Below are 279900 nucleotides of genomic sequence, written 5' to 3' on the forward strand. Positions count from 1 at the left end.
CGCTTTCCGTCGTCACGTGGATTTGGAAACTTCTGGCGCAGTCGATATTCTCTCCTCCCTCGAGGCGGTGGGGTAGACCCAGCCTCGATGAGCGCTCGTTAAGGTTGAGATCTTCTAAGTCGATTTGGGTTCATGGAGCAGACCCAGATGCAGGCTATGCACATGGGAGAATCTTGTGGCCTAGATCGCCAGTCCTCCAGAGGGTTTCTTCTCCGTCGGCCTGGGTCGTCGATGATCTCCCGACCCCAGTACCCGGGCCACCCTCGTCGTCTTCTCGTCGTGGCCGAGCCTTGTTTGGCTGAACACCGACCACGTTGTCCTTTTACCGAAACCGTCCGTCTTTAAAAAGACGAAAACGTTTTCATCGATCTGCCGAAGTGGAAGAGGCGCCGATCCGGGCACTGTCCGCCCTTCGTTCGTTCCTCGTAGAAGAAAGTTCTTGAAGAAATGGAAGCCTGAAGTCGCCCAACAAGAAGCCGTGGCAGTGAAGAAGAAGTTGTTCAAGTAACCCGAAGTCCGAAGTAACTTAGATGGACTTTCAATCCATAGTTATACTCTTTTGGGACAGTCTTATCTCCCACCAAATCATAGTCCTGTCTTTGTATTAATTTTGGCGGGCAGAAATCTCTGCAGGGGCGCTTTGTCTTGCAACGGAGCCGGTGATAACTTAAACTGGCCTTCCTGGCCGATAATGTCTTTCAATGTCTTTTGCATTGTCACCGTGGCTCGGTTCGCATATTGATCGGTCCGGACATTTTCCTTGATGGCTGCTAAACGGTTTTTCCTTTGTACGATAAATGGGTATAAGTGTTTTTACATTGTCCGCCCATATCTTGATGGGCCCCATCCTGTACTTATAATCCATTGAATATGTATGCTGTTGCACTGAGTTTCGGTTCCCAGAGACTGGCTTTCGTGGGCTCACTGTCTTCAATCCACAAGCCTGTCTGGCTTGCAGGAACAGAAATAAAATGGTTCATAAACTGATCACGGGGCCTGGCGGCCATTTTGTATGCCCTTTTATCAAAGGTTTTTCTGTGCAAGCTTACTTTGGTCAATAAACAGTCTTATTTTATCCAGTTTTCTTGCGTGATTTTTGCTGAAAATTGCGAATCTTACAATGGTCCCACACTCGCTCTGGTCTTGGGCCTCGGGTCGCCGCTCCCTTTATCCCCGCCGCTCTCACTGGTCCCACTGTCGCTCTGGTCTCGGGCCTCGGGTCGCCGCTCCTTTTATCCCCGCCGCTCTCGCTGGTCCCACACTCGCTCTGGTTTCGGGCCTCGGGTCGCCGCTCCTTTTATCCCCGCCGCTCTCGCTGGTCCCACACTCGCTCTGGTCTCGGCCCTCGGGTCGCCGCTCCTTTTATCCCCGCCGCTCTCGCTGGTCCCACACTCGCTCTGATCTCGGGCCTCGGGTCGCCGCACCTTTTATCCCGGCCGCTCTCGCTGGTCCCACACTCGCTCTGGTCTCGGGCCTCGGGTCGCCGCTCCTTTTATCCCCGCCGCACTCGCTGGTCCCGCACTCGCTCTGGTCTCGGGCCTCGGGTCGCCGCTCCTTTTATCCCCGCCGCTCTCGCTGGTCCCACACTCGCTCTGGTTTCGGGCCTCGGGTCGCCGCACCTTTTATCCCCGCCGCTCTCGCTGGTCCCACACTCGCTCTGGTCTCGGGCCTCGGGTCGCCGCTCCTTTATCCCCGCCGCTCTCGCTGGTCCCACACTTGCTCTGGTCTCGGGCCTCAGGTCGCCGCTCCTTTTATCCCCGCTGCTCTCGCTGGTCGCACACTCGCTCTGGTCTCGGGCCTCGGGTCGCCGCTCCTTTTATCCCCGCCGCTCTCGCTGGTCCCACACTCGCTCTGGTCTCGGGCCTCGGGTCGCCGCTCCTTTTCTCTCCGCCGCTCTCGCTGGTCCCGCACTCGCTCTGGTCTCGGGCCTCGGGTCGCCGCTCCTTTTATCCCCGCCGCTCTCGCTGGTCCCACACTCGCTCTGGTCTCGGGCCTCGGGTCGCCGCTCCTTTTCTCTCCGCCGCTCTCGCTGGTCCCACACTCGCTCTGGTCTCGGGCCTCGGGTCGCCGCTCCTTTTCTCTCCGCCACTCTCGCTGGTCCCACACTCGCTCTGGTCTCGGGCCTCGGGTCGCCGCTCCTTTTATCCCCAGGGCTCTCGCTGGTCCCACACTCGCTCTAGTCTCGGGCCTCGGGTCGCTGCTCCTTTTATCCCCGCCACTCTCATGGTCCCACACTCGCTCTAGTCTCGGGCCTCGGGTCGCTGCTCCTTTTATCCCCGCCGCTCTCGCTGGTCCCACACTCGCTCTGGTCTCGGGCCTCGGGTCGCCGCTCCTTTTCTCCCCGCCGCTCTCGCTGGTCCCACACTCGCTCTGGTCTCGGGCCTCGGGTCGCCGCTCCTTTTCTCCCCGCCGCTCTCGCTGGTCCCGCACTCGCTCTGGTCTTGGGCCTCGGGTCGCCGCTCCTTTTATCTCCGTCGCTCTCGCGGGTCCCGCACTCGCTCTGGTCTCGGGCCTCGGGTCGCCGCTCCTTTTATCCCCGCCGCTCACGCTGGTCCCACACTCGCTCTAGTCTCGGGCCTCGGGTCGCCGCTCCTTTTATCCCCGCCGCTCTCGCTGGTCCCACGCTCGCTCTGGTCTCGGGCCTCGGGTCGCCGCTCCTTTTATCCCCGCCACTCACGCTGGTCCCGATCTCGCTCTGGTCTTGGGCCTCGGGTCGCCGCTCCTTTTATCCCCGCCGCTTTCGCTGGTCCCACACTCGCTCTGGTCTCGAGCCTCGGGTCGCCGCTCCTTTTATCCCCAGGGCTCTCGCTGGTCCCACACTCGCTCTAGTCTCGGGCCTCGGGTCGCTGCTCCTTTTATCCCCGCCACTCTCATGGTCCCACACTCGCTCTAGTCTCGGGCCTCGGGTCGCTGCTCCTTTTATCCCCGCCGCTCTCGCTGGTCCCACACTCGCTCTGGTCTTGGGCCTCGGGTCGCCGCTCCTTTTATCACCGCCACTCTCATGGTCCCACACTCGCTCTGGTCTCGGGCCTCGGGTCGCCGCTCCTTTTATCCCCGCCGCTCTCACTTGTCCCACACTCGCTCTGGTCTCAAGCCTCAGGTCGCCGCTCCTTTTATCCCCGCCACTCTCGCTGGTCCCACACTCGCTCTGGTCTCGGGCCTCGGGTCGCCGCTCCCTTTATACCCGCCACTCTCGCTGATCCCGATCTCGCTGTGGTCTCGGGCCTCGGGTGGCCGCTCCTTTTATCCCCGCCACTGTCGCTGGTCCCGATCTCGCTCTGGTCTCGGGTCTCGGGTCGCCGCTCCTTTTATCCCCGCCACTCTCGCTGGTCCCACACTCGCTCTGGTCTCGGGCCTCGGGTCGCCGCACATTTTATCCCCGCCACTCTCATGGTCCCACACTCGCTCTGGTCTCGGGCCTCGGGTCGCCGCTCCTTTTATCCCTGCCGCTCTCGCTGGTCCCACACTCGCTCTGGTCTCGGGCCTCGGGTCGCCGCACCTTTTATCCCCGCCGCTCTCGCTGGTCCCACACTCGCTCTGGTCTCGGGCCTCGGGTCGCCGCTCCTTTTATCCCCGCCGCTCTCGCTGGTCCCACACTCGCTCTGATCTCGGGCCTTGGGTCGCCGCTCCTTTTATCCCCGCCGCTCTCGCTGGTCCCACACTCGCTCTGGTCTCGGGCCTCGGGTCGCCGCTCCTTTTCTCCCCGCCGCTCTTGCTGGTCCCGCACTCGCTCTGGTCTCGGGCCTCGGGTCGCCGCTCCATTTATCCCCGTCGTTCTCGCGGGTCCCGCACTCGCTCTGGTCTCGGGCCTCAGGTCGCCGCTCCTTTTATCCCCGCCGCTCTCGCTGGTCCCACACTCGCTCTAGTCTCGGGCCTCGGGTCGCCGCTCCTTTTATCCCCGCCGCTCTCGCTGATCCCACACTCGCTCTGGTCTCGGTCCTCGGGTCGCCGCTCCTTTTATCCCCGCCACTCACGCTGGTCCCGATCTCGCTCTGGTCTCAGGCCTCGGGTCGCCGCTCCTTTTATCCCCGCCGCTCTCGCTGGTCCCACACTCGCTCTGGTCTCGGGCCTTGGGTCGCCGCTCCTTTTCTCCCCGCCGCTCTCGCTGGTCCCGCACTCGCTCTGGTCTTGGGCCTCGGGTCGCCGCTCCTTTTATCCCCGTCGCTCTCGCGGGTCCCGCACTCGCTCTGGTCTTGGGCCTCGGGTCGTCGCTCCTTTTATCCCCGCCGCTCTCGCTGGTCCCACACTCGCTCTGGTCTCGGGCCTCGGGTCACCACTCCTTTTATCCCCGCCACTCACGCTGGTCCCGATCTCGCTCTGGTCTTGGCCCTCGGGTCGCCGCTCCTTTTATCCCCGCCGCTCTCGCTGGTCCCACACTCGCTCTGGTCTCGGGCCTCGGGTCGCCGCACATTTGATCCCCGCCACTCTCATGGTCCCACACTCGCTCTGGTCTCGGGCCTCGGGTCGCCGCACCTTTTATCCCTGCCGCTCTCGCTGGTCCCACACTCGCTCTGGTCTCGGGCCTCGGGTCGCCGCTCCTTTTATCCCCAGGGCTCTCGCTGGTCCCGCACTCGCTCTAGTCTCGGGCCTCGGGTCGCTGCTCCTTTTATCCCCACCACTCTCATGGTCCCACACTCGCTCTAGTCTCGGGCCTCGGGTCGCTGCTCCTTTTATCCCCGCCGCTCTCGCTGGTCCCACACTCGCTCTGATCTTGGGCCTCGGGTCGCCGCTCCTTTTATCACCGCCACTCTCATGGTCCCACACTCGCTCTGGTCTCGGGCGTCGGGTCGCCGCTCCTTTTATCCCCGCCGCTCTCACTGGTCCCACACTCGCTCTGGTCTCAGGCCTCAGGTCGCCGCTCCTTTTATCCACGCCACTCTCGCTGGTCCCACACTCGCTCTGGTCTCGGGCCTCGGGTCGCCGCTCCCTTTATACCCGCCACTCTCGCTGATCCCGATCTCGCTGTGGTCTCGGGCCTCGGGTCGCCGCTCCTTTTATCCCCGCCACTGTCGCTGGTCCCGATCTCGCTCTGGTCTCGGGTCTCGGGTCGCCGCTCCTTTTATCCCCGCCACTCTCGCTGGTCCCACACTCGCTCTGGTCTCGGGCCTCGGGTCGCCGCACTTTTTATCCCCGCCACTCTCATGGTCCCACACTCGCTCTGGTCTCGGGCCTCGGGTCGCCGCTCCTTTTATCCCTGCCGCTCTCGCTGGTCCCACACTCGCTCTGGTCTCGGGCCTCGGGTCGCCGCACCTTTTATCCCCGCCGCTCTCGCTGGTCCCACACTCGCTCTGGTCTCGGGCCTCGGGTCGCCGCTCCATTTATCCCCGTCGTTCTCGCGGGTCCCGCACTCGCTCTGGTCTCGGGCCTCAGGTCGCCGCTCCTTTTATCCCCGCCGCTCTCGCTGGTCCCACACTCGCTCTAGTCTCGGGCCTCGGGTCGCCGCTCCTTTTATCCCCGCCGCTCTCGCTTGTCCCACACTCGCTCTGGTCTCGGTCCTCGGATCGCCGCTCCTTTTATCCCCGCCACTCACGCTGGTCCCGATCTCGCTCTGGTCTCAGGCCTCGGGTCGCCGCTCCTTTTATCCCCGCCGCTCTCGCTGGTCCCACACTCGCTCTGGTCTCGGGCCTTGGGTCGCCGCTCCTTTTCTCCCCGCCGCTCTCGCTGGTCCCGCACTCGCTCTGGTCTTGGGCCTCGGGTCACAGCTCCTTTTATCCCCGTCGCTCTCGCGGGTCCCGCACTCGCTCTGGTCTTGGGCCTCGGGTCGCCGCTCCTTTTATCCCCGCCGCTCTCGCTGGTCCCACACTCGCTCTGGTCTCGGGCCTCGGGTCGCCGCTCCTTTTATCCCCGCCACTCACGCTGGTCCCGATCTCGCTCTGGTCTTGGCCCTCGGGTCGCCGCTCCTTTTATCCCCGCCGCTCTCGCTGGTCCCACACTCGCTCTGGTCTCGGGCCTCGGGTCGCCGCACCTTTTATCCCCGCCGCTCTCGCTGGTCCCACACTCGCTCTGGTCTCGGGCCTCGGGTCGCCGCTCCTTTTATCCCCGCCGCTCTCGCTGGTCCCACACTCGCTCTGGTCTCGGTCCTCGGGTCGCCGCTCCTTTTATCCCCGCCGCTCACGCTGGTCCCGATCTCGCTCTGGTCTCGGGCCTCGGGTCGCCGCTCCTTTTATCCCCGCCGCTCTCGCTGGTCCCACACTCGCTCTGGTCTCGGGCCTCGGGTCGCCGCTCCTTTTATCCCCGCCACTCTCGCTGGTCCCACACTCGCTTTGGTCTCGGGCCTCGGGTCGCCGCTCCTTTTATCGCCGCCGCTCTCGCTGGTCCCACACTCGCTCTGGTCTCGGGCCTCGGGTCGCCGCTCCTGTTATCCCCGCCGCTCTCGCTGGTCCCACACTCGTTCTTGTCTCGGGCCTCGGGTCGCTGCTCCTTTTGTCCCGGCCACTCTCGCTGGTCCCACGCTCGCTCTGGTCTCGGGCCTCGGGTCGACGCTCCTTTTATCCCCACCGCTCTCGCTGGTCCCACGCTCGCTCTCGTCTCGGGCCTCGGGTCGCTGCTCCTTTTATCCCCGCCGCTCTCATGGTCCCACGCTCGCTCTGGTCTCGGGCCTCGGGTCGCCGCTCCATTTATCCCCACGGCACTCGCTGGTCCCACACTCGCTCTAGTCTCGGGCCTCGGGTCGCTGCTCCTTTTATCCCCGCCACTCTCATGGTCCCACACTCGCTCTAGTCTCGGGCCTCAGGTCGCTGCTCCTTTTATCCCCGCCGCTCTCGCTGGTCCCACACTCGCTCTGGTCTTGGGCCTCGGGTCACTGCTCCTTTTATCACCGCCACGCTCATGGTCCCACACTCGCTCTGGTCTCGGGCCTCGGATCGCCGCTCCTTTTTTCCCCGCCGCTCTCACTGGTCCCACACTCGCTCTGGTCTCAGGCCTCAGGTCGCCGCTCCTTTTATCCCCGCCACTCTCGCTGGTCCCACACTCGCTCTGGTCTCGGGCCTCGGGTCGCCGCTCCTTTTATCCCCGCCACTCTCGCTGATCCCGATCTCGCTGTGGTCTCGGGCCTCGGGTCGCCGCTCCTTTTATCCCCGCCACTGTCGCTGGTCCCGATCTCGCTCTGGTCTCGGGCCACGGGTCGCCGCTCCTTTTATCCCCGCCACTCTCGCTGGTCCCACACTCGCTCTGGTCTCGGGTCTCGGGTCGCTGCACATTTTATCCCCGCCACTCTCATGGTCCCACAGTCGCTCTGGTCTTGGGCCTCGGGTCGCCGCTACTTTTATCCCCGCCACTCTCGCTGGTCCCACTGTCGCTCTGGTCTCGGGCCTCGGGTCGCCGCTCCTTTTATCCCCGCCGCTCTCGCTGGTCCCACACTCGCTCTGGTCTCGGGCCTCGGGTCGCCGCTCCTTTTATCCCCGCCGCTCTCGCTGGTCCCACACTCGCTCTGGTCTCGGGCCTCGGGTCGCCGCTCCTTTTATCCCCGCCGCTCTCGCTGGTCCCACACTCGCTCTGGTCTCGGGCCTCGGGTCGCCGCACCTTTTATCCCCGCCGCTCTCGCTGGTCCCACACTCGCTCTGGTCTCGGGCCTCGGGTCGCCGCTCCTTTTATCGCCGCCGCTCTCGCTGGTCCCACACTCGCTCTGGTCTCGGGCCTCGGCTCGCCGCTCCGTTTATCCCCGCTGCTCTCGCTGGTCGCACACTTGCTCTGGTCTCGGGCCTCGGGTCGCCGCTCCTTTTATCCCCGCCGCTCTCACTGGTCCCACACTCGCTCTGGTCTCGGGCCTCGGGTCGCCGCTCCTTTTATCACCGCCGCTGTCGCTGGTCCCGCACTCGCGCTGGTCTCGGGCCTCGGGTCGCCGCTCCTTTTTTCCCCGTCGCTCTCGTGGGTCCCGCATCGCTCTGGTCTCGGGCCTCGGGTCGCCGCTCCTTTTATCCCCGCCACTCACGCTGGTCCCGATCTCGCTCTGGTCTTGGGCCTCGGGTCGCCGCTCCTTTTATCCCCGCCGCTCTCGCTGGTCCCACACTCGCTCTGGTCTCGGGCCTCGGGTCGCCGCTCCTTTTATCCCCACGGCTCTCGCTGGTCCCACACTCGCTCTGGTCTCGGGCCTCGGGTCGCCGCTCCTTTTATCCCCGCCACTCTCGCTGATCCCGATCTCGCTGTGGTCTCGGGCCTCGGGTCGCCGCTCCTTTTATCCCCGCCACTGTCGCTGGTCCCGATCTCGCTCTGGTCTCGGGCCTCGGGTCGCCGCTCCTTTTATCCCCGCCACGCTCGCTGGTCCCACACTCGCTCTGGTCTCGGGTCTCGGGTCGCCGCACATTTTATCCCCGCCACTCTCATGGTCCCACACTCGCTCTGGTCTCGGGCCTCGGGTCGCTGCTCCTTTTGTCCCGGCCACTCTCGCTGGTCCCACGCTCGCTCTGGTCTCGGGCCTCGGGTCGACGCTCCTTTTATCCCCACCGCTCTCGCTGGTCCCACGCTCGCTCTCGTCTCGGGCCTCGGGTCGCTGCTCCTTTTATCCCCGCCGCTCTCATGGTCCCACGCTCGCTCTGGTCTCGGACCTCGGGTCGCCGCTCCATTTATCCCCACGGCACTCGCTGGTCCCACACTCGCTCTAGTCTCGGGCCTCGGGTCGCTGCTCCTTTTATCCCCGCCACTCTCATGGTCCCACACTCGCTCTAGTCTCGGGCCTCGGGTCGCTGCTCCTTTTATCCCCGCCGCTCTCGCTGGTCCCACACTCGCTCTGGTCTTGGGCCTCGGGTCACTGCTCCTTTTATCACCGCCACGCTCATGGTCCCACACTCGCTCTGGTCTCGGGCCTCGGATCGCCGCTCCTTTTTTCCCCGCCGCTCTCACTGGTCCCACACTCGCTCTGGTCTCAGGCCTCAGGTCGCCGCTCCTTTTATCCCCGCCACTCTCGCTGGTCCCACACTCGCTCTGGTCTCGGGCCTCGGGTCGCCGCTCCTTTTATCCCCGCCACTCTCGCTGATCCCGATCTCGCTGTGGTCTCGGGCCTCGGGTCGCCGCTCCTTTTATCCCCGCCACTCTCGCTGGTCCCACTGTCGCTCTGGTCTCGGGCCTCGGGTCGCCGCTCCTTTTATCCCCGCCGCTCTCGCTGGTCCCACACTCGCTCTGGTCTCGGGCCTCGGGTCGCCGCTCCTTTTATCCCCGCCGCTCTCGCTGGTCCCACACTCGCTCTGGTCTCGGGCCTCGGGTCGCCGCTCCTTTTATCCCCGCCGCTCTCGCTGGTCCCACACTCGCTCTGGTCTCGGGCCTCGGGTCGCCGCTCCTTTTATCCCTGCCGCTCTCGCTGGTCCCACACTCGCTCTGGTCTCGGGCCTCGGGTCGCCGCACCTTTTATCCCCGCCGCTCTCGCTGGTCCCACACTCGCTCTGGTCTCGGGCCTCGGGTCGCCGCTCCATTTATCCCCGTCGTTCTCGCGGGTCCCGCACTCGCTCTGGTCTCGGGCCTCAGGTCGCCGCTCCTTTTATCCCCGCCGCTCTCGCTGGTCCCACACTCGCTCTAGTCTCGGGCCTCGGGTCGCCGCTCCTTTTATCCCCGCCGCTCTCGCTTGTCCCACACTCGCTCTGGTCTCGGTCCTCGGATCGCCGCTCCTTTTATCCCCGCCACTCACGCTGGTCCCGATCTCGCTCTGGTCTCAGGCCTCGGGTCGCCGCTCCTTTTATCCCCGCCGCTCTCGCTGGTCCCACACTCGCTCTGGTCTCGGGCCTCGGGTCGCCGCTCCTTTTATCCCCGCCACTCACGCTGGTCCCGATCTCGCTCTGGTCTTGGGCCTCGGGTCGCCGCTCCTTTTATCCCCGCCGCACTCGCTGGTCCCACACTCGCTCTGGTCTCGGGCCTCGGGTCGCCGTTCCTTTTATCCCCACGGCTCTCGCTGGTCCCACACTCGCTCTAGTCTCGGGCCTCGGGTCGCTGCTCCTTTTATCCCCGCCACTCTCGCTGGTCCCACACTCGCTCTGGTCTTGGGCCTCGGGTCGCCGCTCCTTTTATCACCGCCACTCTCATGGTCCCACACTCGCTCTGGTCTCGGGCCTCGGGTCGCCGCTCCTTTTTTCCCTGCCGCTCTCACTGGTCCCACACTCGCTCTGGTCTCAGGCCTCAGGTCGCCGCTCCTTTTATCCCCGCCACTCTCGCTGGTCCCACACTCGCTCTGGTCTCGGGCCTCGGGTCGCCGCTCCTTTTATCCCCGCCACTCTCGCTGATCCCGATCTCGCTGTGGTCTCGGGCCTCGGGTCGCCGCTCCTTTTATCCCCGCCACTGTCGCTGGTCCCGATCTCGCTCTGGTCTCGGGCCTCGGGTCGCCGCTCCTTTTATCCCCGCCACTCTCGCTGGTCCCACACTCGCTCTGGTCTTGGGCCTCGGGTCGCCGCTACTTTTATCCCCGCCACTCTCGCTGGTCCCACTGTCGCTCTGGTCTCGGGCCTCGGGTCGCCGCTCCTTTTATCCCCGCCGCTCTCGCTGGTCCAACACTCGCTCTGGTCTCGGGCCTCGGGTCGCCGCTCCTTTTATCCCCGCCGCTCTCGCTGGTCCCACAGTCGCTCTGGTCTCGGGCCTCGGGTCGCCGCTCCTTTTATCCCCGCCGCTCTCGATGGTCCCACACTCGCTCTGGTCTCGGGCCTCGGGTCGCCGCTCCTTTTATCCCCGCCACTCTCGCTGATCCCGATCTCGCTGTGGTCTCGGGCCTCGGGTCGCCGCTCCTTTTATCCCCGCCACTGTCGCTGGTCCCGATCTCGCTCTGGTCTCGGGCCTCGGGTCGCCGCTCCTTTTATCCCCGCCACTCTCGCTGGTCCCACACTCGCTCTGGTCTCGGGTCTCGGGTCGCCGCACATTTTATCCCCGCCACTCTCATGGTCCCACACTCGCTCTGGTCTTGGGCCTCGGGTCGCCGCTACTTTTATCCCCGCCACTCTCGCTGGTCCCACTGTCGCTCTGGTCTCGGGCCTCGGGTCGCCGCTCCTTTTATCCCCGCCGCTCTCGCTGGTCCCACACTCGCTCTGGTCTCGGGCCTCGGGTCGCCGCTCCTTTTATCCCCGCCACTCACGCTGGTCCCGATCTCGCTCTGGTCTTGGGCCTCGGGTCGCCGCTCCTTTAATCCCCGCCGCTCTCGCTGGTCCCACACTCGCTCTGGTCTCGGGCCTCGGGTCGCCGCTCCTTTTATCCCCACGGCTCTCGCTGGTCCCACACTCGCTCTGGTCTCGGGCCTCGGGTCGCCGCTCCTTTTATCCCCGCCACTCTCGCTGATCCCGATCTCGCTGTGGTCTCGGGCCTCGGGTCGCCGCTCCTTTTATCCCCGCCACTGTCGCTGGTCCCGATCTCGCTCTGGTCTCGGGCCTCGGGTCGCCGCTCCTTTTATCCCCGCCACTCTCGCTGATCCCACACTCGCTCTGGTCTCGGGCCTCGGGTCGCCGCACATTTTATCCCCGCCACTCTCATGGTCCCACACTCGCTCTGGTCTCGGGCCTCGGGTCGCTGCTCCTTTTGTCCCGGCCACTCTCGCTGGTCCCACGCTCGCTCTGGTCTCGGGCCTCGGGTCGACGCTCCTTTTATCCCCACCGCTCTCGCTGGTCCCACGCTCGCTCTCGTCTCGGGCCTCGGGTCGCTGCTCCTTTTATCCCCGCCGCTCTCATGGTCCCACGCTCGCTCTGGTCTCGGGCCTCGGGTCGCCGCTCCATTTATCCCCACGGCACTCGCTGGTCCCACACTCGCTCTAGTCTCGGGCCTCGGGTCGCTGCTCCTTTTATCCCCGCCACTCTCATGGTCCCACACTCGCTCTAGTCTCGGGCCTCGGGTCGCTGCTCCTTTTATCCCCGCCGCTCTCGCTGGTCCCACACTCGCTCTGGTCTTGGGCCTCGGGTCACTGCTCCTTTTTTCCCCGCCGCTCTCACTGGTCCCACACTCGCTCTGGTCTCAGGCCTCGGGTCGCCGCTCCTTTTATCCCCGCCACTCTCGCTGATCCCGATCTCGCTGTGGTCTCGGGCCTCGGGTCGCCGCTCCTTTTATCCCCGCCACTCTCGCTGGTCCCACACTCGCTCTGGTCTCGGGCCTTGGGTCGCCGCTCCTTTTATCCCCACCGCTCTCGCTGGTCCCACACTCGCTCTGGTCTCGGGCCTCGGGTCGCCGCTCCTTTTATCCCCGCCGCTCTCGCTGGTCCCACACTCGCTCTGGTCTCGGGCCTCGGGTCGCCGCACCTTTTATCCCCGCCGCTCTCGCTGGTCCCACACTCGCTCTGGTCTCGGGCTCGGGTCGCCGCTCCTTTTATCGCCGCCGCTCTCGCTGGTCCCACACTCGCTCTGGTCTCGGGCCTCGGCTCGCCGCTCCGTTTATCCCCGCTGCTCTCGCTGGTCGCACACTCGCTCTGGTCTCGGGCCTCGGGTCGCCGCTCCTTTTTTCCCTGCCGCGCTCACTGGTCCCACACTCGCTCTGGTCTCAGGCCTCAGGTCGCCGCTCCTTTTATCCCCGCCGCTCTCGCTGGTCCCACACTCGCTCTGGTCTCGGGCCTCGGGTCGCCGCACCTTTTATCCCCGCCGCTCTCGCTGGTCCCACACTCGCTCTGGTCTCGGGCCTCGGGTCGCCGCTCCTTTTATCGCCGCCGCTCTCGCTGGTCCCACACTCGCTCTGGTCTCGGGCCTCGGCTCGCCGCTCCGTTTATCCCCGCTGCTCTCGCTGGTCGCACACTCGCTCTGGTCTCGGGCCTCGGGTCGCCGCTCCTTTTATCCCCGCCGCTCTCACTGGTCCCACACTCGCTCTGGTCTCGGGCCTCGGGTCGCCGCTCCTTTTATCACCGCCGCTGTCGCTGGTCCCGCACTCGCGCTGGTCTCGGGCCTCGGGTCGCCGCTCCTTTTTTCCCCGTCGCTGTCGTGGGTCCCGCATCGCTCTGGTCTTGGGCCTTGGGTCGCCGCTCCTTTTATCCCCGCCGCTCTCGCTGGTCCCACAGTCGCTCTGGTCTCGGGCCTCGGGTCGCCGCTCCTTTTATCCCCGCCACTCACGCTGGTCCCGATCTCGCTCTGGTCTCGGGCCTCGAGTCGCCGCTCCTTTTATCCCCGCCGCTCTCGCTGGTCCCACACTCGCTCTGGTCTCGGGCCTCGGGTCGCCGCTCCTTTTATCACCGCCGCTGTCGCTGGTCCCGCACTCGCGCTGGTCTCGGGCCTCGGGTCGCCGCTCCTTTTATCCCCGTCGCTCTCGCTGGTCCCGCACTCGCTCTGGTCTCGGGCCTCGGGTCGCCGCACCTTTTATCCCCGCCGCTCTCGCTGGTCCTACACTCGCTCTAGTCTCGGGCCTCGGGTCGACGCTCCTTTTATCCCCGCTGCTCTCGCTGGTCACACACTCGATCTGGTCTTGGGCCTCAGGTCGCCGCTCCTTTTATCCCCGCCGCTCTCGCTGGTCCCACACTCGCTCTGGTCTCGGGCCTCGGGTCGCCGCTCCTTTTATCCCCGTCGCACTCGCGGGTCCCGCACTCGCTCTGGTCTTGGGCCTCAGGTCGCCGCTCCTTTTATCCCCGCCGCTCTCGCTGGTCCCACACTCGCTCTGGTCTCGGGCCTCGGGTCGCCGCTCCTTTTATCCCCGCCACTCACGCTGGTCCCGATCTCGCTCTGGTCTTGGGACTCGGGTCGCCGCTCCTTTTATCCCCGCCGCTCTCGCTGGTCCCACACTCGCTCTGGTCTCGGGCCTCGGGTCGCCGTTCCTTTTATCCCCACGGCTCTCGCTGGTCCCACACTCGCTCTAGTCTCGGGCCTCGGGTCGCTGCTCCTTTTATCCCCGCCACTCTCGCTGGTCCCACACTCGCTCTGGTCTTGGGCCTCGGGTCGCCGCTCCTTTTATCACCGCCACTCTCATGGTCCCACACTCGCTCTGGTCTCGGGCCTCGGGTCGCCGCTCCTTTTTTCCCTGCCGCTCTCACTGGTCCCACACTCGCTCTGGTCTCAGGCCTCAGGTCGCCGCTCCTTTTATCCCCGCCACTCTCGCTGGTCCCACACTCGCTCTGGTCTCGGGCCTCGGGTCGCCGCTCCTTTTATCCCCGCCACTCTCGCTGATCCCGATCTCGCTGTGGTCTCGGGCCTCGGGTCGCCGCTCCTTTTATCCCCGCCACTGTCGCTGGTCCCGATCTCGCTCTGGTCTCGGGCCTCGGGTCGCCGCTCCTTTTATCCCCGCCACTCTCGCTGGTCCCACACTCGCTCTGGTCTTGGGCCTCGGGTCGCCGCTACTTTTATCCCCGCCACTCTCGCTGGTCCCACTGTCGCTCTGGTCTCGGGCCTCGGGTCGCCGCTCCTTTTATCCCCGCCGCTCTCGCTGGTCCAACACTCGCTCTGGTCTCGGGCCTCGGGTCGCCGCTCCTTTTATCCCCGCCGCTCTCGCTGGTCCCACAGTCGCTCTGGTCTCGGGCCTCGGGTCGCCGCTCCTTTTATCCCCGCCGCTCTCGATGGTCCCACACTCGCTCTGGTCTCGGGCCTCGGGTCGCCGCTCCTTTTATCCCCGCCACTCTCGCTGATCCCGATCTCGCTGTGGTCTCGGGCCTCGGGTCGCCGCTCCTTTTATCCCCGCCACTGTCGCTGGTCCCGATCTCGCTCTGGTCTCGGGCCTCGGGTCGCCGCTCCTTTTATCCCCGCCACTCTCGCTGGTCCCACACTCGCTCTGGTCTCGGGTCTCGGGTCGCCGCACATTTTATCCCCGCCACTCTCATGGTCCCACACTCGCTCTGGTCTTGGGCCTCGGGTCGCCGCTACTTTTATCCCCGCCACTCTCGCTGGTCCCACTGTCGCTCTGGTCTCGGGCCTCGGGTTGCCGCTCCTTTTATCCCCGCCGCTCTCGCTGGTCCCACACTCGCTCTGGTCTCGGGCCTCGGGTCGCCGCTCCTTTTATCCCCGCCACTCACGCTGGTCCCGATCTCGCTCTGGTCTTGGGCCTCGGGTCGCCGCTCCTTTTATCCCCGCCGCTCTCGCTGGTCCCACACTCGCTCTGGTCTCGGGCCTCGGGTCGCCGCTCCTTTTATCCCCACGGCTCTCGCTGGTCCCACACTCGCTCTGGTCTCGGGCCTCGGGTCGCCGCTCCTTTTATCCCCGCCACTCTCGCTGATCCCGATCTCGCTGTGGTCTCGGGCCTCGGGTCGCCGCTCCTTTTATCCCCGCCACTGTCGCTGGTCCCGATCTCGCTCTGGTCTCGGGCCTCGGGTCGCCGCTCCTTTTATCCCCGCCACGCTCGCTGGTCCCACACTCGCTCTGGTCTCGGGTCTCGGGTCGCCGCACATTTTATCCCCGCCACTCTCATGGTCCCACACTCGCTCTGGTCTCGGGCCTCGGGTCGCTGCTCCTTTTGTCCCGGCCACTCTCGCTGGTCCCACGCTCGCTCTGGTCTCGGGCCTCGGGTCGACGCTCCTTTTATCCCCACCGCTCTCGCTGGTCCCACGCTCGCTCTCGTCTCGGGCCTCGGGTCGCTGCTCCTTTTATCCCCGCCGCTCTCATGGTCCCACGCTCGCTCTGGTCTCGGGCCTCGGGTCGCCGCTCCATTTATCCCCACGGCACTCGCTGGTCCCACACTCGCTCTAGTCTCGGGCCTCGGGTCGCTGCTCCTTTTATCCCCGCCACTCTCATGGTCCCACACTCGCTCTAGTCTCGGGCCTCGGGTCGCCGCTCCTTTTATCACCGCCACGCTCATGGTCCCACACTCGCTCTGGTCTCGGGCCTCGGATCGCCGCTCCTTTTTTCCCCGCCGCTCTCACTGGTCCCACACTCGCTCTGGTCTCAGGCCTCAGGTCGCCGCTCCTTTTATCCCCGCCACTCTCGCTGGTCCCACACTCGCTCTGGTCTCGGGCCTCGGGTCGCCGCTCCTTTTATCCCCGCCACTCTCGCTGATCCCGATCTCGCTGTGGTCTCGGGCCTCGGGTCGCCGCTCCTTTTATCCCCGCCACTCTCGCTGGTCCCACTGTCGCTCTGGTCTCGGGCCTCGGGTCGCCGCTCCTTTTATCCCCGCCGCTCTCGCTGGTCCCACACTCGCTCTGGTCTCGGGCCTCGGGTCGCCGCTCCTTTTATCCCCACCGCTCTCGCTGGTCCCACACTCGCTCTGGTCTCGGGCCTCGGGTCGCCGCTCCTTTTATCCCCGCCGCTCTCGCTGGTCCCACACTCGCTCTGGTCTCGGGCCTCGGGTCGCCGCACCTTTTATCCCCGCCGCTCTCGCTGGTCCCACACTCGCTCTGGTCTCGGGCCTCGGGTCGCCGCTCCTTTTATCGCCGCCGCTCTCGCTGGTCCCACACTCGCTCTGGTCTCGGGCCTCGGCTCGCCGCTCCGTTTATCCCCGCTGCTCTCGCTGGTCGCACACTCGCTCTGGTCTCGGGCCTCGGGTCGCCGCTCCTTTTTTCCCTGCCGCGCTCACTGGTCCCACACTCGCTCTGGTCTCAGGCCTCAGGTCGCCGCTCCTTTTATCCCCGCCACTCTCGCTGGTCCCACACTCGCTCTGGTCTCGGGCCTCGGGTCGCCGCTCCTTTTATCCCCGCCACTCTCGCTGATCCCGATCTCGCTGTGGTCTCGGGCCTCGGGTCGCCGCTCCTTTTATCCCCGCCGCTCTCGATGGTCCCACACTCGCTCTGGTCTCGGGCCTCGGGTCGCCGCTCCTTTTATCCCCGCCACTCTCGCTGATCCCGATCTCGCTGTGGTCTCGGGCCTCGGGTCGCCGCTCCTTTTATCCCCGCCACTGTCGCTGGTCCCGATCTCGCTCTGGTCTCGGGCCTCGGGTCGCCGCTCCTTTTATCCCCGCCACTCTCGCTGGTCCCACACTCGCTCTGGTCTCGGGTCTCGGGTCGCCGCACATTTTATCCCCGCCACTCTCATGGTCCCACACTCGCTCTGGTCTTGGGCCTCGGGTCGCCGCTACTTTTATCCCCGCCACTCTCGCTGGTCCCACTGTCGCTCTGGTCTCGGGCCTCGGGTCGCCGCTCCTTTTATCCCCGCCGCTCTCGCTGGTCCAACACTCGCTCAGGTCTCGGGCCTCGGGTCGCCGCTCCTTTTATCCCCGCCGCTCTCGCTGGTCCCACAGTCGCTCTGGTCTCGGGCCTCGGGTCGCCGCTCCTTTTAACCCCGCCGCTCTCGATGGTCCCACACTCGCTCTGGTCTCGGGCCTCGGGTCGCCGCACCTTTTATCCCCGCCGCTCTCGCTGGTCCCACACTCGCTCTGGTCTCGGGCCTCGGGTCACCGCTCCTTTTATCCCCGCCGCTCTCAGTGGTCCCACACTCGCTCTGGTCTCGGGCCTCGGGTCGCCGCTCCTTTTATCCCCGCCGCTCTCGCTGGTCCTACACTCGCTCTAGTCTCGGGCCTCGGGTCGCCGCTCCTTTTATCCCCGCCGCTCTCGCTGGTCCCACACTCGCTCTGGTCTCGGGCCTCGGGTCGCCGCTCCTTTTATCCCCGCCACTCACGCTGGTCCCGATCTCGCTCTGGTCTCGGGCCTCGGGTCGCCGCTCCTTTTATCCCCGCCGCTCTCGCTGGTCCCACACTCGCTTTGGTCTCGGGCCTCGGGTCGCCGCTCCTTTCATCCCCGCCGCTCTCGCTGGTCCCACACCCACTCTGGTCTCGGGCCTCGGGTCGCCGCTCCTTTTATCCCCGCCACTCTCGCTGGTCCCACACTCGCTCTGGTCTCGGGCCTCGGGTCGCCGCTCCATTTTTCCCCTCCGCTCTCATGGTCCCACACTCGCTCTGGTCTCGGGCCTCGGGTCGCCGCTCCTTTTATCCCCGCCGCTCTCGCTGGTCACGCACTCGCTCTGGTCTCGGGCCTCGGGTCGCCGCTCCTTTTATCCCCGCCGCTCTCGCTGGTCCCACATTCGCTCTCGTCTCGGGCCTCGGGTCGCTGCTCCTTTTATCCCCGCCACTCTCATGGTCCCACACTCGCTCTGGTCTTGGGCCTCGGGTCGCCGCTCCTTTTATCACCGCCTCTCTCATGGTCCCACACTCGCTCTGGTCTCGGGCCTCGGGTGGCCGCTCCTTTTATCACCGCCGCTCTCACTGGTCCCACACTCGCTCTGGTCTCAGGCCTCAGGTCGCCGCTCCTTTTATCCCCGCCATTCTCGCTGGTCCCACACTCGCTCTGGTCTCGGGCCTCGGGTCGCCGCTCCTTTTATCCCCGCCACTCTCGCTGATCCCGATCTCGCTGTGGTCTCGGGCCTCGGGTCGCCGCTCCTTTTATCCCCGCCACTGTCGCTGGTCCCGATCTCGCTCTGGTCTCGGGCCTCGGGTCGCCGCTCCTTTTATCCCCGCCACTCTCGCTGGTCCCACACTCGCTCTGGTCTCGGGTCTCGGGTCGCCGCCCATTTTATCCCCGCCACTCTCATGGTCCCACACTCGCTCTGGTCTTGGGCCTCGGGTCGCCGTTACTTTTATCCCCGCCACTCTCGGTGGTCCCACTGTTGCTCTGGTCTCGGGCCTCGGGTCGCCGCTCCTTTTATCCCCGCCGCTCTCGCTGGTCCCACACCCACTCTGGTCTCGGGCCTCGGGTCGCCGCTCCTTTTATCCCCGCCACTCTCACTGGTCCCACACTCGCTCTGGTCTCGGGCCTCGGGTCGCCGCTCCTTTTATCCCCGCCGCTCTCGCTGGTCCCACACTCGCTCTGGTCTCGGGCCTCGGGTCGCCGCTCCATTTTTCCCCGCCGCTCTCATGGTCCCACACTCGCTCTGGTCTCGGGCCTCGGGTCGCCACTCCTTTTATCCCCGCCACTCTCGCTGGTCACGCACTCGCTCTGGTCTCGGGCCTCGGGTCGCCGCTCCTTTTGTCCCGGCCACTCTCGCTGGTCCCACGCTCGCTCTGGTCTCGGGCCTCGGGTCGCCGCACATTTTATCCCCGCCACTCTCATGGTCCCACACTCGCTCTGGTCTTGGGCCTCGGGTCGCCGCTACTTTTGTCCCGGCCACTCTCGCTGGTCCCACGCTCGCTCTGGTCTCGGGCCTCGGGTCGACGCTCCTTTTATCCCCACCGCTCTCGCTGGTCCCACGCTCGCTCTCGTCTCGGGCCTCGGGTCGCTGCTCCTTTTATCCCCGCCACTCTCATGGTCCCACACTCGCTCTGGTCTTGGGCCTCGGGTCGCCGCTCCTTTTATCACCGCCTCTCTCATGGTCCCACACTCGCTCTGGTCTCGGGCCTCGGGTGGCCGCTCCTTTTATCCCCGCCACTCTCGCTGGTCACGCACTCGCTCTGGTCTCGGGCCTCGGGTCGCCGCTCCTTTTGTCCCGGCCACTCTCGCTGGTCCCACGCTCGCTCTGGTCTCGGGCCTCGGGTCGCCGCACATTTTATCCCCGCCACTCTCATGGTCCCACACTCGCTCTGGTCTCGGGCCTCGGGTCGCTGCTCCTTTTGTCCCGGCCACTCTCGCTGGTCCCACGCTCGCTCTGGTCTCGGGCCTCGGGTCGACGCTCCTTTTATCCCCACCGCTCTCGCTGGTCCCACGCTCGCTCTCGTCTCGGGCCTCGGGTCGCTGCTCCTTTTATCCCCGCCGCTCTCATGGTCCCACGCTCGCTCTGGTCTCGGGCCTCGGGTCGCCGCTCCATTTATCCCCACGGCACTCGCTGGTCCCACACTCGCTCTAGTCTCGGGCCTCGGGTCGCTGCTCCTTTTATCCCCGCCACTCTCATGGTCCCACACTCGCTCTAGTCTCGGGCCTCGGGTCGCTGCTCCTTTTATCCCCGCCGCTCTCGCTGGTCCCACACTCGCTCTGGTCTTGGGCCTCGGGTCACTGCTCCTTTTTTCCCCGCCGCTCTCACTGGTCCCACACTCGCTCTGGTCTCAGGCCTCGGGTCGCCGCTCCTTTTATCCCCGCCACTCTCGCTGATCCCGATCTCGCTGTGGTCTCGGGCCTCGGGTCGCCGCTCCTTTTATCCCCGCCACTCTCGCTGGTCCCACACTCGCTCTGGTCTCGGGCCTCGGGTCGCCGCTCCTTTTATCCCCACCGCTCTCGCTGGTCCCACACTCGCTCTGGTCTCGGGCCTCGGGTCGCCGCTCCTTTTATCCCCGCCGCTCTCGCTGGTCCCACACTCGCTCTGGTCTCGGGCCTCGGGTCGCCGCACCTTTTATCCCCGCCGCTCTCGCTGGTCCCACACTCGCTCTGGTCTCGGGCTCGGGTCGCCGCTCCTTTTATCGCCGCCGCTCTCGCTGGTCCCACACTCGCTCTGGTCTCGGGCCTCGGCTCGCCGCTCCGTTTATCCCCGCTGCTCTCGCTGGTCGCACACTCGCTCTGGTCTCGGGCCTCGGGTCGCCGCTCCTTTTTTCCCTGCCGCGCTCACTGGTCCCACACTCGCTCTGGTCTCAGGCCTCAGGTCGCCGCTCCTTTTATCCCCGCCGCTCTCGCTGGTCCCACACTCGCTCTGGTCTCGGGCCTCGGGTCGCCGCACCTTTTATCCCCGCCGCTCTCGCTGGTCCCACACTCGCTCTGGTCTCGGGCCTCGGGTCGCCGCTCCTTTTATCGCCGCCGCTCTCGCTGGTCCCACACTCGCTCTGGTCTCGGGCCTCGGCTCGCCGCTCCGTTTATCCCCGCTGCTCTCGCTGGTCGCACACTCGCTCTGGTCTCGGGCCTCGGGTCGCCGCTCCTTTTATCCCCGCCGCTCTCACTGGTCCCACACTCGCTCTGGTCTCGGGCCTCGGGTCGCCGCTCCTTTTATCACCGCCGCTGTCGCTGGTCCCGCACTCGCGCTGGTCTCGGGCCTCGGGTCGCCGCTCCTTTTTTCCCCGTCGCTGTCGTGGGTCCCGCATCGCTCTGGTCTTGGGCCTTGGGTCGCCGCTCCTTTTATCCCCGCCGCTCTCGCTGGTCCCACAGTCGCTCTGGTCTCGGGCCTCGGGTCGCCGCTCCTTTTATCCCCGCCACTCACGCTGGTCCCGATCTCGCTCTGGTCTCGGGCCTCGAGTCGCCGCTCCTTTTATCCCCGCCGCTCTCGCTGGTCCCACACTCGCTCTGGTCTCGGGCCTCGGGTCGCCGCTCCTTTTATCACCGCCGCTGTCGCTGGTCCCGCACTCGCGCTGGTCTCGGGCCTCGGGTCGCCGCTCCTTTTATCCCCGTCGCTCTCGCTGGTCCCGCACTCGCTCTGGTCTCGGGCCTCGGGTCGCCGCACCTTTTATCCCCGCCGCTCTCGCTGGTCCTACACTCGCTCTAGTCTCGGGCCTCGGGTCGACGCTCCTTTTATCCCCGCTGCTCTCGCTGGTCACACACTCGATCTGGTCTTGGGCCTCAGGTCGCCGCTCCTTTTATCCCCGCCGCTCTCGCTGGTCCCACACTCGCTCTGGTCTCGGGCCTCGGGTCGCCGCTCCTTTTATCCCCGTCGCACTCGCGGGTCCCGCACTCGCTCTGGTCTTGGGCCTCAGGTCGCCGCTCCTTTTATCCCCGCCGCTCTCGCTGGTCCCACACTCGCTCTGGTCTCGGGCCTCGGGTCGCCGCTCCTTTTATCCCCGCCACTCACGCTGGTCCCGATCTCGCTCTGGTCTTGGGACTCGGGTCGCCGCTCCTTTTATCCCCGCCGCTCTCGCTGGTCCCACACTCGCTCTGGTCTCGGGCCTCGGGTCGCCGTTCCTTTTATCCCCACGGCTCTCGCTGGTCCCACACTCGCTCTAGTCTCGGGCCTCGGGTCGCTGCTCCTTTTATCCCCGCCACTCTCGCTGGTCCCACACTCGCTCTGGTCTTGGGCCTCGGGTCGCCGCTCCTTTTATCACCGCCACTCTCATGGTCCCACACTCGCTCTGGTCTCGGGCCTCGGGTCGCCGCTCCTTTTTTCCCTGCCGCTCTCACTGGTCCCACACTCGCTCTGGTCTCAGGCCTCAGGTCGCCGCTCCTTTTATCCCCGCCACTCTCGCTGGTCCCACACTCGCTCTGGTCTCGGGCCTCGGGTCGCCGCTCCTTTTATCCCCGCCACTCTCGCTGATCCCGATCTCGCTGTGGTCTCGGGCCTCGGGTCGCCGCTCCTTTTATCCCCGCCACTGTCGCTGGTCCCGATCTCGCTCTGGTCTCGGGCCTCGGGTCGCCGCTCCTTTTATCCCCGCCACTCTCGCTGGTCCCACACTCGCTCTGGTCTTGGGCCTCGGGTCGCCGCTACTTTTATCCCCGCCACTCTCGCTGGTCCCACTGTCGCTCTGGTCTCGGGCCTCGGGTCGCCGCTCCTTTTATCCCCGCCGCTCTCGCTGGTCCAACACTCGCTCTGGTCTCGGGCCTCGGGTCGCCGCTCCTTTTATCCCCGCCGCTCTCGCTGGTCCCACAGTCGCTCTGGTCTCGGGCCTCGGGTCGCCGCTCCTTTTATCCCCGCCGCTCTCGATGGTCCCACACTCGCTCTGGTCTCGGGCCTCGGGTCGCCGCTCCTTTTATCCCCGCCACTCTCGCTGATCCCGATCTCGCTGTGGTCTCGGGCCTCGGGTCGCCGCTCCTTTTATCCCCGCCACTGTCGCTGGTCCCGATCTCGCTCTGGTCTCGGGCCTCGGGTCGCCGCTCCTTTTATCCCCGCCACTCTCGCTGGTCCCACACTCGCTCTGGTCTCGGGTCTCGGGTCGCCGCACATTTTATCCCCGCCACTCTCATGGTCCCACACTCGCTCTGGTCTTGGGCCTCGGGTCGCCGCTACTTTTATCCCCGCCACTCTCGCTGGTCCCACTGTCGCTCTGGTCTCGGGCCTCGGGTTGCCGCTCCTTTTATCCCCGCCGCTCTCGCTGGTCCCACACTCGCTCTGGTCTCGGGCCTCGGGTCGCCGCTCCTTTTATCCCCGCCACTCACGCTGGTCCCGATCTCGCTCTGGTCTTGGGCCTCGGGTCGCCGCTCCTTTTATCCCCGCCGCTCTCGCTGGTCCCACACTCGCTCTGGTCTCGGGCCTCGGGTCGCCGCTCCTTTTATCCCCACGGCTCTCGCTGGTCCCACACTCGCTCTGGTCTCGGGCCTCGGGTCGCCGCTCCTTTTATCCCCGCCACTCTCGCTGATCCCGATCTCGCTGTGGTCTCGGGCCTCGGGTCGCCGCTCCTTTTATCCCCGCCACTGTCGCTGGTCCCGATCTCGCTCTGGTCTCGGGCCTCGGGTCGCCGCTCCTTTTATCCCCGCCACGCTCGCTGGTCCCACACTCGCTCTGGTCTCGGGTCTCGGGTCGCCGCACATTTTATCCCCGCCACTCTCATGGTCCCACACTCGCTCTGGTCTCGGGCCTCGGGTCGCTGCTCCTTTTGTCCCGGCCACTCTCGCTGGTCCCACGCTCGCTCTGGTCTCGGGCCTCGGGTCGACGCTCCTTTTATCCCCACCGCTCTCGCTGGTCCCACGCTCGCTCTCGTCTCGGGCCTCGGGTCGCTGCTCCTTTTATCCCCGCCGCTCTCATGGTCCCACGCTCGCTCTGGTCTCGGGCCTCGGGTCGCCGCTCCATTTATCCCCACGGCACTCGCTGGTCCCACACTCGCTCTAGTCTCGGGCCTCGGGTCGCTGCTCCTTTTATCCCCGCCACTCTCATGGTCCCACACTCGCTCTAGTCTCGGGCCTCGGGTCGCCGCTCCTTTTATCACCGCCACGCTCATGGTCCCACACTCGCTCTGGTCTCGGGCCTCGGATCGCCGCTCCTTTTTTCCCCGCCGCTCTCACTGGTCCCACACTCGCTCTGGTCTCAGGCCTCAGGTCGCCGCTCCTTTTATCCCCGCCACTCTCGCTGGTCCCACACTCGCTCTGGTCTCGGGCCTCGGGTCGCCGCTCCTTTTATCCCCGCCACTCTCGCTGATCCCGATCTCGCTGTGGTCTCGGGCCTCGGGTCGCCGCTCCTTTTATCCCCGCCACTCTCGCTGGTCCCACTGTCGCTCTGGTCTCGGGCCTCGGGTCGCCGCTCCTTTTATCCCCGCCGCTCTCGCTGGTCCCACACTCGCTCTGGTCTCGGGCCTCGGGTCGCCGCTCCTTTTATCCCCACCGCTCTCGCTGGTCCCACACTCGCTCTGGTCTCGGGCCTCGGGTCGCCGCTCCTTTTATCCCCGCCGCTCTCGCTGGTCCCACACTCGCTCTGGTCTCGGGCCTCGGGTCGCCGCACCTTTTATCCCCGCCGCTCTCGCTGGTCCCACACTCGCTCTGGTCTCGGGCCTCGGGTCGCCGCTCCTTTTATCGCCGCCGCTCTCGCTGGTCCCACACTCGCTCTGGTCTCGGGCCTCGGCTCGCCGCTCCGTTTATCCCCGCTGCTCTCGCTGGTCGCACACTCGCTCTGGTCTCGGGCCTCGGGTCGCCGCTCCTTTTTTCCCTGCCGCGCTCACTGGTCCCACACTCGCTCTGGTCTCAGGCCTCAGGTCGCCGCTCCTTTTATCCCCGCCACTCTCGCTGGTCCCACACTCGCTCTGGTCTCGGGCCTCGGGTCGCCGCTCCTTTTATCCCCGCCACTCTCGCTGATCCCGATCTCGCTGTGGTCTCGGGCCTCGGGTCGCCGCTCCTTTTATCCCCGCCGCTCTCGATGGTCCCACACTCGCTCTGGTCTCGGGCCTCGGGTCGCCGCTCCTTTTATCCCCGCCACTCTCGCTGATCCCGATCTCGCTGTGGTCTCGGGCCTCGGGTCGCCGCTCCTTTTATCCCCGCCACTGTCGCTGGTCCCGATCTCGCTCTGGTCTCGGGCCTCGGGTCGCCGCTCCTTTTATCCCCGCCACTCTCGCTGGTCCCACACTCGCTCTGGTCTCGGGTCTCGGGTCGCCGCACATTTTATCCCCGCCACTCTCATGGTCCCACACTCGCTCTGGTCTTGGGCCTCGGGTCGCCGCTACTTTTATCCCCGCCACTCTCGCTGGTCCCACTGTCGCTCTGGTCTCGGGCCTCGGGTCGCCGCTCCTTTTATCCCCGCCGCTCTCGCTGGTCCAACACTCGCTCAGGTCTCGGGCCTCGGGTCGCCGCTCCTTTTATCCCCGCCGCTCTCGCTGGTCCCACAGTCGCTCTGGTCTCGGGCCTCGGGTCGCCGCTCCTTTTAACCCCGCCGCTCTCGATGGTCCCACACTCGCTCTGGTCTCGGGCCTCGGGTCGCCGCACCTTTTATCCCCGCCGCTCTCGCTGGTCCCACACTCGCTCTGGTCTCGGGCCTCGGGTCACCGCTCCTTTTATCCCCGCCGCTCTCAGTGGTCCCACACTCGCTCTGGTCTCGGGCCTCGGGTCGCCGCTCCTTTTATCCCCGCCGCTCTCGCTGGTCCTACACTCGCTCTAGTCTCGGGCCTCGGGTCGCCGCTCCTTTTATCCCCGCCGCTCTCGCTGGTCCCACACTCGCTCTGGTCTCGGGCCTCGGGTCGCCGCTCCTTTTATCCCCGCCACTCACGCTGGTCCCGATCTCGCTCTGGTCTCGGGCCTCGGGTCGCCGCTCCTTTTATCCCCGCCGCTCTCGCTGGTCCCACACTCGCTTTGGTCTCGGGCCTCGGGTCGCCGCTCCTTTCATCCCCGCCGCTCTCGCTGGTCCCACACCCACTCTGGTCTCGGGCCTCGGGTCGCCGCTCCTTTTATCCCCGCCACTCTCGCTGGTCCCACACTCGCTCTGGTCTCGGGCCTCGGGTCGCCGCTCCATTTTTCCCCTCCGCTCTCATGGTCCCACACTCGCTCTGGTCTCGGGCCTCGGGTCGCCGCTCCTTTTATCCCCGCCGCTCTCGCTGGTCACGCACTCGCTCTGGTCTCGGGCCTCGGGTCGCCGCTCCTTTTATCCCCGCCGCTCTCGCTGGTCCCACATTCGCTCTCGTCTCGGGCCTCGGGTCGCTGCTCCTTTTATCCCCGCCACTCTCATGGTCCCACACTCGCTCTGGTCTTGGGCCTCGGGTCGCCGCTCCTTTTATCACCGCCTCTCTCATGGTCCCACACTCGCTCTGGTCTCGGGCCTCGGGTGGCCGCTCCTTTTATCACCGCCGCTCTCACTGGTCCCACACTCGCTCTGGTCTCAGGCCTCAGGTCGCCGCTCCTTTTATCCCCGCCATTCTCGCTGGTCCCACACTCGCTCTGGTCTCGGGCCTCGGGTCGCCGCTCCTTTTATCCCCGCCACTCTCGCTGATCCCGATCTCGCTGTGGTCTCGGGCCTCGGGTCGCCGCTCCTTTTATCCCCGCCACTGTCGCTGGTCCCGATCTCGCTCTGGTCTCGGGCCTCGGGTCGCCGCTCCTTTTATCCCCGCCACTCTCGCTGGTCCCACACTCGCTCTGGTCTCGGGTCTCGGGTCGCCGCCCATTTTATCCCCGCCACTCTCATGGTCCCACACTCGCTCTGGTCTTGGGCCTCGGGTCGCCGTTACTTTTATCCCCGCCACTCTCGGTGGTCCCACTGTTGCTCTGGTCTCGGGCCTCGGGTCGCCGCTCCTTTTATCCCCGCCGCTCTCGCTGGTCCCACACCCACTCTGGTCTCGGGCCTCGGGTCGCCGCTCCTTTTATCCCCGCCACTCTCACTGGTCCCACACTCGCTCTGGTCTCGGGCCTCGGGTCGCCGCTCCTTTTATCCCCGCCGCTCTCGCTGGTCCCACACTCGCTCTGGTCTCGGGCCTCGGGTCGCCGCTCCATTTTTCCCCGCCGCTCTCATGGTCCCACACTCGCTCTGGTCTCGGGCCTCGGGTCGCCACTCCTTTTATCCCCGCCACTCTCGCTGGTCACGCACTCGCTCTGGTCTCGGGCCTCGGGTCGCCGCTCCTTTTATCCCCGCCGCTCTCGCTGGTCCCACACTCGCTCTCGTCTCGGGCCTCGGGTCGCTGCTCCTTTTATCCCCGCCACTCTCATGGTCCCACACTCGCTCTGGTCTTGGGCCTCGGGTTGCCGCTCCTTTTATCACCGCCACTCTCATGGTCCCACACTCGCTCTGGTCTCGGGCCTCGGGTGGCCGCTCCTTTTATCACCGCCGCTCTCACTGGTCCCACACTCGCTCTGGTCTCAGGCCTCAGGTCGCCGCTCCTTTTATCCCCGCCACTCTCGCTGGTCCCACACTCGCTCTGGTCTCGGGCCTCGGGTCGCCGCTCCTTTTATCCCCGTCGCTCTCGCGGGTCCCGCACTCGCTCTGGTCTCGGGCCTCGGGTCGCCGCTCCTTTTATCCCCGCCGCTCTCGCTGGTCCTACACTCGCTCTAGTCTCGGGCCTCGGGTCGACGCTCCTTTTATCCCCGCTGCTCTCGCTGGTCGCACACTCGATCTGGTCTCGGGCCTCGGGTCGCCGCTCCTTTTATCCCCGCCGCTCTCGCTGGTCCCGCACTCGCTCTGGTCTCGGGCCTCGGGTCGCCGCTCCTTTTCTCCCCGCCGCTCTCGCTGGTCCCGCACTCGCTCTGGTCTTGGGCCTCGGGTCGCCGCTCCTTTTATCCCCGTCGCACTCGCGGGTCCCGCACTCGCTCTGGTCTTGGGCCTCAGGTCGCCGCTCCTTTTATCCCCGCCGCTCTCGCTGGTCCCACACTCGCTCTGGTCTCGGGCCTCGGGTCGCCGCTCCTTTTATCCCCGCCACTCACGCTGGTCCCGATCTCGCTCTGGTCTTGGGCCTCGGGTCGCCGCTCCTTTTATCCCCGCCGCTCTCGCTGGTCCCACACTCGCTCTGGTCTCGGGCCTCGGGTCGCCGTTCCTTTTATCCCCACGGCTCTCGCTGGTCCCACACTCGCTCTAGTCTCGGGCCTCGGGTCGCTGCTCCTTTTATCCCTGCCACTCTCGCTGGTCCCACACTCGCTCTGGTCTTGGGCCTCGGGTCGCCGCTCCTTTTATCACCGCCACTCTCATGGTCCCACACTCGCTCTGGTCTCGGGCCTCGGGTCGCCGCTCCTTTTTTCCCTGCCGCTCTCACTGGTCCCACACTCGCTCTGGTCTCAGGCCTGAGGTCGCCGCTCCTTTTATCCCCGCCACTCTCGCTGGTCCCACACTCGCTCTGGTCTCGGGCCTCGGGTCGCCGCTCCTTTTATCCCCGCCACTCTCGCTGATCCCGATCTCGCTGTGGTCTCGGGCCTCGGGTCGCCGCTCCTTTTATCCCCGCCACTGTCGCTGGTCCCGATCTCGCTCTGGTCTCGGGCCTCGGGTCGCCGCTCCTTTTATCACCGCCACTCTCGCTGGTCCCACACTCGCTCTGGTCTCGGGTCTCGGGTCGCCGCACATTTTATCCCCGCCACTCTCATGGTCCCACACTCGCTCTGGTCTTGGGCCTCGGGTCGCCGCTACTTTTATCCCCGCCACTCTCGCTGGTCCCACTGTCGCTCTGGTCTCGGGCCTCGGTTCGCCGCTCCTTTTATCCCCGCCGCTCTCGCTGGTCCAACACTCGCTCTGGTCTCGGGCCTCGGGTCGCCGCTCCTTTTATCCCCGCCGCTCTCGCTGGTCCCACAGTCGCTCTGGTCTCGGGCCTCGGGTCGCCGCTCCTTTTATCCCCGCCGCTCTCGATGGTCCCACACTCGCTCTGGTCTCGGGCCTCGGGTCGCCGCACCTTTTATCCCCGCCGCTCTCGCTGGTCCCACACTCGCTCTGGTCTCGGGCCTCGGGTCACCGCTCCTTTTATCCCCGCCGCTCTCAGTCGTCCCACACTCGCTCTGGTCTCGGGCCTCGGGTCGCCGCTCCTTTTATCCCCGCCGCTCTCGCTGGTCCTACACTCGCTCTAGTCGCGGGCCTCGGGTCGCCGCTCCTTTTATCCCCGCCGCTCTCGCTGGTCCCACACTCGCTCTGGTCTCGGGCCTCGGGTCGCCGCTCCCTTTATCCCCGCCACTCACGCTGGTCCCGATCTCGCTCTGGTCTCGGGCCTCGGGTCGCCGCTCCTTTTATCCCCGCCGCTCTCGCTGGTCCCACACTCGCTTTGGTCTCGGGCCTCGGGTCGCCGCTCCTTTCATCCCCGCCGCTCTCGCTGGTCCCACACCCACTCTGGTCTCGGGCCTCGGGTCGCCGCTCCTTTTATCCCCGCCACTCTCGCTGGTCCCACACTCGCTCTGGTCTCGGGCCTCGGGTCGCCGCTCCATTTTTCCCCGCCGCTCTCATGGTCCCACACTCGCTCTGGTCTCGGGCCTCGGGTCGCCGTTCCTTTTATCCCCGCCACTCTCGCTGGTCACGCACTCGCTCTGGTCTCGGGCCTCGGGTCGCCGCTCCTTTTATCCCCGCCGCTCTCGCTGGTCCCACACTCGCTCTCGTCTCGGGCCTCGGGTCGCTGCTCCTTTTATCCCCGCCACTCTCATGGTCCCACACTCGCTCTGGTCTTGGGCCTCGGGTCGCCGCTCCTTTTATCACCGCCACTCTCATGGTCCCACACTCGCTCTGGTCTCGGGCCTCGGGTGGCCGCTCCTTTTATCACCGCCGCTCTCACTGGTCCCACACTCGCTCTGGTCTCAGGCCTCAGGTCGCCGCTCCTTTTATCCCCGACATTCTCGCTGGGCCCACACTCGCTCTGGTCTCGGGCCTCGGGTCGCCGCTCCTTTTATCCCCGCCACTCTCGCTGATCCCGATCTCGCTGTGGTCTCGGGCCTCGGGTCGCCGCTCCTTTTATCCCCGCCACTGTCGCTGGTCCCGATCTCGCTCTGGTCTCGGGCCTCGGGTCGCCGCTCCTTTTATCCCCGCCACTCTCGCTGGTCCCACACTCGCTCTGGTCTCGGGTCTCGGGTCGCCGCACATTTTATCCCCGCCACTCTCATGGTCCCACACTCGCTCTGGTCTTGGGCCTCGGGTCGCCGCTACTTTTATCCCCGCCACTCTCGGTGGTCCCACTGTCGCTCTGGTCTCGGGCCTCGGGTCGCCGCTCCTTTTATCCCCGCCGCTCTCGCTGGTCCCACACCCACTCTGGTCTCGGGCCTCGGGTCGCCGCTCCTTTTATCCCCGCCACTCTCACTGGTCCCACACTCGCTCTGGTCTCGGGCCTCGGGTCGCCGCTCCTTTTATCCCCGCCGCTCTCGCTGGTCCCACACTCGCTCTGGTCTCGGGCCTCGGGTCACCGCTCCATTTTTCCCCGCCGCTCTCATGGTCCCACACTCGCTCTGGTCTCGGGCCTCGGGTCGCCACTCCTTTTATCCCCGCCACTCTCGCTGGTCACGCACTCGCTCTGGTCTCGGGCCTCGGGTCGCCGCTCCTTTTATCCCCGCCGCTCTCGCTGGTCCCACACTCGCTCTCGTCTCGGGCCTCGGGTCGCTGCTCCTTTTATCCCCGCCACTCTCATGGTCCCACACTCGCTCTGGTCTTGGGCCTCGGGTTGCCGCTCCTTTTATCACCGCCACTCTCATGGTCCCACACTCGCTCTGGTCTCGGGCCTCGGGTGGCCGCTCCTTTTATCCCCGCCACTGTCGCTGGTCCCGATCTCGCTCTGGTCTCGGGCCTCGGGTCGCCGCTCCTTTTATCCCCGCCACTCTCGCTGGTCCCACACTCGCTCTGGTCTCGGGTCTCGGGTCGCCGCACATTTTATCCCCGCCACTCTCATGGTCCCACACTCGCTCTGGTCTTGGGCCTCGGGTCGCCGCTACTTTTATCCCCGCCACTCTCGGTGGTCCCACTGTCGCTCTGGTCTCGGGCCTCGGGTCGCCGCTCCTTTTATCCCCGCCGCTCTCGCTGGTCCCACACCCACTCTGGTCTCGGGCCTCGGGTCGCCGCTCCTTTTATCCCCGCCACTCTCACTGGTCCCACACTCGCTCTGGTCTCGGGCCTCGGGTCGCCGCTCCTTTTAACCCCGCCGCTCTCGCTGGTCCCACACTCGCTCTGGTCTCGGGCCTCGGGTCACCGCTCCATTTTTCCCCGCCGCTCTCATGGTCCCACACTCGCTCTGGTCTCGGGCCTCGGGTCGCCACTCCTTTTATCCCCGCCACTCTCGCTGGTCACGCACTCGCTCTGGTCTCGGGCCTCGGGTCGCCGCTCCTTTTATCCCCGCCGCTCTCGCTGGTCCCACACTCGCTCTCGTCTCGGGCCTCGGGTCGCTGCTCCTTTTATCCCCGCCACTCTCATGGTCCCACACTCGCTCTGGTCTTGGGCCTCGGGTCGCCGCTCCTTTTATCACCGCCACTCTCATGGTCCCACACTCGCTCTGGTCTCGGGCCTCGGGTGGCCGCTCCTTTTATCACCGCCGCTCTCACTGGTCCCACACTCGCTCTGGTCTCAGGCCTCAGGTCGCCGCTCCTTTTATCCCCGCCACTCTCGCTGGTCCCACACTCGCTCTGGTCTCGGGCCTCGGGTCGCCGCTCCTTTTATCCCCGCCACTCTCGCTGATCCCGATCTCGCTGTGGTCTCGGGCCTCGGGTCGCCGCTCCTTTTATCCCCGCCACTGTCGCTGGTCCCGATCTCGCTCTGGTCTCGGGCCTCGGGTCGCCGCTCCTTTTATCCCCGCCACTCTCGCTGGTCCCACACTCGCTCTGGTCTCGGGTCTCGGGTCGCCGCACATTTTATCCCCGCCACTCTCATGGTCCCACACTCGCTCTGGTCTTGGGCCTCGGGTCGCCGCTACTTTTATCCCCGCCGCTCTCGGTGGTCCCACTGTCGCTCTGGTCTCGGGCCTCGGGTCGCCGCTCCTTTTATCCCCGCCGCTCTCGCTGGTCCAACACTCGCTCTGGTCTCGGGCCTCGGGTCGCCGCTCCTTTTATCCCCGCCGCTCTTGCTGGTCCCACACTCGCTCTGGTCTCGGGCCTCGGGTCGCCGCTCCTTTTATCCCCGCCGCTCAGACTGGTCCCACACTCGCTCTGGTCTCGGGCCTCGGGTCGCCGCACCTTTTATCCCCGCCGCTCTCGCTGGTCCCACACTCGCTCTGGTCTCGGGCCTCGGGTCGCCGCTCCTTTTATCCCCGCCGCTCTCGCTGGTCCCACACTCGCTCTGGTCTCGGGCCTCGGGTCGCCGCTCCTTTTATACCCGCCACTCACGCTGGTCCCGATCTCGCTCTGGTCTCGGGCCTCGGGTCGCCGCTCCTTTTATCCCCGCCGCTCTCGCTGGTCCCACACTCGCTTTGGTCTCGGGCCTCGGGTCGCCGCTCCTTTTATCCCCGCCGCTCTCGCTGGTCCCACACCCACTCTGGTCTCGGGCCTCGGGTCGCCGCTCCTTTTATCCCCGCCACTCTCGCTGGTCCCACACTCGCTCTGGTCTCGGGCCTCGGGTCGCCGCTCCTTTTATCCCCGCCGCTCTCGCTGTTCCCACACTCACTCTGGTCTCGGGCCTCGCGTCGCCGCTCCATTTATCCCCGCCGCTCTCATGATCCCACACTCGCTCTGTTCTCGGGCCTCGGGTCGCCGCACCTTTTATCCCGGCCGCTCTCGCTGGTCACGCACTCGCTCTGGTCTCGGGCCTCGGGTCGCCGCTCCTTTTATCCCCGCCGCTCTCGCTGGTCCCACACTCGCTCTGGTCTCGGGCCTCGGGTCGCCGCTCCTTTTATCCCCGCCTTTCTTGCTGGTCCTACACTCGCTCTGGTCTCGGGCCTCGGGTCGCCGCTCCTTTTATCCCCGTCGGTCTCACTGGTCCCACACTCGCTCTGGTCTCGGGCCTCGGGTCGCCGCTCCTTTTATCCCCGCCGCTCTCGCTGGTCCCACACTCGCTCTGGTCTCGGGCCTCGTGTCTCCGCTCCTTTTATCACCGCCGCTCTCGCTGGTCCCACACTTGCTGTGGTCTCGGGCCTTGGGTCGCCGCTCCTTTTAACCCCGCCACTCTCGCTGGTCCCACACTCGCTCTGGTGTCGGGCCTCGTGTCGCCGCTCGTTTTATCACCGCCGCTCTCGCTGGTCCCACACTTGCTGTGGTCTCGGTCCTTGGGTCGCCGCTCCTTTTATCCCCGCCACTCTCGCTGGTCCCACACTCGCTCTGGTCTCGGGCCTCGGGTCGCCGCTCCTTTTATCCCCACCACTCTCGCTGGTCCCACACTCGCTCTAGTCTCGGGCCTCGGGTCGCTGCTCCTTTTATCCCCGCCACTCTCATGGTCCCACACTCGCTCTGGTCTTGGGCCTCGGGTCGCCGCTCCTTTTATCACCGCCACTCTCATGGTCCCACACTCGCTCTGGTCTCGGGCCTCGGGTCGCCGCTCCTTTTTTCCCCGCCGCTCTCGCTGGTCCCACACTCGCTCTGGTCTCGGGCCTCGGGTCGCCGCTCCTTTTATCCCCGCCACTTTCGCTGGTCCCGATCTCGCTGTGGTCTCGGGCCTCGGGTCGCCGCTCCTTTTTTCCCCGCCACTGTCGCTGGTCCCGATCTCACTCTGGTCTCGGGCCTCGGGTCGCCGCTCCTTTTATCCCCGCCACTCTGGCTGGTCCCACACTCGCTCTGGTCTCGGGCCTCGGGTCGCCGCACATTTTATCCCCGCCACTCTCAGGGTCCCACACTCGCTCTGGTCTCGGGCCTCGGGTCGCCGCACATTTTATCCCCGCCACTCTCATGGTCCCACACTCGCTCTGGACTTAGGCCTCGGGTCGCCGCTACTTTTATCCCCGCCACTCTCGCTGGTCCCACTGTCGCTCTGGTCTCGGGCCTCGGGTCGCTGCTCCTTTTATCCCCGCCGCTCTCGCTGGTCCCACACTCGCTCTGGTCTCGGGCCTCGGGTCGCCGCTCCTTTTATCCCCGCCGCTCTCGCTGGTCCCACACTCGCTCAGGTCTCGGCCCTCGGGTCGCCGCTCCTTTTATCCCCGCCGCTCTCGCTGGTCCCACACTCGCTCTGGTCTCGGGCCTCGGGTCGCCGCTCCTTTATCCCCGCCGCTCTCGCTGGCCCCACACTTGCTCTGGTCTCGGGCCTCAGGTCGCCGCTCCTTTTATCCCCGCTGCTCTCGCTGGTCGCACACTCGCTCTGGTCTCGGGCCTCGGGTCGCCGCTCCTTTTATCCCCGCCGCTATCGCTGGTCCCACACTCGCTCTGGTCTCGGGCCTTGGGTCGCCGCTCCTTTTCTCCCCGCCGCTCTCGCTGGTCCCGCACTCGCTCTGGTCTTGGGCCTCGGGTCGCCGCTCCTTTTATCCCCGTCGCACTCGCGGGTCCCGCACTCGCTCTGGTCTCGGGCCTCGGGTCGCCTCTCCTTTTATCCCTGCCACTCACGCTGGTCCCACACTCGCTCTAGTCTCGGGCCTCGGGTCGCCGCTCCTTTTATCCCCGCCGCTCTCGCTGGTCCCACACTCGCTCTGGCCTCGGGCCTCGGGTCGCCGCTCCTTTTATCCCCGCCGTTCTCGCTGGTCGAACACTCGCTCTGGTCTCGGGCCTCGGGTCGCCGCTCCTTTTATCCCCACGGCTCTCGCTGGTCCCACACTCGCTCTGGTCTTGGGCCTCGGGTCGCCGCTCCTTTTATCACCGCCACTCTCATGGTCCCACACTCGCTCTGGTCTCGGGCCTCGGGTCGCCGCTCCTTTTTTCCCTGCCGCTCTCACTGGTCCCACACTCGCTCTGGTCTCAGGCCTCAGGTCGCCGCTCCTTTTATCCCCGCCACTCTCGCTGGTCCCACACTCGCTCTGGTCTCGGGCCTCGGGTCGCCGCTCCTTTTATCCCCGCCACTCTCGCTGATCCCGATCTCGCTGTGGTCTCGGGCCTCGGGTCGCCGCTCCTTTTATCCCCGCCACTGTCGCTGGTCCCGATCTCGCTCTGGTCTCGGGCCTCGGGTCGCCGCTCCTTTTATCCCCGCCACTCTCGCTGGTCCCACACTCGCTCTGGTCTCGGGTCTCGGGTCGCCGCACATTTTATCCCCGCCACTCTCATGGTCCCACACTCGCTCTGGTCTTGGGCCTCGGGTCGCCGCTACTTTTATCCCCGCCACTCTCGCTGGTCCCACTGTCGCTCTGGTCTCGGGCCTCGGGTCGCCGCTCCTTTTATCCCCGCCACTCTCGCTGGTCCCACACTCGCTCTGGTCTCGGGCCTCGGGTCGCCGCTCCTTTTATCCCCGCCGCTCTCGATGGTCCCACACTCGCTCTGGTCTCGGGCCTCGGGTCGCCGCACCTTTTATCCCCGCCGCTCTCGCTGGTCCCACACTCGCTCTGGTCTCGGGCCTCGGGTCACCGCTCCTTTTATCCCCGCCGCTCTCAGTGGTCCCACACTCGCTCTGGTCTCGGGCCTCGGGTCGCCGCTCCTTTTATCCCCGCCGCTCTCGCTGGTCCTACACTCGCTCTAGTCTCGGGCCTCGGGTCGCCGCTCCTTTTATCCCCGCCGCTCTCGCTGGTCCCACACTCGCTCTGGTCTCGGGCCTCGGGTCGCCGCTCCTTTTATCCCCGCCACTCACGCTGGTCCCGATCTCGCTCTGGTCTCGGGCCTCGGGTCGCCGCTCCTTTTATCCCCGCCGCTCTCGCTGGTCCCACACTCGCTTTGGTCTCGGGCCTCGGGTCGCCGCTTCTTTCATCCCCGCCGCTCTCGCTGGTCCCACACCCACTCTGGTCTCGGGCCTCGGGTCGCCGCTCCTTTTATCCCCGCCACTCTCGCTGGTCCCACACTCGCTCTGGTCTCGGGCCTCGGGTCGCCGCTCCTTTTATCCCCGCCGCTCTCGCTGGTCCCACACTCGCTCTCGTCTCGGGCCTCGGGTCGCTGCTCCTTTTATCCCCGCCACTCTCATGGTCCCACACTCGCTCTGGTCTTGGGCCTCGGGTCGCCGCTCCTTTTATCACCGCCACTCTCATGGTCCCACACTCGCTCTGGTCTCGGGCCTCGGGTGGCCGCTCCTTTTATCACCGCCGCTCTCACTGGTCCCACACTCGCTCTGGTCTCAGGCCTCAGGTCGCCGCTCCTTTTATCCCCGCCATTCTCGCTGGGCCCACACTCGCTCTGGTCTCGGGCCTCGGGTCGCCGCTCCTTTTATCCCCGCCACTCTCGCTGATCCCGATCTCGCTGTGGTCTCGGGCCTCGGGTCGCCGCTCCTTTTATCCCCGCCACTGTCGCTGGTCCCGATCTCGCTCTGGTCTCGGGCCTCGGGTCGCCGCTCCTTTTATCCCCGCCACTCTCGCTGGTCCCACACTCGCTCTGGTCTCGGGTCTCGGGTCGCCGCACATTTTATCCCCGTCACTCTCATGGTCCCACACTCGCTCTGGTCTTGGGCCTCGGGTCGCCGCTACTTTTATCCCCGCCACTCTCGGTGGTCCCACTGTCGCTCTGGTCTCGGGCCTCGGGTCGCCGCTCCTTTTATCCCCGCCGCTCTCGCTGGTCCCACACCCACTCTGGTCTCGGGCCTCGGGTCGCCGCTCCTTTTATCCCCGCCACTCTCACTGGTCCCACACTCGCTCTGGTCTCGGGCCTCGGGTCGCCGCTCCTTTTATCCCCGCCGCTCTCGCTGGTCCCACACTCGCTCTGGTCTCGGGCCTCGGGTCACCGCTCCATTTTTCCCCGCCGCTCTCATGGTCCCACACTCGCTCTGGTCTCGGGCCTCGGGTCGCCACTCCTTTTATCCCCGCCACTCTCGCTGGTCACGCACTCGCTCTGGTCTCGGGCCTCGGGTCGCCGCTCCTTTTATCCCCGCCGCTCTCGCTGGTCCCACACTCGCTCTCGTCTCGGGCCTCGGGTCGCTGCTCCTTTTATCCCCGCCACTCTCATGGTCCCACACTCGCTCTGGTCTTGGGCCTCGGGTCGCCGCTCCTTTTATCACCGCCACTCTCATGGTCCCACACTCGCTCTGGTCTCGGGCCTCGGGTGGCCGCTCCTTTTATCACCGCCGCTCTCACTGGTCCCACACTCGCTCTGGTCTCAGGCCTCAGGTCGCCGCTCCTTTTATCCCCGCCACTCTCGCTGGTCCCACACTCGCTCTGGTCTCGGGCCTCGGGTCGCCGCTCCTTTTATCCCCGCCACTCTCGCTGATCCCGATCTCGCTGTGGTCTCGGGCCTCGGGTCGCCGCTCCTTTTATCCCCGCCACTGTCGCTGGTCCCGATCTCGCTCTGGTCTCGGGCCTCGGGTCGCCGCTCCTTTTATCCCCGCCACTCTCGCTGGTCCCACACTCGCTCTGGTCTCGGGTCTCGGGTCGCCGCACATTTTATCCCCGCCACTCTCATGGTCCCACACTCGCTCTGGTCTTGGGCCTCGGGTCGCCGCTACATTTATCCCCGCCGCTCTCGGTGGTCCCACTGTCGCTCTGGTCTCGGGCCTCGGGTCGCCGCTCCTTTTATCCCCGCCGCTCTCGCTGGTCCAACACTCGCTCTGGTCTCGGGCCTCGGGTCGCCGCTCCTTTTATCCCCGCCGCTCTCGCTGGTCCCACACTCGCTCTGGTCTCGGGCCTCGGGTCGCCGCTCCTTTTATCCCCGCCGCTCTCACTGGTCCCACACTCGCTCTGGTCTCGGGCCTCGGGTCGCCGCACCTTTTATCCCCGCCGCTCTCGCTGGTCCCACACTCGCTCTGGTCTCGGGCCTCGGGTCGCCGCTCCTTTTATCCCCGCCGCTCTCGCTGGTCCCACACTCGCTCTGGTCTCGGGCCTCGGGTCGCCGCTCCTTTTATCCCCGCCGCTCTCAGTGGTCCCACACTCGCTCTGGTCTCGCGCCTCGGGTCGCCGCTCCTTTTATCCCCGCCGCTCTCGCTGGTCCCACACTCGCGTTGGTCTCGGGCCTCGGGTCGCCGCTCCTTTTATACCCGCCACTCACGCTGGTCCCGATCTCGCTCTGGTCTCGGGCCTCGGGTCGCCGCTCCTTTTATCCCCGCCGCTCTCGCTGGTCCCACACTCGCTTTGGTCTCGGGCCTCGGGTCGCCGCTCCTTTTATCCCCGCCGCTCTCGCTGGTCCCACACCCACTCTGGTCTCGGGCCTCGGGTCGCCGCTCCTTTTATCCCCGCCACTCTCGCTGGTCCCACACTCGCTCTGGTCTCGGGCCTCGGGTCGCCGCTCCTTTTATCCCCGCCGCTCTCGCTGTTCCCACACTCGCTCTGGTCTCGGGCCTCGCGTCGCCGCTCCATTTATCCCCGCCGCTCTCATGATCCCACACTCGCTCTGTTCTCGGGCCTCGGGTCGCCGCACCTTTTATCCCGGCCGCTCTCGCTGGTCACGCACTCGCTCTGGTCTCGGGCCTCGGGTCGCCGCTCCTTTTATCCCCGCCGCTCTCGCTGGTCCCACACTCGCTCTGGTCTCGGGCCTCGGGTCGCCGCTCCTTTTATCCCCGCCGCTCTCGCTGGTCCCACACTCGCTCTGGTCTCGGGCCTCGTGTCTCCGCTCCTTTTATCACCGCCGCTCTCGCTGGTCCCACACTTGCTGTGGTCTCGGGCCTTGGGTCGCCGCTCCTTTTAACCCCGCCACTCTCGCTGGTCCCACACTCGCTCTGGTGTCGGGCCTCGTGTCGCCGCTCGTTTTATCACCGCCGCTCTCGCTGGTCCCACACTTGCTGTGGTCTCGGTCCTTGGGTCGCCGCTCCTTTTATCCCCGCCACTCTCGCTGGTCCCACACTCGCTCTGGTCTCGGGCCTCGGGTCGCCGCTCCTTTTATCCCCACCACTCTCGCTGGTCCCACACTCGCTCTAGTCTCGGGCCTCGGGTCGCTGCTCCTTTTATCCCCGCCACTCTCATGGTCCCACACTCGCTCTGGTCTTGGGCCTCGGGTCGCCGCTCCTTTTATCACCGCCACTCTCATGGTCCCACACTCGCTCTGGTCTCGGGCCTCGGGTCGCCGCTCCTTTTTTCCCCGCCGCTCTCGCTGGTCCCACACTCGCTCTGGTCTCGGGCCTCGGGTCGCCGCTCCTTTTATCCCCGCCACTCTCGCTGGTCCCGATCTCGCTGTGGTCTCGGGCCTCGGGTCGCCGCTCCTTTTTTCCCCGCCACTGTCGCTGGTCCCGATCTCACTCTGGTCTCGGGCCTCGGGTCGCCGCTCCTTTTATCCCCGCCACTCTGGCTGGTCCCACACTCGCTCTCGTCTCGGGCCTCGGGTCGCCGCACATTTTATCCCCGCCACTCTCAGGGTCCCACACTCGCTCTGGTCTCGGGCCTCGGGTCGCCGCACATATTATCCCCGCCTCTCTCATGGTCCCACACTCGCTCTGGACTTAGGCCTCGGGTCGCCGCTACTTTTATCCCCGCCACTCTCGCTGGTCCCACTGTCGCTCTGGTCTCGGGCCTCGGGTCGCTGCTCCTTTTATCCCCGCCGCTCTCGCTGGTCCCACACTCGCTCTGGTCTCGGGCCTCGGGTCGCCGCTCCTTTTATCCCCGCCGCTCTCGCTGGTCCCACACTCGCTCAGGTCTCGGGCCTCGGGTCGCCGCTCCTTTTATCCCCGCCGCTCTCGCTGGTCCCACACTCGCTCTGGTCTCGGGCCTCGGGTCGCCGCTCCTTTATCCCCGCCGCTCTCGCTGGCCCCACACTTGCTCTGGTCTCGGGCCTCAGGTCGCCGCTCCTTTTATCCCCGCTGCTCTCGCTGGTCGCACACTCGCTCTGGTCTCGGGCCTCGGGTCGCCGCTCCTTTTATCCCCGCCGCTATCGCTGGTCCCACACTCGCTCTGGTCTCGGGCCTCGGGTCGCCGCTCCTTTTCTCCCCGCCGCTCTCGCTGGTCCCGCACTCGCTCTGGTCTTGGGCCTCGGGTCGCCGCTCCTTTTATCCCCGTCGCACTCGCGGGTCCCGCACTCGCTCTGGTCTCGGGCCTCGGGTCGCCTCTCCTTTTATCCCTGCCACTCACGCTGGTCCCACACTCGCTCTAGTCTCGGGCCTCGGGTCGCCGCTCCTTTTATCCCCGCCGCTCTCGCTGGTCCCACACTCGCTCTGGCCTCGGGCCTCGGCTCGCCGCTCCTTTTATCCCCGCCGTTCTCGCTGGTCCCACACTCGCTCTGGTCTCGGGCCTCGGGTCGCCGCTCCTTTTATCCCCACGGCTCTCGCTGGTCCCACACTCGCTCTCGTCTCGGGCCTCGGGTCGCTGCTCCTTTTATCCTCGCCACTCTCATGGTCCCACACTCGCTCTAGTCTCGGGCCTCGGGTCGCTGCCCCTTTTATCCCCGCCGCTCTCGCTGGTCCCACACTCGCTCTGGTCTCGGGCCTCGGGTCGCCGCTCCTTTTTTCCCCGCCGCTCTCACTGGTCCCACACTCGCTCTGGTCTCAGGCATCAGGTCGCCGCTCCTTTTATCCCCGCCACTCTCGCTGGTCCCACACTCGCTCTGGTCTCGGGCCTCGGGTCGCCGCTACTTTTATCCCCGCCACTCTCGCTGATCCCGATCTCGCTGTGGTCTCGGGCCTCGGGTCGCCGCTCCTTTTATCCCCGCCACTGTCGCTGGTCCCGCACTCGCTCTGGTCTTGGGCCTCGGGTCGCCGCTCCTTTTATCCCCGTCGCACTCGCGGGTCCCGCACTCGCTCTGGTCTTGGGCCTCAGGTCGCCGCTCCTTTTATCCCCGCCGCTCTCGCTGGTCCCACACTCGCTCTGGTCTCGGGCCTCGGGTCGCCGCTCCTTTTATCCCCGCCACTCACGCTGGTCCCGATCTCGCTCTGGTCTTGGGCCTCGGGTCGCCGCTCCTTTTATCCCCGCCGCTCTCGCTGGTCCCACACTCGCTCTGGTCTCGGGCCTCGGGTCGCCGTTCCTTTTATCCCCACGGCTCTCGCTGGTCCCACACTCGCTCTAGTCTCGGGCCTCGGGTCGCTGCTCCTTTTATCCCCGCCACTCTCGCTGGTCCCACACTCGCTCTGGTCTTGGGCCTCGGGTCGCCGCTCCTTTTATCACCGCCACTCTCATGGTCCCACACTCGCTCTGGTCTCGGGCCTCGGGTCGCCGCTCCTTTTTTCCCTGCCGCTCTCACTGGTCCCACACTCGCTCTGGTCTCAGGCCTCAGGTCGCCGCTCCTTTTATCCCCGCCACTCTCGCTGGTCCCACATTCGCTCTGGTCTCGGGCCTCGGGTCGCCGCTCCTTTTATCCCCGCCACTCTCGCTGATCCCGATCTCGCTGTGGTCTCGGGCCTCGGGTCGCCGCTCCTTTTATCCCCGCCACTGTCGCTGGTCCCGATCTCGCTCTGGTCTCGGGCCTCGGGTCGCCGCTCCTTTTATCCCCGCCACTCTCGCTGGTCCCACACTCGCTCTGGTCTCGGGTCTCGGGTCGCCGCACATTTTATCCCCGCCACTCTCATGGTCCCACACTCGCTCTGGTCTTGGGCCTCGGGTCGCGGCTACTTTTATCCCCGCCACTCTCGCTGGTCCCACTGTCGCTCTGGTCTCGGGCCTCGGGTCGCCGCTCCTTTTATCCCCGCCGCTCTCGCTGGTCCAACACTCGCTCTGGTCTCGGGCCTCGGGTCGCCGCTCCTTTTATCCCCGCCGCTCTCGCTGGTCCCACAGTCGCTCTGGTCTCGGGCCTCGGGTCGCCGCTCCTTTTATCCCCGCCGCTCTCGATGGTCCCACACTCGCTCTGGTCTCGGGCCTCGGGTCGCCGCACCTTTTATCCCCGCCGCTCTCGCTGGTCCCACACTCGCTCTGGTCTCGGGCCTCGGGTCACCGCTCCTTTTATCCCCGCCGCTCTCAGTGGTCCCACACTCGCTCTGGTCTCGGGCCTCGGGTCGCCGCTCCTTTTATCCCCGCCGCTCTCGCTGGTCCTACACTCGCTCTAGTCTCGGGCCTCGGGTCGCCGCTCCTTTTATCCCCGCCGCTCTCGCTGGTCCCACACTCGCTCTGGTCTCGGGCCTCGGGTCGCCGCTCCCTTTATCCCCGCCACTCACGCTGGTCCCGATCTCGCTCTGGTCTCGGGCCTCGGGTCGCCGCTCCTTTTATCCCCGCCACTCTCGCTGGTCCCACACTCGCTCTGGTCTCGGGTCTCGGGTCGCCGCACATTTTATCCCCGCCACTCTCATGGTCCCACACTCGCTCTGGTCTTGGGCCTCGGGTCGCCGCTACATTTATCCCCGCCGCTCTCGGTGGTCCCACTGTCGCTCTGGTCTCGGGCCTCGGGTCGCCGCTCCTTTTATCCCCGCCGCTCTCGCTGGTCCAACACTCGCTCTGGTCTCGGGCCTCGGGTCGCCGCTCCTTTTATCCCCGCCGCTCTCGCTGGTCCCACACTCGCTCTGGTCTCGGGCCTCGGGTCGCCGCTCCTTTTATCCCCGCCGCTCTCACTGGTCCCACACTCGCTCTGGTCTCGGGCCTCGGGTCGCCGCACCTTTTATCCCCGCCGCTCTCGCTGGTCCCACACTCGCTCTGGTCTCGGGCCTCGGGTCGCCGCTCCTTTTATCCCCGCCGCTCTCGCTGGTCCCACACTCGCTCTGGTCTCGGGCCTCGGGTCGCCGCTCCTTTTATCCCCGCCGCTCTCAGTGGTCCCACACTCGCTCTGGTCTCGCGCCTCGGGTCGCCGCTCCTTTTATCCCCGCCGCTCTCGCTGGTCCCACACTCGCGTTGGTCTCGGGCCTCGGGTCGCCGCTCCTTTTATACCCGCCACTCACGCTGGTCCCGATCTCGCTCTGGTCTCGGGCCTCGGGTCGCCGCTCCTTTTATCCCCGCCGCTCTCGCTGGTCCCACACTCGCTTTGGTCTCGGGCCTCGGGTCGCCGCTCCTTTTATCCCCGCCGCTCTCGCTGGTCCCACACCCACTCTGGTCTCGGGCCTCGGGTCGCCGCTCCTTTTATCCCCGCCACTCTCGCTGGTCCCACACTCGCTCTGGTCTCGGGCCTCGGGTCGCCGCTCCTTTTATCCCCGCCGCTCTCGCTGTTCCCACACTCGCTCTGGTCTCGGGCCTCGCGTCGCCGCTCCATTTATCCCCGCCGCTCTCATGATCCCACACTCGCTCTGTTCTCGGGCCTCGGGTCGCCGCACCTTTTATCCCGGCCGCTCTCGCTGGTCACGCACTCGCTCTGGTCTCGGGCCTCGGGTCGCCGCTCCTTTTATCCCCGCCGCTCTCGCTGGTCCCACACTCGCTCTGGTCTCGGGCCTCGGGTCGCCGCTCCTTTTATCCCCGCCGCTCTCGCTGGTCCCACACTCGCTCTGGTCTCGGGCCTCGTGTCTCCGCTCCTTTTATCACCGCCGCTCTCGCTGGTCCCACACTTGCTGTGGTCTCGGGCCTTGGGTCGCCGCTCCTTTTAACCCCGCCACTCTCGCTGGTCCCACACTCGCTCTGGTGTCGGGCCTCGTGTCGCCGCTCGTTTTATCACCGCCGCTCTCGCTGGTCCCACACTTGCTGTGGTCTCGGTCCTTGGGTCGCCGCTCCTTTTATCCCCGCCACTCTCGCTGGTCCCACACTCGCTCTGGTCTCGGGCCTCGGGTCGCCGCTCCTTTTATCCCCACCACTCTCGCTGGTCCCACACTCGCTCTAGTCTCGGGCCTCGGGTCGCTGCTCCTTTTATCCCCGCCACTCTCATGGTCCCACACTCGCTCTGGTCTTGGGCCTCGGGTCGCCGCTCCTTTTATCACCGCCACTCTCATGGTCCCACACTCGCTCTGGTCTCGGGCCTCGGGTCGCCGCTCCTTTTTTCCCCGCCGCTCTCGCTGGTCCCACACTCGCTCTGGTCTCGGGCCTCGGGTCGCCGCTCCTTTTATCCCCGCCACTCTCGCTGGTCCCGATCTCGCTGTGGTCTCGGGCCTCGGGTCGCCGCTCCTTTTTTCCCCGCCACTGTCGCTGGTCCCGATCTCACTCTGGTCTCGGGCCTCGGGTCGCCGCTCCTTTTATCCCCGCCACTCTGGCTGGTCCCACACTCGCTCTCGTCTCGGGCCTCGGGTCGCCGCACATTTTATCCCCGCCACTCTCAGGGTCCCACACTCGCTCTGGTCTCGGGCCTCGGGTCGCCGCACATATTATCCCCGCCTCTCTCATGGTCCCACACTCGCTCTGGACTTAGGCCTCGGGTCGCCGCTACTTTTATCCCCGCCACTCTCGCTGGTCCCACTGTCGCTCTGGTCTCGGGCCTCGGGTCGCTGCTCCTTTTATCCCCGCCGCTCTCGCTGGTCCCACACTCGCTCTGGTCTCGGGCCTCGGGTCGCCGCTCCTTTTATCCCCGCCGCTCTCGCTGGTCCCACACTCGCTCAGGTCTCGGGCCTCGGGTCGCCGCTCCTTTTATCCCCGCCGCTCTCGCTGGTCCCACACTCGCTCTGGTCTCGGGCCTCGGGTCGCCGCTCCTTTATCCCCGCCGCTCTCGCTGGCCCCACACTTGCTCTGGTCTCGGGCCTCAGGTCGCCGCTCCTTTTATCCCCGCTGCTCTCGCTGGTCGCACACTCGCTCTGGTCTCGGGCCTCGGGTCGCCGCTCCTTTTATCCCCGCCGCTATCGCTGGTCCCACACTCGCTCTGGTCTCGGGCCTCGGGTCGCCGCTCCTTTTCTCCCCGCCGCTCTCGCTGGTCCCGCACTCGCTCTGGTCTTGGGCCTCGGGTCGCCGCTCCTTTTATCCCCGTCGCACTCGCGGGTCCCGCACTCGCTCTGGTCTCGGGCCTCGGGTCGCCTCTCCTTTTATCCCTGCCACTCACGCTGGTCCCACACTCGCTCTAGTCTCGGGCCTCGGGTCGCCGCTCCTTTTATCCCCGCCGCTCTCGCTGGTCCCACACTCGCTCTGGCCTCGGGCCTCGGCTCGCCGCTCCTTTTATCCCCGCCGTTCTCGCTGGTCCCACACTCGCTCTGGTCTCGGGCCTCGGGTCGCCGCTCCTTTTATCCCCACGGCTCTCGCTGGTCCCACACTCGCTCTCGTCTCGGGCCTCGGGTCGCTGCTCCTTTTATCCTCGCCACTCTCATGGTCCCACACTCGCTCTAGTCTCGGGCCTCGGGTCGCTGCCCCTTTTATCCCCGCCGCTCTCGCTGGTCCCACACTCGCTCTGGTCTCGGGCCTCGGGTCGCCGCTCCTTTTTTCCCCGCCGCTCTCACTGGTCCCACACTCGCTCTGGTCTCAGGCATCAGGTCGCCGCTCCTTTTATCCCCGCCACTCTCGCTGGTCCCACACTCGCTCTGGTCTCGGGCCTCGGGTCGCCGCTACTTTTATCCCCGCCACTCTCGCTGATCCCGATCTCGCTGTGGTCTCGGGCCTCGGGTCGCCGCTCCTTTTATCCCCGCCACTGTCGCTGGTCCCGCACTCGCTCTGGTCTTGGGCCTCGGGTCGCCGCTCCTTTTATCCCCGTCGCACTCGCGGGTCCCGCACTCGCTCTGGTCTTGGGCCTCAGGTCGCCGCTCCTTTTATCCCCGCCGCTCTCGCTGGTCCCACACTCGCTCTGGTCTCGGGCCTCGGGTCGCCGCTCCTTTTATCCCCGCCACTCACGCTGGTCCCGATCTCGCTCTGGTCTTGGGCCTCGGGTCGCCGCTCCTTTTATCCCCGCCGCTCTCGCTGGTCCCACACTCGCTCTGGTCTCGGGCCTCGGGTCGCCGTTCCTTTTATCCCCACGGCTCTCGCTGGTCCCACACTCGCTCTAGTCTCGGGCCTCGGGTCGCTGCTCCTTTTATCCCCGCCACTCTCGCTGGTCCCACACTCGCTCTGGTCTTGGGCCTCGGGTCGCCGCTCCTTTTATCACCGCCACTCTCATGGTCCCACACTCGCTCTGGTCTCGGGCCTCGGGTCGCCGCTCCTTTTTTCCCTGCCGCTCTCACTGGTCCCACACTCGCTCTGGTCTCAGGCCTCAGGTCGCCGCTCCTTTTATCCCCGCCACTCTCGCTGGTCCCACATTCGCTCTGGTCTCGGGCCTCGGGTCGCCGCTCCTTTTATCCCCGCCACTCTCGCTGATCCCGATCTCGCTGTGGTCTCGGGCCTCGGGTCGCCGCTCCTTTTATCCCCGCCACTGTCGCTGGTCCCGATCTCGCTCTGGTCTCGGGCCTCGGGTCGCCGCTCCTTTTATCCCCGCCACTCTCGCTGGTCCCACACTCGCTCTGGTCTCGTGTCTCGGGTCGCCGCACATTTTATCCCCGCCACTCTCATGGTCCCACACTCGCTCTGGTCTTGGGCCTCGGGTCGCGGCTACTTTTATCCCCGCCACTCTCGCTGGTCCCACTGTCGCTCTGGTCTCGGGCCTCGGGTCGCCGCTCCTTTTATCCCCGCCGCTCTCGCTGGTCCAACACTCGCTCTGGTCTCGGGCCTCGGGTCGCCGCTCCTTTTATCCCCGCCGCTCTCGCTGGTCCCACAGTCGCTCTGGTCTCGGGCCTCGGGTCGCCGCTCCTTTTATCCCCGCCGCTCTCGATGGTCCCACACTCGCTCTGGTCTCGGGCCTCGGGTCGCCGCACCTTTTATCCCCGCCGCTCTCGCTGGTCCCACACTCGCTCTGGTCTCGGGCCTCGGGTCACCGCTCCTTTTATCCCCGCCGCTCTCAGTGGTCCCACACTCGCTCTGGTCTCGGGCCTCGGGTCGCCGCTCCTTTTATCCCCGCCGCTCTCGCTGGTCCTACACTCGCTCTAGTCTCGGGCCTCGGGTCGCCGCTCCTTTTATCCCCGCCGCTCTCGCTGGTCCCACACTCGCTCTGGTCTCGGGCCTCGGGTCGCCGCTCCCTTTATCCCCGCCACTCACGCTGGTCCCGATCTCGCTCTGGTCTCGGGCCTCGGGTCGCCGCTCCTTTTATCCCCGCCGCTCTCGCTGGTCCCACACTCGCTTTGGTCTCGGGCCTCGGGTCGCCGCTCCTTTCATCCCCGCCGCTCTCGCTGGTCCCACACCCACTCTGGTCTCGGGCCTCGGGTCGCCGCTCCTTTTATCCCCGCCACTCTCGCTGGTCCCACACTCGCTCTGGTCTCGGGCCTCGGGTCGCCGCTCCATTTTTCCCCGCCGCTCTCATGGTCCCACACTCGCTCTGGTCTCGGGCCTCGGGTCGCCGTTCCTTTTATCCCCGCCACTCTCGCTGGTCACGCACTCGCTCTGGTCTCGGGCCTCGGGTCGCCGCTCCTTTTATCCCCGCCGCTCTCGCTGGTCCCACACTCGCTCTCGTCTTGGGCCTCGGGTCGCTGCTCCTTTTATCCCCGCCACTCTCATGGTCCCACACTCGCTCTGGACTTGGGCCTCGGGTCGCCGCTCCTTTTATCACCGCCACTCTCATGGTCCCACACTCGCTCTGGTCTCGGGCCTCGGGTGGCCGCTCCTTTTATCACCGCCGCTCTCACTGGTCCCACACTCGCTCTGGTCTCAGGCCTCAGGTCGCCGCTCCTTTTATCCCCGACATTCTCGCTGGGCCCACACTCGCTCTGGTCTCGGGCCTCGGGTCGCCGCTCCTTTTATCCCCGCCACTCTCGCTGATCCCGATCTCGCTGTGGTCTCGGGCCTCGGGTCGCCGCTCCTTTTATCCCCGCCACTGTCGCTGGTCCCGATCTCGCTCTGGTCTCGGGCCTCGGGTCGCCGCTCCTTTTATCCCCGCCACTCTCGCTGGTCCCACACTCGCTCTGGTCTCGGGTCTCGGGTCGCCGCACATTTTATCCCCGCCACTCTCATGGTCCCACACTCGCTCTGGTCTTGGGCCTCGGGTCGCCGCTACTTTTATCCCCGCCACTCTCGGTGGTCCCACTGTCGCTCTGGTCTCGGGCCTCGGGTCGCCGCTCCTTTTATCCCCGCCGATCTCGCTGGTCCCACACCCACTCTGGTCTCGGGCCTCGGGTCGCCGCTCCTTTTATCCCCGCCACTCTCACTGGTCCCACACTCGCTCTGGTCTCGGGCCTCGGGTCGCCGCTCCTTTTATCCCCGCCGCTCTCGCTGGTCCCACACTCGCTCTGGTCTCGGGCCTCGGGTCACCGCTCCATTTTTCCCCGCCGCTCTCATGGTCCCACACTCGCTCTGGTCTCGGGCCTCGGGTCGCCACTCCTTTTATCCCCGCCACTCTCGCTTGTCACGCACTCGCTCTGGTCTCGGGCCTCGGGTCGCCGCTCCTTTTATCCCCGCCGCTCTCGCTGGTCCCACACTCGCTCTCGTCTCGGGCCTCGGGTCGCTGCTCCTTTTATCCCCGCCACTCTCATGGTCCCACACTCGCTCTGGTCTTGGGCCTCGGGTCGCCGCTCCTTTTATCACCGCCACTCTCATGGTCCCACACTCGCTCTGGTCTCGGGCCTCGGGTGGCCGCTCCTTTTATCCCCGCCACTGTCGCTGGTCCCGATCTCGCTCTGGTCTCGGGCCTCGGGTCGCCGCTCCTTTTATCCCCGCCACTCTCGCTGGTCCCACACTCGCTCTGGTCTCGGGTCTCGGGTCGCCGCACATTTTATCCCCGCCACTCTCATGGTCCCACACTCGCTCTGGTCGTGGGCCTCGGGTCGCCGCTACTTTTATCCCCGCCACTCTCGGTGGTCCCACTGTCGCTCTGGTCTCGGGCCTCGGGTCGCCGCTCCTTTTATCCCCGCCGCTCTCGCTGGTCCCACTCCCACTCTGGTCTCGGGCCTCGGGTCGCCGCTCCTTTTATCCCCGCCACTCTCACTGGTCCCACACTCGCTCTGGTCTCGGGCCTCGGGTCGCCGCTCCTTTTATCCCCGCCGCTCTCGCTGGTCCCACACTCGCTCTGGTCTCGGGCCTCGGGTCACCGCTCCATTTTTCCCCGCCGCTCTCATGGTCCCACACTCGCTCTGGTCTCGGGCCTCGGGTCGCCACTCCTTTTATCCCCGCCACTCTCGCTGGTCACGCACTCGCTCTGGTCTCGGGCCTCGGGTCGCCGCTCCTTTTATCCCCGCCGCTCTCGCTGGTCCCACACTCGCTCTCGTCTCGGGCCTCGGGTCGCTGCTCCTTTTATCCCCGCCACTCTCATGGTCCCACACTCGCTCTGGTCTTGGGCCTCGGGTCGCCGCTCCTTTTATCACCGCCACTCTCATGGTCCCACACTCGCTCTGGTCTCGGGCCTCGGGTGGCCGCTCCTTTTATCACCGCCGCTCTCACTGGTCCCACACTCGCTCTGGTCTCAGGCCTCAGGTCGCCGCTCCTTTTATCCCCGCCACTCTCGCTGGTCCCACACTCGCTCTGGTCTCGGGCCTCGGGTCGCCGCTCCTTTTATCCCCGCCACTCTCGCTGATCCCGATCTCGCTGTGGTCTCGGGCCTCGGGTCGCCGCTCCTTTTATCCCCGCCACTGTCGCTGGTCCCGATCTCGCTCTGGTCTCGGGCCTCGGGTCGCCGCTCCTTTTATCCCCGCCACTCTCGCTGGTCCCACACTCGCTCTGGTCTCGGGTCTCGGGTCGCCGCACATTTTATCCCCGCCACTCTCATGGTCCCACACTCGCTCTGGTCTTGGGCCTCGGGTCGCCGCTACTTTTATCCCCGCCGCTCTCGGTGGTCCCACTGTCGCTCTGGTCTCGGGCCTCGGGTCGCCGCTCCTTTTATCCCCGCCGCTCTCGCTGGTCCAACACTCGCTCTGGTCTCGGGCCTCGGGTCGCCGCTCCTTTTATCCCCGCCGCTCTCGCTGGTCCCACACTCGCTCTGGTCTCGGGCCTCGGGTCGCCGCTCCTTTTATCCCCGCCGCTCTCACTGGTCCCACACTCGCTCTGGTCTCGGGCCTCGGGTCGCCGCACCTTTTATCCCCGCCGCTCTCGCTGGTCCCACACTCGCTCTGGTCTCGGGCCTCGGGTCGCCGCTCCTTTTATCCCCGCCGCTCTCGCTGGTCCCACACTCGCTCTGGTCTCGGGCCTCGGGTCGCCGCTCCTTTTATCCCCGCCGCTCTCAGTGGTCCCACACTCGCTCTGGTCTCGTGCCTCGGGTCGCCGCTCCTTTTATCCCCGCCGCTCTCGCTGGTCCCACACTCGCGTTGGTCTCGGGCCTCGGGTCGCCGCTCCTTTTATACCCGCCACTCACGCTGGTCCCGATCTCGCTCTGGTCTCGGGCCTCGGGTCGCCGCTCCTTTTATCCCCGCCGCTCTCGCTGGTCCCACACTCGCTTTGGTCTCGGGCCTCGGGTCGCCGCTCCTTTTATCCCCGCCGCTCTCGCTGGTCCCACACCCACTCTGGTCTCGGGCCTCGGGTCGCCGCTCCTTTTATCCCCGCCACTCTCGCTGGTCCCACACTCGCTCTGGTCTCGGGCCTCGGGTCGCCGCTCCTTTTATCCCCGCCGCTCTCGCTGTTCCCACACTCACTCTGGTCTCGGGCCTCGCGTCGCCGCTCCATTTATCCCCGCCGCTCTCATGATCCCACACTCGCTCTGTTCTCGGGCCTCGGGTCGCCGCACCTTTTATCCCGGCCGCTCTCGCTGGTCACGCACTCGCTCTGGTCTCGGGCCTCGGGTCGCCGCTCCTTTTATCCCCGCCGCTCTCGCTGGTCCCACACTCGCTCTGGTCTCGGGCCTCGGGTCGCCGCCCCTTTTATCCCCGCCTTTCTTGCTGGTCCTACACTCGCTCTGGTCTCGGGCCTCGGGTCGCCGCTCCTTTTATCCCCGTCGGTCTCACTGGTCCCACACTCGCTCTGGTCTCGGGCCTCGGGTCGCCGCTCCTTTTATCCCCGCCGCTCTCGCTGGTCCCACACTCGCTCTGGTCTCGGGCCTCGTGTCTCCGCTCCTTTTATCACCGCCGCTCTCGCTGGTCCCACACTTGCTGTGGTCTCGGGCCTTGGGTCGCCGCTCCTTTTAACCCCGCCACTCTCGCTGGTCCCACACTCGCTCTGGTGTCGGGCCTCGTGTCGCCGCTCGTTTTATCACCGCCGCTCTCGCTGGTCCCACACTTGCTGTGGTCTCGGTCCTTGGGTCGCCGCTCCTTTTATCCCCGCCACTCTCGCTGGTCCCACACTCGCTCTGGTCTCGGGCCTCGGGTCGCCGCTCCTTTTATCCCCACCACTCTCGCTGGTCCCACACTCGCTCTAGTCTCGGGCCTCGGGTCGCTGCTCCTTTTATCCCCGCTACTCTCATGGTCCCACACTCGCTCTGGTCTTGGGCCTCGGGTCGCCGCTCCTTTTATCACCGCCACTCTCATGGTCCCACACTCGCTCTGGTCTCGGGCCTCGGGTCGCCGCTCCTTTTTTCCCCGCCGCTCTCGCTGGTCCCACACTCGCTCTGGTCTCGGGCCTCGGGTCGCCGCTCCTTTTATCCCCGCCACTCTCGCTGGTCCCGATCTCGCTGTGGTCTCGGGCCTCGGGTCGCCGCTCCTTTTTTCCCCGCCACTGTCGCTGGTCCCGATCTCACTCTGGTCTCGGGCCTCGGGTCGCCGCTCCTTTTATCCCCGCCACTCTGGCTGGTCCCACACTCGCTCTGGTCTCGGGCCTCGGGTCGCCGCACATTTTATCCCCGCCACTCTCAGGGTCCCACACTCGCTCTGGTCTCGGGCTTCGGGTCGCCGCACATTTTATCCCCGCCACTCTCATGGTCCCACACTCGCTCTGGACTTAGGCCTCGGGTCGCCGCTACTTTTATCCCCGCCACTCTCGCTGGTCCCACTGTCGCTCTGGTCTCGGGCCTCGGGTCGCTGCTCCTTTTATCCCCGCCGCTCTCGCTGGTCCCACACTCGCTCTGGTCTCGGGCCTCGGGTCGCCGCTCCTTTTATCCCCGCCGCTCTCGCTGGTCCCACACTCGCTCAGGTCTCGGGCCTCGGGTCGCCGCTCCTTTTATCCCCGCCGCTCTCGCTGGTCCCACACTCGCTCTGGTCTCGGGCCTCGGGTCGCCGCTCCTTTATCCCCGCCGCTCTCGCTGGCCCCACACTTGCTCTGGTCTCGGGCCTCAGGTCGCCGCTCCTTTTATCCCCGCTGCTCTCGCTGGTCGCACACTCGCTCTGGTCTCGGGCCTCGGGTCGCCGCTCCTTTTATCCCCGCCGCTATCGCTGGTCCCACACTCGCTCTGGTCTCGGGCCTCGGGTCGCCGCTCCTTTTCTCCCCGCCGCTCTCGCTGGTCCCGCACTCGCTCTGGTCTTGGGCCTCGGGTCGCCGCTCCTTTTATCCCCGTCGCACTCGCGGGTCCCGCACTCGCTCTGGTCTCGGGCCTCGGGTCGCCTCTCCTTTTATCCCTGCCACTCACGCTGGTCCCACACTCGCTCTAGTCTCGGGCCTCGGGTCGCCGCTCCTTTTATCCCCGCCGCTCTCGCTGGTCCCACACTCGCGCTGGCCTCGGGCCTCGGGTCGCCGCTCCTTTTATCCCCGCCGTTCTCGCTGGTCCCACACTCGCTCTGGTCTCGGGCCTCGGGTCGCCGCTCCTTTTATCCCCACGGCTCTCGCTGGTCCCACACTCGCTCTGGTCTTGGGCCTCGGGTCGCCGCTCCTTTTATCACCGCCACTCTCATGGTCCCACACTCGCTCTGGTCTCGGGCCTCGGGTCGCCGCTCCTTTTTTCCCTGCCGCTCTCACTGGTCCCACACTCGCTCTGGTCTCAGGCCTCAGGTCGCCGCTCCTTTTATCCCCGCCACTCTCGATGGTCCCACACTCGCTCTGGTCTCGGGCCTCGGGTCGCCGCTCCTTTTATCCCCGCCACTCTCGCTGATCCCGATCTCGCTGTGGTCTCGGGCCTCGGGTCGCCGCTCCTTTTATCCCCGCCACTGTCGCTGGTCCCGATCTCGCTCTGGTCTCGGGCCTCGGGTCGCCGCTCCTTTTATCCCCGCCACTCTCGCTGGTCCCACACTCGCTCTGGTCTCGGGTTTCGGGTCGCCGCACATTTTATCCCCGCCACTCTCATGGTCCCACACTCGCTCTGGTCTTGGGCCTCGGGTCGCCGCTACTTTTATCCCCGCCACTCTCGCTGGTCCCACTGTCGCTCTGGTCTCGGGCCTCGGGTCACCGCTCCTTTTATCCCCGCCACTCTCGCTGGTCCCACACTCGCTCTGGTCTCGGGCCTCGGGTCGCCGCTCCTTTTATCCCCGCCGCTCTCGATGGTCCCACAGTCGCTCTGGTCTCGGGCCTCGGGTCGCCGCACCTTTTATCCCCGCCGCTCTCGCTGGTCCCACACTCGCTCTGGTCTCGGGCCTCGGGTCACCGCTCCTTTTATCCCCGCCGCTCTCAGTGGTCCCACACTCGCTCTGGTCTCGGGCCTCGGGTCGCCGCTCCTTTTATCCCCGCCGCTCTCGCTGGTCCTACACTCGCTCTAGTCTCGGGCCTCGGGTCGCCGCTCCTTTTATCCCCGCCACTCTCGCTGGTCCCACACTCGCTCTGGTCTCGGGCCTCGGGTCGCCGCTCCTTTTATCCCCGCCACTCACGCTGGTCCCGATCTCGCTCTGGTCTCGGGCCTCGGGTCGCCGCTCCTTTTATCCCCGCCGCTCTCGCTGGTCCCACACTCGCTTTGGTCTCAGGCCTCGGGTCGCCGCTTCTTTCATCCCCGCCGCTCTCGCTGGTCCCACACCCACTCTGGTCTCGGGCCTCGGGTCGCCGCTCCTTTTATCCCCGCCACTCTCGCTGGTCCCACACTCGCTCTGGTCTCGGGCCTCGGGTCGCCGCTCCATTTTTCCCCGCCGCTCTCATGGTCCCACACTCGCTCTGGTCTCGGGCCTCGGGTCGCCGTTCCTTTTATCCCCGCCACTCTCGCTGGTCACGCACTCGCTCTGGTCTCGGGCCTCGGGTCGCCGCTCCTTTTATCCCCGCCGCTCTCGCTGGTCCCACACTCGCTCTCGTCTCGGGCCTCGGGTCGCTGCTCCTTTTATCCCCGCCACTCTCATGGTCCCACACTCGCTCTGGTCTTGGGCCTCGGGTCGCCGCTCCTTTTATCACCGCCACTCTCATGGTCCCACACTCGCTCTGGTCTCGGGCCTCGGGTGGCCGCTCCTTTTATCACCGCCGCTCTCACTGGTCCCACACTCGCTCTGGTCTCAGGCCTCAGGTCGCCGCTCCTTTTATCCCCGCCATTCTCGCTGGGCCCACACTCGCTCTGGTCTCGGGCCTCGGGTCGCCGCTCCTTTTATCCCCGCCACTCTCGCTGATCCCGATCTCGCTGTGGTCTCGGGCCTCGGGTCGCCGCTCCTTTTATCCCCGCCACTGTCGCTGGTCCCGATCTCGCTCTGGTCTCAGGCCTCGGGTCGCCGCTCCTTTTATCCCCGCCACTCTCGCTGGTCCCACACTCGCTCTGGTCTCGGGTCTCGGGTCGCCGCACATTTTATCCCCGCCACTCTCATGGTCCCACACTCGCTCTGGTCTTGGGCCTCGGGTCGCCGCTACTTTTATCCCCGCCACTCTCGGTGGTCCCACTGTCGCTCTGGTCTCGGGCCTCGGGTCGCCGCTCCTTTTATCCCCGCCGCTCTCGCTGGTCCCACACCCACTCTGGTCTCGGGCCTCGGGTCGCCGCTCCTTTTATCCCCGCCACTCTCACTGGTCCCACACTCGCTCTGGTCTCGGGCCTCGGGTCGCCGCTCCTTTTATCCCCGCCGCTCTCGCTGGTCCCACACTCGCTCTGGTCTCGGGCCTCGGGTCACCGCTCCATTTTTCCCCGCCGCTCTCATGGTCCCACACTCGCTCTGGTCTCGGGCCTCGGGTCGCCACTCCTTTTATCCCCGCCACTCTCGCTGGTCACGCACTCGCTCTGGTCTCGGGCCTCGGGTCGCCGCTCCTTTTATCCCCGCCGCTCTCGCTGGTCCCACACTCGCTCTCGTCTCGGGCCTCGGGTCGCTGCTCCTTTTATCCCCGCCACTCTCATGGTCCCACACTCGCTCTGGTCTCGGGCCTCGGGTGGCCGCTCCTTTTATCACCGCCGCTCTCACTGGTCCCACACTCGCTCTGGTCTCAGGCCTCAGGTCGCCGCTCCTTTTATCCCCGCCACTCTCGCTGGTCCCACACTCGCTCTGGTCTCGGGCCTCGGGTCGCCGCTCCTTTTATCCCCGCCACTCTCGCAGATCCCGATCTCGCTGTGGTCTCGGGCCTCGGGTCGCCGCTCCTTTTATCCCCGCCACTGTCGCTGGTCCCGATCTCGCTCTGGTCTCGGGCCTCGGGTCGCCGCTCCTTTTATCCCCGCCACTCTCGCTGGTCCCACACTCGCTCTGGTCTCGGGTCTCGGGTCGCCGCACATTTTATCCCCGCAACTCTCATGGTCCCACACTCGCTCTGGTCTTGGGCCTCGGGTCGCCGCTACTTTTATCCCCGCCGCTCTCGGTGGTCCCACTGTCGCTCTGGTCTCGGGCCTCGGGTCGCCGCTCCTTTTATCCCCGCCGCTCTCGCTGGTCCAACACTCGCTCTGGTCTCGGGCCTCGGGTCGCCGCTCCTTTTATCCCCGCCGCTCTCGCTGGTCCCACACTCGCTCTGGTCTCGGGCCTCGGGTCGCCGCTCCTTTTATCCCCGCCGCTCTCACTGGTCCCACACTCGCTCTGGTCTCGGGCCTCGGGTCGCCGCACCTTTTATCCCCGCCGCTCTCGCTGGTCCCACACTCGCTCTGGTCTCGGGCCTCGGGTCGCCGCTCCTTTTATCCCCGCCGCTCTCGCTGGTCCCACACTCGCTCTGGTCTCGGGCCTCGGGTCGCTGCTCCTTTTATCCCCGCCGCTCTCAGTGGTCCCACACTCGCTCTGGTCTCGTGCCTCGGGTCGCCGCTCCTTTTATCCCCGCCGCTCTCGCTGGTCCCACACTCGCGTTGGTCTCGGGCCTCGGGTCGCCGCTCCTTTTATACCCGCCACTCACGCTGGTCCCGATCTCGCTCTGGTCTCGGGCCTCGGGTCGCCGCTACTTTTATCCCCGCCGCTCTCGCTGGTCCCACACTCGCTTTGGTCTCGGGCCTCGGGTCGCCGCTCCTTTTATCCCCGCCGCTCTCGCTGGTCCCACACCCACTCTGGTCTCGGGCCTCGGGTCGCCGCTCCTTTTATCCCCGCCACTCTCGCTGGTCCCACACTCGCTCTGGTCTCGGGCCTCGGGTCGCCGCTCCTTTTATCCCCGCCGCTCTCGCTGTTCCCACACTCGCTCTGGTCTCGGGCCTCGCGTCGCCGCTCCATTTATCCCCGCCGCTCTCATGATCCCACACTCGCTCTGTTCTCGGGCCTCGGGTCGCCGCACCTTTTATCCCGGCCGCTCTCGCTGGTCACGCACTCGCTCTGGTCTCGGGCCTCGGGTCGCCGCTCCTTTTATCCCCGCCGCTCTCGCTGGTCCCACACTCGCTCTGGTCTCGGGCCTCGGGTCGCCGCTCCTTTTATCCCCGCCTTTCTTGCTGGTCCTACACTCGCTCTGGTCTCGGGCCTCGGGTCGCCGCTCCTTTTATCCCCGTCGGTCTCACTGGTCCCACACTCGCTCTGGTCTCGGGCCTCGGGTCGCCGCTCCTTTTATCCCCGCCGCTCTCGCTGGTCCCACACTCGCTCTGGTCTCGGGCCTCGTGTCTCCGCTCCTTTTATCACCGCCGCTCTCGCTGGTCCCACACTTGCTGTGGTCTCGGGCCTTGGGTCGCCGCTCCTTTTAACCCCACCACTCTCGCTGGTCCCACACTCGCTCTGGTGTCGGGCCTCGTGTCGCCGCTCGTTTTATCACCGCCGCTCTCGCTGGTCCCACACTTGCTGTGGTCTCGGTCCTTGGGTCGCCGCTCCTTTTATCCCCGCCACTCTCGCTGGTCCCACACTCGCTCTGGTCTCGGGCCTCGGGTCGCCGCTCCTTTTATCCCCACCACTCTCGCTGGTCCCACACTCGCTCTAGTCTCGGGCCTCGGGTCGCAGCTCCTTTTATCCCCGCCACTCTCATGGTCCCACACTCGCTCTGGTCTTGGGCCTCGGGTCGCCGCTCCTTTTATCACCGCCACTCTCATGGTCCCACACTCGCTCTGGTCTCGGGCCTCGGGTCGCCGCTCCTTTTTTCCCCGCCGCTCTCGCTGGTCCCACACTCGCTCTGGTCTCGGGCCTCGGGTCGCCGCTCCTTTTATCCCCGCCACTCTCGCTGGTCCCGATCTCGCTGTGGTCTCGGGCCTCGGGTCGCCGCTCCTTTTTTCCCCGCCACTGTCGCTGGTCCCGATCTCACTCTGGTCTCGGGCCTCGGGTCGCCGCTCCTTTTATCCCCGCCACTCTGGCTGGTCCCACACTCGCTCTAGTCTCGGGCCTCGGGTCGCCGCACATTTTATCCCCGCCACTCTCAGGGTCCCACACTCGCTCTGGTCTCGGGCCTCGGGTCGCCGCACATTTTATCCCCGCCACTCTCATGGTCCCACACTCGCTCTGGACTTAGGCCTCGGGTCGCCGCTACTTTTATCCCCGCCACTCTCGCTGGTCCCACTGTCGCTCTGGTCTCGGGCCTCGGGTCGCTGCTCCTTTTATCCCCGCCGCTCTCGCTGGTCCCACACTCGCTCTGGTCTCAGGCATCAGGTCGCCGCTCCTTTTATCCCCGCCACTCTCGCTGGTCCCACACTCGCTCTGGTCTCGGGCCTCGGGTCGCCGCTACTTTTATCCCCGCCACTCTCGCTGATCCCGATCTCGCTGTGGTCTCGGGCCTCGGGTCGCCGCTCCTTTTATCCCCGCCACTGTCGCTGGTCCCGATCTCGCTCTGGTCTCGGGCCTCGGGTCGCCGCTCCTTTTATCCCCGCCACTCTCGCTGGTCCCACACTCGCTCTGGTCTCGGGCCTTGGGTCGCCGCACATTTTATCCCCGCCACTCTCGCTGGTCCGACACTCGCTCTGGTCTCATGCCTCGGGTTGCCGCTCCTTTTATCCCCGCCGCTATCGCTGGTCCCACACTCGCTCTGGTCTCGGGCCTCGGGTCGCCGCTCCTTTTCTCCCCGCCGCTCTCGCTGGTCCCGCACTCGCACTTGTCTTGGGCCTCGGGTCGCCGCTCCTTTTATCCCCGTCGCTCTCGCAGGTCCCGCACTCGCTCTGGTCTCGGGCCTCGGGTCGCCTCTCCTTTTATCCCTGCCACTCACGCTGGTCCCACACTCGCTCTAGTCTCGGGCCTCGGGTCGCCGCTCCTTTTATCCCCGCCACTCTCGCTGGTCCCACACTCGCTCTGGCCTCGGGCCTCGGGTCGCCGCTCCTTTTATCCCCGCCGTTCTCGCTGGTCCCACACTCGCTCTGGTCTCGGGCCTCGGGTCGCCGCTCCTTTTATCCCCACGGCTCTCGCTGGTCCCACACTCGCTCTCGTCTCGGGCCTCGGGTCGCTGCTCCTTTTATCCTCGCCACTCTCATGGTCCCACACTCGCTCTAGTCTCGGGCCTCGGGTCGCTGCCCCTTTTATCCCCGCCGCTCTCGCTGGTCCCACACTCGCTCTGGTCTCGGGCCTCGGGTCGCCGCTCCTTTTTTCCCCGCCGCTCTCACTGGTCCCACACTCGCTCTGGTCTCAGGCATCAGGTCGCCGCTCCTTTTATCCCCGCCAATCTCGCTGGTCCCACACTCGCTCTGGTCTCGGGCCTCGGGTCGCCGCTACTTTTATCCCCGCCACTCTCGCTGATCCCGATCTCGCTGTGGTCTCGGGCCTCGGGTCGCCGCTCCTTTTATCCCCGCCACTGTCGCTGGTCCCGATCTCGCTCTGGTCTCGGGCCTCGGGTCGCCGCTCCTTTTATCCCCGCCACTCTCGCTGGTCCCACACTCGCTCTGGTCTCGGGACTCGGGTCGCCGCACATTTTATCCCCGCCACTCTCATGGTCCCACACTCGCTCTGGTCTTGGACCTCGGGGCGCCGCTCCTTTTATCCCCGCCGCTCTCGCTGGTCCCACACTCGCTCTGGTCTCGGGCCTCGGGTCGCCGCTCCTTTTATCCCCGCCGCTGTCGCTGGTCCCACACTCGCTCTGGTCTCGGGCCTCGGGTCGCCGCTCCTTTTATCCCCGCCGCTCTCGCTGGTCCCACACTCGCTCTGGTCTCGGGCCTCGGGTCGCCGCACCTTTTATCCCCGCCGCTCTCGCTGGTCCCACACTCGCTCTGGTCTCGGGCCTTGGGTCGCCGCTCCTTTTATCCCCGCCGCTCTCGCTGGTCCCACACTCGCTCTGGTCTCGGGCCTTGGCTCGCTGCTCCTTTTATCCCCGCTGCTCTCGCTGGTCGCACACTCGCTCTGGTCTCGGGCGTCGGGTCGCCGCTCCTTTTATCCCCGCCGCTCTCACTGGTCCCACACTCTCTCTGGTCTCGGGCCTCGGGTCGACGCTCCTTTTATCACCGCCGCTCTCGCTGGTCCCGCACTCGCGCCGGTCTCGGGCCTCGGGTCGCCGCTCCTTTTATCCCCGTCGCTCTCGCGGGTCCCGCACTCACTCTGGTCTCGGGCCTCGGGTCGCCGCTCCTTTTATCCCCGCCGCTCTCGCTGGTCCTACACTCGCTCTAGTCTCGGGCCTCGGGTCGCCGCTCCTTTTATCCCCGCTGCTCTCGCTGGTCGCACACTCGCTCTGGTCTCGGGCCTCAGGCCGCCGCTCCTTTTATCCCCGCCGCTCTCGCTGGTCCCACAGTCGCTCTGGTCTCGGGCCTCGGGTCACCACTCCTTTTCTCCCCGCCGCTCTCGCTGGTCCCGCACTCGCTCTGGTCTTGGGCCTCGGGTCGCCGCTCCTTTTATCCCCGTCGCTCTCGCGGGTCCCGCACTCGCTCTGGTCTCGGGCCTCGGGTCGCCTCTCCTTTTATCCCCGCCACTCACGCTGGTCCCACAGTCGCTCTGGTCTCGGGCCTCAGGTCGCCGCTCCTTTTTTCCCCGCCGCTCTCACTGGTCCCACAGTCGCTCTGGTCTCAGGCCTCAGGTCGCCGCTCCTTTTATCCCCGCCACTCTCGCTGGTCCCACACTCGCTCTGGTCTCGGGCCTCGGGTCGCCGCTCCTTTTATCCCCGCCACTCTCGCTGATCCCGATCTCGCTGCGGTCTCGGGCCTCGGGTCGCCGCTCCTTTTGTCCCCGCCGCTCTCGCTGGTCCTACCCTCGCTCGAGTCTCGGGCCTCGGGTCGCCGCTCCTTTTATCCCCGCCGCTCTCGCTGGTCCCACACTCGCTCTGGTCTCGGGCCTCGGGTCGCCGCTACTTTTATCCCCGCCACTCACGCTGGTCGCGATCTCGCTCTGGTCTCGGGTCTCGGGTCGCCGCTCCTTTTATCCCCGCCGCTCTCGCTGGTCCCACACTCGCTTTGGTCTCGGGCCTCGGGTCGCCGCTCCTTTTATCCCCGCCACTCTCGCTGGTGCCACACTCACTCTGGTCTCGGGCCTCGCGTCGCCGCTCCTTTTATCCCCGCCGCTCTCATGGTCCCACGCTCGCTCTGGTCTCGGGCCTCGGGTCGCCGCTCCTTTTATCCCCGCCACTCTCGCTGGTCCCACACTCGCTCTGGTCTTGGGCCTCGGGTCGCTGCTCCTTTTAGCCCGCCGCTCTCGCTGGTCCCACACTCGCTCTGGTCTCGGGCCTCGGGTCGCCGCTCCTTTTATCCCCGCCGCTCTCATGGTCCCACACTCGCCCTGGTCACGGGCTTCGGGTCGCCGCACCTTTTATCCCGGCCGCTCTTGCTGGTCCAGCACTCGCTCTGGTCTCGGGCCTCGGGTCGCCACTCATTTTATCCCCGCTTCTCTTGCTGGTCCGACACTCGCTCTGGTCTCGGGCCTCGGGTTGCCGCTCCTTTTATCCCCGCCGCTATCGCTGGTCCCACACTCGCTCTGGTCTCGGGCCTCGGGTCGCCGCTCCTTTTCTCCCCGCCGCTCTCGCTGGTCCCGCACTCGCTCTGGTCTTGGGCCTCGGGTCGCCGCTCCTTTTATCCCCGTCGCTCTCGCAGGTCCCGCACTCGCTCTGGTCTCGGGCCTCGGGTCGCCTCTCCTTTTATCCCTGCCACTCACGCTGGTCCCACACTCGCTCTAGTCTCGGGCCTCGGGTCGCCGCTCCTTTTATCCCCGCCGCTCTCGCTGGTCCCACACTCGCTCTGGCCTCGGGCCTCGGGTCGCCGCTCCTTTTATCCCCGCCGTTCTCGCTGGTCCCACACTCGCTCTGGTCTCGGGCCTTGGGTCGCCGCTCCTTTTATCCCCACGGCTCTCGCTGGTCCCACACTCGCTCTCGTCTCGGGCCTCGGGTCGCTGCTCCTTTTATCCTCGCCACTCTCATGGTCCCACACTCGCTCTAGTCTCGGGCCTCGGGTCGCTGCTCCTTTTATCCCCGCCGCTCTCGCTGGTCCCACACTCGCTCTGGTCTCGGGCCTCGGGTCGCCGCTCCTTTTTTCCCCGCCGCTCTCACTGGTCCCACACTCGCTCTGGTCTCAGGCATCAGGTCGCCGCTCCTTTTATCCCCGCCACTCTCGCTGGTCCCACACTCGCTCTGGTCTCGGGCCTCGGGTCGCCGCTCCTTTTATCCCCGCCACTCTCGCTGATCCCGATCTCGCTGTGGTCTCGGGCCTCGGGTCGCCGCTCCTTTTATCCCCGCCACTGTCGCTGGTCCCGATCTCGCTCTGGTCTCGGGCCTCGGGTCGCCGCTCCTTTTATCCCCGCCACTCTCGCTTGTCCCACACTCGCTCTGGTCTCGGGACTCGGGTCGCCGCACATTTTATCCCCGCCACTCTCATGGTCCCACACTCGCTCTGGTCTTGGACCTCGGGGCGCCGCTCCTTTTATCCCCGCCGCTCTCGCTGGTCCCACACTCGCTCTGGTCTCGGGCCTCGGGTCGCCGCTCCTTTTATCCCCGCCGCTGTCGCTGGTCCCACACTCGCTCTGGTCTCGGGCCTCGGGTCGCCGCTCCTTTTATCCCCGCCGCTCTCGCTGGTCCCACACTCGCTCTGGTCTCGGGCCTCGGGTCGCCGCACCTTTTATCCCCGCCGCTCTCGCTGGTCCCACACTCGCTCTGGTCTCCGGCCTTGGGTCGCCGCTCCTTTTATCCCCGCCGCTTTCACTGGTCCCACACTCGCTCTGGTCTCAGGCATCAGGTCGCCGCTCCTTTTATCCCCGCCACTCTCGCTGGTCCCACACTCGCTCTGGTCTCGGGCCTCGGGTCGCCGCTACTTTTATCCCCGCCACTCTCGCTGATCCCGATCTCGCTGTGGTCTCGGGCCTCGGGTCGCCGCTCCTTTTATCCCCGCCACTGTCGCTGGTCCCGATCTCGCTCTGGTCTCGGGCCTCGGGTCGCCGCTCCTTTTATCCCCGCCACTCTCGCTGGTCCCACACTCGCTCTGGTCTCGGGACTCGGGTCGCCGCACATTTTATCCCCGCCACTCTCATGGTCCCACACTCGCTCTGGTCTTGGACCTCGGGGCGCCGCTCCTTTTATCCCCGCCGCTCTCGCTGGTCCCACACTCGCTCTGGTCTCGGGCCTCGGGTCGCCGCTCCTTTTATCCCCGCCGCTGTCGCTGGTCCCACACTCGCTCTGGTCTCGGGCCTCGGGTCGCCGCTCCTTTTATCCCCGCCGCTCTCGCTGGTCCCACACTCGCTCTGGTCTCGGGCCTCGGGTCGCCGCACCTTTTATCCCCGCCGCTCTCGCTGGTCCCACACTCGCTCTGGTCTCGGGCCTTGGGTCGCCGCTCCTTTTATCCCCGCCGCTCTCGCTGGTCCCACACTCGCTCTGGTCTCGGGCCTTGGCTCGCTGCTCCTTTTATCCCCGCTGCTCTCGCTGGTCGCACACTCGCTCTGGTCTCGGGCGTCGGGTCGCCGCTCCTTTTATCCCCGCCGCTCTCACTGGTCCCACACTCTCTCTGGTCTCGGGCCTCGGGTCGACGCTCCTTTTATCACCGCCGCTCTCGCTGGTCCCGCACTCTCGCCGGTCTCGGGCCTCGGGTCGCCGCTCCTTTTATCCCCGTCGCTCTCGCGGGTCCCGCACTCGCTCTGGTCTCGGGCCTCGGGTCGCCGCTCCTTTTATCCCCGCCACTCTCGCTGATCCCGATCTCGCTGCGGTCTCGGGCCTCGGGTCGCCGCTCCTTTTGTCCCCGCCGCTCTCGCTGGTCCTACCCTCGCTCGAGTCTCGGGCCTCGGGTCGCCGCTCCTTTTATCCCCGCCACTCTCGCTGGTCCCACACTCGCTTTGGTCTCGGGCCTCGGGTCGCCGCTCCTTTTATCCCCGCCACTCTCGCTGGTGCCACACTCCCTCTGGTCTCGGGCCTCGGGTCGCCGCTCCTTTTATCCCCGCCGCTCTCATGGTCCCACGCTCGCTCTGGTCTCGGGCCTCGGGTCGCCGCTCCTTTTATCCCCGCCACTCTCGCTGGTCCCACACTCGCTCTGGTCTTGGGCCTCGGGTCGCTGCTCCTTTTAGCCCGCCGCTCTCGCTGGTCCCACACTCGCTCTGGTCTCGGGCCTCGGGTCGCCGCTCCTTTTATCCCCGCCGCTCTCATGGTCCCACACTCGCCCTGGTCACGGGCTTCGGGTCGCCGCACCTTTTATCCCGGCCGCTCTTGCTGGTCCAGCACTCGCTCTGGTCTCGGGCCTCGGGTCGCCACTCATTTTATCCCCGCTTCTCTTGCTGGTCCGACACTCGCTCTGGTCTCGGGCCTCGGGTTGCCGCTCCTTTTATCCCCGCCGCTATCGCTGGTCCCACACTCGCTCTGGTCTCGGGCCTCGGGTCGCCGCTCCTTTTCTCCCCGCCACTCTCGCTGGTCCCACACTCGCTCTGGTCTCGGGACTCGGGTCGCCGCACATTTTATCCCCGCCACTCTCATGGTCCCACACTCGCTCTGGTCTTGGACCTCGGGGCGCCGCTCCTTTTATCCCCGCCGCTCTCGCTGGTCCCACACTCGCTCTGGTCTCGGGCCTCGGGTCGCCGCTCCTTTTATCCCCGCCGCTGTCGCTGCTCCCACACTCGCTCTGGTCTCGGGCCTCGGGTCGCCTCTCCTTTTATCCCCGCCGTTCTCGCTGGTCCCACACTCGCTCTGGTCTCGGGCCTTGGGTCGCCGCTCCTTTTATCCCCACGGCTCTCGCTGGTCCCACACTCGCTCTCGTCTCGGGCCTCGGGTCGCTGCTCCTTTTATCCTCGCCACTCTCATGGTCCCACACTCGCTCTAGTCTCGGGCCTCGGGTCGCTGCTCCTTTTATCCCCGCCGCTCTCGCTGGTCCCACACTCGCTCTGGTCTCGGGCCTCGGGTCGCCGCTTCTTTTTTCCCCGCCGCTCTCACTGGTCCCACACTCGCTCTGGTCTCAGGCATCAGGTCGCCGCTCCTTTTATCCCCGCCACTCTCGCTGGTCCCACACTCGCTCTGGTCTCGGGCCTCGGGTCGCCGCTCCTTTTATCCCCGCCACTCTCGCTGATCCCGATCTCGCTGTGGTCTCGGGCCTCGGGTCGCCGCTCCTTTTATCCCCGCCACTGTCGCTGGTCCCGATCTCGCTCTGGTCTCGGGCCTCGGGTCGCCGCTCCTTTTATCCCCGCCACTCTCGCTGGTCCCACACTCGCTCTGGTCTCGGGACTCGGGTCGCCGCACATTTTATCCCCGCCACTCTCATGGTCCCACACTCGCTCTGGTCTTGGACCTCGGGGCGCCACTCCTTTTATCCCCGCCGCTCTCGCTGGTCCCACACTCGCTCTGGTCTCGGGCCTCGGGTCGCCGCTCCTTTTATCCCCGCCGCTGTCGCTGGTCCCACACTCGCTCTGGTCTCGGGCCTCGGGTCGCCGCTCCTTTTATCCCCGCCGCTCTCGCTGGTCCCACACTCGCTCTGGTCTCAGGCCTCGGGTCGCCGCACCTTTTATCCCCGCCGCTCTCGCTGGTCCCACACTCGCTCTGGTCTCGGGCCTTGGGTCGCCGCTCCTTTTATCCCCGCCGCTCTCGCTGGTCCCACACTCGCTCTGGTCTCGGGCCTTGGCTCGCTGCTCCTTTTATCCCCGCTGCTCTCGCTGGTCGCACACTCGCTCTGGTCTCGGGTGTCGGGTCGCCGCTCCTTTTATCCCCGCCGCTCTCACTGGTCCCACACTCTCTCTGGTCTCGGGCCTCGGGTCGACGCTCCTTTTATCACCGCCGCTCTCGCTGGTCCCGCACTCGCGCTGGTCTCGGGCCTCGGGTCGCCGCTCCTTTTATCCCCGTCGCTCTCGCGGGTCCCGCACTCGCTCTGGTCTCGGGCCTCGGGTCGCCGCTCCTTTTAACCCCGCCGCTCTCGCTGGTCCTACACTCGCTCTAGTCTCGGGCCTCGGATCGCCGCTCCTTTTATCCCCGCTGCTCTCGCGGGTCGCACACTCGCTCTGGTCTCGGGCCTCGGGTCGCCGCTCCTTTTATCCCCGTCGCACTCGCGGGTCCCGCACTCGCTCTGGTCTCGGGCCTCGGGTCGCCTCTCCTTTTATCCCCGCCACTCACGCTGGTCCCACAGTCGCTCTGGTCTCGGGCCTCGGGTCGCCGCTCCTTTTTTCCCCGCCGCTCTCACTGGTCCCACACTCGCTCTGGTCTCAGGCCTCAGGTCGCCGCTCCTTTTATCCCCGCCACTCTCGCTGGTCCCACACTCGCTCTGGTCTCGGGCCTCGGGTAGACGCTCCTTTTATCCCCGCCACTCTCGCTGATCCTGATCTCGCTGCGGTCTCGGGCCTCGGGTCGCCGCTCCTTTTATCCCCGCCGCTCTCGCTGGTCCTACCCTCGCTCTAGTCTCGGGCCTCGGGTCGCCGCTCCTTTTATCCCCGCCGCTCTCGCTGGTCCCACACTCGCTCTGGTCTCGGGCCTCGGGTCGCCGCTACTTTTATCCCCGCCACTCACGCTGGTCGCGATCTCGCTCTGGTCTCGGGCCTCGGGTCGCCGCTCCTTTTATCCCCGCCGCTCTCGCTGGTCCCACACTCGCTTTGGTCTCGGGCCTCGGGTCGCCGCTCCTTTTATCCCCGCCGCTCTCGCTGTTCCCACACTCACTCTGGTCTCGGGCCTCGGGTCGCCGCTCCTTTTATCCCCGCCGCTCTCGCTGGTCCCACACTCGCTCTGGTCTCGGGCCTCGGGTCGCCGCTCCTTTTAGCCCGCCGCTCTCGCTGGTCCCACACTCGCTCTGGTCTCGGGCCTCGGGTCGCCGCTCCTTTTATCCCCGCCGCTCTCATGGTCCCACACTCGCCCTGGTCTCGGGCTTCGGGTCGCCGCACCTTTTATCCCGGCCGCTCTCGCTGGTCCAGCACTCGCTCTGGTCTCGGGCCTCGGGTCGCCACTCATTTTATCCCCGCTTCTCTTGCTGGTCCGACACTCGCTCTGGTCTCGGGCCTCGGGTTGCCGCTCCTTTTATCGCCGTCGGTCTCACTGGTCCCACACTCGCTCTGGTCTCGGGCCTCGGGCCGCCGCTCCTTTTATCCCCGCCGCTCTTGCTGGTCCCACACTCGCTCTGGTCTCGGGCCTTGGGTTGCCGACCCTTTTATCCCCGCCGCTCTCGCTGGCCCCACACTCGCTCTGGTCTCGGGCCTCGGGTCACCGCTCCTTTTACCCCCGCCACTCTCGCTGGTCGCACACTCGCTCTGGTCTCGGGCCTCGGGTCGCCGCACCTTTTATCCCCGCCGCTCTCGCTGGTACCACACTCGGTCTGGCCTCGGGCCTCGGGTCGCCGCTCCTTTTATCCCCGCCGCTCTCGCTGGTCCCACACTCGCTCTGGTCTCGGGCCTCGGGTCGCCGCTCTATTGATCCCCGCCGCTCTCGCTGGTCCCACACTCGCTCTGGTCTCGGGCCTCGGGTCGCCGCTCCTTTTATCCCCGCAGCTCTCGCTGGTCCCACACTCGCTCTGGTCTCGGGCCTCGGGTCGCCGCTCCTTTTATCCCCGCCGCTCTCGCTGGTCCGACACTCGCTCTGGTCTCGGGCCTCGGGTCGCCGCTCCTTTTATCCCCGCTGCTCTCGCTGGTCGCACACTCGCTCTGGTCTCGGGCCTCGGGTCGCCGCTCCTTTTATCCCCGCCGCTCTCGCTGGTCCCACACTCGCTCTGGTCTCGGGCCTCGGGTCGCCGCTCCTTTTATCACCGCCGCTCTTGCTGGTCCCGCACTCGCGCTGGTCTCGGGCCTCGGGTCGCCGCTCCTTTTATCCCCGCCGCTCTCACTGGTCCCACACTCGCTCTGGTCTCGGGCCTCGGGTCGCCGCTCCTTTTATCACCGCCGCTCTCGCTGGTCCCGCACTCGCTCTGGTCTCGGGCCTCGGGTCGCCGCTCCTTTTATCCCCGCCGCTCTCGCTGGTCCCACACTCGCTCTGGTCTCGGGCCTCGGGTCGCCACTCCTTTTATCCCCACCTCTCTTGCTGGTCCGACACTCGCTCTGGTCTCGGGCCTCGTGTTGCCGCTCCTTTTATCGCCGTCGGTCTCACTGGTCCCACACTCGCTCTGGTCTCGGGCCTCGGGCCGCCGCTCCTTTTATCCCCGCCGCTCTCGCTGGCCCCACACTCGCTCTGGACTCGGGCCTCGGGTCACCGCTCCTTTTATCCCCGCAACTCTCGCTGGTCGCACACTCGCTCTGGTCTCGGGCCTCGGGTTGCCGCTCCTTTTATCGCCGTCAGTCTCACTGGTCCCACACTCGCTCTGGTCTCGGGCCTCCGGCCGCCGCTCCTTTTATCCCCGCCGCTCTTGCTGGTCCCACACTCGCTCTGGTCTCGGGCCTCGGGTCACCGCTCCTTTTATCCCCGCCACTCTCGCTGGTCGCACACTCGCTCTGGCCTCGGGCCTCGGGTCGCCGCACCTTTTATCCCCGCCACTCTCGCTGTTACCACACTTGGTCTGGTCTCGGGCCTCGGGTCGCCGCTCCTTTTATCCCCGCCGCTCTCGCTGGTCCCACACTCGCTCTGGTCTCGGGCCTAGGGTCGCCGCTCCTTTTATCCCCGCCACTGTCGCTGATCCCGATCTTGCTGTGGTCTCGGGCCTCGGGTCGCCGCTCCTTTTATCCCCGTCGCTCTCGCAGGTCCCGCACTCGCTCTGGTCTCGGGCCTCGGGTCGCCTCTCCTTTTATCCCTGCCACTCACGCTGGTCCCACACTCGCTCTAGTCTCGGGCCTCGGGTCGCCGCTCCTTTTATCCCCGCCGCTCTCGCTGGTCCCACACTCGCTCTGGCCTCGGGCCTCGGGTCGCCGCTCCTTTTATCCCCGCCGTTCTCGCTGGTCCCACACTCGCTCTGGTCTCGGGCCTTGGGTCGCCGCTCCTTTTATCCCCACGGCTCTCGCTGGTCCCACACTCGCTCTCGTCTCGGGCCTCGGGTCGCTGCTCCTTTTATCCTCGCCACTCTCATGGTCCCACACTCGCTCTAGTCTCGGGCCTCGGGTCGCTGCTCCTTTTATCCCCGCCGCTCTCGCTGGTCCCACACTCGCTCTGGTCTCGGGCCTCGGGTCGCCGCTCCTTTTTTCCCCGCCGCTCTCACTGGTCCCACACTCGCTCTGGTCTCAGGCATCAGGTCGCCGCTCCTTTTATCCCCGCCACTCTCGCTGGTCCCACACTCGCTCTGGTCTCGGGCCTCGGGTCGCCGCTCCTTTTATCCCCGCCACTCTCGCTGATCCCGATCTCGCTGTGGTCTCGGGCCTCGGGTCGCCGCTCCTTTTATCCCCGCCACTGTCGCTGGTCCCGATCTCGCTCTGGTCTCGGGCCTCGGGTCGCCGCTCCTTTTATCCCCGCCACTCTCGCTGGTCCCACACTCGCTCTGGTCTCGGGACTCGGGTCGCCGCACATTTTATCCCCGCCACTCTCATGGTCCCACACTCGCTCTGGTCTTGGACCTCGGGGCGCCGCTCCTTTTATCCCCGCCGCTCTCGCTGGTCCCACACTCGCTCTGGTCTCGGGCCTCGGGTCGCCACTCCTTTTATCCCCGCCGCTGTCGTTGGTCCCACACTCGCTCTGGTCTCGGGCCTCGGGTCGCCGCTCCTTTTATCCCCGCCGCTCTCGCTGGTCCCACACTCGCTCTGGTCTCGGGCCTCGGGTCGCCGCACCTTTTATCCCCGCCGCTCTCGCTGGTCCCACACTCGCTCTGGTCTCGGGCCTTGGGTCGCCGCTCCTTTTATCCCCGCCGCTCTCGCTGGTCCCACACTCGCTCTGGTCTCGGGCCTTGGCTCGCTGCTCCTTTTATCCCCGCTGCTCTCGCTGGTCGCACACTCGCTCTGGTCTCGGGTGTCGGGTCGCCGCTCCTTTTATCCCCGCCGCTCTCACTGGTCCCACACTCTCTCTGGTCTCGGGCCTCGGGTCGACGCTCCTTTTATCACCGCCGCTCTCGCTGGTCCCGCACTCGCGCTGGTCTCGGGCCTCGGGTCGCCGCTCCTTTTATCCCCGTCGCTCTCGCGGGTCCCGCACTCGCTCTGGTCTCGGGCCTCGGGTCGCCGCTCCTTTTATCCCCGCCGCTCTCGCTGGTCCTACACTCGCTCTAGTCTCGGGCCTCGGGTCGCCGCTCCTTTTATCCCCGCTGCTCTCGCTGGTCGCACACTCGCTCTGGTCTCGGGTGTCGGGTCGCCGCTCCTTTTATCCCCGCCGCTCTCACTGGTCCCACACTCTCTCTGGTCTCGGGCCTCGGGTCGACGCTCCTTTTATCACCGCCGCTCTCGCTGGTCCCGCACTCGCGCTGGTCTCGGGCCTCGGGTCGCCGCTCCTTTTATCCCCGTCGCTCTCGCGGGTCCCGCACTCGCTCTGGTCTCGGGCCTCGGGTCGCCGCTCCTTTTATCCCCGCTGCTCTCGCTGGTCCTACACTCGCTCTAGTCTCGGGCCTCGGGTCGCCGCTCCATTTATCCCCGCTGCTCTCGCTGGTCGCACACTCGCTCTGGTCTCGGGCCTCGGGCCGCCGCTCCTTTTATCCCCGCCGCTCTCGCTGGTCCCACAGTCGCTCTGGTCCCGGGCCTCGGGTCGCCACTCCTTTTCTCCCCGCCGCTCTCGCTGGTCCCGCACTCGCTCTGGTCTTGGGCCTCGGGTCGCCGCTCCTTTTATCCCCGTCGCACTCGCGGGTCCCGCACTCGCTCTGGTCTCGGGCCTCGGGTCGCCTCTCCTTTTATCCCCGCCACTCACGCTGGTCCCACAGTCGCTCTGGTCTCGGGCCTCGGGTCGCCGCTCCTTTTTTCCCCGCCGCTCTCACTGGTCCCACACTCGCTCTGGTCTCAGGCCTCAGGTCGCCGCTCCTTTTATCCCCGCCACTCTCGCTGGTCCCACACTCGCTCTGGTCTCGGGCCTCGGGTCGCCGCTCCTTTTATCCCCGCCACTCTCGCTGATCCCGATCTCGCTGCGGTCTCGGGCCTCGGGTCGCCGCTACTTTTATCCCCGCCACTCACGCTGGTCGCGATCTCGCTCTGGTCTCGGGCCTCGGGTCGCCGCTCCTTTTATCCCCGCCGCTCTCGCTGGTCCCACACTCGCTTTGGTCTCGGGCCTCGGGTCGCCGCTCCTTTTATCCCCGCCGCTCTCGCTGGTCCCACACTCACTCTGGTCTCGGGCCTCGGGTCGCCGCTCCTTTTATCCCCGCCGCTCTCATGGTCCCACACTCGCTCTGGTCTCGTGCCTCGGGTCGCCGTTCCTTTTATCCCCGCCACTCTCGCTGGTCCCACACTCGCTCTGGTCTCGGGCCTCGGGTCGCCGCTCCTTTTAGCCCGCCGCTCTCGCTGGTCCCACACTCGCTCTGGTCTCGGGCCTCGGGTCGCCGCTCCTTTTATCCCCGCGGCTCTCATGGCCCCACACTCGCCCTGGTCTCGGGCTTCGGGTCGCCGCACCTTTTATCCCGGCCGCTCTCGCTGGTCCAGCACTCGCTCTGGTCTCGGGCCTCGGGTCGCCACTCATTTTATCCCCGCTTCTCTTGCTGGTCCGACACTCGCTCTGGTCTCGGGCCTCGGGTTGCCGCTCCTTTTATCCCCGCCGCTATCGCTGGTCCCACACTCGCTCTGGTCTCGGGCCTCGGGTCGCCGCTCCTTTTCTCCCCGCCGCTCTCGCTGGTCCCGCACTCGCTCTGGTCTTGGGCCTCGGGTCGCCGCTCCTTTTATCCCCGTCGCTCTCGCAGGTCCCGCACTCGCTCTGGTCTCGGGCCTCGGGTCGCCTCTCCTTTTATCCCTGCCACTCACGCTGGTCCCACACTCGCTCTAGTCTCGGGCCTCGGGTCGCCGCTCCTTTTATCCCCGCCGCTCTCGCTGGTCCCACACTCGCTCTGGCCTCGGGCCTCGGGTCGCCGCTCCTTTTATCCCCGCCGTTCTCGCTGGTCCCACACTCGCTCTGGTCTCGGGCCTTGGGTCGCCGCTCCTTTTATCCCCACGGCTCTCGCTGGTCCCACACTCGCTCTCGTCTCGGGCCTCGGGTCGCTGCTCCTTTTATCCTCGCCACTCTCATGGTCCCACACTCGCTCTAGTCTCGGGCCTCGGGTCGCTGCTCCTTTTATCCCCGCCGCTCTCGCTGGTCCCACACTCGCTCTGGTCTCGGGCCTCGGGTCGCCGCTCCTTTTTTCCCCGCCGCTCTCACTGGTCCCACACTCGCTCTGGTCTCAGGCATCAGGTCGCCGCTCCTTTTATCCCCGCCACTCTCGCTGGTCCCACACTCGCTCTGGTCTCGGGCCTCGGGTCGCCGCTCCTTTTATCCCCGCCACTCTCGCTGATCCCGATCTCGCTGTGGTCTCGGGCCTCGGGTCGCCGCTCCTTTTATCCCCGCCACTGTCGCTGGTCCTGATCTCGCTCTGGTCTCGGGCCTCGGGTCGCCGCTCCTTTTATCCCCGCCACTCTCGCTGGTCCCACACTCGCTCTGGTCTCGGGACTCGGGTCGCCGCACATTTTATCCCCGCCACTCTCATGGTCCCACACTCGCTCTGGTCTTGGACCTCGGGGCGCCGCTCCTTTTATCCCCGCCGCTCTCGCTGGTCCTACACTCGCTCTAGTCTCGGGCCTCGGGTCGCCGCTCCTTTTATCCCCGCTGCTCTCGCTGGTCGCACACTCGCTTTGGTCTCGGGCCTCGGGCCGCCGCTCCTTTTATCCCCGCCGCTCTCGCTGGTCCCACAGTCGCTCTGGTCCCGGGCCTCGGGTCGCCACTCCTTTTCTCCCCGCCGCTCTCGCTGGTCCCGCACTCGCTCTGGTCTTGGGCCTCGGGTCGCCGCTCCTTTTATCCCCGTCGCACTCGCGGGTCCCGCACTCGCTCTGGTCTCGGGCCTCGGGTCGCCTCTCCTTTTATCCCCGCCACTCACGCTGGTCCCACAGTCGCTCTGGTCTCGGGCCTCGGGTCGCCGCTGCTTTTTTCCCCGCCGCTCTCACTGGTCCCACACTCGCTCTGGTCTCAGGCCTCAGGTCGCCGCTCCTTTTATCCCCGCCACTCTCGCTGGTCCCACACTCGCTCTGGTCTCGGGCCTCGGGTCGCCGCTCCTTTTATCCCCGCCACTCTCGCTGATCCCGATCTCGCTGCGGTCTCGGGCCTCGGGTCGCCGCTACTTTTATCCCCGCCACTCACGCTGGTCGCGATCTCGCTCTGGTCTCGGGCCTCGGGTCGCCGCTCCTTTTATCCCCGCCGCTCTCGCTGGTCCCACACTCGCTTTGGTCTCGGGCCTCGGGTCGCCGCTCCTTTTATCCCCGCCGCTCTCGCTGGTCCCACACTCACTCTGGTCTCGGGCCTCGGGTCGCCGCTCCTTTTATCCCCGCCGCTCTCATGGTCCCACACTCGCTCTGGTCTCGGGCCTCGGGTCGCCGCTCCTTTTATCCCCGCCACTCTCGCTGGTCCCACACTCGCTCTGGTCTCGGGCCTCGGGTCGCCGCTCCTTTTAGCCCGCCGCTCTCGCTGGTCCCACACTCGCTCTGGTCTCGGGCCTCGGGTCGCCGCTCCTTTTATCCCCGCCGCTCTCATGGCCCCACACTCGCCCTGGTCTCGGGCTTCGGGTCGCCGCACCTTTTATCCCGGCCGCTCTCGCTGGTCCAGCACTCGCTCTGGTCTCGGGCCTCGGGTCGCCACTCATTTTATCCCCGCTTCTCTTGCTGGTCCGACACTCGCTCTGGTCTCGGGCCTCGGGTTGCCGCTCCTTTTTTCCCCGCCGCTCTCACTGGTCCCACACTCGCTCTGGTCTCAGGCCTCAGGTCGCCGCTCCTTTTATCCCCGCCACTCTCGCTGGTCCCACAGTCGCTCTGGTCCCGGGCCTCGGGTCGCCACTCCTTTTCTCCCCGCCGCTCTCGCTGGTCCCGCACTCGCTCTGGTCTTGGGCCTCGGGTCGCCGCTCCTTTTATCCCCGTCGCACTCGCGGGTCCCGCACTCGCTCTGGTCTCGGGCCTCGGGTCGCCTCTCCTTTTATCCCCGCCACTCACGCTGGTCCCACAGTCGCTCTGGTCTCGGGCCTCGGGTCGCCGCTCCTTTTTTCCCCGCCGCTCTTACTGGTCCCACACTCGCTCTGGTCTCAGGCCTCAGGTCGCCGCTCCTTTTATCCCCGCCACTCTCGCTGGTCCCACACTCGCTCTGGTCTCGGGCCTCGGGTCGCCGCTCCTTTTATCCCCGCCACTCTCGCTGATCCCGATCTCGCTCTGGTCTCGGGCCTCGGGTCGCCGCTCCTTTTATCCCCGCCGCTCTCGCTGGTCCCACACTCGCTTTGGTCTCGGGCCTCGGGTCGCCGCTCCTTTTATCCCCGCCGCTCTCGCTGGTCCCACACTCACTCTGGTCTCGGGCCTCGGGTCGCCGCTCCTTTTATCCCCGCCGCTCTCATGGTCCCACACTCGCTCTGGTCTCGGGCCTCGGGTCGCCGCTCCTTTTATCCCCGCCACTCTCGCTGGTCCCACACTCGCTCTGGTCTCGGGCCTCGGGTCGCCGCTCCTTTTAGCCCGCCGCTCTCGCTGGTCCCACACTCGCTCTGGTCTCGGGCCTCGGGTCGCCGCTCCTTTTATCCCCGCCGCTCTCATGGCCCCACACTCGCCCTGGTCTCGGGCTTCGGGTCGCCGCACCTTTTATCCCGGCCGCTCTCGCTGGTCCAGCACTCGCTCTGGTCTCGGGCCTCGGGTCGCCACTCATTTTATCCCCGCTTCTCTTGCTGGTCCGACACTCGCTCTGGTCTCGGGCCTCGGGTTGCCGCTCCTTTTATCCCCGCCGCTATCGCTGGTCCCACACTCGCTCTGGTCTCGGGCCTCGGGTCGCCGCTCCTTTTCTCCCCGCCGCTCTCGCTGGTCCCGCACTCGCTCTGGTCTTGGGCCTCGGGTCGCCGCTCCTTTTATCCCCGTCGCTCTCGCAGGTCCCGCACTCGCTCTGGTCTCGGGCCTCGGGTCGCCTCTCCTTTTATCCCTGCCGCTCACGCTGGTCCCACACTCGCTCTAGTCTCGGGCCTCGGGTCGCCGCTCCTTTTATCCCCGCCGCTCTCGCTGGTCCCACACTCGCTCTGGCCTCGGGCCTCGGGTCGCCGCTCCTTTTATCCCCGCCGTTCTCGCTGGTCCCACACTCGCTCTGGTCTCGGGCCTTGGGTCGCCGCTCCTTTTATCCCCACGGCTCTCGCTGGTCCCACACTCGCTCTCGTCTCGGGCCTCGGGTCGCTGCTCCTTTTATCCTCGCCACTCTCATGGTCCCACACTCGCTCTAGTCTCGGGCCTCGGGTCGCTGCTCCTTTTATCCCCGCCGCTCTCGCTGGTCCCACACTCGCTCTGGTCTCGGGCCTCGGGTCGCCGCTCCTTTTTTCCCCGCCGCTCTCACTGGTCCCACACTCGCTCTGGTCTCAGGCATCAGGTCGCCGCTCCTTTTATCCCCGCCACTCTCGCTGGTCCCACACTCGCTCTGGTCTCGGGCCTCGGGTCGCCGCTCCTTTTATCCCCGCCACTCTCGCTGATCCCGATCTCGCTGTGGTCTCGGGCCTCGGGTCGCCGCTCCTTTTATCCCCGCCACTGTCGCTGGTCCCGATCTCGCTCTGGTCTCGGGCCTCGGGTCGCCGCTCCTTTTATCCCCGCCACTCTCGCTGGTCCCACACTCGCTCTGGTCTCGGGACTCGGGTCGCCGCACATTTTATCCCCGCCACTCTCATGGTCCCACACTCGCTCTGGTCTTGGACCTCGGGGCGCCGCTCCTTTTATCCCCGCCGCTCTCGCTGGTCCCACACTCGCTCTGGTCTCGGGCCTCGGGTCGCCACTCCTTTTATCCCCGCCGCTGTCGTTGGTCCCACACTCGCTCTGGTCTCGGGCCTCGGGTCGCCGCTCCTTTTATCCCCGCCGCTCTCGCTGGTCCCACACTCGCTCTGGTCTCGGGCCTCGGGTCGCCGCACCTTTTATCCCCGCCGCTCTCGCTGGTCCCACACTCGCTCTGGTCTCGGGCCTTGGGTCGCCGCTCCTTTTATCCCCGCCGCTCTCGCTGGTCCCACACTCGCTCTGGTCTCGGGCCTTGGCTCGCTGCTCCTTTTATCCCCGCTGCTCTCGCTGGTCGCACACTCGCTCTGGTCTCGGGTGTCGGGTCGCCGCTCCTTTTATCCCCGCCGCTCTCACTGGTCCCACACTCTCTCTGGTCTCGGGCCTCGGGTCGACGCTCCTTTTATCACCGCCGCTCTCGCTGGTCCCGCACTCGCGCTGGTCTCGGGCCTCGGGTCGCCGCTCCTTTTATCCCCGTCGCTCTCGCGGGTCCCGCACTCGCTCTGGTCTCGGGCCTCGGGTCGCCGCTCCTTTTATCCCCGCCGCTCTCGCTGGTCCTACACTCGCTCTAGTCTCGGGCCTCGGGTCGCCGCTCCTTTTATCCCCGCTGCTCTCGCTGGTCGCACACTCGCTCTGGTCTCGGGCCTCGGGTCGCCGCTCCTTTTATCCCCGTCGCACTCGCGGGTCCCGCACTCGCTCTGGTCTCGGGCCTCGGGTCGCCTCTCCTTTTATCCCCGCCACTCACGCTGGTCCCACAGTCGCTCTGGTCTCGGGCCTCGGGTCGCCGCTCCTTTTTTCCCCGCCGCTCTCACTGGTCCCACACTCGCTCTGGTCTCAGGCCTCAGGTCGCCGCTCCTTTTATCCCCGCCACTCTCGCTGGTCCCACACTCGCTCTGGTCTCGGGCCTCGGGTCGCCGCTCCTTTTATCCCCGCCACTCTCGCTGATCCCGATCTCGCTGCGGTCTCGGGCCTCGGGTCGCCGCTCCTTTTATCCCCGCCGCTCTCGCTGGTCCTACCCTCGCTCTAGTCTCGGGCCTCGGGTCGCCGCTCCTTTTATCCCCGCCGCTCTCGCTGGTCCCACACTCGCTCTGGTCTCGGGCCTCGGGTCGCCGCTACTTTTATCCCCGCCACTCACGCTGGTCGCGATCTCGCTCTGGTCTCGGGCCTCGGGTCGCCGCTCCTTTAATCCCCGCCGCTCTCGCTGGTCCCACACTCGCTTTGGTCTCGGGCCTCGGGTCGCCGCTCCTTTTATCCCCGCCGCTCTCGCTGGTCCCACACTCACTCTGGTCTCGGGCCTCGGGTCGCCGCTCCTTTTATCCCCGCCGCTCTCATGGGCCCACACTCGCTCTGGTCTCGGGCCTCGGGTCGCCGCTCCTTTTATCCCCGCCACTCTCGCTGGTCCCACACTCGCTCTGGTCTCGGGCCTCGGGTCGCCGCTCCTTTTAGCCCGCCGCTCTCGCTGGTCCCACACTCGCTCTGGTCTCGGGCCTCGGGTCGCCGCTCCTTTTATCCCCGCCGTTCTCATGGTCCCACACTCGCCCTGGTCTCGGGCTTCGGGTCGCCGCACCTTTTATCCCGGCCGCTCTCGCTGGTCCAGCACTCGCTCTGGTCTCGGGCCTCGGGTCGCCACTCATTTTATCCCCGCTTCTCTTGCTGGTCCGACACTCGCTCTGGTCTCGGGCCTCGGGTTGCCGCTCCTTTTATCGCCGTCGGTCTCACTGGTCCCACACTCGCTCTGGTCTCGGGCCTCGGGCCGCCGCTCCTTTTATCCCCGCCGCTCTTGCTGGTCCCACACTCGCTCTGGTCTCGGGCCTTGGGTTGCCGACCCTTTTATCCCCGCCGCTCTCGCTGGCCCCACACTCGCTCTGGTCTCGGGCCTCGGGTCACCGCTCCTTTTACCCCCGCCACTCTCGCTGGTCGCACACTCGCTCTGGTCTCGGGCCTCGGGTCGCCGCACCTTTTATCCCCGCCGCTCTCGCTGGTACCACACTCGGTCTGGCCTCGGGCCTCGGGTCGCCGCTCCTTTTCTCCCCGCCGCTCTCGCTGGTCCCACACTCGCTCTGGTCTCGGGCCTCGGGTCGCCGCTCCTTTTTTCCCCGCCGCTCTCACTGGTCCCACACTCGCTCTGGTCTCAGGCCTCAGGTCGCCGCTCCTTTTATCCCCGCCACTCTCGCTGGTCCCACACTCGCTCTGGTCTCGGGCCTCGGGTCGCCGCTCCTTTTATCCCCGCCACTCTCGCTGATCCCGATCTCGCTGCGGTCTCGGGCCTCGGGTCGCCGCTCCTTTTATCCCCGCCGCTCTCGCTGGTCCTTCCCTCGCTCTAGTCTCAGGCCTCGGGTCGCCGCTCCTTTTATCCCCGCCGCTCTCGCTGGTCCCACACTCGCTCTGGTCTCGGGCCTCGGGTCGCCGCTACTTTTATCCCCGCCACTCACGCTGGTCGCGATCTCGCTCTGGTCTCGGGCCTCGGGTCGCCGCTCCTTTTTTCCCCGCCGCTCTCGCTGGTCCCACACTCGCTTTGGTCTCGGGCCTCGGGTCGCCGCTCCTTTTATCCCCGCCGCACTCGCTGGTCCCACACTCACTCTGGTCTCGGGCCTCGGGTCGCCGCTCCTTTTATCCCCGCCGCTCTCATGGGCCCACACTCGCTCTGGTCTCGGGCCTCGGGTCGCCGCTCCTTTTATCCCCGCCACTCTCGCTGGTCCCACACTCGCTCTGGTCTCGGGCCTCGGGTCGCCGCTCCTTTTAGCCCGCCGCTCTCGCTGGTCCCACACTCGCTCTGGTCTCGGGCCTCGGGTCGCCGCTCCTTTTATCCCCGCCGCTCTCATGGTCCCACACTCGCCCTGGTCTCGGGCTTCGGGTCGCCGCACCTTTTATCCCGGCCGCTCTCGCTGGTCCAGCACTCGCTCTGGTCTCGGGCCTCGGGTCGCCACTCATTTTATCCCCGCTTCTCTTGCTGGTCCGACACTCGCTCTGGTCTCGGGCCTCGGGTTGCCGCTCCTTTTATCGCCGTCGGTCTCACTGGTCCCACACTCGCTCTGGTCTCGGGCCTCGGGCCGCCGCTCCTTTTATCCCCGCCGCTCTTGCTGGTCCCACACTCGCTCTGGTCTCGGGCCTTGGGTTGCCGACCCTTTTATCCCCGCCGCTCTCGCTGGCCCCACACTCGCTCTGGTCTCGGGCCTCGGGTCACCGCTCCTTTTACCCCCGCCACTCTCGCTTGTCGCACACTCGCTCTGGTCTCGGGCCTCGGGTCGCCGCACCTTTTATCCCCGCCGCTCTCGCTGGTACCACACTCGGTCTGGCCTCGGGCCTCGGGTCGCCGCTCCTTTTATCCCCGCCGCTCTTGCTGGTCCCACACTCGCTCTGGTCTCGGGCCTCGGGTCGCCGCTCTATTGATCCCCGCCGCTCTCGCTGGTCCCACACTCGCTCTGGTCTCGGGCCTCGGGTCGCCGCTCCTTTTATCCCCGCAACTCTCGCTGGTCCCACACTCGCTCTGGTCTCGGGCCTCGGGTCGCCGCTCCTTTTATCCCCGCCGCTCTCGCTGGTCCCACACTCGCTCTGGTCTCGGGCCTCGGGTCGCCGCTCCTTTTATCCCCGCTGCTCTCGCTGGTCGCACACTCGCTCTGGTCTCGGGCCTCGGGTCGCCGCTCCTTTTATCCCCGCCGCTCTCGCTGGTCCCACACTCGCTCTGGTCTCGGGCCTCGGGTCGCCGCTCCTTTTATCACCGCCGCTCTTGCTGGTCCCGCACTCGCGCTGGTCTCGGGCCTCGGGTCGCCGCTCCTTTTATCCCCGCCGCTCTCACTGGTCCCACACTCGCTCTGGTCTCGGGCCTCGGGTCGCCGCTCCTTTTATCACCGCCGCTCTCGCTGGTCCCGCACTCGCTCTGGTCTCGGGCCTCGGGTCGCCGCTCCTTTTATCCCCGCCGCTCTCGCTGGTCCCACACTCGCTCTGGTCTCGGGCCTAGGTTCGCCGCTCCTTTTATCTCCGCCACTGTCGCTGGTCCCGATCTCGCTCTGGTCTCGGGCCTCGGGTGTCCGCTCCTTTTATCTCCGCCACTGTCGCTGGTCCCGATCTCGCTCTGGTCTCGGGCCTCGGGTCGCCGCTCGTTTTATCCCCGCCACTCTCGCTGGTCCCACACTCGCTCTGGTCTCGGGCCTCGGGTCGCCGCACATTTTATCCCCGCCACTCTCATGGTCCCACACTCGCTCTGGTCTTGGGCCTCGGGTCGCCGCTCCTTTTATCCCCGCCACTCTCGCTGGTCCAACACTCGCTCTGGTCTTGGGCCTCGGGTCGCCGCTCCTTTTATCCCCGCCGCTCTCGCTGGTCCCACACTCGCTCTGGTCTCGGGCCTCGGGTCACCGCTCCTTTTATCCCCGCCGCTCTCGCTGGTCCCACACTCGCTCTGGTCTCGGGCCTCGTGTCGCCGCTCCTTTTATCACCGCCGCTCTCGCTGGTCCCACACTTGCTGCGGTCTCGGGCCTCGGGTCGCCGCTCCTTTTATCCCCGCCACTCTCGCTGGTCCCACACTCGCTCTGGTGTCGGGCCTCGTGTCGCCGCTCGTTTTATCACCGCCGCTCTCGCTGGTCCCACACTTGCTGTTGTCTCGGTCCTCGGGTCGCCGATCCTTTTATCCACGCCACTCTCGCTGGTCCCACACTCGCTCTGGTCTCGGGCCTCGGGTCGCCGCTCCTTTTATCCCCACCGCTCTCGCTGGTCCCACACTCGCTCTAGTCTCTGGCCTCGGGTCGCTGCTCCTTTTATCCCCGCCGCTCTCGCTGGTCCCACACTCGCTCTGGTCTCGGGCCTCGGGTCGCTGCTCCTTTTATCCCCGCCACTCTCATGGTCCCACACTCGCTCTGGTCTTGGGCCTCGGGTCGCCGCTTCTTTTATCACCGCCACTCTCATGGTCCCACACTCGCTCTAGTCTCGGGCCTCGGGTCGCCGCTCCTTTTTTCCCCGCCGCTCTCGCTGGTCCCACACTCGCTCTGGTCTCGGTCCTCGGGTCGCCGCTCCTTTTATCCCCGCTACTGTCGCTGGTCCCGATCTCGCTCTGGTCTCGGGCCTCGGGTCGCCGCTCCTTTTAACCCCGCCACTCTCGCTGGTCCCGATCTCGCTGTGGTCTTGGGCCTCGGGTCGCAGCTCCTTTTTTCCCCGCCACTGTCGCTGGTCCCGATCTCGCTCTGGTCTCGGGCCTCGGGTCGCCGCTCCTTTTATCCCCGCCACTCTTGCTGGTCCCACACTCGCTCTGGTCTCGGGCCTCGGGTCGCCGCACATTTTATCCCCGCCACTCTCATGGTCCCACACTCGCTCTGGACTTGGGCCTCGGGTCGCCGCTACTTTTATCCCCGCCTCTCTCGCTGGTCCCACTATCGCTCTGGTCTCGGGCCTCGGGTCGCCGCTCCTTTTATCCCCGCCGCTCTCGCTGGTCCCACACTCGCTCTGGTCTCGGGCCTCGGGTCGCCGCTCCTTTTATCCCCGCCTCTCTCGCTGGTCCCACACTCGCTCTGGTCTCGGGCCTCAGGTCGCCGCACCTTTTATCCCCGCCGCTCTCGCTGGTCCCACACTCGCTCTGGTCTCGGACCTCGGGTCGCCGCTCCTTTATCCCCGCCGCTCTCGCTGGTCCCACACTTGCTCTGGTCTCGGGCCTCAGGTCGCCGCTCCTTTTATCCCCGCTGCTCTCGCTGGTCACACACTCGCTCTGGTCTCGGGCCTCGGATCGCCGCTCCTTTTATCCCCGCCGCTCTCGCTGGTCCCACACTCGCTCTGGTCTCGGGCCTCGGGTCGCCGCTCCTGTTCTCCCCGCCGCTCTCGCTGGTCCCGCACTCGCTCTGGTCTCGGGCCTCGGGTCGCCGCTCCTTTTATCCCTGCCGCTCTCGCTGGTCCCACTCTCGCTCTGGTCTCGGGCCTCGGGTCGCCGCTCCTTTTCTCCCCGCCGCTCTCGCTGGTCCTGCACTCGCTCTGGTCTTAGGCCTCAGGTTGATGTGCCTCAATTATTCCGAGACTCGAAGTTAGCAGAACAAAAGTAAGGCTTTTATTAACTCAGAACATAACACGTAAAATAGAGAGATGTCTCCCTTCAGGAGGCTGAACCCGACTGAAGTTAGATTACAAAGGAGCCAGGTATGGGCGGAGCCCTGCACACAACCAGTTCCAGCACATTCCAATACATAATACATGAGGACTGGGGGAAGGGAAAAGACACAGAAAGCAGGCAGTTACAACACACAGAAAACAGGCAGTGATGAATGGAATATATTTCATCACATTCACCCCTTCTATAGATTTAGTCTGTTCGGGGGTTTGATAGTCCTCTGCGACCGACGTGGCTGTTGTGGTGCCGCGGGTGTCGGCTGGGTGTCCCCGGTAGCCTCCTGGGTCTCTGCCGGGGGTGCCGCCGGGGTTGTTGAAGGGGTAGTTGGTGGGGGTGCCGTTGGTCAATGTTCTTCCGGGGGTGATGAAAGAATAGTGGGTGGGTAAGGGTTGCTGTGATCATCGTCGCTGCTATTGCCGTGGTTGTTGTCGATGCCGGCTGGGGCGACGTCTTTTATGGACACGGTGTCCTCCCTTCCGTCGGCGTGCCGGACATATGTGTATTGGGGGTTGGCGTGGAGTAGGTGTACTGGCTCCACGAGAGGGTCCGTCTTGTGGCCCCTCACATGCCTTCGCACGAGTACCGGACCTGGGGTGGAGAGCCATGACGGCATGGATACGCCTGAGGTGGATTTCCGAGGAAAGACAAACATTCGTTCATGAGGCGTGGCATTAGTGGCCGTACACAATAGCGACCGTATCGAATGGAGCACATCCGAGAGGACTTCCTGCCAGTGGGAGATAGGGAGGCCCTTGGTCCTTAGAGCTAGAGTGACTGCTTTCCACACTGTCCCGTTCTCTCGCTCCACCTGGCCGTTACCCCGGGGGTTGTAGCTGGTGGTACGGCTCGTGGCGATCCCCTTGGACAGCATGTACTGGCGTAGCTCTTCACTCATGAAGGACGCCCCCCTATCCGTGTGGATATAGCTCGGCATACCGAACAGGCAGAACAGGCTGTTGAGGCATTTAATGACCGTGGCGCTGGTCATGTCTGGGCAGGGGAAGGCGAATGGGAAACGGGAGTATTCGTCCACAATGTTCAGGAAGTAAACATTGCGGTCGACGGACGGGAGGGGGCCCTTGAAATCTAAGCTGAGCCGCTCGAAGGGCCGTGTAGCTTTGATTAAGTGGGCTCTATCTGGGCGGTAGAACCGAGGCTTGCACTCAGCGCAAGTGCGGCAGTTCCTGGTCAGAGACCGAACTTCCTCAATCGAGTAGGGTAAGTTACGGGACTTTATGAAGTGGAACAGCCGCGTGACCCCTGGGTGGCAGAGGTCGTTGTGGAGGGTCTGTAGCCGATCCTCGGTGGCGCTGGCACACATCCCTCGTGAGAGGGCGTCAGGGGATTCGTTAAGGGCCCCTGGCCGGTAAATGATGTCGTACTCGAAAGTGGAGAGCTCGATCCGCCACCTAAGAATCTTATCATTTTTAATCTTCCCCCTCTGTTTATTGTTGAACATAAACGCTACCGATCGTTGGTCGGTAAGTAGGGTGAAGCGTTTGCCGGCTAGGTAGTGGCGCCAGTGGTGCACTGCCTCCACGATGGCTTGGGCCTCCTTTTCCACGGAGGAGTGTCTGATCTCGGGGCCTTGGAGGGTCCTCGAGAAGAAAGCTACGGGCCGCCCCGCCTGGTTGAGGGTGGCCGCCAAGGCAAAGTCGGACGCATCACTTTCCACTTGAAATGGAGTGTTCTCGTCCACTGCCTGTAGCGTGGCCCGCTCAATATCCTGCTTAATGCTTTTGAAGGCGGCGTGGGCCTCAGCAGAGAGCGGAAAAGAGGATGCTTTCAAGAGGGGGCGGGCTTTGTCGGAGTAGTTGGGGACCCATTGGGAATAGTAAGAAAATAACCCCAGGCACCTTTTCAGGGCTTTGGGAGTGTTGGGCAGGGGCAGCTCCCGTAGGGGGCGCAATCGGTCGGGGTCTGGTCCGATTTCCCCATTCTCCACCACGCTGCCCAGTATGCAGAGGCGCGTGGTGTTGAAAATGCACTTGTCCTCGTTATAGGTGAGGTTGAGTTTTTGTGCGTATTTCAGGAACCTCTCGAGGTTCGAGTCGTGATCCTGCTGGTTGTGACCGCAGATGGTGACGTTGTCGAGGTAGGGGAAGGTTGCCTGCAACTGGTGGTCATCGACCATGCGATCCATCTCCCTCTGAAAGACCGAGACCCCGTTCGTCACCCCAAAGGGGACTCTGAGGAATTGGTAGAGGCGTCCGTTCGCCTCGAAGGCGGTGTACGGGCGGTCCTCTGGTCTGATAGGGAGCTGGTGGTACGCTGACTTGAGGTCGATGGTGGAGAACACCCGGTATTGGGCGATTTGGTTCACCATTTCTGATATGCGGGGTAGCGGGTAGGCGTCTAGTAGGGTGTACCTGTTGATCGTTTGACTATAGTCGATCACCATCCGTTTCTTCTCGCTACCCCTTACCACTACCACTTGGGCGCGCCACGGGCTGTTGCTGTGTTCAATAATGCGCTCTTTCAGGAGCCTGTCTACCTCGGTCGCGATAAACCGCCTGTCCTCCCAGCTGTACCTCCTGCTTTTGGTCGCTATTGGCCGGCAGTTAGGGGTAAGGTTCGCGAATAGCGAAGGCGGCTTTACCTTCAGGGTAGCCAGACCACACACTGTGAGGGGCGGCTGGGACCCACCGTACTTGAGCGTGATGCTTTGGTGGTTGCACTGGAAATCCAAACCCAAGATCACGCTCGCACATAGATTCTTCATGATTAATACTTTAAAATTATCATACACAGTTCCGTTAACGCACAATTGTACCGTGCAGTAACCCAGAATGGTCGATGTCTGGGTTTTATCGGCCATAGAGATGGTACCCTGAGCAGGGACCACCTTTAGGGAGAGTTGTTGTGCCAGTTCAGGGTGGATAAAACTCTCCGTGCTTCCACTGTCAATTAAGCATTTAACCCGGCACCCATTTACCTCGATGTCCACCATTGATTTGGATAGCGGATGCGGCCTGGTCTGGTCCACTGTGACCGATGCCACTGTAGGGCCCTGATCGAGACAAGATGGCGTCCACGCTGTCTGCGCATAAGATGGCGGACCCCACGAGGTCGGGCAAGATGGCGTCCAAGATGGCCGCTCCCACGGCGCACACGCGGCGGTGGCGGGTTTTCCGGCGGTTGGTTTTCCGGCGGGGTTCCCTCTGCTCACCTTCCCGAAGTGCCCCTTCTTACCGCACTTAAAGCAGGTGGTGCCTTTCGCCGGGCACAGGTTTCTGGTGTGCTTTGGCTGCCCGCAGAAGTAGCAGTTGGGTCCTTGACGCGTCGCGGCTGTCGTAGGGCTTCTGGGGGGAGAGCTGGGCCCCGCCGGTGTCGGGCTGCCGGGCGGGGAAGATGCCTTCCAAGATGGCAGCGCCCTCGGCGCACACGTGGCGGCGTGGGCGGCGCGGGCTGAAGAGTAGGCGTCCGAGTTTCTCTGGGCCATCTCCAGGGACCGCGCGGTGTCCGCAGCCTGTTTCAGGTCCAACTCCATTTTTTCCAGCAGTCTTTGCCGGATGTGAGTGGAGCTGAGGCCTGTGATAAAGGCATCGCGAACAAGCTCGTCGGCGTACACTGCGGCTTTTACATCTCGGCACTTACAGTCCTTGCCAAGCTTTTTCAGGATGCTTAGGAACTCCTCCACCGATTCCCCAGGTCGCTGTGCGCGAGTAGCGAGTAGATGCCTAGCATACACCTCATTCGTAGGCTGCTGGTAATGCGCCTTTAAGGTGTTGCAGGCGGCCAGGTACGTATCGGCGTCTTGGATGAGGGGGTAAACCCGGTGGCTTACCCAATTCCGTAGCATTCCGAGTCTCATCTTCGCAGTGTCCGTAGCGTCTTTGACGGCTGCGGAATTGTCCAGGAAGAATTCCATACAGTCAAACCAGTGTCCGAAGCGTGCTGATGCATCCGGAGCATGTTGATCCAAATCCAAACGTTCGGGTTTCAGGAGTTGATCCATAGTGTTGAAAATTGAGTTAATAAAATTGATGTGCCTCAATTATTCCGAGACTCGAAGTTAGCAGAACAAAAGTAAGGCTTTTATTAACTCAGAACATAACACGTAAAATAGAGAGATGTCTGTTGTGTATGTAATATGTGTGCTACTTTGAACCTATGGACAGGACTGCACTACTTGTTGGGCGTAGTGATACGCAGTACCACTCCTGGCCATAGGGGTATAAATAGTACTGTGGGTACTGATCTCCCCTCAGTTCCCGCCTGTGGGCATGAAGTAAAGACCTATGTATAGTCCCTACCTTCAACCAGTAAAGACCTGTTTGAGTTATACGTTTAAGTCTTTGTGTTAATTGTTCAATACAATACACATACTTAACACTGGCGACGAGTCAGGTTCTTACCCTGCGGCAGTTGAAGAGAGGTTTCAAACATCACCACCCCACTAGAAGCGACAGGCTTTAGGACTCTGAAGCCTCCATCAGCGACTGAGCACTGGAGTGCAGCAAACATCCTGACAGCTTCCAGCGACTGACAGAAGTCTTTCTGCAGTTTCCTTGTTCAACCTAGGTGGTGGGGTAAGCCGTGCAGTGTTGGCTGCAAAGACAGGGCTGGGGAAGTTGGAGAAGATAAGGGCGATCGCAATCCCTGATAAGAGCTGCGGTGAAACGCGCGAGCGGGTAAGCCAGAGCCCGGGAGGGAGCGAGCAAGCAAGAGCCGCGCGAGCGGGTGAGCCAGAGGCCGGGAGCCGCTTCAAGTGCGAGGTGCAGCGCGGGCCAGCGATCGGAATCAAAGATAAGGGCCGCACTCGGGGGCTGAAGGGAGACGGCGTCGGGGGACGGGTGAAGACCGCCAAGCGCGGGAAAACCGCCATTTTGTGGGCGGAGGACGACGGCAAGAGCGGGAAGCCGCCATCTTTGATAACAAGTAAACAAAATAAAATCTGAGAAATTGCAAATCTACAATGCCTAAACACGGGAATATTAGCACCTTTGATAGTGACCTCGAAGATTGGGCCATATATGTTGAAAGAGTAAAAAATTATTGTAAGGTCAATAAAATTCATGACCAAGATAAAGCTTTAACATTATTAAATTTAATGGGTGCGAAGACATACGGGCAATTGAAACACCTGTTATCACCAGATGCACCGGCGGATAAGACGTTCGATGAGATTGTTACTGTCCTGAAAGATCATCTAAACCCCACGCCGCTGATGCTAGCGGAACGATTTAAATTTTATGACAGAAGGCAGCTACAGCATGAAAGCAATGCTGATTATTTGCTGGAATTGCGTAAATTAGCGAAATATTGCCAGTTTGGAACGGGACTGACAGAGGCACTTCGAGACAAATTTGTGTGTGGTTTATTTAAACAGGATACACAAAAGCGACTGCTCGAGGAGAATGAGCTGACGCTTGAGAAGGCGGTCACTATGGCAGCAGCACATGAAGCCGCAGCGAGAGGCATGGCAGTAATGCAGCTACGGTCACCGGAGCTCAGTGCACACAAATTGGGTGTGAGTTCTGGCAAATGTTATCGTTGTGGAAAGACAACGCATGATCAGAACCAGTGTTGGTTTAAAAACCAAGAATGTAGAACTTGTGGTAGGCTTGGACATATAGCTAGAGTATGCAGGTCAGGGAAGAAGACCAGCAACAAGAAGTCACCGCAAGGAAAATACGCAAAGGTACACAAGGTGACCGAACAGGAGTCTGATTCAGACGCTAGCAGTAATGAACTGGCTAGCTTAAGCTGTAATGAACTGGCTAGCTTAAGAGTACTCAACGCTGGTAAGGGTGCAGACCTCCAGACAATTTGGGTCACTCTTCAGATAGAAGGAGTCCAAGTAAAACTGGAATTGGACACTGGATCGGCATTGACGGTCATAAATAAGAAAGATTACGGAAAGTTATTCCAACATATTCCCCTACAGGATACGGGGATTATATTGAAAACATACACGGGGCAAAGAGTGTACCCCATCGGGAAAATAGAGGTTGCAGTGGTCCACAAGGGCGAAGACAGTCAAATAATGGACTTATATGTGATATCTGAAGGAGGTTCTCCACTACTAGGACGGGAGTGGATTAGGAAAATGAATATGGACTGGCATTTCCTACAAACAATAACGAGTGAGAACTCGGTGAAGATAGTCGGCCCAGACTCTGGAACGGATGATGGTAAGCCCAACTCAGGTGCAAAAGACAAAGTTTCAGCACAGAATTCCACTGAGCAACAACAACATAGTTTAACTGTGGATTCTGAGTCTGGCAAGTCTACTGATGTGCCCATTTCTGAGGGACACCGGGCTCGAACTCAACTCCATTTCAAACTACAACAGCAATTAGAACAAATGCTTCGCCGTTGTGAGCAAGAGTTGAATGCAACGAAAGAGTTCTTTGATATAGAGTTGGAGAATCTGGAAAGACAACAGAAGCAGCTGATGGAGAAAATGGAGCAGGAGCACACAAAACGTCTGATGTCAGAGGAGTTAACGGTCAGCCAACTCCTGCATATGCTGAAGGACAGGACTCTGAAATGGGAAAAACTTGAACACGAACTTCAATATTCAAACGAAAGGGGTTCGGAGCTCTCAAAGGTTATTGGAAGAGCTGAGGTGGCAACACAGACTGAGATGACTGCAACAGAGCAGCCCTTGGATGCCAAAAGTACGCTGACTCACGTCAACGTAGAACAACAGACCGCTGAAACAGCTGCTCCGGTAGAGGGATTGAATAGTCCGATCAATCAATCTCCAAAAGAAGTTGAAGTAGTAAAATCTCAAATGAGGTCATTAGTAAACGACTTGCTGAAAGCCCAGAAAAAGCTGGATGAAGAGGTACGCATGAAGAAGTCTCTTCAGGAAAGATGTCTGGACTTGGAACAAAAGCTGGCTAACGCCCAGCTGGGTATGGAGGAAATAGAAGACCCTCTCGCTGGCCTAGATCAGGACGACACCGAATATTACTATGTCCTGTCCTGCCCAACTTGTAACTTCGACTCCCACCATACAGAAATCAAGGAGGAGCACCGAAAGTCTACGGAACATCGGGAGAAGGTGGCTCTACTACGGAAAAAGGAGGGAGAGAAGGAGGAACTGCGCATGCAGCTGGCAGCTGACAGTGGAGCCCAGAGAGTCTCCAAGAAGCAGAAAAGGAAAAGTCGAAACAGAAGATGACCCATCTGAACCATTATTACCTCTACCAGATCACACACGTGGTCCCTCCGAACGGAGCCAATTCAGTTCGGAAGTTCAAACTGTTAAATCCATGGAAGGACTATTGAATGAGTCACTCCAGCAACGTGAACCGACTCCACCACAGAGATTGAATCTGTGAACTGTTTTCCGCAGAGACTGAATCTGTGATCTGTTATGACATGAAGTTATCTATGTATCTATGTTATTCTGTTATGTAAACCTGAAGTTATATATGTATATATGTCATTACGTTATGTTAAATGGGGAGATGACTGTAAAGCTAGGAAGGGAGGAATGTTGTGTATGTAATATGTGTGCTACTTTGAACCTATGGACAGGACTGCACTACTTGTTGGGCGTAGTGATACGCAGTACCACTCCTGGCCATAGGGGTATAAATAGTACTGTGGGTACTGATCTCCCCTCAGTTCCCGCCTGTGGGCATGAAGTAAAGACCTATGTATAGTCCCTACCTCCAACCAGTAAAGACCTGTTTGAGTTATACGTTTAAGTCTTTGTGTTAATTGTTCAATACAATACACATACTTAACAATGTCTACCTTCAGGAGGCTGAACCCGACTGAAGTTAGATTACAAAGGAGCCAGGTATGGGCGGAGCCCTGCACACAACCAGTTCCAGCACATTCCAATACATAATACATGAGGACTGGGGGAAGGGAAAAGACACAGAAAGCAGGCAGTTACAAGACACAGAAAACAGGCAGTGATGAATGGAATATATTTCATCACACGGGTCGCCGCTCCTTTTATCCCCGTCGCCCTAGCGGGTCCCGCACTCGCTCTGGTCTCGGGCCTCGGGTCGCCGCTCCTTTTATCCCCGCCACTCACGCTGGTCCCACACTCGCTCTAGTCTCGGGCCTCGGGTCGCCGCTCCTTTTATCCCCGCCGCTCTCGCTGGTCCCACACTCGCTCTGGTCTCGGGCCTCGGGTCGCCGCTCCTTTTATCCCCGCCACTCACGCTGGTCCCGATCTCGCTCTGGTCTTGGGCCTCGGGTCCCCGCTCCTTTTATCCCCGCCGCTCTCGCTGGTCCCACACTCGCTCTGGTCTCGGGCCTCGGGTCGCCGCTCCTTTTATCCCCACGGCTCTCGCTGGTCCCACACTCGCTCTAGTCTCGGGCCTCGGGTCGCCGCTCCTTTTATCCCCGCCACTCTCATGGTCCCACACTTGCTCTAGTCTCGGGCCTCGGGTCGCTGCTCCTTTTATACCCGCCGCTCTCGCTGGTCCCAAACTCGCTCTGGTCATGGGCCTCGGGTCGCCGCTCCTTTTATCACCGCCACTCTCATGGTCCCACACTCGCTCTGGTCTCGGGCCTCGGGTCGCCGCTCCTTTTTTCCCCGCCGCTCTCACTGATCCCACACTCGCTCTGGTCTCAGGCCTCAGGTCGCCGCTCCTTTTATCCCCGCCACTCTCGCTGGTCCCACACTCGCTCTGGTCTCGGGCCTCGGGTCGCCGCTCCTTTTATCCCTGCCACTCTCGCTGATCCCGATCTCGCTGTGGTCTCGGACCTCGGGTCGCCGCTCCTTTTATCCCCGCCACTGTCGCTGGTCCCGATCTCGCTCTGGTCTCGGGCCTCGGGTCGCCGCTCCTTTTATCCCCGCCACTCTCGCTGGTCCCACACTCGCTCTGGTCTCGGGCCTCGGGTCGCCGCACATTTTATCCCCGCCATTCTCATGGTCCCACACTCGCTCTGGTCTTGGGCCTCGGGTCGCCGCTCCTTTTATCCCCGCCACTCTCACTGGTTCCACTGTCGCTCTGGTCTCGGGCCTCGGGTCGCCGCTCCTTTTATCCCCGCCGCTCTCGCTGGTCCCACACTCGCTCTGGTCTCGGGCCTCGGGTCGCCGCTCCTTTTATCCCCGCCGCTCTCGCTGGTCCCACACTCGCTCTGGTCTCGGGCCTCGGGTCGCCGCTCCTTTTATCCCCGCCGCTCTCGCTGGTCCCAAACTCGCTCTGGTCTCGGGCCTCGGGTCGCCGCGCCTTTTATCCCCGCCGCTCTCGCTGTTCCCACACTCGCTCTGGTCTCGGGCCTCGGGTCGCCGCTCCTTTTATCCCCGCCGCTCTCGCTGGTCCCGCACTCGGTCTGGTCTCGGGCCTCGGGTCGCCGCTCCTTCTATCCCCGCCGCTCTCGCTGGTCCCGCACTCGCTCTGGTCTCGGGCCTCGGGTCGCCGCTCCTTTTATCACCGCCAATCTCATGGTCCCACACTCGCTCTGCTCTCGGGCCTCGGGTCGCCGCTTCTTTTATCCCCGCCGCTCTCGCTGGTCCCACACTCGCTCTGGTCTCGGGCCTCGGGTCGCCGCACCTTTTATCCCCGCCGCTCTCGCTGGTCCCGCACTCGCTCTGGTCTCGGGCCTCGGGTCGCCGCTCCTTTTATCCCCGCCGCTGTCGCTGGTCCCGCACTCGCTCTGGTCTCGGGCCTCGGGTCGCCGCTCCTTTTATCCCCGCCACTCTCGCTGGTCCCACTCTCGCTCTGGTCTCGGGTCTCGGGTCGCCGCTCCTTTTATCACCGCCACTCTCATGGTCCCACACTCGCTCTGCTCTCGGGCCTCGGGTCGCCGCTTCTTTTATCCCCGCCGCTCTCGCTGGTCCCACACTCGCTCTGGTCTCGGGCCTCGGGTCGCCGCACCTTTTATCCCCGCCGCTCTCGCTGGTCCCACACTCGCTCTGGTCTCGGGCCTCGAGTCGCCGCTCCTTTTATCCCCGCTTCTCTCATGGTACTACACTCGCTCTGGACTTGGGCCTCGGGTCGCCGCTACTTTTATCCCCGCCGCTCTCGCTGGTCCCACACTCGCTCTGGTCTCGGGCCTCGGGTCGCCGCTCCTTTTATCCCCGCCTCTCTCATGGTCCCACACTCGCTCTGGTCTCGGGCCTCGGGTCGCCGCTCCTTTTATCCTCGCCGCTCTCGCTGGTCCCACACTCGCTCTGGTCTCGGGCCTCGGGTCGCCGCTCCTTTTATCCCCGCCGCTCTCATGGTCCCACTCTCGCTCTGGTCTCGGGCCTCGGGTCGCCGCTCCTTTTATCCCCGCCACTCTCGCTGGTACCGATCTCGCTCTGGTCTCGGGCCTCGGTCGCCGCTCCTTTTATCCCCGCCGCTCTCGCTGGTCCCACACTCACTCTGGTCTCGGGCCTCGGGTCGCCGCTCCTTTTATCCCCGCCGCTCTCGCTGGTCCCACACTCGCTCTGGTCTCGGGCCTCGGGTCGCCGCTCCTTTTATCCCGGCCGCTCTCGCTGGTCCCGCACTCGCTCTGGTATCGGGCCTCGGGTCGCCGCTCCTTTTATCCCCGCCGCTCTCGCTGGTCCCACACTCGCTCTGGTCTCGAGCCTCGGGTCGCCGCTCCTTTTATCCCGGCCGCTCTCGCTGGTCCCACACTCGCTCTGGTCTTGGGCCTCGGGTCGCCGCTCCTTTTATCACCGCCACTCTCATGGTCCCACACTCGCTCTGGTCTCGGGCCTCGGGTCGCCGCTCCTTTTTTCCCCGCCGCTCTCACTGATCCCACACTCGCTCTGGACTCAGGCCTCAGGTCGCCGCTCCTTTTATCCCCGCCACTCTCGCTGGTCCCACACTCGCTCTGGTCTCGGGCCTCGGGTCGCCGCTCCTTTTATCCCTGCCACTCTCGCTGATCCCGATCTCGCTGTGGTCTCGGGCCTCGGGTCGCCGCTCCTTTTATCCCCGCCACTGTCGCTGGTCCCGATCTCGCTCTGGTCTCGGGCCTCGGGTCGCCGCTCCTTTTATCCCCGCCACTCTCGCTGGTCCCACACTCGCTCTGGTCTCGGGCCTCGGGTCGCCGCACATTTTATCCCCGCCATTCTCATGGTCCCACACTCGCTCTGGTCTTGGGCCTCGGGTCGCCGCTCCTTTTATCCCCGCCACTCTCACTGGTTCCACTGTCGCTCTGGTCTCGGGCCTCGGGTCGCCGCTCCTTTTATCCCCGCCGCTCTCGCTGGTCCCACACTCGCTCTGGTCTCGGGCCTCGGGTCGCCGCTCCTTTTATCCCCGCCGCTCTCGCTGGTCCCACACTCGCTCTGGTCTCGGGCCTCGGGTCGCCGCTCCTTTTATCCCCGCCGCTCTCGCTGGTCCCAAACTCGCTCTGGTCTCGGGCCTCGGGTCGCCGCGCCTTTTATCCCCGCCGCTCTCGCTGTTCCCACACTCGCTCTGGTCTCGGGCCTCGGGTCGCCGCTCCTTTTATCCCCGCCGCTCTCGCTGGTCCCGCACTCGGTCTGGTCTCGGGCCTCGGGTCGCCGCTCCTTCTATCCCCGCCGCTCTCGCTGGTCCCGCACTCGCTCTGGTCTCGGGCCTCGGGTCGCCGCTCCTTTTATCACCGCCAATCTCATGGTCCCACACTCGCTCTGCTCTCGGGCCTCGGGTCGCCGCTTCTTTTATCCCCGCCGCTCTCGCTGGTCCCACACTCGCTCTGGTCTCGGGCCTCGGGTCGCCGCACCTTTTATCCCCGCCGCTCTCGCTGGTCCCGCACTCGCTCTGGTCTCGGGCCTCGGGTCGCCGCTCCTTTTATCCCCGCCGCTGACGCTGGTCCCGCACTCGCTCTGGTCTCGGGCCTCGAGTCGCCGCTCCTTTTATCCCCGCTTCTCTCATGGTACTACACTCGCTCTGGACTTGGGCCTCGGGTCGCCGCTACTTTTATCCCCGCCGCTCTCGCTGGTCCCACACTCGCTCTGGTCTCGGGCCTCGGGTCGCCGCTCCTTTTATCCCCGCCTCTCTCATGGTCCCACACTCGCTCTGGTCTCGGGCCTCGGGTCGCCGCTCCTTTTATCCTCGCCGCTCTCGCTGGTCCCACACTCGCTCTGGTCTCGGGCCTCGGGTCGCCGCTCCTTTTATCCCCGCCGCTCTCATGGTCCCACTCTCGCTCTGGTCTCGGGCCTCGGGTCGCCGCTCCTTTTATCCCCGCCACTCTCGCTGGTACCGATCTCGCTCTGGTCTCGGGCCTCGGTCGCCGCTCCTTTTATCCCCGCCGCTCTCGCTGGTCCCACACTCACTCTGGTCTCGGGCCTCGGGTCGCCGCTCCTTTTATCCCCGCCGCTCTCGCTGGTCCCACACTCGCTCTGGTCTCGGGCCTCGGGTCGCCGCTCCTTTTATCCCGGCCGCTCTCGCTGGTCCCGCACTCGCTCTGGTATCGGGCCTCGGGTCGCCGCTCCTTTTATCCCCGCCGCTCTCGCTGGTCCCACACTCGCTCTGGTCTCGAGCCTCGGGTCGCCGCTCCTTTTATCCCGGCCGCTCTCGCTGGTCCCACACTCGCTCTGGTCTTGGGCCTCGGGTCGCCGCTCCTTTTATCACCGCCACTCTCATGGTCCCACACTCGCTCTGGTCTCGGGCCTCGGGTCGCCGCTCCTTTTTTCCCCGCCGCTCTCACTGATCCCACACTCGCTCTGGACTCAGGCCTCAGGTCGCCGCTCCTTTTATCCCCGCCACTCTCGCTGGTCCCACACTCGCTCTGGTCTCGGGCCTCGGGTCGCCGCTCCTTTTATCCCTGCCACTCTCGCTGATCCCGATCTCGCTGTGGTCTCGGGCCTCGGGTCGCCGCTCCTTTTATCCCCGCCACTGTCGCTGGTCCCGATCTCGCTCTGGTCTCGGGCCTCGGGTCGCCGCTCCTTTTATCCCCGCCACTCTCGCTGGTCCCACACTCGCTCTGGTCTCGGGCCTCGGGTCGCCGCACATTTTATCCCCGCCATTCTCATGGTCCCACACTCGCTCTGGTCTTGGGCCTCGGGTCGCCGCTCCTTTTATCCCCGCCACTCTCACTGGTTCCACTGTCGCTCTGGTCTCGGGCCTCGGGTCGCCGCTCCTTTTATCCCCGCCGCTCTCGCTGGTCCCACACTCGCTCTGGTCTCGGGCCTCGGGTCGCCGCTCCTTTTATCCCCGCCGCTCTCGCTGGTCCCACACTCGCTCTGGTCTCGGGCCTCGGGTCGCCGCTCCTTTTATCCCCGCCGCTCTCGCTGGTCCCAAACTCGCTCTGGTCTCGGGCCTCGGGTCGCCGCGCCTTTTATCCCCGCCGCTCTCGCTGTTCCCACACTCGCTCTGGTCTCGGGCCTCGGGTCGCCGCTCCTTTTATCCCCGCCGCTCTCGCTGGTCCCGCACTCGGTCTGGTCTCGGGCCTCGGGTCGCCGCTCCTTCTATCCCCGCCGCTCTCGCTGGTCCCGCACTCGCTCTGGTCTCGGGCCTCGGGTCGCCGCTCCTTTTATCACCGCCAATCTCATGGTCCCACACTCGCTCTGCTCTCGGGCCTCGGGTCGCCGCTTCTTTTATCCCCGCCGCTCTCGCTGGTCCCACACTCGCTCTGGTCTCGGGCCTCGGGTCGCCGCACCTTTTATCCCCGCCGCTCTCGCTGGTCCCGCACTCGCTCTGGTCTCGGGCCTCGGGTCGCCGCTCCTTTTATCCCCGCCGCTGACGCTGGTCCCGCACTCGCTCTGGTCTCGGGCCTCGGGTCGCCGCTCCTTTTATCCCCGCCACTCTCGCTGGTCCCACTCTCGCTCTGGTCTCGGGTCTCGGGTCGCCGCTCCTTTTATCACCGCCACTCTCATGGTCCCACACTCGCTCTGCTCTCGGGCCTCGGGTCGCCGCTTCTTTTATCCCCGCCGCTCTCGCTGGTCCCACACTCGCTCTGGTCTCGGGCCTCGTGTCGCCGCACCTTTTATCCCCGCCGCTCTCGCTGGTCCAACACTCGCTCTGGTCTCGGGCCTCGGGTCGCCGCTCCTTTATCCCCGCCGCTCTCGCTGGTCCGACACTTGATCTGGTCTCGGGCCTCGGGTCGCCGCTCCTTTTATCCCCGCCGCTCTCGCTGGTCCCACACTCGCTCTGGTCTCGGGCCTCGAGTCGCCGCTCCTTTTATCCCCGCCTCTCTCATGGTACTACACTCGCTCTGGACTTGGGCCTCGGGTCGCCGCTACTTTTATCCCCGCCGCTCTCGCTGGTCCCACACTCGCTCTGGTCTCGGGCCTCGGGTCGCCGCTCCTTTTATCCCCGCCTCTCTCATGGTCCCACACTCGCTCTGGTCTCGGGCCTCGGGTCGCCGCTCCTTTTATCCTCGCCGCTCTCGCTGGTCCCACACTCGCTCTGGTCTCGGGCCTCGGGTCGCCGCTCCTTTTATCCCCGCCGCTCTCATGGTCCCACTCTCGCTCTGGTCTCGGGCCTCGGGTCGCCGCTCCTTTTATCCCCGCCACTCTCGCTGGTACCGATCTCGCTCTGGTCTCGGGCCTCGGTCGCCGCTCCTTTTATCCCCGCCGCTCTCGCTGGTCCCACACTCACTCTGGTCTCGGGCCTCGGGTCGCCGCTCCTTTTATCCCCGCCGCTCTCGCTGGTCCCACACTCGCTCTGGTCTCGGGCCTCGGGTCGCCGCTCCTTTTATCCCGGCCGCTCTCGCTGGTCCCGCACTCGCTCTGGTATCGGGCCTCGGGTCGCCGCTCCTTTTATCCCCGCCGCTCTCGCTGGTCCCACACTCGCTCTGGTCTCGAGCCTCGGGTCGCCGCTCCTTTTATCCCGGCCGCTCTCGCTGGTCCCACACTCGCTCTGGTCTCGAGCCTCGGGTCGCCGCTCCTTTTATCCCCGCCGCTCTCGCTGGTCCCACACTCGCTCTGGTCTCGGGCCTCGGGTCGCCGCTCCTTTTATCCCCGCCGCTCTCGCTGGTCCCACACTCGCTCTGGTCTCGGGCCTCGGGTCGCCGCTCCTTTTATCCCCGCCGCTCTCGCTGGTCCCACACTCGCTCTGGTCTCGGGCCTCGGGTCGCCGCACCTTTTATCCCCGCCGCTCTCGCTGGTCCCACACTCGCTCTGGTCTCGGGCCTCGGGTCGCCGCTCCTTCATCCCCGCCGCTCTCGCTGGTCCCACACTCGCTCTGGTTTTGGTCCTCGGGTCGCCGCTCCTTTTATCCCCGCCCCTCTCGCTGGTCCCACTCTCGCTCTGGTCTCGGGCCTCTGGTCGCCGCACCTTTTATCCCGGCCGCTCTCGCTGGTCCCGCACTCGCTCTGGTCTTGGGCCTCGGGTCGCCGCTCCTTTTATCCCCGCCGCTCTCGCTGGTCCCACACTCGGTCTGGTCTCGGGCCTCGGGTCGCCGCTCCTTTTATCCCCACCACTCTCATGGTCCCACACTCGCTCTGGTCTCGGGCCTCGGGTCGCCGCTCCTTTTATCCCCGCCGCTCTCGCTGGTCCCACACTCGCTCTGGTCTCGGGCCTCGTTTCGTCGCTCCTTTTATCCCTGCCGCTCTCGCTGGTCCCACACTCGCTCTGGTCTCGGGCACCGGGTCGCCGCTCCATTTATCCCCGCCGCTCTCGCTGGTCCCACATTCGCTCTGGTCTCGGGCCTCGGGTCGCCGCTCCTTTTATCCCCGCCGCTCTCGCTGGTCCCACACTCGCTCTGGTCTCGGGCCTCGGGTCGCCGCTCCTTTTATCCCCGCCGCTCTCGCTGGTCCCACACTCGCTCTGGTCTCGGGCCTCGGGTCGCCGCTCCATTTATCCCCGCCACTCTCGCTGGTCCCACACTCGCTTTGGTCTCGGGCCTCGGGTCGCCGCTCCATTTATCTCCACCGCTCTCACTGGTCCCACACTCGCTCTGGTCTCGGGCCTCGGGTCGCCGCTCCTGTTATCCCCGCCGCTCTCGCTGGTCCCACACTCGCTCTGGTCTCGGGCCTCGGGTCGCCGCTCCTTTTATACCCGCCGCTCTCGCTGGTCCCACACTCGCTCTGGTCTCGGGCCTCGGGTCGTCGCTCCTTTTATCCCCGCCGCTCTCGCTGGTCCCACACTCGCTCTGGTCTCGGGCCTCGGGTCGCCGCTCCTTTTATCCCCGCCGCTCTCGCTGGTCCCACACTCGCTCTGGTCTCGGGCCTCGGGACGCTGCTCCTTTTATCCCCGCCTCTCTCGCTGGTCCCACACTCGCTCTGGTCTCGGGCCTCGGATCGCCGCTCCTTTTATCCCCACCACTCTCATGGTCCCAAACTCGCTCTGGTCTCGGGCCTCGGGTCGCCGCTCCTTTTATCCACGCCGCTCTCGCTGGTCCCACACTCGCTCTGGTCTCGGGCCTCGGGTCGCCGCTCCTTTCTTCCCCGCCGCACTCGCTGGTCCCACACTCGCTCTGGTCTCGGGCCTTGGGTCGCCGCTCCTTTTATCCCCGCCGTTCTCGCTGGTCCCACACTCGCTCTGGTCTCGGGCCTTGGGTCACCGCTCCTTTTATCCCCGTCGGTCTCATGGTCCCACACTCGCTGTGGTCTCGGGCCTCGGGTCGCCACTCCTTTTATCCCCGCCGCTCTCGCTGGTCCCACCCTCGCTCTGGTCTCCGGCCTTGGGTCGCCGCTCCTTTTATCCCCGCCGCTCTCGCTGGTCCCACACTCGCTCTGGTCTCGGGCCTCGGGTCGCCGCTCCTTTTATCCCCGCCTCTCTCGCTGGTCCCATACTCGCTCTGGTTTCGGGCCTCGGGTCGCCGCTCCTTTTATCCCCGCCGCTCTCGCTGGTCCCACACTCGCTCTGGTCTCGGGACTCGGGTCGCCGCTCCTTTTATCCCCGCCGCTCTCACTGGTCCCACACTCGCTTTGGTCTCGGGCCTCGGGTCGCCGCTCCTTTTATCCCCGCCGCTCTCGCTGGTCCCACACTCGCTCTGGTCTTGGGCCTCATGTCGCCGCTCCTTTTATCCCCGCCGCTCTTGCTGGTCCCACACTCGCTCTGGTCTTGGTCCTCGGGTCGCCGCTCCTTTTATCCCCGCCGCTCTCGCTGGTCCCACACTCGCTCTGGTCTCGGGCCTCGGGTCGCCGCTCCTTTTATCCCCGCCTCTCTCGCTGGTCGCACACTCATTCTGGTCTCGGGCCTCGGGTCGCCGCTCCTTTTATCCCCGCCGCTCTCGCTGGTCCCACACTTGCTCTGGTCTCGGGCCTCGGGTCGCCGCTCCTGTTATCCCCGCCGCTCTCGCTGGTCCCACACTCGCTCTGCTTTCGGGCCTCGGGTCGCCGCTCCTTTTATCCCCGCCGGTCTCGCTGGTCCCACACTCGCTCTGGTCTCGGGACTCGGATCGCCGCTCCTTTTATCCCCACCACTCTCATGGTCCCACACTCGCTCTGGTCTCGGGCCTCGTGTCGCCGCTCCTTTTATCCCCGCCGCACTCGCTGGTCCCACACTCGCTCTGGTCTCGGGCCTCGGGTCGCCGCTCCTTTTATCCACGCCTCTCTCGCTGGTCCCACACTCGCTCTGGTTTCGGGCCTCGGGACGCCGCTCCTTTTATCCCCGCCGCTCTCGCTGGTCCCACAGTCATTCTGGTCTCGGGCCTCGGGTCGCCGCTCCTTTTATCCCGGCCGCTCTCGCTGGTCCCGCACTCGCTCTGGTCTTGGGCCTCGGGTCGCCGCTCCTTTTATCCCCGCCGCTCTCGCTGGTCCCACACTCGGTCTGGTCTCGGGCCTCGGGTCGCCGCTCCTTTTATCCCCACCACTCTCATGGTCCCACACTCGCTCTGGTCTCGGGCCTCGGGTCGCCGCTCCTTTTATCCCCGCCGCTCTCGCTGGTCCCACACTCGCTCTGGTCTCGGGCCTCGTTTCGTCGCTCCTTTTATCCCTGCCGCTCTCGCTGGTCCCACACTCGCTCTGGTCTCGGGCACCGGGTCGCCGCTCCTTTTATCCCCGCCGCTCTCGCTGGTCCCACATTCGCTCTGGTCTCGGGCCTCGGGTCGCCGCTCCTTTTATCCCCGCCGCTCTCGCTGGTCCCACACTCGCTCTGGTCTCGGGCCTCGGGTCGCCGCTCCTTTTATCCCCGCCGCTCTCGCTGGTCCCACACTCGCTCTGGTCTCGGGCCTCGGGTCGCCGCTCCATTTATCCCCGCCACTCTCGCTGGTCCCACACTCGCTTTGGTCTCGGGCCTCGGGCCGCCGCTCCATTTATCTCCACCGCTCTCACTGGTCCCACACTCGCTCTGGTCTCGGGCCTCGGGTCGCCGCTCCTGTTATCCCCGCCGCTCTCGCTGGTCCCACACTCGCTCTGGTCTCGGGCCTCGGGTCGCCGCTCCTTTTATACCCGCCGCTCTCGCTGGTCCCACACTCGCTCTGGTCTCGGGCCTCGGGTCGTCGCTCCTTTTATCCCCGCCGCTCTCGCTGGTCCCACACTCGCTCTGGTCTCGGGCCTCGGGTCGCCGCTCCTTTTATCCCCGCCGCTCTCGCTGGTCCCACACTCGCTCTGGTCTCGGGCCTCGGGACGCTGCTCCTTTTATCCCCGCCTCTCTCGCTGGTCCCACACTCGCTCTGGTCTCGGGCCTCGGATCGCCGCTCCTTTTATCCCCACCACTCTCATGGTCCCACACTCGCTCTGGTCTCGGGCCTCGGGTCGCCGCTCCTTTTATCCACGCCGCTCTCGCTGGTCCCACACTCGCTCTGGTCTCGGGCCTCGGGTCGCCGCTCCTTTCTTCCCCGCCGCACTCGCTGGTCCCACACTCGCTCTGTTCTCGGGCCTTGGGTCGCCGCTCCTTTTATCCCCGCCGTTCTCGCTGGTCCCACACTCGCTCTGGTCTCGGGCCTTGGGTCACCGCTCCTTTTATCCCCGTCGGTCTCATGGTCCCACACTCGCTGTGGTCTCGGGCCTCGGGTCGCCACTCCTTTTATCCCCGCCGCTCTCGCTGGTCCCACCCTCGCTCTGGTCTCCGGCCTTGGGTCGCCGCTCCTTTTATCCCCGCCGCTCTCGCTGGTCCCACACTCGCTCTGGTCTCGGGCCTCGGGTCGCCGCTCCTTTTATCCCCGCCTCTCTCGCTGGTCCCATACTCGCTCTGGTTTCGGGCCTCGGGTCGCCGCTCCTTTTATCCCCGCCGCTCTCGCTGGTCCCACACTCGCTCTGGTCTCGGGACTCGGGTCGCCGCTCCTTTTATCCCCGCCGCTCTCACTGGTCCCACACTCACTTTGGTCTCGGGCCTCGGGTCGCCGCTCCTTTTATCCCCGCCGCTCTCGCTGGTCCCACACTCGCTCTGGTCTTGGGCCTCAGGTCGCCGCTCCTTTTATCCCCGCCGCTCTTGCTGGTCCCACACTCGCTCTGGTCTTGGTCCTCGGGTCGCCGCTCCTTTTATCCCCGCCGCTCTCGCTGGTCCCACACTCGCTCTGGTCTCGGGCCTCGGGTCGCCGCTCCTTTTATCCCCGCCTCTCTCGCTGGTCCCACACTCATTCTGGTCTCGGGCCTCGGGTCGCCGCTCCTTTTATCCCCGCCGCTCTCGCTGGTCCCACACTTGCTCTGGTCTCGGGCCTCGGGTCGCCGCTCCTGTTATCCCCGCCGCTCTCGCTGGTCCCACACTCGCTCTGCTTTCGGGCCTCGGGTCGCCGCTCCTTTTATCCCCGCCGGTCTCGCTGGTCCCACACTCGCTCTGGTCTCGGGACTCGGATCGCCGCTCCTTTTATCCCCACCACTCTCATGGTCCCACACTCGCTCTGGTCTCGGGCCTCGGGTCGCCGCTCCTTTTATCCCCGCCGCACTCGCTGGTCCCACTCTCGCTCTGGTCTCGGGCCTCGGGTCGCCGCTCCTTTTATCCCCGCCTCTCTCACTGGTCCCACACTCGCTCTGGTTTCGGGCCTCGGGACGCCGCTCCTTTTATCCCCGCCGCTCTCGCTGGTCCCACAGTCATTCTGGTCTCGGGCCTCGGGTCGCCGCTCCTTTTATCCCCGCCGCTCTCGCTGGTCCCACACTCACTTTGGTCTCGGGCCTCGGGTCGCCGCTCCTTTTACCCCCGCCGCTCTCGCTGGTCCCACACTCGCTCTGGTCTCGGGCCTCGGGTCGCCGCTCATGTTATCCCCGCCACTCTCGCTGGTCCCACACTCGCTTTGGTCTCGGGCCTCGGGCCGCCGCTCCATTTATCTCCACCGCTCTCACTGGTCCCACACTCGCTCTGGTCTCGGGCCTCGGGTCGCTGCTCCTGTTATCCCCGCCGCTCTCGCTGGTCCCACACTCGCTCTGGTCTCGGGCCTCGGGTAGCCGCTCCTTTTATACCCGCCGCTCTCGCTGGTCCCACACTCGCTCTGGTCTCGGGCCTCGGGTCGTCGCTCCTTTTATCCCCGCCGCTCTCGCTGGTCCCACACTCGCTCTGGTCTCGGGCCTCGGGTCGCCGCTCCTTTTATCCCCGCCGCTCTCGCTGGTCCCACACTCGCTCTGGTCTCGGGCCTCGGGTCGCCGCTCCTTTTATCCCCGCCTCTCTCGCTGGTCCCACACTCGCTCTGGTCTCGGGCCTCGGATCGCCGCTCCTTTTATCCCCACCACTCTCATGGTCCCACACTCGCTCTGGTCTCGGGCCTCGGGTCGCCGCTCCTTTTATCCACGCCGCTCTCGCTGGTCCCACACTCGCTCTGGTCTCGGGCCTCGGGTCGCCGCTCCTTTCTTCCCCGCCGCAATCGCTGGTCCCACACTCGCTCTGGTCTCGGGCCTTGGGTCGCCGCTCCTTTTATCCCCGCCGTTCTCGCTGGTCCAACACTCGCTCTGGTCTCGGGCCTTGGGTCACCGCTCCTTTTATCCCCGTCGGTCTCATGGTCCCACACTCGCTGTGGTCTCGGGCCTCGGGTCGCCACTCCTTTTATCCCCGCCGCTCTCGCTGGTCCCACCCTCGCTCTGGTCTCCGGCCTTGGGTCGCCGCTCCTTTTATCCCCGCCGCCCTCGCTGGTCCCACACTCGCTCTGGTCTCGGGCCTCGGGTCGCCGCTCCTTTTATCCCCGCCTCTCTCGCTGGTCCCATACTCGCACTGGTTTCGGGCCTCGGGTCGCCGCTCCTTTTATCCCCGCCGCTCTCGCTGGTCCCACACTCGCTCTGGTCTCGGGACTCGGGTCGCCGCTCCTTTTATCCCCGCCGCTCTCACTGGTCCCACACTCGCTTTGTTCTCGGGCCTCGGGTCGCCGCTCCTTTTATCCCCGCCGCTCTCGCTGGTCCCACACTCGCTCTGGTCTCGGGCCTCGGGTCGCCGCTCCTTTTATCCCCGCCGCTCTCGCTGGTCCCACACTCGCTCTGGTCTCGGGCCTCGGGTCGCCGCTCCATTTATCCCCGCCACTCTCGCTGGTCCCACACTCGCTTTGGTCTCGGGCCTCGGGCCGCCGCTCCATTTATCTCCACCGCTCTCACTGGTCCCACACTCGCTCTGGTCTCGGGCCTCGGGTCGCCGCTCCTGTTATCCCCGCCGCTCTCGCTGGTCCCACACTCGCTCTGGTCTCGGGCCTCGGGTCGCCGCTCCTTTTATACCCGCCGCTCTCGCTGGTCCCACACTCGCTCTGGTCTCGGGCCTCGGGTCGTCGCTCCTTTTATCCCCGCCGCTCTCGCTGGTCCCACACTCGCTCTGGTCTCGGGCCTCGGGTCGCCGCTCCTTTTATCCCCGCCGCTCTCGCTGGTCCCACACTCGCTCTGGTCTCGGGCCTCGGGACGCTGCTCCTTTTATCCCCGCCTCTCTCGCTGGTCCCACACTCGCTCTGGTCTCGGGCCTCGGATCGCCGCTCCTTTTATCCCCACCACTCTCATGGTCCCACACTCGCTCTGGTCTCGGGCCTCGGGTCGCCGCTCCTTTTATCCACGCCGCTCTCGCTGGTCCCACACTCGCTCTGGTCTCGGGCCTCGGGTCGCCGCTCCTTTCTTCCCCGCCGCACTCGCTGGTCCCACACTCGCTCTGTTCTCGGGCCTTGGGTCGCCGCTCCTTTTATCCCCGCCGTTCTCGCTGGTCCCACACTCGCTCTGGTCTCGGGCCTTGGGTCACCGCTCCTTTTATCCCCGTCGGTCTCATGGTCCCACACTCGCTGTGGTCTCGGGCCTCGGGTCGCCACTCCTTTTATCCCCGCCGCTCTCGCTGGTCCCACCCTCGCTCTGGTCTCCGGCCTTGGGTCGCCGCTCCTTTTATCCCCGCCGCTCTCGCTGGTCCCACACTCGCTCTGGTCTCGGGCCTCGGGTCGCCGCTCCTTTTATCCCCGCCTCTCTCGCTGGTCCCATACTCGCTCTGGTTTCGGGCCTCGGGTCGCCGCTCCTTTTATCCCCGCCGCTCTCGCTGGTCCCACACTCGCTCTGGTCTCGGGACTCGGGTCGCCGCTCCTTTTATCCCCGCCGCTCTCACTGGTCCCACACTCACTTTGGTCTCGGGCCTCGGGTCGCCGCTCCTTTTATCCCCGCCGCTCTCGCTGGTCCCACACTCGCTCTGGTCTTGGGCCTCAGGTCGCCGCTCCTTTTATCCCCGCCGCTCTTGCTGGTCCCACACTCGCTCTGGTCTTGGTCCTCGGGTCGCCGCTCCTTTTATCCCCGCCGCTCTCGCTGGTCCCACACTCGCTCTGGTCTCGGGCCTCGGGTCGCCGCTCCTTTTATCCCCGCCTCTCTCGCTGGTCCCACACTCATTCTGGTCTCGGGCCTCGGGTCGCCGCTCCTTTTATCCCCGCCGCTCTCGCTGGTCCCACACTTGCTCTGGTCTCGGGCCTCGGGTCGCCGCTCCTGTTATCCCCGCCGCTCTCGCTGGTCCCACACTCGCTCTGCTTTCGGGCCTCGGGTCGCCGCTCCTTTTATCCCCGCCGGTCTCGCTGGTCCCACACTCGCTCTGGTCTCGGGACTCGGATCGCCGCTCCTTTTATCCCCACCACTCTCATGGTCCCACACTCGCTCTGGTCTCGGGCCTCGGGTCGCCGCTCCTTTTATCCCCGCCGCACTCGCTGGTCCCACTCTCGCTCTGGTCTCGGGCCTCGGGTCGCCGCTCCTTTTATCCCCGCCTCTCTCACTGGTCCCACACTCGCTCTGGTTTCGGGCCTCGGGACGCCGCTCCTTTTATCCCCGCCGCTCTCGCTGGTCCCACAGTCATTCTGGTCTCGGGCCTCGGGTCGCCGCTCCTTTTATCCCCGCCGCTCTCGCTGGTCCCACACTCACTTTGGTCTCGGGCCTCGGGTCGCCGCTCCTTTTACCCCCGCCGCTCTCGCTGGTCCCACACTCGCTCTGGTCTCGGGCCTCGGGTCGCCGCTCATGTTATCCCCGCCACTCTCGCTGGTCCCACACTCGCTTTGGTCTCGGGCCTCGGGCCGCCGCTCCATTTATCTCCACCGCTCTCACTGGTCCCACACTCGCTCTGGTCTCGGGCCTCGGGTCGCTGCTCCTGTTATCCCCGCCGCTCTCGCTGGTCCCACACTCGCTCTGGTCTCGGGCCTCGGGTCGTCGCTCCTTTTATCCCCGCCGCTCTCGCTGGTCCCACACTCGCTCTGGTCTCGGGCCTCGGGTCGCCGCTCCTTTTATCCCCGCCGCTCTCGCTGGTCCCACACTCGCTCTGGTCTCGGGCCTCGGGTCGCCGCTCCTTTTATCCCCGCCTCTCTCGCTGGTCCCACACTCGCTCTGGTCTCGGGCCTCGGATCGCCGCTCCTTTTATCCCCACCACTCTCATGGTCCCACACTCGCTCTGGTCTCGGGCCTCGGGTCGCCGCTCCTTTTATCCACGCCGCTCTCGCTGGTCCCACACTCGCTCTGGTCTCGGGCCTCGGGTCGCCGCTCCTTTCTTCCCCGCCGCAATCGCTGGTCCCACACTCGCTCTGGTCTCGGGCCTTGGGTCGCCGCTCCTTTTATCCCCGCCGTTCTCGCTTGTCCCACACTCGCTCTGGTCTCGGGCCTTGGGTCACCGCTCCTTTTATCCCCGTCGGTCTCATGGTCCCACACTCGCTGTGGTCTCGGGCCTCGGGTCGCCACTCCTTTTATCCCCGCCGCTCTCGCTGGTCCCACCCTCGCTCTGGTCTCCGGCCTTGGGTCGCCGCTCCTTTTATCCCCGCCGCCCTCGCTGGTCCCACACTCGCTCTGGTCTCGGGCCTCGGGTCGCCGCTCCTTTTATCCCCGCCTCTCTCGCTGGTCCCATACTCGCACTGGTTTCGGGCCTCGGGTCGCCGCTCCTTTTATCCCCGCCGCTCTCGCTGGTCCCACACTCGCTCTGGTCTCGGGACTCGGGTCGCCGCTCCTTTTATCCCCGCCGCTCTCACTGGTCCCACACTCGCTTTGTTCTCGGGCCTCGGGTCGCCGCTCCTTTTATCCCCGCCGCTCTCGCTGGTCCCACACTCGCTCTGGTTTTGGTCCTCGGGTCGCCGCTCCTTTTATCCCCGCCCCTCTCGCTGGTCCCACTCTCGCTCTGGTCTCGGGCCTCTGGTCGCCGCACCTTTTATCCCGGCCGCTCTCGCTGGTCCCGCACTCGCTCTGGTCTTGGGCCTCGGGTCGCCGCTCCTTTTATCCCCGCCGCTCTCGCTGGTCCCACACTCGGTCTGGTCTCGGGCCTCGGGTCGCCGCTCCTTTTATCCCCACCACTCTCATGGTCCCACACTCGCTCTGGTCTCGGGCCTCGGGTCGCCGCTCCTTTTATCCCCGCCGCTCTCGCTGGTCCCACACTCGCTCTGGTCTCGGGCCTCGTTTCGTCGCTCCTTTTATCCCTGCCGCTCTCGCTGGTCCCACACTCGCTCTGGTCTCGGGCACCGGGTCGCCGCTCCTTTTATCCCCGCCGCTCTCGCTGGTCCCACATTCGCTCTGGTCTCGGGCCTCGGGTCGCCGCTCCTTTTATCCCCGCCGCTCTCGCTGGTCCCACACTCGCTCTGGTCTCGGGCCTCGGGTCGCCGCTCCTTTTATCCCCGCCGCTCTCGCTGGTCCCACACTCGCTCTGGTCTCGGGCCTCGGGTCGCCGCTCCATTTATCCCCGCCACTCTCGCTGGTCCCACACTCGCTTTGGTCTCGGGCCTCGGGCCGCCGCTCCATTTATCTCCACCGCTCTCACTGGTCCCACACTCGCTCTGGTCTCGGGCCTCGGGTCGCCGCTCCTGTTATCCCCGCCGCTCTCGCTGGTCCCACACTCGCTCTGGTCTCGGGCCTCGGGTCGCCGCTCCTTTTATACCCGCCGCTCTCGCTGGTCCCACACTCGCTCTGGTCTCGGGCCTCGGGTCGTCGCTCCTTTTATCCCCGCCGCTCTCGCTGGTCCCACACTCGCTCTGCTCTCGGGCCTCGGGTCGCCGCTCCTTTTATCCCCGCCGCTCTCGCTGGTCCCACACTCGCTCTGGTCTCGGGCCTCGGGACGCTGCTCCTTTTATCCCCGCCTCTCTCGCTGGTCCCACACTCGCTCTGGTCTCGGGCCTCGGATCGCCGCTCCTTTTATCCCCACCACTCTCATGGTCCCACACTCGCTCTGGTCTCGGGCCTCGGGTCGCCGCTCCTTTTATCCACGCCGCTCTCGTTGGTCCCACACTCGCTCTGGTCTCGGGCCTCGGGTCGCCGCTCCTTTCTTCCCCGCCGCACTCGCTGGTCCCACACTCGCTCTGGTCTCGGGCCTTGGGTCGCCGCTCCTTTTATCCCCGCCGTTCTCGCTGGTCCCACACTCGCTCTGGTCTCGGGCCTTGGGTCACCGCTCCTTTTATCCCCGTCGGTCTCATGGTCCCACACTCGCTGTGGTCTCGGGCCTCGGGTCGCCACTCCTTTTATCCCCGCCGCTCTCGCTGGTCCCACCCTCGCTCTGGTCTCCGGCCTTGGGTCGCCGCTCCTTTTATCCCCGCCGCTCTCGCTGGTCCCACACTCGCTCTGGTCTCGGGCCTCGGGTCGCCGCTCCTTTTATCCCCGCCTCTCTCGCTGGTCCCATACTCGCTCTGGTTTCGGGCCTCGGGTCGCCGCTCCTTTTATCCCCGCCGCTCTCGCTGGTCCCACACACGCTCTGGTCTCGGGACTCGGGTCGCCGCTCCTTTTATCCCCGCCGCTCTCACTGGTCCCACACTCGCTTTGGTCTCGGGCCTCGGGTCGCCGCTCCTTTTATCCCCGCCGCTCTCGCTGGTCCCACACTCGCTCTGGTCTTGGGCCTCAGGTCGCCGCTCCTTTTATCCCCGCCGCTCTTGCTGGTCCCACACTCGCTCTGGTCTTGGTCCTCGGGTCGCCGCTCCTTTTATCCCCGCCGCTCTCGCTGGTCCCACACTCGCTCTGGTCTCGGGCCTCGGGTCGCCGCTCCTTTTATCCCCGCCTCTCTCGCTGGTCCCACACTCATTCTGGTCTCGGGCCTCGGGTCGCCGCTCCTTTTATCCCCGCCGCTCTCGCTGGTCCCACACTTGCTCTGGTCTCGGGCCTCGGGTCGCCGCTCCTGTTATCCCCGCCGCTCTCGCTGGTCCCACACTCGCTCTGCTTTCGGGCCTCGGGTCGCCGCTCCTTTTATCCCCGCCGGTCTCGCTGGTCCCACACTCGCTCTGGTCTCGGGACTCGGATCGCCGCTCCTTTTATCCCCACCACTCTCATGGTCCCACACTCGCTCTGGTCTCGGGCCTCGGGTCGCCGCTCCTTTTATCCCCGCCGCACTCGCTGGTCCCACACTCGCTCTGGTCTCGGGCCTCGGGTCGCCGCTCCTTTTATCCCCGCCTCTCTCGCTGGTCCCACACTCGCTCTGGTTTCGTGCCTCGGGACGCCGCTCCTTTTATCCCCGCCGCTCTCGCTGGTCCCACAGTCATTCTGGTCTCGGGCCTCGGGTCGCCGCTCCTTTTATCCCCGCCGCTCTCGCTGGTCCCACACTCGCTCTGGTCTCGGGCCTCGGGTCGCCGCTCATGTTATCCCCGCCACTCTTGCTGGTCCCACACTCGCTTTGGTCTCGGGCCTCGGGCCGCCGCTCCATTTATCTCCACCGCTCTCACTGGTCCCACACTCGCTCTGGTCTCGGGCCTCGGGTCGCTGCTCCTGTTATCCCCGCCGCTCTCGCTGGTCCCACACTCGCTCTGGTCTCGGGCCTCGGGTCGCCGCTCCTTTTATACCCGCCGCTCTCGCTGGTCCCACACTCGCTCTGGTCTCGGGCCTCGGGTCGTCGCTCCTTTTATCCCCGCCGCTCTCGCTGGTCCCACACTCGCTCTGGTCTCGGGCCTCGGGTCGCCGCTCCTTTTATCCCCGCCGCTCTCGCTGGTCCCACACTCGCTCTGGTCTCGGGCCTCGGGTCGCCGCTCCTTTTATCCCCGCCGCTCTCGCTGGTCCCACACTCGCTCTGGTCTTGGGCCTCAGGTCGCCGCTCCTTTAATCCCCGCCGCTCTCGCTGGTCCCACACTCGCTCTGGTCTTGGTCCTCGGGTCGCCGCTCCTTTTATCCCCGCCGCTCTCGCTGGTCCCACACTCGCTCTGGTCTCGGGCCTCGGGTCGCCGCTCCTTTTATCCCCGCCTCTCTCGCTGGTCCCACACTCATTCTGGTCTCGGGCCTCGGGTCGCCGCTCCTTTTATCCCCGCCGCTCTCGCTGGTCCCACACTTGCTCTGGTCTCGGGCCTCGGGTCGCCGCTCCTGTTATCCCCGCCGCTCTCGCTGGTCCCACACTCGCTCTGCTTTCGGGCCTCGGGTCGCCGCTCCTTTTATCCCCGCCGGTCTCGCTGGTCCCACACTCGCTCTGGTCTCGGGACTCGGATCGCCGCTCCTTTTATCCCCACCACTCTCATGGTCCCACACTCGCTCTGGTCTCGGGCCTCGGGTCGCCGCTCCTTTTATCCCCGCCGCACTCGCTGGTCCCACACTCGCTCTGGTCCCGGGCCTCGGGTCGCCGCTCCTTTTATCCCCGCCTCTCTCGCTGGTCCCACACTCGCTCTGGTTTCGGGCCTCGGGACGCCGCTCCTTTTATCCCCGCCGCTCTCGCTGGTCCCACAGTCATTCTGGTCTCGGGCCTCGGGTCGCCGCTCCTTTTATCCCCGCCGCTCTCGCTGGTCCCACACTCACTTTGGTCTCGGGCCTCGGGTCGCCGCTCCTTTTACCCCCGCCGCTCTCGCTGGTCCCACACTCGCTCTGGTCTCGGGCCTCGGGTCGCCGCTCCTGTTATCCCCGCCACTCTCGCTGGTCCCACACTCGCTCTGGTCTCGGGCCTCGGGTCGCCGCTCCTTTTATCCCCGCCGGTCTCGCTGGTCCCACACTCGCTCTGGTCTCGGGATCGGATCGCCGCTCCTTTTATCCCCACCACTCTCCTGGTCCCACTCTCGCTCTGGTCTCGGGCTTCGGTTCGCCGCTCCTTTTATCCACGCCGCTCTCGCTGGTCCCACACTCGCTCTGGTCTCGGGCCTCGGGTCGCCGCTCCTTTTATCCATGCCGCACTCGCTGGTCCCACACTCGCTCTGGTCTCGGGCCTCGGGTCGCCGCTCCTTTTATCCCCACCGCTCTCGCTGGTCCCACACTCGCTCTGGTCTCGGGCCTTGGGTCGCCGCTCCTTTTATCCCCTTCGGTCTCACTGGACCCACACTCGCTCTGGTCTCAGGCCTCGGGTCGCCGCTCCTTTTATCCCCGCCGCTCTCATGGTCCCACACTCGCTCTGGTCTCGGGCCTCGGGTCGCCGTTTCTTTTATCCCCGCCACTCTCATGGTCCCACACTCGCCCTGGTCTTGGGCCTCGGGTCGCCGCTCCTTTTTTCCCCGCCGCTCTCGCTGGTCCCACACTCGCTCTGGTCTCGGGCCTCGGGTCGCCGCTCCTTTTATCCCCGCCGCTCTCGCTGGTCCCACACTCGCTTTGGTCTCGGGCCTCGGGTCGCCGCTCCTTTTATCCCCGCCGCACTCGCTGGTCCCACACTCGCTCTGGTCTCGGGCCTCGGGTCGCCGCTTCTGTTATCCCCGCCACTCTCGCTGGTCCCACACTCGCTCTGGTCTCAGGCCTCGGGTCGCCGCTCCTTTTATCCACGCCACTCTCGCTGGTACCACACTCGCTCTGGCCTCGGGCCTCGGGTCGCCGCTCCTTTTATCCCCGTTGCTCTCATTGCTCCCACACTCGCTCTGGTCTCGGGCCTCGGGTCGCTGCTCCTTTTATCACCGCCGCTCTCGCTGGTCCCACACTCGGTCTGGTCTCGGGCCTCGGGTCGCCGCTCCTTTTATCACCGCCACTCTCATGGTCCCACACTCGCTCTGCTCTCGGACCTCGGGTCGCCGCTTCTTTTATCCCCGCCGCTCTCGCTGGTCCCACACTCGCTCTGGTCTCGGGCCTCGGGTCGCCGCTCTTTTTGTACCCGCCGCTCTCGCTGGTCCCACACTCGCTCTGGCCTCGGGTCTCGGGTCGCCGCTCCTTTTATCCCCGCTGCTCTCGCTGGCCCCACACTCGCTCTGGTCTCGGGCCTTGGGTCGCCGCTCCTTTTATCCCCGCCACTCTCGCTGGTCCCACACTCGCTTTGGTCTCGGGCCTCGGGTCGCCGCTCCATTTATCGCCACCGCTCTCACTGGTCCCACACTCGCTATGGTCTCGGGCCTCGGGTCGCCGCTGCTGTTATCCCCGCCGCTCTCGCTGGTCCCACACTCGTTCTTGTCTCGGGCCTCGGGTCGCCGCTCCTTTTATCCCCACCACTCTCATGGTCCCACACTCGCTCTGGTCTCGGGCCTCGGGTCGCCGCTCCTTTTATCCCCGCCATTCTCGCTGGTCCCACTCTCGCTCTGGTCTCGGGCCTCGGGTCGCCGCTCCTTTTATCCCCGCCGCTCTCGCTGGTCCCACACTTGCTCTCGTCTCGGGCCTCGGGTCGCAACTCCATATATCCCCGTCGCTCTCGCTGGTCCCACACTCGCTCTGGGCTCGGGCCTCGGGTCGCCGCTCCTTTTATCACCGTCACTCTCATGGTCCCACACTCGCTCTGGTCTTGGGCCTCGGGTCGCCGCTCCTTTTATCCCCGCCGCTCTCGCTGGTCCCACACTCGCTCTGGTCTCGGGCCTCGGGTCGCCCTCCTTTTATTCCCGCCACTCTCGCTGGTCCCGATCTCGCTCTGGTCTCGGGCCTCGGGTCCCCGCTCCTTTTATCCCCGCCGCTCTCGCTGGTCCCACACTCGCTCTGGTCTCGGGCCTCGGGTCGCCGCTCCTTTTATCCCCGCCGCTCTCGCTGGTCCCACACTCGTTCTTGTCTCGGGCCTCGGGTCGCCGCTCCTTTTATTCCCACCACTCTCATGGTCCCACACTCGCTCTGGTCTCGGGCCTCGGGTCGCCGCTCCTTTTATCCCCGCCGCTCTCGCTGGTCCCACACTCGCTCTGGTCTCGGGCCTCGGGTCGTCGCTCCTTTTATCCCTACCACTCTCATGGTCCCACACTCGCTCTGGTCTCGGGCCTCGGGTCGCCGCTCCTTTTATCCCCGCTGCTCTCGCTGGTCCCACACTCGCTCTGGTCTCGGGCCTCAGGTCGTCGCTCCTTTTATCCCCGCCGCTCTCGCTGGTCCCACACTCGCTCTGGTCTCGGGCCTCAGGTCGCCGCTCCTTTTATCCCCGCTGCTCTCGCTGGTCCCACACTCGTTCTTGTCTCGGGCCTCGGGTCGCCGCTCCTTTTATCCCCACCACTCTCATGGTCCCACACTCGCTCTGGTCTCGGGCCTTGGGTCGCCGCTCCTTTTATCCCCGCCGCACTCGCTGGTCCCACACTCGCTCTGGTCTCGGGCCTCGGGTCGTCGCTCCTTTTATCCCCGCCGCTCTCGCTGGTCCCACACTCGCTCTGGTCTCGGGTCTCGGGTCGCCGCTCCTTTTATCCCCGCCGCTCTCGCTGGTCCCACACTCGCTCTGGTCTCGGGCCTCGGGTCGCCGCTCCTTTTATCCCCGCAGCTCTCGCTGGTCCCACACTCGCTCTGGTCTCGGGCCTCGGGTCGCCGCTCCTTTTATCCCCGCCGCTCTCGCTGGTCCCCCACTCGCTCTGGTCTCGGGCCTCGGTTCGCCGCTCCTTTTATCCCCGCCGCTCCCGCTGGTCCCACACTCGCTCTGGTGTCGGGCCTCGGGTCGCCGCTACTTTTATCCCGGCCACTCTCGCTGGTCCCACGCTCGCTCTGGTCTCGGGCCTCGGGTCGACGCTCCTTTTATCCGCACCGCTCTCGCTGGTCCCACGCTCGCTCTCGTCTCGGGCCTTGGGTTGCTGCTCCTTTTATCCCCGCCGCTCTCATGGTCCCACGCTCGCTCTGGTCTCGGGCCTCGGGTCGCCGCTCCTTTTATCCCCGCCGCTCTCATGGTCCCGCTCTCGCTTTGGTCTCGGTCCTCTAGTCGCCGCACCTTTTATCCCCGCCACTGTCGCTGGTCCCACACTCGCTCTGGTCTCGGGCCTCGGGTCGCCGCTCCTTTTATCCCCGCCATTCTCGCTGGTCCCACTCTCGCTCTGGTCTCGGGCCTCGGGTCGCCGCTCCTTTTATCCCCGCCGCTCTCGCTGGTCCCACACTTGCTCTAGTCTTGGGCCTCGGGTCGCAGCTCCATATATCCCCGTCGCTCTCGCTGGTCCCACACTCGCTCTGGGCTCGGGCCTCGGGTCGCCGCTCCTTTTATCACCGTCACTCTCATGGTCCCACACTCGCTCTGGTCTTGGGCCTCGGGTCGCCGCTCCTTTTATCCCCGCCGCTCTCGCTAGTCCCACACTCGCTCTGGTCTCGGGCCTCGGGTCGCCGCTTCTTTTATTCCCGCCACTCTCGCTGATCCCGATCTCGCTCTGGTCTCGGGCCTCGGGTCCCCGCTCCTTTTATCCCCGCCGCTCTCGCTGGTCCCACACTCGCTCTGGTCTCGGGCCTCGGGTCGCCGCTCCTTTTATCCCCGCCGCTCTCGCTGATCCCACACTCGCTCTGGTCTCGGGCCTCGGGTCGCCGCTCCTTTTATCCCCGCCGCTCTCGCTGGTCCCACACTCGCTTTGGTCTCGGGCCTCGGGTCGCCGCTCCTTTTATCCCCGCCGCTCTCGCTGGTCCCACACTCGCTCCGGTCTCGGGCCTCGGGTCGCCGCTTCTGTTATCCCCGCCACTCTCGCTGGTCCCACACTCGCTCTGGTCTCGGGCCTCGGGTCGCCGCTCCTTTTATCCCCGCCGGTCTCGCTGGTCCCACACTCGCTCTTGTCTCGGGCCTCGGGTCGCCGCTCCTTTTATCCACGCCACTCTCGCTGGTACCACACTCGCTCTGGCCTCGGGCTTCGGTTCGCCGCTCCTTTTATCCCCGCCGCTCTCATTGGTCCCACACTCGCTCTGGTCTCGGGCCTTGGGTCGCTGCTCCTTTTATCCCCGCCACTCTCGCTGGTCCCACTCTCGCTCTGGTCTCGGGCCTCGGGTCGCCGCTCCTTTTATCCCCGCCGCTCTCGCTGGTCCCACACTCGGTCTGGTCTCGGGTCTCGGGTCGCCGCTCCTTTTATCACCGCCACTCTCATGGTCCCACACTCGCTCTGCTCTCGGGCCTCGGGTCGCCGCTTCTTTTATCCCCGCCGCTCTCGCTGGTCCCACACTCGCTCTGGTCTCGGGCCTCGGGTCGCCGCTCCTTTGTCCCCGCCGCTCTCGCTGGTCCCACACTCGCTCTGGCCTCGGGCCTCGGGTCGCCGCTCCTTTTATCCCCGCTGCTCTCGCTGGTCCCACACTCACTTTGGTCTCGGGCCTCAGGTCGCCGCTCCATTTATCGCCACCGCTCTCACTGGTCCCACACTCGCTCTGGTTTCGGGCCTCGGGTCGCCGCTCCTGTTATCCCCGCCGCTCTCGCTGGTCCCACACTCGTTCTTGTCTCGGGCCTCGGGTCGCCGCTCCTTTTATCCCCACCACTCTCATGGTCCCACACTCGCTCTGGTCTCGGGCCTCGGGTCGCCGCTCCTTTTATCCCCGCTGCTCTCGCTGGTCCCACACTCGCTCTGGTCTCGGGCCTCGGGTCGTCGCTCCTTTTATCCCCGCCGCTCTCGCTGGTCCCACACTCGCTCCGGTCTCGGGCCTCAGGTCGCCGCTCCTTTTATCCCCGCCGCTCTCGCTGGTCCCACACTCGTTCTTGTCTCGGGCCTCGGGTCGCCGCTCCTTTTATCCCCACCACTCTCATGGTCCCACACTCGCTCTGGTCTCGGGCCTCGGGTCGCCGCTCCTTTTATCCCCGTCGCTCTCGCTGGTCCCACACTCGCTCTGGGCTCGGGCCTCGGGTCGCCGCTCCTTTTATCACCGTCACTCTCATGGTCCCACACTCGCTCTGGTCTTGGGCCTCGGGTCGCCGCTCCTTTTATCCCCGCCGCTCTCGCTGGTCCCACACTCGCTCTGGTCTCGGGCCTCGGGTCGCCGCTCCTTTTATCCCCGCCACTCTCGCTGGTCCCGATCTCGCTCTGGTCTCGGTCCTCGGGTCCCCGCTCCTTTTATCCCCGCCGCTCTCGCTGGTCCCACACTCGCTCTGGTCTCGGGCCTCGGGTCGCCGCTCCTTTTATCCCCGCCGCTCTCGCTGGTCCCACAGTCGCTCTGGTCTCGGGCCTCTGCTCGCCACTCCTTTTATCCCCGCCGCTCTCGCTGGTCCCACACTCGCTGTGGTCTCAGGCCTCGGGTCGCCGCTCCTTTTATACCCGCCGCTCTCATGGTCCCACACTCGCTCTGGTCTCGGGCCTGGGTCGCAGCTACTTTTTTCCCCGCCACTCTCGCTGATCCCACACTCACTCTGGTCTCGGGCTTCGGGTCGCCGCTCCTTTTATCCCCACCGCTTTCGCTGGTCCCACACTCGCTCTGGTCTCGGGCCTCGGGTCGCCGCTCCTTTTATCACCGCCACTCTCGCTGGTCCCACACTCGCTCTGGTCTCGGGCCTCAGGTCGCCGCTCCTTTTATCCCCGCCGCTCTCGCTGGTCCCACACTCGTTCTTGTCTCGGGCCTCGGGTCGCCGCTCCTTTTATCCCCACCACTCTCGCTGGTCCCACACTCGCTCTGGTCTCGGGCCTCGGGTCGCCGCTCCTTTTATCCCCGCCGCTCTCGCTGGTCCCACACTCGCTCTGGTCTCGGGCCTCGGGTCGCCGCTCCTTTTTTCCCCGCCGCTCCCGCTGATCCCACACTCGCTCTGGTGTCGGGCCTCGGGTCGCCGCTACTTTTATCCCGGCCACTCTCGCTGGTCCCACGCTCGCTCTGGTGTCGGGCCTCGGGTCGATGCTCCTTTTATCCGCGCCGATCTCGCTGGTCCCACGCTCGCTCTCGTCTCGGGCCTTGGGTCGCTGCTCCTTTTATCCCCGCCGCTCTCATGGTCCCACGCTCGCTCTGGTCTCGGGCCTCGGGTCGCCGCTCCTTTTCTCCCCGCCGCTCTCATGGTCCCGCTCTCGCTTTGGTCTCGGGCCTCGGGTCGCCGCACCTTTTATCCCCACCACTGTCGCTGGTCCCACACTCGCTCTGGTCTCGGGCCTCGGGTCGCCGCTCCTTTTATCCCCGCCATTCTCGCTGGTCCCACTCTCGCTCTGGTCTCGGGCCTCGGGTCGCCGCTCCTTTTATCCCCGCCGCTCTCGCTGGTCCCACACTTGCTCTAGTCTCGGGCCTCGGGTCGCAGCTCCATATATCCCCGTCGCTCTCGCTGGTCCCACACTCGCTCTGGGCTCGGGCCTCGGGTCGCCGCTCCTTTTATCACCGTCACTCTCATGGTCCCACACTCGCTCTGGTCTTGGGCCTCGGGTCGCCGCTCCTTTTATCCCCGCCGCTCTCGCTGGTCCCACACTCGCTCTGGTCTCGGGCCTCGGGTCGCCGCTCCTTTTATCCCCGCCACTCTCGCTGGTCCCGATCTCGCTCTGGTCTCGGGCCTCGGGTCCCCGCTCCTTTTATCCCCGCTGCTCTCGCTGGTCCCACACTCGCTCTGGGCTCGGGCCTCGGGTCGCCGCTCCTTTTATCCCCGCCACTGTCGCTGGTCCCACACTCGCTCTGGTCTCGGGCCTCGGGTCGCCGCTCCTTTTATCCCCGCCATTCTCGCTGGTCCCACTCTCGCTCTGGTCTCGGGCCTCGGGTCGCCGCTCCTTTTATCCCCGCCGCTCTCATGGTCCCGCTCTCGCTTTGGTCTCGGGCCTCGGGTTGCCGCACCTTTTATCCCCGCCACTGTCGCTGGTCCCACACTCGCTCTGGTCTCGGGCCTCGGGTCGCCGCTCCTTTTATCCCCGCCATTCTCGCTGGTCCCACCCTCGCTCTGGTCTCGGGCCTCGGGTCGCCGCTCCTTTTATCCCCGCCGCTCTCGCTGGTCCCACACTTGCTCTAGTCTCGGGCCTCGGGTCGCAGCTCCATATATCCCCGTCGCTCTCGCTGGTCCCACACTCGCTCTGGGCTCGGGCCTCGGGTCGCCGCTCCTTTTATCACCGTCACTCTCATGGTCCCACACTCGCTCTGGTCTTGGGCCTCGGGTCGCCGCTCCTTTTATCCCCGCCGCTCTCGCTGGTCCCACACTCGCTCTGGTCTCGGGCCTCGGGTCGCCGCTCCTTTTATCCCCGCCACTCTCACTGGTCCCGATCTCGCTCTGGTCTCGGGCCTCGGGTCCCCGCTCCTTTTATCCCCGCCGCTCTCGCTGGTCCCACACTCGCTCTGGGCTCGGGCCTCGGCTCGCCGCTCCTTTTATCCCCGCCGCTCACATGGTCCCACACTCGCTCTGGTCTCGGGCCTCGGGTCGCCGCTCCTTTTATCGCCGCCTGTCTCGCTGGTCCCACACTCACTCTGGTCTCTGGCCTCGGGTCGCCGCTCCTTTTATCCCCGCCACTCTCGCTGGTCCCACACTCGCTCTGGTCTCGGGCCTCGGGTCGCCGCTCCTTTTATCCCCGCCACGCTCGCTGGTCCCACACTCACTCTGGTCTCGGGCCTCGGGTCGCCGCTCCTTTTATCCTCGCCACGCTCGCTGGTCTCACACTCGCTCTGGTCTCGGGCCTCGGGTCGCCGCTCCTTTTATCCCCGCCGCTCACATGGTCCCACACTCGCTCTGGTCTCGGGCCTCGGGTCACCGCTCCTTTTATCCCCGCCGCTCTCGCTGGTCCCACACTCGCTTTGGTCTCGGGCCTCGGGTCGCCGCTCCTTTTATCCCCGCCGCTCACATGGTCCCACACTCGCTCTGGTCTCGGGCCTCGGGTCGCTGCTCCTTTTATCCCCGCCGCTCTCGCTGGTCCCACACTCGCTCTGGACTCGGGCCTCGGGTCGCCGCTCCTTTTATCCCCGCCGCTCTCGCTGGTCCCACACTCGCTCTGGTCTCGGGCCTCGGGTCGCCGCTCCTTTTATCCCCGCCTCTTTCGCTGGTCCCACACTCGCTCTGGTTTCGGGCATCGGGTCGCCGCTCATTTTATCCCCGCCGCTCTCGCTGGTCCCACACTCGCTCTGGTCTCGGGCCTCGGGTCGCCGCTCCTTTTATCCCCGCCACTCTCACTGGTCCCACACTTGCTTTGGTCTCGGGCCTCGGGTCGCCGCTCCTTTTATCCCCGCCGCTCTCGCTGGTACCACACTCGCTCTGGTCTCGGGCGTCGGGTCGCCGCTCCTATTATCCCCGCCGCTCTCGCTGGTCCCACACTCGCTCTGGTCTCGGGCCTCGGGTCGCCGCTCCTTTTATCCCCGCCGCTCTCGCAGGTCCCACACTCGCTCTGATCTCGGGCCTCGGGTCGCCGCTCCTTTTATCCCCGCCTCTCTCGCTGGTCCCAATCTCGCTCTGGTTTCGGGCCTCGGGTCGCCGCTCCTTTTATCCCCGCCGCTCTCGCTGGTCCCACACTCGCTTTGGTCTCGGGCCTCGGGTCGCCGCTCCGTTTATCCCCGCCGCTCTCGCTGGTCCCACACTCGCTCTGGTCTCGGGCCTCGGGTCGCCGCTCCTCTTATCCCCGCCGCTCTCGCTGGTGCCACACTCGCTCTGGTCTCGGGCCTCGGGTCGCCGCTCCTGTTATCCCCGCCGCTCTCGCTGGTCCCACACTCGCTCTGGTCTGGGGCCTCGGGTCGCAGATCCTTTTATCGCCGCCGCTCTCATGGTCCCACACTCGCTCTGGTCTCAGGCCTCGGGTCGCCGCTCCTTTTATCCCCGCCGCTCTCATGGTCCCACACTCGCTCTGGTCTCGGGCCTCGGGTTGCCGCTCCTTTTGTTCCCGCCACTCTCGCTCGTCCCACACTCGCTCTGGTCTCGGGCCTCGGGTCGCCGCTCCTTTTATCCCCGCCACTCTCATGGTCCCGATCTCGCTCTGGTCTCGGGCCTTGGGTCGCCGCTCCTTTTATCCCCGCCGCTCTTGCTGGTCCCTCACTCGCTCTGGTCTCGGGCCTCGGGTCGCTGCTCCTTTTATCCCCGCCACTCTCATGGTCCCACACTCGCTCAGGTCTCGGGTCGCCGCTCCTTTTATCCCCGCCGCACTCGCTGGTCCCCCACTCGCTCTGGTCTCGGGCCTCGGGTCGCCGCTCCTTTTATCCCCGCCGCTCTCGCTGGTCCCCCACTCGCTCAGGTCTCGGGCCTCGGGTCGCCGCTCCTTTTATCCCCGCCGCTGTCGCTGGTCCCGATCTCGCTCTGGTCTCGGGCCTCGGGTCGCCGCTCCTTTTATCCCCGTCGCTCTCACTGGTCCCACACTCGCTCTGGTCTCGGGCCTCGGGTCGCCGCTCCTTTTATCCCCGCCGCTCTCGCTGGTCCCGCACTCGCTCTGGTCTCGGGCCTCGGGTCGCCGCTCCTTTTATCCCCGCCGCTCTCGCTGGTCCCACACTCGCTCTGGTCTCGGGCCTCGGGTCGCCGCTCCTTTTATCCCGGCCACTCTTGCTGGTCCCAGACTCGCTCTGGTCTCGGGCCTCGGGTCGCCGCACCTTTTATCCCCGCCACTCTCATGGTCCCACACTCGCTCTGTTCTCGGGCCTCGGGTCGCCGCTTCTTTTATCCCCGCCGCTCTCATGGTCCCGATCTCGCTCTCGTCTCGGGCCTCAGGTCTCCGTTTCTTTAATCCCCGCCACTCTCATGGACCCACACTCGCTCTGGTCTCGGGCCTCGGGTCGCCGCTCCTTTTATCCCCGCCGGTCTCACTGGTCCCACACTCGCTCTGGTCTCGGGCCTCGGATCGCCGCTCCATTTATCCGCACCACACTCATTGTCCCAAACTCGCCCTGGTCTCGGGCCTTGGGTCGCCGCACCTTTTATCCACGCCGCTCTCGCTGGTCCCACATTCGCTCTGGTCTCGGGCCTCGGTTCGCCGCTCCTTTTATCCCCGCCGCTCTCGCTGGTCCCACACTTGCTCTGGTTTCGGGCCTCGGGTCGCCGCTCCATTTATCCCCGCCGCTCTCGCTGGTCCCTCACTCGCTCTGGTCTCGGGCCTCGGGTCGCCGCTCCATTTATCGCCGCCGTTCTCGCTGGTCCCACACTCGCCCTGGTCTCGGGACTCGGGTCGCCGCTCCTGTTACCCCCGCCGCTCTCGCTGGTCCCACACTCGCTCTGGTCTCGGGCCTTGGGTCGCCGCTCCTTTTATCCCCGCCGCTCTCATGGTCCCACACTCGCTCTGGTCTCGGGTCTCGGGTCGCCGTTCCTTTTATCCCCGCCGCTCTCGCTGGTCCCACACTCGCTCTGGTCTCGGGCCTCGGGTCGCCGCTCCTTTAATCCCCGCCGCTCTCATGGTCCCACAATCGCTCTGGTCTCGGGCCTCGGGTCGCCGCTCCTTTTATCCCCGCCGCACTCGCTGGTCCCACACTCGCTCTGGTCTCGGGCCTCGGGTCGCCGCTCCTTTTATCCCCGCCACTCTCGCTGATCCCACACTCGCTCTGGTCTCAGGCCTCGGGTCGCCGCTACTTTTATCCCCGCCGCTCTCGCTGGTCCCACACTGGCTCTGGTCTCGGGCCTCGGGTCGCCGCTCCTGTTATCCCCGCCGCTCTCGCTGGTCCCACACTCGCTCTGGTCTCGGGCCTCGGGTCGCCGCTCCTTTAATCCCCGCCGCTCTCATGGTCCCACAATCGCTCTGGTCTCGGGCCTCGGGTCGCCGCTCCTTTTATCCCCGCCGCTCTCGCTGGTCCCACACTCGCTCTGGTCTCGGGCCTCGGGTCGCCGCTCCTTTTATCCCCGCCACTCTCGCTGATCCCACACTCGCTCTGGTCTCAGGCCTCGGGTCGCCGCTACTTTTATCCCCGCCGCTCTCGCTGGTCCCACACTGGCTCTGGTCTCGGGCCTCGGGTCGCCGCTCCTGTTATCCCCTCCGCTCTGGCTGGTCCCACACTCGCTCTGGTCTCGGGCCTCGGGTCGCTGCTCTTTTTATGCCCGCCGGTCTCGCTGGTCCCACATTCGCTCTGGTCTCGGGCCTCGGGTCGCCGCTCCTTTTATCCCCTCCACTCTCATGGTCCCACACTCGCTCGGGTCTCGGGCCTCGGGTCGCCGCTCCTGTTATCGCCGCCGCTCTCCCTGGTCCCACACTCGCTCTGGTCTCCGGCCTCGGGTCGCCGCTCCTTTTATCCCCGCCGGTGTCGCTGGTACCACACTCGCTCTGGTCTCGGGCCTCGGGTCGCCGCTCCTTTTATCCCCACCACTCTCATGGTCCCACACTCGCTCTGGTCGCGGGCCTCGGGTCGCCGCTCCTTTTATCCCCGCCGCTCTCGCTGCTCCCACACTCGCTCTGGTCTCGGGCCTCGGTTCACCGCTCCTTTTATCCCCGCCGCTCTCGCTGGTCCCACACTTGCTCTCGTCTCGGGCCTCGGGTCGCCGCTCCTTTTATCCCCGCCGCTCTCGCTGGTCCCACACTCGCTCTGGTCTTGGGCCTCGGGTCGCCGCTTCTTTTATCCCCGCCGCTCTCATGGTCCCACAGTCGCTCTGGTCTCGGGCCTCGGGTCGCCGCACCTTTTATCCCCGCCACTCTCACTGGTCCCACACTCGCTCTGGTCTCAGGCCTCGTGTCGCCGCTCCTTTTATCCCCGCCGCTCTCATGGTCCCACACTCGCTTTCGTCTCGGGCCTCGGGTCGCCGCTCCTGTTATCCCCGCCACTCTCGCTGGTCCCACACTCGCTCTGGTCTCGGGCTTCGGGTCACCGCTCCTTTTATCCCCGCCGGTCTCGCTGGTCCCACACTCGCTCTGGTCTCGGGCCTTGGATCGCCGCTCCTTTTATCCCCACCACTCTCATGGTCCCACACTCGCTCTGGTCTCGGGCCTCGGGTCGCCGCTCCTTTTATCCCCGCCGCTCTCGCTGGTCCCACACTCGCTCTGGTCTCGGGCATTGGGTCGCCGCTCCTTTTATCCCCGTCGGTGTCACTGGACCCACACTCGCTCTGGTCTCAGGCCTCGGGTCGCCGCTCCTTTTATCCCCGCCGCTCTCATGGTCCCACACTCGCTCTGGTCTCGGGCCTCGGGTCGCCACTCCTTTTATCCCCGCCGCTCTCGCTGGTCCCACACTCGCTCTGGTCTCGGGCCTCGGGTCGCCGCTCCTTTTATCCCCGCCGCTCTCGCTGGTACCACACTCGCTCTGGACTCGGGCCTCGGGTCGCCGCTCCTTTTATCCCCTCCGCTCTCGCTGGTCCCACACTCGCTCTGGTCTCGGGCCTCGGGTCGCCGCTCCTTTTATCGCCGCCTCTTTCGCTGGTCCCACACTCGCTCTGGTTTCGGGCCTCGGGTCGCCGCTCCTTTTTCCCCGCCGCTCTCGCTGCTCCCACACTCGCTCTGGTCTCGGGCCTCGGGTCGCCGCTCCTTTTATCCCCGCCACTCTCACTGGTCCCAGACTCGCTTTGGTCTCGGTCCTCGGGTCGCCGCTCCTTTTATCCCCGCCGCTCTCGCTGGTACCACACTCGCTCTGGTCTCGGGCCTCGGGTCGCCGCTCCTTTTATCCCCGCCGCTCTCGCTGGTCCCACACTCGCTCTGGTCTCGGGCCTCGGGTCGCCGCTCCTTTTATCCCCGCCGCTCTCGCAGGTCCCACACTCGCTCTGATCTCGGGCCTCGGGTCGCCGCTCCTTTTATCCCCGCCTCTCTCGCTGGTTCCAATCTCGCTCTGGTTTCGGGCCTCGGGTCGCCGCTCCTTTTATCCCCGCCGCTCTCGCTGGTCCCACACTCTCTTTGGTCTCGGGCCTCGGGTCGCCGCTCCGTTTATCCCCGCCGCTCTCGCTGGTCCCACACTCGCTCTGGTCTCGGGCCTCGGGTCGCCGATCGTGTTATCCCCGCTGCTCTCGCTGGTCCCACACTCGCTCTGGTCTCGGGCCTCGGGTCGCCGCTCCTGTTATCCCCGCCGCTCTCGCTGGTCCCACACTCGCTCTGGTCTCGGGCCTTGGGTCGCCGCTCCTTTTATCCCCGTCGGTCTCGCTGGACCCAAACTCGCTCTGGTCTCGGGCCTTGGGTCGCCGCTCCTTTTATCCCCGCCGCTCTCATGGTCCCACACTCGCTCTGGTCTCGGGCCTCGGGTCGCCGCTCCTTTTATCCCCGCCTCTCTCGCTGGTCCAACTCTCGCTCTGGTCTCGGGCCTCGGGTCGCCGCTCCTTTTATCCCCGCCGCTCTCGCTGGTCCCACACTCGCTCTGGTCTCGGGCCTCGGGTCGCCGCTCCTTTTATCCCCGCCGCTCTCGCTTGTCCCACACTCGCTCTGGTCTCGGGCCTTGGGTCGCCGCTCCTTTTATCCCCGTCGGTCTCACTGGACCCACACTCGCTCTGGTCTCAGGCCTCGGGTCGCCGCTCCTTTTATCCCCGCCGCTCTCGTGGTCCCACACTCGCTCTGGTCTCGGGCCTCGGGTCGCCGCTCCTTTTATCCCCGTCGGTCTCCCTGGACCCACACTCGCTCTGGTCTCAGGCCTCGGGTCGCCGCTCCTTTTATCTCCGCCGCTCTCGCTGGTCCCACACTCGCTCTGGTCTCGGGCCTCGGGTCGCCGCTCCTTTGATCCCCGCCGCTCTCGCTGGTCCCACACTCGCTCTGGTCTCGGGCCTCGGGTCGCCGCTCCTTTTATCCCCGCCTCTCTCGCTGGTCCCACACTCGCTCTGGTATCGGGCCTCAGATCGCCGCTCCTTTTATCCCCGCCGCTCTCGCTGGTCCCACACTCGCTCTGGTCTCGGGCCTCGGGTCGCCGCTCCTTTTATCCCCGCCGCTCTCGCTGGTCCCAAACTCGCTCTGGTCTCGGGCCTCGGGTCGCCGCTCCTGTTATCCCCGCCGCTCTCGCTGGTCCCACACTCGCTCTGCTCTCGCGCCTCGGGTCGCCGCTCCTTTTATCCCCATCAGTCTCACTGGTCCCACACTCGCTCTGGTCTCGGGACTCGGGTCGCCGCTCCTTTTATCCCCGCCGCTCTCATACTCCCACACTCGCTCTGGTCTCGGGCCTCGGGTCGCCGCTCCTTTTATCCTCGCCGCTCTCGCTGGTCCCACACTCGCTCTGGTCTCGGGCCTCGGGTCGCCGCTCCGTTTATCCCCTCCACTCTCATGGTCCCACACTCGCTCTGGTCTCGGGCCTCTTGTCGCCGCTCCTGTTATCCCCGCCGCTCTCGCTGGTCCCACACTCGCTCTGGTCTCGGGCCTCGGGTCGCCGCTCCTTTTATCCCCGCCGGTGTCGCTGGTCCCACACTCGCTCTGGTCTCGGGCCTCGGGTCGCCGCTCCTTTTATCCACGCCGCTCTCGCTGGTCCCACACTCGCTCTGGTCTCGGGCCTCGGGTCGCCGCTCCTTTTATCCCCGCCGCTCTTGCAGGTCCCACACTCGCTCTGGTCTCGGGCCTCGGGTCGCCGCTCCTTTTATCCCCGCCGCTCTCGCTGCTCCCACACTCGCTCTGGTCTCGGGCCTCTGTTCACCGCTCCTTTTATCCCCGCCGCTCTCGCTGGTCCCACACTCGCTCTAGTCTCGGGCCTCGGGTCGCCGCTCCTTTTATCCCCGCCGCTCTCGCTGGTCCCACTCTCGCTCTGGTCTCGGGCCTCGGGTCGCCGCTCCTTTTATCCCCGCCGCTCTCATGGTCCCACACTCGCTATGGTCTCGGGCCTCGGGTCGCCGCTCCTTTTATCCCCGCCACTCTCGCTGTTCCCACACTCGCTCAGGTCTCGGGTCGCCGCTACTTTTATCCCCGCCGCTCTCGCTGGTCCCCCACTCGCTCTGGTCTCGGGCCTTGGGTCGCCGCTCCTTTTATCCCTGCTGCTCTCGCTGGTCCCACACTCGCTCTGGTCTCGGGCCTCGGGTCGCCGCTCCTTTTATCCCCGCCACTGTCACTGGTCCCGATCTCGCTCTGGTCTCAGGCCTCGGGTCGCCGCTCCTTTTATCCCCGCCACTCTCGCTGGTCCCACACTGGCTCTGGTCTCGGGCCTCGGGTCGCCGCACCTTTTATCCCCGCCGCTCTCGCTGGTCCCACACTCGCTCTGGTCTCGGGCCTTGGGTCGCCGCTCCTTTTATCCCGGCCCCTCTCACTGGTCCCACACTCGCTCTGGTCTCGGGCCTCGGGTCGCCGCTCCTTTTATCCCCGTCGCTCTCGCTGGTCCCACACTCGCTCTGGTCTCGGGCCTTGGGTCGCCGCTCCTTTTATCCCGGCCCCTCTCACTGGTCCCACACTCGCTCTGGTCTCGGGCCTCGGGTCGCCGCTCCTTTTATCCCCGTCGCTCTCGCTGGTCCCACACTCGCTCTGGTCTCGGGCCTCGGGTCGCCGCTCCTTTTATCCCCGCCGCTCTTGCTGGTCCCACACTCGCTCTAGTCTCGGGCCTCGGGTCGCCGCTCCTTTTATCCCCGCCGCTCTTGCTGGTCCCACACTCGCTCTGGTCTCGGGCCTTGGGTCTCCGCTCCTTTTATCCCCGCCTCTCTCGCTGGTCCCACACTCGCTCTGGTTTCGGGCCTCGGGTCGCCGCTCCTTTTATCCCCGCCGCTCTCGCTGGTCCCACACTCGCTCTGGTCTCGGGCCTCGGGTCGCCGCTCCTTTTATCCCCGCCACTCTCGCTGGTCCCACACTCGCTTTGGTCTCGGGCCTCGGGTCGCCGCTCCTTTTATCCCCGCCGCTCTCGCTGGTCCCACACTCGCTCTGGTCTCGGGCCTCGGGTTGCCGCTCCTTTTATCCCCGCTGCTCTCGCTGGTCCCACACTCGCTCTGGTCTCGGGCCTCGGGTCGCCGCTCCTTTTATCCCCGCCGCTCTCGCTGGTCCCACACTCGCTCTGGTCTCGGGCCTCAGGTCGCCGCTCCTTTTATCCCCGCCTCTCTCGCTGGTCCCACACTCGCTCTTGTTTCGGGCCTCAGGTCGCCGCTCCATTTATCCCCGCCGCTCTCGCTGGTCCCACACTCGCTCTGGTCTCGGGCCTCGGGTCGCCGCTCCTTTTATCCCCGCCGCTCTCGCTGGTCCCACACTCGCTTTGGTCTCGGGCCTCGGGTCGCCGCTCCTTTTATCCCCGCCGCTCTCGCTGGTCCCACACTCGCTCTGGTCTCGGGCCTCGGGTCGCCGCTCCTGTTATCCCCGCCGCTCTCGCTGGTCCCACACTTGCTCTGGTCCCGGGCCTCGGGTCGCCGCTCCTGTTATCCCCGCCGCTCTCGCTGGTCTCACACTCGCTCTGGTCTCGGGCCTCTGGTCGCCGCTCCTTTTATCCCCGCCGGTCTCCCTTGTCCCACACTCGCTCTGGTCTCGGGACTCGGATCGCCGCTCCTTTTATCCCCGCCACTCTCATGGTCCCACACTCGCTCTGGTCTCGGGCCTCGGGTCGCCGCTCCTTTTATCCACGCCGCTCTCGCTGGTCCCACACTCGCTCTGGTCTCGGGCATCGGGTCGCCGCTCCTTTTATCCCCGCCGGTCTCGCTGGTGCCACACTCGCTCTGGTCTTGGGCCTCGGATCGCCGCTCCTTTTATCCCCACCACTCTCATGGTCCCACACTCGCTCTGGTCTCGGGCTTCGGGTCGCCGCTCCTTTTATCCACGCCGCTCTCGCTGGTCCCACACTCGCTCTGTTCTCGGGCCTTGGGTTGCCGCTCCTTTAATCCCCGTCGGTCTCACTGGACCCACACTCGCTCTGGTCTCAGGCCTCGGGTCGCCGCTCCTTTTATCCCCGCCGCTCTCATGGTCCCACACTCGCTCTGGTCTCGGGCCTCGGGTCGCCGCTCCTTTTATCCCCGGAAGTCTCACTGGACCCACACTCGCTCTGGTCTCAGGCCTCGGGTCGCCGCTCCTTTTATCCCCGCCGCTCTCATGGTCCCACACTCGCTCTGGTTTCGGGCCTCGGGTCGCCGCTCCTTTTATCCCCGCCGCTCTCGCTTGTCCCACACTCACTCTGGTCTCGGGCCTCGGGTCGCCGCTCCTTTTATCCCCGCCACTCTCGCTTTTCCCACACTCGCTTTGGCCTCGGGCCTCGGGTCGCCGCTCCTTTTATCCCCGCCGCTCTCGCTGGTCCCACACTCGCTCTGGTCTCGGGCCTCGGGTTGCCGCTCCTTTTATCCCCGCCGCTCTCGCGGGTCCCACACTCGCTCTGGTCTCGGTCCTCGGGTCGCCGCTCCTTTGATCCCCGCCGCTCTCGCTGGTCCCACACTCGCTCTGGTCTCGGGCCTCGGGTCGCCGCTCCTTTTATCCCCGCCTCTCTCGCTGGTCCCACACTCGCTCTGGTTTCGGGCCTCAGGTCGCCGCTCCTTTTATCCCCGCCGCTCTCGCTGGTCCCACACTCACTCTGGTCTCGGGCCTCAGTTCGCCGCTCCTTTTATCCCCGCCGCTCTCGCTGGTCCCAAACTCGCTCTGGTCTCGGGCCTCGGGTCGCCGCTCCTGTTATCCCCGCCGCTCTCGCTGGTCCCACACTCGCTCTGGTCTCGGGCCTCTGGTCGCCGCTCCTTTGATCCCCGCCGGTCTCCCATGTCCCACACTCGCTCTGGTCTCGGGACTCGGATCGCCGCTCCTTTTATCCCCGCCACTCTCATGGTCCCACACTCGCTCTGGTCTCGGGCCTCGGGTCGCCGCTCCTTTTATCCACGCCGCTCTCGCTGGTCCCACACTCGCTCTGGTCTCGGGCCTCGGGTCGCCGTTCCTGTTATCCCCGCCACTCTCGCTGGTCCCACACTCGCTCTGGTCTCGGGCATCGGGTCGCCGCTCCTTTTATCCCCGCCGGTCTCGCTGGTGCCACACTCGCTCTGGTCTTGGGCCTCGGATCGCCGCTCCTTTTATCCCCACCACTCTCATGGTCCCACACTCGCTCTGGTCTCGGGCTTCGGGTCGCCGCTCCTTTTATCCACGCCGCTCTCGCTGGTCCCACACTCGCTCTGTTCTCGGGCCTTGGGTTGCCGCTCCTTTAATCCCCGTCGGTCTCACTGGACCCACACTCGCTCTGGTCTCAGGCCTCGGGTCGCCGCTCCTTTTATCCCCGCCGCTCTCATGGTCCCACACTCGCTCTGGTCTCGGGCCTCGTGTCCCCGCTCCTTTTATCCCCGGAAGTCTCACTGGACCCACACTCGCTCTGGTCTCAGGCCTCGGGTCGCCGCTCCTTTTATCCCCGCCGCTCTCATGGTCCCACACTCGCTCTGGTTTCGGGCCTCGGGTCGCCGCTCCTTTTATCCCCGCCGCTCTCGCTTGTCCCACACTCACTCTGGTCTCGGGCCTCGGGTCGCCGCTCCTTTTATCCCCGCCACTCTCGCTTTTCCCACACTCGCTTTGGCCTCGGGCCTCGGGTCGCCGCTCCTTTTATCCCCGCCGCTCTCGCTGGTCCCACACTCGCTCTGGTCTCGGGCCTCGGGTTGCCGCTCCTTTTATCCCCGCCGCTCTCGCGGGTCCCACACTCGCTCTGGTCTCGGTCCTCGGGTCGCCGCTCCTTTGATCCCCGCCGCTCTCGCTGGTCCCACACTCGCTCTGGTCTCGGGCCTCGGGTCGCCGCTCCTTTTATCCCCGCCTCTCTCGCTGGTCCCACACTCGCTCTGGTTTCGGGCCTCAGGTCGCCGCTCCTTTTATCCCCGCCGCTCTCGCTGGTCCCACACTCACTCTGGTCTCGGGCCTCAGTTCGCCGCTCCTTTTATCCCCGCCGCTCTTGCTGGTCCCAAACTCGCTCTGGTCTCGGGCCTCGGGTCGCCGCTCCTGTTATCCCCGCCGCTCTCGCTGGTCCCACACTCGCTCTGGTCTCGGGCCTCTGGTCGCCGCTCCTTTGATCCCCGCCGCTCTCACTGGTCCCACACTCGCTCTGGTCTCGGGCCTCGGGTCACCGCCACTTTTATCCTCGCCGCTCTCGCTGGTCCCACACTCGCTCTGGTCTCGGGCCTCGGGTCGCCGCTCCTTTTATCCCCTCCACTCTCATGGTCCCACACTCGCTCTGGTCTCGGGCCTCTTGTCGCCGCTCCTGTTATCCCCTCCGCTCTCGCTGGTCCCACACTCGCTCTGGTCTCGGGCCTCGGGTCGCCGCTCCTTTTATCCCCGCCGGTGTCGCTGGTCCCACACTCGCTCTGGTCTCGGGCCTCGGGTCGCCGCTCCTTTTATCCACGCCGCTCTCACTGGTCCCACACTCGCTCTGGTCTCGGGCCTCGGGTCGCCGCTCCTTTTATCCCCGCCGCTCTTGCTGGTCCCACACTCGCTCAGGTCTCGGGCCTCGGGTCGCCGCTCCTTTTATCCCCGCCGCTCTCGCTGCTCCCACACTCGCTCTGGTCTCGGGCCTCGGTTCACCGTTCCTTTTATCCCCGCCGCCCTCGCTGGTCCCACACTCGCTCTAGTCCCGAGCCTCGGGTCGCCGCTCCTTTTATCCCCGCCGCTCTCGCTGGTCCCACTCTCGCTCTGGTCTCGGGCCTCGGGTCGCCGCTCCTTTTATCCCCGCCGCTCTCATGGTCCCACACTCGCTCTGGTCTCGGGCCTCGGGTCGCCGCTCCTTTTATCCCCGCCACTCTCGCTGGTCCCACACTCGCTCTTGGCTCGGGCCTCGGGTTGCCGCTCCTTTTATTCCCGCCACTCTCGCTGGTCCCACACTCGCTCTGGTCTCGGGCCTCGGGTCGCCGCTCCTTTTATCCCCGCCACTCTCATGGTCCCGATCTCGCTCTGGTCTCGGGCCTTGGGTCGCCGCTCCTTTTAGCCCCGCCGCTCTCGCTGGTCCCCCACTCGCTCTGGTCTCGGGCCTCGGGTCGCCGCTCCTTTTATCCCTGCTGCTCTCTCTGGTCCCACACTCGCTCTGGTCTCGGGCCTCGGGTCGCCGCTCCTTTTATCCCCGCCACTGTCGCTGGTCCCGATCTCGCTCTGGTCTCGGGCCTCGGGTCGCCGCTCCTTTTATCTCCGCCACTCTCGCTGGTCCCACACTGGCTCTGGTCTCGGGCCTCGGGTCGCCGCACCTTTTATCCCCGCCGCTCTCGCTCGTCCCACACTCGCTGTGGTTTCGGGCCTCGGGTCGCCGCTCCTTTTATCCCCGCCGCTCTCGCTGGTCCCACATTCGCTCTGGTCTCGGGCCTCGGTTCGCCGCTCCTTTTATCCCCGCCGCTCTCGCTGGTCCCACACTCACTCTGGTCTCGGGCCTCGGGTCGCCGCTCCATTTATCCCCGCCGCTCTCATGGTCCCACACTTGCTGTGGTCTCGGGCCTCGGGGCGCCACTCCTTTTATCCCCTCCACTCTCATGGTCCCACACTCGCTCTGGTCTCAGGCCTCGGGTCGCCGCTCCTTTTATCCCCGCCACTCTCATGGTCCCACACTCGTTCTGGTCTCGGGCCTCGGGTCGCCGCTCCTTTTATCCCCGCCGCTCTCGCTGGTCCCACACTTGCTCTGGTTTCGGGCCTCGGGTCGCCGCTCCATTTATCCCCGCCGCTCTCGCTGGTCCCACACTCGCTCTGGTCTCGGGCCTCGGGTCGCCGCTCCATTTATCGCCGCCGCTCTCGCTGGTCCCACACTCGCTCTGGTCTCGGGACTCGGGTCGCCGCTCCTGTTACCCCCGCCGCTCTCGCTGGTCCCACACTCGCTCTGGTCTCGGGCCTTGGGTCGCCGCTCCTTTTATCCCCGCCGCTCTCATGGTCCCACACTCGCTCTGGTCTCAGGCCTCGGGTCGCCGCTCCTTTTTTCCCCGCCGCTCTCGCTGGTCCCACACTCGCTCTGGTCTCGGGCCTCGGGTCGCCGCTCCTTTAATCCCCGCCGCTCTCATGGTCCCACAATCGCTCTGGTCTCGGGCCTCGGGTCGCCGCTCCTTTTATCCCCGCCGCTCTCGCTGGTCCCACACTCGCTCTGGTCTCGGTCCTCGTGTCGCCGCTCCTTTTATCCCCGCCACTCTCGCTGGTCCCACACTCGCTCTGGTCTCTGGCCTCGGGTCGCCGCTACTTTTATCCCCGCCGCTCTCGCTGGTCCCACACTTGCTCTGGTCTCGGGCCTCGGGTCGCCGCTCCTGTTATCCCCGCCGCTCTGGCTGGTCCCACACTCGCTCTGGTCTCGGGCCTCGGGTCGCTGCTCCTTTTATGCCTGCCGGTCTCGCTGGTCCCACATTCGCTCTGGTCTCGGGCCTCGGGTCGCCGCTCCTTTTATCCCCTCCACTCTCATGGTCCCACACTCGCTCTGGTCTCGGGCCTCGGGTCGCCGCTCCTGTTATCGCCGCCGCTCTCCCTGGTCCCACACTCGCTCTGGTCTCGGGCCTCGGGTCGCCGCTCCTTTTATCCCCGCCGGTGTCGCTCGTCCCACACTCGCTCTGGTCTCGGGCCTCGGGTCGCCGCTCCTTTTATCCCCACCACTCTCATGGTCCCACACTCGCTCTGGTCTCGGGCTTCGGTTCGCCGCTCCTTTTATCCCCGCCGCTCTCGCTGCTCCCACACTCGCTCTGGTCTCGGGCCTCGGTTCACCGCTCCTTTTATCCCCGCCGCTCTCGCTGGTCCCACACTTGCTCTAGTCTCGGGCCTCGGGTCGCCGCTCCTTTTATCCCCGCCGCTCTCGCTGGTCCCACACTCGCTCTGGTCTTGGGCCTCGGGTCGCCGCTTCTTTTATCCCCGCCGCTCTCATGGTCCCACAGTCGCTCTGGTCTCGGGCCTCGGGTCGCCGCACCTTTTATCCCCGCCACTCTCACTGGTCCCACACTCGCTCTGGTCTCAGGCCTCGTGTCGCCGCTCCTTTTATCCCCGCCGCTCTCATGGTCCCACACTCGCTCTGGTCTCGGGCCTCGGGTCGCCGCTCCTTTTATCCCCGCCACTCTCGCTGGTCCCACACTCACTCTGGTCTCGGGCCTCGGGTTGCCGCTCCTTTTATCCCCGCCACTCTCGCTGGTCCCACACTCGCTCTGGTCTCGGGCCTCGGGTCGCCGCTCCTTTTATCCCCGCCACTCTCATGGTCAAGATCTCGCTCTGGTCTCGGGCCTCGGATCGCCGCTCCTTTTATCCCCGCCACGTTCGCTGGTCCCACACTCGCGCTGGTCTCGGGCCTCGGGTCGCCGCTCCTTTTAACCCCGCCACTCTCATGGTCCCACACTCGCTCTGGTCTCGGGCCTCGGGTCGCCGCTCCTTTTATCTCCGCCACTCTCACTGGTACCACACTCGCTCTGGTCTCGGGCCTCGGGTCGCCGCTCCTTTTATCCCCGCCACTCTCGCTGGTCCCACACTCGCTCTGGTTTCGGGCCTCGGGTCGCCGCTCCTTTTATCCACGCCGCTCTCGCTGGTCCCACACTCGCTCTGGTCTCGGGCCTCGGGTCGCCGCTCCTTTTATCCCTGCCACTCTCGCTGGTCCCACACTCGCTTTGGTCTCGGGCCTCGGGTCGCCGCTCCTTTTATCCCTGCCGGTCTCGTTGGTCCCACACTCGCTTTGGTCTCGGGCCTCGGATCGCCGCTCCTTTTATTCCCTCCACTCTCATGGTCCCACACTCGCTCTGGTCTCGGGCCTCGGGTCGCCGCTCCTTTTATCCCCGCCGCTGTCGCTGGTCCCACACTCGCTCTGGTCTCGGGACTCGGGTCGCCGCTCCTTTTATCCCCACCACTCTCATGGTCCCACACTCGCTCGGGTCTCGGGCCTCGGGTCGCCGCTCCTTTTATCCCCGCCGCTCTCGCTGCTCCCACACTCGCTCTGGTCTCGGGCCTCGGTTCACCGCTCCTTTTATCCCCGCCGCTCTCGCTGGTCCCACACTCGCTCTAGTCTCGGGCCTCGGGTCGCCGCTCCTTTTATCCCCGCCGCTCTCGCTGGTCGCACACTCGCTCTGGTCTCGGGCCTCGGGTCGCCGCTTCTTTTATCCCCGCCGCTCTCATGGTCCCACAGTCGCTCTGGTCTCGGGCCTCGGGTCACCGCTCCTTTTATCCCCGCCACTCTCGCTGGTCCCACACTCGCTCTGGTCTCAGGCCTCGGGTCGCCGCTCCTTTTATCCCCGCCGCTCTCATGTTCCCACACTCGCTCTGGTCTCGGGCCTCGGGTCGCCGCTCCTTTTATCCCCGCCACTCTCGCTGGTCCCACACTCACTCTGGTCTCGGGCCTCGGATTGCCGCTCCTTTTATCCCCGCCACTCTCGCTGGTCCCACACTCGCTCTGGTCTCGGGCCTCGGATCGCCGCTCCTTTTATCACCGCCGCTCTCATGGTCCCGATCTCGCTCTGGTCTCGGGCTTCGGGTCGCCGTTTCTTTTATCCCCGCCACTCTCATGGTCCCACACTCGCTCTGGTCTCGGGCCTCGGGTCGCCGCTACTTTTATCCCTGCCACTCTCACTGGTCCCACACGCACTCTGGTCTCGGGCCTCGGGTCGCCGCTCCTTTTGTCCCCGCCACTCTCGCTGGTCCCACACTCGCTCTGGTTTCGGGCCTCGGGTCGCCGCTCCTTTTATCCCCGCCGCTCTCGCTGGTCCCATACTCGCTCTGGTCTCGGGCCTCGGGTCGCCGCTCCTTTTATCCCCGCCGCTCTCGCTGGTCCCACACTCGCTCTGGTCTCGGGCCTCGGGTCGCCGCTACTTTTATCCCCGCCGCTCTCGCTGGTCCCACACTCGCTTTGGTCTCGGGTCTCGGGTCGCCGCTCCTTTTATCCCCGCCGCTCTCATGTTCCCACCCTCGCTCTGGTCTCGGGCCTCGGGTCGCCGCTCCTTTTATCCCCGCCACTCTCGCTGGTCCCACACTCACTCTGGTCTCGGGCCTCGGGTTGCCGCTCCTTTTATCCCCGCCACTCTCGCTGGTCCCACACTCGCTCTGGTCTCGGGCCTCGGATCGCCGCTCCTTTTATCCCCGCCACGTTCGCTGGTCCCACACTCGGGCTGGTCTCGGGCCTCGGGTCGCCGCTCCTTTTATCACCGCCGCTCTCATGGTCCCGATCTCGCTCTGGTCTCGGGCTTCGGGTCGCCGTTTCTTTTATCCCCGCCACTCTCATGGTCCCACACTCGCTCTGGTCTCGGGCCTCGGGTCGCCGCTCCTTTTATCCCCGCCGCTCTCGCTGGTCCCACAATCACTCTGGTCTCGGGCCTCGGGTCGCCGCTCCTTTTATCCCCGCCACTCTCGCTGGTCCCACACTCGCTTTGGTCTCGGGCCTCGGATCGCCGCTCCTTTTATTCCCACCACTCTCATGGCCCCACACTCGCTCTGGTCTCGGGCCTCGGGTCGCCGCTCCTTTTATCCACGCCGCTCTCGCTGGTCCCACACTCGCTCTGGTCTCGGGCCTCGGGTCGCCGCTCCTTTTATCCCCTCCGCACTCGCTGGTCCCACACTCGCTCTGGTCTCGGGCCTCGGGTCGCCGCTCCTTTTATCCCGGCCGCTCTCGCTGGTCCCACACTCGCTCTGGTCTCGGGCCTCGGGTCGCCGCTCCTTTTATCCCCGCCGATCTCGCTGGTCCCACACTCGCTCTGGTCTCGGGCCTTGGGTCGCCGCTCCTTTTATCCCCGCCGCTCTCGCTGGTCCCACACTCGCTCTGGTCTCGGGCCTCGGGTCGCCGCTCCTTTTATCCCCGCCGCTCTCGCTGGTCCCACACTCGCTTTGGTCTCGGGCCTCGGGTCGCCGCTCCTTTTATCCCCGCCGCTCTCGCTGGTCCCACACTCGCTCTGGTCTCGGGCCTCGGGTCGCCGCTCCTTTTATCCCCGCCGCTCTCGCTGGTCCCACACTCGCTCTGGTCTCGGGCCTCAGGTCGCCGCTCCTTTCATCCCCGCCGCTCTCGCTGGTCCCACACTCGCTCTGGTCTCAGGCCTCGGGTCGCCGCTCCTTTTATCCCCGCCTCTCTCGCTGGTCCCACACTCGCTCTGGTTTCGGGCCTCGGGTCGCCGCTCCTTTTATCCCCGCCGCTCTCGCTGGTCCCACACATGCTCTGGTCTCGGGCCTCGGGTCGCCGCTCCTTTTATCCCCGCCGCTCTCGCTGGTCCCACACTCGCTTTGGTCTCGGGCTTCGGGTCGCCGCTCCTGTTATCCCCGCCACTCTCGCTTGTCCCACACTCGCTCTGGTCTCGGGCCTCGGGTCGCCGCTCCTTTTATCCCCGCCGGTCTCGCTGGTCCCACACTCGCTCTGGTCTCGGGCCTCGGATCGCCGCTCCTTTTATCCCCACCACTCTCATGGTCCCACACTCGCTCTGGTCTCGGGCCTCGGGTCGCCGCTCCTTTTATCCCCGCCGCTCTCGCTGGTCCCACACTCACTCTGGTCTCGGGCCTCGGATTGCCGCTCCTTTTATCCCCGCCACTCTCGCTGGTCCCACACTCGCTCTGGTCTCGGGCCTCGGATCGCCGCTCCTTTTATCACCGCCGCTCTCATGGTCCCGATCTCGCTCTGGTCTCGGGCTTCGGGTCGCCGTTTCTTTTATCCCCGCCACTCTCATGATCCCACACTCGCTCTGGTCTCGGGCCTCGGGTCGCCGCTACTTTTATCCCTGCCACTCTCACTGGTCCCACACGCACTCTGGTCTCGGGCCTCGGGTCGCCGCTCCTTTTGTCCCCGCCACTCTCGCTGGTCCCACACTCGCTCTGGTTTCGGGCCTCGGGTCGCCGCTCCTTTTATCCCCGCCGCTCTCGCTGGTCCCATACTCGCTCTGGTCTCGGGCCTCGGGTCGCCGCTCCTTTTATCCCCGCCGCTCTCGCTGGTCCCACACTCGCTCTGGTCTCGGGCCTCGGGTCGCCGCTACTTTTATCCCCGCCGCTCTCGCTGGTCCCACACTCGCTTTGGTCTCGGGTCTCGGGTCGCCGCTCCTTTTATCCCCGCCGCTCTCATGTTCCCACCCTCGCTCTGGTCTCGGGCCTCGGGTCGCCGCTCCTTTTATCCCCGCCACTCTCGCTGGTCCCACACTCACTCTGGTCTCGGGCCTCGGGTTGCCGCTCCTTTTATCCCCGCCACTCTCGCTGGTCCCACACTCGCTCTGGTCTCGGGCCTCGGATCGCCGCTCCTTTTATCCCCGCCACGTTCGCTGGTCCCACACTCGGGCTGGTCTCGGGCCTCGGGTCGCCGCTCCTTTTATCACCGCCGCTCTCATGGTCCCGATCTCGCTCTGGTCTCGGGCTTCGGGTCGCCGTTTCTTTTATCCCCGCCACTCTCATGGTCCCACACTCGCTCTGGTCTCGGGCCTCGGGTCGCCGCTCCTTTTATCCCCGCCGCTCTCGCTGGTCCCACAATCACTCTGGTCTCGGGCCTCGGGTCGCCGCTCCTTTTATCCCCGCCACTCTCGCTGGTCCCACACTCGCTTTGGTCTCGGGCCTCGGATCGCCGCTCCTTTTATTCCCACCACTCTCATGGCCCCACACTCGCTCTGGTCTCGGGCCTCGGGTCGCCGCTCCTTTTATCCACGCCGCTCTCGCTGGTCCCACACTCGCTCTGGTCTCGGGCCTCGGGTCGCCGCTCCTTTTATCCCCTCCGCACTCGCTGGTCCCACACTCGCTCTGGTCTCGGGCCTCGGGTCGCCGCTCCTTTTATCCCGGCCGCTCTCGCTGGTCCCACACTCGCTCTGGTCTCGGGCCTCGGGTCGCCGCTCCTTTTATCCCCGCCGATCTCGCTGGTCCCACACTCGCTCTGGTCTCGGGCCTTGGGTCGCCGCTCCTTTTATCCCCGCCGCTCTCGCTGGTCCCACACTCGCTCTGGTCTCGGGCCTCGGGTCGCCGCTCCTTTTATCCCCGCCGCTCTCGCTGGTCCCACACTCGCTTTGGTCTCGGGCCTCGGGTCGCCGCTCCTTTTATCCCCGCCGCTCTCGCTGGTCCCACACTCGCTCTGGTCTCGGGCCTCGGGTCGCCGCTCCTTTTATCCCCGCCGCTCTCGCTGGTCCCACACTCGCTCTGGTCTCGGGCCTCAGGTCGCCGCTCCTTTCATCCCCGCCGCTCTCGCTGGTCCCACACTCGCTCTGGTCTCAGGCCTCGGGTCGCCGCTCCTTTTATCCCCGCCTCTCTCGCTGGTCCCACACTCGCTCTGGTTTCGGGCCTCGGGTCGCCGCTCCTTTTATCCCCGCCGCTCTCGCTGGTCCCACACATGCTCTGGTCTCGGGCCTCGGGTCGCCGCTCCTTTTATCCCCGCCGCTCTCGCTGGTCCCACACTCGCTTTGGTCTCGGGCTTCGGGTCGCCGCTCCTGTTATCCCCGCCACTCTCGCTTGTCCCACACTCGCTCTGGTCTCGGGCCTCGGGTCGCCGCTCCTTTTATCCCCGCCGGTCTCGCTGGTCCCACACTCGCTCTGGTCTCGGGCCTCGGATCGCCGCTCCTTTTATCCCCACCACTCTCATGGTCCCACACTCGCTCTGGTCTCGGGCCTCGGGTCGCCGCTCCTTTTATCCCCGCCGCTCTCGCTGGTCCCACACTCGCTCTAGTCTCGGGCATTGGGTCGCCGCTCCTTTTATCCCCGTCGGTCTCACTGGACCCACACTCGCTCTGGTCTCAGGCCTCGGGTCGCCGCTCCTTTTATCCCCGCCGCTCTCATGGTCCCACACTCGCTCTGGTCTCGGGCCTCGGGTCGCCACTCCTTTTATCCCCGCCGCTCTCGCTGGTCCCACACTCGCTCTGGTCTCGGGCCTCGGGTCGCCGCTCCTTTTATCCCCGCCGCTCTCGCTGGTCCCACACTCGCTCTGGACTCGGGCCTCGGGTCGCCGCTCCTTTTATTCCCGCCGCTCTCGCTGGTCCCACACTCGCTCTGGTCTCGGGCCTCGGGTCGCCGCTCCTTTTATCCCCGCCTCTTTCGCTGGTCCCACACTCGCTCTGGTTTCGGGCCTCGGGTCGCCGCTCCTTTTATCCACGCCACTCTCGCTGGTCCCACACTCGCTCTGGTCTTGGGCCTCGGGTCGCCGCTCCTTTTATCCCCGCCACTCTCACTGGTCCCACACTCGCTTTGGTCTCGGGCCTCGGGTCGCCGCTCCTTTTATCCCCGCCGCTCTCGCTGGTACCACACTCGCTCTGGTCTCGGGCCTCGGGTCGCCGCTCCTTTTATCCCCGCCGCTCTCGCTGGTCCCACACTCGCTCTGGTCTCGGGCCTCGGGTCGCCGCTCCTTTTATCCCCGCCGCTCTCGCAGGTCCCACACTCGCTCTGATCTCGGGCCTCGGGTCGCCGCTCCTTTTATCCCCGCCTCTCTCGCTGGTTCCAATCTCGCTCTGGTTTCGGGCCTCGGGTCGCCGCTCCTTTTATCCCCGCCGCTCTCGCTGGTCCCACACTCTCTTTGGTCTCGGGCCTCGGGTCGCCGCTCCGTTTATCCCCGCCGCTCTCGGTGGTCCCACACTCGCTCTGGTCTCGGGCCTCGGGTCGCCGATCCTGTTATCCCCGCCGCTCTCGCTGGTCCCACACTCGCTCTGGTCTCGGGCCTCGGGTCGCCGCTCCTGTTATCCCCACCGCTCTCGCTGGTCCCACACTCGCTCTGGTCTCGGGCACGGGTCACCGCTCCTTTTATCCCTGCCGGTGTCGCTGATCCCACACTCGCTCTGGTCTCGGGACTCGGATCGCCGCTCCTTTTATCCCCGCCACTCTCATGGTCCCACACTCGCTCTGGTCTCGGGCCTCGGGTCGCCGCTCCTTTTATCCCCGCCACTCTCGCTGGTCCCACACTCGCTTTGGTCTCGGGCCTCGGGTCGCCGCTCCTTTTATCCCCGCCGCTCTCGCTGGTCCCACACTCGCTCTGGTCTCGGGCCTCGGGTCGCCGCTCCTGTTCTCCCCGCCACTCTCGCTGGTCCCACACTCGCTCTGGTCTCGGGCATCGGGTCGCCGCTCCTTTTATCCCCGCCGGTCTCGCTGGTGCCACACTCGCTCTGGTCTTGGGCCTCGGATCGCCGCTCCTTTTATCCCCACCACTCTCATGGTCCCACTCTCGCTCTGGTCTCGGGCTTCGGGTCGCTGCTCCTTTTATCCACGCCGCTCTCGCTGGTCCCACACTCGCTCTGTTCTCGGGCCTCGGGTCGCCGCTCCTTTTATCCCCGCCGCACTCGCTGGTCCCACACTCGCTCTGGTCTCGGGCCTCGGGTCGCCGCTCCTTTTATCCCCGCCGCTCTCGCTGGTCCCACACTCGCTCTGGTCTCGGGCCTCGGGTCACCGCTCCTTTTATCCCCGCCGCTCTCGCTGGTCCCACACTCGCTCTGGTCTCGGGCCTTGGGTCGCCGCTCCTTTTATCCCCGTCGGTCTCACTGGACCCACACTCGCTCTGGTCTCAGGCCTTGGGTCGCCGCTCCTTTTATCCCCGCCGCTCTCATGCTCCCACACTCGCTCTGGTCTCGGGCCTCGGGTCGCCGCTCCTTTTATCCCCGCCTCTCTCGCTGGTCCAACACTCGCTCTGGTCTCGGGCCTCGGGTCGCCGCTCCTTTTATCCCCGCCGCTCTCGCTGATCCCACACTCGCTCTGGTCTCGGGCCTCGGGTCGCCGCTCCTTTTATCCCCGCCGCTCTCGCTGGTCCCACACTCGCTCTGGTCTCGGGCCTCGGGTCGCCGCTCCTTTTATCCCCGCCGCTCTCGCTGGTCCCACACTCGCTTTGGTCTCGGGCCTCGGGTCGCCGCTCCTTTTATCCCCGCCGCTCTCATGTTCCCACACTCGCTCTGGTCTCGGGCCTCGGGTCGCCGCTCCTTTTATCCCCGCCACTCTCGCTGGTCCCACACTCACTCTGGTCTCGGGCCTCGGGTTGCCGCTCCTTTTATCCCCGCCACTCTCGCTTGTCCCACACTCGCTCTGGTCTCGGGCCTCGGATCGCCGCTCCTTTTATCCCCGCCACGTTCGCTGGTCCCACACTCGCGCTGGTCTCGGGCCTCGGGTCGCCGCTCCTTTTATCACCGCCGCTCTCATGGTCCCGATCTCGCTCTGGTCTCGGGCTTCGGGTCGCCGTTTCTTTTATCCCCGCCACTCTCATGGTCCCACACTCGCTCTGGTCTCGGGCCTCGGGTCGCCGCTCCTTTTATCCCTGCCACTCTCACTGGTCCCACACTCACTCTGGTCTCGGGCCTCGGGTCGCCGCTCCTTTTATCCCCGCCACTCTCGCTGGTCCCACACTCGCTCTGGTTTCGGGCCTCGAGTCGCCGCTCCTTTTATCCCCGCCGCTCTCGCTGGTCCCACAATCGCTCTGGTCTCGGGCCTCGGGTCGCCGCTCCTTTTATCCCCGCCACTCTCGCTGGTCCCACACTCGCTTTGGTCTCGGGCCTCGGGTCGCCGCTCCTTTTATCCCTGCCGGTCTCGCTGGTCCCACACTCGCTCTGGTCTCGGGCCTCGGATCGCCGCTCCTTTTATTTCCACCAGTCTCATGGCCCCACACTCGCTCTGGTCTCGGGCCTCGGGTCGCCGCTCTTTTTATCCACGCCGCTCTCGCTGGTCCCACACTCGCTCTGGTCTCGGGCCTCGGGTCGCCGCTCCTTTTATCCCCGCCGCACTCGCTGGTCCCACACTCGCTCTGGTCTCGGGCCTCGGGTCGCCGCTCCTTTTATCCCCGCCACTCTCGCTGGTCCCACACTCGCTTTGGTCTCGGGCCTCGGATCGCCGCTCCTTTTATTCCCACCACTCTCATGGCCCCACACTCGCTCTGGTCTCGGGCCTCGGGTCGCCGCTCCTTTTATCCACGCCGCTCTCGCTGGTCCCACACTCGCTCTGGTCTCGGGCCTCGGGTCGCCGCTCCTTTTATCCCCTCCGCACTCGCTGGTCCCACACTCGCTCTGGTCTCGGGCCTCGGGTCGCCGCTCCTTTTATCCCGGCCGCTCTCGCTGGTCCCACACTCGCTCTGGTCTCGGGCCTCGGGTCGCCGCTCCTTTTATCCCCGCCGCTCTCGCTGGTCCCACACTCGCTCTGGTCTCGGGCTTTGGGTCGCCGCTCCTTTTATCCCCGCCGTTCTCGCTGGTCCCACACTCGCTCTGGTCTCGGGCCTCGGATCGCCGCTCCTTTTATCCCCACCACTCTCATGGTCCCACACTCGCTCTGGTCTCGGGCCTCGGGTCGCCGCTCCTTTTATCCCCGCCGCTCTCGCTGGTCCCACACTCGCTCTAGTCTCGGGCATTGGGTCGCCGCTCCTTTTATCCCCGTCGGTCTCACTGGACCCACACTCGCTCTGGTCTCAGGCCTCGGGTCGCCGCTCCTTTTATCCCCGCCGCTCTCATGGTCCCACACTCGCTCTGGTCTCGGGCCTCGGGTCGCCACTCCTTTTATCCCCGCCGCTCTCGCTGGTCCCACACTCGCTCTGGTCTCGGGCCTCGGGTCGCCGCTCCTTTTATCCCCGCCGCTCTCGCTGGTCCCACACTCGCTCTGGACTCGGGCCTCGGGTCGCCGCTCCTTTTATTCCCGCCGCTCTCGCTGGTCCCACACTCGCTCTGGTCTCGGGCCTCGGGTCGCCGCTCCTTTTATCCCCGCCTCTTTCGCTGGTCCCACACTCGCTCTGGTTTCGGGCCTCGGGTCGCCGCTCCTTTTATCCACGCCACTCTCGCTGGTCCCACACTCGCTCTGGTCTCGGGCCTCGGGTCGCCGCTCCTTTTATCCCCGCCACTCTCACTGGTCCCACACTCGCTTTTGTCTCGGGCCTCGGGTCGCCGCTCCTTTTATCCCCGCCGCTCTCGCTGGTACCACACTCGCTCTGGTCTCGGGCCTCGGGTCGCCGCTCCTTTTATCCCCGCCGCTCTCGCTGGTCCCACACTCGCTCTGGTCTCGGGCCTCGGGTCGCCGCTCCTTTTATCCCCGCCGCTCTCGCAGGTCCCACACTCGCTCTGATCTCGGGCCTCGGGTCGCCGCTCCTTTTATCCCCGCCTCTCTCGCTGGTTCCAATCTCGCTCTGGTTTCGGGCCTCGGGCCGCCGCTCCTTTTATCCCCGCCGCTCTCGCTGGTCCCACACTCTCTTTGGTCTCGGGCCTCGGGTCGCCGCTCCGTTTATCCCTGCCGCTCTCGGTGGTCCCACACTCGCTCTGGTCTCGGGCCTCGGGTCGCCGATCCTGTTATCCCCGCCGCTCTCGCTGGTCCCACACTCGCTCTGGTCTCGGGCCTCGGGTCGCCGCTCCTGTTATCCCCACCGCTCTCGCTGGTCCCACACTCGCTCTGGTCTCGGGCACGGGTCACCGCTCCTTTTATCCCTGCCGGTGTCGCTGATCCCACACTCGCTCTGGTCTCGGGACTCGGATCGCCGCTCCTTTTATCCCCGCCACTCTCATGGTCCCACACTCGCTCTGGTCTCGGGCCTCGGGTCGCCGCTCCTTTTATCCCCGCCACTCTCGCTGGTCCCACACTCGCTTTGGTCTCGGGCCTCGGGTCGCCGCTCCTTTTATCCCCGCCGCTCTCGCTGGTCCCACACTCGCTCTGGTCTCGGGCCTCGGGTCGCCGCTCCTGTTATTCCCGCCACTCTCGCTGGTCCCACACTCGCTCTGGTCTCGGGCATCGGGTCGCCGCTCCTTTTATCCCCGCCGGTCTCGCTGGTGCCACACTCGCTCTGGTCTTGGGCCTCGGATCGCCGCTCCTTTTATCCCCACCACTCTCATGGTCCCACTCTCGCTCTGGTCTCGGGCTTCGGGTCGCTGCTCCTTTTATCCACGCCGCACTCGCTGGTCCCACACTCGCTCTGTTCTCGGGCCTCGGGTCGCCGCTCCTTTTATCCCCGCCGCACTCGCTGGTCCCACACTCGCTCTGGTCTCGGGCCTCGGGTCGCCGCTCCTTTTATCCCCGCCGCTCTCGCTGGTCCCACACTCGCTCTGGTCTCGGGCCTCGGGTCACCGCTCCTTTTATCCCCGCCGCTCTCGCTGGTCCCACACTCGCTCTGGTCTCGGGCCTTGGGTCGCCGCTCCTTTTATCCCCGTCGGTCTCACTGGACCCACACTCGCTCTGGTCTCAGGCCTTGGGTCGCCGCTCCTTTTATCCCCGCCGCTCTCATGGTCCCACACTCGCTCTGGTCTCGGGCCTCGGGTCGCCGCTCCTTTTATCCCCGCCTCTCTCGCTGGTCCAACACTCGCTCTGGTCTCGGGCCTCGGGTCGCCGCTCCTTTTATCCCCGCCGCTCTCGCTGATCCCACACTCGCTCTGGTCTCGGGCCTCGGGTCGCCGCTCCTTTTATCCCCGCCGCTCTCGCTGGTCCCACACTCGCTCTGGTCTCGGGCCTCGGGTCGCCGCTCCTTTTATCCCCGCCGCTCTCGCTGGTCCCACACTCGCTTTGGTCTCGGGCCTCGGGTCGCCGCTCCTTTTATCCCCGCCGCTCTCATGTTCCCACACTCGCTCTGGTCTCGGGCCTCGGGTCGCCGCTCCTTTTATCCCCGCCACTCTCGCTGGTCCCACACTCACTCTGGTCTCGGGCCTCGGGTTGCCGCTCCTTTTATCCCCGCCACTCTCGCTGGTCCCACACTCGCTCTGGTCTCGGGCCTCGGATCGCCGCTCCTTTTATCCCCGCCACGTTCGCTGGTCCCACACTCGCGCTGGTCTCGGGCCTCGGGCCGCCGCTCCTTTTATCACCGCCGCTCTCATGGTCCCGATCTCGCTCTGGTCTCGGGCTTCGGGTCGCCGTTTCTTTTATCCCCGCCACTCTCATGGTCCCACACTCGCTCTGGTCTCGGGCCTCGGGTCGCCGCTCCTTTTATCCCTGCCACTCTCACTGGTCCCACACTCACTCTGGTCTCGGGCCTCGGGTCGCCGCTCCTTTTATCCCCGCCACTCTCGCTGGTCCCACACTCGCTCTGGTTTCGGGCCTCGGGTCGCCGCTCCTTTTATCCCCGCCGCTCTCGCTGGTCCCACAATCGCTCTGGTCTCGGGCCTCGGGTCGCCGCTCCTTTTATCCCCGCCACTCTCGCTGGTCCCACACTCGCTTTGGTCTCGGGCCTCGGGTCGCCGCTCCTTTTATCCCTGCCGGTCTCGCTGGTCCCATACTCGCTCTGGTCTCGGGCCTCGGATCGCCGCTCCTTTTATTTCCACCAGTCTCATGGCCCCACACTCGCTCTGGTCTCGGGCCTTGGGTCGCCGCTTCTTTTATCCACGCCGCTCTCGCTGGTCCCACACTCGCTCTGGTCTCGGGCCTCGGGTCGCCGCTCCTTTTATCCCCGCCGCACTCGCTGGTCCCACACTCGCTCTGGTTTCGGGCCTCGGGTCGCCGCTCCTTTTATCCCCGCCACTCTCGCTGGTCCCACACTCGCCTTGGTCTCGGGCCTCGGATCGCCGCTCCTTTTATTCCCACCACTCTCATGGCCCCACACTCGCTCTGGTCTCGGGCCTCGGGTCGCCGCTCCTTTTATCCACGCCGCTCTCGCTGGTCCCACACTCGCTCTGGTCTCGGGCCTCGGGTCGCCGCTCCTTTTATCCCCTCCGCACTCGCTGGTCCCACACTCGCTCTGGTCTCGGGCCTCGGGTCGCCGCTCCTTTTATCCCGGCCGCTCTCGCTGGTCCCACACTCGCTCTGGTCTCGGGCCTCGGGTCGCCGCTCCTTTTATCCCCGCCGCTCTCGCTGGTCCCACACTCGCTTTGGTCTCGGGCCTTGGGTCGCCGCTCCTTTTATCCCCGCCGCTCTCGCTGGTCCCACACTCGCTCTGGTCTCGGGCCTCGGGTCGCCGCTCCTTTTATCCCCGCCGCTCTCGCTGGTCCCACACTCGCTTTGGTCTCGGGCCTCGGGCCGCCGCTCCTTTTATCCCCGCCGCTCTCGCTGGTCCCACACTCGCTCTGGTCTCGGGCCTCGGGTCGCCACTCCTTTTATCCCCGCCGCTCTCGCTGGTCCCACACTCGCTCTGGTCTCGGGCCTCAGGTCGCCGCTCCTTTCATCCCCGCCGCTCTCGCTGGTCCCACACTCGCTCTGGTCTCAGGCCTCGGGTCGCCGCTCCTTTTATCCCCGCCTCTCTCGCTGGTCCCACACTCGCTCTGGTTTCGGGCCTCGGGTCGCCGCTCCTTTTATCCCCGCCGCTCTCGCTGGTCCCACACATGCTCTGGTCTCGGGCCTCGGGTCGCCGCTCCTTTTATCCCCGCCGCTCTCGCTGGTCCCACACTCGCTTTGGTCTCGGGCCTCGGGTCGCCGCTCCTGTTATCCCCGCCACTCTCGCTGGTCCCACACTCGCTCTGGTCTCGGGCCTCGGGTCGCCGCTCCTTTTATCCCCGCCGGTCTCGCTGGTCCCACACTCGCTCTGGTCTCGGGCCTCGGATCGCCGCTCCTTTTATCCCCACCACTCTCATGGTCCCACACTCGCTCTGGTCTCGGGCCTCGGGTCGCCGCTCCTTTTATCCCCGCCGCTCTCGCTGGTCCCACACTCGCTCTAGTCTCGGGCATTGGGTCGCCGCTCCTTTTATCCCCGTCGGTCTCACTGGACCCACACTCGCTCTGGTCTCAGGCCTCGGGTCGCCGCTCCTTTTATCCCCGCCGCTCTCATGGTCCCACACTCGCTCTGGTCTCGGGCCTCGGGTCGCCACTCCTTTTATCCCCGCCGCTCTCGCTGGTCCCACACTCGCTCTGGTCTCGGGCCTCGGGTCGCCGCTCCTTTTATCCCCGCCGCTCTCGCTGGTCCCACACTCGCTCTGGACTCGGGCCTCGGGTCGCCGCTCCTTTTATTCCCGCCGCTCTCGCTGGTCCCACACTCGCTCTGGTCTCGGGCCTCGGGTCGCCGCTCCTTTTATCCCCGCCTCTTTCGCTGGTCCCACACTCGCTCTGGTTTCGGGCCTCGGGTCGCCGCTCCTTTTATCCACGCCACTCTCGCTGGTCCCACACTCGCTCTGGTCTCGGGCCTCGGGTCGCCGCTCCTTTTATCCCCGCCACTCTCACTGGTCCCACACTCGCTTTGGTCTCGGGCCTCGGGTCGCCGCTCCTTTTATCCCCGCCGCTCTCGCTGGTACCACACTCGCTCTGGTCTCGGGCCTCGGGTCGCCGCTCCTTTTATCCCCGCCGCTCTCGCTGGTCCCACACTCGCTCTGGTCTCGGGCCTCGGGTCGCCGCTCCTTTTATCCCCGCCGCTCTCGCAGGTCCCACACTCGCTCTGATCTCGGGCCTCGGGTCGCCGCTCCTTTTATCCCCGCCTCTCTCGCTGGTTCCAATCTCGCTCTGGTTTCGGGCCTCGGGTCGCCGCTCCTTTTATCCCCGCCGCTCTCGCTGGTCCCACACTCTCTTTGGTCTCGGGCCTCGGGTCGCCGCTCCGTTTATCCCCTCCGCTCTCGGTGGTCCCACACTCGCTCTGGTCTCGGGCCTCGGGTCGCCGATCCTGTTATCCCCGCCGCTCTCGCTGGTCCCACACTCGCTCTGGTCTCGGGCCTCGGGTCGCCGCTCCTGTTATCCCCACCGCTCTCGCTGGTCCCACACTCGCTCTGGTCTCGGGCACGGGTCACCGCTCCTTTTATCCCTGCCGGTGTCGCTGATCCCACACTCGCTCTGGTCTCGGTCCTCGGGTCGCCGCTCCTTTTATCCCCGCCTCTTTCGCTGGTCCCACACTCGCTCTGGTTTCGGGCCTCGGGTCGCCGCTCCTTTTATCCCCGCCGCTCTCGCTGGTCCCACACTCGCTCTGGTCTCGGGCCTCGGGTCGCCGCTCCTTTTATCCCCGCCACTCTCACTGGTCCCACACTCGCTTTGCTCTCGGGCCTCGGGTCGCCGCTCCTTTTATCCCCGCCGCTCTCGCTGGTACCACACTCGCTCTGGTCTCGGGCCTCGGGTCGCCGCTCCTTTTATCCCCGCCGCTCTCGCTGGTCCCACACTCGCTCTGGTCTCGGGCCTCGGGTTGCCGCTCCTTTTATCCCAGCCGCTCTCGCAGGTCCCACACTCGCTCTGATCTCGGGCCTCGGGTCGCCGCTCCTTTTATCCCCGCCTCTCTCGCTGGTTCCAATCTCGCTCTGGTTTCGGGCCTCGGGTCGCCGCTCCTTTTATCCCCGCCGCTCTCGCTGGTCCCACACTCTCTTTGGTCTCGGGCCTCGGGTCGCCGCTCCGTTTATCCCCGCCGCTCTCGCTGGTCCCACACTCGCTCTGGTCTCGGGCCTCGGGTCGCCGATCCTGTTATCCCCGCCGCTCTCGCTGGTCCCACACTCGCTCTGGTCTCGGGCCTCGGGTCGCCGCTCCTGTTATCCCCGCCGCCCTCGCTGGTCCCACACTCGCTCTGGTCTCGGGCACGGGTCACCGCTCCTTTTATCCCTGCCAGTGTCGCTGATCCCACACTCGCTCTGGTCTCGGGACTCGGATCGCCGCTCCTTTTATCCCCGCCACTGTCATGGTCCCACACTCGCGCTGGTCTCGGGCCTCGGGTCGCCGCTCCTTTTATTCCCGCCACTCTCGCTGGTCCCACACTCGCTTTGGTCCCGGGCCTCGGGTCGCCGCTCCTTTTATCCCCGCCGCTCTCGCTGGTCCCACACTCGCTCTGGTCTCGGGCCTCGGGTCGCCGCTCCTGTTATCCCCGCCACTCTCGCTGGTCCCACACTCGCTCTGGTCTCGGGCATCGGGTCGCCGCTCCTTTTATCCCCGCCGGTCTCGCTGGTGCCACACTCGCTCTGGTCTTGGGCCTCGGATCGCCGCTCCTTTTATCCCCACCACTCTCATGGTCCCACTCTCGCTCTGGTCTCGGGCTTCGGGTCGCTGCTCCTTTTATCCACGCCGCTCTCGCTGGTCCCACACTCGCTCTGTTCTCGGGCCTCGGGTCGCCGCTCCATTTATCCCCGCCGCACTCGCTGGTCCCACACTCGCTCTGGTCTCGGGCCTCGGGTCGCCGCTCCTTTTATCCCCGCCGCTCTCGCTGGTCCCACACTCGCTCTGGTCTCGGGCCTCGGGTCGCCGCTCCTTTTATCCCCGCCGCTCTCGCTGGTCCCACACTCGCTCTGGTCTCGGGCCTCGGGTCGCCGCTCCTTTCATCCCCGCCGCTCTCGCTGGTCCCACACTCGCTCTGGTCTCAGGCCTCGGGTCGCCGCTCCTTTTATCCCCGCCTCTCTCGCTGGTCCCACACTCGCTCTGGTTTCGGGCCTCGGGTCGCCGCTCCTTTTATCCCCGCCGCTCTCGCTGGTCCCACACATGCTCTGGTCTCGGGCCTCGGGTCGCCGCTCCTTTTATCCCCGCCGCTCTCGCTGGTCCCACACTCGCTTTGGTCTCGGGCCTCGGGTCGCCGCTCCTGTTATCCCCGCCACTCTCGCTGGTCCCACACTCGCTCTGGTCTCGGGCCTCGGGTCGCCGCTCCTTTTAGCCCCGCCGGTCTCGCTGGTCCCACACTCGCTCTGGTCTCGGGCCTCGGATCGCCGCTCCTTTTATCCCCACCACTCTCATGGTCCCACACTCGCTCTGGTCTCGGGCCTCGGGTCGCCGCTCCTTTTATCCCCGCCGCTCTCGCTGGTCCCACACTGGCTCTGGTCTCGGGCCTCGGGTCGCCGCTCCTTTTATCCCCGCCTCTTTCGCTGGTCCCACACTCGCTCTGGTTTCGGGCCTCGGGTCGCCGCTCCTTTTATCCACGCCGCTCTCGCTGGTCCCACACTCGCTCTGGTCTCGGGCCTCAGGTCGCCGCTCGTTTTATCCCCGCCACTCTCACTGGTCCCACACTCGCTTTGGTCTCGGGCCTCGGTTCGCCGCTCCTTTTATCCCCGCCGCTCTCGCTGGTACCACACTCGCTCTCGTCTCGGGCCTCGGATCGCCGCTCCTTTTATCCCCGCCGCTCTCGCTGGTCCCACACTCGCTCTGGTCTCGGGCCTCGGGTCGCCGCTCCTTTTATCCCCGCCGCTCTCGCAGGTCCCACACTCGCTCTGATCTCGGGCCTCGGGTCGCCGCTCCTTTTATCCCCGCCTCTCTCGCTGGTTCCAATCTCGCTCTGGTTTCGGGCCTCGGGTCGCCGCTCCTTTTATCCCCGCCGCTCTCGCTGGTCCCACACTCGCTCTGATCTCGGGCCTCGGGTCGCCGCTCCTTTTATCCCCGCCTCTCTCGCTGGTTCCAATCTCGCTCTGGTTTCGGGCCTCGGGTCGCCGCTCCTTTTATCCCCGCCGCTCTCGCTGGTCCCACACTCTCTTTGGTCTCGGGCCTCGGGTCGCCGCTCCGTTTATCCCCGCCGCTCTCGCTGGTCCCACACTCGCTCTGGTCTCGGGCCTCGGGTCGCCGATCCTGTTATCCCCGCCGCTCTCGCTGGTCCCACACTCGCTCTGGTCTCGGGCCTCGGGTCGCCGCTCCTGTTATCCCCGCCGCCCTCGCTGGTCCCACACTCGCTCTGGTCTCGGGCACGGGTCACCGCTCCTTTTATCCCTGCCAGTGTCGCTGATCCCACACTCGCTCTGGTCTCGGGACTCGGATCGCCGCTCCTTTTATCCCCGCCACTGTCATGGTCCCACACTCGCGCTGGTCTCGGGCCTCGGGTCGCCGCTCCTTTTATTCCCGCCACTCTCGCTGGTCCCACACTCGCTTTGGTCCCGGGCCTCGGGTCGCCGCTCCTTTTATCCCCGCCGCTCTCGCTGGTCCCACACTCGCTCTGGTCTCGGGCCTCGGGTCGCCGCTCCTGTTATCCCCGCCACTCTCGCTGGTCCCACACTCGCTCTGGTCTCGGGCATCGGGTCGCCGCTCCTTTTATCCCCGCCGGTCTCGCTGGTGCCACACTCGCTCTGGTCTTGGGCCTCGGATCGCCGCTCCTTTTATCCCCACCACTCTCATGGTCCCACTCTCGCTCTGGTCTCGGGCTTCGGGTCGCTGCTCCTTTTATCCACGCCGCTCTCGCTGGTCCCACACTCGCTCTGTTCTCGGGCCTCGGGTCGCCGCTCCATTTATCCCCGCCGCACTCGCTGGTCCCACACTCGCTCTGGTCTCGGGCCTCGGGTCGCCGCTCCTTTTATCCCCGCCGCTCTCGCTGGTCCCACACTCGCTCTGGTCTCGGGCCTCGGGTCGCCGCTCCTGTTATCCCCGCCGCTCTCGCTGGTCCCACACTCGCTCTGGTCTCGGGCCTCGGGTCGCCGCTCCTTTCATCCCCGCCGCTCTCGCTGGTCCCACACTCGCTCTGGTCTCAGGCCTCGGGTCGCCGCTCCTTTTATCCCCGCCTCTCTCGCTGGTCCCACACTCGCTCTGGTTTCGGGCCTCGGGTCGCCGCTCCTTTTATCCCCGCCGCTCTCGCTGGTCCCACACATGCTCTGGTCTCGGGCCTCGGGTCGCCGCTCCTTTTATCCCCGCCGCTCTCGCTGGTCCCACACTCGCTTTGGTCTCGGGCCTCGGGTCGCCGCTCCTGTTATCCCCGCCACTCTCGCTGGTCCCACACTCGCTCTGGTCTCGGGCCTCGGGTCGCCGCTCCTTTTAGCCCCGCCGGTCTCGCTGGTCCCACACTCGCTCTGGTCTCGGGCCTCGGATCGCCGCTCCTTTTATCCCCACCACTCTCATGGTCCCACACTCGCTCTGGTCTCGGGCCTCGGGTCGCCGCTCCTTTTATCCCCGCCGCTCTCGCTGGTCCCACACTGGCTCTGGTCTCGGGCCTCGGGTCGCCGCTCCTTTTATCCCCGCCTCTTTCGCTGGTCCCACACTCGCTCTGGTTTCGGGCCTCGGGTCGCCGCTCCTTTTATCCACGCCGCTCTCGCTGGTCCCACACTCGCTCTGGTCTCGGGCCTCAGGTCGCCGCTCGTTTTATCCCCGCCACTCTCACTGGTCCCACACTCGCTTTGGTCTCGGGCCTCGGTTCGCCGCTCCTTTTATCCCCGCCGCTCTCGCTGGTACCACACTCGCTCTCGTCTCGGGCCTCGGATCGCCGCTCCTTTTATCCCCGCCGCTCTCGCTGGTCCCACACTCGCTCTGGTCTCGGGCCTCGGGTCGCCGCTCCTTTTATCCCCGCCGCTCTCGCAGGTCCCACACTCGCTCTGATCTCGGGCCTCGGGTCGCCGCTCCTTTTATCCCCGCCTCTCTCGCTGGTTCCAATCTCGCTCTGGTTTCGGGCCTCGGGTCGCCGCTCCTTTTATCCCCGCCGCTCTCGCTGGTCCCACACTCTCTTTGGTCTCGGGCCTCGGGTCGCCGCTCCGTTTATCCCCGCCGCTCTCGCTGGTCCCACACTCGCTCTGTTCTCGGGCCTCGGGTCGCCGCTCCTTTTATCCCCGCCGCTCTCGCTGGTCCCACACTCGCTCTGTTCTCGGGCCTCGGGTCGCCGCTCCTTTTATCCACGCCGCTCTCGCTGGTCCCACACTCGCTCTGGTCTCGGGCCTCGGGTCGCCGCTCCTGTTATCCCCGCCGCCCTCGCTGGTCCCACACTCGCTCTGGTCTCGGGCACGGGTCACCGCTCCTTTTATCCCTGCCAGTGTCGCTGATCCCACACTCGCTCTGGTCTCGGGACTCGGATCGCCGCTCCTTTTATCCCCGCCACTCTCATGGTCCCACACTCGCGCTGGTCTCGGGCCTCGGGTCGCCGCTCCTTTTATTCCCGCCACTCTCGCTGGTCCCACACTCGCTTTGGTCCCGGGCCTCGGGTCGCCGCTCCTTTTATCCCCGCCGCTCTCGCTGGTCCCACACTCGCTCTGGTCTCGGGCCTCGGGTCGCCGCTCCTGTTATCCCCGCCACTCTCGCTGGTCCCACACTCGCTCTGGTCTCGGGCATCGGGTCGCCGCTCCTTTTATCCCCGCCGGTCTCGCTGGTGCCACACTCGCTCTGGTCTTGGGCCTCGGATCGCCGCTCCTTTTATCCCCACCACTCTCATGGTCCCACTCTCGCTCTGGTCTCGGGCTTCGGGTCGCTGCTCCTTTTATCCACGCCGCTCTCGCTGGTCCCACACTCGCTCTGTTCTCGGGCCTCGGGTCGCCGCTCCTTTTATCCCCGCCGCACTCGCTGGTCCCACACTCGCTCTGGTCTCGGGCCTCGGGTCGCCGCTCCTTTTATCCCCGCCGCTCTCGCTGGTCCCACACTCGCTCTGGTCTCGGGCCTCGGGTCGCCGCTCCTTTTATCCCCGCCGCTCTCGCTGGTCCCACACTCGCTCTGGTCTCGGGCCTCGGGTCGCCGCTCCTTTCATCCCCGCCGCTCTCGCTGGTCCCACACTCGCTCTGGTCTCAGGCCTCGGGTCGCCGCTCCTTTTATCCCCGCCTCTCTCGCTGGTCCCACACTCGCTCTGGTTTCGGGCCTCGGGTCGCCGCTCCTTTTATCCCCGCCGCTCTCGCTGGTCCCACACATGCTCTGGTCTCGGGCCTCGGGTCGCCGCTCCTTTTATCCCCGCCGCTCTCGCTGGTCCCACACTCGCTTTGGTCTCGGGCCTCGGGTCGCCGCTCCTGTTATCCCCGCCACTCTCGCTGGTCCCACACTCGCTCTGGTCTCGGGCCTCGGGTCGCCGCTCCTTTTAGCCCCGCCGGTCTCGCTGGTCCCACACTCGCTCTGGTCTCGGGCCTCGGATCGCCGCTCCTTTTATCCCCACCACTCTCATGGTCCCACACTCGCTCTGGTCTCGGGCCTCGGGTCGCCGCTCCTTTTATCCCCGCCGCTCTCGCTGGTCCCACACTCGCTCTGGTCTCGGGCCTCGGGTCCCTGCTCCTTTTATCCCCGCCTCTTTCGCTGCTCCCACACTCGCTCTGGTTTCGGGCCTCGGGTCGCCGCTCCTTTTATCCACGCCGCTCTCGCTGGTCCCACACTCGCTCTGGTCTCGGGCCTCGGGTCGCCGCTCCTTTTATCCCCGCCACTCTCACTGGTCCCACACTCGCTTTGGTCTCGGGCCTCGGTTCGCCGCTCCTTTTATCCCCGCCGCTCTCGCTGGTACCACACTCGCTCTCGTCTCGGGCCTCGGGTCGCCGCTCCTTTTATCCCCGCCGCTCTCGCTGGTCCCACACTCACTCTGGTCTCGGGCCTCGGGTCGCCGCTCCTTTTATCCCCGCCGCTCTCGCAGGTCCCACACTCGCTCTGATCTCGGGCCTCGGGTCGCCGCTCCTTTTATACCCGCCTCTCTCGCTGGTTCCAATCTCGCTCTGGTTTCGGGCCTCGGGTCGCCGCTCCTTTTATCCCCGCCGCTCTCGCTGGTCCCACACTCTCTTTGGTCTCGGGCCTCGGGTCGCCGCTCCGTTTATCCCCGCCGCTCTCGCTGGTCCCACACTCGCTCTGTTCTCGGGCCTCGGGTCGCCGCTCCTTTTATCCCCGCCGCTCTCGCTGGTCCCACACTCGCTCTGTTCTCGGGCCTCGGGTCGCCGCTCCTTTTATCCACGCCGCTCTCGCTGGTCCCACACTCGCTCTGTTCTCGGGCCTCGGGTCGCCGCTCCTTTTATCCCCGCCGCACTCGCTGGTCCCACACTCGCTCTGGTCTCGGGCCTCGGGTCGCCGCTCCTTTTATCCCCACCGCTCTCGCTGGTCCCACACTCGCTCTGGTCTCGGGCCTCGGGTCACCGCTCCTTTTATTCCCGCCGCTCTCGCTGGTCCCACACTCGCTCTGGTCTCGGGCCTCGGGTCGCTGCTCCTTTTATCCCCGCCTCTTTCGCTGGTCCCACACTCGCTCTGGTTTCGGGCCTCGGGTCGCCGCTCCTTTTATCCACGCCGCTCTCGCTGGTCCCACACTCGCTCTGGTCTCGGGCCTCGGGTCGCCGCTCCTTTTATCCCCGCCACTGTCACTGGTCCCACACTCGCTTTGGTCTCGGGCCTCGGGTCGCCGCTCCTTTTATCCCCGCCGCTCTCGCTGGTACCACACTCGCTCTGGTCTCGGGCCTCGGGTCGCCGCTCCTTTTATCCCCGCCGCTCTCGCTGGTCCCACACTCGCTCTGGTCTCGGGCCTCGGGTCGCCGCTCCTTTTATCCCCGCCGCTCTCGCAGGTCCCACACTCGCTCTGATCTCGGGCCTCGGGTCGCCGCTCCTTTTATCCCCGCCTCTCTTGCTGGTTCCAATCTCGCTCTGGTTTCGGGCCTCGGGTCGCCGCTCCTTTTATCCCCGCCGCTCTCGCTGGTCCCACACTCTCTTTGGTCTCGGGCCTCGGGTCGCCGCTCCGTTTATCCCCGCCGCTCTCGCTGGTCCCACACTCGCTCTGGTCTCGGGCCTCGGGTCGCCGATCCTGTTATCCCCGCCGCTCTCGCTGGTCCCACACTCACTCTGGTCTCGGGCCTCGGGTCGCCGCTCCTGTTATCCCCGCCGCTCTCGCTGGTCCCACACTCGCTCTGGTCTCGGGCACGGGTCACCGCTCCTTTTATCCCTGCCGGTGTCGCTGATCCCACACTCGCTCTGGTCTCGGGACTCGGATCGCCGCTCCTTTTATCCCCGCCACTCTCATGGTCCCACACTCACTCTGGTCTCGGGCCTCGGGTCGCCGCTCCTTTTATCCCTGCCACTCTCACTGGTCCCACACTCACTCTGGTCTCGGGCCTCGGGTCGCCGCTCCTTTTATCCCCGCCACTCTCGCTGGTCCCACACTCGCTCTGGTTTCGGGCCTCGGGTCGCTGCTCCTTTTATCCCCGCCGCTCCCATGTTCCCACACTCGCTCAGGTCTCGGGTCGCCGCTCCTTTTATCCCCGCCGCCCTCGCTGGTCCCACACTTGCTCTAGTCTCGGGCCTCGGGTCGCCGCTCCTTTTATCCCCGCCGCTCTCGCTGGTCCCACACTCGCTCTGGTCTCAGGCCTCGGGTCGCCGCTCCTTTTATTCCGGCCACTCTCACTGGTCCCACACTCGCTTTGGTCTCGGGCCTCGGGTCGCCGCTCCTTTTATCCCCGCCGCTCTCGCTGGTACCACACTCGCTCTGGTCTCGGGCCTCGGGTCGCCGCTCCTTTTATCCCCGCCGCTCTCGCTGGTCCCACACTCGCTCTGGTCTCGGGCCTCGGGTCGCTGCTCCTTTTATCCCCGCCGCTCTCGCAGGTCCCACACTCGCTCTGATCTCGGGCCTCGGGTCGCCGCTCCTTTTATCCCCGCCTCTCTTGCTGGTTCCAATCTCGCTCTGGTTTCGGGCCTCGGGTCGCCGCTCCTTTTATCCCCGCCGCTCTCGCTGGTCCCACACTCTCTTTGGTCTCGGGCCTCGGGTCGCCGCTCCGTTTATCCCCGCCGCTCTCGCTGGTCCCACACTCGCTCTGGTCTCGGGCCTCGGGTCGCCGATCCTGTTATCCCCGCCGCTCTCGCTGGTCCCACACTCACTCTGGTCTCGGGCCTCGGGTCGCCGCTCCTGTTATCCCCGCCGCTCTCGCTGGTCCCACACTCGCTCTGGCCTCGGGCACGGGTCACCGCTCCTTTTATCCCTGCCGGTGTCGCTGATCCCACACTCGCTCTGGTCTCGAGACTCGGATCGCCGCTCCTTTTATCCCCGCCACTCTCATGGTCCCACACTCACTCTGGTCTCGGGCCTCAGGTCGCCGCTCCTTTTATCCCCGCCGCTCTCGCTGGTCCCACACTCTCTTTGGTCTCGGGCCTCGGGTCGCCGCTCCGTTTATCCCCGCCGCTCTCGCTGGTCCCACACTCGCTCTGGTCTCGGGCCTCGGGTCGCCGATCCTGTTATCCCCGCCGCTCTCGCTGGTCCCACACTCACTCTGGTCTCGGGCCTCGGGTCGCCGCTCCTGTTATCCCCGCCGCTCTCGCTGGTCCCACACTCGCTCTGGCCTCGGGCACGGGTCACCGCTCCTTTTATCCCTGCCGGTGTCGCTGATCCCACACTCGCTCTGGTCTCGAGACTCGGATCGCCGCTCCTTTTATCCCCGCCACTCTCATGGTCCCACACTCACTCTGGTCTCGGGCCTCAGGTCGCCGCTCCTTTTATCCCTGCCACTCTCACTGGTCCCACACTCACTCTGGTCTCGGGCCTCGGGTCGCCGCTCCTTTTATCCCCGCCACTCTCGCTGGTCCCACACTCGCTCTGGTTTCGGGCCTCGGGTCGCTGCTCCTTTTATCCCCGCCGCTCCCATGGTCCCACACTCGCTCAGGTCTCGGGTCGCCGCTCCTTTTATCCCCGCCGCCCTCGCTGGTCCCACACTTGCTCTAGTCTCGGGCCTCGGGTCGCCGCTCCTTTTATCCCCGCCGCTCTCGCTGGTCCCACACTCGCTCTGGTCTCAGGCCTCGGGTCGCCGCTCCTTTTATTCCGGCCACTCTCGCTGGTCCCACACTCGCTCAGGTCTCGGGTCGCCGCTCCTTTTATCCCCGCTGCCCTCGCTGGTCCCACACTTGCTTTAGTCTCGGGCCTCGGGTCGCCGCTCCTTTTATCCCCGCCGCTCTCGCTGGTCCCACACTCGCTCTGGTCTCAGGCCTCGGGTCGCCGCTCCTTTTATTCCGGCCACTCTCGCTGGTCCCACACTCGCTCTGGTTCGCGCCTCGGGTTGCCGCTCCTTTTATTCCCGCCACTCTCGCTGGTCCCACACTCGCTCTGGTCTCGGGCCTTGGGTCGCCGCTCCTTTTATCCCCGCCGCTCTCGCTGGTCCCACACTCGCTCTGGTCTCGGGCCTCGGGTCGCCGCTCCTTTTATCCCCGCCACTGTCGCTGGTCCCGATCTCGCTCTGGTCTCGGGCCTCGGGTCGCCGCTCCTTTTATCCCCGCCACTCTCGCTGGTCCCACACTGGCTCTGGTCTCGGGCCTCGGGTCGCCGCACCTTTTATCCCCGCCGCTCTCGCTGGTCCCACACTCGCTCTGGTCTCGGGCCTTGGGTCGCCGCTCCTTTTATCCCGGCCACTCTCACTGGTCCCACACTCGCTCTGGTCTCGGGCCTCGGGTCGCCGCTCCTTTTATCCCCGTCGCTCTCGCTGGTCCCACACTCGCTCTGGTCTCGGGCCTCGGGTCGCCGCTCCTTTTATCCCCGCCGCTCTTGCTGGTCCCACACTCGCTCTAGTCTCGGGCCTCGGGTCGCCGCTCCTTTTATCCCCGCCGCTCTTGCTGGTCCCACACTCGCTCTGGTCTCGGGCCTCGGGTCGCCGCTCCTTTTATCCCGGCCACTCTTGCTGGTCCCACACTCGCTCTGGTCTCGGGCCTCGGTTCGCCGCACCTTTTATCCCCGCCACTCTCATGGTCCCACACTCGCTCTGTTCTCGTGCCTCGGGTCGCCGCTCCTTTTATCCCCGCCACTCACGCTGGTCCCACACTCGCTCTGGTCTCGGGCCTCGGGTCGCTGCTCCTTTTATCCCCGCCGCTCCCATGGTCCCACACTCGCTCAGGTCTCGGGTCGCCGCTCCTTTTATCCCCGCTGCCCTCGCTGGTCCCACACTTGCTCTAGTCTCGGGCCTCGGGTCGCCGCTCCTTTTATCCCCGCCGCTCTTGCTGGTCCCACACTCGCTCTGGTCTCAGGCCTCGGGTCGCCGCTCCTTTTATTCCGGTCACTCTCGCTGGTCCCACACTCGCTCTGGTTCGCGCCTCGGGTTGCCGCTCCTTTTATTCCCGCCACTCTCGCTGGTCCCACACTCGCTCTGGTCTCGGGCCTTGGGTCGCCGCTCCTTTTATCCCCGCCGCCCTCGCTGGTCCCACACTCGCTCTGGTCTCGGGCCTCGGGTCGCTGCTCCTTTTATCCCCGCCACTCTCATGGTCCCACACTCGCTCAGGTCTCGGGTCGCCGCTCCTTTTATCCCCGCCGCTCTCGCTGGTCCCCCACTCGCTCTGGTCTCGGGCCTCGGGTCGCCGCTCCTTTTATCCCTGCTGCTCTCGTTGGTCCCACACTCGCTCTGGTCTCGGGCCTCGGGTCGCCGCTCCTTTTATCCCCGCCACTGTCGCTGGTCCCAATCTCGCTCTGGTCTCGGGCCTCGGGTCGCCGCTCCTTTTATCCCCGTCGCTCTCGCTGGTCCCACACTCGCTCTGGTCTCGGGCCTCGGGTCGCCGCACCTTTTATCCACGCCGCTCTCGCTGGTCCCACACTCGCTCTGGTCTCGGGCCGTGGGTCGCCGCTCCATTTATCCCGGCCACTCTCACTGGTCCCTCACTCGCTCTGGTCTCGGGCCTCGGGTCGCCGCTCCTTTTATCCCCGTCGCTCTCGCTGGTCCCACACTCGCTCTGGTCTCGGGCCTCGGGTCGCCGCTCCTTTTATCCACGCCGCTCTTGCTGGTCCCACACTCGCTCAAGTCTCGGGCCTCGGGTCGCCGCTCCTTTTATCCCCGCCGTTCTCGCTGGTCCCACACTCGCTCTGGTCTCGGGCCTCGGGTCGCCGCTCCTTTTATCCCCGCCGCCCTCGCTGGTCCCACACTTGCTCTAGTCTCAGGCCTCGGGTCGCCGCTCCTTTTATCCCCGCCGCTCTTGCTGGTCCCACACTCGCTCTGGTCTCAGGCCTCGGGTCGCCGCTCCTTTTATTCCGGCCACTCTCGCTGGTCCCACACTCGCTCTGGTCTCAGGCCTCGGGTCGCCGCTCCTTTTATTCCCGCCACTCTCGCTGGTCCCACACTCGCTCTGGTCTCGGGCCTCTGGTCGCCGCACCTTTTATCCCCGCCACTCTCATGGTCCCACACTCGCTCTGTTCTCGGTCCTCGGGTCGCCTCTCCTATTATCCCCGCCACTCTCATGGTCCCGATCTCGCTCTGGTCTCGGGCCTTGGGTCGCCGCTCCTTTTATCCCCGCCGCTCTCGCTGCTCCCACACTCGCTCTGGTCTCGGGCCTCGGGTCGCTGCTCCTTTTATCCCCGCCACTCTCATGGTCCCACACTCGCTCTGGTCTCGGGCTTCGGGTCGCCGCTCCTTTTATCCCCGCCACTGTCGCTGGTCCCGATCTCGCTCTGGTCTCGGGCCTCGGGTCGCCGCTCCTTTTATCCCCGCCACTCTCGCTGGTCACACACTTGCTCTGGTCTCGGGCCTCGCGTCGCCGCACCTTTTATCCCCTCCGCTCTCACTGGTCCCACACTCGCTCTGGTCTCGGGCCTCGGGTCGCCGCTCCTTTTATCCCCGCCGCTCTCGCTGGTCCCACACTCGCTCTGGTCTCGGGCCTTGGGTCGCCGCTCCTTTTATCCCCGTCGATCTCACTGGTCCCACACTCGCTCTGGTCTCAGGCCTTGGGTCGCCGCTCCTTTTATCCCCGCCGCTCTCGCTGGTCCCACACTCGCTCTTGTCTCGGGCCTCGGGTCGCCGCTCCTTTTATCCCCGCCGCACTCGCTGGTCCCACACTCGCTCTGGTCTCGGGCCTCGGGTCGCCGCTCCATTTATTCCCGCCGCTCTCATGGTCCCACACTCGCTCTGGTCTCGGACCTCCGGTCGCCACTACTTTTATCCCCGCCGCTCTCGCTGGTCCCACACTCGCTCTGGTCTCGGGCCTCGGGTCGCCGCTCCTTTTATCGCCGCCGCTCTCGCTGGTCCCACACTCGCTTTGGTCTCGGGCCTCGGGTCGCCGCTCCTGTTATCCCCGCCGCTCTCGCTGGTCCCACACTCGCTCTGGTCTCGGGCCTTGGGTCACCGCTCCTTTTATCCCCGCCGCTCTCATGGTCCCACACTCGCTCTGGTCTCGGGCCTCGTGTCGCCGCTCCTTTTATCCCCGCCACTCACGCTGGTCCCACACTCGCTCTGGTCTCGGGCCTCGGGTCGCTGCTCCTTTTATCCCCGCCGCTCCCATGGTCCCACACTCGCTCAGGTCTCGGGTCGCCGCTCCTTTTATCCCCGCTGCCCTCGCTGGTCCCACACTTGCTCTAGTCTCGGGCCTCGGGTCGCCGCTCCTTTTATCCCCGCCGCTCTTGCTGGTCCCACACTCGCTCTGGTCTCAGGCCTCGGGTCGCCGCTCCTTTTATTCCGGTCACTCTCGCTGGTCCCACACTCGCTCTGGTTCGCGCCTCGGGTTGCCGCTCCTTTTATTCCCGCCACTCTCGCTGGTCCCACACTCGCTCTGGTCTCGGGCCTTGGGTCGCCGCTCCTTTTATCCCCGCCGCCCTCGCTGGTCCCACACTCGCTCTGGTCTCGGGCCTCGGGTCGCTGCTCCTTTTATCCCCGCCACTCTCATGGTCCCACACTCGCTCAGGTCTCGGGTCGCCGCTCCTTTTATCCCCGCCGCTCTCGCTGGTCCCCCACTCGCTCTGGTCTCGGGCCTCGGGTCGCCGCTCCTTTTATCCCTGCTGCTCTCGTTGGTCCCACACTCGCTCTGGTCTCGGGCCTCGGGTCGCCGCTCCTTTTATCCCCGCCACTGTCGCTGGTCCCAATCTCGCTCTGGTCTCGGGCCTCGGGTCGCCGCTCCTTTTATCCCCGTCGCTCTCGCTGGTCCCACACTCGCTCTGGTCTCGGGCCTCGGGTCGCCGCACCTTTTATCCACGCCGCTCTCGCTGGTCCCACACTCGCTCTGGTCTCGGGCCGTGGGTCGCCGCTCCATTTATCCCGGCCACTCTCACTGGTCCCTCACTCGCTCTGGTCTCGGGCCTCGGGTCGCCGCTCCTTTTATCCCCGCCACTCTCATGGTCCCACACTCGCTCTGTTCTCGGTCCTCGGGTCGCCTCTCCTATTATCCCCGCCACTCTCATGGTCCCGATCTCGCTCTGGTCTCGGGCCTTGGGTCGCCGCTCCTTTTATCCCCGCCGCTCTCGCTGCTCCCACACTCGCTCTGGTCTCGGGCCTCGGGTCGCTGCTCCTTTTATCCCCGCCACTCTCATGGTCCCACACTCGCTCTGGTCTCGGGCTTCGGGTCGCCGCTCCTTTTATCCCCGCCACTGTCGCTGGTCCCGATCTCGCTCTGGTCTCGGGCCTCGGGTCGCCGCTCCTTTTATCCCCGCCACTCTCGCTGGTCACACACTTGCTCTGGTCTCGGGCCTCGCGTCGCCGCACCTTTTATCCCCTCCGCTCTCACTGGTCCCACACTCGCTCTGGTCTCGGGCCTTGGGTCGGCGCTCCTTTTATCCCGGCCACACTCACTGGTCCCACACTCGCTCTGGTCTCGGGCCTCGGGTCGCCGCTCCTTTTATCCCCGCCGCTCTCGCTGGTCCCACACTCGCTCTGGTCTCGGGCCTCGGATCGCCGCTCCTTTTATCCGCACCACTCTCATGGTCCCACACTCGCTCTGGTCTCGGGCCTCGGATCGCCGCTCCTTTTATCCGCACCACTCTCATGGTCCCACACTCGCTCTGGTCTCGGGCCTCGGATCGCCGCTCCTTTTATCCGCACCACTCTCATGGTCCCACACTCGCTCTGGTCTCGGGCCTCGTGTCGCCGCTCCTTTTATCCCCGCCACTCACGCTGGTCCCACACTCGCTCTGGTCTCGGGCCTCGGGTCGCTGCTCCTTTTATCCCCGCCGCTCCCATGGTCCCACACTCGCTCAGGTCTCGGGTCGCCGCTCCTTTTATCCCCGCTGCCCTCGCTGGTCCCACACTTGCTCTAGTCTCGGGCCTCGGGTCGCCGCTCCTTTTATCCCCGCCGCTCTTGCTGGTCCCACACTCGCTCTGGTCTCAGGCCTCGGGTCGCCGCTCCTTTTATTCCGGTCACTCTCGCTGGTCCCACACTCGCTCTGGTTCGCGCCTCGGGTTGCCGCTCCTTTTATTCCCGCCACTCTCGCTGGTCCCACACTCGCTCTGGTCTCGGGACTTGGGTCGCCGCTCCTTTTATCCCCGCCGCCCTCGCTGGTCCCACACTCGCTCTGGTCTCGGGCCTCGGGTCGCTGCTCCTTTTATCCCCGCCACTCTCATGGTCCCACACTCGCTCAGGTCTCGGGTCGCCGCTCCTTTTATCCCCGCCGCTCTCGCTGGTCCCCCACTCGCTCTGGTCTCGGGCCTCGGGTCGCCGCTCCTTTTATCCCTGCTGCTCTCGTTGGTCCCACACTCGCTCTGGTCTCGGGCCTCGGGTCGCCGCTCCTTTTATCCCCGCCACTGTCGCTGGTCCCAATCTCGCTCTGGTCTCGGGCCTCGGGTCGCCGCTCCTTTTATCCCCGTCGCTCTCGCTGGTCCCACACTCGCTCTGGTCTCGGGCCTCGGGTCGCCGCACCTTTTATCCACGCCGCTCTCGCTGGTCCCACACTCGCTCTGGTCTCGGGCCGTGGGTCGCCGCTCCATTTATCCCGGCCACTCTCACTGGTCCCTCACTCGCTCTGGTCTCGGGCCTCGGGTCGCCGCTCCTTTTATCCCCGTCGCTCTCGCTGGTCCCACACTCGCTCTGGTCTCGGGCCTCGGGTCGCCGCTCCTTTTATCCACGCCGCTCTTGCTGGTCCCACACTCGCTCAAGTCTCGGGCCTCGGGTCGCCGCTCCTTTTATCCCCGCCGTTCTCGCTGGTCCCACACTCGCTCTGGTCTCGGGCCTCGGGTCGCCGCTCCTTTTATCCCCGCCGCCCTCGCTGGTCCCACACTTGCTCTAGTCTCAGGCCTCGGGTCGCCGCTCCTTTTATCCCCGCCGCTCTTGCTGGTCCCACACTCGCTCTGGTCTCAGGCCTCGGGTCGCCGCTCCTTTTATTCCGGCCACTCTCGCTGGTCCCACACTCGCTCTGGTCTCAGGCCTCGGGTCGCCGCTCCTTTTATTCCCGCCACTCTCGCTGGTCCCACACTCGCTCTGGTCTCGGGCCTCTGGTCGCCGCACCTTTTATCCCCGCCACTCTCATGGTCCCACACTCGCTCTGTTCTCGGTCCTCGGGTCGCCTCTCCTATTATCCCCGCCACTCTCATGGTCCCGATCTCGCTCTGGTCTCGGGCCTTGGGTCGCCGCTCCTTTTATCCCCGCCGCTCTCGCTGCTCCCACACTCGCTCTGGTCTCGGGCCTCGGGTCGCTGCTCCTTTTATCCCCGCCACTCTCATGGTCCCACACTCGCTCTGGTCTCGGGCTTCGGGTCGCCGCTCCTTTTATCCCCGCCACTGTCGCTGGTCCCGATCTCGCTCTGGTCTCGGGCCTCGGGTCGCCGCTCCTTTTATCCCCGCCACTCTCGCTGGTCACACACTTGCTCTGGTCTCGGGCCTCGCGTCGCCGCACCTTTTATCCCCTCCGCTCTCACTGGTCCCACACTCGCTCTGGTCTCGGGCCATGGGTCGGCGCTCCTTTTATCCCGGCCACACTCACTGGTCCCACACTCGCTCTGGTCTCGGGCCTCGGGTCGCCGCTCCTTTTATCCCCGCCGCTCTCGCTGGTCCCACACTCGCTCTGGTCTCGGGCCTCGGATCGCCGCTCCTTTTATCCGCACCACTCTCATGGTCCCACACTCGATCTGGTCTCGGGCCTCGGGTCGCCGCTCCTTTTATCCACGCCGCTCTCGCTGGTCCCACACTTGCTCTGGTCTCGGGCCTCGGTTCGCCGCTCCTTTTATCCCCGCCGCTCTCGCTGGTCCCACACTTGCTCTTGTCTCGGGCCTCGGGTCGCCGCTCCTTTTATCCCCGCTGCACTCGCTGGTCCCACACTCGCTCTGGTCTCGGGCCTCAGGTCGCCGCTCCATTTATTCCCGCCGCTCTCATGGTCCCACACTTGCTGTGGTCTCGGGCCTCGGGTCGCCGCTCCTTTTATCCCCGCCGCTCTCGCTGGTCCCACACTCGCTCTGGTCTCGGGCCTTGGGTCGCCGCTCCTTTTATCCCCGTCGATCTCACTGGTCCCACACTCGCTCTGGTCTCAGGCCTTGGGTCGCCGCTCCTTTTATCCCCGCCGCTCTCGCTGGTCCCACACTCGCTCTTGTCTCGGGCCTCGGGTCGCCGCTCCTTTTATCCCCGCCGCACTCGCTGGTCCCACACTCGCTCTGGTCTCGGGCCTCGGGTCGCCGCTCCATTTATTCCCGCCGCTCTCATGGTCCCACACTCGCTCTGGTCTCGGACCTCCGGTCGCCACTACTTTTATCCCCGCCGCCCTCGCTGGTCCCACACTCGCTCTGGTCTCGGACCTCCGGTCGCCGCTCCTTTTATCGCCGCCGCTCTCGCTGGTCCCACACTCGCTTTGGTCTCGGGCCTCGGGTCGCCGCTCCTGTTATCCCCGCCGCTCTCGCTGGTCCCACACTCGCTCTGGTCTCGGGCCTTGGGTCACCGCTCCTTTTATCCCCGCCGCTCTCATGGTCCCACACTCGCTCTGGTCTCGGACCTCCGGTCGCCACTACTTTTATCCCCGCCGCCCTCGCTGGTCCCACACTCGCTCTGGTCTCGGGCCTCGGGCCGCTGCTCCTTTTATCCCCGCCGCTCTCATGGTCCCACACTCGCTCTGGTCTCGGGCCTCGGGTTGCCGCTCCTTTTATCCCCGCCGCTCTTGCTGGTCCCACACTCACTCTGGTCTCGGGCCTCGGGTCGCCGCTCCTTTTATCCACGCCACTCTCGCTGGTCCCACACTCGCTCTGGTCTCGGGCCTTGGGTCGCCGCTCCTTTTATCCCGGCCACTCTCACTGGTCCCACACTCGCTCTGGTCTCGGGACTCGGGTCGCCGCTCCTTTTATCCCCGCCGCTCTTGCTGGTCCCACACTCGCTCTAGTCTCGGGCCTCGGGTCGCCGCTCCTTTTATCCCCGCCGCTCTTGCTGGTCCCACACTCGCTCTGGTCTCGGGCCTCGGGTCGCCGCTCCTTTTATCCCGGCCACTCTTGCTGGTCCCACACTCGCTCTGGTCTCGGGCCTCGGTTCGCCGCACCTTTTATCCCCGCCACTCTCATGGTCCCACACTCACTCTGTTCTCAGGCCTCGGGTCGCCGCTCCTTTTATCCCCGCCACTCACGCTGGTCCCACACTCGCTCTGGTCTCGGGCCTCGGGTCGCTGCTCCTTTTATCCCCGCCGCTCCCATGGTCCCACACTCGCTCAGGTCTCGGGTCGCCGCTCCTTTTATCCCTGCTGCCCTCGCTGGTCCCACACTTGCTCTAGTCTCGGGCCTCGGGTCGCCGCTCCTTTTATCCCCGCCGCTCTTGCTGGTCCCACACTCGCTCTGGTCTCAGGCCTCGGGTCGCCGCTCCTTTTATTCCGGCCACTCTCGCTGGTCCCACACTCGCTCTGGTTCGCGCCTCGGGTTGCCGCTCCTTTTATTCCCGCCACTCTCGCTGGTCCCACACTCGCTCTGGTCTCGGGCCTTGGGTCGCCGCTCCTTTTATCCCCGCCGCTCTCATGGTCCCACACTCGCTCTGGTCTCGGGCCTCGGGTTGCCGCTCCTTTTATCCCCGCCGCTCTTGCTGGTCCCACACTCACTCTGGTCTCGGGCCTCGGGTCGCCGCTCCTTTTATCCCCGCCACTCTCGCTGGTCCCACACTCGCTCTGGTTTCGGGCCTCGGGTCGCCGCTACTTTTATCCCCGCCGCTCTCGCTGGTCCTACACTTGCTCTGGTCTCGGGCCTCGGGTCGCCGCTCCTGTTATCCCCGCCGCTCTGGCTTGTCCCACACTCGCTCTGGTCTCGGGCCTCGGGTCGCCGCTCCTTTTATCCCCGCCGGTCTCGCTGGTCCCACACTCGCTCCTGTCTCGGGCCTCGGGTGGCCGCTCCTTTTATCCCCTCCACTCTCACTGCTCCCACACTCGCTCTGGTCTCGGGCCTTGGGTCGCCGCTCCTTTTATCCCCGCCGCTCTCGCTGGTCCCACACTCGCTCTAGTCTCGTGCCTCGGGTCGCCGCTCCTTTTATCCCCGCCGCTCTCGCTGGTCCCACACTCGCTCTGGTCTCGGGCCTCGGGTCGCCGCTCCTTTTATCCCCGCCACTCTCGCTGGTCCCACACTCGCTCTGGTCTCAGGCCTCGGGTCGCCGCTCCTTTTATCTCCTCCGCTCTCAAGGTGCCACACTCGCTCTGGTCTCGGGCCTCGGGTCGCCGCTCCTTTTATCCCCGCCACTCTCGCTGCTCCCACACTCACTCTGGTCTCGGGCCTCGGGTCGCCGCTCCTTTTATCCCCGTCGCTCTCGCTGGTCCCACACTCGCTCTGGTCTCGGGCCTCGGGTCGCCGCTCCTTTTATCCACGCCGCTCTTACTGGTCCCACACTCGCTCTGGTCTCAGGCCTCGGGTCACCGCTCCTTTTATTCCGGCCACTCTCGCTGGTCCCACATTCGCTCTGGTCTCGGGCCTCTGGTCGCCGCACCTTTTATCCCCGCCACTCTCATGGTCCCACACTCGCTCTGTTCGCGGGCCTCGGGTCGCCTCTCCTTTTATCCCCGCCACTCTCACTGGTCCCACACTCGCTCTGGTCTCGGGCCTCGGGTCGCCGCTCCTTTTATCCCCGTCGCTCTCGCTTGTCCCACACTCGCTCTGGTCTCGGGCCTCGGGTCGCCGCTCCTTTTATCCCCGCCGCTCTTGCTGTTCCCACACTCGCTCTAGTCTCGGGCCTCGGGTCGCCGCTCCTTTTATCCCCGCCGCTCTTGCTGGTCCCACACTCGCTCTGGTCTCGGGCCTCGGGTCGCCGCTCCTTTTATCCCGGCCACTCTTGCTGGTCCCACACTCGCTCTGGTCTCGGGCCTCGGGTCGCCGCACCTTTTATCCCCGCCACTCTCATGGTCCCACACTCGCTCTGTTCTCGGGCCTCGGGTCGCCGCTCCTTTTATCCCCGCCACTCACGCTGGTCCCACACTCGCTCTGGTCTCGGGCCTCGGGTCGCTGCTCCTTTTATCCCCGCCGCTCCCATGGTCCCACACTCGCTCAGGTCTCGGGTCGCCGCTCCTTTTATCCCCGCCGCCCTCGCTGGTCCCACACTTGCTCTAGTCTCGGGCCTCGGGTCGCCGCTCCTTTTATCCCCGCCGCTCTCGCTGGTCCCACACTCGCTCTGGTCTCAGGCCTCGGGTCGCCGCTCCTTTTATTCCGGCCACTCTCGCTGGTCCCACACTCCCTCAGGTCTCGGGTCGCCGCTCCTTTTATCCCCGCCGCCCTCGCTGGTCCCACACTTGCTCTAGTCTCGGGCCTCGGGTCGCCGCTCCTTTTATCCCCGCCGCTCTCGCTGGTCCCACACTCGCTCTGGTCTCAGGCCTCGGGTCGCCGCTCCTTTTATTCCGGCCACTGTCGCTGGTCCCGATCTCGCTCTGGTTCGCGCCTCGGTTTGCCGCTCCTTTTATTCCCGCCACTCTCGCTGGTCCCACACTGGCTCTGGTCTCGGGCCTCGGGTCGCCGCACCTTTTAACCCCGCCGCTCTCGCTGGTCCCACACTCGCTCTGGTCTCGGGCCTTGGGTCGCCGCTCCTTTTATCCCGGCCACTCTCACTGGTCCCACACTCGCTCTGGTCTCGGGCCTCGGGTCGCCGCTCCTTTTATCCCCGTCGCTCTAGCTGGTCCCACACTCGCTCTGGTCTCGGGCCTCGGGTCGCCGCTCCTTTTATCCCCGCCGCTCTTGCTGGTCCCACACTCGCTCTAGTCTCGGGCCTCGGGTCGCCGCTCCTTTTATCCCCGCCGCTCTTGCTGGTCCCACACTCGCTCTGGTCTCGGGCCTCGGGTCGCCGCTCCTTTTATCCCGGCCACTCTTGCTGGTCCCACACTCGCTCTGGTCTCGGGCCTCGGTTCGCCGCACCTTTTATCCCCGCCACTCTCATGGTCCCACACTCGCTCTGTTCTCGGGCCTCGGGTCGCCGCTCCTTTTATCCCCGCCACTCACGCTGGTCCCACACTCGCTCTGGTCTCGGGCCTCGGGTCGCTGCTCCTTTTATCCCCGCCGCTCCCATGGTCCCACACTCGCTCAGGTCTCGGGTCGCCGCTCCTTTTATCCCCGCTGCCCTCGCTGGTCCCACACTTGCTCTAGTCTCGGGCCTCGGGTCGCCGCTCCTTTTATCCCCGCCGCTCTTGCTGGTCCCACACTCGCTCTGGTCTCAGGCCTCGGGTCGCCGCTCCTTTTATTCCGGCCACTCTCGCTGGTCCCACACTCGCTCTGGTTCGCGCCTCGGGTTGCCGCTCCTTTTATTCCCGCCACTCTCGCTGGTCCCACACTCGCTCTGGTCTCGGGCCTTGGGTCGCCGCTCCTTTTATCCCCGCCGCTCTCGCTGGTCCCACACTCGCTCTGGTCTCGGGCCTCGGGTCGCTGCTCCTTTTATCCCCGCCACTCTCATGGTCCCACACTCGCTCAGGTCTCGGGTCGCCGCTCCTTTTATCCCCGCCGCTCTCGCTGGTCCCCCACTCGCTCTGGTCTCGGGCCTCGGGTCGCCGCTCCTTTTATCCCTGCTGATCTCGTTGGTCCCACACTCGCTCTGGTCTCGGGCCTCGGGTCGCCGCTCCTTTTATCCCCGCCACTGTCGCTGGTCCCGATCTCGCTCTGGTCTCGGGCCTCGGGTCGCCGCTCCTTTTATCCCCGCCACTCTCGCTGGTCCCACACTGGCTCTGGTCTCGGGCCTCGGGTCGCCGCACCTTTTATCCACGCCGCTCTCGCTGGTCCCACACTCGCTCTGGTCTCGGGCCGTGGGTCGCCGCTCCATTTATCCCGGCCACTCTCACTGGTCCCACACTCGCTCTGGTCTCGGGCCTCGGGTCACCGCTCCTTTTATCCCCGTCGCTCTCGCTGGTCCCACACTCGCTCTGGTCTCGGGCCTCGGGTCGCCGCTCCTTTTATCCCCGCCGCTCTTGCTGGTCCCACACTCGCTCAAGTCTCGGGCCTCGGGTCGCCGCTCCTTTTATCCCCGCCGCTCTCGCTGGTCCCACACTCGCTCTGGTCTCGGGCCTCGGGTCGCCGCTCCTTTTATCCCCGCCGCCCTCGCTGGTCCCACACTTGCTCTAGTCTCAGGCCTCGGGTCGCCGCTCCTTTTATCCCCGCCGCTCTTGCTGGTCCCACACTCGCTCTGGTCTCAGGCCTCAGGTCGCCGCTCCTTTTATTCCGGCCACTCTCGCTGGTCCCACACTCGCTCTGGTCTCAGGCCTCGGGTCGCCGCTCCTTTTATTCCCGCCACTCTCGCTGGTCCCACACTCGCTCTGGTCTCGGGCCTCTGGTCGCCGCACCTTTTATCCCCGCCACTCTCATGGTCCCACACTCGCTCTGTTCTCGGGCCTCGGGTCGCCTCTCCTATTATCCCCGCCACTCTCATGGTCCCGATCTCGCTCTGGTCTCGGGCCTTGGGTCGCCGCTCCTTTTATCCCCGCCGCTCTCGCTGCTCCCACACTCGCTCTGGTCTCGGGCCTCGGGTCGCTGCTCCTTTTATCCCCGCCACTCTCATGGTCCCACACTCGCTCTGGTCTCGGGCCTCGGGTCGCCGCTCCTTTTATCCCCGCCACTGTCGCTGGTCCCGATCTCGCTCTGGTCTCGGGCCTCGGGTCGCCGCTCCTTTTATCCCCGCCACTCTCGCTGGTCACACACTTGCTCTGGTCTCGGGCCTCGCGTCGCCGCACCTTTTATTCCCGCCGCTCTCACTGGTCCCACACTCGCTCTGGTCTCGGGCCTTGGGTCGGCGCTCCTTTTATCCCGGCCACACTCACTGGTCCCACACTCGCTCTGGTCTCGGGCCTCGGGTCGCCGCTCCTTTTATCCCCGCCGCTCTCGCTGGTCCCACACTCGCTCTGGTCTCGGGCCTCGGATCGCCGCTCCTTTTATCCGCACCACTCTCATGGTCCCACACTCGATCTGGTCTCGGGCCTCGGGTCGCCGCTCCTTTTATCCACGCCGCTCTCGCTGGTCCCACACTTGCTCTGGTCTCGGGCCTCGGTTCGCCGCTCCTTTTATCCCCGCCGCTCTCGCTGGTCCCACACTCGCTCTTGTCTCGGGCCTCGGGTCGCCGCTCCTTTTATCCCCGCCGCACTCGCTGGTCCCACACTCGCTCTGGTCTCGGGCCTCGGGTCGCCGCTCCATTTATTCCCGCCGCTCTCATGGTCCCACACTTGCTGTGGTCTCGGGCCTCGGGTCGCCGCTCCTTTTATCCCCGCCGCTCTCGCTGGTCCCACACTCGCTCTGGTCTCGGGCCTTGGGTCGCCGCTCCTTTTATCCCCGTCGATCTCACTGGTCCCACACTCGCTCTCGTCTCAGGCCTTGGGTCGCCGCTCCTTTTATCCCCGCCGCTCTCATGGTCCCACACTCGCTCTGGTCTCGGGCCGCGGGTCGCCGCTCCTTTTATCCTCGCTGCTCTCGCTGGTCCCACACTCGCTCTGGTCTCGGGCCTCCGGTCGCCGCTACTTTTATCCCCGCCGCTCTCGCTGGTCCCACACTCGCTCTGGTCTCGGGCCTCGGGTCGCCGCTCCTTTTATCGCCGCCGCTCTCGCTGGTCCCACACTCGCTTTGGTCTCGGGCCTCGGGTCGCCGCTCCTGTTATCCCCGCCGCTCTCGCTGGTCCCACACTCGCTCTGGTCTCTGGCCTTGGGTCGCCGCTCCTTTTATCCCCGCCGCTCTCATGGTCCCACACTCGCTCTGGTCTCGGGCCTCGTGTCGCCGCGCCTTTTATCCCCGCCGGTCTCGCTGGTCCCACACTCGCTCTGGTCTCGGGCCTCGGGCCGCTGCTCCTTTTATCCCCGCCGCTCTCATGGTCCCACACTCGCTCTGGTCTCGGGCCTCGGGTTGCCGCTCCTTTTATCCCCGCCGCTCTTGCTGGTCCCACACTCACTCTGGTCTCGGGCCTCGGGTCGCCGCTCCTTTTATCCCCGCCACTCTCGCTGGTCCCACACTCGCTCTGGTCTCGGGCCTTGGGTCGCCGCTCCTTTTATCCCGGCCACTCTCACTGGTCCCACACTCGCTCTGGTCTCGGGACTCGGGTCGCCGCTCCTTTTATCCCCGCCGCTCTTGCTGGTCCCACACTCGCTCTAGTCTCGGGCCTCGGGTCGCCGCTCCTTTTATCCCCGCCGCTCTTGCTGGTCCCACACTCGCTCTGGTCTCGGGCCTCGGGTCGCCGCTCCTTTTATCCCGGCCACTCTTGCTGGTCCCACACTCGCTCTGGTCTCGGGCCTCGGTTCGCCGCACCTTTTATCCCCGCCACTCTCATGGTCCCACACTCGCTCTGTTCTCGGGCCTCGGGTCGCCGCTCCTTTTATCCCCGCCACTCACGCTGGTCCCACACTCGCTCTGGTCTCGGGCCTCGGGTCGCTGCTCCTTTTATCCCCGCCGCTCCCATGGTCCCACACTCGCTCAGGTCTCGGGTCGCCGCTCCTTTTATCCCTGCTGCCCTCGCTGGTCCCACACTTGCTCTAGTCTCGGGCCTCGGGTCGCCGCTCCTTTTATCCCCGCCGCTCTTGCTGGTCCCACACTCGCTCTGGTCTCAGGCCTCGGGTCGCCGCTCCTTTTATTCCGGCCACTCTCGCTGGTCCCACACTCGCTCTGGTTCGCGCCTCGGGTTGCCGCTCCTTTTATTCCCGCCACTCTCGCTGGTCCCACACTCGCTCTGGTCTCGGGCCTCGGGTTGCCGCTCCTTTTATCCCCGCCGCTCTTGCTGGTCCCACACTCACTCTGGTCTCGGGCCTCGGGTCGCCGCTCCTTTTATCCCCGCCACTCTCGCTGGTCCCACACTCGCTCTGGTCTCGGGCCTCGGGTCGCCGCTACTTTTATCCCCGCCGCTCTCGCTGGTCCTACACTTGCTCTGGTCTCGGGCCTCGGGTCGCCGCTCCTGTTATCCCCGCCGCTCTGGCTTGTCCCACACTCGCTCTGGTCTCGGGCCTCGGGTCGCCGCTCCTTTTATCCCCGCCGGTCTCGCTGGTCCCACACTCGCTCCTGTCTCGGGCCTCGGGTGGCCGCTCCTTTTATCCCCTCCACTCTCACTGCTCCCACACTCGCTCTGGTCTCGGGCCTTGGGTCGCCGCTCCTTTTATCCCCGCCGCTCTCGCTGGTCCCACACTCGCTCTAGTCTCGTGCCTCGGGTCGCCGATCCTTTTATCCCCGCCGCTCTCGCTGGTCCCACACTCGCTCTGGTCTCGGGCCTCGGGTCGCCGCTCCTTTTACCCCGCCACTCTCGCTGGTCCCACACTCGCTCTGGTCTCAGGCCTCGGGTCGCCGCTCCTTTTATCTCCTCCGCTCTCAAGGTGCCACACTCGCTCTGGTCTCGGGCCTCGGGTCGCCGCTCCTTTTATCCCCGCCACTCTCGCTGCTCCCACACTCACTCTGGTCTCGGGCCTCGGGTCGCCGCTCCTTTTATCCCCGTCGCTCTCGCTGGTCCCACACTCGCTCTGGTCTCGGGCCTCGGGTCGCCGCTCCTTTTATCCACGCCGCTCTTACTGGTCCCACACTCGCTCTGGTCTCAGGCCTCGGGTCACCGCTCCTTTTATTCCGGCCACTCTCGCTGGTCCCACATTCGCTCTGGTCTCGGGCCTCTGGTCGCCGCACCTTTTATCCCCGCCACTCTCATGGTCCCACACTCGCTCTGTTCGCGGGCCTCGGGTCGCCTCTCCTTTTATCCCCGCCACTCTCATGGTCCCGATCTCGCTCTGGTCTCGGGCCTTGGGTCGCCGTTCCTTTTATCCCCGCTGCTCTCGCTGGTCCCACACTCGCTCTGGTCTCGGGCCTCGGGTCGCTGCTCCTTTTATCCCCGCCACTCTCATGGTCCCACACTCGCTCTGGTCTCTGGCCTCGGGTCGCCGCTCCTTTTATCCCCGCCGCTCTCGCTGGTCCCACACTCGCTCTGGTTTCGGGCCTCGGGTCGCCGCTCCTTTTATCCCCGCCGCTCTCGCAGGTCCCACACTCGCTCTGGTCTCGGGCCTCGGGTCGCCGCTCCTTTTATCCCCGCCGCTCTCGCTGTTCCCACACTCGCTTTGGTCTCGGGCCTCGGGTCGCCGCTCCTTTTATCCCCGCCGCTCTCGCTGGTCCCACACTCGCTCTGTGCTCGGGCCTCGGGTCGCCGCTCCTTTTATCCCCGCCGCTCTCGCTGGTCCCACACTCGCTCTGGTCTCGGGCCTCGGGTCGCCGCTCCTTTGATCCCCGCCGCTCTCGCTGGTCCCACACTCGCTCTGGTCTCGGGCCTCGCGTCGCCGCTCCATTTATCCCCGCCTCTCTCGCTGGTCCCACACTCGCTTTGGTTTCGGGCCTCAGGTCGCCGCTCCTTTTATCCCCGCCGCTCTCGCTGGTCCCACAGTCGCTCTGGTCTCGGGCCTCGGGTCGCCGCTCCTTTTATCCCCGCCGCTCTCGCTGGTCCCACACTCGCTCTGGTCTCGGGCCTCGGGTCGCCGCTCCTGTTATCCCCGCCGCTCTCGCTGGTCCCACACTCGCTCTGATTTCGGGCCTTGGGTCGCCGCTCCTTTTATCCCCGTCGGTCTCACTGGACCCACACTCGCTCTGGTCTCAGGCCTCAGGTCGCCGCTCCTTTTATCCCCGTCGCTCTCATGGTCCCACACTCGCTCTGGTCTCGGGCCTCGGGTCGCCACTCCTTTTATCCCCGCCGCTCTCGCTGGTCCCACACTCGCTCTGGTCTAGGGCCTCGGGTCGCCGCTCCTTTTATCCCCGCCGCTCTCGCTGGTCCCACACTCGCTCTGGTCTCGAGCCTCGGGTCGCCGCTCCTTTTATCCCCGCCGCTCTCGCTGGTCCCACACTCGCTCTGGTGTCGGGCCTCGGGTCGCCGCTCCTGTTATCCCCGCTGCTCTCGCTGGTCCCACACTCGCTCTGGTCTCGGGCCTCGGGTCGCCGCTCCTTTTATCCCCATCAGTCTCACTGGTCCCACACTCGCTCTGGTCTCGGGCCTCGGGTCGCCGCTCCTTTTATCCCCGCCGCTCTCATACTCCCACACTCGCTCTGGTCTCGAGCCTCGGGTCGCCGCTCCTTTTATCCCCGCCGCTCTCGCTGGTCCCACACTCGCTCTGGTGTCGGGCCTCGGGTCGCCGCTCCTGTTATCCCCGCTGCTCTCGCTGGTCCCACACTCGCTCTGGTCTCGGGCCTCGGGTCGCCGCTCCTTTTATCCCCATCAGTCTCACTGGTCCCACACTCGCTCTGGTCTCGGGCCTCGGGTCGCCGCTCCTTTTATCCCCGCCGCTCTCATACTCCCACACTCGCTCAGGTCTCGGGCCTCGGGTCGCCGCTCCTTTTATCCCCGCCGCTCTCGCTGGTCCCACACTCGCTCTGGTCTCGGGCCTCGGGTCACCGCCACTTTTATCCTCGCCGCTCTCGCTGGTCCCACACTCGCTCTGGTCTCGGGCCTCGGGTCGCCGCTCCTTTTATCCCCTCCACTCTCATGGTCCCACACTCGCTCTGGTCTCGGGCCTCTTGTCGCCGCTCCTGTTATCGACGCCGCTCTCGCTGGTCCCACACTCGCTCTGGTCTCGGGCCTCGGGTCGCCGCTCCTTTTATCCCCGCCGGTGTCGCTGGTCCCACACTCGCTCTGGTCTCGGGCCTCGGGTCGCCGCTCCTTTTATCCACGCCGCTCTCGCTGGTCCCACACTCGCTCTGGTCTCGGACCTCGGGTCGCCGCTCCTTTTATCCCCGCCGCTCTTGCTGGTCCCACACTCGCACTGGTCTCGGGCCTCGGGTCGCCGCTCCATTTATCCCCGCCGCTCTCGCTGCTCCCACACTCGCTCTGGTCTCGGGCCTCGGTTCACCGCTCCTTTTATCCCCGCCGCTCTCGCTGGTCCCACACTCGCTCTAGTCTCGGGCCTCGGGTCGCCGCTCCTTTTATCCCCGCCGCTCTCGCTGGTCCCACTCTCGCTCTGGTCTCGGGCCTCGGGTCGCCGCTCCTTTTATCCCCGCCGCTCTCATGGTCCCACACTCGCTCTGGTCTCGGGCCTCGGGTCGCCGCTCCTTTTATCCCCGCCACTCTCGCTGGTCCCACACTCGCTCTGGTTCGCGCCTCGGATCGCCGCTCCTTTTATCCGCACCACTCTCATGGTCCCACACTCGATCTGGTCTCGGGCCTCGGGTCGCCGCTCCTTTTATCCACGCCGCTCTCGCTGGTCCCACACTTGCTCTGGTCTCGGGCCTCGGTTCGCCGCTCCTTTTATCCCCGCCGCTCTCGCTGGTCCCACACTCGCTCTTGTCTCGGGCCTCGGGTCGCCGCTCCTTTTATCCCCGCCGCACTCGCTGGTCCCACACTCGCTCTGGTCTCGGGCCTCGGGTCGCCGCTCCATTTATTCCCGCCGCTCTCATGGTCCCACACTTGCTGTGGTCTCGGGCCTCGGGTCGCCGCTCCTTTTATCCCCGCCGCTCTCGCTGGTCCCACACTCGCTCTGGTCTCGGGCCTTGGGTCGCCGCTCCTTTTATCCCCGTCGATCTCACTGGTCCCACACTCGCTCTCGTCTCAGGCCTTGGGTCGCCGCTCCTTTTATCCCCGCCGCTCTCATGGTCCCACACTCGCTCTGGTCTCGGGCCTCGGGTCGCCGCTCCTTTTATCCTCGCTGCTCTCGCTGGTCCCACACTCGCTCTGGTCTCGGGCCTCCGGTCGCCGCTACTTTAATCCCCGCCGCTCTCGCTGGTCCCACACTCGCTCTGGTCTCGGGCCTCGGGTCGCCGCTCCTTTTATCGCCGCCGCTCTCGCTGGTCCCACACTCGCTTTGGTCTCGGGCCTCGGGTCGCCGCTCCTGTTATCCCCGCCGCTCTCGCTGGTCCCACACTCGCTCTGGTCTCTGGCCTTGGGTCGCCGCTCCTTTTATCCCCGCCGCTCTCATGGTCCCACACTCGCTCTGGTCTCGGGCCTCGTGTCGCCGCGCCTTTTATCCCCGCCGGTCTCGCTGGTCCCACACTCGCTCTGGTCTCGGGCCTCGGGCCGCTGCTCCTTTTATCCCCGCCGCTCTCATGGTCCCACACTCGCTCTGGTCTCGGGCCTCGGGTTGCCGCTCCTTTTATCCCCGCCGCTCTTGCTGGTCCCACACTCACTCTGGTCTCGGGCCTCGGGTCGCCGCTCCTTTTATCCCCGCCACTCTCGCTGGTCCCACACTCGCTCTGGTCTCGGGCCTTGGGTCGCCGCTCCTTTTATCCCGGCCACTCTCACTGGTCCCACACTCGCTCTGGTCTCGGGACTCGGGTCGCCGCTCCTTTTATCCCCGCCGCTCTTGCTGGTCCCACACTCGCTCTAGTCTCGGGCCTCGGGTCGCCGCTCCTTTTATCCCCGCCGCTCTTGCTGGTCCCACACTCGCTCTGGTCTCGGGCCTCGGGTCGCCGCTCCTTTTATCCCGGCCACTCTTGCTGGTCCCACACTCGCTCTGGTCTCGGGCCTCGGTTCGCCGCACCTTTTATCCCCGCCACTCTCATGGTCCCACACTCGCTCTGTTCTCGGGCCTCGGGTCGCCGCTCCTTTTATCCCCGCCACTCACGCTGGTCCCACACTCGCTCTGGTCTCGGGCCTCGGGTCGCTGCTCCTTTTATCCCCGCCGCTCCCATGGTCCCACACTCGCTCAGGTCTCGGGTCGCCGCTCCTTTTATCCCTGCTGCCCTCGCTGGTCCCACACTTGCTCTAGTCTCGGGCCTCGGGTCGCCGCTCCTTTTATCCCCGCCGCTCTTGCTGGTCCCACACTCGCTCTGGTCTCAGGCCTCGGGTCGCCGCTCCTTTTATTCCGGCCACTCTCGCTGGTCCCACACTCGCTCTGGTTCGCGCCTCGGGTTGCCGCTCCTTTTATTCCCGCCACTCTCGCTGGTCCCACACTCGCTCTGGTCTCGGGCCTCGGGTTGCCGCTCCTTTTATCCCCGCCGCTCTTGCTGGTCCCACACTCACTCTGGTCTCGGGCCTCGGGTCGCCGCTCCTTTTATCCCCGCCACTCTCGCTGGTCCCACACTCGCTCTGGTCTCGGGCCTCGGGTCGCCGCTACTTTTATCCCCGCCGCTCTCGCTGGTCCTACACTTGCTCTGGTCTCGGGCCTCGGGTCGCCGCTCCTGTTATCCCCGCCGCTCTGGCTTGTCCCACACTCGCTCTGGTCTCGGGCCTCGGGTCGCCGCTCCTTTTATCCCCGCCGGTCTCGCTGGTCCCACACTCGCTCCTGTCTCGGGCCTCGGGTGGCCGCTCCTTTTATCCCCTCCACTCTCACTGCTCCCACACTCGCTCTGGTCTCGGGCCTTGGGTCGCCGCTCCTTTTATCCCCGCCGCTCTCGCTGGTCCCACACTCGCTCTAGTCTCGTGCCTCGGGTCGCCGATCCTTTTATCCCCGCCGCTCTCGCTGGTCCCACACTCGCTCTGGTCTCGGGCCTCGGGTCGCCGCTCCTTTTACCCCGCCACTCTCGCTGGTCCCACACTCGCTCTGGTCTCAGGCCTCGGGTCGCCGCTCCTTTTATCTCCTCCGCTCTCAAGGTGCCACACTCGCTCTGGTCTCGGGCCTCGGGTCGCCGCTCCTTTTATCCCCGCCACTCTCGCTGCTCCCACACTCACTCTGGTCTCGGGCCTCGGGTCGCCGCTCCTTTTATCCCCGTCGCTCTCGCTGGTCCCACACTCGCTCTGGTCTCGGGCCTCGGGTCGCCGCTCCTTTTATCCACGCCGCTCTTACTGGTCCCACACTCGCTCTGGTCTCAGGCCTCGGGTCACCGCTCCTTTTATTCCGGCCACTCTCGCTGGTCCCACATTCGCTCTGGTCTCGGGCCTCTGGTCGCCGCACCTTTTATCCCCGCCACTCTCATGGTCCCACACTCGCTCTGTTCGCGGGCCTCGGGTCGCCTCTCCTTTTATCCCCGCCACTCTCATGGTCCCGATCTCGCTCTGGTCTCGGGCCTTGGGTCGCCGTTCCTTTTATCCCCGCTGCTCTCGCTGGTCCCACACTCGCTCTGGTCTCGGGCCTCGGGTCGCTGCTCCTTTTATCCCCGCCACTCTCATGGTCCCACACTCGCTCTGGTCTCTGGCCTCGGGTCGCCGCTCCTTTTATCCCCGCCGCTCTCGCTGGTCCCACACTCGCTCTGGTTTCGGGCCTCGGGTCGCCGCTCCTTTTATCCCCGCCGCTCTCGCAGTTCCCACACTCGCTCTGGTCTCGGGCCTCGGGTCGCCGCTCCTTTTATCCCCGCCGCTCTCGCTGTTCCCACACTCGCTTTGGTCTCGGGCCTCGGGTCGCCGCTCCTTTTATCCCCGCCGCTCTCGCTGGTCCCACACTCGCTCTGTGCTCGGGCCTCGGGTCGCCGCTCCTTTTATCCCCGCCGCTCTCGCTGGTCCCACACTCGCTCTGGTCTCGGGCCTCGGGTCGCCGCTCCTTTGATCCCCGCCGCTCTCGCTGGTCCCACACTCGCTCTGGTCTCGGGCCTCGCGTCGCCGCTCCATTTATCCCCGCCTCTCTCGCTGGTCCCACACTCGCTTTGGTTTCGGGCCTCAGGTCGCCGCTCCTTTTATCCCCGCCGCTCTCGCTGGTCCCACAGTCGCTCTGGTCTCGGGCCTCGGGTCGCCGCTCCTTTTATCCCCGCCGCTCTCGCTGGTCCCACACTCGCTCTGGTCTCGGGCCTCGGGTCGCCGCTCCTGTTATCCCCGCCGCTCTCGCTGGTCCCACACTCGCTCTGATTTCGGGCCTTGGGTCGCCGCTCCTTTTATCCCCGTCGGTCTCACTGGACCCACACTCGCTCTGGTCTCAGGCCTCAGGTCGCCGCTCCTTTTATCCCCGTCGCTCTCATGGTCCCACACTCGCTCTGGTCTCGGGCCTCGGGTCGCCACTCCTTTTATCCCCGCCGCTCTCGCTGGTCCCACACTCGCTCTGGTCTAGGGCCTCGGGTCGCCGCTCCTTTTATCCCCGCCGCTCTCGCTGGTCCCACACTCGCTCTGGTCTCGAGCCTCGGGTCGCCGCTCCTTTTATCCCCGCCGCTCTCGCTGGTCCCACACTCGCTCTGGTGTCGGGCCTCGGGTCGCCGCTCCTGTTATCCCCGCTGCTCTCGCTGGTCCCACACTCGCTCTGGTCTCGGGCCTCGGGTCGCCGCTCCTTTTATCCCCATCAGTCTCACTGGTCCCACACTCGCTCTGGTCTCGGGCCTCGGGTCGCCGCTCCTTTTATCCCCGCCGCTCTCATACTCCCACACTCGCTCAGGTCTCGGGCCTCGGGTCGCCGCTCCTTTTATCCCCGCCGCTCTCGCTGGTCCCACACTCGCTCTGGTCTCGGGCCTCGGGTCACCGCCACTTTTATCCTCGCCGCTCTCGCTGGTCCCACACTCGCTCTGGTCTCGGGCCTCGGGTCGCCGCTCCTTTTATCCCCTCCACTCTCATGGTCCCACACTCGCTCTGGTCTCGGGCCTCTTGTCGCCGCTCCTGTTATCGACGCCGCTCTCGCTGGTCCCACACTCGCTCTGGTCTCGGGCCTCGGGTCGCCGCTCCTTTTATCCCCGCCGGTGTCGCTGCTCCCACACTCGCTCTGGTCTCGGGCCTCGGGTCGCCGCTCCTTTTATCCACGCCGCTCTCGCTGGTCCCACACTCGCTCTGGTCTCGGGCCTCGGGTCGCCGCTCCTTTTATCCCCGCCGCTCTTGCTGGTCCCACACTCGCACTGGTCTCGGGCCTCGGGTCGCCGCTCCATTTATCCCCGCCGCTCTCGCTGCTCCCACACTCGCTCTGGTCTCGGGCCTCGGTTCACCGCTCCTTTTATCCCCGCCGCTCTCGCTGGTCCCACACTCGCTCTAGTCTCGGGCCTCGGGTCGCCGCTCCTTTTATCCCCGCCGCTCTCGCTGGTCCCACTCTCGCTCTGGTCTCGGGCCTCGGGTCGCCGCTCCTTTTATCCCCGCCGCTCTCATGGTCCCACACTCGCTCTGGTCTCGGGCCTCGGGTCGCCGCTCCTTTTATCCCCGCCACTCTCGCTGGTCCCACACTCGCTCTGGTTCGCGCCTCGGGTTGCCGCTCCTTTTATTCCCGCCACTCTCGCTGGTCCCACACTCGCTCTGGTCTCGGGCCTCGGGTCGCCGCTCCTTTTATCCCCGCCACTCTCATTGTCCCGATCTCGCTCTGGTCTCGGGCCTTGGGTCGCCGCTCCTTTTATCCCCGCCGCTCTCTCTGGTCCCACACTCGCTCTGGTCTCGGGCCTCGGATCGCTGCTCCTTTTATCCCTGCCACTCTCATGGTCCCACACTCGCTCAGGTCTCGGTTCGCCGCTCCTTTTATCCCCGCCGCTCTCGCTGGTCCCCCACTCGCTCTGGTCTCGGGCCTCGGGTCGCCGCTCCTTTTATCCCTGCTGCTCTCGCTGGTCCCACACTCGCTCTGGTCTCGGGCCTCGGGTCGCCGCTCCTTTTATCCCCGCCACTGTCGCTGGTCCCGATCTCGCTCTGGTCTCGGGCCTCGGGTCGCCGCTCCTTTTATCCCCGCCACTCTCGCTTGTCCCACACTGGCTCTGGTCTCGGGCCTCGGGTCGCCGCACCTTTTATCCCCGCCGCTCTCGCTGGTCCCACACTCGCTCTGGTCTCGGGCCTTGGGTCGCCGCTCCTTTTATCCCGGCCCCTCTCACTGGTCCCACACTCGCTCTGGTCTCGGCCCTCGGGTCGCCGCTCCTTTTATCCCCGCCGCTCTCGCTGGTCCCACACTCGCTCTAGTCTCGGGCCTCGGGTCGCCGCTCCTTTTATCCACGCCGCTCTTGCTGGTCCCACACTCGCTCTGGTCTCGGGCCTCGGGTCTCCGCTCCTTATATCCCCGCCTCTCTCGCTGGTCCCACACTCGCTCTGATTTCGGGCCTCGGGTTTCCGCTCCTTATATCCCCGCCTCTCTCGCTGGTCCCACACTCGCTTTGGTCTTGGGCCTCGGGTCGCCGCTCCTTTTATCCCCGCCGCTCTCGCTGGTCCCACACTCGCTCTGGTCTCGGGCCTTTGGTCGCCGCTCCTTTTATCCCAGCCGGTCTCCCTTGTCCCACACTCGCTCTGGTCTCGGGCCTCTTGTCGCCACTCCTGTTATCGACGCCGCTCTCGCTGGTCCCACACTCGCTCTGGTCTCGGGCCTCGGGTCGCCGCTCCTTTTATCCCCGCCGGTGTCGCTGGTCCCACACTCGCTCTGGTCTCGGGCCTCGGGTCGCCGCTCCTTTTATCCACGCCGCTCTCGCTGGTCCCACACTCGCTCTGGTCTCGGGCCTCGGGTCGCCGCTCCTTTTATCCCCGCCGCTCTTGCTGGTCCCACACTCGCACTGGTCTCGGGCCTCGGGTCGCCGCTCCATTTATCCCCGCCGCTCTCGCTGCTCCCACACTCGCTCTGGTCTCGGGCCTCGGTTCACCGCTCCTTTTATCCCCGCCGCTCTCGCTGGTCCCACACTCGCTCTAGTCTCGGGCCTCGGGTCGCCGCTCCTTTTATCCCCGCCGCTCTCGCTGGTCCCACTCTCGCTCTGGTCTCGGGCCTCGGGTCGCCGCTCCTTTTATCCCCGCCGCTCTCATGGTCCCACACTCGCTCTGGTCTCGGGCCTCGGGTCGCCGCTCCTTTTATCCCCGCCATTCTCGCTGGTCCCACACTCGCTCTGGTTCGCGCCTCGGGTTGCCGCTCCTTTTATTCCCGCCACTCTCGCTGGTCCCACACTCGCTCTGGTCTCGGGCCTCGGGTCGCCGCTCCTTTTATCCCCGCCACTCTCATTGTCCCGATCTCGCTCTGGTCTCGGGCCTTGGGTCGCCGCTCCTTTTATCCCCGCCGCTCTCTCTGGTCCCACACTCGCTCTGGTCTCGGGCCTCGGATCGCTGCTCCTTTTATCCCTGCCACTCTCATGGTCCCACACTCGCTCAGGTCTCGGTTCGCCGCTCCTTTTATCCCCGCCGCTCTCGCTGGTCCCCCACTCGCTCTGGTCTCGGGCCTCGGGTCGCCACTCCTTTTATCCCTGCTGCTCTCGCTGGTCCCACACTCGCTCTGGTCTCGGGCCTCGGGTCGCCGCTCCTTTTATCCCCGCCACTGTCGCTGGTCCCGATCTCGCTCTGGTCTCGGGCCTCGGGTCGCCGCTCCTTTTATCCCCGCCACTCTCGCTTGTCCCACACTGGCTCTGGTCTCGGGCCTCGGGTCGCCGCACCTTTTATCCCCGCCGCTCTCGCTGGTCCCACACTCGCTCTGGTCTCGGGCCTTGGGTCGCCGCTCCTTTTATCCCGGCCCCTCTCACTGGTCCCACACTCGCTCTGGTCTCGGCTCTCGGGTCGCCGCTCCTTTTATCCCCGCCGCTCTCGCTGGTCCCACACTCGCTCTAGACTCGGGCCTCGGGTCGCCGCTCCTTTTATCCACGCCGCTCTTGCTGGTCCCACACTCGCTCTGGTCTCGGGCCTCGGGTCTCCGCTCCTTATATCCCCGCCTCTCTCGCTGGTCCCACACTCGCTCTGGTTTCGGGCCTCGGGTTTCCGCTCCTTATATCCCCGCCTCTCTCGCTGGTCCCACACTCGCTTTGGTCTTGGGCCTCGGGTCGCCGCTCCTTTTATCCCCGCCGCTCTCGCTGGTCCCACACTCGCTCTGGTCTCGGGCCTCTGGTCGCCGCTCCTTTTATCCCAGCCGGTCTCCCTTGTCCCACACTCGCTCTGGTCTCGGGACTCGGATCGCCGCTCCTTTTATTCCCTCCACTCTCATGGTCCCACACTCGCTCTGGTCTCGGGCCTCGGGTCGCCGCTCCTTTTATCCACGCCGCTCTCACTGGTCCCACACTCGCTCTGGTCTCGGGCCTTGGGTCGCCGTTCCTTTTATCCCCGTTGGTCTCACTGGACCCACACTCGCTCTGGTCTCAGGCCTCAGGTCGCCGCTCCTTTTATCCCCGTCGCTCTCATGGTCCCACACTCGCTCTGGTCTCGGGACTCGTGTCGCCGCTCCTTTTATCCCCGCCGCTCTCGCTGGTCCCACACTAGCTATGGTCTCGGGCCTCGGGTCGCCGCTCCTGTTATCCCCGCCGCTCTCGCTGGTCCCACACTCGCTCTGGTGTCGGGCCTCGGGTCGCCGCTCCTGTTATCCCCGCCGCTCTCGCTGGTCCCACACTCGCTCTGGTCTCGGGCCTTGGGTCGCCGCACCTTTTATCCCCATCAGTCTCACTGGTCCCACACTCGCTCTGGTCTCGGGCCTCGGGTCGCCGCTCCTTTTATCCCCGCCGCTCTCGCTGGTCCCACACTCGCTCTGTTCTCGGGCCTCGGGTCGCCGCTCCTGTTATCCCCGCCGCTCTCGCTGGTCCCACACTCGCTCTGGTCTCGGGCCTTGGGTCGCCGCACCTTTTATCCCCATCAGTCTCACTGGTCCCACACTCGCTCTGGTCTCGGGCCTCGGGTCGCCGCTCCTTTTATCCCCTCCACTCTCATGGTCCCACACTCGCTCTGGTTTCAGGCCTCTTGTCGCCGCTCCTGTTATCCCCGCCGCTCTCGCTGGTCCCACACTCGCTCTGGTCTCGGGCCTCGGGTCGCCGCTCCTTTTATCCCCGCCGGTGTCGCTGGTCCCACACTCGCTCTGGTCTCGGGCCTTGGTTCGCCGCTCCTTTTATCCACGCCGCTCTCGCTGGTCCCACACTCGCTCTGGTCTCGGGCCTCGGTGCGCCGCTCCTTTTATCCCCGCCGCACTCGCTGGTCCCACACTCGCTCTGGTCTCAGGCCTCGGGTCGCCGCTCCATTTATCCCCGCTGCTCTCATGGTCCCACACTTGCTGTGGTCTCGGGCCTCGGGTCGCCGCTCCTTTTATCCCCGCCGCTCTCGCTGGTCCCACACTGGCTCTGGTCTCGGGCCTTGGGTCGCCGCTCCTTTTATCCCCGTCGGTCTCACTGGTCCCACACTCGCTCTGTTCTCGGGCCTCGGGTCACCGCCACTTTTATCCTCGCCGCTCTCGCGAGTCCCACACTCGCTCTGGTCTCGGGCCTCGGGTCGCCGCTCCTTTTATCCCCTCCACTCTCATGGTCCCACACTCGCTCTGGTCTCAGGCCTCTTGTCGCCGCTCCTGTTATCCCCGCCGCTCTCGCTGGTCCCACACTCGCTCTGGTCTCGGGCCTCGGGTCGCCGCTACTTTTATCCCCGCCACTGTCGCTGGTCCCGATCTCGCTCTGGTCTCGGGCCTCGGGTCGCCGCTCCTTTTATCCCCGCCACTCTCGCTGTTCACACACTTGCTCTGGTCTCGGGCCTCGGGTCGCCGCACCTTTTATCCCCGCCGCTCTCACTGGTCCCACACTCGCTCTGGTCTCGGGCCTTGGGTCGCCGCTCCTTTTATCCCCGCCGCTCTCGCTGGTCCGACACTCGCTCTGGTCTCGGGCCTCGGGTCGCCGCTCCTTTTATCCCCGCCGCACTCGCTGGTCCCACACTCGCTCTGGTCTCAGGCCTCGGGTCGCCGCTCCATTTATCCCCGCCGCTCTCATGGTCCCACACTTGCTGTGGTCTCGGGCCTCGGGTCGCCGCTCCTTTTATCCCCGCCGCTCTCGCTGGTCCCACACTGGCTCTGGTCTCGGGCCTTGGGTCGCCGCTCCTTTTATCCCCGTCGGTCTCACTGGTCCCACACTCGCTCTGTTCTCGGGCCTCGGGTCACCGCCACTTTTATCCTCGCCGCTCTCGCGAGTCCCACACTCGCTCTGGTCTCGGGCCTCGGGTCGCCGCTCCTTTTATCCCCTCCACTCTCATGGTCCCACACTCGCTCTGGTCTCAGGCCTCCTGTCGCCGCTCCTGTTATCCCCGCCGCTCTCGCTGGTCCCACACTCGCTCTGGTCTCGGGCCTCGGGTCGCCGCTACTTTAACCCCGCCACTGTCGCTGGTCCCGATCTCGCTCTGGTCTCGGGCCTCGGGTCGCCGCTCCTTTTATCCCCGCCACTCTCGCTGTTCACACACTTGCTCTGGTCTCGGGCCTCGGGTCGCCGCACCTTTTATCCCCGCCGCTCTCACTGGTCCCACACTCGCTCTGGTCTCGGGCCTTGGGTCGCCACTCCTTTTATCCCGGCCACTCTCACTGGTCCCACACTCGCTCTGGTCTCGGGCCTCGGGTCGCCGCTCCTTTTATCCCCGCCTGTCTCGCTGGTCCCACACTCGCTCTGGTCTTGGGCCTCGGATCGCCGCTCCTTTTATCCGCACCACTCTCATGGTCCCACACTCGCTCTGGTCTCGGGCCTCGGGTCGCCGCTCCTTTAATCCACGCCGCTCTCGCTGGTCCCACACTCGCTCGAGTCTCGGGCCTCGGGTCGCCGCTCCTTTTATCCCCGCCGCTCTCGCTGGTCCCACTCTCGCTCTGGTCTCTGGCCTCGGGTCGCCGCTCCTTTTATCCCCGCCGCTCTCATGGTCCCACACTCGCTCTGGTCTCGGGCCTCGGGTCGCCGCACCTTTTATCCCCATCAGTCTCACTGGTCCCACACTCGCTCTGGTCTCGGGCCTCGGGTCGCCGCTCCTTTTATCCCCGCCGCTCTCGCTGGTCCCACACTCGCTCTGTTCTCGGGCCTCGGGTCGCCGCTCCTGTTATCCCCGCCGCTCTCGCTGGTCCCACACTCGCTCTGGTCTCGGGCCTTGGGTCGCCGCACCTTTTATCCCCATCAGTCTCACTGGTCCCACACTCGCTCTGGTCTCGGGCCTCGGGTCGCCGCTCCTTTTATCCCCTCCACTCTCATGGTCCCACACTCGCTCTGGTCTCAGGCCTCTTGTCGCCGCTCCTGTTATCCCCGCCGCTCTCGCTGGTCCCACACTCGCTCTGGTCTCGGGCCTCGGGTCGCCGCTCCTTTTATCCCCGCCGGTGTCGCTGGTCCCACACTCGCTCTGGTCTCGGGCCTCGGTTCGCCGCTCCTTTTATCCACGCCGCTCTCGCTGGTCCCACACTCGCTCTGGTCTCGGGCCTCGGTGCGCCGCTCCTTTTATCCCCGCCGCACTCGCTGGTCCCACACTCGCTCTGGTCTCAGGCCTCGGGTCGCCGCTCCATTTATCCCCGCTGCTCTCATGGTCCCACACTTGCTGTGGTCTCGGGCCTCGGGTCGCCGCTCCTTTTATCCCCGCCGCTCTCGCTGGTCCCACACTGGCTCTGGTCTCGGGCCTTGGGTCGCCGCTCCTTTTATCCCCGTCGGTCTCACTGGTCCCACACTCGCTCTGTTCTCGGGCCTCGGGTCACCGCCACTTTTATCCTCGCCGCTCTCGCGAGTCCCACACTCGCTCTGGTCTCGGGCCTCGGGTCGCCGCTCCTTTTATCCCCTCCACTCTCATGGTCCCACACTCGCTCTGGTCTCAGGCCTCTTGTCGCCGCTCCTGTTATCCCCGCCGCTCTCGCTGGTCCCACACTCGCTCTGGTCTCGGGCCTCGGGTCGCCGCTACTTTTATCCCCGCCACTGTCGCTGGTCCCGATCTCGCTCTGGTCTCGGGCCTCGGGTCGCCGCTCCTTTTATCCCCGCCACTCTCGCTGTTCACACACTTGCTCTGGTCTCGGGCCTCGGGTCGCCGCACCTTTTATCCCCGCCGCTCTCACTGGTCCCACACTCGCTCTGGTCTCGGGCCTTGGGTCGCCGCTCCTTTTATCCCCGCCGCTCTCGCTGGTCCGACACTCGCTCTGGTCTCGGGCCTCGGGTCGCCGCTCCTTTTATCCCCGCCGCACTCGCTGGTCCCACACTCGCTCTGGTCTCAGGCCTCGGGTCGCCGCTCCATTTATCCCCGCCGCTCTCATGGTCCCACACTTGCTGTGGTCTCGGGCCTCGGGTCGCCGCTCCTTTTATCCCCGCCGCTCTCGCTGGTCCCACACTGGCTCTGGTCTCGGGCCTTGGGTCGCCGCTCCTTTTATCCCCGTCGGTCTCACTGGTCCCACACTCGCTCTGTTCTCGGGCCTCGGGTCACCGCCACTTTTATCCTCGCCGCTCTCGCGAGTCCCACACTCGCTCTGGTCTCGGGCCTCGGGTCGCCGCTCCTTTTATCCCCTCCACTCTCATGGTCCCACACTCGCTCTGGTCTCAGGCCTCCTGTCGCCGCTCCTGTTATCCCCGCCGCTCTCGCTGGTCCCACACTCGCTCTGGTCTCGGGCCTCGGGTCGCCGCTACTTTAACCCCGCCACTGTCGCTGGTCCCGATCTCGCTCTGGTCTCGGGCCTCGGGTCGCCGCTCCTTTTATCCCCGCCACTCTCGCTGTTCACACACTTGCTCTGGTCTCGGGCCTCGGGTCGCCGCACCTTTTATCCCCGCCGCTCTCACTGGTCCCACACTCGCTCTGGTCTCGGGCCTTGTGTCGCCGCTTCTTTTATCCCGGCCACTCTCACTGGTCCCACACTCGCTCTGGTCTCGGGCCTCGGGTCGCCGCTCCTTTTATCCCCGCCGGTCTCGCTGGTCCCACACTCGCTCTGGTCTTGGGCCTCGGATCGCCGCTCCTTTTATCCGCACCACTCTCATGGTCCCACACTCGCTCTGGTCTCGGGCCTCGGGTCGCCGCTCCTTTAATCCACGCCGCTCTCGCTGGTCCCACACTCGCTCTGGTCTCGGGCCTCGGTTCGCCGCTCCTTTTATCCCCGCCGCTCTCGCTGGTCCGACACTCGCTCTGGTCTCGGGCCTCGGGTCGCCGCTCCTTTTATCCCCGCCGCACTCGCTGGTCCCACACTCGCTCTGGTCTCAGGCCTCGGGTCGCCGCTCCATTTATCCCCGCCGCTCTCATGGTCCCACACTTGCTGTGGTCTCGGGCCTCGGGTCGCCGCTCCTTTTATCCCCGCCGCTCTCGCTGGTCCCACACTGGCTCTGGTCTCGGGCCTTGGGTCGCCGCTCCTTTTATCCCCGTCGGTCTCACTGGTCCCACACTCGCTCTGTTCCCGGGCCTCGGGTCACCGCCACTTTTATCCTCGCCGCTCTCGCGAGTCCCACACTCGCTCTGGTCTCGGGCCTCGGGTCGCCGCTCCTTTTATCCCCTCCACTCTCATGGTCCCACACTCGCTCTGGTCTCAGGCCTCTTGTCGCCGCTCCTGTTATCCCCGCCGCTCTCGCTGGTCCCACACTCGCTCTGGTCTCGGGCCTCGGGTCGCCGCTCCTTTTATCCCCGCCGGTGTCGCTGGTCCCACACTCGCTTTGGTCTCGGGCCTCGGTTCGCCGCTCCTTTTATCCACGCCGCTCTCGCTGGTCCCACACTTGCTCTGGTCTCGGGCCTCGGGGCGCCGCTCCTTTTATCCCCGCCGCTCCTGCTTGTCCCACACTAGCTCTGGTCTCGGGCCTCGGGTCGCCGCTCCTTTTATCCACGCCGCTCTCGCTGGTCCCACACTCGCTCTGGTCTCGGGCCTCGGGTCGCCGCTCCTTTTATCCCCGCCGCTCTCGCTGCTCCCACACTCGCTCTGGTCTCGGGCCTCGGTTCACCGCTCCTTTTATCCCCGCCGCTCTCGCTGGTCCAACACTCGCTCGAGTCTCGGGCCTCGGGTCGCCGCTCCTTTTATCCCCGCCGCTCTCGCTGGTCCCACTCTCGCTCTGGTCTCGGGCCTCGGGTCGCCGCTCCTTTTATCCCCGCCGCTCTCATGGTCCCACACTCGCTCTGGTCTCGGGCCTCGGGTCGCCGCTCCTTTTATCCCCGCCACTCACGCTGGTCCCACACTCGCTCTGGTTCGCGCCTCGGGTTGCCGCTCCTTTTATTCCCGCCACTCTCGCTGGTCCCACACTCGCTCTGGTCTCGGGCCTTGGGTCGCCGCTCCTTTTATCCCCGCCGCTCTCGCTGGTCCCACACTCGCTCTGGTCTCGGGCCTCGGGTCGCTGCTCCTTATATCCCCGCCACTCTCATGGTCCCACACTCGCTCAGGTCTCGGGTCGCCGCTCCTTTTATCCCCGCCGCTCTCGCTGGTCCCCCACTCGCTCTGGTCTCGGGCCTCGGGTCGCCGCTCCTTTTATCCCTGCTGCTCTCGCTGGTCCCACACTCGCTCTGGTCTCGGGCCTCGGGTCGCCGCTCCTTTTATCCCCGCCACTGTCGCTGGTCCCGATCTCGCTCTGGTCTCGGGCCTCGGGGCGCCGCTCCTTTTATCCCCGCCACTCTCGCTGGTCCCACACTGGCTCTGGTCTCGGGCCTCGGGTCGCTGCACCTTTTATCCCCGCCGCTCTCGCTGGTCCCACACTCGCTCTTGTCTCGGGCCTTGGGTCGCCGCTCCTTTTATCCCGGCCACTCTCACTGGTCCCACACTCGCTCTGGTCTCGGGCCTCGGGTCGCCGCTCCTTTTATCCCCGTCGCTCTCGCTGGTCCCACACTCGCTCTGGTCTCGGGCCTCGGGTCGCCGCTCCTTTTATCCCCACCGCTCTTGCTGGTCCCACACTCGCTCTAGTCTCGGGCCTCGGGTCGCCGCTCCTTTTATCCCCGCCGCTCTTGCTGGTCCCACACTCGGTCTGGTCTCGGGCCTCGGGTCGCCGCTCCTTTTATCCCGGCCACTCTCGCTGGTCCCACACTCGCTCTGGTCTCGGGCCTCGGGTCGCCGCACCTTTTATCCCCCCCACTCTCATGGTCCCACACTCGCTCTGTTCTCGGGCCTCGGGTCGCCGCTCCTTTTATCCCCGCCACTCACGCTGGTCCCACACTCGCTGTGGTCTCGGGCCTCGGGTCGCTGCTCCTTTTATCCCCGCCACTCCCATGGTCCCACACTCGCTCAGGTCTCGGGTCGCCGCTCCTTTTATCCCCGCCGCCCTCGCTGGTCCCACACTTGCTCTAGTCTCGGGCCTCGGGTCGCCGCTCCTTCTTTCCCCGCCGCTCTTGCTTGTCCCACACTCGCTCTGGTCTCAGGCCTCGGGTCGCCGCTCCTTTTATTCCGGCCACTCTCGCTGGTCCCACACTCGCTCTGGTCTCGGGCCTCTGGTCGCCGCACCTTTTATCCCTGCCACTCTCATGGTCCCACACTCGCTCTGTTCTCGGGCCTCAGGTCGCCTCTCCTTTTATCCCCGCCACTCTCATGGTCCCGATCTCGCTCTGGTCTCGGGCCTTGGGTCGCCGCTCCTTTTATCCCCGCCGCTCTCGCTGGTCCCACACTCGCTCTGGTCTCGGGCCTCGGGTCGCTGCTCCTTTTATCCCCGCCACTCTCATGGTCCCACACTCGCTCTGGTCTCGGGCCTCGGGTCGCCGCTACTTTTATCCCCGCCACTGTCGCTGGTCCCGATCTCGCTCTGGTCTCGGGCCTCGGGTCGCCGCTCCTTTTATCCCCGCCACTCTCGCTGTTCACACACTTGCTCTGGTCTCGGGCCTCGGGTCGCTGCTCCTTTTATCCCCGCCGCTCTCACTGGTCCCACACTCGCTCTGGTCTCGGGCCTTGGGTCGCCGCTCCTTTTATCCCGGCCACTCTCACTGGTCCCACACTCGCTCTGGTCTCGGGCCTCGGGTCGCCGCTCCTTTTATCCCCGCCGGTCTCGCTGGTCCCACACTCGCTCTGGTCTTGGGCCTCGGATCGCCGCTCCTTTTATCCCCGTCGGTCTCACTGGTCCCACACTCGCTCTGGTCTCAGGCCTTGGGTCGCCGCTCCTTTTATCCCCGCCGCTCTCATGGTCCCACACTCGCTCTGGTCTCGGGCCTCGGGTCGCCGCTCCTTTTATCCCCGCCGCTCTCGCTGGTCCCACACTCGCTCTGGTCTCGGGCCTCGGGTCGCCGCTCCTTTTATCCCCGCCGCTCTCGCTGGTCCCACACTCGCTCTGGTCTCGGGCCTCGGGTCGCCGCTCCTTTTATCGCCGCCGCTCTCGCTGGTCCCACACTCGCTTTGGTCTCGGGCCTCGGGTCGCCGCTCCTGTTATCCCCGCCGCTCTCGCTGGTCCCACACTCGCTCTGGTCTCGGGCCTTGGGTCGCCGCTCCTTTTATCCCCGCCGCTCTCATGGTCCCACACTCGCTCTGGTCTCGGGCCTCGTGTCGCCGCTCCTTTTATCCCCGCCGCTCTCGCTGGTCCCACACTCGCTCTGGTCTCGGGCCTCGTGTCGCCGCTCCTTTTATCCCCGCCGCTCTCATGGTCCCACACTCGCTCTGGTCTCGGGCCTCGGGTCGCCGCTCCTTTTATCCCCGCCGCTCTCATGGTCCCACACTCGCTCTGGTCTCGGGCCTCGGGTCGCCGCTCCCTTCATCCCCGCCACTCTCGCTGGTCCCACACTCGCTCTGGTCTCGGGCCTCGGGTCGCCGCTCCTTTTATCCCCGCCTTTCTCGCTGGTCCCACACTCGCTCTGGTCTCGGGCCTCGGGTCGCCTCTCCTTTTATCCCCGCCGCTCTCGCTGGTCCCACACTCGCTCTGGTCTCGGGCCTCGGGTTGCCGCTCCTTTTATTGCCGCCGCTCTCGCTTGTCCCACACTCGCTTTGGTCTCGGGCCTCGGGTCGCCGCTCCTTTTATCCCCGCCGCTCTCGCTGGTCCCTCACTCGCTCTGGTCTCGGGCCTCGGGTCGCCGCTCCTTTTATCCCCGCCGCTCTCATGGTCCCACACTCGCTCTGGTCTCGGGCCTCGGGTCGCCGCTCCTTTTATCCCCGCCGCTCTTGCTGGTCCCACACTCGCTCTGGTCTCGGGCCTCGGGTCGCCGCTCCTTTTATCCCCGCCACTCTCGATGGTCCCACACTCGCTCTGGTCTCGGGCCTCGGGTCGCCGCTACTTTTATCCCCGCCGCTCTCGCTGGTCCCACACTTCCTCTGGTCTCGGTCCTCGGGTCGCCGCTCCTGTTATCCCCGCCGCTCTGGCTGGTCCCACACTCGCTCTGGTCTCGGGCCTCGGGTCGCCGCTCCTTTTATCCCCGCCGGTCTCGCTGGTCCCACACTCGCTCTGGTCTCGGGCCTCGGGTCGCCGCTCCTTTTATCCCCTCCACTCTCATGGTCCCACACTCGCTCTGGTCTCGGGCTTCGGGTCGCCGCTCCTGTTATCCCCGCCGCTCTCGCTGGTCCCACACTCCCTCTGGTCTCGGGCCTCGTGTCGCCGCTCCTTTTATCCCCGCCGGTGTCGCTGGTCCCACACTCGCTCTGGTCTCGGGCCTCGGGTCGCCGCTCCTTTTATCCCTGCCGCTCTCACTGCTCCCACACTCGCTCTGGTCTCGGGCCTCGGTTCTCCGCTCCTTTTATCCCCGCCGCTCTCGCTGGTCCCACACTCGCTCTAGTCTCGTGCCTCGGGTCGCCGCTCCTTTTATCCCCGCCGCTCTCGCTGGTCCCACACTCGCTCTGGTCTCGGGCCTCGGGTCGCCGCTCCTTTTATCCCCGCCACTCACGCTGGTCCCACACTCGCTCTGGTCTCGGGCCTCGGGTCGCTGCTCCTTTTATCCCCGCCACTCCCATGGTCCCACACTCGCTCAGGTCTCGGGTCGCCGCTCCTTTTATCCCCGCCGCCCTCGCTGGTCCCACACTTGCTCTAGTCTCGGGCCTCGGGTCGCCGCTCCTTCTTTCCCCGCCGCTCTTGCTGGTCCCACACTCGCTCTGGTCTCAGGCCTCGGGTCGCCGCTCCTTTTATTCCGGCCACTCTCGCTGGTCCCACACTCGCTCTGGTCTCGGGGCTCTGATCGCCGCACCTTTTATCCCCGCCACTCTCATGGTCCCACACTCGCTCTGTTCTCGGGCCTCAGGTCGCCTCTCCTTTTATCCCTGCCACTCTCATGGTCCCGATCTCGCTCTGGTCTCGGGCCTTGGGTCGCCGCTCCTTTTATCCCCGCCGCTCTCGCTGGTCCCACACTCGCTCTGGTCTCGGGCCTCGGGTCGCTGTTCCTTTTATCCCCGCCACTCTCATGGTCCCACAATCGCTCTGGTCTCGGGCCTCGGGTCGCCGCTCCTTTTATCCCCGCCACTGTCGCTGTTCCCGATCTCGCTCTGGTCTCGGGCCTCGGGTCGCCGCTCCTTTTATCTCCGCCACTCTCGCTGGTCACACACTTGCTCTGGTCTCGGGCCTCGGGTCGCCGCACCTTTTATCCCCGCCGCTCTCACTGGTCCCACACTCGCTCTGGTCTCGGGCCTTGGGTCGCCGCTCCTTTTATCCCGGCCACTCTCACTGGTCCCACACTCGCTCTGGTCTCGGGCCTCGGGTCGCCGCTCCTTTTATCCCCGCCGGTCTCGCTGGTCCCACACTCGCTCTGGTCTTGTGCCTCGGATCGCCGCTCCTTTTATCCGCACCACTCTCATGGTCCCACACTCGCTCTGGTCTCGGGCCTCGGGTCGCCGCTCCTTTAATCCACGCCGCTCTCGCTGGTCCCACACTCGCTCTGGTCTCGGGCCTCGGTTTGCCGCTCCTTTTATCCCCGCCGCTCTCGCTGGTCCGACACTCGCTCTGGTCTCGGGCCTCGGGTCGCCGCTCCTTTTATCCCCGCCGCACTCGCTGGTCCCACACTCGCTCTGGTCTCGGGCTTCGGGTCGCCGCTCCATTTATCCCCGCCGCTCTCATGGTCCCACACTTGCTGTGGTCTCGGGCCTCGGGTCGCCGCTCCTTTTATCCCCGCCGCTCTCGCTGGTCCCACACTGGCTATGGTCTCGGGCCTTGGGTCGCCGCTCCTTTTATCCCCGTCGGTCTCACTGGTCCCACACTCGCTCTGGTCTCAGGCCTCGGGTCGCCGCTCCTTTTATCCCCGCCGCTCTCATGGTCCCACACTCGCTCTGGTCTCGGGCCTCGGGTCGCCGCTCCTTTTATCCCCGCCGCTCTCGCTGGTCCCACACTCGCTCTGGTCTCGGGCCTCGGGTCGCCTCTCCTTTTATCGCCGCCTCTCTCGCTGGTCCCACACTCGCTTTGGTCTCGGGCCTCGGGGCGCCGCTCCTGTTATCCCCGCCGCTCTCGCTGGTCCCACACTCGCTCTGGTCTCGGGCCTTGGGTCGCCGCTCCTTTTATCCCCGCCGCTCTCATGGTCCCACACTCGCTCTGGTCTCGGGCCTCGTGTCGCCGCTCCTTTTATCCCCGCCGCTCTCATGGTCCCACACTCGCTCTGGTCTCGGGCCTCGGGTCGCCGCTCCTTTTATCCCCGCCGCTCTTGCTGGTCCCACACTCGCTCTGGTCTCGGGCTTCGGGTCGCCGCTCCTTTTATCCCCGCCACTCTCGCTGGTCCCACACTCGCTCTGGTCTCGGGCCTCGGGTCGCCGCTCCTTTTACCCCGCCTTTCTCGCTGGTCCCACACTCGCTCTGGTCTCGGGCCTCGGGTCGCCGCTCCTTTTATCCCCGCCGCTCTCGCTGGTCCCACACTCGCTCTGGTCTCGGGCCTCGGGTCGCCGCTCCTTTTATCGCCGCCGCTCTCGCTGGTCCCACACTCGCTTTGGTCTCGGGCCTCGGGTCGCCGCTCCTGTTATCCCCGCCGCTCTCGCTGGTCCCACACTCGCTCTGGTCTCGGGCCTTGGGTTGCCGCTCCTTTTATCCCCGCCGCTCTCATGGTCCCACACTCGCTCTGGTCTCGGGCCTCGTGTCGCCGCTCCTTTTATCCCCGCCGCTCTCGCTGGTCCCACACTCGCTCTGGTCTCGGGCCTCGGGTCGCCGCTACTTTTATCCCCGCCGCTCTTGCTGGTCCCACACTCGCTCTGGTCTCGGGCCTCGGGTCGCCGCTCCTTTTATCCCCGCCACTCTCATGGTCCCGATCTCGCTCTGGTCTCGGGCCTTGGGTCGCCGCTCCTTTTATCCCCGCCGCTCTCGCTGGTCCCACAATCGCTCTGGTCTCGGGCCTCGGGTCGCTGTTCCTTTTATCCCCGCCACTCTCATGGTCCCACAATCGCTCTGGTCTCGGGCCTCGGGTCGCCGCTCCTTTTATCCCCGCCACTGTCGCTGTTCCCGATCTCGCTCTGGTCTCGGGCCTCGGGTCGCCGCTCCTTTTATCTCCGCCACTCTCGCTGGTCACACACTTGCTCTGGTCTCGGGCCTCGGGTCGCCGCACCTTTTATCCCCGCCGCTCTCACTGGTCCCACACTCGCTCTGGTCTCGGGCCTTGGGTCGCCGCTCCTTTTATCCCGGCCACTCTCACTGGTCCCACACTCGCTCTGGTCTCGGGCCTCGGGTCGCCGCTCCTTTTATCCACGCCGGTCTCGCTGGTCCCACACTCGCTCTGGTCTTGTGCCTCGGATCGCCGCTCCTTTTATCCGCACCACTCTCATGGTCCCACACTCGCTCTGGTCTCGGGCCTCGGGTCGCCGCTCCTTTAATCCACGCCGCTCTCGCTGGTCCCACACTCGCTCTGGTCTCGGGCCTCGGTTTGCCGCTCCTTTTATCCCCGCCGCTCTCGCTGGTCCGACACTCGCTCTGTTCTCGGGCCTCGGGTCGCCGCTCCTTTTATCCCCGCCGCACTCGCTGGTCCCACACTCGCTCTGGTCTCGGGCTTCGGGTCGCCGCTCCATTTATCCCCGCCGCTCTCATGGTCCCACACTTGCTGTGGTCTCGGGCCTCGGGTCGCCGCTCCTTTTATCCCCGCCGCTCTCGCTGGTCCCACACTGGCTATGGTCTCGGGCCTTGGGTCGCCGCTCCTTTTATCCCCGTCGGTCTCACTGGTCCCACACTCGCTCTGGTCTCAGGCCTCGGGTCGCCGCTCCTTTTATCCCCGCCGCTCTCATGGTCCCACACTCGCTCTGGTCTCGGGCCTCGGGTCGCCGCTCCTTTTATCCCCGCCGCTCTCGCTGGTCCCACACTCGCTCTGGTCGCGGGCCTCGGGTCGCCTCTCCTTTTATCGCCGCCGCTCTCGCTGGTCCCACACTCGCTTTGGTCTCGGGCCTCGGGGCGCCGCTCCTGTTATCCCCGCCGCTCTCGCTGGTCCCACACTCGCTCTGGTCTCGGGCCTTGGGTCGCCGCTCCTTTTATCCCCGCCGCTCTCATGGTCCCACACTCGCTCTGGTCTCGGGCCTCGTGTCGCCGCTCCTTTTATCCCCGCCGCTCTCATGGTCCCACACTCGCTCTGGTCTCGGGCCTCGGGTCGCCGCTCCTTTTATCCCCGCCGCTCTTGCTGGTCCCACACTCGCTCTGGTCTCGGGCTTCGGGTCGCCGCTCCTTTTATCCCCGCCACTCTCGCTGGTCCCACACTCGCTCTGGTCTCGGGCCTCGGGTCGCCGCTCCTTTTACCCCGCCTTTCTCGCTGGTCCCACACTCGCTCTGGTCTCGGGCCTCGGGTCGCCGCTCCTTTTATCCCCGCCGCTCTCGCTGGTCCCACACTCGCTCTGGTCTCGGGCCTCGGGTCGCCGCTCCTTTTATCGCCGCCGCTCTCGCTGGTCCCACACTCGCTTTGGTCTCGGGCCTCGGGTCGCCGCTCCTGTTATCCCCGCCGCTCTCGCTGGTCCCACACTCGCTCTGGTCTCGGGCCTTGGGTTGCCGCTCCTTTTATCCCCGCCGCTCTCATGGTCCCACACTCGCTCTGGTCTCGGGCCTCATGTCGCCGCTCCTTTTATCCCCGCCGCTCTCGCTGGTCCCACACTCGCTCTGGTCTCGGGCCTCGGGTCGCCGCTACTTTTATCCCCGCCGCTCTTGCTGGTCCCACACACGCTCTGGTCTCGGGCCTCGGGTCGCCGCTCCTTTTATCCCCGCCACTCTCGCTGGTCCCACACTCGCTCTGGTCTCGGGCCTCGGGTCGCCGCTACTTTTATCCCCGCCGCTCTCGCTGGTCCCACACTTCCTCTGGTCTCGGTCCTCGGGTCGCTGCTCCTTTTATCCCCGCCACTCTCATGGTCCCACACTCGCTCAGGTCTCGGGTCGCCGCTCCTTTTATCCCCGCCGCTCTCGCTGGTCCCCCACTCGCTCTGGTCTCGGGCCTCGGGTCGCCGCTCCTTTTATCCCTGCTGCTCTCGCTGGTCCCACACTCGCTCTGGTCTCGGGCCTCGGGTCGCCTCTCCTTTTATCCCCGCCACTGTCGCTGGTCCCGATCTCGCTCTGGTCTCGGGCCTCGGGGCGCCGCTCCTTTTATCCCCGCCACTCTCGCTGGTCCCACACTGGCTCTGGTCTCGGGCCTCGGGTCGCCGCACCTTTTATCCCCGCCGCTCTCGCTGGTCCCACACTCGCTCTTGTCTCGGGCCTTGGGTCGCCGCTCCTTTTATCCCGGCCACTCTCACTGGTCCCACACTCGCTCTGGTCTCGGGCCTCGGGTCGCCGCTCCTTTTATCCCTGTCGCTCTCGCTGGTCCCACACTCGCTCTGGTCTCGGGCCTCGGGTCGCCGCTCCTTTTATCCCCACCGCTCTTGCTGGTCCCACACTCGGTCTGGTCTCTGGCCTCGGGTCGCCGCTCCTTTTATCCCGGCCACTCTCGCTGGTCCCACACTCGCTCTGGTCTCGGGCCTCGGGTCGCCGCACCTTTTATCCCCGCCACTCTCATGGTCCCACACTCGCTCTGTTCTCGGGCCTCGGGTCGCCGCTCCTTTTATCCCCGCCACTCACGCTGGTCCCACACTCGCTCTGGTCTCGGGCCTCGGGTCGCTGCTCCTTTTATCCCCGCCACTCCCATGGTCCCACACTCGCTCAGGTCTCGGGTCGCCGCTCCTTTTATCCCCGCCGCCCTCGCTGGTCCCACACTTGCTCTAGTCTCGGGCCTCGGGTCGCCGCTCCTTCTTTCCCCGCCGCTCTTGCTTGTCCCACACTCGCTCTGGTCTCAGGCCTCGGGTCGCCGCTCCTTTTATTCCGGCCACTCTCGCTGGTCCCACACTCGCACTGGTTTCGGGCCTCTGGTCGCCGCACCTTTTATCCCTGCCGCTCTCATGGTCCCACACTCGCTCTGTTCTCGGGCCTCAGGTCGCCTCTCCTTTTATCCCCGCCACTCTCATGGTCCCGATCTCGCTCTGGTCTCGGGCCTTGGGTCACCGCTCCTTTTATCCCCGCCGCTCTCGCTGGTCCCACACTCGCTCTGGTCTCGGGCCTCGGGTCGCTGCTCCTTTTATCCCCGCCACTCTCATGGTCCCACACTCGCTCTGGTCTCGGGCCTCGGGTCGCCGCTCCTTTTATCCCCGCCACTGTCGCTGGTCCCGATCTCGCTCTGGTCTCGGGCCTCGGGTCGCCGCTCCTTTTATCCCCGCCACTCTCGCTGGTCACACACTTGCTCTGGTCTCGGGCCTCGGGTCGCCGCACCTTTTATCCCCGCCGCTCTCACTGGTCCCACACTCGCTCTGGTCTCGGGCCTTGGGTCGCCGCTCCTTTTATCCCGGCCACTCTCACTGGTCCCACACTCGCTCTGGTCTCGGGCCTCGGGTCGCCGCTCCTTTTATCCCCGCCGGTCTCGCTGGTCCCACACTCGCTCTGGTCTTGGGCCTCGGATCGCCGCTCCTTTTATCCGCACCACTCTCATGGTCCCACACTCGCTCTGGTCTCGGGCCTCGGGTCGCCGCTCCTTTAATCCACGCCGCTCTCGCTGGTCCCACACTCGCTCTGGTCTCGGGCCTCGGTTCGCCGCTCCTTTTATCCCCGCCGCTCTCGCTGGTCCGACACTCGCTCTGGTCTCGGGCCTCGTGGCGCCGCTCCTTTTATCCCCGCCGCACTCGCTGGTCCCACACTCGCTCTGGTCTCGGGCCTCGGGTCGCCGCTCCATTTATCCCCGCCGCTATCATGGTCCCACACTTGCTGTGGTCTCGGGCCTCGGGTCGCCGCTCCTTTTATCCCCGCCGCTCTCGCTGGTCCCACACTGGCTCTGGTCTCGGGCCTTGGGTCGCCGCTCCTTTTATCCCCGTCGGTCTCACTGGTCCCACACTCGCTCTGGTCTCAGGCCTCGGGTCGCCGCTCCTTTTATCCCCGCCGCTCTCATGGTCCCACACTCGCTCTGGTCTCGGGCCTCGGGTCGCCGCTCCTTTTATCCCCGCCGCTCTCGCTGGTCCCACACTCGTTCTGGTCTCGGGCCTCGGGTCGCCGCTCCTTTTATCCCCGCCGCTCTCGCTGGTCCCACACTCGCTCTGGTCTCGGGCCTCGGGTCGCCGCTCCTTTTATTGCCGCCGCTCTCGCTGGTCCCACACTCGCTTTGGTCTCGGGCCTCGGGTCGCCGCTCCTGTTATCCCCGCCGCTCTCGCTGGTCCCACACTCGCTCTGGTCTCGGGCCTTGGGTCACCGCTCCTTTTATCCCCGCCGCTCTCATGGTCCCACACTCGCTCTGGTCTCGGGCCTCGTGTCGCCGCTCCTTTTCTCCCCGCCGCTCTCGCTGGTCCCACACTCGCTCTGGTCTCGGGCCTCGTGTCGCCGCTCCTTTTATCCCCGCCGCTCTCATGGTCCCACACTCGCTCTGGTCTCGGGCCTCGGGTCGCCGCTCCTATTATCCCCGCCGCTTTTGCTGGTCCCACACTCGCTCTGGTCTCGGGCCTCGGGTCGCCGCTCCTTTCATCCCCGCCACTCTCGCTGGTCCCACACTCGCTCTGGTCTCGGGCCTCGGGTCGCCGCTCCTTTTATCCCCGCCTTTCTCGCTGGTCCCACACTCGCTCTGGTCTCGGGCCTCGGGTCGCCGCTCCTTTTATCCCCGCCGCTCTCGCTGGTCCCACACTCGCTCTGGTCTCGGGCCTCGGGTCCCCGCTCCTTTTATCGCCGCCGCTCTCGCTTGTCCCACACTCGCTTTGGTCTCGGGCCTCGGGTCGCCGCGCCTGTTAACCCCGCCGCTCTCGCTGGTCCCACACTCGCTCTGGTCTCGGGCATTGGGTCGCCGCTCCTTTTATCCCCGCCGCTCTCATAGTCCCACACTCGCTCTGGTCTCGGGCCTCGTGTCGCCGCTCCTTTTATCCCCGCCGCTCTCGCTGGTCCCTCACCCGATCTGGTCTCGGGCCTCGGGTCGCCGCTCCTTTTATCCCCGCCGCTCTCATGGTCCCACACTCGCTCTGGTCTCGGGCCTCGGGTCGCCGCTCCTTTTATCCCCGCCGCTCTTGCTGGTCCCACACTCGCTCTGGTCTCGGGCCTCGGGTCGCCGCTCCTTTTATCGCCGCCACTCTCGCTGGTCCCACACTCGCTCTGGTCTCGGGCCTCGGGTCGCCGCTACTTTTATCCCCGCCGCTCTCGCTGGTCCCACACTTCCTCTGGTCTCGGTCCTCGGGTCGCCGCTCCTGTTATCCCCGCCGCTCTGGCTGGTCCCACACTCGCTCTGGTCTCGGGCCAAAGGGTCGCCGCTCCTTTTATCCCCTCCACTCTCATGGTCCCACACTCGCTCTGGTCTCGGGCCTCGGGTCGCCGCTCCTGTTATCCCCGCCGCTCTCGCTGGTCCCACACTCCCTCTGGTCTCGGGCCAAAGGGTCGCCGCTCCTTTTATCCCCGCCGGTGTCGCTGGTCCCACACTCGCTCTGGTCTCGGGCCTCGGGTCGCCGCTCCTTTTATCCCTGCCGCTCTCGCTGCTCCCACACTCGCTCTGGTCTCGGGCCTCGGTTCTCCGCTCCTTTTATCCCCGCCGCTCTCGCTGGTCCCACACTCGCTCTAGTCTCGTGCCTCGGGTCGCCGCTCCTTTTATCCCCGCCGCTCTCGCTGGTCCCACACTCGCTCTGGTCTCGGGCCTCGGGTCGCCGCTCATTTTATCCCCGCCACTCACGCTGGTCCCACACTCGCTCTGGTCTCGGGCCTCGGGTCGCTGCTCCTTTTATCCCCGCCACTCCCATGGTCCCACACTCGCTCAGGTCTCGGGTCGCCGCTCCTTTTATCCCCGCCGCCCTCGCTGGTCCCACACTTGCTCTAGTCTCGGGCCTCGGGTCGCCGCTCCTTCTTTCCCCGCCGCTCTTGCTGGTCCCACACTCGCTCTGGTCTCAGGCCTCGGGTCGCCGCTCCTTTTATTCCGGCCACTCTCGCTGGTCCCACACTCGCTCTGGTCTCGGGGCTCTGGTCACCGCACCTTTTATCCCCGCCACTCTCATGGTCCCACACTCGCTCTGTTCTCGGGCCTCAGGTCGCCTCTCCTTTTATCCCCGCCACTCTCATGGTCCCGATCTCGCTATGGTCTCGGGCCTTGGGTCGCCGCTCCTTTTATCCCCGCCGCTCTCGCTGGTCCCACACTCGCTCTGGTCTCGGGCCTCGGGTCGCTGTTCCTTTTATCCCCGCCACTCTCATGGTCCCACAATCGCTCTGGTCTCGGGCCTCGGGTCGCCGCTCCTTTTATCCCCGCCACTGTCGCTGTTCCCGATCTCGCTCTGGTCTCGGGCCTCGGGTCGCCGCTCCTTTTATCTCCGCCACTCTCGCTGGTCACACACTTGCTCTGGTCTCGGGCCTCGGGTCGCCGCACCTTTTATCCCCGCCGCTCTCACTGGTCCCACACTCGCTCTGGTCTCGGGCCTTGGGTCGCCGCTCCTTTTATCCCGGCCACTCTCACTGGTCCCACACGCGCTCTGGTCTCGGGCCTCGGGTCGCCGCTCCTTTTATCCCCGCCGGTCTCGCTGGTCCCACACTCGCTCTGGTCTTGGGCATCGGATCGCCGCTCCTTTTATCCGCACCACTCTCATGGTCCCACACTCGCTCTGGTCTCGGGCCTCGGGTCGCCGCTCCTTTAATCCACGCCGCTCTCGCTGGTCCCACACTCGCTCTGGTCTCGGGCCTCGGTTTGCCGCTCCTTTTATCCCCGCCGCTCTCGCTGGTCCAACACTCGCTCTGGTCTCGGGCCTCGGGTCGCCGCTGCTTTTATCCACGCCGCTCTCATGGTCCCACACTTGTTGTGGTCTCGGGCCTCGGGTCGCCGCTCCTTTTATCCCCGCCGCTCTCGCTGGTCCCACACTGGCTCTGGTCTCGGGCCTTGGGTCGCCGCTCCTTTTATCCCCGTCGGTCTCACTGGTCCCACACTGGCTCTGGTCTCGGGCCTTGGGTCGCCACTCCATTTATCCCCGCCGCTCTCATGGTCCCACACTCGCTCTGGTCTCGGGCCTCGGGTCGCCGCTCCTTTTATTCCCGCCGCTCTCGCTGGTCCCACAATCGCTCTGGTCTCGGACCTCGGGTCGCCGCTCCTTTTATCCCCGCCTCTCTCGCTGGTCCCACACTCGCTCTGGACTCGGGCCTCGGGTCGCCTCTCCTTTTATCGCCGCCGCTCTCGCTGGTCCCACACTCGCTTTGGTCTCGGGCCTCGGGTCGCCGCTCCTGTTATCCCCGCCGCTCTCGCTGGTCCCACACTCGCTCTGGTCTCGGGCCTTGGGTCGCCGCTCCTTTTATCCCCGCCGCTCTCATGGTCCCACACTCGCTCTGGTCTCGGGCCTCGTGTCGCCGCTCCTTTTATCCCCGCCGCTCTCGCTGGTCCCACATTCGCTCTGGTCTCGGGCCTCGTGTCGCCGCTCCTTTTATCCCCGCCGCTCTCATGGTCCCACACTCGCTCTGGTCTCTGGCCTCGGGTCGCCGCTCCTTTTATCCCCGCCGCTCTTGCTGGTCCCACACTCGCTCTGGTCTCGGGCTTCGGGTCGCCGCTCCTTTTATCCCCGCCACTCTCGCTGGTCCCACACTCGCTCTGGTCTCGGGCCTCGGGTCGCCGCTCCTTTTATCCCCGCCTTTTTCGCTGGTCCCACACTCGCTCTGGTCTCGGGCCTCGGGTCGCCGCTCCTTTTATCCCCGCCGCTCTCGCTGGTCCCACACTCGCTCTGGTCTCGGGCCTCGGGTCGCCGCTCCTTTTATCGCCGCCGCTCTCGCTGGTCCCACACTCACTTTGGTCTCGGGCCTCGGGTCGCCGCTCCTGTTATCCCCGCCGCTCTCGCTGGTCCCACACTCGCTCTGGACTCGGGCCTTGGGTTGCCGCTCCTTTTATCCCCGCCGCTCTCATGCTCCCACACTCGCTCTGGTCTCGGGCCTCGTGTCGCCGCTCCTTTTATCCCCGCCGCTCTCGCTGGTCCCACACTCGCTCTGGTCTCGGGCCTCGGGTCGCCGCTCCTTTTATCCCCGCCGCTCTTGCTGGTCCCACACTCGCTCTGGTCTCGGGCCTCGGGTCGCCGCTCCTTTTATCCCCGCCACTCTCGCTGGTCCCACACTCGCTCTGGTCTCGGGCCTCGGGTCGCCGCTACTTTTATCCCCGCCGCTCTCGCTGGTCCCACACTTCCTCTGGTCTCGGTCCTCGGGTCGCCGCTCCTGTTATCCCCGCCGCTCTGGCTGGTCCCACACTCGCTCTGGTCTCGGGCCTCGGGTCGCCGCTCCTTTTATCCCCGCCGGTCTCGCTGGTCCCACACTCGCTCTGGTCTCGGGCCTCGGGTCGCCGCTCCTTTAATCCCCTCCACTCTCATGGTCCCACACTCGCTCTGGTCTCGGGCCTCGGGTCGCCGCTCCTGTTATCCCCGCCGCTCTCGATGGTCCCACACTCCCTCTGGTCTCGGGCCTCGGGTCGCCGCTCCTTTTATCCCCGCTGGTGTCGCTGGTCCCACACTCGCTCTGGTCTCGGGCCTCGGGTCGCCGCTCCTTTTATCCCCGCCGCTCTCACTGCTCCCACACTCGCTCTGGTCTCGGGCCTCGGTTCACCGCTCCTTTTATCCCCGCCGCTCTCGCTGGTCCCACACTCGCTCTAGTCTCGTGCCTCGGGTCGCCGCTCCTTTTATCCCCGCCGCTCTCGCTGTTCCCACACTCGCTCTGGTCTCAGGCCTCGGGTCGCCGCTCCTTTTATCCCCGCCACTCACGCTGGTCCCACACTCGCTCTGGTCTCGGGCCTCGGGTCGCTGCTCCTTTTATCCCCGCCACTCCCATGGTCCCACACTCGCTCAGGTCTCGGGTCGCCGCTCCTTTTATCCCCGCCGCCCTCGCTGGTCCCACACTTGCTCTAGTCTCGGGCCTCGGGTCGCCGCTCCTTCTTTCCCCGCCGCTCTTGCTTGTCCCACACTCGCTCTGGTCTCAGGCCTCGGGTCGCCGCTCCTTTTATCCCCGCCACTCTCATGGTCCCACACTCGCTCTGTTCTCGGGCCTCGGGTCGCTGCTCCTTTTATCCCCGCCACTCTCATGGTCCCACACTCGCTCTGGTCTTGGGCCTCGGGTCGCCGCTCCTTTTATCCCCGCCACTGTCGCTGGTCCCGATCTCGCTCAGGTCTCGGGCCTCGGGTCGCCGCTCCTTTTATCCCCGCCACTCTCGCTGGTCACACACTTGCTCTGTTCTCGGGCCTCGGGTCGCCGCACCTTTTATCCCCGCCGCTCTCTCTGGTCCCACACTCGCTCTGGTCTCGGGCCTTGGGTCGCTGCTCCTTTTATCCCGGCCACTCTCACTGGTCCCACACTCGCTCTGGTCTCGGGCCTCGGGTCGCCGCTCCTTTTATCCCCGCCGGTCTCGCTGGTCCCACACTCGCTCTGGTCTTGGGCCTCGGGTCGCCGCTCCTTTAATCCACGCCGCTCTCGCTGGTCCCACACTCGCTCTGGTCTCGGGCCTCGGTTCGCTGCACCTTTTATCCCCGCCGCTCTCGCTGGTCCGACACTCGCTCTGGTCTCGGGCCTCGGGTCGCCGCTCCTTTAATCCCCGCCGCACTCGCTGTTCCCACACTCGCTCTGGGCTCGGGCCTCGGGTCGCCGCTCCATTTATCCCCGCCGATCTCATGGTCCCACACTTGCTGTGGTCTCGGGCCTCGGGTCGCCGCTCCTTTTATCCCCGCCGCTCTCGCTGGTCCCACACTAGCTCTGGTCTCGGGCCTTGGGTCGCCGCTCCTTTTATCCCCGTCGGTCTCACTGGTCCCACACTCGCTCTGGTCTCAGGCCTCGGGTCGCCGCTCCTTTTATCCCCGCCGCTCTCATGGTCCCACACTCGCTCTGGTCTCGGGCCTCGGGTCGCCGCTCCTTTTATCCCCGCCGCTCTCGCTGGTCCCACACTCGCTCTGGTCTCGGGCCTCGGGTCGCCGCTCCTTTTATCCCCGCCGCTCTCGCTGGTCCCACACTCGCTCTGGTCTCGGGCCTCGGGTCGCCGCTCCTTTTATCGCCGCCGCTCTCGCTGGTCCCACACTCGATTTGGTCTCGGGCCTCGGGTCGCCGCTCCTGTTATCCCCGCCGCTCTCGCTGGTCCCACACTCGCTCTGGTCTCGGGCCTTGGGTCGCCGCTCCTTTTATCCCCGCCGCTCTCATGGTCCCACACTCGCTCTGGTCTCGGGCCTCGTGTCGCCGCTCCTTTTATCCCCGCCGCTCTCGCTGGTCCCACACTCGCTCTGGTCTCGGGCCTCGTGTCGCCGCTCCTTTTATCCCCGCCGCTCTCATGGTCCCACACTCGCTCTGGTCTCGGGCCTCGGGTCGCCGCTCCTTTTATCCCCGCCGCTCTTGCTGGTCCCACTCTCGCTCTGGTCTCGGGCCTCGGGTCGCCGCTCCTTTTATCCCCGCCACTCTCGCTGGTCCCACACTCGCTCTGGTCTCGGGCTTCGGGTCGCCGCTCCTTTTATCCCCGCCTTTCTCGCTGGTCCCACACTCGCTCTGGTCTCGGGCCTCGGGTCGCCGCTCCTTTTATCCCCGCCGCTCTCGCTGGTCCCACACTCGCTCTGGTCTCGGGCCTCGGGTCGCTGCTCCTTTTATCCCCGCCACTCCCATGGTCCCACACTCGCTCAGGTCTCGGGTCGCCGCTCCTTTTATCCCCGCCGCCCTCGCTGGTCCCACACTTGCTCTAGTCTCGGGCCTCGGGTCGCCGCTCCTTCTTTCCCCACCGCTCTTGCTTGTCCCACACTCGCTCTGGTCTCAGGCCTCGGGTCGCCGCTCCTTTTATTCCGGCCACTCTCGCTGGTCCCACACTCGCTCTGGTTTCGGCCCTCTGGTCGCCGCACCTTTTATCCCTGCCACTCTCATGGTCCCACACTCGCTCTGTTCTCCGGCCTCAGGTCGCCTCTCCTTTTATCCCCGCCACTCTCATGGTCCCGATCTCGCTCTGGTCTCGGGCCTTGGGTCGCCGCTCCTTTTATCCCCGCCGCTCTCGCTGGTCCCACACTCGCTCTGGTCTCGGGCCTCGGGTCGCTGCTCCTTTTATCCCCGCCACTCTCATGGTCCCACACTCGCTCTGGTCTCGGGCCTCGGGTCGCCGCTCCTTTTATCCCCGCCACTGTCGCTGGTCCCGATTTCGCTCTGGTCTCGGGCCTCGGGTCGCCGCTCCTTTTATCCCCGCCACTCTCGCTGGTCACACACTTGCTCTGGTCTCGGGCCTCGGGTCGCCGCACCTTTTATCCCCGCCGCTCTCACTGGTCCCACACTCGCTCTGGTCTCGGGCCTTGGGTCGCCGCTCCTTTTATCCCGGCCACTCTCACTGGTCCCACACTCGCTCTGGTCTCGGGCCTCGGGTCGCCGCTCCTTTTATCCCCGCCGGTCTCGCTGGTCCCACACTCGCTCTGGTCTTGGGCCTCGGATCGCCGCTCCTTTTATCCGCACCACTCTCATGGTCCCACACTCGCTCTGGTCTCAGGCCTCGGGTCGCCGCTCCTTTAATCCACGCCGCTCTCGCTGGTCCCACACTCGCTCTGGTCTCGGGCCTCGGTTCGCCGCTCCTTTTATCCCCGCCGCTCTCGCTGGTCCGACACTCGCTCTGGTCTCGGGCCTCGGGGCGCCGCTCCTTTTATCCCCGCTGCACTCGCTGGTCCCACACTCGCTCTGGTCTCGGGCCTCGGGTCGCCGCTCCATTTATCCCCGCCGCTATCATGGTCCCACACTTGCTGTGGTCTCGGGCCTCGGGTCGCCGCTCCTTTTATCCCCGCCGCTCTCGCTGGTCCCACACTGGCTCTGGTCTCGGGCCTTGGGTCGCCGCTCCTTTTATCCCCGTCGGTCTCACTGGTCCCACACTCGCTCTGGTCTCAGGCCTCGGGTCGCCGCTCCTTTTATCCCCGCCGCTCTCATGGTCCCACACTCGCTCTGGTCTCGGGCCTCGGGTCGCCGCTCCTTTTATCCCCGCCGCTCTCGCTGGTCCCACACTCGCTCTGGTCTCGGGCATCGGGTCGCTGCTCCTTTTATCCCCGCCACTCTCATGGTCCCACACTCGCTCTGGTCTCGGGCCTCGGGTCGCCGCTCCTTTTATCCCCGCCACTGTCGCTGGTCCCGATCTCGCTCTGGTCTCGGGCCTCGGGTCGCCGCTCCTTTTATCCCCGCCACTCTCGCTGGTCACACACTTGCTCTGTTCTCGGGCCTCGGGTCGCCGCACCTTTTATCCCCGCCGCTCTCTCTGGTCCCACACTCGCTCTGGTCTCGGGCCTTGGGTCACTGCTCCTTTTATCCCGGCCACTCTCACTGGTCCCACACTCGCTCTGGTCTCGGGCCTCGGGTCGCCGCTCCTTTTATCCCCGCCGGTCTCGCTGGTCCCACACTCGCTCTGGTCTTGGGCCTCGGGTCGCCGCTCCTTTAATCCACGCCGCTCTCGCTGGTCCCACACTCGCTCTGGTCTCGGGCCTCGGTTCGCCGCACCTTTTATCCCCGCCGCTCTCGCTAGTCCGACACTCGCTCTGGTCTCGGGCCTCGGGTCGCCGCTCCTTTAATCCCCGCCGCACTCGCTGTTCCCACACTCGCTCTGGGCTCGGGCCTCGGGTCGCCGCTCCTTTAATCCCCGCCGCACTCGCTGTTCCCACACTTGCTGTGGTCTCGGGCCTCGGTTCGCCGCTCCTTTTATCCCCGCCGCTCTCGCTGGTCCCACACTAGCTCTGGTCTCGGGCCTTGGGTCGCCGCTCCTTTTATCCCCGTCGGTCTCACTGGTCCCACACTCGCTCTGGTCTCAGGCCTCGGGTCGCCGCTCCTTTTATCCCCGCCGCTCTCATGGTCCCACACTCGCTCTGGTCTCGGGCCTCGGGTCGCCGCTCCTTTTATCCCCGCCGCTCTCGCTGGTCCCACACTCGCTCTGGTCTCGGGCCTCGGGTCGCCGCTCCTTTTATCCCCGCCGCTCTCGCTGGTCCCACACTCGCTCTGGTCTCGGGCCTCGGGTCGCCGCTCCTTTTATCGCCGCCGCTCTCGCTGGTCCCACACTCGATTTGGTCTCGGGCCTCGGGTCGCCGCTCCTGTTATCCCCGCCGCTCTCGCTGGTCCCACACTCGCTCTGGTCTCGGGCCTTGGGTCGCCGCTCCTTTTATCCCCGCCGCTCTCATGGTCCCACACTCGCTCTGGTCTCGGGCCTCGTGTCGCCGCTCCTTATATCCCCGCCGCTCTCGCTGGTCCCACACTCGCTCTGGTCTCGGGCCTCGTGTCGCCGCTCCTTTTATCCCCGCCGCTCTCATGGTCCCACACTCGCTCTGGTCTCGGGCCTCGGGTCGCCGCTCCTTTTATCCCCGCCGCTCTTGCTGGTCCCACTCTCGCTCTGGTCTCGGGCCTCGGGTCGCCGCTCCTTTTATCCCCGCCACTCTCGCTGGTCCCACACTGGCTCTGGTCTCGGGCTTCGGGTCGCCGCTCCTTTTATCCCCGCCTTTCTCGCTGGTCCCACACTCGCTCTGGTCTCGGGCCTCGGGTCGCCGCTCCTTTTATCCCCGCCGCTCTCGCTGGTCCCACACTCGCTCTGGTCTCGGGCCTCGGGTCGCTGCTCCTTTTATCCCCGCCACTCCCATGGTCCCACACTCGCTCAGGTCTCGGGTCGCCGCTCCTTTTATCCCCGCCGCCCTCGCTGGTCCCACACTTGCTCTAGTCTCGGGCCTCGGGTCGCCGCTCCTTCTTTCCCCACCGCTCTTGCTTGTCCCACACTCGCTCTGGTCTCAGGCCTCGGGTCGCCGCTCCTTTTATTCCGGCCACTCTCGCTGGTCCCACTCTCGCTCTGGTTTCGGCCCTCTGGTCGCCGCACCTTTTATCCCTGCCACTCTCATGGTCCCACACTCGCTCTGTTCTCCGGCCTCAGGTCGCCTCTCCTTTTATCCCCGCCACTCTCATGGTCCCGATCTCGCTCTGGTCTCGGGCCTTGGGTCGCCGCTCCTTTTATCCCCGCCGCTCTCGCTGGTCCCACACTCGCTCTGGTCTCGGGCCTCGGGTCGCTGCTCCTTTTATCCCCGCCACTCTCATGGTCCCACACTCGCTCTGGTCTCGGGCCTCGGGTCGCCGCTCCTTTTATCCCCGCCACTGTCGCTGGTCCCGATTTCGCTCTGGTCTCGGGCCTCGGGTCGCCGCTCCTTTTATCCCCGCCACTCTCGCTGGTCACACACTTGCTCTGGTCTCGGGCCTCGGGTCGCCGCACCTTTTATCCCCGCCGCTCTCACTGGTCCCACACTCGCTCTGGTCTCGGGCCTTGGGTCGCCGCTCCTTTTATCCCGGCCACTCTCACTGGTCCCACACTCGCTCTGGTCTCGGGCCTCGGGTCGCCGCTCCTTTTATCCCCGCCGGTCTCGCTGGTCCCACACTCGCTCTGGTCTTGGGCCTCGGATCGCCGCTCCTTTTATCCGCACCACTCTCATGGTCCCACACTCGCTCTGGTCTCAGGCCTCGGGTCGCCGCTCCTTTAATCCACGCCGCTCTCGCTGGTCCCACACTCGCTCTGGTCTCGGGCCTCGGTTCGCCGCTCCTTTTATCCCCGCCGCTCTCGCTGGTCCGACACTCGCTCTGGTCTCGGGCCTCGGTTCGCCGCTCCTTTTATCCCCGCCGCTCTCGCTGGTCCCACACTCGCTCTGGTCTCGGGCCTCGGGTCGCCGCTCCATTTATCCCCGCCGCTATCATGGTCCCACACTTGCTGTGGTCTCGGGCCTCGGGTCGCCGCTCCTTTTATCCCCGCCGCTCTCGCTGGTCCCACACTGGCTCTGGTCTCGGGCCTTGGGTCGCCGCTCCTTTTATCCCCGTCGGTCTCACTGGTCCCACACTCGCTCTGGTCTCAGGCCTCGGGTCGCCGCTCCTTTTATCCCCGCCGCTCTCATGGTCCCACACTCGCTCTGGTCTCGGGCCTCGGGTCGCCGCTCCTTTTATCCCCGCCGCTCTCGCTGGTCCCACACTCGCTCTGGTCTCGGGTCTCGGGTCGCCGCTCCTTTTATCCCCGCCGCTCTCGCTGGTCCCACACTCGCTCTGGTCTCGGGCCTCGGGTCGCCGCTCCTTTTATCCCCGCCGCTCTCATGGTCCCACACTCGCTCTGGTCTCGGGCCTCGTGTCGCCGCTCCTTTTATCCCCGCCGCTCTCGCTGGTCCCACACTCGCTCTGGTCTCGGGCCTCGTGTCGCCGCTCCTTTTATCCCCGCCGCTCTCATGGTCCCACACTCGCTCTGGTCTCGGGCCTCGGGTCGCCGCTCCTTTTATCCCCGCCGCTTTTGCTGGTCCCACACTCGCTCTGGTCTCGGGCCTCGGGTCGCCGCTCCTTTCATCCCCGCCACTCTCGCTGGTCCCACACTCGCTCTGGTCTCGGGCCTCGGGTCGCCGCTCCTTTTATCCCCGCCTTTCTCGCTGGTCCCACACTCGCTCTGGTCTCGGGCCTCGGGTCGCCGCTCCTTTTATCCCCGCCACTCTCGCTGGTCCCACACTCGCTCTGGTCTCGGGCCTCGGGTCGCTGCTCCTTTTATCCCCGCCACTCTCATGGTCCCACACTCGCTCTGGTCTCGGGCCTCGGGTCGCCGCTCCTTTTATCCCCGCCACTCTCGCTGGTCACACACTTGCTCTGTTCTCGGGCCTCGGGTCGCCGCACCTTTTATCCCCGCCGCTCTCACTGCTCCCACACTCGCTCTGGTCTCGGGCCTTGGGTCGCCGCTCCTTTTATCCCGGCCACTCTCACTGGTCCCACACTCGCTCTGGTCTCGGGCCTCGGGTCGCCGCTCCTTTTATCCCCGCCGGTCTCGCTGGTCCCACACTCGCTCTGGTCTTGGGCCTCGGGTCGCCGGTCCTTTAATCCACGCCGCTCTCGCTGGTCCCACACTCGCTCTGGTCTCGGGCCTCGGTTCGCCGCACCTTTTATCCCCGCCGCTCTCGCTGGTCCGACACTCGCTCTGGTCTCGGGCCTCGGGTCGCCGCTCCTTTTATCCCCGCCGCACTCGCTGGTCCCACACTCGCTCTGGTCTCGGGCCTCGGGTCGCCGCTCCATTTATCCCCGCCGCTCTCATGGTCCCACACTTGCTGTGGTCTCGGGCCTCGGGTCGCCGCTCCTTTTATCCCCGCCGCTCTCGCTGGTCCCACACTGGCTCTGGTCTCGGGCCTTGGGTCGCCGCTCCTTTTATCCCCGTCGGTCTCACTGGTCCCACACTCGCTCTGGTCTCAGGCCTCGGATCGCCGCTCCTTTTATCCCCGCCGCTCTCATGGTCCCACACTCGCTCTGGTCTCGGGCCTCGGGTCGCCGCTCCTTTTATCCCCGCCGCTCTCGCTGGTCCCACACTCGCTCTGGTCTCGGGCCTCGGGTCGCCGCTCCTTTTATCCCCGCCGCTCTCGCTGGTCCCACACTCGCTCTGGTTTCGGCCCTCTGGTCGCCGCACCTTTTATCCCTGCCACTCTCATGGTCCCACACTCGCTCTGTTCTCCGGCCTCAGGTCGCCTCTCCTTTTATCCCCGCCACTCTCATGGTCCCGATCTCGCTCTGGTCTCGGGCCTTGGGTCGCCGCTCCTTTTATCCCCGCCGCTCTCGCTGGTCCCACACTCGCTCTGGTCTCGGGCCTCGGGTCGCTGCTCCTTTTATCCCCGCCACTCTCATGGTCCCACACTCGCTCTGGTCTCGGGCCTCGGGTCGCCGCTCCTTTTATCCCCGCCACTGTCGCTGGTCCCGATTTCGCTCTGGTCTCGGGCCTCGGGTCGCCGCTCCTTTTATCCCCGCCACTCTCGCTGGTCACACACTTGCTCTGGTCTCGGGCCTCGGGTCGCCGCACCTTTTATCCCCGCCGCTCTCACTGGTCCCACACTCGCTCTGGTCTCGGGCCTTGGGTCGCCGCTCCTTTTATCCCGGCCACTCTCACTGGTCCCACACTCGCTCTGGTCTCGGGCCTCGGGTCGCCGCTCCTTTTATCCCCGCCGGTCTCGCTGGTCCCACACTCGCTCTGGTCTTGGGCCTCGGATCGCCGCTCCTTTTATCCGCACCACTCTCATGGTCCCACACTCGCTCTGGTCTCAGGCCTCGGGTCGCCGCTCCTTTAATCCACGCCGCTCTCGCTGGTCCCACACTCGCTCTGGTCTCGGGCCTCGGTTCGCCGCTCCTTTTATCCCCGCCGCTCTCGCTGGTCCGACACTCGCTCTGGTCTCGGGCCTCGGGGCGCCGCTCCTTTTATCCCCGCTGCACTCGCTGGTCCCACACTCGCTCTGGTCTCGGGCCTCGGGTCGCCGCTCCATTTATCCCCGCCGCTATCATGGTCCCACACTTGCTGTGGTCTCGGGCCTCGGGTCGCCGCTCCTTTTATCCCCGCCGCTCTCGCTGGTCCCACACTGGCTCTGGTCTCGGGCCTTGGGTCGCCGCTCCTTTTATCCCCGTCGGTCTCACTGGTCCCACACTCGCTCTGGTCTCAGGCCTCGGGTCGCCGCTCCTTTTATCCCCGCCGCTCTCATGGTCCCACACTCGCTCTGGTCTCGGGCCTCGGGTCGCCGCTCCTTTTATCCCCGCCGCTCTCGCTGGTCCCACACTCGCTCTGGTCTCGGGCCTCGGGTCGCCGCTCCTTTTATCCCCGCCGCTCTCGCTGGTCCCACACTCGCTCTGGTCTCGGGCCTCGGGTCGCCGCTCCTTTTATCCCCGCCGCTCTCATGGTCCCACACTCGCTCTGGTCTCGGGCCTCGTGTCGCCGCTCCTTTTATCCCCGCCGCTCTCGCTGGTCCCACACTCGCTCTGGTCTCGGGCCTCGTGTCGCCGCTCCTTTTATCCCCGCCGCTCTCATGGTCCCACACTCGCTCTGGTCTCGGGCCTCGGGTCGCCGCTCCTTTTATCCCCGCCGCTTTTGCTGGTCCCACACTCGCTCTGGTCTCGGGCCTCGGGTCGCCGCTCCTTTCATCCCCGCCACTCTCGCTGGTCCCACACTCGCTCTGGTCTCGGGCCTCGGGTCGCCGCTCCTTTTATCCCCGCCTTTCTCGCTGGTCCCACACTCGCTCTGGTCTCGGGCCTCGGGTCGCCGCTCCTTTTATCCCCGCCGCTCTCGCTGGTCCCACACTCGCTCTGGTCTCGGGCCTCGGGTCGCTGCTCCTTTTATCCCCGCCACTCTCATGGTCCCACACTCGCTCTGGTCTCGGGCCTCGGGTCGCCGCTCCTTTTATCCCCGCCACTCTCGCTGGTCACACACTTGCTCTGTTCTCGGGCCTCGGGTCGCCGCACCTTTTATCCCCGCCGCTCTCACTGGTCCCACACTCGCTCTGGTCTCGGGCCTTGGGTCGCCGCTCCTTTTATCCCGGCCACTCTCACTGGTCCCACACTCGCTCTGGTCTCGGGCCTCGGGTCGCCGCTCCTTTTATCCCCGCCGGTCTCGCTGGTCCCACACTCGCTCTGGTCTTGGGCCTCGGGTCGCCGGTCCTTTAATCCACGCCGCTCTCGCTGGTCCCACACTCGCTCTGGTCTCGGGCCTCGGTTCGCCGCACCTTTTATCCCCGCCGCTCTCGCTGGTCCGACACTCGCTCTGGTCTCGGGCCTCGGGTCGCCGCTCCTTTTATCCCCGCCGCACTCGCTGGTCCCACACTCGCTCTGGTCTCGGGCCTCGGGTCGCCGCTCCATTTATCCCCGCCGCTCTCATGGTCCCACACTTGCTGTGGTCTCGGGCCTCGGGTCGCCGCTCCTTTTATCCCCGCCGCTCTCGCTGGTCCCACACTGGCTCTGGTCTCGGGCCTTGGGTCGCCGCTCCTTTTATCCCCGTCGGTCTCACTGGTCCCACACTCGCTCTGGTCTCAGGCCTCGGATCGCCGCTCCTTTTATCCCCGCCGCTCTCATGGTCCCACACTCGCTCTGGTCTCGGGCCTCGGGTCGCCGCTCCTTTTATCCCCGCCGCTCTCGCTGGTCCCACACTCGCTCTGGTCTCGGGCCTCGGGTCGCCGCTCCTTTTATCCCCGCCGCTCTCGCTGGTCCCACACTCGCTCTGGTCTCGGGCCTCGGGTCGCCGCTCCTTTTATCGCCGCCGCTCTCGCTGGTCCCACTCTCGATTTGGTCTCGGGCCTCGGGTCGCCGCTCCTGTTATCCCCGCCGCTCTCGCTGGTCCCACACTCGCTCTGGTCTCGGGCCTTGGGTCGCCGCTCCTTTTATCCCCGCCGCTCTCATGGTCCCACACTCGCTCTGGTCTCGGGCCTCGTGTCGCCGCTCCTTTTATCCCCGCCGCTCTCGCTGGTCCCACACTCGCTCTGGTCTCGGGCCTCGTGTCGCCGCTCCTTTTATCCCCGCCGCTCTCATGGTCCCACACTCGCTCTGGTCTCGGGCCTCGGGTCGCCGCTCCTTTTATCCCCGCCGCTCTTGCTGGTCCCACACTCGCTCTGGTCTCGGGCCTCGGGTCGCCGCTCCTTTTATCCCCGCCACTCTCGCTGGTCCCACACTCGCTCTGGTCTCGGGCTTCGGGTCGCCGCTCCTTTTATCCCCGCCTTTCTCGCTGGTCCCACATTCGCTCTGGTCTCGGGCCTCGGGTCGCCGCTCCTTTTATCCCCGCCGCTCTCGCTGGTCCCACTATCGCTCTGGTCTCGGGCCTCGGGTCGCCGCTCCTTTTATCGCCGCCGCTCTCGCTGGTCCCACACTCGCTTTGGTCTCGGGCCTCGGGTCGCCGCTCCTGTTATCCCCGCCGCTCTCGCTGGTCCCACACTCGCTCTGGTCTCGGGCCTCGGGTCGCCGCTCCTTTTATCCCCGCCGCTCTCGCTGGTCCCACACTCGCTCTGGTCTCGGGCCTCGGGTCGCCGCTCCTTTTATCGCCGCCGCTCTCGCTGGTCCCACACTCGCTTTGGTCTCGGGCCTCGGGTCGCCGCTCCTGTTATCCCCGCCGCTCTCGCTGGTCCCACACTCGCTCTGGTCTCGGGCCTTGGGTCGCCGCTCCTTTTATCCCCGCCGCTCTCATGGTCCCACACTCGCTCTGGTCTCGGGCCTCGTGTCGCCGCTCCTTTTATCCACGCCGCTCTCGCTGGTCCCACACTCGCTCTGGTCTCGGGCCTCGTGTCGCCGCTCCTTTTATCCCCGCCGCTCTCATGGTCCCACACTCGCTCTGGTCTCGGGCCTCAGGTCGCCGCTCCTTTTATCCCCGCCGCTCTTGCTGGTCCCACACTCGCTCTGGTCTCGGGCCTCGGGTCGCCGCTCCTTTTATCCCCGCCACTCTCGCTGGTCCCACACTCGCTCTGGTCTCGGGCCTCGGGTCGCCGCTCCTTTTATCCCCGCCTTTCTCGCTGGTCCCACACTCGCTCTGGTCTCGGGCCTCGGGTCGCCGCTCCTTTTATCCCCGCCGCTCTCGCTGGTCCCACACTCGCTCTGGTCTCGGGCCTCGGGTCGCCGCTCCTTTTATCGCCGCCGCTCTCGCTGGTCCCACACTCGCTTTGGTCTCGGGCCTCGGGTCGCCGCTTCTGTTATCCCCGCCGCTCTCGCTGGTCCCACACTCGCTCTGGTCTCGGGCCTTGGGTCGCCGCTCCTTTTATCCCCGCCGCTCTCATGGTCCCACACTCGCTCTGGTCTCGGGCCTTGTGTCGCCGCTCCTTTTATCTCCGCCGCTCTCGCTGGTCCCACACTCGCTCTGGTCTCGGGCCTCGGGTCGCCGCTCCTTTTATCCCCGCCGCTCTCATGGTCCCACACTCGCTCTGGTCTCGGGCCTCGGGTCGCCGCTCCTTTTATCCCCGCCGCTCTTGCTGGTCCCACACTCGCTCTGGTCTCGGGCCTCGGGTCGCCGCTCCTTTTATCCCCGCCACCCTCGCTGGTACCACACTCGCTCTGGTCTCGGGCCTCGGGTCGCCGCTACTTTTATCCCCGCCGCTCTCGCTGGTCCCACACTTCCTCTGGTCTCGGTCCTCGGGTCGCCGCTCCTGTTATCCCCGCCGCTCTGGCTGGTCCCACACTCGCTCTGGTCTCGGGCCTCGGGTCGCCGCTCCTTTTATCCCCGCCGGTCTCGCTGGTCCCACACTCGCTCTGGTCTCGGGCCTCGGGTCGCCGCTCCTTTTATCCCCTCCACTCTCATGGTCGAACACTCGCTCTGGTCTCGGGCCTCGGGTCGCCGCTCCTGTTATCCCCGCCGCTCTCGCTGGTCCCACACTCCCTCTGGTCTCGGGCCTCGGGTCGCCGCTCCTTTTATCCCCGCCGGTGTCGCTGGTCCCACACTCGCTCTGGTCTCGGGCCTCGGGTCACCGCTCCTTTTATCCCCGCCGCTCTCACTGCTCCCACACTCGCTCTGGTCTCGGGCCTCGGTTCACCGCTCCTTTTATCCCCGCCGCTCTCGCTGGTCCCACACTCGCTCTTGTCTCGTGCCTCGGGTCGCCGCTCCTTTTATCCCCGCCGCTCTCGCTGGTCCCACACTCGCTCTGGTCTCGGGCCTCGGGTCGCCGTTCCTTTTATCCCCGCCGCTCTCGCTGGTCCCACACTCGCTCTGGTCTCGGGCCTCGGGTCGCCGCTCCTTTTATCCCCACCGCTCTCGCTGGTCCCACACTCGCTCTGGTCTCAGGCCTTGGGTCGCCGCTCCTTTTATCCCCGCCGCTCTCATGGTCCCACACTCGCTCTGGTCTCGGGCCTCGGGTCGCCGCTCCTTTTATTCCCGTCGCTCTCGCTGGTCCCACACTCGCTCTGGTCTCGGGCCTCGGGTCGCCGCTCCTTTTATCCCCGCCGCTCTTGCTGGTCCCACACTCGCTCTGGTCTCAGGCCTCGGGTCGCCGCTCCTTTTATTCCGGCCACTCTCGCTGGTCCCACATTCGCTCTGGTCTCGGGCCTCTGGTCGCCGCACCTTTTATCCCCGCCACTCTCATGGTCCCACACTCGCTCTGTTCTCGGGCCTCAGGTCGCCTCTCCTTTTATCCCCGCCACTCTCATGGTCCCGATCTCGCTCTGGTCTCGGGCCTTGGGTCGCCGCTCCTTTTGTCCCCGCCGCTCTCACTGGTCCCACACTCGCTCTGGTCTCGGGCCTCGGGTCGCTGCTCCTTTTATCCCCGCCACTCTCATGGTCCCACACTCGCTCTGGTCTCGGGCCTCGGGTCGCCGCTCCTTTTATCCCTGCCACTGTCGCTGGTCCCGATCTCGCTCTGGTCTCGGGCCTTGGGTCGCCGCTCCTTTTATCCCGGCCACTCTCACTGGTCCCACACTCGCTCTGGTCTCGGGCCTCGGGTCGCCGCTCCTTTTATCCACGCCGCTCTCGCTGGTCCCACACTCGCTCTGGTCTCGGGCCTCGGTTCGCCGCTCCTTTTATCCCCGCCGCTCTCGCTGGTCCCACACTCGCTCTGGTCTCGGGCCTCGGGTCGCCGCTCCTTTTATCCCCGCCGCACTCGCTGGTCCCACACTCGCTCTGGTCTCGGGCCTCTGGTCGCCGCTCCATTTATCCCCGCCGCTCTCATGGTCCCACACTTGCTGTGGTCTCGGGCCTCGGGTCGCCGCTCCTTTTATCCCCGCCGCTCTCGCTGGTCCCACACTCGCTCTGGTCTCGGGCCTTGGGTCGCCGCTCCTTTTATCCCCGTCGGTCTCACTGGTCCCACACTCGCTCTGGTCTCAGGCCTCGGGTCGCCGCTCCTTTTATCCCCGCCGCTCTCATGGTCCCACACTCGCTCTGGTCTCGGGCCTCGGGTCGCCGCTCCTTTTATCCCCGCCGCTCTCGCTGGTCCCACTCTCGCTCTGGTCTCGGGCCTCGGGTCGCCGCTCCTTTTACCGCCGCCGCTCTCGCTTGTCCCACACTCGCTTTGGTCTCGGGCCTCGGGTCGCCGCTCCTTTTATCCCCGCCGCTCTCATGGTCCCACACTCGCTCTGGTCTCGGGCCTCGGGTCGCCGCTCCTTTTATCCCCGCCGCTCTTGCTGGTCCCACACTCGCTCTGGTCTCGGGCCTCGGGCCGCCGCTCCTTTTATCCCCGCCACTCTCGCTGGTACCACACTCGCTCTGGTCTCGGGCCTCGGGTCGCCGCTACTTTTATCCCCGCCGCTCTCGCTGGTCCCACACTTCCTCTGGTCTCGGTCCTCGGGTCGCCGCTCCTGTTATCCCCGCCGCTCTGGCTGGTCCCACACTCGCTCTGGTCTCGGGCCTCGGGTCGCCGCTCCTTTTATCCCCGCCGGTCTCGCTGGTCCCACACTCGCTCTGGTCTCGGGCCTCGGGTCGCCGCTCCTTTTATCCCCTCCACTCTCATGGTCCCACACTCGCTCTGGTCTCGGGCCTCGGGTCGCCGCTCCTGTTATCCCCGCCGCTCTCGCTGGTCCCACACTCCCTCTGGTCTCGGGCCTCGGGTCGCCGCTCCTTTTATCCCCGCCGGTGTCGCTGGTCCCACACTCGCTCTGGTCTCGGGCCTCGGGTCGCCGCTCCTTTTATCCCCGCCGCTCTCACTGGTCCCACACTCGCTCTGGTCTCGGGCCTCGGTTCACCGCTCCTTTTATCCCCGCCGCTCTCGCTGGTCCCACACTCGCTCTTGTCTCGTGCCTCGGGTCGCCGCTCCTTTTATCCCCGCCGCTCTCGCTGGTCCCACACTCGCTCTGGTCTCGGGCCTCGGGTCGCCGTTCCTTTTATCCCCGCCGCTCTCGCTGGTCCCACACTCGCTCTGGTCTCGGGCCTCGGGTCGCCGCTCCTTTTATCCCCACCGCTCTCGCTGGTCCCACACTCGCTCTGGTCTCAGGCCTCAGGTCGCCGCTCCTTTTATCCCCGCCGCTCTCATGGTCCCACACTCGCTCTGGTCTCGGGCCTCGGGTCGCCGCTCCTTTTATCCCCGCCACTCTCGCTGGTCCCACACTCACTCTGGTCTCGGGCCTTGGGTCGCCGCTCCTTTTATCCCCGTCGCTCTCGCTGGTCCCACACTCGCTCTGGTCTCGGGCCTCGGGTCGCCGCTCCTTTTATCCCCGCCGCTCTTGCTGGTCCCACACTCGCTCTGGTCTCAGGCCTCGGGTCGCCGCTCCTTTTATTCCGGCCACTCTCGCTGGTCCCACATTCGCTCTGGTCTCGGGCGTCTGGTCGCCGCACCTTTTATCCCCGCCACTCTCATGGTCCCACACTCGCTCTGTTCTCGGGCCTCGGGTCGCCTCTCCTTTTATCCCCGCCACTCTCATGGTCCCGATCTCGCTCTGGTCTCGGGCCTTGGGTCGCCGCTCCTTTTGTCCCCGCCGCTCTCACTGGTCCCACACTCGCTCTGGTCTCGGGCCTCGGGTCGCTGCTCCTTTTATCCCCGCCACTCTCATGGTCCCACACTCGCTCTGGTCTCGGGCCTCGGGTCGCCGCTCCTTTTATCCCTGCCACTGTCGCTGGTCCCGATCTCGCTCTGGTCTCGGGCCTCGGGTCGCCGCTCCTTTTATCCCCGCCACTGTCGCTGGTCACACACTTGCTCTGGTCTCGGGCCTCGGGTTGCCGCATCTTTTATCCCCGCCGCTCTCGCTGGTCCCACACTCGCTCTGGTCTCGGGCCTTGGGTCGCCGCTCCTTTTATCCCGGCCACTCTCACTGGTCCCACACTCGCTCTGGTCTCGGGCCTCGGGTCGCCGCTCCTTTTATCCCCCCCGCTCTCACTGCTCCCACACTCGCTCTGGTCTCGGGCCTCGGGTCGCCGCTCCTTTTATCCACGCCGCTCTCGCTGGTCCCACACTCGCTCTGGTCTCGGGCCTCGGTTCGCCGCTCCTTTTATCCCCGCCGCTCTCGCTGGTCCCACACTCGCTCTGGTCTCGGGCCTCGGGTCGCCGCTCCTTTTATCCCCGCCGCACTCGCTGGTCCCACACTCGCTCTGGTCTCGGGCCTCTGGTCGCCGCTCCATTTATCCCCGCCGCTCTCATGGTCCCACACTCGCTCTGGTCTCGGGCCTCGGGTCGCCGCTCCTTTTATCCCCGCCGCGCTCGCTGGTCCCACACTCGCTCTGGTCTCGGGCCTCGGGTCGCCGCTCCTTTTATCCCCGCCGCTCTCGCTTGTCCCACACTCGCTCTGGTCTCGGGCCTCGGGTCGCCGCTCCTTTTATCCCCGCCGCTCTCGCTGGTCCCACACTCGCTCTGGTCTCGGGCCTCGGGTCGCCGCTCCTTTTACCGCCGCCGCTCTCGCTTGTCCCACACTCGCTCTGGTCTCGGGCCTTGGGTCGCCGCTCCTTTTATCCCCGCCGCTCTCATGGTCCCACACTCGCTCTGGTCTCGGGCCTCGTGTCGCCGCTCCTTTTATCCCCGCCGCTCTCGCTGGTCCCACACTCGCTCTGGTCTCGGGCCTCGGGTCGCCGCTCCTTTTATCCCCGCCGCTCTCACTGGTCCCACACTCGCTCTGGTCTCGGGCCTCGGGTCGCCGCTCCTTTTATCCCCGCCGCTCTTGCTGGTCCCACACTCGCTCTGGTCTCGGGACTCGGGTCGCCGCTCCTTTTATCCCCACCACTCTCGCTGGTCCCACACTCGCTCTGGTCTCGGGCCTCGGGTCGCCGCTACTTTTATCCCCGCCGCTCTCGCTGGTCCCACACTTGCTCTGGTCTCGGGCCTCGGGTCGCCGCTCCTGTTATCCCCGCCGCTCTGGCTGGTCCCACACTCGCTCTGGTCTCGGGCCTCGGGTCGCCGCTCCTTTTAACCCCACCACTCTCATGGTCCCACACTCGCTCTGGTCTCGGGCCTCGGGTCGCCGCTCCTGTTATCCCCGCCGCTCTCGCTGGTCCCACACTCGCTCTGGTCTCGGGCCTCGGGTCGCCGCTCCTTTTATCCCCGCCGGTGTCGCTGGTCCCACACTCGCTCTGGTCTCGGGCCTCGGGTCGCCGCTCCTTTTATCCCCGCCACTCTCACTGCTCCCGCACTCGCTCTGGTCTCGGGCCTCTGTTCACCGCTCCTTTTATCCCCGCCGCTCTCGCTGGTCCCACACTCGCTCTAGTCTCGTGCCTCGGGTCGCCGCTCCTTTTATCCCCGCCGCTCTCGCTGGTCCCACACTCGCTCTGGTCTCGGGCCTCGGGTCGCCGCTCCTTTTATCCCCGCCGCTCTCATGGTCCCACACTCGCTCTGGTCTCGGGCCTCGGGTCGCCGCTCCTTTTATCCCCGCCACTCTCGCTGGTCCCACACTCGCTCTGGTCTCAGGCCTCGGGTTGCCGCTCCTTTTATCCCCGCTGCTCTCATGGTCCCGATCTCGCTCTGGTCTCGGGCCTCGGGTCGCCGTTTCTTTTATCCCCGCCACTCTCATGATCCCACACTCGCTCTGGTCTCGGGCCTCGGGTCACCACTCCTTTTGTTCCCCGCCACTCTCACTGGTCCCACACTCGCTCTGGTCTCGGGCCTCGGGTCGCCGCTCCTTTTATCCCCGCCGCTCTCGCTGGTCCCACACTCGCTCTGGTCTCGGGCCTCGGATCGCCGCTCCTTTTATAGCCGCCGCTCTCGCTGGTCCCACACTCGCTCTGGTCTCGGGCCTCTGATCGCCACTCTTTTGATCCCTGCCACTCTCATGGTTCCACACTCGCTCTGGCCTCGGGCCTCGGGTCGCCGCTCCTTTTATCCCCGCCACTCTCATGGTCCCACTCTCGCTCTGGCCTCGGGCCTCGGGTCGCCGCTCCATTTATCCCCGTCGCTCTTGCTGGTCCCACAGTCGCTCTGGTCTCGGGCCTCGGGTCGCCGCTCCTTCTATCCCCGTCGCTCTCATGGTCCCGATCTCGCTTTAGATTTATCTACTTTCAAAAATGCTAAACCTCGTAATACTTGCTCCCTCTATGTTTATCCCATCTAATGTTTCACACTCCTCCTCTTTAATTACAATGTCTGCTTCGTCCCTGTTTTCTGGGAAAGGCATTCCTTGTCCGAAGTCGATCTTAAGGTTGCCAACCCTCCAGGATTGTCTTGGAGTCTCCAAGAATTAAGGATTAATCACTTGGACACTACACTGAGCAACCTGGGAGAAAAATAATAGGGGCATTACAAAAAATTGTAATGTTAAAAAGACCAAGGAATCTTGGGCTAAAAATTCAGTTGGGTGCCGTTTGGGGCGCCAAGCTCGCCTGGGCGCCGGAATTACCGCTGCGAGCGGAGTCACTTGCGCCATCCGGATATTCAGTTTCTGCGCCCCAAATGGAAGCGGGCCACTAATCGAGGCTTCCCGTGCCCCGCTTGGGGCGCTGAAACTGAATATCGGCGCACTAAGGGCCGCAGCGCCACACGCTGCGGCACGGCAGGCTGCGGTACTGCAGGCCTTCCTCCCACTGTTAAGGGGGAGGTGCCTGCAACAGCACGATCCCCGCTCGTGAGTGCCAGCAAATGAGCCCGGCACCAAGGAGAAGTGCCGGGCTCTCGGGATACAGCCGGCAATGCCGCGGGGGGGTGGGTGTAGGAGGCCGGGGTCGGAGGTGCTGGCAGGCGGCCGCCGAAAAAGCGGCCGGCCGCATCTCCACCTTAACTAGCGCCACTACCGCCACAGGTAGGCCCCTGTGTACCGGTCGCTATTTGCGGCCGGCGCTGAAGAGGCGGGCGCAACCAAATATGGTCATCGGGGTGGGAGCGGGGTGCTGCGCACACCGATGATGTCATCGGCGGCGGCGCAGCGCTACAGGCTAACGCCGCCATTAGCGCCCCGCTAAATTTCGCGGTAGGTGTGGCCAGTGGCGCAAAAGCTACTGAGTGCCCTCTTTGGGCGCAAACTGGTGGCGCAGGCCACTGAATTTCTAGGCCCTTGTGTCTTGCTCAAGAACTGTGTAAATGTACAGAAATGTACTAAAATGAAAATTTCCTTGATCTTCTTAGTGCAATAACAGCGTAATAACGGTTTTAACGAGTCCGAACCCCACTGAGAAAGCACCTCGTAGCAGAGGAGCACCGCCAGCCTGGACAGCTCAGCATCTGTTTGCTGTTTCTTGGCTGTGACCTCCACCTTCAAAAATAGTGTCCAAAACAGCTTAGGCACAATGACTGGGGTATGCACAAAAGGGCGATGGTTGTGCAAAATGCTTCAAGTGGTATTTCCCAGAGACTGCAGGAGTTCCTAACTTAGATTTTTTACTATGCTGATAGGCCTACAAGAGATGTATACAAAAGTGAGAAGCACAATCCCCTTTGCTTTGCTCAGAAGCAAGGTGAAGGTGAGTGCATCCTAACGTTGCGCAGACTTCTTTCTCATTTGCAAGCAGATATAAGAGTAAGATGACCTCGCTCCAGGCAGCTTGCACCTGTGTTTTTACTGGGTGGTGGCCTTCAGCCCCAAATAGGAACACTCTGCTTTGGTGCACATTCTTTAGCAGGACCACTAACTCTACAGCTTCAAAGGAAGCAGTGCTGCCCACATGTCACCTCTGTGCAATGTGAAAAGAATCGTCTATTTTTCTGCCATCATCATAACATAGAATCATAGCATCATAGAATAATACAGCACAGAAGGAGGCCATTCAGCACATCGTGTCTGTGCTGGTTCGTTGAAAGAGCTATCCAATTAGTCCCCTGCTCTTTCCCCACAGCCCAGCAAACATTTCCACTTCAAGTATTTCTCCAATTCCCTTTTGAAAGTTATTATTGAATCTGCTTCCACCGCCCTTTCAGGCAGTGCATTCCAAATCATAACAACTCGCTGCATAAAATAATTCTCATCTCGCCTCTGGTTCTTTTGCCAATAACTTTAAATCTGTGTCCTCTGGTTACTGACCCTTCTGCTACTGGAAACAGTTTGTACTTATTTACTCTATCAAAACCCTTCAAGATTTTGAACACCTCTATCAAATCTCCCCTGAACCTTCTCTGCTCTAAGGAGAACAACCCCAACTTCTCTCGTCTCTCCACGTAACTGAAGTCCTGCATTCCTGGTACCATTCTAGTAAATCTCCTTGGCACCTTCTCTAATGCCTTGACATCCTTTCTAAAGTGTATTGTGCATAATTAGCCACAAAACTCCAGCTGGGGCTGAACCAGAGTTTTATAAAGGTTTAGCATAACTTCCTTGCTATTGTACTGACTCTATTTAGAAAGCCAATGTTCCCGTATGCTTTTTTAACAGCCTTCTCAACTTGTTCTTCCACCTTCAAAGACTTGTGTACATGCACCCCCAGATTTCTCTGTTCCTGCACCCCCTTTAAAATTGTACCATTTAGTTTATATTGCCTCTCCTCATTCTTCCTACCAAAATGTATCACTACACACTTCTCTGCGTTCAATTTTATCTGCCATGTGTCTGCCCATTTCACCAGTCTGTCTAAGTCCTCCTGAAGTCTGTTACTATCCCCCTCACTGCTTACTCCATTTCTGAGTTTCGTGTCATCTGCAAACATTGACATTATGCCCTTTATATCCAAGTGCACGTCATTAATATATATCAAAAAGGAGCAGTGGTCCAAACGCCGACCCCTGGGGAATATCATTGTACACTTCCCTCCAGTCTGAAAAATAACCGTTCACTGCAACTCTCTGCTTTCTGTCCCTTAGCCAAGTTCGCATTGGCCCTATTCAATTTTGCTAACAAATTATACTTTATCAAATGCCTTTTGAAAGTCCATATACAAAACATCATTCACACTACCCTCATCAACCTTGTCTGTTATTTCATCAAAGTACTCAATCAGGTTAGTTAAACACTATTTGCCTTTAACAAATCCATGTTGGCTTTCATTTATTAACTGATATTTTCCAAGTGCCAATTAATTTTGTCCCGGATTATTGCCTCTAAAAGTTTCCCCACCACCGGCATTAGTCTGACTGGCCTGTATTTGCCAGGTTTATCCCTCTCCTTTCCTTCTAGTGATAATTTTCAGTTTGGGGGTAACTTTGACTTTGTGCAATAGTGCAAAGTGGGTGATGGTGAATTGGTAGCCCATTTTACATCTTTCCCGATTTCTATTTCCATTGATGTCAAATAATTGCTCGGCTATGGGGAGTGGGACAAATTGCAGAGCTCTTTACTCCCTCTGACCCCCTCTGTGGCTCTTTGTTCTAATTCATCAGCCAAGATGATAGAGGAAAAAAGTTAAAAGCTATAGAAGAAAAGGATAAAGGAAAAATATAAGTGATGAAGCTGATACATGAGAGACTATACTAATGTAATTTAGCTGTCCCTGTGGCCATATAACAAGGACAACTTGGTGCTCTTAACCATGTTTTTGGTTCTAATGGACATCCCAGGTATATGAACCATATCAGAACATCTCACACTTCGGTTTTATACAGTGTTAACAATACTGGCTATAGACAGGTGTAGACACCGCAGTGCCCATTGTACGAACACTAATTGGCCTACTAATCCCCCAGTATGGCGGGCAGAATGTGCGTGCTCATTTCTGGCTGGAAGTGCGCCACCTGCCTTATTGGGAAAGGGAAAATAATTAGGCATCCAGGGCCCACATCTGAAACAGGCTTTAGGCCTTTTACATATGCAGATAAGGTGGCCAAGTGGTCAAATCTACGAACTACTTGCACAAAGAACCAAATACGATACACAGCAACTAGAAGAGAGAAAATAAAATTCGGAACAGAAAGCGAAAGTGGTAAATGCTGGAGATCTGAAACAAAAACAGAAAATGCTGGAACCAAACAACAGGTCAGTCAGCATTCAAGGAGGGAACAGATGGATTAACATTTTGGGCTGGACCCTTCTTCAGAACTGAAGAATAAAAGACGAGTAAGCATTTTAACAGAATTACAATAAAGGAGGGGGCAGGAAAAAACAGAGAGGATGATAGCACACATCAGGCAGGCTGTGAGAGGAGTGATCAGGACATAATGGGCCAGAAATTCGTGACCAAATGCGTGAGTACGGTCTGGGTACTCACGCATCTGGCCGTTGGAAATGCCGGCGTTCAGCATGCACAGCGCATGCGGGGAACGCCGGCATTTCCAGTCCTTGGAACGAAGGGGTTCATAGGCACAGCGCGTGCGACTGCACAGGCAGCGCTTGCGCAGTGAACTTCGTCGATTTCATTCATGGATTCAGTGAGGGTAAGTCCTTACAAGTTACACTTGAAAAAAGCATGTGTAAAGTTGTTCCAAGGCTGCGGAGGAAGATATATTTTATCGTGGAGCGTCTGAAAGACAATATTTTTGTTTGGGAAAGGGAGGGAAGTTATTTTAAGAAATTTTAAGTAAGTTTTAAAGTTTAAATTTTTTTTTTTTAAACGGGTTTTCAGAACGGTAGGTAGAAGGAGCAATTGTGGCTGTGTGAATAGAATGTGAAAATGAGTGTTCTAAAATGAGTAATGTAACATTTCCAGCACTTTTAAGAAAGAAACTTTTCATCAGTAATAAGTAATTATGTATGTATGTCCGCATATATTCCTTTACGTATATGTATGTATGTTTTATATTCCTTTACTTATGTGTATGAATGTATGTTTTTAATTATGATTTTCCAATAAGTTACTTTCTCTGAAAGTCATAATTAAATAATACATTCATACACATAAGTAAAGGAATATATACCTAACACGCAAAGGAATATATACAGACATACATACTTTCAGAAGCTCCACGATAAGAAATATCTTCCTCCGCAGCCTCTGGAGCAACTGTACCCATGCTTTTTTCATGTGTAAGTTGTAAGGACTTGACCTCACTGAAAGCATGAATGAAAGCGGCGAATTTTACTGCGCACGCGTTCTGCCTCTGAACCCCTTCGTTCAGAGGACAGGAAATGCCGGTTTTCCCCGCATGCGCTGTGCATGCTGAAAACCGGCATTTCCTCCAGCCAGATGCGTAAGTACCCCGACCGTACTCGCGCATTTGGAAGGGAATTACTGGGCCAACATTTTACATGTCAATAAAATGAAAAATTTAACAATTGCACAATTTGCCCCCTCGCATCTGCGACTGAGGGTCCAAGGAGGTGCATTGCGCAAGAGGTCATCGTCGTACGTATCCTCACACTGTTCCCTTTCGGGAACTGTATGAAGTGGTGGAAGGATTTATGGCCGTGATTAACGCTCATTCCGTGACCGTAACCATCTTTGAACCAGCCATTAGGGTGGTTAGTCCTATGGCGTGAGGGTTTTACGGGCTCCCACAACCCATCTGAGGGGGGGGGCCACCCACACCTACGGACGCAAGTATCCCGCTGGATGTCCACCCAGAGTTTATAGTTGGAGCTCCGACTCCACTTGCCGGGACTGTCTGGAGTGGGGTTCGAAACCCTACTCCTTCTGGCCCAGCGGCGGGGATGCTTACTGCTACGCAAAAGGCCCACTCCGCACAAAAGGTGACACCCATACGTTTCCTGCGCCTTTTCCCTCCCCGTGACTGGAGCCCTATGCTGCCACTTGAAAGACCAAGCTATCATCTGCCCTTTTTGCGGCGCCTTTGACGTCTCATTACCAATGATGAGCAGGCGCTGTGCCTCCACCTCCTTGAGGAGATTGCTGAGGTCATCATCAGTTCAATTGTGAGTTCTTTTAATGCCGTGAATTGTGCTCATTCCAGCCATTTCACTTTGCTAATCGGATTGGGCCTTTGGCATAGCGGTAGGATCCCTGTCGCTGGGCCAGATCAGGGTAGGGTTTCGAACCCCGCTCCAGACAGTCCCGGCAAGTGGAGTCGGAGCTCCGGCTCTAAATTCTGGGTTGACATCCAGTGGGATATTTGCGTCCGTGGGTGTGGGTGGCCCCCCCTCCTTGTATAGCTTGTGGGAGCCCGTAAAACCCTCCCGCCATAGGACTAACCGCCCTAATGGCTGGTTCAAAGATGGTTACGGTCACGGAATGAGCGTTAATCATGGCCATAAATCCTTCCACCACTTCATACAGTTCCACAAAGGGAACAGTGTGAAGACACGTATGACGACGACATTGCTAAATAAATAAATGGAATTAAAAAAAATCTTTTAGGGCTTTTAAAAGTCTTTAAATTGCTTTAATTCTGTTTAAAACTACTTCAGATTCTTCAAAATAATGTAAACGTTTTTAAAAGTTTATAAAAGTTACCAAAAGCTTCAAAAAACTTCCAAAAACCTATTTAAACTGCTGCTTTGCATGTAAAAATGCTTAGCAGCTTGGCAGAAACATTGGGGGCGTGTCCTGTTAAACTGAGACCTCAAGGGGCGTGTCTCAGTTGCACAGCGCGCTACAGGCTTCGCGCTGGCTGCACTCCTGGGCGGCGTGACGTCAGACGCTGCCCGGGAGTCAACATTTTAAAACAGCAATTCCAGGCGTCCCTGAAGCTCAACGGCCGGCGCGTCGGGTAAGTGCAGATCGGGGGCTTACACGCGCAGCAAGCCCCCGACTCAAATTTCTGGGCCAATAACATAAGAAATAGGAGAAGGAATATGCCACTTGTTCCCTCGAGCCTGCTCCGCCATTCAATAAGATCATGGCTGAGCTTAAAGCCACTTCCCCGCCCGCTCCCCATAACCCTTCACTCCCTTATCTTGCAAAAATCTGTCTATCTCCACCTTAAATGTATTTAATGACCCAGCCTCCACAGCTCTCTGGGGCAGAGAATTCCACAGATTTATGACCCTCTGAGAGAAGAAATTCCTCCTCATCTCAGTTCTAAAACGGTGACCCTTTATTCTTAAACTTTGCCCCCGCGTTCTAGATTTCCCCACAAGGGGAAACATCCTCTCTGCATCTACCTTGTCGAGCCCCCTCAGTATATCTTATATGTTTCAATAAGATCACCTCTCATTCTTCTAAATTCCAATGAGTATAGGCCCAGCCTGCTCAACCTTTCCTCATAAGTCAACCCCTTCATCTCTGGAATTAACCTAGTGAATCATCTCTGAACTGCCTCCAATACAAGTATATCCTTCCTTAAATAAGGAGACCAAAACTGTACGCAGTACTCAAGGTGTGGTCTCACCAATTGTAGCAGGACTTCCCTGTTTTTATACTCCAACCCCCTTCAAATAAAGGCCAACATTCCATTTGACTTTTTGATTACTTGCTGTACCTGCATGCTAACTTTTTGTGTTTCATGCACAAGGAACCCCAGGTCTCTCTGAACTGTAGCATTTTGTAATCTCTCTCCATTTAAATAATAGTTTGCTTTTTTATTTTTCCTGCCAAAGTGTATAACCACACACTTTCCCACATTATACTCCATCTGCCAAATGTTTGCCCACTCACTTTAGCCTGTCTATATCCCTTTGCAGATTCTTTGAGTCCTCTGCACAACTTGCTTTCCCACCCGTCTTTGTATCATCCACAAACTTGGCTACATTACACTCAGTCCCTTCATCCAAGTTATTAATGTAGATTGTAAATAGTTTAGGACCTAGCACCGATCCCTGTGGCACCCCACTAGTTACTATTTGCCAATCGGAAAATGACCCATTGATCCCGACTCTCTGCTTTCTGTTAGTTAGCCAATTCTCTATCCATGCTAATATATTATACCCAATTCTGTGAGCTCTTATCTTATGCAGTAACCTTTTATGTGGCACCTTATCGAATGCCTTCTGGAAATCCAAATACACCACATCCACTGGTTCACCTTTGTCCACCCTGCTCGTTACATCCTCAAAGAACTCCAGCAATTTTTTAAACATGATTTCCCTTTCAGAAAACCATGCTGATGCTGCCTGACTGCATTACAATTTTCCAAATGCCCTGCTACTGCTTACTTAATGAAGGACTCCAGCATTTTCCCAATGACAGATGTTAGGCTAACTGGTCTATAGTTTCCTGCTTTCTGTCTCCCTCCTTTCTTAAATAGGGGTGTTACATTTGCGGTTTTCCAATCCGCTGGGACCTCTCCAGAGTCCAGGGAATTTTGGTATATTGCAACCAATGCATCCACTATCTCTGCAGCCGCTTCTTTTAAGACCCTGGGATGCACGCCATCTAGTCCAGGAGACTTGTCGTCTTTTAGTCCCAATTTTTTGCCAAGTACTATTTCCTTAGTGATAGTAATTGTCTTTAGTTCCCTCCTCCCTGTGGCCCCTTGACTATCCATTTTTGGAATGTTGTTAGTGTCTTCTACAGTGAAGACAGACACAAAATATTTGTTCAGAGTCTCTGCCATTTCCCCGTTCCCCATTATTAATTCCCCAGCCTCATCCTCTAAGGGACCAACATTTACTTTAGCTACCCTCTTCCTTTTTATATACCTGTAGAAGCTCTTACTATCTGTTTTAATGTTTCTTGCCAGTTTTCTCTCATAATTCATCTCTCTTTTTTTAGTCATCCTTTGCAGGTTGTTAAAAATTTCCCAATCCTCTGGTCTCCCACCAATCTTGGCAACATTGTATGCCTTCATTTTCAATTTGATACCATCCTTTACTTCCTTAGTTAGCCACAGATGATGCTCCCTTCTCTTAAAATCTTTCTTTCTCACTGGAATATATTTTTGTTGAGAGTTATGAAATATCTCCTTAAATGTTCGCCACTGCATTTCAACTGTCTTACCCTTTAATTTATGTTTCCAGTCCACTTCAGCCAGAAGTGCAGAGCGGATGATCGATATCGGCCTACTCCTGAGGTCCCCACCATCACAGATGCCAGTTTTCAGCCATATTTGATTCACTCCACGTGATTTCAAGAAACGGCTGAGCACACTGGATACAGCAAAGGTTATGGGCCCCGACAACATCGTCAAAAAATATAAGTGATGAAGCTGATACATGAGAGACTATACTAATGTAATTTAGCTGTCCCTGTGGCCATATAACAAGGACAACTTGGTGCTATTAACCATGTTTTTGGTTCTAATGGACACCCCAGGTATATGGACCATGACAGAAAATCTCACACTTGGGTTTTATACAGTGTTAACAATACTGGCTATAGACAGGTGTAGGCACCAGCCTATCAATTTGGCTGCGCAGTGCCCATTTTACGGACGCTAATTGGCCTACTAATCCCCCAGTATAGCGGGCGGGATGTGTGTGCTCATTTCTGGCCAGAGGTGTGCCACCTGCCTTATTGGGAAAGGGAAAATAATTAGGCATCCAGGGCCCACATCTGAAACAGGCTTTAGGCCTTTTACATATGCAGATAAGGTGGCCAAGTGGTCAAATCTACGAACTACTTGCACAAAGAACCAAATACGATACACAGCAACTAGAAGAGAGAAAATAAAATTCGGAACAGAAAGCGAAAGTGGTAAATGCTGGAGATCTGAAACAAAAACAGAAAATGCTGGAACCAAACAGCAGGTCAGTCAGCATTCAAGGAGGGAACAGATGGATTAACATTTTGGGCTGGACCCTTCTTCAGAACTGAAGAATAAAAGACGAGTAAGCATTTTACCAGAATTACAAAAAAGTAGAGGGGCAGGAAGAAACAGAGAGGATGATAGCACACAGCAGGCAGGTTGTGAGAGGAGTGATCAGGACACTCTATATTCTGTACAGAGCATGAACTCCCCAAATGGTACCTGAAAATGGTGTTAGGGGGTCCTACAACTAGGTTAGGCCTGGCAGATGATTTGAATGTTCAAATGAGGCTCCCGCCTGTCTCAGCCAGGAGATCTGGTCGCTTATTCTGAGGCCTGCTCGAAAATTGTCAGGCAGCTTCAGGAGGGCAATAGGCAGTAGGATTCTAAAAATATGCTGCCTGCTGATTTCCCCATTTTTCAGCATGAATGGGGTAGTAGGCAGGCAAAAATCCTCCTAAACAAGTATGTTCTGCAAGTGAAGAGAAGAAATATTGTTTGCATGACCTGCACCCTGCTTAAAGGAAAAGCAGGAGATTAGTAGATGATGTAAAAGGTCATCACAGTCAGACAGTAGAAAGAAGCGGTAAAGACATAAAAGAAACAAAGAGCAAGTCAATAGTTAAGGCAGTGTTTTCTGTCAGTCCAGAGAGCAGATGGTGTGTACACTGTATTCTTTCTGGTACATACTCTAATGATAAAAGGGTTCATTGTTTACCCTGTGACAATGCTACCTCAGATATTTAGCCACAAGGTCAAGATGGAAACATGCGGTGAGAAATTTGGTGCCTTAGAGCCTCCTGTTATCGCCACCTGGGGGCGAGAATGGGGCGCTAAGGTCTTACCGCCTAAACACGGCGATGTTCCCGTCGCCCGCGAAATTCACCTGCTGGTTTCCAGCGGCAGTAACCCCAATCGCCACACCCATCTGCGGCCGGAGATCGTGACGTCATCTGGTCACGCATCGCCCCAGTAGTGTCCCGAACCCAAAATTCATTTCCGCCCCCTGAAGCATCGCTGTGCGAAAACAACGTCAGCTTCAGGAGATGTGCATCAAGCGACTGTCCGCTTCAGGGGCGATGCTTAAAGGCGAGGTGGCCGAGGTAAGTAACTGAGTGCTGGGCTGATTGCGCGAGTTCGCCGCTCCCTTGGTGGTCCAGATAGGTGTCCTTTCTTTTGCAGAGCCTGCAGCGATGGCCTTTCCCTTTAAGGGAGGGAAGGAGCCTTCCTGCGTGGTATCGCTGCACGGCCCAGTGTGCAGCGCTGCAGAACTCGCCGCACCGCCTGCTGCCGATCGCACTCCAAAAGGCAGGTAGAGCGTTTGATTAGCGCTCCACCTCCCTCTTGGAGCGAGAAAAACACATTTTTTAAAGTCAGTAAAACATAGCGCTTGGCGCTAATTTTCCAAACTTTTAAAAGTTATCGCCCAAAACCCAATTTCACCCGTATGCACTTGCCCGTGGAACCTGAGTTTTTCAGAAAGCATGAATAAAGAGCATTGGGAAGTAGCGCAAATTGTAACACAGGTAGGGAGAGTGAGGATAATGAAAATATCAATATACAGACACACAAAACTGAAAGGGAAGGATGCAGTTTTGTGGGGGAGATGTCCTGGGAATTTCCTTGTTTCACAGTAGAAGAATATGGAAAACAGATTGCTAGAAACCCAACTAACACACCAAGCCCTGCAAAGGACACTTAGGCGGAAGGTGACCCATGATCACTGACATGGTTGCCTTAAGATCATTTCATGCAGAACCTCAAGAACGAAGGCTATAATTGAAGGAACTTGGGATAGTTTAACAAATCAGTGCACATATTCTTTCTAATCTAAGCAGACTAAATTGGGGATGTTGCTTACCACCACATGATAAAATGCACCAATATGTGTTAGACAAAATAAGGCCAATAAACCTGCTCGTGACACCAGGTGCTCTAGAAGACAGTGACTTAGATCGAGGTAAATAAATACACCAGTCATAGATTTAACTTGCATCGGTACCATAAACTGGAATGATCTAATTTGCAGCCATTGCAGGATTATATTAAATAAGCTACCAACTCCTTTTATGCCAATAAAGGCCAGATCCCAAATGGTGCCACACTGGCGTGTGAGGAGTATGATCTTGAGTTACCCTTCCATTACAGTATTACACAGAATGGAAAGTTTGCACCTCTGCCTCTAAAATTGCCGGTTAAAACTATAAAAGTTCCAACCTTCAATTTGATTGACGATTCTTTAAAAACACAAAGGACTGTATACTGATCTGCTTAGCCTGCACCTCGAGCACAGTGCTCAAATTTTACTTGAGAACTTTTCAGACACTGGCAGTGGATACAGAAATGAGTCCCAGCAGGAGATTCCCAGTGTTAGACGACACCGCACGTTTAAAGAAAATTATTGTGTAATTGATACCTGGGTGTGATTGGAATGGTTGTAATTTAATGTGAGCTCAAATAACGTCATAATAAGTTGGGAAAATCTACATTAGTTTATAACTACTGCCTGGAAATTAGATTAGTCTCTCGTATCTGTTGTTATCTCTAATACATGGAATTAGATTTATACAATGGCCATTTATTCCAGCTTTCATCATTTTTATGAACAATATAAACTATTACCTGCTAGGAGTATGGTAAACTTTTCTCCCCATCTTTCTCCCCTCTGAGGGCCTTGGGGCTAGGTTTCAACTTTGCTGTCACGGTGGTTACCTGGAGGAGCAGATTGGCCACCTGCTGTAGACCCCGACTGATGTTTCTTTCATTGAAAATCATTGGAATAGAATTTGGGCAGATTCTACAACAGGTAAACATGAAATTATTGGATTGTCGTTAAAAACCCATCTGGTTCACTAATGTCCTTTAGGGAAGGAAATCTGCCGTCCTTACCTGGTCTGGCCTATATGTGACTCCAGACCCACAGGAATGTGGTTGACTCTTAACTGCCCCCTGAAATGGTCTAGCAAGCCACTTGGTTGTAACAAACTGCTACGAAACAAAATAATAAAAATGAAATCGGACGGACCACCCGGCATTGACACGGCACCGGCTACGGACACGGCAACGGCACACCCAGCCCAGTCAACCCTGCAAAGTCCTCCTCACCAACATCCGGGGACTTGTGCCAAAATTGGGAAAGCTGTCCCACAGACTAGTCAAGCAACAGCCTGACATAGTCATACTCACAGAATCATACCTTTCAACCAATGTCCCAAACTCCTCCATCACCATCCGTGGGTATGTTCTGTCCCACCGGCAGGACAGACCCACCAGGGGTGACTGCAACGTGGTATACAGTCGGGAAAGATTGGCCCTAGGAGTCCTCAACATTGACTCTGGATCCCATGAAGTCTCATGGCTTCAGGTCAAGTATGGGCAAGGAAACTTCCTGCTGATTACCACCAACCACCCTCCCTCAGCTGATGAATCAGTGCTCCTCCATGTTGAACACCACTTGGAAGAAGCACTGAGAGTAGCAAGGGCACAAAATGTACTCTGGGTGGGGGACTTCAATGTCCATCACCAAGATTGGTTTGGTAGCACTACTGACCGAGCTGGCCGAGTCCTGAAGGACACAGCTGCCAGTCTACGCCTGCGACAGGTGGTGAGAGAACCAACATGAGGGAAAAACCTACTGGACCTCATCCTCACCAATCTACCTGTCACAGATACAGGTCCAGTATTAGTAGCAGTGACTACCGCACAGTCATTGTGGAGACGAAGTCCCGTCTTCACACTGAGGACACCCTCCATCGTGTTGTCTGGCACTACCACCATACTAAATGGGATAGATTCAGAACAGATCTAGTAACTCAAAACTGAGCATGCATAAGGCACTGTGGGCCATCAGCAGCAGCAGAATTGTATTCCACCACAATCTGTAACCTCATGGCCCGGCATATCCCTCACTCTACCATTACCATCAAGCCAGGGGACCAACCCTGGTTCAATGAGGAGTGCAGAAGAGTATGCCAGGAGCAGCACCAGGTGTACCTAAAAATGAGGTGCCAACCTGGGGAAACTGCAACACAGGACTACATGCATGCTAAAAAGCGGAAGTAGCATGCTATAGACAGGGCTAAGCGATCCCACAATCAACCGATCAGATCAAAGCTCTGCAGTCCTGCCACATTCAGTCGTGAATGGTGGTGGACCATTAAACAACTAACGGGAGGAGGAGGCTCCATAAATATCCCCATCCTCAATGATGGTGGAGCCAGCACGTGAGTGCAAAAGACAAGGCTGAAGCATTTGCAACCATCTTCAGCCAGAAGTGCTGAGTGGATGATCCATATCAGCCTATTCCTGAGGTCCCCACCATCACAGATGCTGGTCTTCAGCCAATTCAATTCACTCCACGTGATATCAAGAAATGGCTGAGCACACTGGATACAGCAAAGGCTATGGCCCCCGACAACATCCTGGCTCTTGTGCTGAAGACTTGTGCTCCAGAACTAGCTGCACCTCTAGCCAAGCTGTTCCAGTACAGTTACAACATCTATCCGACAATGTGGAAAACTGCTCAGGCATGTCCTGTCCACAATAAGCAGGACAAATCCAATCCGGCAAATTACCGCCACATCAGTCTACTCTCAATCATCAGCAAAGTGATGGAATGTGTCATTGAGAGTGCTATCAAGTGGCACTTCCTCACTACTAACCTGCTCACTGATGCCCAGTTTGGTTTCCGCCAGGACCACTCGGCTCCCGACCTCATTACAGCTTTGGTCCAAACATGGACAAAGGAGCTGAATTCCAGAGGTGAGGTGAGAGTGCCTGCCCTTGACATCAAGGCAGCATTTGACTGAGTGTGGCATCAAGGAGCCCTAGTAAAAGTGAAGTCAATGGGAATCGGTGGGGGGGGAAACGCTCCACTGGCTGGAGTCATACCTAGCACAAAGGAAGATGGTTGTCGTGGTTGAAGGTCAATCATCACAGCCCCAGGACATCGCTGCAGGAGTTCCTCAGGGCAGTGTCCTAGTCCCAACCATCTTCAGCTGCTTCATCAATGACCTTCCCTCCAACATAAGGTCAGAAATGGGGATGCTCACTGATGATTGCACAGTGTTCAGTGCCATCCACAACTCCTGAGATAATGAAGCAGACCAGACCTGCGTGCAACAAGACCTGGACGACGTTCAGGCTTGGGCTGATAAGTGGCAGGTAACATTCGCGCCACAGGAGTGCCAGGCAATGACTATCTCCAACAAGCACGAGTCTAACCACCTCCCCTTAACATTCAACGACATTACCATCGCTGAATACCCCACCATCAATATCGTCGGGGTCACCATTGACCAGATAATTAACAGGACCAGCCACATAAATACTGTGGCAACAAGAGCAGGTCAGTGGCTAAGTATTCTGTGGCGAGTGATTCTCCTCCTGACTCCACAAAGCCTTTCCACCATCTACAAGGCACAAGTAAGGATTGTGATGGAATACTCTCCACTTGCCTGGATGAGTGCAGCTCCAACAACACTCAAGAAGCTCGACACCATCTAGGACAAATCAGCCCACTTGCTTGGCACCCCATCCACCACCTTAAACATTCACTCCCTCCACCACCGGCATACCGTGGCTGCAGTGTGTACCATCTACAAGATGCACTGCAGCAACTCGCCAAGGCTTCTTCGGCAGCACCTCCCAAACCCACGAGCTCTTCCACCTAGAAGGATAAGGGCAGCAGGCGCTTGGGAACACCATCACCTCCAAGATCCCCTCCAAGTCACACATCATCCTGACTTGGAAGTATATCGCTGATCCTTCATTGTCGCTGGGTAAAAATCCTGGAACTCCCTACCTAACAGCACTGTGGGAGTACCTTCACCGCACGGACTGCAGCGGTTCAAGAAGGTGGCTCACCACCACCTTCTCAAGGGCAATTAGGGATGGGCAATAAATGCTGGCCTTGCCAACGACGCCCATATCCCATAAACGAATAAAAAAAGAAACACCGGCTAGGAGTACGGTAAACTTTTCACCTGTTCACCTCTCTATCCTGAAGGCAGTGTGGCTAGGTTTCAACTTTGCTGTCACGGTTGTTACCTGGAGGAGCAGTTACCTGTTGTAGACCCCAACTGATGTTTCTTTCATTGAAAATCATTGGAATGGAATTCGGGCAGATTCTACAGCAGGTTACCACACAGGTAGCGAAAGTAAAAATTTACCTAAAGCAATACTTACTTCAGGATAATGATCTTCGTCCCTCCCTCTACAAGTGCTGGACGTCAGGATTATAAAAGATGTGGAAAAACTGGTAGAGAAAAAGCCAAGTGTTTCATCATTATACATTGCGCTGTCATTAGTGATCAACATCATGACTTTTCATTATTGCAACACAGGTAGGGAGAGTGAAGATAATGAAAATATCAATATACAGACACACAAAACTGAAAGTGAAGAATGCAGTTTTGTGGGGAAGAAGTCCTGGGAAGTCCTTGTTTCACAGTAGAAGAATATGGAAAACAGATTGCTAGAAACCCAACCAACACACCAGGCCCTGCAGAGGACACTTGGGTGGAAGGTGACCCATGATCATGCAGAACCTCAAGAACGAAGGCTATAAGTGAAAGAACTTGAGTTAGTTTGACAAATCAGTACATATATTCTTTCTAATCTAAGCAGACTAAATTGGGGATATTGCTTGTTACCACAAGATAAAATGCAACAATATGTGTTAGACAAAATAAGGACAATAAACCTGCCCATGACACCAGGTGCTCTAGAAGACAGTGACTTAGACCGAGGTAAATAAATACACCAGTCATAAATTGGACTTGCATCGGTATCATAAACTGGAATATCTGATTTGCAGCCATTGCAGGATTATATTAAATAAGCTACTGTGGGTTGTGGGATTTCTCTATGCCCCAGAGCAGACAGAGACGAGCGTGTACTGGTTCCAAGCGATCTTTATTCAAGCACGTGCAGGGAGAGGCCCTCTCAGTCTGAGCTGAGACGGGAGTCTAATTTTTACATTCGAGCAGTTGGTTTATATACAATCTTACATCTTGTTTCCTTCACATCTTCGGGACTTGGCCAATTAATTGTCCAAGTCACGTACACTTAATCACATCTCCACAAAACACATCTTGTTTATCTCATTTGTCCTGTTTCCACATCTGCCATTGTTCTATCCAATTTATGTACTCTTAACCTCATCTTCGCAAATCACATCTTGGCGGCCCATTGTTCAATGTATGGCCACCTTGATTCTTTTACACCCCAATCATCATGTAATACGCTTTTTCCAACTGTCTTTATTCTGCCAGACTTCTCCTTTATTACATCAGCCAGCTAGTCAGTTAAGCCGCTAGTCTAACTTTTAACCTCTTCAGATACCAACTCCCCTTTTCCTTTTTTGCAAATAAAGACCAGATCCCAAATGGTGCCACACTGGAGTGTGAGGAATATGCTCTTGAGTTACCCTTCCATTACAGTATTACACAGAATGGAAAGTTTGCACCTCTTCCTCTAAAATTGCCGGTTAAAACTATAACGGCGAAAAATGGAGTCGCGCCCCCTTTGGGGCGCTAACTTGGCCGGGGGGCTACTTTTAGCATCTCCACCACGGAAATTGAGTGGTAGCACCGCAAGAGGAAGCGGGACGCTACTGGGAGTGCTACAAGAGAATATCGCGGCGCTACATGCTGCAGCACCATGCGAGGCAGCACGTCATGCCGAGGTATTGCAGGCCTTCCTCCTCTTCTTAAAGGGGAGGGGTATTGCGCAGCATGACCCAGGGATCGGCAGTACCGGCAAAAGAGCCCGGCACTCAAGGGAAGTGCCGGGCTCATGGAGCGCAGCCAGCACTGCGCGGGGGGGCGGGTTAGAAGGCCGGTGACGGCAGCGGAGGCAGGTGCTGGCAGGCGGCCAGCAACAAAAACGGCCGCCCAGCACCTCGTGTTTAAATAGCGTCTCCCCGGCTGCAGGTAGGCCCCACTGACACCGTCGGACATAGCATCTGTCGGTAAGTCAGGGGGCGCTACCGAAGATCGCAGCCGGGGCGCGAGAGGGGTGCTGCGCACGGCGATGATGTCTATCACCGATCCTTCATCGTCGCCGGGTCAAAATCCTTGAACTGCCTACCTAACAGCACTGTGACAGTACCTTCACCACACAGACTGCCACGGTACAAGAAGGTGGCTCACCACCACCTTCTCAAGGGCAATTAGGGATGGGCAAAAAATTCTGGCCTGGGCAGCGACGCCCACATCCCATAAATGAATAAAAAAAGGAACACCTGCTAGGAGTACGGTAAACTTTTCTCCCCACGTTTCTCCCCTCAATCCTGAAGGCTGTGGGGTTGGGTTTTGTTAGAATAAAATTTTGCTGGACAAGATTGCTGGACAAGATTTTGCTGGAAAAGACACAAACAACAAATTCACTGACTGGGACTAATTGAATCACTGCACAGTGAGACATGCCACGCTTATGCATGGCTGGAACAAAGTTCATCTCGTGTCCTGACTGGGACTAATTGAATCACTGAGGACTAACAAGGTTCACTGGTATCCTATCATCGAACTAATCACTTGTATCCTATTATCGAACTAATCACATTCTGCCGGGGAACAAGACGGAACGAAGACCTGAAGAGGCAGAATTGGCAACACAAGTGTGTAAACTCCTGACTGGAGGAAAATAACGATATGCGCTAATAAACGAATTGATTGGATGAATGTAAATGATCTAAAACCAACTTCTTGGAATTGTATATAAGCTCGGCACGTACTACAATCGGGGAGAAGGTGCTCTCGCAGACCGCGTGGTTGCAGACGCTTCTCCCAGAGCTCTGTCATTTAATAAAGTTGTCTCTCTTACTCAAAGTCTAGTTTCCGAGGAATCATTTTTCCTACAACAGTTTCAACCTTGCTGTCATGGTGGTTACCTGAAGGAGCAGATTGGCCACCTGTTGTAGACCCCAACTGATGTTTCTTTCATTGGAAATCATTGAAGTGAAATTCGGGTAGATTCTACAGCAGGTTACCACACAGGTGGTGAAGGCAAAAATTTACCTCGAGCAATACTTACATCAGGATAATGATCTTCATCCCTCCCTCTACAAGTACTGGACGTCAGAATTATAAAAGAGATGTGGAGAAACTGGTAGAGCAAAAGCCAAGTGTTCCCTCATTATTCATTGCTCTGTCATTAATGATCATCATCATGACTTTTCTTTATTGCCTCCAGGGTTTGTATCATTCCACTCTCTATCAGTGACAAAAGCTGTAGACAATAGAGATAATTTCAGACTGCACATGAAACAACAGCAAAGTTGGCAAAGCGGCCATGCCGCCCGCCCAAAGCTGGCATTGGGAGGTGTGAACCACGTTTGCTGCCAAGCAATGGTTGCCAAGCTGGTGCTCTGCTGCAGCTTGCCAGTTGTGGGAGGGTAGTAAATCTCAGCCTAGGTGAAGTGCACAAGTACCATTGATGGTGTTTCAAGCCATAACCTTCTGACCTAGAGGTAGAAGTGTTGCCAACTGAGTCATGTCTGACACATATGCAATACAGATATATTTTAAAGGGGAACATTCCAGTCATTCTGATTATCATACGATAGTGCTATAATAGCTAATCAAATAATTAAAAGACAGTAACAAAAGCCCAACATTTTCCAACAGAGAATATTAAGCATGTGCTTCTTTGAGCTTATCTTAGAAGCCTTTCACTGTGGAGGAATTTCATGAGGGGAACTTTGTATAAATGCATTGCTAGGATATGTAATCATACTGGCCAGCGAGTAAATTTATCTTAAATGAGAAGTGAACAAAAAACATTGTGAGAAATGATAGTGAAGTTTAGCATGTTTTATAAATACTGTATACTCTTATCATTAAACTGAGCCAACCTGAGACTGAAGTGAAGAAACCAAAATGACCCCCTCTATGACTCTTTGTTCTAATTCATCAACCAAGATGATAGAGGAAAAAAGTTAAAAGTTATAGAAGAAAAAGATAAAGAAAAAATATAAGTTTTAAAGCTGATACATGAGAGACTATACTAATGTAATTTAGCTGTCCCTGTGGCCATATAACAAGGACAACTTGGTGCTCTTAACCATGTTTTTGGTTCTAATGGACATCCCAGGTATATGGACCATGACAGAAAATCTCACACTTGGGTTTTATACAGTGTTAACAATACTGGCTATAGACAGGTGCAGACACCGGCCTATCAATTTGGCTGCACAGTGCCCATTTTACGGACGCTAAGTGGCCTACTAATCCCCCAGTATAGCGGGCAGGATGTGTGTGCTCATTTCTGGCTGGAAGTGCACCACCTGCCTTATTGGGTGTTAAGTCTGTGTGTTATAGTGAGAATTACTACACAGACCACAAGAGTAAATTCAACAGGTCTTCACTGGTTGGAGGTCAGACTATACTGAATACAATATTATTACACTGTGCTTATATACCGGTGTGGTCACCACCGGTATTACGTATACAGCAGCCAAAGAAAGTAGTACCTTTCTTAAGGTGGACCAGGCTTAAGTTCTCTTAAGGTGGAACAGGTTACATACACCACAATCCTCCCTTTTTAGCTTAACAGTCATATCCCCAAATAAACATAACATATATACATATATACATATATAACTTCAGGTATAAACAGTTCAAAGGTTCAGTCTCTCAGGAGGCCTTCTGATTCGGGTTGGATAACGCCTTTCAGTGGTCTCTGATTCTTGTTGCTGAGGTGACTCCTCTAGTTGGATTCCTATGTATTGGACGTCATCATCAGGTACATTCCCTGCCGAGGTAGATGATTCAGGTTCATTAACGTCTTCCACAGTTGTCTCTGTCGCAACCATGGGTTCGACCCTTGCTCTCGATTCTACCAGTTGATCCGCATGACGCCTTATCACATTGTTACCAATATCTACCGTGTACATCAGAGGTCCTTGTCTGGCCCGAATTGTTCCGGACTGCCATTTTTCGTTTCCATAGTCCCTTGCCAACACTGGTTGTCCTACGTCGAAACTTCGAGTGGTCTTGTTATTAACATGCCGGAACTGTTTGTTTTCCACTTCCCTCCGCACATTTGGTTTTAACAAGTCCAACCTGGACCGCAACCTCCTGTTATAAAACATCATGGCAGGACTTTGGTTAGTTACTGCATGAGCGGCGTTTCGATATGCCATTAGGAAATTGTCCACCTTGTGTTGTAACGGAATCTGATCATCGTTCATGGCCTTTATTGCCTTTTTGAATGTTTGGACAAATCTCTCGGCCAACCCGTTTGTCGCCAGATGATATGGGGCAGAGGTATAATGTTCCACCCCATTCTTATTTAAGAATTTTTGGAATTCTTCCGACACGAACTGTGGTCCGTTGTCCGAACATATCTGTTCTGGCAATCCGTTCCTTGCGAATATTGTTCTTAACACCGCAATTGTCTTTTCTGAAGTAGTGGTATTCATCTTGATCACTTCTGGCCATTTGGAATGTGCGTCCACTGCAATTAGGAACATGGAGTCCATGAATGGACCAGCAAAGTCAATATGTACGCGTTGCCATGGGGCTGAAGGCCATTCCCATGGGTGTAGCGGTGCGATCGGAGGTGCATTTTGCACTTTTTGGCACCCAGCGCAGCTTTTCGTCAACTCCTCTATCAGTTGGTCAATACCCAGCCACCATACATAAGCCCTAGCAAGACTTTTCATCTTAACTCCCCCCAGATGACCTTCATGCAGTTCCTTTAGAACTCTTTCCCTTAACTTGGGAGGAATAATCACTCTTGTCCCGTACATCAAAGTACCATGGCAGACGGACAGCTGGTCTCACCTTGCCGAGAATGCCGGTAACAGAGGATCACCATGTGTTGGCCATCCCTTCACTGTCACCTCGTAGACTCGGGACAGTGTCGGGTCGTTCCTGGTTTCTCTTTCAATACTTGCATTGGTGACTGGTAAACACTCGATGATGGTCGAATGAAATAACTCAACAGGGTCAACTTTCGTCGTCTCTTCTTCTTCAGGTAGTGGCAGGCGCGACAGCCCATCAGCATTGCCATGCTGCTTTGTACCTTTGAATTCTATTTGATATTGATGTGCCCCTAGGAAAAGGGACCATCTCTGGAGTCTCTGTGCTGTCATCACCGAAACACCCTTCTTAGAGTTAAAAATGGATACCAACGGCTGATGGTCTGTCAGAAGTGTGAATTTTTGGCCCTGCAGGTAATGATTAAACTTCTTCACTCCCCATACAAGGCTGAGAGCCTCCCTATCGATCTGCGCATAGTTGCGCTCAGCGGAGGTCAATGATCTGGATGCAAACGCGACTGGCCTTTCCGTGCCATTTGGCAACTTGTGTGAGAGTACTGCCCCAATACCATATGGAGAAGCATCACAAGCCAACCGAATAGGCAGTGTCGGGTTGAAGTGAGCCAACACTTCCTCTGAGGTGATCAATTCTTTGCTTTTGCGAAATGCCTTCTTACAGTTTTCGCTCCATTCCCATGGTACCCCCTTCTGTAAAAGAGCATTCAGCGGGTGCAGTACCGTGGATAGATTCGCTAGAAACTTATGGTAATAGTTAATCAATCCTAGAAACGACCTCAACTGAGAGACATTATCCGGAGCGGGAGCCTTTACAACTGCCTCTATCTTGTCAGGAGACTTATGAAGCCCCTCCCGGTCAATGACATGACCACAGTATGAGATCCGCTTCTGAAAGAACTCACATTTCTGCCGATTAACTCGAAGTCCATACTCTTTCAGTCTGTTGAGCATCAGTTCCAAGTTTGCGAGGTGTTCTTCATCACCATCTCCTGTAATCAGAATATCGTCCAGGTAACATTGTGTGCCTGGAATTCCCTGTAATACCTGCTCCATGGCCCTCTGCCAAATTGCTGGAGCCGATGCCACTCCAAAAACCAGCCTATTATACCGGTACAAACCTCTATGCGTGTTGATCGTGAGGTACTGGTGTGACTCTTCTTCAACCTCCATCTGCAAGTACGCCTGCGCCAGGTCTATCTTGGTGAAGTGTTTCCCGCCAGACAACGAAGCAAAAATATCCTCAATCCGCGGAAGCGGATACTGCACCGTGTGAAGCACCGGATTAACGGTGATCTTGAAGTCTCCACAGATGCGAACCTTCCCTGGTTCTCCTGGCTTGTTGCTCGAAGGACGTTTCATAACGGGAACAATGGGCGTAGCCCACTCACTCCAGTCTACCTTAGACAGTACACCTGAACGTTCTAGCGCTTCCAGTTCCGCTTCTACAGCAGGTCGTATTGCATAGGGTACCGGTCTGGCTTTGAAAAATTTTGGGTGTGCATGTTCATCAATCTTGATGTTTGCCGTAATTCCTCTCAGTGTTCCCAGTCCCTGCTGGAACACCTCTTTAGCATCATCCAATATTCTGGACAATCGTTTAGGTTTGACATCTGTTTCCCCGGAATCTACCGTTAGTGCCTTTAAGGAGTGCCAGTCCATATTCATTTTCCTAATCCACTCCCGTCCCAGTAGTGGTGGACCTCCTTCAGGTAGCACATATAAGTCCATTACTTGGCTTTCTTTGCCCTTGTGGACCACTTTTACCTCTATCTTTCCGATGGGGTACACTCTTTGCCCCGTGTATGTTTTCAATATAATCTCCGTATCCCGTAGGGGAATATGTTGGAATAACCTTTTGTAATCTTTCTTATTCATGACCGTCAATGCCGATCCAGTGTCCAATTCCATCTTTACTTGGACTCCTGCTATCTGAAGAGTGACCCAAATTGTCTGGAGATCTGCATCCTTACCAACGTTGTGTACTCTTAAGCTACCCAGTTCATTACTGCTGGCGTCTGAATCTGACTTCTGTTCGTTCGAACTGTTCTTTGCCACCTTGTGTACCTTTATGTATTTTCCTTGCGGTGACTTTTTGTTGCTGGTCTTCTTTCCTGACCGGCATACTTTAGCTATGTGGCCAAGCCTGCCACACGTTCTGCATTCTTGGTTTTTAAACCAACACTGGTTCTGATCGTGCGTTGTCTTTCCACAACGATAACATTTTACAGTACTCAAAACCAATTGATTTGTACTGAATTCCCGTGACCGTAGCTGCATTACTGCCGTGCCTCTCGCTGCGGCTTCGTGTGATGCTGCCATAGTGACCGCTTTCTCAAGCGTCAGCTCATTCTCCTCGAGCAGTTGCTTTTGTGTATCTTCTTTTAATAATCCACACACAAATTTATCTCTTAGCGCATCTGTTAGTCCCGTTCCAAACTGACAGTACTTTGCTAGCTTACGCAATTCCATTAAATATTCAGCATTGCTTTCATCTTTCAGCTGCTTTCTGCTGTAAAATTTTAATCGTTCCGCTAGCATCAGCGGCGTGGGGTTTAGATGATTTCTCAGGACAGTAACAATCTCCTCAAACGTCTTCTCCGCCGGTTCGTCTGGTGATAAAAGGTGTTTCAATTGCCCGTATGTCTTCGCACCCATTAAGTTTAATAAAGTTAGTGCTTTCTCATCATCTGGGATTTTATTTGCTTTACATTAATTTTGTATGCGTTCTACATACGTGGCCCAATCTTCGATGTCGCTATCAAAGGTATTAATGTTCCCATGTTTAGGCATCGTTGCAATTTTTTTTTTTAGTGATTTCCCTTTTTCCAAGATGGCGACTTCCCGCTCTTGTCTTCATCCTCCGCCTACAAAATGGCGGTTTCCCGCGCTTGGCGGTCTTTCCCACGCTCGCCTTCTTCACCCGCTGGCTGCAATGGCGTTTGGCGTGCCGCTGCTGCTCCCCTTTCCCAGCGGTTAGTAACTCCCCCGACGCTGTCTCCGCTTCACCGCGGCTCCCTCGGGCATTCGCGCTTCCCCGATGTCGCGCCTCGCAGCCCTTCTTGCAGCCCGGTTATTAGCACCGGCTGCGTTCGCCTTCACCGCGGCTCTCGCGCCTTCAGTCGCCCCAGACGCTGCGCCTTTTTGGCCCGAATGCGGCCCGGCCCTTATCACCAGCCGCGATCGATGTCCCCGCGCTGCGCCTTTCGGCCCGAATGTGGCCCGGCCCTTATCTCCGGTTGCGATCGATCTCACCGCCCTTATTCCTCCATCTTCCCTCCCCGTCTGTACAGCCAACGCGGCCGACTTTCTGCTCGCGTCGCTGACCGGCTTACCCACCACCGACGTAGAAGGAAGATAGCTGACTGCCGCTGATGGAGGCTTCGAGTTCAGGATATCTTCTGCACTCCGGGTTCTCGATGCCTGCCGCGCGACGTGTCTTCCAGCAGGGTGATGAGGGTGGATGCCTCTCTTCGACGCCTGTTCTGTGGACGAAGCCGCCGTGGATATAAACTGCCGCAGGGTAAGAATCGGACTCGTCGCCACTGTTAAGTCTGTGTGTTCTAGTTGTATTTAAGATTAATTACTGACACAGACTACAAGAATAACGTTTCAACAGGTCTTTACTAGTTGGAGGTCAGGGCTATACTAACAGCAATATCACTACACAGTACTTATATACCGGTGGTCACCACCGGTATTACGTATACAGCAGCCAGAGAAAGTAGTACATCTCTTAAGGTGGAACAGGCTTAAGTTCTCTTAAGGTGGAACAGGTTACATACACCACAGGAGGGAAGGAGCCTTCCGGCGTGGTATCGCTGCACGGCCCAGTGTGCAGCGCTGCAGAACTCGCCGCCCCGCCTGCTGCCGATCGCACTCCGAGAGGCAAGTAGAGTGCTTGATTAGCGCTCCACCTCCCTCTTGGAGCGAGAAAAATTGATTTTTTAAAAGTCAGAAAAACTTTGCACTTGGCGCTAATTTTCCAAACTTTTAAAAGTTATCGCCCAAAACCCAATTTCACCCGTATGCACTTGCCCGTGGAACCTGAGTTTTTCAGAAAGCATGAATAAAGAGCATTGGGAAGTAGCCCAAATTGTAACACAGGTAGAGAGAGTGAGGATAATGAAAATATTAATATACAGACACACAAATCTGAAAGGGAAGGATGCAGTTTTGTGGGGAAGATGTCCTGGGAATTTCCTTGTTGCACAGTAGAAGAATATGGAAAACAGATTGCTAGAAACCCAACTAACACACCAAGCCCTGCAGAGGACACTTAGGCGGAAGGTGACCCATGATCATTGACATGGTTGCCTTAAGATCACTTCATGCAGGACCTCAAGAACGAAGGCTATAATTGAAAGAAATTGAGTTCGTTTAACAAATCAGTGCACATATTCTTTCTAATCTAAGCAGACTAAATTGGGGATGTTGCTTGCCACCACATGATAAAATGCACCAATATGTGTTAGACAAAATAAGGCCAATAAGCCTGCCCGTGACACCAAGTGCAGTGACTTCAACCGAGGTAAATAAATACACCAGTGGTAGATTTGACTTGCATCGGTATCACAAACTGGAATGATTTGATTTGCAGCCATTGCAGGATTAAATTAAATAAGCTACCAACTCCTCTTTTCCTTTTTTGCCAATAAAGACTAGGGCCTAGAAATTCAGTTGCGTGCGCCAGCCGTTAGCGCCTTAAGAGGAGTAGACTTCGAGCGCTAGGCACATAGTGGCCGGGCGCAGTGCGATCTGCGCCTACGCCCAACTTCAGTAGACATTTAGCGCCGGCGCAAAGTGTTTGCGCGCGCTCAGCTGCGCGCGCAGCTTATGACGTCATTTCGTCGTGCAACGCCCTTTGTGCGCCCCAAACCGGAACTTCAGTCGCGCCCGCCCAATGTGGGCGTGGCGGTGCTAAGAACTGTGAAGTGGAACGCAGCAGAGGCCCTGCGGGCCTCGGGGAGCGCTAATTAAAGGGCACTTACACTGAACTATAAAGGCCAGCCATTTTGCTGCAATGACTTTTGTGCAACGGATTTCTGGACAGAGACCAAGGAAGAGACCTTACTGATTTGGCCCAACATAGGAGAGGTATTTTTGGCTTCTGGCCAGAGCTTGGCAATTTGCCTCATTGTGATTTCATTGTTTGCCAGTATATTATGGGGGCTGCATGGGGTGCCAACCCTCAGTTCCAGCATTATGTGCGAAGGGCTCGCAGACGCTGTGTGAGAGGGGCAGCCATGCCTAGACGCAGAGGGGGCATCAGGCGTCAGCAACGTAGGCCTTACCCACTCAGGGAATACTGCCAGCAGGTGTCCTATCTCACCATGACTGCCGCGCAGTGTGTTAAGAGGCTGCGCTTCAGAAGGGAGGTGGTTGCAGAGATCTGCCAGCTGCTTCACAGAGATCTGCGTCCACAGCTGATGTGCAGGGCGTCTCTGTCGGTGGAAGTGAAGGTCACGGTGGCTCTGAACTTTTATGCAAGCGGCTCCTTCCAAGCCGCTGCTGGGGACATAGCTAACATATCCCAGTTCGCCGTGCATCGCTGCATCCGGCAGGTCACCGATGCCCTTTCCGCAAGGAGACACCAATTCATCTCCTTCCCCATGACCCTGGAGAGGCAGGAGCAGCGTGCAGTCGGATTTGCGAGGATCGCGGACTTCCCCATGGTGCAGGGCGCCATTGACTGCACGCATGTGGCTTTGCGGGCACCTATCGACAATGCCGAGGATTACCGCAACTGGAAGGGCTACCATTCCCTCAATGTACAGCTGGTGTGTGACCACAGGCAGCGCATCCTAGCTGTCAATGCCCGCTTTCCAGGCAGCAGCCACGATGCATTTATCCTGTGCCAGACTACTGTGGCTGACATGTTCCAGGCACAGCCTCCCCCAAGAGGATGGCTTATCGGGGACAAAGGCTATCCTTTGTGTACATGGCTCATGACCCCGCTCCGCGCGCCCAGGACCCCTGCTGAGGAGGCATACAACGAAAGCCATCAAGCCACAAGGAACATCATAGAGCAAACGATTGGCATCCTCAAGCAACGGTTCCGCTGCCTGGATCGCTCCGGCGGATCTCTGCAGTATTCGCCGGATAGAGTCTCCCAGTTCGTCGTCGTTTGCTGCATGCTGCACAACCTGGCTATCCGCAGGACTCAGGCACTGCCACCTCACATTGGACCACCACCTCAGGAGGACGAGCAGGAGGACCATGAGGAGGAGGAGGAGGAGGAGGAGGAGTACCAGCCCAGGAGGGAGCCACAAGGTCCAAGGGCCGTCCATCGGCGGCTTATTGAACGACACTTCTAGGCCCCCTGTCAGGGAATGGCTTGTGGCAATGAAGGGACATGAATGCAGCCGCTCCGCAAGCCCTCAGCCGGTTAACGCAACAACCACTTCAAACATCAAACATGGACAAGCTGAATAAAGAAAAAGCTTTATTGAACAAACTCAGGGCCCTTCCCACATGAAACCCAAAAACAGACAACACCCCCAAAAAACAGTCAAACACATGACTCACTCCCACAACCTGGGGAGGAATAACAAAACTTTTCCATCCAAATGGCCTTCATCCTCGGCCTTACCAAAACAACCACCCCCATAGACAACACAACCACCCCCATATAAAAAAACATTTGGCAACACCCTCTACTTTGTGTGCCGAGAGGGCGAGTCCTTGTCCAGCCTTTTCCGGCCCCTGGCCGACCTGCTGCTCCACCTCAACCTGGGCCCTGTGGGTGCTGCAAGGCTGGGGGAAGGCTCCTGAGGGGCACATGGCGTGACGGCAGATGCCCTTGGGGGTCGGCCTAGACGAGCTCTGGCCCTCGAGGGGCCGGCTGCTGACTGCTGCAGCTGTGGCTGGGCAGCATCAGTCTCTCCAGCAGCTCGTGGCAGCTTCACTGGGGGAGTGACAGTGGCGGCTGCAGCAATGGGGGCAAGCTGGCTGATGCCAGGCGCTCGCTGCTCGCCTGAGACACTGGCACTCGGCCGGGCTGGCACTGCAGCAAGCGCAGCAATCTGCTGAAGGCCAGACCGCTGTGCTGCTGCAGCGCGGCGGGTGCCCTGGCGATGCCTGGCTGACACAGCGAGTGTGGCAGCAGTGAGTGCCCGTACTGCCCTGGTCTGTGCCCGCATCAGACCAGCCAGTGACTGCACGGCACCACTGATCAACTGGCCACTCGCTGCCTGTGCTGCCCTGAAGTCGGCCCGACTCGCGTCCTGTGCTGCCTCGAATTGCTCGAAACCCCTGGCCTGTGCTGCCCCGAGTTGCTCGAAACCCCTGGCCTGTGAGGCCCCGAAATCGGACACACTATGAGCCAGGGACTCGATGGCCTCAGGCAACCGTGCCACAACCCCCATGAACTCGGTGTGCCGGCGATCCGAGTCCGCGGATATTTGATCGAGGAGGCGCACCTCCTGGGCGAGGATCGTCTCCGGACTGGAGGCCAGACTCTCCCTCTGGGGAGAAGGCCGCCGAGCTGCCCGACCCTTCCCGCGTGGCTGGACGCCACTGGGCACAGGAGCTACACTCCCCTGCAACACTTCCCCCCTCTGGGGAGAAGGCCGCCGAGCTGCCCGACCCTTCCCGCGTGGCTCGACGCCACTGGGCACAGGAGCTACACCCCCCTGCAACACTTCCCCCTGGCTCTCCTCCAGGGAAGACGTGTCCCCTCCATTGCCATCCCCTGGCGCGGATGAGGGTTCCCCGATGTGCCGCCTTCCTCTTGCTCCTCCTCGTCCTCCTCTTCCGAGGGACTGTCACTGGCAGCTTCAGGGACCTCCTCCTCACCAGCTGAAAGCAGGAAGGCACAAGAGTAGCTTTAGAGTGAGGACAGGGCGTCAGCGAGGGAGGCATGAGTGGTGGCATTCAGCGCATTGGTCGGACAGTGGCAAAGGATGTAGATCTGAAGCGCAAGGGGAACGAGAGAGGTCCAAAAGGTCATGTCCTTACCATTGGGGCCCAGCACAGGGTCGGCATCTCCACATGCAACGGGGCCAATCAGCCGGCCACCCATGAGTCGACCCACGCGCTCCTCCAGGTCACTGAGCTGCTGGAACTGGGGACGGCCTCCCCCGGTGTCAGTCCGGCTCCTCAGATTCTGGGCCAGCTTGGCCTGCAAGAGAAAGGACGGCCTCTAAGTACAGTGTGGTGCCCTGTTGTTGTGCGCACTGCCTCCCATGGTCGAATAGCTTGGCCAGTGTGGTGCCCTGTTGCTGTATGCACTGCCTCCCATGGTCGAATAGCTTGGCCAGTGTGGTGCCCTGTTGCTGTATGCACTGCCTCCCATGGTCGAATAGCTTGGCCAGTGTGTAAAGTGCAGAAAGTGCAATTGATGCTCATGCCAGTGCCATAGCTGCTGGATGAGGGCTGGCCATTAGGGCTTTGAGGTCCCTTTGCCCATAATGTGAGGTGCACATGCAAGGATGAGGAGGACACTGGAAAGGGTACTCACCCTGACAATCCGAGTGAGGTCGTTAAACTTTTTCCGGCATTGGACACCAGTCCTGGGGACATCGCAGGTGGCTGTGACCCTCTGGGCAACATCCCTCCAGGCTTTCCTGTACACCCTGGTGGCAGGCTTCTTGCCACTGTCTGGGAACAAGATATGGCGTCTCCTCTCCAAAGCCCTAACCAGCACCTTTAAATCATGGGCAGAGAAGCGCTGCGCTCGCTCACGGGCCCTCTGCATCCTTCCTGGCGCTATTTCTCTCCAGCAGCAGTGTTTAGGCCTAGCTGGAGGGCTGCAGTATCCAGGGCGTGGCAGCAGACCAAGTCGACCCTTCCCCCTTTAAGAGCTGGCCGGCGCCAGGGTGTCTGCTGTCAATCAAGAAATGACCGCACCTGCGCTGCGCCCGGCCTCGGCGGTATCACTCTGCACCGCCGGCTTAGCGCCTAAAGATAGCCGTGCATCGCCAGTTTTAGCGCTCGAGCAAACTCCTTGGCCAAAGCTACTGAATATCGGCGAAGTGGCCTCCACTTTGCGCCGGGCGCAAACTTTAGCGGCCGCCCGACTTTACCGCCCCAAAAGTGGCTATACTGAATTTCTAGGCCTAGATCCCAAATGGTGCCACACTGGAGTGTGAGGAGTATGATCTTGAGTTACCCTTCCATTACAGTATTACACAGAATGGAAAGTTTGCACCTCTTCCACTGGCAGTGAATACAGAAATGAGTCCCAGCAGGAGATTCCCAGTGTTAGACGACACCGCACGTTTAAAGAAAATTATTGAGTAATCGATACCTGGGTGTGATTGGAATGGTTGTAATTTAATGTGAGCTCAAATAACGTCATAAAAGATTGGGAAAATCTACATTAGTTTATAATTATAGCCTGGAAATTGGATAAGTCTCTAGTATCTGTTATTGTCTGTAATACATGCAATTAGATTTATACAATGGCCACTTATTCCACCTTTCATCATTTTTGTGAACAATGTAAACTAACATTCAACGACATTGCCATCGCCAAATCCCCCACTATCAACATCCTGGGTTACCATTGACCAGAAACTTAACTGGATCAGCCACATAAATACTGTGGCAACAAGAGCAGGTCACAGACTTGGTATTCTGCGGCGAGTGTCTCACTTCCTCACTCCCCAAAGTGTTTCCATCATCTACAAGACACAAGTAAGGAGTGTGATGGAATACTCTCCATTTGCCTGGATGAGTGCAGCTCCAACAACACTCAAGTAGCTCAACACATAAGAACATAAGAAATAGGAGCAGGATTATGCCACTTGGCCCTTCGAGCCTGCTCCACCATTCAGTAAGATCATGGCTGATCTAGGGCTCAAAGCCACTCCCCAGCCCACTCCCCATAACCCATTACTCCCTTATCGTGCAAAAATGTATCTATCTCCACTTTAAATGAGTTTAATGACCCAGCCTCCACAGCTATCTGGGGCAGAGAATTCCACAAATTTACGACCCTCTGAGAGAAGTTCCTCCTCATCTCAGTTCAAAAAGGGCGATCTTTTATTCTGAGACTGTGCCCCCGAGTTCTAAATTTCCCCATGAGGGGAAACATCCTCTCTGCATCTACCCTGTCGAGCCCCTCAGTATCTTATATGTTTCGATAAGATCACCTCTCAGTCTTCTAAATTCCAATGAGTATAGGCCCAGCCTGCTCAACCTTTCCTCATAAGTCAATTCCCTCATCTCTGGAATTAACCTAGTGAATCGTCTCTGAACTGCCTCCAGTGCAATTATATCCTTCCTTAAATAAGGAGACCAAAACCGTATGCAGTAATCAAGGTGCGGTCTCACCAATACCTTGTACAGTTGTAGCAGGACTTCCCTGCTTTTATACTCAAACCCCCTTGAAATAAAGGCCAATATTCCATTTGCCTTTTTGATTACTTGCTGTACCTGTATGCTAACTTTTTGTGTTCCATGTACAAAGACCCCCAGGTCCCTCTGAACTGTAGCATTTTGTAATCTCTCTCCATTTAAATAATAGTTTGCTTTTTTATTTTTCCCGCCAAAGTGGATAACCTCGCACTTTCCCACATAATACTCCATCTGCCAAATTTTTGCCCACTCACCTAGCTTGTTATATCCCTTTGCAGATTCTTTGAGTCCTCTGCACAACTTGCTTTCCAACCCACCCATGTTTATATCATCCGCAAACTTGGCTAAATTACACTCGATCCCTTCATCCAAGTCATTAATGTAGATTGTAAATAGTTGGGGCCCCAGCACCGATCCTTGTGGCACCCCACTAGTTACCATTTGCCAACCGGAAAATGACCCATTGATCCCGACTCTCTGCTTTCTGTTAGTTAGCCAATTCTCTATCCATGCTAATATATTACCCCCAACTCCATGAGCTCTTATCTTATGCAGTAACCTTTTATGTGGCACCTTATCGGATGCCTTCTGGAAATCCAAATACACCACATCCACTGGCTCACTCTTGTCCACCCTGCTTGTTACATCCTCAAAGAACTCCAGCAAATTTGTTAAACATGATTTCCCTTTCCTAAAACCATGCTGACTCTGTTTGACTGCAGTGTTTTGCTAAATGCCCTGCTACTGCTTCCTTAATGAAGGACTCCAGCATTTTCCCAACGACAGATGTTAGGCTGACTGGTCTATAGTTTCCTGCTTTCTGTCTCCCTCCTTTTTCAAATAGGGGTGTTACATTAGCGGTTTTCCAATCTGCTGGGACCTCTCCAGAGTCCAGGGAATTTTGGTATATTGCAACCAATGCATCCACTATCTCTGCAGCCAGTTCTTTTAAGACCCTGGGATGCAGGCCATCTGGTCGTCTTTTAGTCCCATTATTTTACCGAGTACTATTTCCTTAGTGATGGTGATTGTCTTTAGTTCCCCATTCCCTGTGGCCCCTTGATTATCCATTATTGGGATGGTGTTAGTGTCTTCTACAGTGAAGAAAGATGCAAAATATTTGTTCAGGACAAAGCAGCCTGCTTGATTGGCACCCCATCCACTGCCTTAAACATTCACTCCCTCCACTACCGGCGTACTGTGGCTGCAGCGTGTACCATCTACAAGATGCACTGCAGCAACTCAACAAGGTTCCTTCGGCAGCACCTCCCAAACCAACAACCTCTTCCACCTAGAAGGACAAGAGCAGCAGGTGCATGGGAACACCACCGCCTCCAAGTTCCCCTCCAAGTCACACATCATCGTGACTTGGAAGTATATCGCCGATCCTTCATTGTCGCTGGGTAAAAATCCAGGAACTCCCTACCTTACAGCACTATGACAGTAGCTTCACCACACGGACTGCAGCAGTTCAAGAAGGTGGCTCACCACCACCTTCTCAAGGGCAATTAGTGATGGGCAATAAATGCTGGCCTTGCCAGTGACGCCCACATCCCATAAACAAATAAAAAAGAAACACCTGCTCGGAGTACGGTAATCTTTCCTCCCCATGTTTCTCCTCTCTATCCTGAAGGCAGTGGGGCTAGGTTTCAACTTTGCTGTCATGGTGGTTACCTGGAGGAGCAGTTACCTGTTGTAGACCCCAACTGATGAAAATCATTGAACATCATTGGAATGGAATTTGGGCAGATTCTACAGCAGGTTACGACACAGGTGGCGAAGGCAAAAATTTACCTAGAGCAATGCTTACTTCAGGATAATGATCTTCGCCCCTCCCTTTACAAGTGCTGGACGTCAGGATTATAAATGAGATGTGGACAAACTGGTAGAGAAAAAGCCAAGTGTTTCCTCATTATTCATTGCTCTGTCATTAGTGATCAACATCATTATTCTGCCCTCGCAACGCGATCCTATGCAGAGCTAGACAGATAGCGAACAACTTGATATCTTCCAATAAAATCACAAGGCTTGACTTTTCTTGTAACGCTTTACTGAAAGATTCTTATTATTGTAAAACTGAAATACAACACAGAAATGGAAGCACACATTAGTATACAAACGCATAACTGATATGTATACACAATTTTAGGTACGCCTGAGCAACACAGTACATTTAGCAATGAATATACATTTAGCAAACTGGGAGGCATTCTCTTTAAATTAGCCCTGTACATAGTGTATCAAAATACAGCTACTAGTTAATCAGCTAGACAGAGAAAAGTTACAACTAAACATTTTCTACAACATACAGTGTACACTAATCATCTATAGCATTCTAAAATACTTACAGACAAACAATTTCCAAGACTCAAGCATGGGGACGATACGACTGCCCGGAGCCTGTGCTGCTGTAGGAGCACCGTGGTGTAGGTCTGTGTCCCAGCGAGGACTCCGCGAGGACTACGTAACAGTCCTGTGGGGAACGTGATGACCTCATCATGCTCGGTCGCGTTGTCTGCGCTTGGGGTGTCACATGATGCGCGTGGTCGCGTTTCTGGCCGTTGAGGCTGAAGTCGGGAGCGGGAGCTGGAGGCCAGGCTGAGCCGGTGCTTGCCGCGGGAGCGGAAGATCGCGTCGCTCCCGGCGGCTGGTAGATGCGGCCGAAGACGCTAGGCCGGGCTGTGCCGGCGGCCTTTCTGGAAGGCCGAGTCGGGCCGGCAGCCGCCTCACGCACGTCACGTCGTACGTGCCGTGACGTAGCACGCTACGTTGTACGTGATGTGACGTCAGCACGCTAAGGCGCGTCTTAAAGGGGCAATGGCCCTAAAAGGTAAGTTAAAGGGGCAAGGGCCCCAACAGGTAGGTTATACATATATAAGTAAGTTAAATACATACAGTAAGGTTAAGTTAGAGGGAGAGGCAGCACAATCATGACTTTTCATTATTGCAACACAGGTAGGGAGAGTGAGGATAATGAAAATATCAATATACAGAGACACAAAACTGAAAGGGAAGGATGCAGTTTTGTGGGGGAGATGTCCTGGGAATTTCCTTGTTTCACAGTAGAAGAATAGGGAAAACAGATTGCTAGAAACCCAACAAACACCAGGCCCTGCAGAGGACACTTAGTTGGAAGGTGACCCATGATCATCACTGACATGGTTGCCTTAAGATCATTTCATGCAGAACCTCAAGAATGAAGGCTATAATTGAAGGAATTTGAGTTCGTTTAACAAATCAATGCACATATTCTTTCTAATCTAAGCAAATTAAATTGGGGATATTGCTTACCACCACATGATAAAATGCATCAATATGTTTTAGACAAAATAAGGCCAATAAGCCTGCCCATGACACCAGGTGCTCTAGAAGACAGTGACTTAGACCGAGGTAAATAAATACACCAGTCGTAGATTTAACTTGCATCGGTATCATAAACTAGAATTATCTGATTTGCAGCCATTGCAGGATTATATTAAATAAGCTACTGTTGTGGGATTTCTCTCTGCCCCAAAGCAGACGGAGACGAGTGTGTACTGGTTCCAAGCGATCTTTATTCAAGCACGTGCAGGGAGAGGCCCTCTCAGTCTGAGCTGAGACAGGAGTCTACTTTTTACATTCGAGCAGTTGGCTTATATATAATCTTACATCTTGTTTCCTTCACATCTTCGGGACTTGGCAAATAAATTGTCCAATTCTCGTACACTTAAACACATCTCCAAAAAACACATCTTGTTTATCTCATCTGCCTTGTTTCTCACATCTGCCATTGTTCTATCCAATTTATGTATGCTTAAGCTCATCTTCGCAAATCACATCTTGGCGGCGCATTGTTCAATGTATGGCCTCCTTGATTCTTTTACTCCCCCAATCACCATTAAGCAACTAACGGGAGGGGGAGGCTCTAAGAATATCCCCATCTTCAATGATGGAGCCTAGCACGTGAGTGCAAAAGACAAGGCTGAAGCGTTTGCAACCAACTTCAGAAAGAAGTGCCGAGTGGATGATCTATATCGGCCTACTCCCGAGGTCCCCACCATCACAGAAGCCATTCTTCAGCCAATTCGATTCACTACACGTGATATCAAGCAACGGCTCAGCGCACTGGACACAGCAAAGGCTATGGGCCCTGACAACATCCCGGCTATCGTGCTGAAGACTTGTGCTCCCAAACTAGCCGCGCCTCTAGCCAAGCTGTTCCAGTACAGCTACAACACTGGCATCTAGCTGACAATGTGGTAAACTGCCCAGGTATGTCCTGTCCACAAAAAGCAGTACAAATCCAACCTGGCCAATTACCGCCCCATCAGTCTACACTCAATCATCAGCAAAGTGATGGAAGGTGTCGACAGTGCTATCAAGCAGCACTTACTCACCAATAACCTGCTCACTGATGCCCAGTTTGGGTTCCGGCAAGACCACTCGACTCCCGACCTCATTGCAGCCTTGGTCCAAACATGGATTTGACTGAGTGAGGCATCAAGGAGCCCTAGTAAAACTGAAGTCAATGGGAATCAGGGGGAAAATGCTTCACTGGCTGGAGTCATACCTAGCACAAAGAGAGATGGTTGTGGTGGTTGAAGGTCAACCATCACAGCCCCAGGACATCGCTGTAAGAGTTCCTCAGGGCAGTGTCCTAGGCCCAACCATTTTCAGCTGCTTCATCAATGACCTTCCCTCCAACATAAGGTCAGAAATGGGGATGTTTCTGATGGCCGGGGAGTCCAGAACCAGGGGTCATAGACTAAGGATAGGGGTAAGCCATTTAGGACCGAAATGAGGAGGAATTTCTTCACCCAGAGAGTGGTGGACCTGTGGAATTCTCTGCCACAGAGGGCGGGGGAGGCCAATTCATTAAATATATTCAAGAAAGAGTTGGATATATTTCTTAAGGCTAAAGGGATCAAGGGATATGGGGAGAAGGCAGGGACAGGGTACTGAATTTGGATGATCAGCCATGATGTCATTGAATGGCGGAGCAGGCTCGAAGGGCCGAATGGCCTACTCCTGCTCCTATCTTCTATGTTTCTATATTCTGCGGCGAGTGTCTCACCTTCTGACTCCACAAAGCCTTTCTCCCATCTACAAGGCGCAAGTAAGGAGTGTGACGGAATACTCTCCACTTGCCTGGATGAGTGCAGCTTCAACAACACTCAAGCAGCTCGACACCATCCAGGACAAAGCAGCCTGCTTGATTGGCACCTCATCCACCACCTTAAACATTCACTCCCTCCACCACCAGCGTACCGTGGCTGTAGTATGTACCATCTACAAGATGCACTGCAGCAACTCGCAAAGGCTTCTTTGGCAGCACCTCCCAAACCCCCGACCTCTTCCACCTAGAAGAATAAGGGCAGCAGGCGCATGGGAACACCACCACCTCCAAGTTCCCCTCCAAGTCACACACTGTAATGATATCAGCAAATAGTGATGGTATTTGCCTGTTTGATTATTATGCCTTACCAGCATATTTGGCTGTTTGATTATTTATGCCTTACCAGCAGAGGGCATGTGAGAGAGGCAAAGTAGTTGCGTTTTGGATGGATCTCTAAGATGGAGTCTCCTGTAAAGCTGTTAATTTACTTGAACACACTTTAGATTAAAAGACATACTCTTTCATCAATGTGTCGTCATTGAACCCACATAGAAAACAATACATGGTGTCAGAAGAAGGATTGAAAGAGATGAAGAGGAAAAATCTGAAGTTAGCAACTCGACGAGACAGTGAACGGAGTCGTGGCAAGTAAGCAACCCAACGAAATCAGCTCTTCACATATTAGCAAGCCAAAAGAGAACATCGTTACTTACCTTTGGAGAATAGCTAACGAAGCAAAAAATGGAAGGTTTACACCCACCGGCGAAGCTTCAGTTGACAGGTAATGTGGCTGAAAGTTGGAGGAGGTTCAAACAATGTTTGGAGTTGTATTTAGCAGCAATCGGAGCTGATGAGAAAAGTGATAAAATGAAAGCGTCAGTGTTCTTACATGTCGTGGGTGATGAAGCGCTGGAGGTGTATAATAACTTCACATTCACTGCTGATGGAGACAAAATGAAGCTGGATAAAATAATGGAACAGTTTGAGGCCTACTGCATACCTAAATGTAACGTGACGTTTGAGAGGCACAGATTTTTCACATGTGTACAGAAAACGGGAGAGACTATTGATCAGTATGTGACTGAACTGAGAAACAGAAGCAAAACGTGTGAATTTGGGGGACTGACAGACTCGCTGATAAAAGACAGACTGGTGTGTGGTATTCCAGATAATGGTCTAAGGGAAAGACTGCTAAGAGAGCAAAATCTAGACCTGGGAAAAGTCATAGCACTGTGTAGGGCTACAGAGACTGTGAAGTCGCAGGCAAAGGAACTGTTCAGTGACAGTAACTGCAACGTGGATGCAGTGAGAAAGAACGGACAGAAACCGTTTAACAAAAAGAGCGCCAATGTGAAAAAAGAGGCGTGGCCAGCGAACAAAAATGAAAGGGGCAATCGAAAGTCATGTAGTCGATGCGGTACACAGCATCCACCAAAAGAGTGTCCAGCATATGGTAAAACATGCAATAGTTGCAACAAATATAACCATTATGCCCGTTGCTGTAAGAACCAAGCGCAACAAAGCAAGGTCCATGCAGTTGATGAAAGTGAGATAGAGGAGTTCTATGTGGATGTTGTGTCTGAAAACAAAAAAGAAAAAAGAGACTGGATGTTGACACTAAAAGTGAATGACATACACATTCCATTTAAATTGGATACTGGAGCACAAGTTAATGTGATATCAGAGACTGATTTTAAGAAAGTTAGACCCAAACCAAAGATACATAGAACAAAAGTGAAAGTGACAGGATACTCAGGTACTGATATACCAGTGAAAGGAAAATGCATTTTAAAAGTGACACACAAGGACAGAGAGCACACGCTAGCATTCATCATGGTGCCAAAGGGTGTGCAGGCCATACTAGGCTTAATAGCCTGTGAGAGACTGAACCTGGTAAAGAGAGTCCGCGTTGTGGAAAGCGAAGGAGAGACAGTCTATGATGAACTCATGAAAGAGTACAACGACCTATTTCAGGGTCTAGGCTGCCTTCCAGGAGAACACACGATCAGAGTAGATAAAAGTATGCCAACGGTCATACATCCATGCAGAAAAGTTCCGTTTGCTCTTCAAAAGCAACTGAAGGCAGAGTTGGACAGGATGGAAAGCCTGAACGTGAATCAGAAGATGGATGAGCCAACTGAGTGGGTGAGTTCCCTCGTCGTTGTGGACAAAAAGATCCAAGAGATCTAAACAGAGCAATAAAGAGAGAGCACTTCAAGCTTCCTACACGTGAGGAAATCATGTCACAGTTTGCAAATGCAAAGTATTTCAGCAAGTTAGATGCATCATCAGGATTTTGGCAGATGAAACTGGACGAGGCAAGTTCAAGACTGCACGTTCAACAGTCCATTTGGCAGATACAGATTCCTAAGGTTACCATTTGGCATTGCCTCAGCTCCTGAAGTGTATCACAAAACTATCCATATGATCTATGAGCACCTGGAGGGAGCTGATACCTCGATGGATGACATCATAGTATGGGGAACCACGAGAACTGAGCATGACGAGAGACTGAAAAAAGTGCTGGAAGCAACAAGGAAAACAAACCTGAAGCTGAATAGAGAGAAATGCCAGCTCGGGGTGACAGAACTGACATTCGTGGGAGATATCCTTAGCAGTGAGGGCATCAGACCAGATCCCAGAAAGGTGTCCACCATTGAGAATATGCCAAAGCCACAATGCAAAAAGGACGTGCAGAGGTTTAATGGAATGATCAACTACATGGGTAAATTCATATCCAACCTCTCAGAAAAGATGGCGCCACTGAGACGACTAACTGAAAAGAACATAGAATGGGAATGGAATCATGAGCATGAGAAGTCATGGAGTGATCTAAAGAAACTGCTCACAGAGGAACCAGTTCTGAGGTTTTATGACCCAGAGAGACCCATCAAGATACCATCAGATGCATCACAGAGTGGGCTCAGTGCCGTTCTTCTGCAAAAATATGACGACTGGCAACCTATTGCATATGCATCGTGCTCAATGACAGACGCGGAGATGCGATATGCTCAAATAGAAAAGGAGCTGCTCAGCATCACATACGCCTGTGAAAGATTTCACCAGTTTGTGTCAGGACAAGCAATCAGTGTAGAGACTGACCATAAGCCCTTGATTGCATTGTTCCAAAAGCCACTAAATGGCTGTCCGCTTAGAATACGAAGAATGATGATCAGGCTGCAACGCTATACACTGAATGTTGCGTACACCCCGGGTAAGCTGATGTATACAGCAGACATGTTGTCCAGAGCTGTTGACCCAAGAGAGCGCGCAAACACCAAAATGGATGAAGACGTGAACGCCTACGTGGACATGATCACAAGTGCACTGCCCATAGCAGATGCAAAAATGGAGCTCATAAAGACTGAGACAAACAAAGATGAAACACTGAGACGACTGAGGAAAAGCATCTTGGATGGATGGCCCAAAATGAAGCAAGACTGCTCACCTGACATGGCAGAGTACTGGAACTGCAGGGCGGAACTATCAGTGGTCGAAGACATCATCTACAAAGGAAGTAAAATAGTAATCCCAAAGAGTCTGAGAAAAGAGATGCTAAAAAGGATCCATGGAGGACATCTGGGAATCGAAAAGTGTAAGAAAAGAGCACGAGAGGTGATGTACTGGCCACGAATCAACCAAGATGTGACAAATGAGGTGTCAAACTGCACAATATGCCTGAAATATCAAGCAAGCAATCCTGTAGAACCACTAAAGCCACACCCAGCGCCAGACAGACCTTACCAGAAGGTAGGCGCTGACCTATTCGTATGTCAAGGGAAGGACTATCTTGTAGTCACAGACTATTACTCCCTGTATCCAGAGGTTTGTAGATTGTACACCACCACTGCAGATGCTGTGATAACATGTATGAAAGCCATATTCTCCAGACATGGCGTGGCAAGCGAGGTCTTCACAGACAACGGACCCCAGTTTTACAATGCAAGTTTCCGACACTTTGCCAAAGAGTGGGACTTTGTCCACACAACGTCAAGTCCTCACTTTCCACAGTCCAATGGACTAGTGGCAAAATCGGTCCAGACAGTGAAAAGACTGATGTACAAGGCAAAAGACAGTGGAACTGACTTCTACCAGAGCATGCTTGTATACCGCACAACGCCGCTCGAGTGTGGTATGTCACCAGCCGAACTCCTTATGGGACGTCTGCTAAGGTCAAACCTACCCATCCCGGAGAACCTCCTGAAAACAAAAGAGGGGGAGAAAGTGAGGAAGTTCAAAGAACAACAGAAAGAAAAGCAAAAGTACTACTATGACAGAGGAACACAAAACCTACCTGAACTCCACACTGGTGACCAAGTAAGGTTCAAAGACAAAACAAACATATGGACTCAGAAGGGAACTGTCCTGAGTGAAGTCCAACCAAGATCATACACCATTCAGACAGATGAGGGTGCTGTTCTGCGAAGAAATCGTCGGGATCTTCTCATGGGACCAGCCACAGCAGGTCAAAAGACTGATACTGTTGAACAACCGGATCACACAGCTGGGAACCCATCATCTGAGGCAACAACTCAGATTCAAGGACAATCAATCAGAAAATCCTCAAGACACGTGAAGCCTCCTGAGAGACTCATTGAGCAAGTTTAAGAACTCTTGTTATAGAAGGAAGTAATGTTATCTTATTCTCTCTTCAAGTTCTAGTGTATTTACATATTTCATGTGAACACACAAAACAAGGTTAAAAAACCTTGATAATGATAATGATAATGTAAGTTCGTTAAGTGTTACAGTTAAAATGCAGAGTAATACAAAGAAAACATGTTGTTAGATAAAAGTAAAATACTTTTGTTTTAAGAAAGGGAGATGTAATGATATCAGCAAATAGTGATGGTATTTGCCTGTTTGATTATTATGCCTTACCAGCATATTTGCCTGTTTGATTATTTATGCCTTACCAGCAGAGGGCATGTGAGAGAGGCAAAGTAGTTGCGTTTTGGATGGATCTCTAAGATGGAGTCTCCTGTAAAGCTGTTAATTTACTTGAACACACTTTAGATTAAAAGACATACTCTTTCATCAATGTGTCATCATTGAACCCACATAGAAAACAATACACACACCATCCTGACTTGGAAGTTTATCACCGATACTTCATCGTCGCTGGGTCAAAATCCTGGAACTCCCTCCTTAACAGCACTGTGGGAGTACCATCACCACACGGACTGCAGCGGTTCAAGAAGGCAACTCACCACCACCTTCTCAAGGGCAACTAGGGATGGGCAAAAGATGCTGGCATTGCCAGCAACGCCCTGATCCCATAAACGAATAAAAATGTTTTTTTTAAATCATGTAATATGCTTTTTCCAACTGTCTTTGTTCTGCCAGACTTCTCCTTTATTGCATCAGCGAGCTAGTCAGTTAAGCTGCTATTCTAACTTTTAACCCCTTCAGTCCCCCCTTTTGGCCCTTGGTGATAGCCCAAGATGGCCAACTAACTTCACCTGCCCATGCTCCTCGCCCCATCACTGCTGGCCAGGCAGGTAGTTGGATTTGCACGAGTGTGGCTACTTAAACTACCTCTAACAATCCCTGCTTCTCTCCCAATCTATACTGTGTTTTAACAACGGTTTTAGCAATGGTGCGGTAACGGCACCGTTTACATCGAGTACAATACTCAAACATAAGTATGATGACAATTAGCATCTGCACCACCACCAACGCATGAGATGCAATTCTGATCCAGGGGTATATGTCCACCCCAATACCCCAGTTCCAAAGTGTCTGCCACCATGAGGCATCTTCCAGCTTGGCTTTCACATCCTTCCCCAGTTGTTTGACCTCCTGCTCAATTCGGTGATACTGCTTAATTATCGCCCCGGTCTCTTTCCTCAGTTCCAGTAGAGGGTCTGGTAGTTTCGGGATGTCCTACCCCTCAGGGAGTACACATTCGAGCATGCTGTCCTTTAGGTCCTCAGTTGAATTCACCTGTACCTCGCGGGGCGACCGTAGGTAGGTTATGGTTGCATGTCCGATCGTTGTTGGGGCCCGGGGGCAGAAGCAGAAACTTGAGCTGGATGTTACCATACTGGTATTGAGATTCACTGGTGGTCACACGGTATTCTCCTTTTCCCCGGTGTGCTGCTTGCGATGGCTCATGGCGGGCGCTGGAAATTTCAAGGGTACAGTTTAGGGTGGTGTTGAAGCCACACATGGCTCAGGCTCCGCCCCCATGGGATGTGGGCAGACTACGTTACTCCCCCTTTCTCTGCATCCCTCTAGCGAGATCCCCGTCAAGAAAGAACCTTTCTGGGTTGCTTAGCTGGGTGCGTGGTGGTATCTGAGCCAATTGCCATCTCTTACGATCCTGACATTCTCTACCTCGTAGAGGGGCTTGGATTTCCATTCCTGCAGACTGGGTACAGCTAATACCAATCCTATCAGCTTCAGGTGAGTGGTAACACAATGTTTAGTTGTCGGGTAGACCCTTATAAGTCCTCGTAGGGTGCACGAAGAGCAATTGCCACTCTCTAGCACCCAGTCTTGCAGTGCATTATCCGTAATCCAATCCGGCACTTCTCCATTGTAGAGCTGTGCTAGATTATGTCGCACCTCCCCTACTAGCCATGCACCGTAGGCCATGCACATTCACTCCCTAGAGGCCTGATTGGTTATGCAGTGTGGCAGTGACGTGGTTAACTGTATGGGCATGGCTTTCCAAAACTTGCACGGACTCTAATAGGGTTTTAGCCAAGTCTTCTCCGGTCTGTCCCAGCTGTCCCTCCAACTTATTTGCCTTTAACATGCGGTCCCTTAGTTTGGATGTTAGATGACTCACCTTGCTATTGATTTCCGCCATATCCAGGGAATTAACTGTGGATGCCCCTTCACTGTAAGCAGTGGCTATATCATTTGCCAGGTTCCTCTTGCGATGAGATAGGCTCGACCGCATGCGTATCCCAGAGGCCCCGATGGTAAAACGACCTTGTACACCACTCACACCATTTGGGTAACCCCACCTGGCTAATATTGAGGACAACCGAAACTATCTCATGGTGTACATTCACAAATAAGCGCCTATCAGCATCCCAGATCACGAGCCACCCCTTTGGGTCCCAAGCTGGCCTGCGGACACCTCAAGGGTTCCTCCATAGTCAAAGTGGTGGGCTTCGGGGCTCCTATTACTGGGTTGGTCGGTATGGTTGTGGTGGTGGGAGTATCCCGGGGGTTCAGCTTCCAACACCAATCATCAGAGTTGGTGCACTTGGAGGTTAAGCATAGTTCCCACCCTCCTTCTTCCTGCTGGGATATCCCGGACATCGGAGTGCAATCCCTCCCACATCTTACTTACATAGTTCCTCCCTGTACGCATGTTAATGTATCATCACTCTTCTTCCCAAAGCATACCGTGGTCATGTTTGTCCATTTAACAGCCATCTCCATGTTACCCCTATGCCCTGTATCGCCTGGCTTGTTGTCACATATGCTTGTGCCTGTTAACCCGGAGCTCCAATTTAAATACACTATTTTATCAACCGTGACAGTTAACACCCCACGTTCCCGATTGCAACTGATGTCGCTCGAGTTCGTGTAATACAGACCACGTTGCTCCCTTCAGTCGACCGATGTGGCTCCTTCAGTGGTTGCCGTTGTCTTGTTTTGCACACTTTGTACAAAAATAATAACTTGCAGGACAACGGAGTATTACAGTTTAACTCTTTTATTAAGCAATAGGTCTGTGATCTTAATCATACAGCACAGTGGGGAAAAGATGGCGTTAGGGCCCCTAGCCTGGGTCTTCAAAACAATAGTAGTCCTTACATATGCCTGCAGGCCAATGACAACTCAGCATGTGATCACATGTGAATATAATAGGTATTCCTTACAGGTGCCTGCGGGCCAATGATAATTCAATATGCAAATGTTACATCCCCTTTCTTTTAAAAGAAAAATGTTATGCATTACTTTTAAACCTTTCTTCTACATAATATACTCGGTAGCCTAAACATATAAGTAAACTCAACATTTAACTAGCACTTTACTTCTAGGAAACTATCTATTTCTGTTTTAAATTTATTTAATGATGTAGCTTCCACAGCTTTCTGGGGCAGCAAATTCCACAAACCTACCACCCTCTGAGTGAAGAAGTTTCTCCTCATTTCAGTTTTGAAAGAGCAGCCCCTTATTCTAAGATTATGCCCCCAGTTCTAGTTTCACCCATCATTTGGAACATCCTCACCGCATCCACCCGATCAAGCCCCTTCACAATCTTATATGTTTCAATAAGATCGCCTCTCATTCTTCTGAACTCCAATGAGTAGAGTCCCAATCTACTCAACCTCTCCTCATATGACCACCCCCTCATCCCCGGGATTAACCGAGTGAACCTTCTTTGTACTGACCCGAGAGCAAGTATGTCTTTTCTTAAGTATGGACACCAAAACTGTATGCAGTATTCCAGGTGCGGTCTCACCAATACCTTGTACAACTGCAGCAATACCTCCCTGTTTTTATATTCCATCCCCCTAGCAAAAAAAGCCAACATTCCATTGGCCTTCTTGATCACTTGCTGCACCTGCATACTAACTTTTTGAGTTTCGTGCACCAGGACCCCCAGATCCCTTTGCACTACAGTACTTTCCAGTTTCTTGCCATTAAGATAATAACTTGCTCTATGATTTTTCCTGCCAAAGTGCATAACCTCACACTTTCCAGTATTGTATTCCATTTGCCAAATCTCTGCCCACTTACTTAGCCTGTCTATGTCCCTTTGCAGGTTTTTTATGTCCTCCTCACTCACTACTTTCCCTCCCATCTTTGTATCATCTGCAAACTTTGATATGTTACACTCGGTCCCCTCCTCCAAATTGTTAATATAGATTGTAAAGAGTTGGGGACCCAGCACTGACCCCTGCGGAACACCACTAGTTACTGGTTGCCAATCTGAGAACGAACCATTTATCCCAACTCTCTGCTTTCTGTTAGAGAGCCAATCCTCCACCCACGCCAGAATATTACCCCCAATCCCGTGATTTTTTATCTTGAGCAATAATCTTGTGTGGCACCTTGTCAAATGCCTTTTGGAAGTCTAAATACACTACGTCCACTGGTTCCCCTTTATCCACCCTGTATGTTACTTCCTCAAAAAACTCAAGCAAATTTGTCAAACATGACTTCCCCTTCATGAAACCATGCTGAGTTTGTCCTATTAAATTATGTTTATCCAAATGTCCCGTTACTGTCTCCTTAATAATGGACTCTAACATTTTACCAACCACAGATGTTAGGCTAACAGGTCTATAGTTTCCAGCCTTCTGCCTACTACCCTTTTTAAATAAGGGTGTTACATTAGCAGTTTTCCAATCTGCCGGGACCTTTGCTGAGTCCAGGGAGTTTTGGAAAATTATTACCAATGCATCCACAATCCCTACCGCCACTTCCCTCAAGACCCTAGGATGCAAGCCATCAGGTCCAGGGGATTTATCTGCCTTGAGTCCCATTATTTTACCAAGTACCACTTCCTTAGTGATTTTAATCGTATTTAGTTCCTCCCCCCCCCTAGAGCCCCCTGTTTGTCCAGTGTTGGGATATTCTTAGTGTCCTCTACTGTAAAGACTGATACAAAATAATTGTTCAGCGTTTTTGCCATCTCCATGTTTCCCACCATTAATTTCCCGGTCTCATCCTCTAAGGGACCAACATTTACTTTAGCCACCCTTTTTCTTTTTATATAACTATAGAAACTTTTGCTGTCTGTTTTTATATTTTTTGCTAATTTACTTTCATAATCTATCTTCCCTTTCTTAATCAATCTTTTAGTTATTTTTTGCTGTCTTTTAAAGACTTCCCAATCTTCCATCCTCCTGCTAGATTTGGCTACCTTATATGCCCTTGTTTTTAGTTGGATACTATCCTTAATTACTTTACTTAGCCATGGATGGCTATCTTTTCTTTTATACCCTTTTTTCCTCAGTGGAATATATATTTTTTGGAAGTTGTAAAATAACTCCTTAAATGTACACCACTGATCATGTACCGTCTTACCCTTTAATCTATTTTCCCGGTCCACTCTAATCAATTCCACTCTCATACCTTCATAGTCTCCTTTATTCAAGTTCAGCACGCTTGTTTGAGATCCAACCTTTTCACCCTCTAATTGAATATGGAATTCAATCATGTTATGGTCACTCATTCCAAGGGGATCCTTTACTAGGACATTTTTAATTAATCCTGTCTCATTACACAGGACCAAATCTAAGGTTGCTTGCCCCCTGGTCGGTTCAGTTACATACTGCTCAAGAAACCCATCCCTAATACACTCAATGAACTCATCCTCAAGGCTGCTCTGCCCAATTTGATTTGTCCAGTTAATATGATAATTAAAATCCCCCATAATTATAGCTGTTCCCTTATTACAAGCCTCCACTATTTCCGGATTAATACTCCGTCCAACAGAGTTGCAACTGTTCGGAGTCCTATAGACTACACCCACTAGTGTTTTTTTCCCCTTATTATTCCTTATCTCCACCCAAACTGTTTCACTATCCTGCTCCTTTGACCCAATATCATTTCTCTGTATTATAGTGATTCCTTCCTTTATTAACATAGCCACCCCACCTCCTCTCCCTTCCTGCCTGTCCTTCCTGATTGTTAAATAACCTGGTATGTTTAATTCCCAGTCATGGTCACCCTGCAGCCATGTTTCTGTAATGGCCACAAGATCATACCCATATGTCGTTATTTGTGCCGTTAACTCATTCGTTTTGTTACGAATGCTATGTGCATTCAGATAAAGAACTTTCAAATATGTTTTGTAACACTTAGTTCCTGTTTTTTCCCTTTTTAGTACTTTACTTTTTACTCCATACCTTCTGTCCCTTGCTGACACGTTCTGTTTTTTAATTCCCCCACTGCTACCTAAGTCTATGACCTTCTCTGTTGTCATTTCTATTATTTGCTCTCTAGAAACCTCCCCCCCACTAATTAGTTTAAAGCCCTCTCTACAGCCCTAGTTATATGATTCACCAGGACTCTAGTCCCAGCACTGGCCAAGTGGAGTCCATCCCAATGGAACAGCTCCCTCCTGTCCCAGTACTGGTGCCAGTGTCCCAAGAAGCAAAACCCATTTCTCCCACACCAGTCTTTGAGCCACGCATTTAACTCTTTAATTTTACTTACCCTAGCCAAATTCGCTCGTGGCTCAGGTAATAACCCAGAGATTATTACCCTTGAGGTTCTGTTTTTTAATTTGACCCCCAGCTGCTCATACTCCTTTAACAGAACCATCTTCCTTGTCCTATCTACGTCGTTTGTACCAACATGGACCACTACAACTGGATCCTCCCCCTCCCACTCCAAGTTTCTTTCCAGCCCAGAAGAGATGTCCTTAACCCTGGCACCGGGCAGGCAACACAGCCTTCGGGACTCCCGTTCTTGACTGCAGAGAACCCTATCTATCTCCCTAATGATACTATCCCCTACCACTACAACATTTCTTTTTACTCCCTCCACTTGAATGGCCCCCTGTACCACGGTGCTGTGGCCAGGTTGCTCATCCTCCCTGCAGTCCCCGCTCCCACCCTCACAGGGAGTAAGAACCTCGATCCTGCTTGACAAGAGCAAGGGCTGCATCTCCGTCAACACTACATCCTGGATCCCTGTACCTTCCTCACTCGTAGTCACACCGTCCTGTCCCTGACCATGGACTACATCGGCAGTAATTAACTTCATCAGTGTGACCATCTCCTGAAACATAGAATCCAGGAACTTCTCCCCCTCCCTGATGTGTCGCAGTGTCTGAAGCTCGGTCTCAAGCTCTTTAACATGGAGCTTGAGTTCCTCTAGCAGCAAACACTTATCGCAAATGTAATCACCGTGAGCCTCAATGGGGTTCACCAGCTCCCACATTTCGCAAGTGACACATCACCTGTTCACCCATATCTAGGTAATTAATTAAATTTATTATTATTAGTTATGAAGGCCCTCTGCCCCGATGTAGATGATACTATTACAGCAATATTCAATAGGACTTACCAGCTTAAAGGAATAAAAGAGAAGGAAGAAAACCAACCAACCAGCTGATCACCGACCTCCTCCTTGAATACTGTCTGTGGGGCCTGTTTGATTGACTCGTCTTGCTGCTCCGCTTCTGCAGTGCTGTCTAAGCCTGGGAGTGGGGAAAACAGAACAAAAAACACACCCTCACCTCCCACTTGCCCGAACTCTCCCTCTTACCAAACTCTAGCAGCACTCAATGCACAGCACTCCATGCACAAGCACTAGTCCCGCCCCTTTTATACCTAGATTCTACTTCCGGGTTAAACTCCCCAACAGTTTAATATACACTTAAAAATTAAACACACTTCAAATAATTAACTTTTTAACACACTAAAATTCACAAAATACACTTAAATGACTTTTCTCCCTCTTACCAAACTCTAGCAGCCCTCAATGCACAGCACTCCGTGCACAAGCACTAGTCCCGCCCCTTTTATACCCAGATTCTACTTCCGGGTTAAACTCCCCAACAGTTTAATATACACTTAAAAATTAAACACACTTCAAATAATTAACTTTTTAACACACTAAAATTCACAGAATACACTTAAATGACTTTTCTCCCTCTTACCAAACTCTAGCAGCGCTCAATGCACAGCACTCCGTGCACAAGCACTAGTCCCGCCCCTTTTATACCCAGATTCTACTTCCGGGTTAAACTCCTCAACAGTTTAATATACACTTAAAAATTAAACACACTTCAAATAATTAACTTTTTAACACACTAAAATTCACAAGTCAAATATGCTTGTGCCTGTTAACCCGGAGCAACAATTTAAACACACTATTTTATCAACCGTGACAGTTAACGCCCCACGTTCCCGATCGCAACTGATGTCGCTCGAGTTCCTGTAATACAGACCTCGTTGCTCCCTTCGGTCGACTGATGTGGCTCCTTCTGTGGTTGCCGTTGTCTTGTTTTGCACACTTTGTACAAAAATAATAACTTGCAGGACAACGGAGTATAACAGTTTAACTCTTTTATTAAGCAATAGGTCTGTGATCTTAATCATACAGCACAGTGGGGAAAAGATGGCGTTAGGACCCCTAGCCTGGGTCTTCAAAACAATAGTAGTCCTTACAGATGCCTGCAGGCCAATGACAACTCAGCATGTGATCACGTGAATATAATAGGTATTCCTTACAGGTGCCTGCGGGCCAATGATAATTCAATATGCAAATGTTACATCCCCTTTCTTTTAAAAGGAAAATGCTATGCATTACTTTTAAACATTTCTTCGACATAATGTACTCGGTAGCCTAAACATATAAGTAAACACAGCATTTAACTAGCACTGAAAACATCTCAACATTTCAATAACGATGTACAGTTTTTTTTTAGGGCAGCGATCTGCCTACACCCTTTGACAGTTCACAAGTCAAGGATAACTCTAGGTTTGACCTCTCATCCCAACCTTGTGTGGTATGGAACTGAGCATGCTCCTGAATCGGTCAACAATTCAGGTTCAGGTTCAGGTTCAGGTAAGTATGATGTGTTTTGTGTATTGCTCTGTTCATCACACTCTGTTGAGCTGATCCTCTCGTCGGAATGACGGTGTTGTTCCTTGGTGTTCAGGAGGTGCCTGCAATTGCGGCGGTACACCTGTCCTTCTGGGGTGCGGACGTGATATGATCGCTCAGTGTCAGCTGGCTGGATGACGACTGCTGGCTTCCAGTAGTCATGCTCCTGGATTCTGATGGATTCTCCATTGTGCAGCAGCGGCAGTAGTCTAGCTGACCTGTCATAGCATCTCTTTTGGTGTTGCTGTCTCTGTACACGTTTTGCATGCACTTGCTTGCAGCTGACAACCTCTGGCTGCAGCAGCTGGTTGGTGCTTGGAAGGATTGAGCGAAGTCTGCGGCTCATCAACAGCTGTGCTGGTGACTTGAAGTTGTCAACCGGAGTGTTGCGGTACTCAAGGAGACTGATGTAGGGGTCTCTTTTGTCCGCTTTGGCTTTGTCCATGAGTGTTTTTGCAATCTGGACAGTTTTTTCAGCAAGGCCATTATTTGAGGGTAATGTGGGCTTGATGTGACGTGTGAAATCCCATGCCTTGGCAAACGACTCGAACTCTTTCGATTTGTATTGGGGTCCATTGTCTGAGACTAAAGTCTCCACAATGCCATGCCTGGCAAAGGCTGCCTTTAGCTTGTGGATCACAGCTGCGGATGTGGTGCTGTGAAGCTTGTCCAGTTCAAAAAAATCTGTTGTAGTAATCAACAGTCACTATGTAGTCCTTGTTGTTCCATGTGAACAGATCCATTGCCGTGACCTGCCAGGGTCTATCTGGGATACGGTGAGGTATCATGGGCTCTTTGACATTTGATGGGCGGCGTTCTAGACAAATGGAACATTTTCCGACAATGTCCTCAATGTCACGTGCTCTTTGTTTGCATTTTTCCATGCCCATATGTCCAGCATGAATTTTTGTCAACATCTCTTCTCTGAGACTGGTAGGAATGATGATTTTCTCCCCTTTGAAGACGATTCTGTTGATTTGTGACAGTTCGTCTCTGTGGTTCCAGAATTCAGATATGCTCTGAGGGCATTTCCTCCTTTCCTCAGGCCATCCTTCATGTATGACTTTGCTCAGCAGTGTGAGTTGTGCATCTTTCTCTGTTCCTGCTCGGGTCTCCTTTAGTTTACACCATGTGCACCTGCACATCCATGCCTTCACTGAGGCTGCTGTCCTGGTAGCTAAGAGACTTTCTGGAGAGCGTGTCTGCGACAGGAATATCTTTGCCTGGATGGTGAATGATTGTGAAGTCGTACTTCTGTAGCTGAAGGATCATTCTCTGTAGCCTTGGTGGGGCTGCGGCTAGTGGTTTCCTCATGATTGACTCGAGGGGCTTGTGGTCGGATTCCACAATGACTTGTCGGCCATAGACGTACTGGTGGAAACGCTTACATCCAAACAGAATTGCATGTAGCTCTTTCTCGATTTGAGCATTGTTGATTTCACTGCCTGTAGACATCTGGAAGCGTAGCCGATGGGCTTTCCTTCTTGCAGTAATACTGCATCTAGTCCGTACTTTGACGCGTCCACTTGTAGTCTGAGCTCTTTGTTGGGGTCGAAGTAGGCAAGAACCGATCCTGGTTCTCTGGTGATTAGGTCTTTCATTTTCTGAAATGCTGTGTCATGTTATTTGTCCCACAGGAACTCATTGGATTGTTTGAGCAACTGACGCATGGGTGCATTGATTTCAGAGAGGCTCAGGGCAAACTTGGCTAAGTAGTTAACCATGGTTAATACTGTCTCTAGCTCTGCGCGGTTCTTCGGCGGCTCCATCTTCTTGATGGCGGAGATTTTCTCTGGATCCAGCTTAATGCCATCAGTTGAGAGGCGATGCCCGAAATAACTGATCTCGGTGGATCCGATTATACTTTTCTCGGGGTTGAGCCGGATACCTTTCTCCCGTGATCTTTGTAGCATTGCACGGAGGTTCCTGTCATGTTCCTCTCTATTCCTGCCATAGATGAGGATGTTGTCTACGATTGCGACTACTCCGTCGTGGCCTTCATAGGTTTCGTCAATCTTCCGCTGGAATTCATCCTGAGCTGAGATAAGACCAAATGGTAAACGCAGAAATCGGTAGCGTCCAAATGGTGTGCTGAACATTGTTAGCTTAGATGACTCTTCCATGAGCTTGATAGTCCAGTATCCTGATCGTGCATCCATTACACTGAAGTAACGTGCTCCCACTAGCTTGGGTGTGATGTCCTCTAGCATTGGTAGAGGGTAGTGAGGGCGTTTGATAGCCTTGTTCAAATCTCTGGGGTCGAGACAGACTCTGAGCTTGCCTGTATGTGGTTTCTCAACCAGTACTAACGCGTTGACCCACACTGTCGGTTCTGTTTCCCGGACGATGATTTCTGTATTCTCCATGCCCTGCAGCTCCGCCTTCAGGCAACTACGTAGAGCAAGGTGTATCCTTCTCGGTGGGCAAACCACAGGGGTTGCTGCTGGGTCAAGGTGAATAGTGCATTCACCTGGGAATAGTCCGATTCCTTTGAAAACATCAGCAAACTCCTCCATGATAGTCTGCTTCTCAACTGGTGCTCTCAATGATAGCACTAGCTTGACGAGGTCCATGTCTAAACATGCCTTTAGACCTAGCATTGGAGGTGCTCGAATGTCAACAATGTAAAAGTCCAACATCATGTCGCTTTCTTTGTACTTGCATTTCATCACGCATGTACCTTTTACAATGAGCTGCTCACCCCCATAGCTGGTCAGTCTGCATGAAGTGGGCTGTAGCTCACACTCATCCGTCAAGCTGTGATACTCACTCAGAGGAATTACATTCACCTGAGCTCCAGTGTCTAGTTTAAACTTAAGCTCTTTGCCCTGTTTTCCTATCTCAATATCCGCAAAAGCTTGCTCAGTCTCTGAAAGCTGTTTTTTCTGTGACACAGAATCAATAAACAGTTCCTCTGCATTTGGCTCTCTATCTGGCATTTGGCTGTCACTCACTGTGTGTACTGCTATTAAAAAAACAGTCCTGCAAACTTTAGCAAAATGGTTCCGTTTACCACATTTAGCACATTGCCTTCCTTTGGCGGGGCATTGCTCCTTTTCTCCATGCACCTTGTTTCCACAATATCCACAGTTTTTGAAGCGTTTTATGTCTGTGTCGCTCATTTTTAGGACTCTCTCTGTTCTTTCTGTTCTGAAACATGCTCTCTGGGCGGTGTTCTTTGGTGTGTGTCTATTAACTGTGTGCACTGTCTGTTCACACGAGCTACTTGTGGCGCCAGTTATGGTTTTCAACCATGTTTGGGCTATCTCGTGCGATCTAGCTATGTCCATAGCTTTGTCCAGCGTTAGCCCGGACCCAACATTCAAAAGTTTTTCTCTCACTTTAGTTGAATGTATTCCAAACACGATGCGGTCTCTGACCATCTCATCTTTATCTGCATATTCACAGTTTTTTACCAGTAGTTTTAACTCAGTCACGAACTGTTCAAACGACTCACTTGTTCCTTGTACTTTCTCCTGAAACTTGTACCTAGCAAATGTTGTATTTGTTTTGGGCATCACATATGATTCAAAATGGTCAAAATAACTTTTCAGTACCTTTGCTTCATCCGCGGTGAGAGACCATGGCCTAGAAATTGAGTGGGCTTTGCGCCCATTTTGCGGCGCTAGAGGTCATTGCGCTGGACTTACAGCCGGTTCAGAAATTCCCTGGGGCCCTACCATCGGCGGTAGACCGGTTGCGCTGCGCCGGCACCGATGACGTCATCGGTGTGCGCAGCGTCCCGGTTGCTGTGGTGACGGGCCCCAGCGCCGAAATTGAGTTGCGGCCGCCTCGCCCGTGGCAGCCGCAACTAAGACTCTGGCAACCGAGTCTTACAGGAGTTTGCGCCGGCGCATTAAGGTCGCGCGGCGGCCGGCCGCTTTCCCGCCAGCCGCCTGCCCGCACCTCCCTCCCCGGACTCCTCCACCCCCCCCCGCGGAACAGATGCTTCTGGGCTGCGAGCCCGGCACTTCCCCGAGGTGCCGGGCTCATTTTTGTGAAGATTTTACCGGCCAGCGGGCGGGTGCAGGCAGCTCCTCCTTAATTGAAGGAGGAGGCCTGCACTTCCCGAGCCTGCCGCACCGCATCGGGCGCCGCAGCGCCGGAATAGCGCCGCAATGCGGCAGGTAGCGCCCATTTTCAGGCGCAAACACCCTTCAGTAGCGCCGGCAGCCGTTTGGGCGCGGCGCTACTGAATTTTTGGCACGCGCAGGGGGACTTAGCGCTGGCGCTAACTTTCCGGCGCTAAAGCCCTGGCGCGGCGCCAACTGAATTTCTAGGCCCATGTGTTAAAAATGTCTCTCCCTTTTTCTCCGATCCACAGGAGTAGGTAGCTGCATCTTTCTTCCTCCCCTTTGCTTTTCAGCGGACCCGAGAATATCAACTTCATGTGTTGCTTGAACTTGCGCCATTCTCTACGTAAGTTCAAAGATCCCCAATCGATTCGAGGCAAGGGAGCTCCAACGATGTCCATTTTCAATCCCTGTTCTGACACCATGTCTTGTTTTGCACACTTTGTACAAAAATAATAACTTGCAGGACAACGGAGTATTACAGCTTAACTCTTTTATTAAGCAATAGGTCTGTGATCTTAATCATGCAGCACAGTGGGGAAAAGATGGCGTTAGGACCCCTAGCCTGGGTCTTCAAAACAATAGTAGTCCTTACAGATGCCTGCAGGCCAATGACAACTCAGCATGTGATCACATGTGAATATAATAGGTATTCCTTACAGATGCCTGCGGGCCAATGATAATTCAATATGCAAATGTTACAGCCGTGGCCAGGCATATCAGTAAGGTCATCCGTATCTGAGTCCTGTAGAGGGAGATAAACAGTGGACGCCAGTCGTCACCAGTTAATCCTTATTATTTACTGTGCTTTCGAATTTCCTAAGTTGCGTCCAGTGTTTCCACCGACCTTTTCCTTTCATATTTACGTATGCGCAAGTGTCACTGGTCATTAGGACCTCATAGGGTCCCTGCCAGTGAGGTGCCCATCCTGGCCTGGTGGGTAAGACTCTTACCATCACCCTGTCCCCTACTACTGGTAAATTTTGTTCTTCCTCCGTTTCCTCCAATTCCATATCCCTGACTATTTGTTGGTCCCTGACTTCCTGTCCCAGATCATGTTTGCATAGTTCCTTAATAAACCATCTGATCCTGGCCTGGGCTGGTCCCACGTCCTCACTACCTGTGATCGTGCCCTCGGGCAGTCTCATGGCCCGCCCAGTCATTAATTCAAATGGGGCTAGGTAGTAGGTCCGCCCATCCCCTGCCAGTTTCAGCAATGGCCTTTGCAAGTGACACCTTTAAGGTTCTATTCATTCTCTCTAGCATTCCCGAGCTCTGTGGGTGTTATGGTATGTGAAACCTCTGTTTTACTTCTAATGGGCACATGTCTGCTTGATGACTTTGCCACTGAAGTGTGTTCCCTGATCTGAGTCTATTTACAGTGGCACCCCCCATCGGGGTACTATTTCCTCAGCGAAAATCTTTGCGACGCTGGTAGCAGAGCAATCCCTTGTGGCGAATGCTTCTACCCATCATGTGAACTAATCTATCACCACTAGGCCATAAGTTTTACCTCAGCTAGGGGGCAGAGGTCCAGTGAAGTCTATCTGGACCTGCTCCCAAGGCCCCTTAGGCCGAAGCTGGTAGGGCAATTTGATCTTTACGGCCTTGCCGGTATTGTACTGGGCACAGGTAATACATCTGTGGCAATATTTTGCTCCATCCATGCCCATCTCTGGCCACCACCAGCACCGTTCTATACTCCAGTGCATAGCATTTCTGCCGGAGTGTTGATTCCAAGGATAGATTTTTAGCAGGTTTTGCCGTATGCATTCAGGGACTACTACTCGTCCCTCCTTTTTCCAAGTCCCATGCTCATCCTTGTTTGCCCCTTTCCTTTTCCACCCTTCCTTCTCTGTTTCACTTGTTTCCTCATGTAATTTTTGCACATTTACTTCCACTGGACCAATGGCACAGGCTGCGACTGGCTCCAGGGTCTCCATCTCCACAGCCCCCTTTGCTGCCTCGTCTGCCCACTGATTTCCCCTTTGGATATCATCCTGGACTTTCTGGTGTGCCTTGACCTTTATTACTGATGCCTGTCTGGGCAGCTTTGCCGCCTCGACCAATTCCCTTACTGTCTCCTCGTGTTGTATATTTCCCCCACCAGAGGTTAGATATCCCTGTCTGCTCCAGGTGATCATGTAATCGTGGACTACCCCAAAAGCGTATCTGCTATCTGTATAGATGTTCGTGGTCTGGCCTTTAGCTCATTTCAGGGCTTCAGTGAGGGCCGTTAATTCGGTGACTTGTGCAGAAAGTCCCCCTGGGAGCCTCCCCTTTGCCATCGTTTCACCCTCACTATTCACCACCGCCCATCCCGTTCTCGGAACCCCGTCTATGTACTTTTGTGATCCGTCCACAAATAGGATTAGGTCCGCATTGTCAATGGGTTCTTCCCGGATCCCACTGAGGTCTTCGGAGTCAATGGCCTCCCTACACTCGTGCTGATCTCCCATGTCCGTGATGCCTTCTGCAGGGTTGTGGCCCATATCTGACTATTTCTATTGCCTCCCAGGCTATCCGAGACTGTTTTTAATCTGCCTGTGTTTAATAGCTCCACCAGCGTATGTTTCGTGTGTAAGATGTAGGATAGTGTGTATTTGTATGATTTAGTAAAACACTTTTGCATAACTATAACATGTGAAATTGTATGTTAAAAGCCTAAAAGCCTGTATAAAATGGCGAATGGCTGAGAGAAAAGCAGGATGAGAAAATATGCCAACCTGACTGAAACTCGCTCTGTTTTCAATTACTGAAGTAATGGAATGTAATGCTAAGTTTATGGGGACGATCAGGAACGTGGTATTCAGTAATGTGATGGAAAAGAGATAAGAGTTGGAGAAGAGAGAGAGAGATAAGAGAAGCACCCGTCAGTGATACTACTTTAAAATGGACAGATTGTTTAGACAACATCTTGGGAAATGGTTTTTGGAAAGGGAACATTTAAAGATAAAAGGCACTTTGATATGCACAAAGCGAGTCTGAGTGGGATCAACAAGGTCATAAAACATGTACTAGGTGTCGGATAGCTGTTTGCAGTCACGTAGGCAAAGGGAAAAAGTGTATAAAGATATGGATATTGAACACTGAAGGCAGCGCAAACCCAGAATCAGAGTTGAAGGAACTTCAGTCAAGAGAAAGCAGCAAGGATAAAGAGACCGCACCAGTCACTCGGAAGGAACGCCAAGGCTCAAACGAACAAGACTCTGACTATCTCCTTGTTAAGTATTACTTTCTCTGTACTGGATGTTTAATGCTTAATAAACCTGTTTTACTGATACACAATATACCTGGACCCAGAGTGGTTTGTGTATGTTACGTCCGTGTATAATCAGACACAGACTGCGGAGAACGGTACAAACGGTGTTTACTCAACGTGGCTCAGACTGCAACTGAACTGTACAGATTACTACTCAACGTTATATACAGGTGTGGTCACTGCCGGTACTACAGTATACATGAGCTGTACAAAGTAGTTCCCCCCCTTAAATGTACATACATTACAATTCCTCCCCTTTTAGATTAACAGTACCATAACACTCATTTAACAATTAAATATCAAACTAATTACAATTAACACTTTAACATGCAACATTAGCTGAAAATAGTCTATTTATATATTCAGTCTTTGGGGAGGCTTCCTGATCCTTTCTGGATAGCACCTTTCCCGAGTGTCTTGCTCTTGGTGCGGAGGCGATTCTGGCCCCCTGTCGTCGGTTGGTTCATCAGCTTCCGATGCCACTGTTTCTGGGGTAGATGCGACCTGTACGTCGGGTTCGTCACCAGGTACGTATGGGCGAGGCATGGGGTTGACTTGTTCCTGTGACTCTAGGATCTGGTCAGCATGGCATCTCACGGTGCTTTCCCCAATGTCCACTGTGTACATTAGTGGGCCCTGCCGTGTGCATATCGTTCCTGGCTGCCATTTTTCTGTTCGGTAGTCACGGGCCAAGACTGTTTCCCCTACATTGAAGCTCCTTGTTGGCTTCTCTTGGATGTGCTGGAATTGCTTACTCTCAACATCTCTTCGTACATTTGGTCTGAGCAAATCCAGGCGAGATCTTAACCTTCGGTTAAAGAACATCATGGCTGGGGCCTGGTTGGTGACTGCATGTGTCGCATTCTGGTAGGGAAACAGGAAATTGTCCACCTTGTGCTGCAGCGGAATGTTGTCATTGTACATAGCCTTTAGTGCCTTCTTAAAGGTTTGTACGAACCTCTCAGCCAATCCATTTGTGGCTGGATGATACGGGGCGGATGTGTAATGCCTTACCCCATTCTTTTTCAAGAACCTCCGGAAATCTTCGGACACAAACTGTGGTCCGTTGTCAGAGCAAATCTGTTCTGGCAAGCCATTCCTGGCAAAAATGGTCCGTAGGACTGCAATAGTTTTCTCCGTGGTGGTGGAGGACATTTTGATGACCTCAGGCCATTTCGAGTGCGCATCCACGGCTATTAAAAACATTGAGTCCATGAATGGACCAGCAAAATCAATATGCACCCGTTGCCATGGAGATGAGGGCCACTCCCATGGGTGTAGAGGGGCCTGTGGTGGTGCATTTTGGACTTTCTGGCATCCTGAGCAGCTCTTGGTCAGGTCTTCGATTTGTTTATCGATTCCCGGCCACCACACATAAGCCCTGGCTAGGCTCTTCATTTTTACCCCTCCCAGATGACCCTCATGAAGCTCATTGAGCATTCTATCCCTTAACTTGGGTGGAATTACCACTCGGGATCCACACATCAAGGTCCCCCGGCACACTGACAGCTGTTCTCTCCTTGTCGAGAATGCTGGCAACAGTGAGTCGCCATGTGCTGGCCATCCCTTCACCGTCAAATCATATACCCGAGACAGCGTCGGGTCATTTCTGGTTTCCTTTTCGATACAAGCGTTAGTTACCGGTAGGTATTCAACAGGATCCACTGCTGGTGCTTCCTCCACAGTAGGCAGTGGCAGGCGTGATAGCCCATCAGCATTTCCATGCTGTTTAGTGCCCTTATATTCAATCTCATAGTGGTGCGCTCCTAGAAAAAGTGACCATCTTTGTACTCGTTGCGCAGTCATCACCGGAACGCCCTTCTTCGGATTAAAAACGGAGACAAGAGGCTGGTCATCAGTCAGCAAGGTGAATTTCTGCCCGTGCAGATAGTGATTGAACTTTTTCACTCCCCACACTAGGCTGAGGGCCTCCCTGTCAATCTGGGCGTAGTTACGCTCGGCTGAGGTTAGTGATCATGACGCAAAGGCTATTGGCTTCTCTGAGCCGTCTGAGAATTTGTGCGACAGCACCACTCCAATGCCGTAAGGTGACGCATCACATGCCAACCGAATTGGTAATGCTGGGTTGTAATGGGCCAATACCTCTTTCGATGTGATCAGTGTTTTGCTCTTCTGGAAAGCTCATCTACATTCGTCACTCCACTTCCATGGCACCCCAGTTTGCAGTAGGGTGTTCAGTGGGTGTAGTATTGTAGACAAATTTGGCAAGAACTTATGGTAGTAGTTTACCAGCCCGAGGAACGACCTCAGTTGTGACACATTTTCCAGTGCTGGAGCCTTGACTACTCGCTCCAGTCGCTCCACTCGCTCCAGTCCACCTTGGACAGCACACCCGAATGCTCCAGACTCTCCAGCTCTGCTTCAACGGCTGGGCGGATCGCGTACGGTACCGGTCTGTCCTTAAAAAATTTTGGGTTTGCGTTATCTTCGATTTTTATCATTGCCATTACTCCTTTTAGAGTCCTAAGTCCTTGTTGGAACACCTCTTTCACGTCAGTTAGAATTTTGACAGTCGACCAGGTGTGACGTCGTCATCCTGTTTGTCAGTCACAGTTAGCGCCTGAATGGAATGCCAATCCAATTGTATTTTTCGGATCAATTCATGTCCCAATAATGGTGGTCCTCCATCTTGTAGTATATATAGATACAGTTTCTGTGTTTCCTTGCCGTTGTATTTAACTGGCACCCTTATTTTTCCTCTGGGGTAGACTTTTTGCCCCGTGTATGTCTTCAATACAATGGATGTGTCCTTCAAGGGTATGTGTGAGAATAGCCGCTCATAGTCTCATCGATTCATGACAGTTAGGGCTGATCCTGTGTCCAATTCCATCTTTACTTGTGACCCTGCTATCATGAGGGTGACCCAAATGGTTCGGTGATCCTCCTTTGTGATCACGTTGTGTAACTTTAGACAACTTAGTCTCCTGTTCCCGGAGTCATTATCATTCTCCTGATCATCTGAACTACTGTCTGTCATTTTTTTTACTTTCTTGTACTTTTCCTTAGTAGTTCTTTTAGTGCTGGTTTTATTTCCGACCTGCAGACTCTTGCTATGTGTCCCATTTTCCCGCATTGCCTGCATACTTTGTCCTTAAACCAGCAGTCCTTCTGATCATGGGTTGTTCTGCCGCAGCGATAGCACTTTTCTGCTCCATATGCCATTTCATTAGCGCTGTATTCTTGTGGTTTCTGTTGTATTTCCGCAGCTCCCCGTGCTGCTGCTTCGTAGGATACTGCCACGCTGAAAGCCTGTTCTAGTGTCAGGTCCTTTTCCGAAAGTAGTCGTTTCTGGGTTCCTTCACTCTGGAGTCCGCAGACAAACTTATCCCTTAAGGTGTCTGCCAGTCCTGCTCCGAACTGGCAGTGCTTCGATAACTTGCGTAGTTCCGTAAGATATGTTCCGTAAGCATTGCTCTCATCTTTGTGTTGGTTTCTTTTATGGAACTTGGATCTTTCTGCTATCAGCAGCGGTGTAGGGTTTAGGTGTTCCTGTAAGATATTAACAATCTCTTCAAAACTTTTCTCCATTGGTTTAGCTGGGGTAATTAAATTCCGCAATAGGCCGTACGTTCTCGCGCCCATCAAATTTAATAATACCGACGCCTGATTTTCATCGGCCACCTCATTTGCCTTGCAGTACACTTCAATTCTTTCCACATACGTGGTCCAGTCTTCTACCTCGTTGTCGAAAACAGTGATACTGCCACTCTTCGGCATCTTGGGTGGTTTAAAATGGCACCTCCCGCGCTTTTTCTTCTTCCCCAATGGATTAAAATGGCGCCTCCCGCGCTTTTCCTTCTTCCCCAATGGAATAAAATGGCGCCTCCCGCGCTTTTCCTTCTTCCCCTTGCTGCCACGCTGCT

The sequence above is a fragment of the Somniosus microcephalus genome, chromosome 1, assembly GCF_052327205.1.
Source record: "Somniosus microcephalus isolate GS21.2 chromosome 1, FLI_Smic_1.0, whole genome shotgun sequence".
NCBI classification, from domain to species: Eukaryota; Metazoa; Chordata; class Chondrichthyes; order Squaliformes; family Somniosidae; genus Somniosus; species Somniosus microcephalus.